Source organism: Erigeron canadensis, chromosome 7, assembly GCF_010389155.1.
Source record: "Erigeron canadensis isolate Cc75 chromosome 7, C_canadensis_v1, whole genome shotgun sequence".
Taxonomy (NCBI): Eukaryota; Viridiplantae; Streptophyta; class Magnoliopsida; order Asterales; family Asteraceae; genus Erigeron; species Erigeron canadensis.
The window spans coordinates 25,261,804-25,550,161 of NC_057767.1; the positions used below are offsets into that span (position 1 = coordinate 25,261,804).

Sequence of the window (288,358 nt, forward strand, 5' to 3'; positions counted from 1 at the left end):
AATTTGAGGATCAGGAATTTCAGAAGTCGGAGACGCCATGGCTGCTAACCCGAAGGTTTACCCCGCCAAAATATGTCCCGGATCATCCGAGTCCCATTTTTATGAACATTTTGTATCATCATCGCCCATAACGTAATACCGGCAACCTAACTATTCAACGATATCATCATCGGCTAAACCTACTTTTTTCGGCTACATATTGCTTTAATGGAACAAAATACAACAACACTACCAAGGAAAAATCCGGCAACACTACCGCTAATTTAACACTACCAAGCTAATCACAAACATGCAATTAACGGCAATGTAAAAAGATAAATACACACACACACACACACACATAAGCAGCGGCAGCTGTTAACCGGAAAACCCAAGAGAGGGCTCGCCGAAAAACCACAGCAACCATAAGCAGCAGCAGTTAACAGGAAAACCCAAGAAAGGGCTCGTCGATAAAGCGAAGCAACAAGTAGCAGCAGCAATTAACCGGATGCCTCATAAAAGAGATTACCAAGAAATCGATTAAATCAGAAACCCCAAAAAAGGGGTCCCTATAAAATCGATTAAAGTAGCCAAATGCCAATAAATGTGTCAATTACACCCTTGCCAAATCCAAACAACAATTTGGGCGTAAAAAAATGAACGTTTATGGCAGGCAACCACCGAAAACCCCAAAAAGGAGTTTCCGATCTCACTAGAAATAAGGGTGCTATACGTTAGGAGCATTGGCAAGTTTTTCCGGCATGGATTCCGGCAATATAAGCCAAGAAAAACATAGAAATAGCCTCAAAATCGAACAACCCCCCAAAAAAATTTTAGGTTTCCGGTGAACTGAAAGTTTTGGCACAAGAAAAAAAAAACGGTCACAAGGCATGTTCCCCACATTCACAAGAATCGACCAAAACTCGCCGTTATATATAGTCGATTAAACTTGCCAAAACTAGCCGATGCATGTGCTATAGGCTTGCCAAAGAACCGATGCTTTTTACCGATGTAACTTGCCGACTACACCCTTGGCCTAAAAGTCTAAGAAACAGACCTATACACCATTTTGGCTTTTTCTTAACAATTTTTCTTATTTATACAAATTAATCTAATTTCTTTTCAATTTACTAGTATTGTTAGAATATTAATTGTCGAAAACAAAACAAACACAAAGTATGAAAGATTGTATGCCTCGAGAAACCATAATCTTTATTTAGAAAAAATCTGTATTTAATATGATTTTTTTTTTAATTTTTAGTTTTAGGTATCATATAAATGATTAATCAACCTAACTCATATGGCTAAAAATTAACCTAAAATCTTTAAAATTTAACATGTGAATTTCACTAATTCTCTTTTCTAATATTACCTTATAATTTTTTCAAATATCATAATCCTACGATTAGATTGATTTGTACACATACCAATTAAGTTGATTTATCATTATCATACAATACATAAATTCTCTTTTTTGCAAGAGATATTTGGCTTGCTTTTGCTTTGCGTAATCGCTTCTTTCTATTGGTCCCTCCCTTATGCTATCTCACGCGCGGACTTGCTTTACAAACATTCTGACTTTTATCCAAATATTGCTTGACAACCCCTAATTCATCATAGTATGTCATCTAGACCCCTTACTCCTCTTTATGGCTCTATGCTCCTCAATGATGCTTTGACTTTGGTTGAGACTTTTAACTTGAATATATATTGATCTCATTTAACTTCTTTAGCTTTTTAGTTTTTTTTTTTTTTTTTTTTTTTTACATGTATGGATCGAATATCACAATTGGATTTTAGACTATGTTGTATTAACTAGATACATATTAAAAAAAACTAGGGGTGTAAGAAATGAACCGGAAAACCGAAAAACCGGTCCGAACCACGTGATCCGAAACCAAAAAAACCGAAACCGGAAAAAACCGAAACCCGAAAAAACCGAAAACATAAAAACCGAAGTGTAACGGTTCGGTTACGGTTTTTAATTTTCATTACTCGCGGTTAACCGAACCAAACCGAATTTTGATATATACCTACATATAATCATATATATGTATATTTACACATATATGTATTACATAAATTCATCATTTACATATCTCTTTAGCTAAATTTTTGTATTTGTTGTCTAAGATATTAACAATATGACTAACTTTTTTTCACAATATATAGTTAATTTTGAATATTATAAGTAATTTTCTTATATATATACTCTTTTTAAGAAAAGTTGTTAACTTTGTTTAAGATATTTATCAAAAACATTAGTAATATCATATAAAAGACATTTTAAGTAGTAAATCATGATAATCTTAGATAGAAACTTGCATTGTATAAATAAAACGTTAGAAAAAAGTAATTCAAAATTAGATAAAATGTATATTTATTTATAAAACAAAATATTAATGTAGTTAAATAACTATTATATATAAAAAAAATTAATTAATGTAATGTAAATTGACTATTGTAATTAAAACTTAAACTTTATATTAGCATAACTTTAATAAATGGTTAACCGAAAATAAAACCGAAATTAACCGACTTTTTCGGATAACCGATTTTCGGATAACCGAACTTAATGGTTCAAAATTTCTAACTAACCGAACCAAACCGAAACCCAAAAAACGGTTCGAAATTTCTAGCTAAACAAACCGAACCGTTTACAGCCCTAAAAAAACCTCTCACTTAACATCTAGCAAAAGGAAAACCCTATTAATACGTCCAAAGTCATAAATTTGATTCTTACTCTATATTTTATCATGTAACGATAATGTGTGAAGCATTTAAGCTATAACATAGAAAAAATAAGTTTAAGTCATAGATAAGTTATACATGAGTAATTCATCTAATAAACATGTTGGGTTTGCATTGACTTTTCAAAACTGTTTACATCTAACCATCTATTTATAGCTACCAAAAGGAAAGTTAAATACTGAATACATTTGCTTTATATATATAAAAAATAGGTATACTATAACAAACTATATGTTCATTCATTTGCTTTTAACACCTAATGTTTTTATTCATAGTATTTACATTGGTCCATGCTTATGTCTTAATATTTGTAGTATAAATTCAATATCTCTAAACGTCCAAATTATAGTTATCAGTATCATTTAGGTTTGGTTTAATGTATTATTTATAGATAATTGACTTATTATAGCCCCATCGACTGATGACCAACATGAATGGTAAAATACGTAAAATTATGAATAAAAGGATATGAGGTGGGATTCAACTCCGAATCTTCGCTTTAATGTTATATGTTTTTGACTACTAAACTATAAACCCTAGATTCTTTCCCGTGCGTTGTACCAATTTATATAAATCTCTAACAAATAATCTAACAAATGCTTACTGCTCAATTATTTGAATAGTTAATTTAAGACAAAGTTTTTATATATGTTTAAGTTATTAGGTCTAAGATTATATCACCGCGATATACGGGTTAATATGTAACTTTAATCTTAACAAAAATGACACAATATAAATTTGTGCAAGTACATATGCTTAATATGTTGGTGTAACTGTCTGATTTAAATCTTATATTTAACCGCTCAAACATACAAAACTAGCATTATATATATATATATATAGTAAAAAGATAAAATGAGAACCAAGTAATTGTCGAGAACTGCGAAAACTATTATTTAATATACTATGTATAGGGGTAATTATGTCACTTAATTAATACAATTTAATTAATTATTAATTATAAATAAAAATCCCCCATGAATAGGTCCTCCATTAATAACAGGCAGTTAGAAAAAAAATTAAAATCCTTAGACCATCTCCACCAACGTGCGTACGTAAACAACACATTAATTTTTTTTTAACATGTCTACCATATCCATTCACACTGAAGTGCTGAACCAAAGGAAAACAAAGCTATAACCTATATATATATATATATATATATAAACGTTATACATTGTGGAACACATATGTTTAGACTAAAACAAAGTTATAATTTTACAATTTGCTCACGAGTTAAATGTAATCACATAATATTATATTATTAAAACACGTGTAAAAGTTTAACAGTTTATAGTCTTTAAAATTATTATATGTGTGTACCAGTTAAAACATGTGTACTAGTTAAAAGTTTTATAGTTAAAATTAATATACACTTGTGAATAAGATCATTTACATGTGTACTAGTTAAAAAATTTATAATTTTTAAAATTATTACACATGTGTACAAGTTAAATCATGTGTACCAATTGAAAGTTTTATAGTTAAAGATATCTATGAACACATGTGAATAAAGTTATCCACATGTATACCACATTATCACCCAAATAATTATGGTTTTCAAAGTATACTTTTATGACAAATGTTCATTAGTTAAATATGATCACATGTTATAATCCTATGTTATGAAAATATATTAAATAATTAATAAAATTAAACTAAATACCTATAATAATAATAATAATAATAATAATAATAAAGAAGAAGAAGAATTTACGTGTTCTTTAAATTTTTTTACAAAATCTGTATTGAATAATTAAAAGTTTGTATTTATTTTTAATTATTATCATTAATATTAATAATACTAAAAGAAAGTTGACTTGCAAACTAAAAAGCTCCATGTTTATCTCAACCGTTTGTACGTATGCCACTTTTTTAATTTTTCTATTATGTCCTTTTCTAATTCTTATTTATTTGTAAACTAATTTGAATTTACAATAATTACAAATATGTCATCATCTATTAATAACCATTGATTAATCTAATCAAATGGTTATAAATAGTTCTCGTAGTTCTCTACAAATATAAAGTTCTCACAATAACCTAACTCTCTCTCTATATATATATATATAATCTCATTAAAGGCAAACCCAATGAACAGTGTCACGTGCCACGTGGCGCTATTTTATTGGTCCACATATACCCCGCGTTTTTTCTCGGATTTTTCCATATCGGATTCCGTTAAGGTTATTTTTCTTTCGGTTTTTCTTGGTTTCTTACATTGTTTTTTGTGCTTTTGTGTTTTTCTTTCTATTTGCCCACCTATTCCCCGCGTTTTTTCAGATTTCGCCATATCGGATCCCGTTAAGGTTATTTTCTTTCGGTTTTTGTTGGTTTATTACATAGTTTTTTTGCTTTTGTGTTTTCTTTCTATTGGTTCATTGTATACCCCACATCACTATTTAGATTTTGCCATTTTGGATCCCGTTTGGGGTTTTTTTTTTTGTGTTCATCATAGTTTTTTGGCTTTTGTGTTATCAATTAATATATTGTAATCTCATTAAAGGCGAACACAATGAACAATGTCACGTGCCACATGGAGCTGTTTAATTGGTCCACCTGTACCCCGCGTTTTTTCCCGTATTTTGCCATATCGGATCCGTTAAGGTTATTTTTCTTTCGGTTTTTCTTGGTTTCTTATATTGTTTTTTTTGCTTTTGTGTTTTCTTTCTATTGGTCCACCTATTTCCCGCGTTTTTTCATATTTTGCCATATCGGATCCCGTTAAGGTTATTTTCTTTCGGTTTTTGTTGGTTTATTACATAGTTTTTTTGCTTTTGTGTTTTCTTTCTATTAGTTCTTCGTATACCCCACATCACTATTTAGATTTTGCCATTTTGGATCCCGTTTGGGGTTTTTTCTTGGTATTCATCATTGTTTTTTGGCTTTTGTGTTCTTAATTAGTATATTGAAAACTTTTACGCAACATTTTATTTTTCCTTTGTTATTTCTATTTTCATTAAGGTTATTTACTTTCGGTTTTACTTGTTTTTTTGATACTTTTTTTTTGCTTTTATGATCTCTTTTATTGGTTCATCATATACCCCGCATCACTATTTAAATTCTGACATTACGGATCCCGTTTGGAGTTTTTTCTTTTGGTTTTTTTTTGGCATGGTTATCAATAGTAACCATACTTATTAAAACTTGACACATGGCATCGGTTATAAAGTGACACATCACACGTTTCTTATAGTTTGGATTTTGCCACATTGCATTCTATTCGGATTTTGTCACGTCTTTTTTTTAAACATTTTTTTAGTTTTGTTTTTCCCTTTCGGATTGATAAGGTTTACTCACATACTTTTTTTTTGTACACGGTTGACCCAAACTTGACCGGTTTACCTGTGATAGTCAGTAATATTGGTCAAGCGTGTACAAAAAAGAAAAGTATGCGGGTAAACCTCATCAATAAAAAAGTATAATGGGCAACCGTGTACAAATGAGAAAATACGTTGGTCTTCCCGTGATTAATCCATTTACCTTATTGTGACACACGCCGTACCACTACTTGCATTTTGCTATATTGCATATGCTTGAATTCTGAATAATATATTGATATTTTTGTCATATCACATCCCGTTCGGGTTTCTATTACGGGTTACGTTTTGGTTTCTTGCATACTTTTAAACAAACATATTAATGACAAAATTATTTCTAATTAAGCGGTCGAAAGTTCACGGCATATATACTAAAATAACGAACCGTTTCAACAAGGCAATTGAGACCCCGCAACGCAGGGTCCAAAGTTCTAGTAACTACTAAAATGAAGACGGTGAAATTGTTCGGAAACTTAAGGTACAAAATCTGACGTCAGCGCGCCTATATCGATTACTTTAATACATTCAACCAATTAAACTCAGCATTTTGATACATTTAACCAATTAAACTCGGGATTGGATTTTGAAGAGTTATTTAGCTCGTTAATCATTTTATCAAGCAAAACTTGTGTGAGATAATATAATATAATTTAATATAATATAATATAATATTATAAAAGAATATATAACTAATGCAAACAATATATACCACAAAAACAATAACTATATCAAATCCTGATATGATTAGACTTAAAAAATATAAACAATTATAGGAACATCAAGAAGAAATTGAATGGCCTGATTGAATTCGTATGATATTTTTGGTATAAAAAAAATAATAATAGCTTTATTTAGTTAACAAATATAAAAAGAAATTTGATATAGTTATTAATTTTAAAACAAATTAAAAGTTAATTATCTACCAATATATATATAACAAGGTGCTAAATTTATTCATAAACAAACAAGAACCCTTGGATGGATTTCATCTTTGAATTAGAACCATTAGATCAAATTTAATTATTTCATCTTTATTAAATGACAATATTAATACTTATACTTTCTATAACTATACAAAAAAATCCCTCTTTATATTTAATTTACACTTTTTGATTTTCCATCACAAATTTACACTTTTTACCCAATAATTTTAATATAAAATATTCAATAGATTAATAGCTAATATATATCCTAATAATAGCATAATACTATCTATCTTAGATCTTATCCAATAGAATAATAGTTAATATCATATGAAAAAAATAAAACATATTTTAATTTGAAATATTTAATATATGTTTCATATAAAATATATAGATCAATTCTTTATTAATAAATATAATAAGCTATATTTTAAACAACAATAAAATAAAATTGAATATTAATAATGTCGTAAAAATCTATATCTACAATATATATATAATGTCGGGTTTAGAAATTATCAACGACAGTGTTGAGAAGGCCGAGTTTAGCTTAGGTGAGTGACAACTTTGGGAACGTCAATATTTAACATTGATCTGCAATTTTTGGAGCATTTGGTGACGGAAAAGTTGCGCTCTATTAAACAACATAAAATAAATTATCGAAATTCTAAATATGCATGACTATTGTGATTACTATTATAAAAGAATTTGAAAAAAATATAACGTTTTTACATACAATTGTATTATCAATGTAGTGTACATTTATCCAAACAAAAAAAAACCCTTTTCCAACCCTTTTTTTCTTTCTATTCTATTAAAAATAGAAACAACTTAAAATTTTTACTCTAACAATAGAGGGGATTATCTCAAAAATAATGTTTCCAACCAAGTGATGTACTTTCAAATAAGAGGCCTATGACAACAAAGTCAATGATTGTATGTATTCTTTATTTATTAATACTTTGTAGGAACAAATTACAAAAATACCCTTAAAAAGTTTACATTGTACCAAAATTGGAGTGGGGACTCCATCCATGGTTATACTTCATAAATTTTGCAAAGTTATTATATAATAAAATCTAAACTCAATACTAATGCGTTGTTTATGATGAATTCTAACTCGGCAATTCAAAGTATTTAGGATATATTATTTTTCTCTATTTCGATTGATAAATATCACAACTTCAATTTTTTTTTTGTAGAAGGGGTAAGGGAGGAGGGGGGGGGGGTCGAACTCGGAAAATGAAATGTAATAGATCTATTGGAAGGCGATTGTCAGGTAAAAAAGTGGGTGGTTTAGGTTTTGGTGGTTTAGATACTCTTAATTTAGCATTAATATGTACAAATGGATATGACATGTGGTTCAAAATCTGAATTATGTTAGGTTTAAAATCATCAATGTGATTCATGGTTCTGAGTTTGCGTTCTCGTGTAAAACAAATAGTAATAATATGTAGGCAGATATATGTTCCTCATTCTCGGAGACATACTCGATTGCTAGCCCCCCCTTAAGATGTTGTTAAAGAACAGTTGGGAGTGAAAATAAGACAATATTCACCAAATTAGAGTGGGGACTCCATCCATGGTTATATTTCATAAATTTTGCAAAGTTATTACAGAATAAAATCTAAACTCAATACTAATGCATTGTCTATGATAGATTCTAACTTGGTAATTCAAAGTATTTAGGATATATTATTTTTCCTCTATTTCGAATGATAAAGATCACAACTTCATTTTTTTTGGTGAAAGGGGTAAGGGAGGAGGAGGGGGGGTCGAACTCGGAAAATGAAATGTAATGGATCTACTAAAAGGCAATTGTCAAGTAAAAAAGTAGGTGGTTTAGGTTTTCGTGGTATGGATACTCTTAATTTAGCATTGATATTGTACAAATGGATATGACATGTGGTTCAAAATCTGAATTATGTTAGGTTTAAAATCATCGATGTGATTCATGGTTCTGAGTTTGTGTTCTCGTGTAAAACAAATAGTAATAATATATGGAACCTCATTCTCTGAGGCACACTCAATTGCTAGCCCCCTTAAGATGTTATTAAATAACAGTTGTGAGTGAAAATAAGACAAGATTCACTAAATTGAAGTGGGGACTCCATCCATGGTTATATTTCATAAATTTTGTAAAGTTATTGTAGAATAAAATATAATCTCAATACTAATGTGTTGTTTATGATGGATTTAAACTCCGGAATTCAAAGTATTTAGGATATATTAATTTTCTCTATTTCGATCGATTAATAAAGATCACAACTTCATTTTTTTTGTTGAAGGGGTAAGGGAGGAGAAGGGGGGGTCGAACTCGGAAAATGAAATGTAATGGATCTACTAGAAGGCAATTGATATGTACAAATGAATATGACATGTGGTTCAAAATCTGAATTACATTAGGTTTAAAATCATCAATGTGATTCGTGGTTCTGAGTCTGTGTTCCTGTGTAAAACAAATGGTAATAATATATAGGCAAATATATGTTCCTCATTTTTTGAGGCACACTCAATTGCTAGCCTCCTTAAGATATTATTAAAGAATAGTTGGGAGAGTGAAAATAAGACAAGATTTTGGAATAATCATTGGCTTGATGATGGTAAGCTCGCAACTCGGTTTAGAAGGTTGTATGTCTTGGCACCATCTAAAGAATGTGTCATGATTGATATTTTTTATGATATGACATGAAAATCTGAATGACAACGAGATATTTGTGATGACATGGATAAATAATAACTTTTAGCATTGAAAAATTTATTTAATCAGTAAGACTTAATGAGCAACACAACAAGTGTTGTGAAATTATCAAGGTAAAAAAAAACAAATGTTAATAAAGTGAAATTGAATATTTTAATTTGTTAACTGTTAATTAAGAAAATAGTATTTTAGATATATATAAGTATAAAAATATATTTACCCGCTTATTACGCGAGACAATAATCTAGTTTCTTAATATAGCAGTATATAATTTAAAGGGAAATGTTAAGTAAAGCATGCAGTACCTATCTTAGGTAAAGCAGGGGGATTATCTAAAATTCAGGGAAGGTTATGTAAAATTCAGGGGGTGCTATGTATGTTTATCAAATTCTAAGGTATAATTTGTAACTTTTTTTAAAGTAACAGTACTTAAGCTTAGGTAAAGTCTGTAGTACGGATCATTTTCTCATAATTTATTTGATATTGTAGCAGAAAAAGAATGTAGCATATTTTAAATGAAAAAATTTATGGAAATGACACATAGTGTTAGTTCCAAAAATGGACTTATGATTTAATTAGCTAAAACATTTGTTTTAAGTGCATTTTATCAACAGAAATTGGTCATTACCAAGTATCAAGTTTACAGTTAGCTAAAGTCGAAGGCAGAAGCTAACAAAAGAGACTTTAAAGATTTCTGAATAAATCTTTAAGTCTAAATGATCACTATAAAATGCATGGAAAGAGTTATCAACAGTTTTTATAGATAGCTACCAATGACAAGAAATCTGTAGTCTTAAAAGAATTAGGAGTTGCAATATTCTTCTAAAAGACCTGCTGATCCATCAGGAAGTGCTGGTGAATAAAAACAAAGATGTCTTGTCTGAAAGATAAGACAAAAAGAACATAAAGGGATGAGTCCAAAGTGGCAGGACATGCACTTGTCAAATTAGAACAAGTGACATACATCAATCCCTAAATGAATCTTTGTCCATAAAAGGAAAGCATCTCATTGTAGGAAGGTGTTCGTCCAATTAACATTCAGAAATATATATCTGTAACTTTGTGTTTTTCAAATATTATTATCTTAAAAACTCTGTCCATCAACAGTTCTTTGTGTTTGATAAAATATGTATCTATCAAACATAATCTGTAATAAGTGACGAGTGATTAAGGATTAGAGTTTTTCTTTCAATCTTTTTTATTCCGCATTAGTCGTTGTAATTCTTTTATTATTCATTAATAAATAATTATTAAAAAATTTACTTTGAGTTCATGATTTAAGTTTACATTGTTATGTGTTTAATCGTTTACTAAATGATTCACACCTACACATGAAATTTTATCCTATGCGACACATTGTGAGAGCTTGTAGAGATAGAGCTTTATATATAAACAGATAAAGAAGAGAAAAAATGTTAAGTTCGAGGTTCAACTTTTAAGCATGGTTATTAAATACGGAGAAAGTTGGGTTAGTCTAAAGCATATAAACATTGCCTCTCATTAAACCGCAACCTATCAAGTATCAACACAAGCACAATATGATTGACAATTGTTATGTACTATTTGTTTTTAAAATAAAAACAGTTCTTCTAGTCTATGTTTATCAAATGAAATCCATTATATATACAATGGATAGAGTAGGCTTAACCATTTTGGTGGTTTTAAGCGAGATTAGTTTGGAGGCCTTTCTTTAAAATTTTTAGCGAGAACTCTCTTTAAGAAATTAAAAGGCTTGTAAACAAATGAGTTATAAAAAGTTTATCTATCTTTTGTAGGTGTAAACATGCTTTAAATACTTATAAAGTTTTCTTCTAGATTTTTGGAAAGTGATAATTTTATAATAAAATTTTAAAGATAAGTTTTTCTAATGAACATAATAGTCTTTCATGTTCACAGAAAGGAGCTGTTATTTTTTCGTTGTCGTAGTTTTAAGTGTTGGTCATTTTGATTCATAGCTAGTTGTAAAACGAAAAAGAGCTCCGTAATATTTTCAACATAATAACAACGAAATTAGAGGTCTTGACTATTTAGGGTCCTAATTCCTAAAGGGATTTGTTTAAGTCTCCTTAATTTTAGAGCCGACTGTGATAATGGATATTATGAAGTTATTTTCAAATAAAGTAGTTGATTGTCTGTTTAAGGTAATAAGACGCTTGAAAAACATTAGAATATGTTCAACTAATTAAGCCGTTTGCCATGATTTCTTATTTGCTCTTAAAATTATCTTGTTGCTGCCTGGAGCATTTCATCCAAACTAATAGCTATGGTCTTACGTTACTTTTTTCTAATTTCATCCAAACAACTTAAAAAATATAACATACAAATTTAACCTTCATTGACAATGAGAGTAGATATATACTATAGACTTGTGGCATCGAGAATCGGCATGCCAAGACACCACTTCCTAAAGACAAATTGGCATAGTGTGGCATGTGGCATTGACATGCCGTTCAAAAAAAAAAAAAAAAAAAATGTGGCATTTAACATCTTAAATCGGTACATGTATGCTGATGGAGAGAACTGGACAAGCATGTAGAAGTTGTACAGTACAAGCCTTGAAGCTTAACCATCCCAAAGCATTAAATAATGCATCTTTTAGCAAGATTTAACTTTTGACATAAGTGGTATGACATATTGTAAATTTTTTTGAAACCCTTTTGACATTTTGCAATTGGTTGTTTAAAATGCACATATTATAGATGAAGAGTTGCTATCATTATTTGACCAAAATAATTTTATAACACTTTCAAGCCTCAACAGTTCAAAGAGACCATGAATACGACATATTTCCTGTTATAGCATATTTACAGTGGATATCCAGTAATAAAAGAACTGTGCACTATATACATAAAAAGGGTTGTATGGTGAAGATTGATAGGATAAGGGATTAATTATGATTGGTAGGATGAAAGTGAAGGGCATGAAAGTGAAAATTTTAATAGGGCAATAATGTTTGGTTTCCCTACCAAAAGTGGTTCGTCCTGTTGTGTCACATCTCCATTAACTAACATGCATGCGTTTTAAATGATGAGGTAAATAATGACCATATTGTTTGTTATAGTAGCTTTTATTTTCTGTTAAAAAACAAGATTTACTCCATCCTCCTATTTTGAAATGAAATTGATGTTTATATCACATATCACATAAATAGATTCTTCTGTATAGTACATAGTAAATCAGATGTAGAGTTATTGATATATTTTTTTTTCAAAATAGTTTGTTTTTAATGTTTTCTAATTAGAAAATGAATATATATGACAAAATCAAGTTATAAAATGACAAAATAAAAAAGTAAACTAAATTATACATGACATGAAGTTGTAATTTTAAGATGACTATTATAAAGATATCTTAACATTATTATCTTTCTTTAAAAATAAGATAAATAAGCTAAAACGTTTTAAGTATAACATCTTGATTAGTAAGAGTATAAATAATTTTTATTTTCTCGCTACCCATTTTTTGATCTTTTTTACTTCTAATACAATTTTATCTTTCATGTTACTGCAATAAATTTTCAATATTTAATTCAAAAACTCATACTTGTGTTTTACTTAAACATTTACGTCTATTTTGGGTTTTATCTTACCATGTTTAATAATGGTAGACCTTTTAACATGAGGAATGATACATATGAATATGATGTCTTTTACCCGCACGATGTGTGGCTATTTAAAATAACCTACGTAAAAAGAATAAAAATGAACATGAACTAATATATAATAATACATTAAAGCATATAAATTTTTTGAAAAATATGATGATGTATAAAGCACATAAAAATTAACAACCCAATTACTTTTCATATTAAAAGTCGAAAAGAATTTGAAGATGAAATCAAAAACCAACTTTAAAAAAAAATATGACAATGATGTGATGTGTCGACACAATTATGTAATCTATATATGAAACTAATGTTGGTTTTTAGGAAACAAAATCAATTTTATTAATTTCATAATTTTATTTTTTACATAGCAATATATATTTAATATTTTTTATTGCATAAATAAATAAATATTGTGGAAAATTATAGAGATGACACATAGGATAAAATCCTATGTGACAAATTTTAAAAATAGTTTTAAATTAAAGAGGGTTTTAAAAAGTTATGATTCCTATTGTTTTAATATTTATATAGATATCTACAACAATTATTAACCATCCACAACATATATGTTTTATACAGATGTATATTTGTTATAAATGACTAATAACTATCGTATACATATTTATCACTTCCCTTTTAAGGTAGATACTTTTTAATAACTATAACCAAAAAAATTCGAAAACAATAATAGTGATACATCAATTAGACTGTATATATTTAAATCAGTAAATAAACAGTATCGAATATTTAAAGAATTATTGTTTGTGGTCATCAAAATGGCTAGGCTAGTGAATCAATATGAACCAAAATGAATACTTCTTATAATCATCATAACAATTTCTATAGGAATTCAACTTGTTTTCAAAAGCTTTCTTTCATAAATGAGAATATGAGATTATAGATCCAAATATTGCATTAAACCATAGTGCCTAAAATCTTATACAAAATATACTCACAATTATATTTTGTGACCACATGTTTCTCTCTTCATTCCATAAATGTTTATCCTTGATGAAGAACCATAAAGATCTTTTTATCAAGACACATACAACACCACCTACATTACATACAACACTATACACCTAGACTATAAACATTAAATTTTATTTTCTTTAAAAACTTCTCTCTCTTTTCTCTATCAAACACACATACACACACACTCACTCACTCTTCTTTTGAATATAATGCTCAAATAACTCCAATGTTCCTCCATCTTTTTCTGAAAAAAACTTGTTAAAGAAAGACCTCAAATTAACACTTTCTTGGTGGGTCTATCTCTATTCTATATATCTAATGGATTTTGGTTGTTTAGATGGACTACTCCTCTGTTCAAACAACAACAATAAGAATAACAATAATACTAATAGTAACACTCTGATTTCTGGTTATTATGATTTGGATCCAAAATCATATGTTGGTTTTAAACATGAAAGGTCTCTTTCTAGTCACAATACTCAAGATTTAAAAGTTGCTAAAACCACTCAAGATTGTTTCTCAAAGACAATGCTACAACAACAACAACAAACACAGAGATCTAACAGTGGTTCAGCAGCTGTTTTTTCTGATTCACAGAACATGCTTAGCTTTTCTTCACCAAACAATACTCAACAACAACAACAACAGTCTTCCACATTCCCTTACTATGCTAGAAACAACAATACTGGTATTGTATTCTTATTTATACTTTTACATACATTTTACATTTAAGCTAAAAAAACTCATTTGTAAACTTTTTCCACATTGAATGTGTTAAAATATTGAAAATTTTGGAGATGGGTTTTCTGAATGCTTATATGGGCTTTTATTTTTAACCAAAATTTTGAAAGCATGAACAACATTTCTTTTTCAAGAAAAAAAAACCATTATTTTTTGCTCTGTTTTTCATTGTTTGTAGTATAATCCTTTTTTTCTTTAATAACTTTTGAGCTGGGTTTTGTGCTCATGTGGGGTTGCATTTTTAACCAAATCTTTGGAAACACTCTAGTACTATATGCTTCCTTTAATTTGACATGTATAAAAGAATCATATTTTGTAAAGAGATAAAATCCCCATTTCAATTATTAGCTTTATTTTTGCATTAAATTAACAGTTTGAGATGAGTTTTTGGAATGGTCATGTGGGGTTTCAAATTTAAATAATATCTTGGTAAATGATAGAGGTATTTAGCATTTTTTATTACATTTACCAAACATTTGTGAAGGAAATAAAAATCACTGCTTTTTCCTCTTTGCTCTGTTTTTCATTGTGCTGAAAGATATATGTATTCTTGATAAGTTGATATATTGTACTCTATGGGCTTTGTAAATGAGGGGTTTCATTTTGGACCATATCTTGATGTATACTAGAACTATTTAGCATTTTACATACATGTAACAAACATTTTTAGTTGAAAAATATCCCTATTTTATTGTTTGCTCTGTTTTTTATTGTGTGAAAATATCTGTTTTCTTAGCTTTTTTGATACGGGTTTTGTGAATTTGATGTGGGTTTGCATTTTTGAACAAATTTTGGTAATACTAAATGTTAAAAATGTGACATTTTTGTTAAATAATTTCAGGTAATGGAATAAGAGGGGTAATAACAGGGGTGAGAGGCCCATTCACACCATCACAATGGATGGAGTTAGAACATCAAGCATTGATCTACAAATATATAACTGTTAATGCACCCATTCCTTCTAATCTCCTTATTCCCATCAGAAAAGCCCTTGAATCTGCCACATTTTCTTCATATCCTAGACATTCTACTTGTAAGTCCTAAGTTGTTTTAAAGTTTTTCCAACTCCAAATAATTAAACAAAACTTATAAAAAGTACTAATATTTTGGTTGGTACATGTTTTCAACAGATGGATGGGGTGGATTTCATTTTGGGTTCTCAAATAACTCTGATCCGGAGCCCGGGAGATGTAGGAGAACAGATGGGAAGAAATGGAGGTGTTCTAGAGACGCTGTTGCGGATCAGAAGTACTGTGAGCGGCATATGAACAGAGGCCGCCATCGTTCAAGAAAGCCTGTGGAATCCGTTAACGGGCCAACTACTACTACTGCTGCTGCCAAAGTGTCTGCCTCGGCCTCGGTGATTTCTAACAACTCCACCGGTATCAGCCACTTGCTTCAGCAAACGCACCACCAACTTGCCAACAAAATGCAGCCTGGTGCTACACCTAATCTTGCAGCATATTCCCAAGATAGCAGGTAACATTTGCAACTATGTTAAAATGGATGTTTGAGATTTCTATTAAAACCTTTTGGTTTGTTAATTGTAATTAGATACAACGGACTTTTCTGGTATTGCTTATAAAACTGCGGATCTGTTTTTTGCGTTTTGATACGAAAGAAAACCAGCATTGAAAGTTTTGGTATTGCTTTTAAAACTAATTATTTGTTTATTGCATTTTCATCCAACTGGAAAAGCTGTTTTGGGGGTTATGGGATAGGGTGATGATCCGTACACCACCAAATTTAGCCGTACACCACCAAACATGTTTTAAGGTCTTGCATGGGTTACAATAATGTGAAGCATGTTTGGTGGTGTATGGTAACACAAATTTGTATGCTTATTGCGTTGTGATTATACAGAAAAGCAGTTTGAGAGTTTCTAGGATTGTTTGTATAACTCGTTATGTGTTTATTTGAATTTCGAAACAAGATAATCAGTTGAAAAACGGCTTATATGTTCATTTGCATCTTTATACATCAAAAACAGATTTTTAGGTGTAGATTTTCTTATTTTACCTGTAAAATACATAAGATTCAATCTATGCCAAATCCAGTTTCGGTGTTTCCTTGAAGATCCTTTCCGATATTTACATTGTTTGTACTTTGAGACTTTCTAATGAAATCTGTGTTTGTGATGCAGAAGTTTCTTAAACAAGGGAAATATGATGCCCGAAAAACTTAAAGATGTAACAAGCAATTCCATGTTACCGCCTTCAACAGTTAACCTTAAACAGAACCCACTTTCAGAATTCGGGCTAGTTTGCTCAGATTCCTTGCTCAACCCGTTAATCAAAACCGAAAATGGAGTTCAAAAATCCCAAAACTCTCTTCATCAATTCATGGACGATTGGCCACATTCTGACAAAACACAGCTCTCGATAGCAATCCCAATAGCTTCTTCTGATTTCATGTCATCAAACTCACCCCAAGTCAGTGAAAGACTCAACTTTTCACCTCTAAAAATGGGACTGGGAGTGGGTAATGCAACCAACTCAAATGTATTCGATGAGAGGTCACAACAAGGGAATTGGATCCCAGTTTCTTGGGAAACCTCAATGGGCGGGCCGTTAGGTGAAGTCTTGAACCACAGTTCAGCCAGCAGCCCATCGGCGCTAAATCTAATGACAGATGGTTATGAAAATAGCCAACAGATGACATTATCTCCAACTGGGGTCTTGCAAAAGACTGCTTTCGGTTGTTTTTCAAATAGCAGTGCAGGAAGCAGCCCAAGAACGGATAACAGTCTTCTTGGGTCGACGCTCATCACTTCCTCGTTACCTTTGTTGTAAACAAATCCTAAATCAAAAAAATACCTATGTTTATGTTAATTTAATTATGTTAAGTATGTGGTGCAAAACTTTTGCCAGAAAAACAAAAATGTTGTGGGTACCAAAAATGAAGAGTATGAATTATGAATGCAATATTTGGTTGGTGGGAAGCATGTTTGTTGTTGGGTGGTTATAAATCTGTGGGGGCTATCTGACTCTGATTTGTGAGACCACTTACTTTCTTATGAAAAAAAAAAAAAAATCTTTTTCAAACCTTCACCCAACTGAAATGGCAACAGAAAAGAATTAAACATGACAACTAGTTTGTTATTGTTCTTTGTTCTTGATAATGATTAGAGGATTATGAATAGTTAAATGGTAATTATCCTCAAAGTGATAGAATATCTTAAAGGGGTAAAAGTGTAAACAACTATTAAGGCACGTTAAAATGGGATAAGGCTAGGATGTTTTATGGGAAGTCTTAGGATACTCTCCAAGAAGGGATATCTGGCAGAAGTTGGTTTTTATTTTGACTTGAAGTATTAGTGTAGTTTGTTGTTTTGAAAATTAAAAAATAAAAATACTAAAAGGTGTAAGCCGAATAATTATTTTGATGTTAAAGTGTTGTAAGCAATAATTAATTTAGGAAAATGTATAGAAAGAAAAGCTTTAGCACGATACCCATACAATGCGGCGATGGTGACAACGACGACATTCTGATGGTGGCGGTGTCAAATGATATAGATTGATCTAGATGTAATTAATGTAAAGGTGGTAGTGGACAAATTTTAGATGATGAAAGTTTAGGGTGTAAAATTTGTTCATTAAGGACAATTAGATAATTTTTTATAACTAATTAAGGAAACTTAATCATTTTCAAACTTTTTTTTAAAAACTTTTCAACATGATATATATATATATATATATACTAGCACGTTACCCGCGCAATGCAGCGGTTTTCGTGGCGGCGACGGTGTGGTAGTAGGGGACGATTGTTGGTGGTAATGGCGGCGTCGAATGATGTTAGATAACTGATGTAAAAGTAATTGATGTAAATAGTTAATGTAGATATTTTAAAAGAAAAATGACTAATAGTGTTATATACTCATTAAGGGTATTTTAGTCATTTTCCTAGATGTAACTTTTAATATGGAGGTTATTTTCTTTATCGTATAATACAGAAGTATAGATAGTTTCCTCAGTATACTAATTTTTTTTTTTTTGAGAGATTCATTTAATTGCATAAGAAGTTTGGTGGTGGCTGTAGGCCTGTAGTTCATTTCTTGATTCCGTAGAGTCATGTGGTAGTTGGGTTGATTCTTTGAAATGGCCTTTGGTGGGCTGGTGGCACTTGTATAGTTGTACTTGTACCATTGTCTTCCTCAAGGTGTTAATATGTTGAAAATTATTTGATATAAAGGACGACTTGGAATGATCTTATATAGGAATGATCTTATATATTCATTAGATCATCACCAACCGTAGATCATCAACTATTTATAGAGAACTCACATCATTAATATTTTTTTAATAAAATGAAATTTCATGTTCATAACTGTCGGCATTAATGAGATTACAATACGAATACATTAAGGATGTTGGCATTGCCCGCGTGGTGGGTGCGGTGTCACTCCGTACGGGAAAAACGCCGACAACACCTTTTTATGCGGTGTGGTACGGATTTGCATGGTGTGACCACGCACTTCTTGAGGCGCGAGGAAGGCTAGGCAGCGGGCCAACGGCTAGTTTTTGGGAGCAATGGTTAGTTTGATTTTTATTTATTTTTTTACTTTTTCTTATAAACACAAAAACACACACATACACTTCACATTTACATACACTTTGACACACATTTTCACATACGCTTTCAAAATTGACAAAATGGATTTAAGGCAAAATAAACGAGCAATGAGATCGACACCGGAAAGAGGCGGACATTTATATCGCCCACGAGTTCAAAAACAACTACAAAGTCATAAACGATACCTCAATACCAACCCGTTGACCGATTACAAACGATGGCTTAATCCCAACCCATTTACTATCCACAAATGATGCCTCGATCTTTACAAATGTATTACCATCGGATCACACATGTACAATATGGGCAGTGCTAATATCGACCCATTTTGGTCGGCACACGATCAAGTGGCAGAGGATGATGATGATGATGAAGAGTACGTGAGACTTGATGCCGTTCCCAATATACAAAATAATTGGGAGCAAGAGGAAGTAGATTGAGAAGTCGAAAAAGGGGCCGAGGCGATTCGTCTCAAAAAAATGGATAGGAAGACATGGGAGCAAGACGAGGAAGAAGCGTTAGCAAAAGTTTGGATAGAAGTGTCCGAAGACGAGGTTGTAAGAGACCGTCAAACGAAGTTGGGATTTTGGAGGCGATATTTGATTATGCAGCAAAACGCATAGTGATGATGATTCCGGCAAGGGTTTTCATTCATGGATGAATGATTGAGGTTTGAGGATTTGTTGGCGATTCCCCGAAGGTAGGAGCGGTGCTCCTTTACGCCAATCTAAGGTTGTTTAATGTAGATGTCGAATCTTGTCCGGCTTGGATTAGGGTTTTGGTTCGATCTGTGATCGTATGTGTATTCGGTTGATTTGTAATCATGCTGATTGAATGAGGGTTACCTTTCCTTATATAGGAGAGGGTAACTTAGGAGGAAAGCTAGGTTTTTAGCATCCTTTAGGGTTTCGGATATCATTGTTGTTTGATCATATAATCGCACTATGGCTCAACCGGAAGCGTGAGTATGGTTGTTGGTGTTTATTGGCGATTCCCTTACGGTCAGAGGGTTGAAGACCGCTTTACGCCTATTGTTTGTTGATCTAAGTTAATTCGTTTGACTTAGGATTTGAGGGTTTGTTTAGGGTTTACTCGGAGGTCGAATAAACTATGAATGAGGGTTATGTGTGTGATGCGTATGATCGTGTCGTATGGCTCTTCCTCTATTTATATAGAGGGTGGATGACTTGGAGAGGAGGGTAAGAGAATTAAGGTAAATCTCTTCCTCCTTTATGAATATCTTGTTTCCTTGTATGTCTCCTCAAAGCTGGGTACTTGCTACCTTCGGTGCTCCGGGATAATCATATTGATCGGAGGTTAAGCTCCGTTACAAGCATATATACTTATTACCTGTAGGAAGGTGGCTTCGTATTCAGTTTCTGCTTCGGGTAAGGAGCTAGGGCTCCATCTGGGTATATCATCAAGCCCCGAGTCTGATGGGAGATGCTATCTGTAGGATGTCGCATTAGACTCAATTACATATCTGCTCCGTAGGTCACCCCTTACGGAGGTTACTTGAACAATGTGCACGTATTGGGCCAAAAATCCTGAGATACGTATTGTGTATGTATTCGCCTGTGGGGATTTTGAGTAGTGGCTTCTGCTGAAATACTCTCATTCCTCACATATATAAATATTATAACAAACAGAAATAAGAAGTATAATGCTTTCTTCCGGCGGCTGTGACTTCAACGATTCATCCATTGTATTCTCGATACAACTGTTTTGTCAAACGAGGTACGTATTTCTAACTTGATTTCATCTTTTTGTGATGCGAATTGGATTAATTCCGTCCTCCTGAAACCCTAATTGATAATATGTAGCTTGATAGATCTGCTGTGCCACATGCTTTGTTAGTGTCTCAATTTATAGATCCTGTGTTTCTCTGCCAGTATTCCATTTGTCCCCATTTACTCCAAAATATGTTGTGGGATTATCTTAATTAGATAACGCCTGCTTTTGCCCATCCCTCTTTCTTGTTGCGATTGGCCTTATTAGGGTTGTCCTTCTGCCTGGAGGTTGTTTATTCCCGTATACTGTATTTTTTGTAGGATCGCTTTTAAGGAAATGATAAACAGACAATCATTTCTTGCTCAGTTGGTTATGAAGGTTGCACCCTCCGCTCCAGTTTCGGGGTTAGGGACCTCCAGTAGTGATCCGCAGGCTGATGATCGGGAGGGTCTTGAGGCCATATGTCAAGCGGGTGAAGCTATTTCTCATGAGGCTGCCTCGGTTGGTCCTCCTGTTGTTGAAGTTTCAGACTGCCCCACTAGTGGGGAGTAAGATGATCAACCCGAGGATGAGCAGGGTACCGTTGCCGGTCGCCTGAGGAGTAGAAAGAAGACTTCCTCAGGGAGGTCCAATGTTTCTTCCTCTATGAAGAAGGCGAAGAAGTCTAGAGATGAATGGGAGAGTACAGGTGAACTTCCGTCTACATAGAAGTTGCTTGCGCTTGATGTTTAAAATTCTTCCTTATCAATTCTTTTTTCTGTTTGTAGGTTTTAATCCTCTGACCCAAGCTCTTGATGGGCTATCTTGCTACCACAACCTTAGCTCTATAACCCCCCTGAGTGGGTTTTGAAGCTAGCAAGTCTGAATTCTTCACAACTTTCCGAGTTATATAATCAGTCATCTTTCTGATCAGCCGTGATTGGTAACGAGTTGGACTCAAGACTTTGTGAGCTGTCGGAGGATACAGGGCCATCAGCTGAACAGGTTGAGAAGTTGAAGGCAGAGAAACTATCTTTGGAGTTTAAGGTTTCTAATTTGGAGGTTAGGTTGAGTAGGTTGATTGCAGAACTTGAAGCTGTTTGTGAGGGAGTTCGTTCGAAGAAGGAGGAAGTTGTATTGCTGAGGGAGGACTTGTCTGCTAAGGATGCAATGCTTGTTAGTGATCACTCTACCCTTGTGGAACTGAGAAGGAAGTATAGGCAGCTTATTACTGAAGTGATTCCGCATGCTTGCAGGGCGTTTCTGAATGGGCCCGAAGTTGGTGCGAAGATTTTGAGCCTTTGTAATGCAAATAGGGTGGATGCCAAGTCAGGATTCATCCGTGTTCTTGCTGCAGAAGGGCGCATATCTCTCCATGGTTCTGAGCTTGTAAGGGATACCACATGTCCTCTTAACAAAGCTATGAGTGATCTTGAGGATATTCACTCTCAATACTTGTTTGCCCTATCCGCAGAACCTGTCGCTTCCCCCTCTCAGTTGATGCAAGTTCCTAATGTGTGAATTGTTTGAACATTATGTCCAAAAATTTGTTTGTTTCTTTATTGGATTCTTTTTCCTTCCTTTTCTCCTTTGTAGATTGTTCCTCCCTAATGATTTTTAGCCTTATGTTTGCGGATTATCTACTGGTATATGCCTTTTTAAGATGCGCTGATCAGGCAATCTACTGGCTTTTACCTTTTCAAGACTTATTTCTTAAGGCCTTATTTGGACTTGCCTTGTTGATCATTTTATCGCGAAGGCTTTGTCCATGAATTTGGGCTGAGCTACTACAATTACATGGAGCTTGTATATTGTCTTATGACAGTCGCCTTTTAACTTAACTGTTTTATGGTAGTCGTCTTATGACGTAATTGCTTTATAAGAGCGTTATCGGGCGTCTCCTAAACTTCTCATAAAGCCTTTCATATACATGTATATTTTGCGCATGGTACTCTGATCGATCTTATTTGAAAGCAATTTTAGAAAAAATACAAGGCAGAAGCCCTTTACATAGTAAAGTCCACACTGCGTTAGCTTTCATTGGCTGCTTTCCGGTGATCCGGAATTTTCCTTAACCTGCTTATGGGGGTTGTAGGAGCATTGCCGGTCTTGGCTCTGCTACCTACCTCGTTGATGGAGGCTTGTTTTTGGGTCTGGGTGTGGTATCCCTTTATTCGCTCGTTCTCCGTTTTGCAGAAAGGTCAACCTAGCCATCTTTTTAGGTTTTTTTTTAGCCCCTCCTTTTTACGAGGTTCTTTATTTAGTCAGTGTCAAGGTTTGCACCTTCATGTTGATGTCCCCGATGGCTACGTGAAGGGGTTAACGGATCCAAGGACGAAATGCAAACCACATGGATGATTTTAGCCAAAAGTTAACGGTGAAGATGAAAAGTGCTTATTCGAAAACCACATGGACGAAAAAGTGTGCCAAAATCAATAAGTACACCTTTTAAAGATAAAATTTTCATTCAAGGTGGGATTCTAACTTCCATTCAGTGGCGGTTCCAAAGAACAATGAGGGTGGTCATGACCCCACCCTCGACTCACTTTTGTTAGTAATTTTTTTTTTTGTTTTTTTTTAATATACTAAAGCCTAAGTTATATAGAGAACAATAACAGAAACAAGAAAAGGAAGACCAGTGGGTTTGAAGAAATGAAATTAATAAAGAAAGATAAAACGTCTTCAGATGTGTGTTCAACGAATTGGTGACGGCGGCTGAACAATCGAGTTGCAGAGTAAGAATTGAAAAAGAAGAGGATGACACACTTTCAATATTTGTCCACTTTAGTCCCTTTTCTATGTTAAAAATTTCAGTTTGATCCTTAAATTTATAAAGTTATCATTTATTAGAATAAAATGCATAACATACTAACTACCGCGTATTAAATATTACTCCGTAATAATTTAAACTTCATAACTTATGAATATTTTAGTTTAAATTTTTGTTCATATACTTCATAGCAGATATTATATTTTCTAGTTTAAATCATAAATATTAAATTGTCAAAATTTTCCGCCCGTATATGAAGCAAAATTTAATTAAGTAATTCATATACGTTCCATAAATTCTTAGGCCCCCTATCTTTTTAATTTCCATTGATACAAGAAGCAAGATATACAACCTTCTTTCTAAGTTCAATATATTCTAGAAGAATTTTATTCGCTGCAGAATTCGATATACAAGTTCTATAGTTATCAACACCAAGAGTAATTATCTTATTATCATTATCAATCTTGAAATGTAAATTATTACTAATGTAAATTATTTTTCATGCATTCCACATACATTATGTAGACAGTAAATCATTAAAGTAACGAATTTGATTGTTTAAATGATTTGTCTTGGTCTTGTTCCAGACCTTTGAATCCAGCATATTTCAGTCCAGTCCTCTACACCAATGGTTTGTTCCAATTCTTGGACTATGACACCCCTAAATTTGTTAAACATACAGCCATGACTATCCATACACCAATAGTCGATCGCACTTTTTTTGTTTTGAACAGAATATTAGATGAAAGAAACACAAAACCCAATTGAGAAAAAGAGTCTTAAAAGAAATTGAAAATATAGAGGTGTGCGTAACCCATATCTAATATTGAAATAAGGGCTTTAAACACCACCAAATTTTAACTCAATTTCAGGAGTGCCAAATCAAAACAGTAATACTATACAACACTGCCTGTTTAATATGTAACAAACTCCTAGTAAAAAAATAGACACAAAAACAATTTTGAAAGTTGCTCATATTCTATGGGTGTAAAGATGTCTGTCATGCTAATAACAGCATTCAGTACGAGGAATTTTTTATAATCACTGCAACCAACAAATTACTAAATAAAAAAACAAACCTCATAACAAAGTTACAAAACCAATATAAAAATAAAATTTTGGAATAAATAAATGGTTATTGATGTGAAGATGCTCATATTCTATGGGTGTAAAAAGAGTCTATCATGCAATAAAACATTCAGAAACATATGTATTTGATTGTTTATAATCACAGCATCAATTTATCAAAAAAGATTATATTATATAAATTGTAATTATATATATAACAAAAGGAATTGAACAAAAATGGGTAGCAAAATCAGTGCTGTTTGCCTGATATATATAAAATGAAACAATATAAAATAAAAAGAAGGAAGAAGAAGGCAAAATTATTGGTTTGGTTTGCTGTGAAACAGAGTTGTTGTATATAAGGGGCAGAGGAGAGATGGGGGAGGCCACTCTATAAAACCCTAATTAGGTTTATATGATATAGGAAAAAATACAGGGGTGTTATATGGATAATGGGCTTAAGAAAAGGGGTGTTTAATTGCAAAGTTTTTCTTTTATTGGATTGGGTTACATGGGCTTTTTTCAATCAACTTGGTCTTCCATACCAACCGGTTATGGGCTACTTCCAAACACTAATGAAAGGTCATGTAATAACTAAAACAATTTGGGTCCTTTAGAAATAGTAAAAGGGAGATGGTTTATAACTTGTAAAAAGCCGAGAGAAGTGATATAACATTATAACACCCCAAATTATTTTATAACAATATCTTTCGTTAAAGAAAAAAGAAACAAATGGAGAACAAATAATATATAGGCTAAAGTTTTGTTTGCATCGAACTATGAATTTAAATGATACAAAATCATAAAGCTATACTATATAAAATGTATAGAAAAGGAGAAGAGGAAGAACAACAACAAAAGGTATCGTTTTCTTGTTACTACCACAGGCTTTGATAACAAAAAAAGTTTAGGTATAACAAACGTTAGGTTTGAATCTACATGGTAGTACTTAAGACTAATCTATATGCGATATTTTTATTTGCCCTCTTGCTAACTTTAAAATAACTCATAGGTGTAATAACAACATCTTTTTTAACATAAAAAATTGATAACCGGATGCCGGTTATCGGTTCTTCGTCTCATAACAACGAAAGGTAAATCTTGTAACATTGTGATAGTAAAAATTGTCTCGCCTAAATCTGAACCATCACAATGGTATTATGTTAATATATGCTCTGCAATTTAATAATCAAAAAATAACAATGTTATGTGTAGTATAATTAACACTACTTAAAATTCTAAAGTTTGATATGTAACTTGTTATAAATAAGTATTTTGTCATGCGTAGTCCCAAAAAGTTAGCTAGTACGTACAAGAAATATGGTTGGCATTTTATTCCAAACTTTATCTTAATTATTCTATCTTCATTTTTTTAATAATCTATTTTGTTAAGTGTATGATGAACCTAAGATGAGGACGGCAATGTTGACGATGGTGGTTTGGAAATAGTATTGTTGATACATCATGCTTATTGCTTAGTCAATTAATTATGTTTTAATTAAGAGCCGAATACATATAAGGGAATGGCTTGATAATAACTAGGCGGTCTATATTTTTGTCTCAACGACTAATTATTATTAATTTATTATACTAATGTATTAGAGACGACATGGAATAACTCTGATAAAAAAGACTTTATCAGATGCATAAACAAGAGCCCACCAATTTATATTATTTTTTCATATTTTTATAATTAATTTTTTTTTCAAACATTTAGTCAGGATACAACATTAGGGAAACTTCCGCGTATAATGGTGAAACCTTACATGTCATTTAGACAATAAGAAATTGACCATGTGTAATTACAAGTATATGAAAGAAAAATCACAAAACTTTTCATTTCTAACCGAGAATATCTCTTAATCAGCTGGGTTAACCATCTTAAATGACTAAATACATTTAAAAGCTACAACATTCATCTTTCAATTCATCCACAATTAAATTTATCAAACATATCCTAAATAATCTTCAATAATCACTACAATACCAAAATTAATATTTTAATAACAACACTATATACCTTAATACATTGAAAATGTTCTTGTGATGGAAGCTTAATTACCATTTGAAATGACTAATTGACTATAACTTAACAATATCTGAAATTTGAAAGTTGATTGATATACGAAAAAAAATATATATATTAAATATGAATTTAACTATGAACTTTTGATGGGTATAATATATGCTTGAACCAAATCGATAATGCATCTGTGTATATTTTTGAAAGTATATATGTTAACATTATACAGTCGTTTTTTTTAAGTATTGTTATTTTCGTACAAAAACATGACTTTACGGTTTTATCTATTAAACGGGTTATCAAATAAGCTCATCAATCATTCGACTTGTTATTAGCGGATTGTACGGATGGGCCGATGACACTTGTTTAAGAAAACGTAGTCATTTATCGATTTAAAACAAGTGTATTACATTTAATTAACACGCACATTAAATATATTGTACAGATTCATAATTTCATTACGTTTGCTCTTCAATTTATAATTACGTATTCATATACTTTACTTCGTTTTCTGCTTTTGTTTTTGCTACACGAATCTTTGTAGCTTTTGTAATTTGCATCTTACATTTGTTTGCCTAATTGTTCTTATCTTTTACTAATCAGGTTAAAAGAATAATTTGTCATGTTCTTAACTACAGTCGTTCTTATTTTCCATCACAAGTATCTTTCGAAACATTAGCCGTCTCTTTTATCCTCTTTCTTTTTTCTTTTCGATAATATAATAATAATAAGTAGTGGAAATTACTTTGTTTAATGTAAAATCGATATGTAATGGATGTTACTTTCTAGCTATAAATTTTGAAAGATATTTAGCCACAAATTAAGTCATGTAAAATTTTTAATAAAGCGTGTTTCAAATAATCAACAACTTATTGTACAAGGGTGATACCACTCCGTGTAAAACTGTAGCTTATATTGTGTTAACCATATTTAGGTTTACAAAGTGAAACCATGAAAAACCCATCAAAAACTTGTCATCCGGAACAGCCCACAAGACTCGATCTCGATCAGATTCTAAATAAAAATCGTTAGTGATCTTTTGTATAGTAAACAAACAAACAAATACAAGATTTATTGTCTTTCATTAAATTCATATCTTAGTACGTATGCGTGTCTATATATACGTATATCATAAAGATCGATCGTATAAATATATAGTCATATTTAAGACAACATTGTATATGTATGCTTGTTTCTGTTATTCTACCTTCATATATAAAAAAGCATGATTTTTTTTTTTTATAAAATCTTACCAAAAAAAAATCACCCATTGAATGTTCATGTGCGTTTGTTTGTTTAGCCAAACTTACATAAGCCAACAGAAATACAAAAGTTAATTTGTCCGTCTAGCGTTCTGTTCGGCTGTTATCTTCCAAGTGATCGATCAAAAAGGTTTTTTCATTTTTATTTTATTATTTTGTTTTTTAAAACCATACAAGACTACAAACAAGCACTTGAACTTTTAGTTTCATGTCTTCCAGTCCTTGAAAAAACCGGCAATGCCCGTGAGTTTAATAGTCGAGTTGATTTCATATGGGGTCCTTTTATATATTTTTAAGAGTGTATCATAAGTTACCTATTTAATTAATTTAGGTGTCGCTTTTTGCAAGTAATAGTGACTTCTAAAGAAAAACAATATATATATATTTTTTCTTTTTGTTTTAGATCAAGTGACAATCTTAGTTATGGGTAGCGATTCAATGGTATCATAAGATCAAGAGTTCAAATCTCATACAGAGGTTTACTTACAAATATTGGATTTTTGTATATGATTTGATGTTGAAATATAATTGGATGATATCACTAATGACCCGATAATATTTTAGTATATGTTAATGATCTAAATTAGTCGTTTGATAAAAATAAAATACGTTACTTTCAAAAACACATCAATTAAATAAGATCATCTAATCTTGCTATTACGCCGATCTTTTATTTCAAGACGAGTTAACTAATTGCATGTGATGCAAAGAAACATGGTATTAGAGAATTATGTTTGTTTGTTTTAGTGTACTTGTTTTAATAGAGTAATTTTATTCTATGAGAAACATGGTATCATATCTATTGATACATTATTGTTGAGTTACAATATACTCAACAATTGAGTAATAATTAATTAAAGATCCATATGAATAGGTATTTAGGAGAATATCTTTAGTGATTTAGAAACTTATAATTGAGCATGTATGATAATTGTACTCGTAATATATAGATGCTAAAGGCCTTTTCCATTTCTTAAATCACTTGTTGGTTGTTATAAGAAACGGAATCATGCATGGCATGTTTTTTATTCTTAATTGAGAAACAACAGTACTAATGGTATTTTATTCGATCCGTTTCTAATGGGACCAAACATAATCAACAGACCGAATAGTGCAAATTGTTTTTAATTTTTTATACAGTAATATAATATTATTAATTATATATCATTTACTTTTTTGTTATTATCTCGTTAAAAAAGATGAACTTTTTCTAAAGAAATTTTAAATGAATGATTGATTAGTCACAGACTCACAGGTGGAGTTTTCTTTTTAAATATCCCAAATTTCTATATAAACTTCATCATAAAGCTCAAATCTAAAAAGAAATTATAAAATCACCTATATAATCAGGTAATCAACCATAAAAGTTATCATAAAACGAAAGATTATAAACTAAACAAACATCAAAGTTCTTGATAAATCTCAATGTCCATAATCTCTCATTTTTATTATATACTTTCATCCTTTGTGGTTAACACTCTTGCTTCTGGAGACAGAGGTCATGGGTTCTATCATCCTCTCTTGCAAAGCCGGAGGTCCTATTCTATCTTTAGATAGAACCTGGAAGCAGCATCTTTACACCGTCGTGGTAGGGGTAAGGTTGTCTACATCTTAACTTCCCCATACACCGTCAAAGTATTGAGACCCAAAATCCATGAAAAACGGCATTGGGTGTTACTTTTTGACCGTGTATTATTTATCTTACTTCACTTACTTGATTTTAAGTATGAAGTCAGCCCTTTTGACTTTCGCTTCGTCTTTATGATTAGTCAAGTAAAGGCGTAAAGCAATCAATAAAAGGAAGATGCCCTGGTTATTAATTTTCACAATGTCATAGTGTGCAATTCGTGTTTTAAGGCCATTTATATACTAGATTTTAAGATAATCCATAAAAAGAAATCAGTTTCTAAAAGGTATAGTCGTATAAAAACCATTGACACATTCGACAGTGAGAGGTCTAACATATATTGTCTTAGCCGGATCTGCGTTAAAGAGCTCCTTGAACCGTAACAAGTAGACAAAAGTTATCATTTTCATCGAGTAATATTGTTCTTCGATCGTTCTTTATAATCAATATTTTCTACTACATGTATAACTACTAGGATTGTTAAAAATCGAAAGCCGCTTAAAGTGGATAATTTTGTACGATTGCACCTACCAAACATATATACCAAGATAACTTTGTATTTTAATAAATTTATGAAAATTCTCCTATTCAAAGTCATCATAGTACCATTTTCCTATGAAAAATCATGGTTACATTAAATTAAGCAAGCATGAAACGTGTATGTATGTTTATCTATAAAAAGAACACAATTGCAATACTTAATGATGTGCCTTTATTTCTTTAAACCATACAAATCCGTGTACCAAGTCAAGCTTGTTTGTTAGTTCCTTTTCTTTGCATACTTTTCTGACGTAAACCATAACTTTCACATCCACAACTTCTCTATTTCTAGAGCAACTTGATCACAAAACAAAACCATATTCTTCATTTTCCTATATATATATATACCACACCTTCAAGAGCCACAAAGTTCTAAATTTGTAACCCATATATCCTAATCCAAATTAATTACCTTTAAAGAAAATGAACAAAATCAATGATAATGATCATTCTTTGCATGGAAACATTCCTTTTTCATGGGAAAATAGGCCCGGGGTCCGAAAAGATAACCAAAGAAAACTAGAAGGAGACTTGTCGAAAGAAAGATGGACGACGGAGGTGGTTCATGAAAACGATAACTTCTTCGTCGTCAAAGAAGGTAAAAGCAGGCTGTCGCTACCACCACCGCCGTGTGAGAATTCAAATAAGGTTATTTCAAATGATATAGGACTTCCTCTTCCACCATGTGTTTTCCAACCTCATTTGAAAAGTAGTTCAAGAAGAAGTAAAGATGATGACCCTTTTCTATTGGCTTATAAAGAGTGTACCAAGAGCACTAATAAAAAAAGTGGTACTAATTTCATGAGAAAGAACTCTTTTCGTGGACGATCTTGTAAGTATTCTTGTAGTGTGAGGGATGATAGTATTGTAAGGGTGTCTCAAATTCCAATGTCAAATTCGGATGGAAAAAGATTCCAAGGGGTTAAGCATCAAGGTTAGAAACTTGTTTGTTTCATAAAGATCAATACAGTTATTATATTAAAGTTAGTTTTTTTTTCTTGCTTATTTTTCTATATATTAAAGTTAGTTGTAATGTATAAACTTGGAGTATTGAGATCCATAACCCATACGGGTTAATTTACTTTTTATACAAACCTTGGGTATTATAAGTTACTTTGTTACATTTGCAAAAAAATTAAAGAAGGCAACTAAGGACCGGAATTAAGCATATATATGACTTTTGTCGATCTTATACAATCCTAAAGATGATTCGATCCAAATCACAGCGTGTATGGATCATGATCGAATACTAAAAGTGACGTATCGTCGAGCCTATTACTTGTATGTACGAATTGATTTTTGTTGAGAAATGAGATGATATTGGGGATTTTACTCCAAACAGAAATAATTTAAGAAATTATTAGGGCAACTTTGAACTAGGCGTGTTTACAATGGTTATCAATTTTGTGGAAGTTTGTTATCACTATTTTCAGTATATCTAACATTTGGTTTAAATAATGAGGAATGGAGAGGTTGTGATTACTGATTAGTAGCTTTTGTACACATCAAATTGATAGCAACCATATACACATATGAAATGGTTGTCTATACACATATTCTACAGTAGTCATGGTCAACTAAATGTACCAACCCCCGCCGGCCGCCGGTAATCATAATCTTACTTTTTATTGGATTCTAGCTAACAATTTGAATAAAACAAGGCATGTAATTTGGTTTCCGTAGCAGTAGCTAAGAGGAATAACTAAGGTCCTTAAATTTAGAGTATTCAAGAGACTACCCATATTTACTATTTAAAAATAAAAATTATTAATCAATCGATTATTAATCTGTATACAATCAAAAGATGTTTCAATCACCTATTAAACCCCACAACTGTTATGTATTTTCCTCCGACAAGCATGGGTTAAATGACGACGGGGTAAATGGTAATGACCAGCAACCAGCGATGAGCTCCGGTTGCCGGCCAACAATGGTTGCTACATCTAATCGTTTCATCATCTTTAAGTTTTTTTCAAAAGTATGGATAATTGTTTGAGTGGGAAGTCATGACCCGCTCGACCCGCATATAACATCGCAGAATGTCCGTGGTGTTTCTTAAACCCGCTTTCTCTTCCTTCCTATTACCCAAACCAACCAACAAAGTGATAAAACTTACCCAATTTTATCCATTTATCTGATTACGGGTCTGGATTGTCAGGTCTAATATTCGTCTATATTATTCAAAGTTATGTAACTATTGTTTATAAATACTGGTATTTCTTTAGCTATCTTATCTATGTTATCCATTTTCTTTTTATATTAATATTACATGATGATAATATGTACCATAAAGAATTCAAAATGCAAATTATACATCTGTTTTAAAGTTTAAACTTTAAACATGCCATGCATATATCGATCCAAATTCTCATTCTCTTAATGAAATAATAATTCACAATAAACAGATAATTTGATGTTGGGACTTGGGATGTGTTATTTGGGCCAATAATAATTCACAATACACTAGAAGCAGGCTGGGTCACAAATACGCAAGGTTTCCATTGGGCTGAAAACTGTATAAACAATTAAATACACACAAAGAACTTGTGGAAAAAAAGAGAGTTTATGAGTTCATAATTAAACGTGGATTCAGCCCATTAATTAAGTGTATTAAAATGATCCATTCAAGTTCAGCCTAATCAAATGCAAAACTATTTAATCAGAACTAGCTTAAGCACACGAAACAACATGGTTGGATCAGTGGTAAACACCCTTGTCTCTGGAGACAGAGGTCATGGGTTCGATCCTCATCCCATGCAAAGGTTGGAAGACCTTTTCTACCATTTAGGTAGAAACTGGAAGCAACCACTCTACTTAGGTAGAGGTAAGGTCTGCCTACATCTTGACCTCCCCCATACACCGTCAAGGTATTGAGGCTCAAAACCCGCGGAAGACGGCACTGAGCAGTTACTTACTTACTTTTTATAGCTTAAGCACACGGGTAATACCCGGGTAGTATTAAGATTACTTATTATAGTTATAGAAATATTTTTTTATTAGTTGTGATATAAATGTTATATATGAAAACTTCACAAAATAGCTAATGGTGTGTAACACACATACATTTATCATATAACATACTTGTTAATCAATCCGGGTTCAACCCGGGCATGTTAAATAAAAATTTTATTTATAAAATATATTAAAAAAATTTAATATAATGCATGTTCTTAAAACATTATAGCTTGATATAAGTCTAATAATTCAACTAACACAATATTTATATATTAAATAAATCAACTAAATAAAAAAAAACATTTTATTTGTAATATTATATAAGAGAGAATTTTATTCTTTAAATAAATGATTAAAATTTTTATTAAACATGTAAAGGGCTATTTTTATTTTATTTGTATATGGCATCATAATTAGATAAAAGGTTTTTTAAAGTGAAATATGGATTCACCACATCAAAAACTTTCTAAGAATACTTATAAAAAACAATCTTGTTTTATTATATATAGAGATGTGTTACAATATAAGGCCTATCACTAAGGGCCCGTCGACCCCTCATCCACCATGAAGCCATAGGTAGCAACTTGTCAAAGCCCCTCTTTATCCCACTATTTCGTTCCATCGAAGAGTATAGACGAGGGAGGAGCATGGACCAACGGCTAGTTTTTTTTTTCTTTTCTTTTTCAAACGGCTAGTAAATTTTTTAAAAAAAAACCTGCACTATAAAAACCAACTTCTATTCAACCATTCTCATCTCATTCACTTCTTTTCACTCATAAAAATTTATGCAAAACAACACACACTCTATACATTTTCACTAAATATGTCAAGTTCCGACGAAGATTCAGTTTCATACATTCGTAAGTATACAATAGCTGCCGAAATGTTAAACACTTTCGTTGCTTTCCTAGAAGATGAAGAAGAAGAAGAAGAAGCAGAAAGCTCGAGAATGGCTAACATACCAAGAATACCAAGAAGAACCATACCCACAAAACATGTGGAAGCCGCCACACGTTTATATAGTCATTACTTTGCCCCGCAACCCGTTTACCCTGCCGATTATTTTAGAAGGCGTTTTCGAATGCCCAAAGAAATGTTTCTTTGTATAGTGCAAGATATACATTCCTTTAACGCCATACAACCATTACCAAAACACTTTGCATTCTTCCACAACGCTCCAACCGACGTTGTGGGTCACCTGGCGTTACATATTTTTCAAAAATGTACTTCCGCTATACGCTAGCTGGCTTATGCTTCTACTGCCTACTAGTTAGATGAATATCTCGAAATGGGTGCCCAAACATCTGCCGATTCGTTGAACTGCTTCTGCAAATATGTTGTTCAGTTATGTCACTCAGAGTTTTTGAGAAAACCGACACAAGAAGATGTTAACCGCGTGACCGCTAAACATGAGGCGGTGCATGGTTTTCCGGGTATGCTTGGAAGCGTGGATTGTATGTATTGGGCTTGGAGAAACTGTTCAACGGCATGGCAAGACCAATACACTCGTGGTGACAAAGGACATCCGACGATTATGCTTGAAGTGGTTGCTTCATATGATTTGTGGATTTGGCATGCTTATTTTGGACCCGCCGGTTCGAACAACTGTATAGTTTGAAAACGAGGAGAGAGAGAAAACCTTTTTGTCTTTTCATTTGACCAATCATGTTCCATCACCATACCCTATATATACAAACTCATACTCATATTCCCACTTTCACGCTTTCTTTCAACTATTCATCTTCTTTCAAATCTCTTAAAATCTCTCAAACTGTTCATCTCTTCTAAATCATATTATCTCCTTCCTTTGATCTTTACATCTTCAAATCTCCACACTAAACTTCATAAATGGCTTCATCATCTGAAACTCCATCTGCTTTCGCCGCCACCGAGCAAACTCCGAAATCCTATCTAAATTCTTCTACTTATTCTCCCTCTTCTAATATTGTTAAATCTTCTAAAATCTCCTTTGCTGCATCAGAGATGGTTGTTAAACCTAATAACCATCTCGGCTCGTCTGACGTACCAAAAGGTACAAAAGGATTTAAGCCTATGCTGGATTTCATCCATGCTTCCCCTGCCAGTTACTGTATAATGGCATATCCGGAGAAGATTTATGTTCATCTTCTTCGAGAGTTCTGGTGGACATGTAGTTATGATGAGTCCACCCAGTCTATCTCTGGCACTGTTCGAGAAGGAACGAAGACCATTACCATCACTCCAGCATCATTACGTCAAACTCTTCGCTTCCCACAAGAGAATAATGTTAATACATTTGTGGAAGCTGCTGGAGATGATGAATGGAAGGCATGGATGCCTTCAATCGGGTATAATCATAACCTGAGGAACCCTCCGGCGATCCCAAGCAATCCCTTGAAACAAAATCTCCCTGGGATCTGGAGAGTCCTATTTACTCATGTGATCCAGTGTATGGGTGGAAACTCTAGATCTTATAATCAGGCGTCTTCAACTTCGATGCCTATTATCCACGCTCTTGCTGAAGGAAGATTTGTGGATTATGCCTTGATGATCTTCAATGATATGAAGCACAAGATCACTCTGAACAACAGATCTCACATAGTGCCTTTTGTGAGAATTTTCTCTCTTGTCTTCAAAGAGGTGCTGGGTGATGAATATGACTTGCCACATGCTGCCACAATTCAAGTAGCAAGGGTCGGCAGCAATATCTATAAGCAACCTGCTGAACATTTGTTCCTCGCCTCACTGTACATATGAAAGAGGTACTCTTCTCTCTAAACTCTTCTTTATACCCTAAAGACAGCAACTGGGAGGTAGCACTTCTTTCTGATGAAGTGGCTGATACGGTCGCTGTGGACGCTGAAATGCCTTCTAAGGCTGGTTCGCTGATAAACCCCCCAGCGACCTCCAAAGCCTCTAAAAAGACCAAAACTAATCCTAAGACAGTGTCCCCAACACAAAATCTACAATCTTCACCCTCCGCTGACGTCCCAAAATGTAAGCGGAGTGTATCAAAGAGCAAACCCAAGGTTAGGACGTCCTCAACGCCCAAGGACATTAGTACCCCAACCATCCCATCAACAGTCTCCCAACAGACTGTTGACGAGTTAAACGGGAACAACAAACAACCACCTCAAACTTCTTTAGGCGAGGTTGGTGAAGATATTGGGTCACCCCAACCCACTAGAGGTCAAAGTCCAAATCCACCCCCAAATACTTCCTCTTCTTCTTATATACCCTCTGAGTCGTTGACAGCAGCCAGATCACAGGTGATGCTAGAGTCAACACCTTCTACGGCTGATGATATCCCAGTGGAACAACACACTGAGGTTGAGGCACCCGGTTCCCTTTCCCCATCACAAATAAATGTCTCGGAAACTGTTTGTGCAGGGACCGAGACTAACATTTTTGCAGATCTTGAGATGGAGGATGACAATGGCAGCGAGTTTGATCCACAAGATTCACATGCTGAAGTTACACTCGCTGCCGCTGAAGAATGTGAAGAAGAAGTTATTGTTGGTGATTTCCTGGATAATGAGTTGGGTTATGTTATCATGGCCTCTTCTCCCAAGCATGATGAAGAGCTCCCTATCTTTTTGGCTGAGATGCCTCCTCTCCCAGCTTCTCTCCAAGGCCTACAGCTAAATTTGATCAAGTAGGTCACTATGGGGATTTCCAAAGTGATGTTTCTAAAGAGGAGTTGACAAGAAGAAAGGACTTGTGCTCAAATCAAAGGATTAGGCCAGGTGCCTATGCTGAAACTGAAGAAGTTGATGATGACATTATTATGGAAGTGCCTCCTCTTCATCATCCAGACTTCTTCAAGATACCATGTGCCAGGTATCCTGTCTCGCTGAAGTCTCTTCAGGTTCCTCTAGCTGATGAGGAACTTCAGACAGCTTTCACTGTTGTCCAAGTACCTGGACTAGATTATGTTGAGACATGCCAACTGCATGAACTTTTGAGGAGAGTGCAAATTTGTCAAAGCCAGGGAAACAAACAAGTCTATTTATATGGGTGGTTGGTTGATCAAGTGGCAAATGTGCACAAGGAAGTACACTTTAAACTCAAGGATGTGGTTGCTGGAAATGATACTATTATTGATGAGCTTGCTGAGCAAAAGGATGTCATCTTTCAAATTACAAAGGCTCAGCATGCTCAAACTCCGTCTCATGAGCGCCTCCTTCATCGAAATCAAAACTTACTTGATGCTAGCATGAAAAGGGTCAGTGTTTCTAACTCTTCCAATTCTGCCTCGCTTGATAACTTAAAAGAACAACTTTCCAAATCATCGATGGCAAATGAAACGCCTGGTCTCTTATCATCGCTTGAACAACTCTCCCAATCCAACATTCTTTTCACCGCTCATCTCAATCAACTCCAACACTCCATAAACTCATTATCTCATAGTCAAAATAACTTTCTCACTACTCTCACAAGTGAAATCTCCTCTCTTAAAACCTCACTTTTCTCCAAGTCTCCCTTCCAGGTCGCTGTTGACAAAAAGGTCCTTGATGAGTCTGTCAGTAGGACCAAGAAACTGGAGGAAGAGGTGGGCAACCTAAAGGGCTTAATGACTGAAATGTTGGGTCTCCTCAAGAAAGAGAAAGTGGAAGTAGCTGGTTCTTATGCTACTTCCAAGGGGGAGAATACTGCTGAGGAAATCCCAACAACCAAAAATGATAAGGTGGAAGATGCTCTCCAAGAACAAAACAATAATGATGATGCTAAGAAGGTTGTAGAACCGGCAACAACTGTTGAGGGGGAGCAAGCTGAAATTGAAAAGAAGGCCGCTGAGGATGTGCCAGCGAGGCCAATAAATGTGTCTTCCTTCAGGCCAACTGATGAGTTCCATGCTGCACTAGTAAAAAGGTTTGCCAGCAAAGACAAGGGCAAAGCAGTTGTGTCTACTCAAAGCAAGCCACTCAAAGTTTCTACATTAGAAAGGGAACAACAAGAAAAACTCATGTCTGGAGCTTTTCCCAAAGCCTCATCTTTCCCACCAACAACTGCCGAACTTACTCCAACAGAGATTGTCATTCAAGAAGAGTTGAAGCAAAAGAAAATTCAAGAAGAGCTCTCTCAAAAGTTCATAAGTGAGCAGATTGTTGGTGAAGAACTTAAGAATGCTGATGAAGAAACAAAAAGACTTGCTCAGCAGTCTGGTGGCTTGGAGGCACTAAGAAAGAAAGAAGAAGAATTCTTTGCTGAGAAGAACAATGCACGACAGACTTATCTTGACTCAAGAGAAAGAAGGCAAAGAAATGAAGAGATCTTGTGGGTCAAGCCTTCTCTTACTCAGCAAGGAATAAATCTTCAAATACAAAGGAAAGGTGTGCCCAGGATGTTTACTCTAAAGAATGTCAAATCAGACACTCTTGGGCCCACTGAATGGATCGAGATCTACAAGCTGATAAAAGACAATAAAACTGTTGTATATGATCCATTACTGAAGATGGCTGGTGACCAGATCAAGTAGACAAGGAGGTTGGAAAAGAAGTACAAGGTTGAAGACTCCTTGCTCAGTGCTGCCAGACATCCATATTCTCCTCCCCCTCAGCAACCTAGAAGTGGTGTCAAGAGGACAACTTCTAGTCAAGTTACTCCCCCCCCCCCCCCCCCCACTATGCTTAGAGCTTTACCAAAATCCGATATTAGGGAGGAATCATCACTCAACCTTTGCTTGCCTTCAAGATTATTGTTTGTGGAAGGATTGTACAGTGAAGATCTGGGAGGTTTCTGCTTTTGTAATGTTCATGGTCATGAACTCTTCTTCAGGACCAGTGAAATTCCCATCGCTCCCTCTGGATTTCTTGTTAAATTAAGAAAGTATTGTTCAAGGACTTCAAACAATCCAAGGTTCATCAAGCTAATTGATCAGGAATTAATGAAGTCCGAAAGGCAAAAGGATAAGGCAGCAAAAATCTGTGTGGAAGTAGATTAATACTTGTAATTTTACTTTGCTGTATTTGTAAATTGTCTGTCATATATAAAATCAGCATTGTACCAAAAATCTCTTGTCAAATATTTGTTAGTGCAAGCCTTTAACTCAGCTAAGTCTCCTCAGCGAATAGGGGGAGATTGTTGAGTTATGGATTCGCTGAGAGACTCAGCAAGTCTCTTCTTCAGCGAGTCCTCCACGAGTAGCTTCTTCAGCGATCTCTCAGTGATCAATACTATCTTCAGTTAAAGGATAAGTTCAATGACTCACCATTATATTTGTAAGTCAAATATGGGCGGGAAGATGAAGATAAGAAGAGTGGTCCTAAAGACACGTGTTGATCAAGAAAATTGAAGACATGTGATCATGTACCAAAACAGTACCTGGGTCTTTCTCTCTCATACCGATTTGGAAACAAACAAGATGAAGACAGAGAACCCTACAGATCTGAGAGATCCACCAATAGATGGTTGACAACCTTGAGGTGTCAACATCTATTGGGTTGTCATGTGATTCCCATCTCTGCCTATATAAGGAATTACTTGACCTAGCCGCAACCCTTGTTGGTGTAGTTCTGCAATTGTCACTTTGTGTGTGTTTCTTATTGTAGAACATTTAAGTTTTTGTGCGTAAAAAACTTAACAAGTATTTCTCAATTTTCTTCTTTGTAAACCAACCATGTATTCACTGTTTAATTAATATACATATAGTTAAACGTGTTTACTTTCTTATCGTGTGTCTTTTGTTTACTCTGTTTTGATTGTTGCAAACTTGGGACTTTCACTTTGAATGAATTGAGGTATAATGTGAGAAGGATGTGGGGAAAATTTGGTTTGGGAGAGATTTTAATGGATAATAATGATATATGTTACTTTAAATTCAAAAGTAGTGAAGGTTTGAATTCTGTTGTGGAGCAAAGTCCCTGGGTGGTGAATGGCAAGCCATTAGTTGTCCAAAAATGGAACTCTGATGTGTGTATTGAGAAAACAGAACCTAATAAGCTTCCTATATGGGTTAAACTTTGTAATGTTCCTCTAGAAGCTTGGAGTTTGAAAGGAATTAGTACCTTGGCTAGTAGGCTTGGAAAACCACTTATGATGGACAATGTGACTGCTTCCATGTGTCATTCTGGTAAGGGAAGAGTTGGTTTTGCTAGAGTATTGATTGAGATTGAGGCAGGTAAAGGAGTGTTGGATCAAATTGAAGATAGTTCATAAGGATGCTAAACATAACATTAAACAGACAAAGTTTGTAACTGTGGAGTATGCTTGGAGGCCTATTGTGTGTAAACATTGTAATGTGTTTGGACATAATGAGGATAATTGTAGGCATGTGTTAAAGAAAAAGGATGTTAAGGAGACTGAAGTTAATGTTGATAAGGAAGTGAAGAGGAGTGTACCAGAGGAGGGAGGTTGGTTTAGGAACAAAAGAGTTGGACAACAGACCAGGAATGTGCAGAAATATTATAAGGAAAAACCTAAGGTTAAGTATAATCCAGTGAATAAGGAAATTAATAAAGATGGTGAATCATCAAAAAGTGTTAGTACTGCTAATAAATATGATGTTTTGGGTACTGAGTATGAAGAAAATAATATTGAGGGTTTGGATTATCTTGGCAAAACAAAGGTGGATTGGTTTGTTAAGATGCATAAAAAACCTTCTGATGAGGAAACTAAAGAGTGGACTACAAGTATGCACAAGTATTTTAAGGCAATATGGGAAGATAAATTGCAGGGTAAGACAAGGAATAATATTGAGGAAGATATTACTGATGTTGGGGATGGTGCTGCTATAGATTTAGTGGCTGATGAGATGAATGGAGGTGATACTCAATTACTTTTTTAATAATGGAGTGCAAATTGAGTGCTCGGAACATTAGACGTATGAATACATCTCTAAAACAAAATGAGGCTATTAAGTTTATAAAGGAGGAGCATCTACAGGTATGTGCTTCCCTTGAAACTTACCTTAAGGTGCATACTGTTAATAAGGTGGGTAATAGAATTTTTAGAAATTGGGATTGGACTTCTAATGTAGAACACAGTTCTACTAGTTGTAGAATTGTATTGGGCTGGGATATTAGTTTGGTTAAGCTAATGGTCTTACATAAAACTAAGCAAGTTGTGTTTTGTGTTATTGAGATTGTGAATAAAAAAAAGAGAGTCTTTTGCAGCATTGTTTATGCTAGTAATAGTGGGCATGAGAGAAGGGAGTTATGGAGAGAGTTGGAAAAACAAAAATTGTTTGTGAACCAACAACCTTGGGTCTTGGTTGGTGATTTTAATGTCATCAAAGATGTGTCTGAGCAGTCTTTTGGAGGTTCTAGTGGAACTCCAAAAATGCAAGAGTTTGCTGACTTAATTAACAGGATAGATGTGGATGCTATTAATAGTAGTGGGTTTAATTACACTTGGACAAAAGCCTTGAAGAATAAACAATGCACTGCCATTAAGAAGTTGGATAGGATTTTGATTAATGATGCCTTCTTAGGCAGATTTAGTATAGCCCATGGGAGGTTCCTACCTTATTCTATCTCTGATCATAGCCCTGCTGTCCTTATTATCAAAGATGGGCTCATTAAAAAGAAAAAATCATTTAGATTCTCTAACTTCATTGCTGATAAGAGTGAGTTCTTGAATTTGGTTAGAAAGGAGTGGGATGATGAGGTTCAGGGGTGTTATATGTACAAATTGGTTAAGAATTTGAAAAAACTGAAGAAACCTTTAAAGAAATTAAGTTGGGAGAAAGGTAATATTTGTAATAGAGTTGAGGCTGCTAAAAAGGAATTAAGAAAATACCAAAAAGCTATAGATGATCAGCCTCATGATGAGCAGATTAGAAGAAAGGCTAGTGAGGCTCTGAATGAATATATGTCTTGTGCTAATGATATGTTAAAGCTCTTGCAGCAAAAAGTAAACATACAGTGGTTAAAAGAAGGTGACAAAAACATTGCTTTTTTTCATAGTATGTTAAGAGCCAAAAGAAATAAGAGTAGAGTAGAGAGTATTAATGATGAGGATGGAAATACTCACGAAGGAGATGAGGTAGCAAAGCAGTTTGTAAAACATTTTGAAAGATTTCTGGGAAAGGTTGACAAGGTGGATAAAGTGGTGGATGTGATCTTTAATAAGATGCTTAGTGAAGAAGATGCTACTGAGATGATTAGACCTGTTACTGATAATGAGATCAAAGAGGTTATTTTTGCTATGGATAGTAATAAAGCACCTGGGCCAGATGGATATACTGCTGCTTTTTTCAAGAAATCTTGGGAGTAAGGACCTAAAGTGTGTTTGGCAGTGAAGGAGTTCTTTAGAAATGACAAATTGCTTGGTGAAATCAATGCAACTATTATTGCCTTAATTCCTAAGGTTAATACTCCTAGTAAAGTTTCTGAATTCAGGCCTATAGCATGCTGTAATGTCATATATAAGTGTATAAGTAAGCTTCTGACTAATAGGATTCAAAAGGGTTAAGTAAGATTGTGAATATTAATCAGAGTGCTTTTGTTCCTGGAAGACATATTCAGGATAATATTTTGATAGCCCAGGAGTTATTAAGGGGTTATAACAGGAAGAATGGGCCAAAAAGGTGTGCTATGAAAATAGACATCCAAAAAGCATATGATACTGTTAGTTGGGAGTTTTTAGAGGATATTTTGAAGAAGTTTGGGTTTCATGATATTATGATTAGCTGGATTATGACATGTGTTAGCTCTACTAAATTTTCTATTTGTTTAAATGGTGAGATTCATGGATATTTCAAGGGAGGTAGAGGGCTTAGACAAGGTGATCCCATCTCACCCTACCTTTTTACCCTGGTTATGGAGGTTTTCAACCTTATCATGTGCAAGAACATAAAGAATTCCAGTGATTTTGGTTATCATTTTGGATGTAAAGATCTTAAACTGTCACATTTATGTTTTGCTGATGACCTACTGGTATTCTGCAAAGAGACTGTTGGATCTCTTAAAGTTATTAAGACTTCTTTGGATGAGTTTGCTAGTGTTTATGGTCTGACTCCCAATCTGGGCAAAAGTATCATTTTCTTTGGAAGTGTGAAGGAGAGGGATAAATATGAATTGCTACAAGTTTTACCCTTTAAGTGTGGAAAACTCCCTGTTAGATATTTGGGGGTTCCTTTGTTGGCCAAGAAGCTGGGGGTTGCTGATTGCAAAGTATTGATTGATAGAGTTAAGTCTAAAGTTGAATGTTAGAAAAATAAAATGCTTTCATATGCTGGGAGAATTCAATTAATTGCATCTGTGTTGTCATCCATGCAATTATATTGGGCTTCTGTGTATATGCTTCCTAATTCTGTCATTAAGAAGATTGAGAAAATTCTTAAAGGTTTTTTGTGGAATGGTGATGGTTCTGCAAAAGGAAAGGCCTTACATTACATTACAATTTAATTTAATTTTATGTTTATTAACATTGCATGAAATAAAATGTGATATATTAAATAAGAATAATTATAATTACTTATTAATCGATTAAGAGTTAAATAATACTGCATACTGTCCAATTGGATATTACTATGGTGGCTCGAATGTTAACGGCTAATTACTAACTACTAACTCGCTGTTCAAAAAAAATTTAATAATAATAAAAAATAATAATAACAATTATATTTTGGATTTTTTATATTATAATATATATATATTCATTATCGATAAATATAGATTTATATATATATATGCTTAAAATACAAGTTATAATTGTTAAAAGTTATTATTTATACTCATATAATATAACTAAACAACATGAACAACTTTTTTAAACAGCCGCACATCGTGCGGGTAAAAAGCCTATTATATTATATATATTATGAGTTTGTGATTATTTGATTATTGCGATATCAAACTATATACTCAAATCCAAACATTATATTCTTGCAACACGTTATGTAGTCGTTGATTATTTGATTATAATATTTCAAAACACATAATCTATTTCTATAACGCAATCACAAACACCCAGGACTAGAGGTATCATATGTAAAGGTCTTATAAATTTATATTTTGTTTTGTATTTCTCTCTTCAACTTTTATATATTTACTTGTAGTTATAGTATTTTATCACTAGTACTTTATAAAAATTATCACTCTCTCCCCTAACACTTTTCAACACTCTCTCATAAAATTGTCCATATGCGAATTGACCATTTTACTTTTAATGAATTAGTTAATTCTCTCTTTTATTCATTAATTTAAATATCTTCACTTATAATACATATAATACCTTTAATAAAAAATTTACAGCATAAACTTATCAACTTTTAAAATAGCTACACTACCCCTTTTACATTAAATATTTTTACAATAATAACTACACCGCCGCCACCCGTCACCCCACCACCACTACCCCTTTTACATTAAATATTATTACAATAATAACTACACCGCCACCACCCGTCACCCCACCACCACTACCAACCACCGCCGCCGACACCATATTGCTGCTACCACCGCCGCCGCCGCATTGTGCGAGTACAATGCTAGTTTTATAAATAAAGTACTGTGAAGAGTTTGCCACGCCTTCTGCGGGCTAACAAACACTTCTTTCCCGTACCGACGTTTGAAGATTTGTGTGGCAAGGCGGTTCGTTTTCTTGCATCTTTGGGTAAGAAGGACAACTAATGATGATGAAGCTATACCCATGGCGGAATAAATTAAGCAGCTGGTGAAATAAATTAAATCGAAGAACAAAATTACGCTTGTTTGACTATGACGGTTTAATTTATATGACTGTGGTCATTTTTCTTTTTCTTTTTTTGAAAAAAGTGATTATACGGTAGTGGAAGTTGATTAGGGCTTTTGGAGACGTGAAACTGAAAATAATATGGAAGCAAATATATAATAATATACGAGTAACAATACTTGCTCTTAACGGTAACTTATTTTCACTTTTTCAAGTTTTTATTTTAATGAAGCTTTTATATAGTTACACAAATTTGATATGCTTTTCCTGTTAAATAAAATGTAAAATATGGTGTGGTGTGGTATTGTTACGGATGTGGTGTGGTAACTAAGTGATATTGTGTGATGCTAACGTGACGTTCCATTACAAATACTCTTGGTCTAACTTGACTTAAACAACCATCCTTGCTAAAAGTTTTGGGGATGTCAATTGAAACTACAAGGATCATTCTTGCATTTACAAGTACTTGTACTAATCATTTTCCTCATATAATATTTAGCTTTTTCACACTGTGATACAGTCTCATAGAAAAAAAAAACAAAGGTCCATATTCAGAGTCACTAGTGATGTATGGTATGAAATCTTTTGAAATTAAGCGGTAATTTGTTTAGGTGGTTTGAAATCTAGTGTTGCCCCTCCAATATTCATTTTGTATATATATTCTTCCAAGTACAACATCATTAACCAACCAACAGGCCAACAGCAATGGATACTAAGCCCCAAAATCTGGCTTCACAGGTAAATTAATTACACCAACTAAACCCTAATTATCTGTATCTGTATCTATAGTTCTATATCTGTATCTATATATTTCTGGATAAGAATCTTTTTAGATACATAAAGTAGTTTAATTTTGACTTTATCATACAATTACAAGTAGAAGTAGATAAAATGTGCCCTAGGGTTTGCCTTATAAGTTACTGTTAAGGTAGATTTTTTAGATTTATGGTGTTGATGATCAGAGCATCAATAAGTTTGGATTTTGACAACCTTGTTTGGAAAACTAGTCTTTGTTTATGAAAGCTTCAGTCTTTCTCCGATACCGAAGTTACCCAAAACAAATAAGTATAAAATGAATGTTCAATTCCCCCGGGCCCTAACTAAGCTTCGCTCTGCTTTTCTTGTTTATCGTTTGTTATGATTTCTTGTGTATTCGAGGGTAAATATTTGATTGATTTGTATAGCAGGCATCAAGTGCTAGTCAAGACGCAGCAGCTGATTGGCAAGAGTTTATAGCTACCGATGGCAGAAGGTGGATCTATCTCTCCCTCGTGTATAAAGTTGTTATATTTAGGATTTACATTTCTAGGTTAACCTATCAAGAGAAGTCCCAACAAGGAAACATGTGTGTGAGAATACTTACATTAGAAATCATCACATTTTAAATTAAGTAACCCTTGGTTTTGCATATCTTTGCAGATATTATTACAACAATAAAACAAAGCAGTCTTCTTGGGAAAAACCCTTCGAGATGATGACACTTCTGGAGGTAAGTATTATTGTTAACACTTAACACCGTCGTAATGGTACCATGTTGTTCAGTAACTCGTTTTACCTGCACAACATATCTTCATTTAATCTGAATTAGATAAACTTGCTTTTTCTTGAAGACTTCAAAATTCTTGTCAACATGAATCGATCAAGTTTTAGTTATATGTGTTTTCCCCTTTTTTTTGTATGTTTCATTTTGTTAAGGCAGGAAACAGTTTATTATCTTATGTTCACTACTGGACCATTGCTTATGTCTTTTTTTCTAGCTAATTATGTTTATAATTTTGAGTAATTGACACTACCTTTCATCTCTGGCTGTTCTATCTTGGTTGCATTACTTTGTAAGTTGTCGATATATAAATTATTTTTATAAGACCGTCTTATGTCCACTGTCCCAAAAGTGATGTAGGGTGCTGCTGCCTGCTTATTATACAAAGTGAATTATAAAGAAAGTTTGATAAAAATTAAATAAAAACCTGAAAGTTTCAGTTGTATGATTGCTGGAATTTGATACATGATCAACAAATATTAAGGTAGTATTCGAGTTTCGTACATAACGATTGAGCTTCAATTTAATTATCAAATATTCAAATTTGGATATTCGCTGAGTCCAGAAAGTCTTTTATTTATGAGGTTAAGAAAAATGTATATGATAATAATTCATGAAAATCTTAATAAACTATAATTGGAATCAAGAACAATGAAGTTTTCTAGATCTCTAATATGGAAAGAGGAATGAACAACTTCCCAATCTCCTAACAGTGGCATAATTATATGGATGATGTAATATGGTTACTTTTTGCCTTTTACCTATGCTTTACTTGTAAAAGATATCTCTTTGTGATTGGTTGATATAATATATATGCTTGCTTCTGTTGAGGATTCAGTGGATCTTACTTGAACATGCTTAAGCATGTCAGTTTATTGAGATATGATGTGGATTTTTGTAGCTCAAAATGGTCATAATGACTTATAGGGTCTGAATCAAAGTCAGATGATTTATAATCTCTTGCAATAAGTTTTTCTACAAATCGAATTGTTTGGTTTTAATAATTGTATTCAGAGGTTTTTTTAACAAAACACTTAAAACTCATCACAGCTTTAGGTCACATTCACTAGCAGTTGGACTTATATGTACATAAATGTTTCAAATCTACTAGATTATTGATATGGACGGGGCATAGTGAGTTGTGATTCATGTTTGTTGTTTTCGGTTTGGCAGAGGGCTGATGCCTCTACTGTTTGGAAAGAGTTCACAACTGCAGAGGGTAAAACGTACGTCTAACCATGCTCTTATACATGTTTAATTTCCGGCCACTGTGTTTCGCGATCTTCATACGTGTTCATACTCATGCAGATACTATTACAACAAGGATACAAAGCAATCTAAATGGAGTATACCCGACGAGTTGAAGGTTTAAATTATAACTTATCACCGTGCTAGTCTTACCAACTACCAGTACAAAAATGGTTTGGCTCTTAACTTTTGTTTCTGTATACGCAGTTGGCTCGTAAGCAGGCTGAAAAAGAAGCTTCTAGAGAGACTCATTCTCCAGCCACTTTAACATCCTCCACATTGGATCAACTTTCGGCCTCTGTTAGCTCTACTAATGACGTTTCAAGCCCTGTAGGGGTTACACCTATAATTCCTGTTGCCAATGAGGTGGCTGAGTCTTCATCTGGATGTGCCGCCAGAGGTCAGAATGATATCTTTTCTTATGTTATTACTTACCTTATCAAAGTTGTGCACTTTTATCTTTAGTAAATTTCTAACTTGATTTTGTAGGTTTGAAGAGAAAGCGTGGGGCCTGCAAGAATCTTAATTTGGAGAAAGCATTGGAAAATAATGATGGTGATCCACTACTTATATCATTTGATATAGATGACCAGAGGACTTATGGGCCAGTTGGGAAAAATGCATCTATGTTTAAAAGTTTGGTCGGGGCTTGGGTGAGGTACGTCCCGTTGTATCATGATTCCTGGGAAAAAGTCCCTGCGGATAAGAAGGACCATCTTTGGCCAACTATAGAGGTTTAGTTAGTTTAATATATATGAATTTGTAATTTGTAAAATATAATATATAATATATTGCTAACTATTACTTATAAATATCAGAGATATTTCGACATGAAACCTTATCTTGATCGCCTGGAAAATGATCCGGTGAGGAAAGGCGTGATAAACGGGGTTCATGCCTATTGTGCCGAAAGATACAGGGGCGCCAAGTATCACTTTAAAAACAAGTGGTTTACAAAAAGAGGGGGTCCGGAAGCTGTACAAGAAATTCGGGCGCAACCCCCACCCCACATGGACATTGAGGAATGGGGTCGGCTTGTGAATTGTTATATGAGCGAGGGGGCTTTGCATAGGTCTGAGGTAAATTCCGGGAACAGGGCACTCCAACAATATATCGGGACACATGGCAGAAAGTCGTTTGCTGAAATTCGCCATGATGTGGTAAGTTGTTTTTATTTGTAAGTCGGGCTATTATTGTATATGTAGATGTGTAGATTTGCTGATGTCATGTGCTTACAGCGCCAACGGACGGGTGAATATCCAACTCTGATCTCAACTTTTGGAGATACGCATATGAGAGATGGGGCCTATGTCGACATGCTGGCTCAACAACAACATGTAACTAATTGATTATACATATATTACTATTAAATTTATATTTACTTATCTTTATATATATCATCAATTATTTTTGTATTGTAACTATACAGGAGCAAATGCAGCAATTATGGGATTCCCAACAAAGTAGTCCAAACCCAATGACAGAAGAAGAGATCATGGAACAAGTCTTGGGAACTCGAGGCGGGCACCATCGTGGACGTGGAAGGATTGTACGGGGTTCATCTTTGGAAACAAGTGCTGGATCACAAGTCAAGGGTGAAACAAGTGCTGGATTACAAGGCAAGGGTGAAACAAGTGATGGATCACAAGGCAAGGGTGTAACAACTGCTGGATCACAAGGCAAGGATGAAACAAGTGATGGATCACAAGGCAAGGGTGTAACAACTGCTGGATCACAAGGCAAGGGTGGACGATGGTTCTCACAGGAAGAGGTTGAGCAAAGGGAGGCACGTTTACGGTCGGAATTGCTCAAGCAAATGGAAGCGCAAATGGAGGCGCGTTTACAAGCTCAAATTAAGGAGCAAATGCAGACCATGTTTGATCAACACATGAGAAGCCAAGGCTTCCATGTCCAACAACCCGTTCCCCAGCCAACTTCGAATCCCCATTAATCACCATTTGATCTTAATGATGAAGACGAAGATGATGAAAAGTAGTGACGTTTCTAGGGAAGATTACCTTAATGTTAAAAATGAAGGTGTGTATCTAGATCTATAAATTATTTACTTGTTTGGTCAAGCACTTATTACTACCTATCTCGTTTAGTAAGAAATGAAAGTATCCCCGTAACAGAACGCATGTTTTACCTGTGGGTACAAAAGTAAGTTTGTGAAGCACACCACTACCACCAAAGATTGTTGCTCATAAACAAAGCATAAAAAAACAAAAAAAAAACTCCTACTCCACTGTAAGAAACATCCAGTTCCGTTTCTGCTTTTAAGATCGACGTCCTTGATCCAATTCTGTTGTGAGAAATCCTTCAAAACAATCTACTCATATTTGTAATTATCATTAAAAGATGAACCTGGTGGATGTCAATTTGGAAAAGGCCACCCCAATCTACCAGTACAATAACAAGCTTTAGATATTCACTACTTTGTTCTGGTCCATTGAGATAATAATTTTCATAATTGTAATCTCTAGATTATCAGCTAATTCCATTCAACATTAACGTCTCCACAGACCATCTCAAAGGAATCTCATTTGCGGGTTGTAGTTTTAAATATGTTTTCATGCTAGGAAACATGATCATGTTGATCCTGTTATTCAAATCCCAAATGGTTGAAAATTGCGATTACAATGCTAAGATCGATGTTTATGATGAGAAAATTAAAAGTTGTGAATAGAGGGTTGTAAATAATAGTACTGTTTCTACTTTGTGCAACAAATAATGTTGTTTCGAGGAATGAAAGAAAGATTCAATCTGCGAATATGATGAAAGTGGAATGCCAAGATAGCTGAGTTTGTAAGAAACGAAGGTGATGTATGACGAATAGGAAAATAGTAAAGAACATCCATGATGGTGGTGGTAGTGAGACGTTCGTGTAGGATGAATCGAGCAGCGATGAACAGTAGAGGCGTTTGACCCGTTTATTACTAGACAACAACATCCTTACAAGTTGAAGAGTTGACTCCTATACCAAAGTGCATAAATAAATAAGTATGGAAATTGCTAAACAAAGTCCTAGGGCTTTATAAAAAAAAAATTGTATGTTTCTAAATCAAAAGCTCACCCTGAATTTTATGGACTTATGGTAAGTGTACAACTATTTTATGCACCTTAACAAAAGCCCTTAAGGCTTCGTTTAACAAAATCCGATAAGTATATATAATATTGACATAATTTGGGTCTGTTTAATTCACGATCAGTGCTAATTAAATAATTCAACAAATTGTCCCTTATTAAATAGTGTACTAACCAAATAATCACAATCAGTGCTAAACAAATTAATTTAAATTATTTAACAGTATATCTATTTCTATATCTATAATGCTGCTATATCACAATCCAAGCTAAAAAACCGTTGTTCATATCCCTTCTAAAAGTTTATGAACTGGCCAGGTTAAGTGGGTCAAAAGAATTCCAATATTGGGCTTAGTACACAATGACGTGGATTCAAGTTTTACTCCCCCAATTGGTGTGCTGCTCTTGCCATTTTCAAAGGACCTTATTATTTGCACTCCTCTTTAGATGCTAGACCACAAAATACTGGACCACAAAATAAATTTGATTGTTTAATATTCCAATGTAACAAACATACACACACACACACACACACACACACCACTCTATCACTCACACCTAATCTATACATTCATCACCCATGGATCTATCTTTATTTCTTTATGTCATCTTATCTAGTCATAACATCATCAACACCACCCATCCAAAACCACCACCACCATCGACAACCAGTTCAAAGAAAACCTGCCGGAGCCGCCACCGGAGCTACCAAAAACCACCGGCGGTCATACCTGGCACCGTTTCTTCATCTGGGTTGGCTTATCTTCCCCTTAGTGTCATGCCCATATCATCAAGATCCGAACTTGATGCGGATTTTTCCGAACACATATCATCCGATGAACTCCTAGATCTAGTGGAATGTTTTTCCGAACACATATCATCCGATGAACTCCTAGATCTAGTCATATGTTTCCCTTTACAACAAATTGGCCATTTTGCTATTTGTGTTTGGAACTTCTTTTTATTGATTGAGACCTTTTTTTTGTTATATTAGAAAATCCGTATACTAATAATACTGTACCACAGACATCAAAAATTTAATTCCATGACCACTCTATATATTGGGTGTTAGGGGTGCAGATAAGATAAAACTTTTCAAAATATGATAAGGTGGATGGGTATGAATTGTGTCTCACGACTGTTACGGCCCAGTGTACCACTCTAGGAAGTATGACGTGGCCGAAGAATGGTCAAATCCACATGGATGCGAGACATGGACTTTGCAAGTATCACAATTACTCGCTCAACGACGCCATGTTGGAAGTCGGACAAAATTTTATCGCGTTTTTTTACGACATGGTCAGTGGAACCGGAATCCACAATCCAACCATTGTCACTACCATTACTTTGCTTACCAGCCATATTAGCCTTACGCAAGTTATTTCCTTCTGTCTTCTCCTCATTCGCACTAAAGTGCTTCATAAGAACTTCATATTGCGCATCTGTGAGTCCGGCTAAGGCTGGTTCCTTCTCCACATGTGCTGCCTTGACATTCGGTTTGTAATTCTTTTTCTTTCCTGGCCACCATTCAGGATATCCAATTATCTCAAAGCAATCTTCACGCTTATGGCCTTCCTTCTTACATTCGCTACATTGCTCAGTCTTTTCTTCCATGTTTCGCCTAGAATCTCTGAAACTTCCTTTATAATTGCGCTGAAAAATCGATGGCTTTTCACGCCACCCTTGTGTCTTGAATGCAGCTGGCTCCACACTTGCTCGTTTGTTTGATGTAATCAGCATTTGTTGTTCTTCTTCGGAGGCAAGACGATATGCCTCTCCAAGAGTGGGTGTCGTTTTCATTGAAAGAACATGAGTTCTTATGGTCGAAAAATCAGCATCTAATCCCATCAGAAACTCGTACAATTGCTCCTTTTCCTTGAAATCATTCAACCTCTTTCCAATATCGCATGAACAATTCCCACATGTGCATTGTGGGATTGGCAAGAATGAACGAATCTCGTCCCATATACTGCAAAGCTTGGTATAGTATGATGAAACAGAGACCCCATCCTGATGTGTACAAGAGAGCAATTGCTTCAATTCATAGGCACGAGGTGCGCTTTCTTTACCGAATCGTTCTTTTAAATCCTTCCAAATCTCAGAAGATATATTTGCGTATCGAACAGTCGACCTGATATCCTTGTCCATCGCCGTCGTGAACCATCCAATGATCATAGCATCGCAACGCATCCATTGCATATATTGATCAAAAGTATTTTCTGGTTTCGAGATCGTCCCATTAACGAACCCCATTTTATTTTTCGCAAACAAGAAATTGGCCATCTCTTTGGCCCAATCGTTGTAGTTTCCATCAGTCAAAACGTCGTTTACATGAAGTTGTTTCGGTAGATCGGATGGATGTATGTAACAGGGGGAATTGGCGTCAATGGTATTGCTATTACCACTGCCGCTGGCGGTCGCTTTTTCTGGTGTTTTTCTCCGATCATGTTGTTTCGTTAATAGAGGTTCTGAATACCCGCTCTGATACCATGAAAATTGAGAATAGGTTTTAGTCTGAATGTTTTCTTATTGATTGATTCATCAAATCGATCGATTTTATAATATAGCCACACGTAAACTTGTGGCCAAAGTTTAGGAGCCAAAACAGGAAACATAATAAGGTAAAACAGGAAACACAATATTCATATACTTCTAATTCCTTTATAAACCATATATAAACATAAAAAGTATAAAATTATAGATATTTTTTTTTTATAAAAGAAACAACCTAATTTTTTTTTGTTTTGTTTTTTAAACCGACTCCCCCTTGATTAAATTTCACCTATGACGGGTATGTCCTCAATTAAAAAAACCCAACGTTGAAGTAAATAATACAAAATTTGATCCCAAATTTACTTGTAGTATTGTATCTCTAATAAATAAACAAGAAACATTCCAACTATCTCCATCGCAGCACCTATTAACCAAGCAGGGCAACTGCTAATTGTATTGAATTGTATTGTATTGATACACTATCTCGAATTAGGGTTTTTATTATTCTTATATCGATATCTATATTCACATATTCATATTATATCTGCGGGTTCAACAGCAATGGAAAATAACCCCCAAAATCTGGCTTCGCAGGTAAATCAATTACACAACTTATTCTGTATCTATAATTCTATATCTGTATCTATATACTCTGTATATACATATTCTGCATTCTTTTTTAGGGTTTTATATACATCTTCATATAGTCGAACTAGATAACCGTGCCCTAGGGTTTGCCTTATAAGTATTGTTAAGGTAGATTTTTTTTTTTTTATTTGATGTTAAGGTATGAGTTACACTGGCTTCGGTGTGTCGTAATTTAATACGTTAATGGAAGTTTTGGTGCTTCGAGCATCGCTAGGTTTGAATTCTGACCACCTTGTTTGCCCAAATCAGACTTTGTTCGTGAAAGCTTTAGACTAGGTTAATTAGTTGGCAAAAGGTCCGATACCACAATTACTTATTTTAGGAACCCCAAATATTGCAGAAACTTTTTAAATCAAGTTTAATGATTATTCTTTACATGGTGATTGTTTTTTGATTGTTTTTGAGGTATTTAGGTCCAAGTTTTGGATTTTACAATTATGTAGAGAAATGGATTATCATCCATTATACAATTTTTGGAGACATGAATTCTATGATCACATGTGCACGAATATTTCTATGAGCACATGTATGCATGTGGATCATATATATGCAAGTATTATAAATTATTTTTTTCATGAGATTGGTGATAATCAAATGTATATAGATAGTTATATGAACATTTGTAACCAATTATATAGTCATATGAACATGTGTAAGCAATCATATTGTAAATAATTTTAATTTAAAGAAGGTTTTTTCAATTTTTGAGGTTCCTAATATAACCTTTTCCTATATATATTTAGAGGAAGGGTTATTTAAGAACCTTTAAAAAAAGAAGAACTCGAGAACCATCCTGGACCACACATTCTCCTCCCCCCTTTCTATTTCTTTAATAAAAAATGGAAATTCATTCGTATCATTCAAAATGTTCTCACAAACCGTAAATCGTTAGATGAAAAAAAAGTATGGGTATTCTTAAAATTTCGTTCTCTTTCATTAGAGATGCAATTCGATATACTTTTGAACTTTTTAAATTTCATTTTTTTCCCCTTGTACTTGTGTACTTACACATGTGTAGGGTCTTAGTTTTCGCATGTAAATTAGTAAATGACCATCTATACACAATAATGAAGGTTAAGGGCGGAGCCTGTCAATCCATGGTGGAGCCACGGTGGCTAAGGGTGGAGCCTGTTAGGTCAATTACCCATCACCAATCACCCCCTATGACCTATCACACTATGACGTATCACCCTCAATGACCTATCACCACCACCAGCTACCCTTTATGAATTTCCCGGAGGGCGAAGCCCGTTCCGAATCATAATTTTTGTTTAACCTACACTTCCGTAGGTTATGTGTAAGTACCAAAAAGAAAATGAAAATTAAAAAGCCGTTAATAGTATATCGAGTTGCATCTCTATTTAAAGAGGACGAAATTTTACAAAAAGAGAATGGGGAAGAGAATGTGTGGTACAAAATGGTTCTCGCGTTCTTTTTTTTGTAAGTTCTCAAGATAACTCACCCCTATATATATTATATATATATACGAAATTGCTTAGATCTTCAATGCATCAGAAAATTTCTTGCTGTGATGTTCTTAATGTTGCCATCTTCTCTTATGAATTTGCTGGTCATTTATGTTTTTAAAATTACAATTTGCCATGATTAAGATAGTGATCCGTAGTACACCATTGTTTAGCCATACACTACCAAACACGTTTCACGCGGTTGTAGAGTAAAACATCTTAAAGCATGTTTGGTGGTGTACAACTACAAAATGATAAGTATTGAGTTCTTTTTGATGAGTGGAATGTATAGCCGTTATGCGTAAAGATGTGAGGGATACAATTATGCGAGTTGGGGATTTGTTTTTATGTTTATGAGTGTATGTAATGTAATGCTGAATGCCTGAATATGAGTTGTATCTTCAAATGCTTTGAGTTTTGTATGTTGACTGTTTATGTAGTATAACAACTGTTGTACTTTTAGGCTCTGCGGCCACCAACAATTGGATCTGTTGGCTCTCAAAGTTTTGGAACAAACTATTCCATGCAAGTATGTATCTTTGTTCTCTATTTAGTGATCCTGTTTTTTTTTGAAATAATATACCATTGGATTTTGAGTTTTAAAAACGATTTAGCAGTTTCGGCCCGCAGTTCCAGCACAACCAGGTCATTCATATATGCAGTCAGCTTCAGGTGCTCAGCAATATCGACCGATGGGTCAACCTCAGATGCCACAGTTTTCTCAATCGATGCAACAAAGGCCAGGTCAGCCAAGCCACCTTTCTTCATCGTCACAACCGCCCATGTCTTACATGCAGCCACCACAGTTCCAGAATTCTGCCAATACAAACAGTCATGTGCCTAGCTTGGGTGGCCCTTCATATACCGTAAGGCTTGCTTCGCTCTTTATGGTCATACATATTTAGTTATATCACCCTTCAGGATGTATATAATTAAATTTTTGTCTCACTTCAATGCGCCGTCTTTTGCGCAACCAATAAATGTGTCTTCTCATTTTCATGGTGTTTCACAGATGCACCCACCTGTTGTCTCGACTGGAGGACAGCCTTGGATGTCTTCTGGAAATCAAGGTCCAGTGAATGTTACACCGGTGACTCAAATTGGACAGCAGCCTTCAACTATCACTCCTCATGTATGTCTTTATTATTCATTGTCTCTTATGATTTCTTGATTATTCAATGCTAAACATTTTATTGGTTTCTATAGCAGATATCAAGTGCTAGTCAAGACGCAGCAGCTGATTGGCAAGAGTTTACAGCTGCTGATGGCAGAAGGTAAATCTCTCTTGTATAAATTTGTTATATTTAGGATCTCAGTTTCCAGCTTAACCAACGGGCCTTTGGCCTAGGTTAACCAATCAAGAGAAGTGCCAACGAAGTATATCACGTCTTAGTTAAAGCAAACCATTTTTTTTCGTATCTTTGCAGATATTATTATAACAAGAAAACCAAGCAGTCTTCTTGGGAAAAACCGTTGGAGTTGATGACACCTCTGGAGGTAAGTAATATTTTTATCACCGGCAGTAATGCTATCATGTTCTTTTATTACTCATTTTACCTGCAAAGCATATCCTCATTTTATCTGGAATTAGACAAACTTGCTCTTTCTTGAAGACTTTAAACTTCTTGTCATACATGAAATGTTTAAGTTTTAGTTATATGAGCTTTTTCCTTTTTCGGATGTTTAATTGATACGTAGATTTCATGGAAATTAGAAGCAAATTTTGAAGGTGATTTTATTTTCTTGAGGCAGTTATTTTATGTTTTGATGACATCTGAACTATTGCTTATATATATATTTTTTTCTAGCTAATTCTGCTCTTGTATTTGACACTACATTGCATCTCTGGTTGCATTACTTTCTAAGTTGTCGATTTTATCAGCTCGTCTTATGTCCACTGGCCTTGTAGGCTATCATGATGTAGGTGCTGTTGGCTGCTTATACAAAGTGAATTACTATCGTCAGTAGACATACTCCCTCTATCTTTTAGTGGTTCACTAGTCTTAATACCCGTAAGATGTACGGTAGCTATATAGATTGTATTATAAAAAAATTCAAATATGCCTCATACATGATTCGTGAGTATGAAATAAATTGTGGTTAAAGTAAACCGATGATCGAAGCTAAATTATAATAAACAGTAATAATAATTATAAAATATGTTAGTTAGAGTTTTGGATTTACCTTGCACTTTAGAATCACATCAAAATCGGTACTTGTAAGCAGACGACAAATAGCCTTGTGATTTCAGATCATAATCTCAAAATTTTGAAGTCTTAATGTTGATAACTTATTATAACGAGAGCAAGTACCCGCGCGTTGCGGCGGTGAGATAGTGGTGGTGATACCTAGGTCATAGAATGTGATAGGTTATAGGAGTTGATAGGTCATAGAGTATGATAGTCAAATGCCTTAGCCGTACGGGCTCCGCCCTAGGATTTAAAAATTTGTCGAAAGTATATCGAATGACATCTCTAATGAAAGAGCATGAAATTTTAAGAACACCCATACAATTTTTATAATTTATTGATGTACGGTTTTTGAGATAAAAGATTTTGAATGAATTGGAGGAATAAATGATTTATGGAGGAGAGAGAAAAAAGATGATTGGTTGAGATTTGAGGAGAGAGAAAGGGTATTATAGTTATTTTAGGTAAATATATAATAGATAGGAGGGGCATTTTGGGGAAGTACTTAAAATCAATATTGAAAATTTCAAGTTCAATGTTGAAAATCTAGGAGAAATCTGCTTTATAATATAGTATAGATAAGTAATAAGAGTTGAAGAATTGAGAAAGAAAAAGAGAATTTATTAATGAGAAACAATCAATCAAATAAGGTTATAATGTCTTTTGTACTAATAAGACAACAGTTAGAGTTTAATTCTAAGTCTAAATGTCTAATAAGGAAATTGAATTTATATACAATTAAAAAAGCTAGCTTATTAAAATAAATATATTAAAAAGACACGTTTCGATCAAGGATTATGCCATGTGTCATTTCAAGAACATCTTAATCCTGTTTTAGTTCATTGGTAGATGGTTTTAGGTGCCGTATAAGCTCATAAAGAAAGTCTTAGGAAAATAAGAAAAATATGAAAGCGTCATCCGCATGCTTGATAGAATTTGATACATCATTAACGAATATTAAGGTAGAGGTTTGTGCATCAAGATTAAGCTTTAGTTGAATTATCAAATTTAGATGTTTGCCGAGTCCAGAAAGCCATTCATTTTTGAGGTTAAGAAAAATGATAAAATAAAGATAATTCATGAATATCTTAATAAACTATAAATGGAAATCAAGAAATAAAGAGGACCTGGTGCCTTCCCAACCTCCCAAGTCCCAACAATGACATACTTTTATGGATGATAGAATATGATTACATATTGTCTTTTACCTATTGTTTATTTGTTTACTTGTAAATTGTAATACATATCTCTCTGTGATTGGCTGATTTAATTTTATACTTGCTTTTATCGAGGATTCAGTGGATCTTACTTGAACATGCTTAAGCATGTCGGTTTATTTATGTGAATATTGACAGTGATTTGATTATGCGCGTTATCCATTTATGATGTATTATCTCATGTCACATTTAATAGTTTGTTCCAAACTGCTGTTAAAAAAAACAGTTTGTTCCAAACAACTCAACCAAGAAATACATAACATTAGGTTTGAAGTGAATTACATTTTGATCACATCTATAGTTCTATACAATTTTTAAGCTTTTGTAACTATTATTGTGTGCCTAGTTAGCGTTTTTTAGTTTATTTATTTATTACTGTGCTTTCATGTTAAGGTCTGTGTGCGTAATCATCCTGAAGTTGTGGCTCATGTTCTGCTTGTCTACATCATTCTTTCTGTTATCCACTCCGGCTAATGAAATCCACTGCTATTGGGAAATGCACTTTTTATTGTTAATTAATAATGTATCAAGCACAGACTTTTTTGGCCTATATTTTAGTTTTGCAGTCGTGGTGGTCACTACATTCAACCTAATGCTCTGGCTATCATATATTGATTAGTATCCAGTGTAGTAAAGAAAATTAGCAATACCTTCCCCCCAAAGCCCCGTACTAGGTCTCTCACAGTTACATGTAAAGAGATCTTGCTTTAAATGATATTGCTGTCATAGACGATTATTTTAGATTCAAAAAGACTTTTTTGTGGTTTTAATATGCTCCACAGGATACATATAATGTGGATTTTTGCGGTTCATAATAATTATAGTGACTTGTAGAATCTGAATCTGAATCTAAATCAGATAATTTGTTTATCAAACTTCGTGGTAGACTGGTAACTATAGTCTCTAAGTAAGATTTTTTAAAATCTGATTGTTTTGGTGTTAATAAATAGTAAGTTGTATCCAAGACATTTTTTTCTACAAATCGCCTAAAACTCATCACAGCTTTATGCCACATTCATTAACAGTTGTTTCCAAAACAGAATATTACAGTTGGACTAATGTGAAGTACGTAAATGTTGCAATTCTACTTGATGATTGAAGTTACCGAGCATAGTGAATTGTGAATTTGTGATTAATGTTTGCCTTTTTTTTGGTGTGACAGAGGGCTGATGCTTCTACCGTTTGGAAAGAGTTCACAACTGCAGAGGGTAAAAAGTACGTCTAACTATTCTCTTATCTGTGTATAATTTCCAACCGCCATTTTTCTTGGTCTCTATATACATGTTCATACTTATGCAGATACTATTACAACAAGGACACGAAGCAATCTAAATGGACAATACCTGACGAGTTGAAGGTTTAAATCATATATTATCACCTTACTGGTCTTACTATCTACCAGGACCAAATTTGGGTTGTCTTTTAACTTTTGTTTTTGTATGCCCAGTTGGCTCGTGAGCAGGCTGAAAAAGAAGCTTCTAGAGGGACTCAATCTCCAGCCACTTTAATAGCCTCCTCATTGGATCAACTTCCAGCTTCTGTTAGCTCTGCAAATGATGTTTCTTCAAGCCCTGTAGCAGTGACACCTATTATTCCCGTTGCGAATGTGGTGGCTGAGTCATCATCTTTAATTCATGTAGCAGTTACACCAGTTGTTTCTGCCAACATGCATTCTTCTCCAATGTAAACTTTGATTCCTGATATACTTAAAGGATTCTGTGGCATTTTTTTATATAAATTGTAATATTTCAGGGACAAATCGGACAATTCATCTTTACATGGTGCTCCAAAAACTTTAGACGGTGTCTCAGTGCAGGACACGGAGGTATGCCTAGTCAAATTTTAGCTTTGTCGTACTGAAGTTGAGGTGGGAAGATTGTTGGGTAACATGTCTGAATAGGTTTGGGTTGAAATGGGTCATTTTTTTTGAGCAACGGTTGACATGAGCCGAGTCAGATTGGCTTCAACTGTCAAAACCTGTGTCCATTGTCACAAAATATTATGAGTAAATTAGTCTATGAACACAAAATGAGGGAATATAATTGTATTAATCATTCTAATAAATAATTTACCTATAGAGTTTGGACGACTTTCTGCCCACTTGAACCATTTGAGTTGAGATAAAATTTAAATCTGTTACCGAGTAAATGAATCGAAACGGCCAACCCCATGCTGAACTGTATGTCTATTCTTATTTTAAGAAAATGATATACAAACAAGTCAATTTGGCGATGTGTCTAACAGGAAGCAAAGAAAGGGATGGCAGTTGCTGGAAAGGTGAACACAACGCCATCAGAGGAGAAAGTTGCTGATGATGAACCCTTTATATATCCGACTAAGCAGGTAAAGTGCTAATATTTTTTGTAATTTTGTTCACGTAACAGTTCTAAACCTTGAATTTTACCAATCCTTCTTTTTTAGGAGGCAAAAATGGCTTTTAAGTCATTATTGGAGGAATCAAATGTTAAGGCTGATTGGAACTGGGAGCAGGTATACCTGTTAAAAAAGCTTTACTTTTTTTTGTTATTTTAAATATTGTAAAGTAAGCTATGAGTACTTATTATGCATGATGGATATGGCATATCAGGCTATGCGAGTGATAATAAATGATAAAAGATATGGTGCACTAAAAGCTCTTGGTGAACGGAAACAGGCCTTTAATGAGGTAAACCTTTTGCTTAACCGGTGCATGAATGTATACACTAGTTTTGTGTGATCTTTTCTTATGATCTTTTCTTGTGTATTGTTATCTTAGTACTTGATGCAAAGAAAGAAATTGGAGACTGAGGAGAGACGTTTAAGGCAGAGAAAAGCAAAAGAGGAATTCACAAAGATGTTGGAAGTATGTTCTCTTATCTAGTATGTTATAATATACCAATGAATTAGTAAACATTTTGTGTTAAACCCTTTCATTTTAAATATGATTTAAGAAAAGTAAACATGTTCACATATAATACAGCAGATGAGGATATAAAAACATTGAAGATTTAGGGCAGATATATGGTCTTTTATTATATTCTTTTTCCGCCTTTAAATTGCTTCCTCATCTCTCACTCTCAGTCTATTTATTAATGATTATCTTTATGAAGTCGTAGTTAGTCAAATGTCAAAGGTTAGCAAGTTAATATTGAAGGGTATTAGATTTAATTTCACTTGTGGTCATGGTGCTAAGACAATCTTGACTGAATATGAATAGCTTTTATTGAAGTCTCAAAATTTTTATATAGTCGATCTCTGATAATCCATTCAAGAAGTCTATACTTTTACGCACACAGATGTATGTATCTTGAGCTAACTTGTAATGCCTGAAAAGTGAAAATTGCTTATAATAATTATGTGTTTATTGTTCTAAATTGCTCTCAGGAGTCCAAGGAATTGACATCATCCATGAGATGGAGGTGAGTCCATAAAGACAATGTTTGATCTTGATATACAAGTTCATGCTTTTGATTCATACATGTTACAATTATTATTGGTATGTTTATAATCCAGCAAAGCAATGGCAATATTTGAAGATGATGAGCGGTATAAGGCTGTAGATCGAGCTGGTGACCGAGAAGATCTTTTTCAAAACTACATGGTTGATCTCCAAAAGAAAGTAAGTTTTTCTGGATATTGCATTTTGGAGCTTAATTTCTTCTACCCATCAGAGAGTTTGAAGCTTTTAAAATGCGATGTGATACTTTCTATCTCGCATGTGAAACCTAATAAACTCATGATTCTGTGTTCAGGAGAGAGCAAGAGCTCAAGAAGAGCAACGACAGTACAGATTAGAATACAGGCAATTTTTGGAAACTTGTGGCTTCATTAAGGTGTGTCAATAGTGTGTTTTCTTTTTGTTGTATTTTTAAGTTATTAACATAATTTCTTCTCTCCAGGTGGATACTCAGTGGCGGAAAGTCCAAGATCGGTTGGAAGATGATGAAAGATGTACACGCCTTGAAAAAATCGATCGTTTGGAGATTTTTCAGGAGTACATTCGTGATCTGGAGAAGGAGGAAGATGAACAGAGGAAACTCAAGAAGGTGCTTTTAAGTATTGTCCTTATTATTGCAGGTAATGATACTATGTCCACTATTATTAAATTCATTTTTTTATTTGTTGCAGGAGCATATAAAAAGGGCAGAGCGTAAAAATCGTGATATGTTCCGCAAGTTGATGGATGAACACGTTATTTCTGGAATGCTTAATGCTAAAACCCAATGGTGTGACTATTGTCAGGAGGTACTATAATTACATGATTTTATCAATTTATATATCTATTCTTAAGTATAAGATGGTTTAAATACCGTCTTCTAATTTTACAGGTGAAAGCATCGGTAGCTTATGAGGCTGTTGCTTCAAATACCTCTGGGTCAACTCCAAGAGATTTGTTTGAGGATCTAGTTGAGGAGTTGGATAAAAAGGTATTCATTTTGAATCTCTACCAAAGCCTAAGAGTCTTAATATGAACTTGTTAGATGTCTGATTGTAAAAGCCTTCCAGATGTTATGACTAAGTGTGCTAAGATATTTGTTTATAGCGATACTTATTCATTTACAGTAATCTAAATGTGCTGTTTTGGTTTCATTGACAGTACCATGAAGATAAAACTCGTGTGAAAGATGCAATAAAATTAAAGAAGGTAGGATTGGTTATAATGTTTTTGTCTTCGCCTTTGTTAGTATGATGCTCATAGTTGATGAACATTACTTTTGTTTGTAGGTCCCCGTTTTGCCAACATGGACACTTGAAGATTTCAAGGCTGTCGTGGAGGAGGACATCATCTCATCTTTATCAGATATAAATATTCAAGTATACTTAATGTCTTTACTAAATAAAGTGTTTTGCTGCAGAAATATGTTTAGGCGGTTCCTAAGTGTGCTGGAGTTTTACTTTTTTGCAGCTTGTGTTTGAAGATCTAGTTGAGAGGGCCAAGGAGAAAGAGGAGAAGGAAGTTAAAAAGCGTCAGCGACTTGCCAAAGATTTCACTGACTTATTGTATGACAACAAGGTATGCACAATGAATGGTATACATGCGTGCATCTCCAAGAGTACTATCTAACTTATCTTGGTGCTTGAACTCAGGAAATTAATGCATCTTCAACCTGGGAGGAGTGCAAGCAACTCTTTGAAGAAAGCTCCGAATACAGGTATTATTTTATGAATAAGATTTAAGAAGTGGATGGGTCCGGTATCGGGTCAAAATGGATTCAAATCAAAAAGAGTTCTTTCAAATTGTCATGAGGTTTCTTTACAAGTGATTAGTGTGTCGAAGAAGATTATAAAAGTTGTATTACTTATATAGTAATCCAACTTTTAGAATAAAATGATAAATAAGTTGTGTTACAAACACACTTCAGACGACTTCTGCTCGTTTGGTTTTTATGATAAATCGTCAAAATTACCGCCATAGTAGTTGATGACTGATTAGGCTTCACATGCATGATATTTGAGGCAACTGTTCTTAACTTCTTCTTTTTCCCCTTAGAGCTATCGGTGATGAGAGCCTTGCTCGTGAGACTTTTGAGGAATATATTGCTCGTTTGGTGGAAAAGGCAAAGGAGAAAGAACGAAAACGGGAGGAGGAAAAGGTGACAAACCTACTTTGTTTTTTCTATTTTAATGTTGAGTGTTTTACTGTTTTTACTCTTGTATATTTTGAGTGTCATTGGTCATCATTGTTTTCCTGTTTCGGTACCTTACAGGCTAGAAAGGAGGAAAAAGAGAAGAGGAAGGAGAAAGAACGAAGGGAGAAAGAGAAAGATAGAGAAGAGCGTGACAGGAGTAAAGATAAAGAGCGTTTGAAGAAAGATGATTCAGATAGTGAGAATCTGGATGTTGCTGTGGAGCACAAGGAGGATAAAAGAAGAGACAGAAAACACCGGAAACGCCATCAAGATGATGCGAGTTCTGACAAGGATGAAAAGGATGACTCTAAGAAGACTCGTCGACATGGCAGTGACCGGAAAAAATCAAGAAAGGTATATTAAGCTCTAAAAGTTTTCTGAACCCCCCCCACCCCCCCCCCCCCCCCCCCCCCCCCCCCCCCAAATTACAAGATAGGTAACACCAAGTGAGCAATAGAAAGTGTTGAATGACCTGTTTTTTCTGAGCCTACTAAAACAAGAAGCATCATCCTATTTCTCAACCCAATACATGAGACGTCGTAACGGGTGTGCTATAAAATGGAAGTGAGATTACTTTTAAACCAATTTAACAATTTGAATCCTTCTCCCTTGCGCTAATTTTATTTGTCCTATTTGAGATGATACACAACCCAAATCGGCCTATTCAAGTAAATTAGTCAACTATATAATTTGTTTATATATATAACCTAAATAATTTGTTTATTCTGTTGCATTGCAATTGACAGCATGCATATTCACCTGAATCTGATATTGAAAGCAAGCATAAAAAACACAAGAAAGAGTCTCGTAGTAAAAATGGTAGTCATGAGGAGCTTGAAGACGGTGAGGTTGGAGAGGATGGAGAAATCCAGTAGAAACTACAAGGATTTCATTTTATAGACACTTGTAATCTGATGAAATTCTTGACCTGTAGTGATTTTTGTAGTTAATAGGAGTATTGTACTTGACCAAGGCATAGAGGGTATTATAAGCATAGCCACTGCAGCCTGTTTACAATTTTATTAATTTTTCAATGTGATTTTCAAGAAATTTTGATGCATTCAATTGGCATTGTGTTAAGCTAATGCAACACTACATTTTTTTGTTTTCTTGGCTCTAAACCTACTACGAAACCTGCTGTCATCATCTATGCGCCTTTAACGGGGTCAACATGGATGAACGTGAACAAAGTATGTTCAGCTTTTTATCTTCATATATATCACCTATGGAATTAGTTCGGTGTCATTTTCATTATATCAAATTACCAGTCTTCAGATCCGTGTGCATACAGGTGTAAGTATGGTCATGATTTGTGATTGTTTGAATAACTACTTAGTATTGAAATTTTTAAATGTACAAAGCTGTACTCGATATTATATTTGAATCTTTAGGCTTGTGACACATGAAATTTTTATATTTTATATGTTTAAAATTTAGTTTTGAGTTGAATATGTTAGTTTCATGCAATATGTAAACTTGTACTCCCTTCGTCTCAATCTAAATGTTTTATTTTGACTTTTGAATTATTTCTTTTGTTATGACCGTATTTTTTTTTGTTTGTGTGTAAAATATATAAATAGATTAAGCTTTAGATGCATTTTTCATTGATATAACTTTTATTAAGTAACATGTTATACAAAGAAAAAACCTACGATCAAAATTAGAGAAAAAATACTTAATAAATCAAATTTGAACATTTAATTTGGCACATGATGACGTACCCTCTCCGGCATGTCTTACGGAAGTGTTTAGGCTCCGGATTATCGAATGATCCGGAACCAACTACACTACGAGACAATGACGTCTACGCTCGTACGTTGCAGACTCGTACCAGAGTACCTGAGCTAAAAAGACAAAGTTTGTTACACAACACGACGCACCGAACAACGGCTCCCTACCAAACAGGCGTCAGGTACCAAGGACAGCCTCTTTGCTTGATGCCTATAAATAGCAGGCCTTTGGCTTTGTAAAAGGCCAAGAGAAATGCCACAAAATAACAGATCACATATTCATTATACTTGGTAGCGTGAGAGTTGTCCATACTTTCATACCAACTGGGAACCGCTAGCAAGTCTCGTAAAATCTTAATACGTTCTAAGCAAGATTAAACCCTTCGAATTTAAGATATAGTAACACATCTTTCGACCCTGTGTAGATTTATGCTTAAACAAGTGGCGCCATCCGCACTCTACTAACTGATCTTGTGACGAACAATGACGGAGGAGAACCCGCGGTCCCCTCCGGGATTTTCGAGAAATAATGAAAGACAGTCAGAAGCAATAGAACCACTAATAAGAGAATGTTTACGACGCATAAACATGCGCAGTGTTCAGACTCGACTAGATTACGATGATTGGAGCGAAGATGTGGATGAAGACATTGAAGCAGAAACACCGCCGCAACCCCACACAGCGCAAGAGCCAACCAACAGAGTACGATTTAGTGATGCAGTGACTGGAGGGGCACCTCCGGCCAGCAACACGGCTTCAACACAAGCACAGGCTGCTAACTTGCCACCCCTAGCTACACAACAAGTCAGCCAGCAAGGACAGACATACAATCCGGCATATAACGGCTACAGTTATCCGTACATGCCGCAAACCACTCCCATCCCACCAATGGGATATGGCACACAATACTTTCCAAACGGTTACCCACATCACCAATACTTCATACCACAGAATAATCCATATTTCACCCCCCAACCAAGCTACACACGAGTACCACCAATGCAAACTCGGGGCCAACAGACAAATCAACAAGTAAATGGCGGTGGTTTACCTCCGGAGGCAGACATGATTGTCCAAACGGAGCCTGGCCCCTTCGTACAATGGATTGAAGACTATCCATTCCCGGAGGGAGGACTCCCGAAAGGAATGAAGATGTACGACGGAAAGGACGATCCGGACAACCACTTGAAACATTTCAATGGCATGATCCGGATGCAAAAGTGGAAAGTCCCTGTAGCATGCCACATGTTTGCTTTGACGCTGAAGGATACGGCAAGGGCATGGCTAGCCAGCAAAGAAAATATAAAAAGATACACCTGGAGGCTCATAATATCAAAAGAAAAGAGAATGAAATTGTACGACAGTACATTGCTAGATATACAGACGAAACATCTTTGATAAGGGGCTTAAGTGAGAATCAAAGGGTCTCAGGTTTCATACATGGTCTGAGATACAAAGCATTAGTAGAAATCCTGTCCATGGACTTGCCGGAAACATACACGACAGCCACAGATAAAGCGCACATTTTCTTGACGGCTCAAGAGACAAGTGGAAACGTAAGGTATGCCGGAGGGGAGGACGGAAGAGATAGACATTGGGGTAAAGACAGGAAAAACCCCAGACAAGATAGGGGTCGCAATTCACCCTATCCGGAAATAAGGCACCAGGAAAACAGAATAGTAACACAAGAGGCATGGAAGTCAGTCGCAATAAGTTTCCCCCCAATTGAGGAAGAAGAAGCATCCGAGGCACCCATTGTGATAAGTGCAGTCATAGGAAGTCACCCGGTGAAAAGGATTTATCTGGACACTGGGAGTGGCTGCGAAATCATGTACGACCATTGTTTTCAGAAGCTGAAACCGTCTCTAAAACAACTAAAGAAAGATTGTCCCAGCCCTTTGACAGGATTCTCCGGAGAAAGGTCATGGTCTACCGGAGAAATAACACTTCCGTGCACATTTGGGGAAGGCCAAAAGACAAGGACGGAAGTATTGAACTTCGTCATAGTAAAGGCCGCATCACCATACAATGTCATTTTGGGAAGGACAGCAATGCGTCGACTTGGTATCATAGCATCACCAATACATGCCATGGAAAAACTCCCAACACCCTACGGGGTCATTTGTATAAAGTCCGAAGTCATCATGGCGAGCCAGATCAGCGTAGCTGAAAACAGGAAAACGAAGGTAGAAAGCGAAACCAGCAAACAAGTAAGCACTGTAGAAGAAACAGAAGAAAAAATTTTCAATAACAACGAACACCCAAACCAGCACATCATGGTCGGAAAAAACTTACCGGAAGAAGTAAAAGAAAAGTTGAAAGACTTGTTGAAACGAAACAAGGACATCTTCGCATGGACCCCGGCAGACATGACCGGAGTCCCTCGACAGCTGAACATCGATGGTGACAGATTCGATACCCAACACAGGCTAAATACTATGCCTCACATCGAACCAATAAAGCAAAAGAAACGAAGCCTAGCCCCTGAGAGGAGCAAAGCAGCAACGGAACAGGTGGCTGACCTAGTGAAGGCCGGGATACTAAGGGAGGTGAAGTACCAAAGTTGGATAGCAAACCCCGTCATGGTTAGAAAGCAGGATGGCGGATGGAGAATGTGCGTAGATTTTACGGACATCAACAAAGCGTGTCCTAAAGAGAAGAAAGTCGAAGTAACTGGTTTCTGGATAAATATATAAAGGATTTTAAGATGAAATTTATTACTCGTATAAGGTAAGCCATGCATTTCAAATTTCAAATAGTACCCTTTACTAACAGAAAGGTAAGTGAACATATATTTTTGTCTTTTTATGACCCTATTACATTAGAATATATATATCTATCTATATTTCTATATCTATATCTATAATTCTATGCTACTATATAAAAATTATAACCCCATGTTGAAAGTTTATAAAAATGGGATATGCGAATTGACCAAAATACCCTTAATTAATTAAATCACCATCAACTCTTAATATTAAATTACATCATTAGTCTATTATATTATAAAATTCATCTATCTATACTTCTATACTTCTATATCTATACTACTATATAAAAATTATAACCCCCATTTGAAAGTTTACAAAAATGGTACATGCATATTGACCAAAATATCCTTAATGAATTACATCACCATCAACTCTTAATATTAAATTACATCATTAGTCCATTATATTATAAAATTTCTTTACTAACTCATTTAAATCAAATACCTTAACTACACCAATAGATGTCGCCACCACCGTCATCGTCGGCTCGCCACCGCGTTGCGCGGGTACCATGCTCGTACTGCTATATAAAAATTATAACCCCTATGTTAAAATTTACATAAATAGGACATCCGAATTGACCAAAATACCCTTAATTAATTAAATTACCATCAACTATTAATATTAAAATACACCATTAGTCCATTATATTATAAAATATCTTTACTAACCTCTTTAAATCAAATATTTTTACCTACACCAATAGGTGTCGCCACCACCATTATCGCCGACTCGCCGCCGCATTGTGCGGGTATCATGCTCGTCAGTTATAGCAAATATTGAATAAAAGTTACATTGGAATAGTTGTTCAAGTGCCCATTTTTCTATTTTAGGTGTCATAGGTTCGACTCCCTAGTCAAGCTTTAAAATGTAGTGAAATATTCGTCAACCATGTTCTATTCTTTGGATTGAACATGATGGGGTGGATAGTTGTCAGACACTTACGAGTCACGAGTCGAGTCGGTTTAGACCGAAAACGAGCGACTCGTTGTGTGACTCTTTTTTCTCCTGACTCTTACGAATCACGGTGTGAATTTGAAATGAGTCACTACGAGTCGCAAACTTATGATTGTTGTAGTTTGATAATATGGTTATATATTATATATCATATTTATGGTTACATTATTTTGTATGTTATATGTGTATTTTTTATTCTTTTAGTATGAATTTGGAGATAAACTGTAATTATATGACTTAAAAATATCGAATATGTGATATTTTGATAAAGTATTAAAATAATCAACTTATATTATGTTTATCAATATGTCACATATATATAATTATACAATATTGTGTAGTATATATAAATGTCCAGACTCTTACGAGTCGAGTCACATTTCGAGCCACGAGTTAAAAATCAAGTTTTCGAGTCGAGTCAAAAGTTATGAGTCGACAAGAATGACGTGGTGATTGTACCATTTCCCATAAAATGGAAAACAACCGACCACGTTATTTTTACCATTATGTTTTACAAAATTATAAATATGAAAGTAAACACATTTATGATGTTTTGTTTGTGGTATTGTAGTTAAAAAATAAAACTCTCAAAAACGATAATTATGGCTCCGCAAAGTGGGGGCTTGTACCTCCTAGTTAAAATACTAAAGAAAAACTGAAGGAATAGTATAATCTTGAAGTGGGTAGTCGGGTTTAAAGATGGAATTAACGGGTAGCGTTTGGTGGGGGATTAGCTTAATCATTAAGATTTAATCCGATTCAATCAGGGTTCTTATTCATTATTTTTTAATTAGCTCATCAAGTGGCTTAATGGCCAGGTCATTAATATATGACAATTTTGTCATGAGTATTTTCTTTTGTGTCTTTTCAATTAATAATTGAACTAAGTTAATGATAGATCGACAACCTTTCTAAGGTATATATATATATATATTGTGTATATGTAAAAACAGTCTTCAAATAAATGTACCGAACAGAGTGCGTTCTACCCACCTAGACGACAAGCCAGTGTGGAGATGCGTTTACAGTGTGTTCGTCCACTCTTCCAAAGGCAACTAGACCAAAGGAAGATTGATGAACGAGTCGAGATCCTTAAGAAGTCGGATAATCTTTAGAAGTCCTTAGTTGTTCGGATATTTTATTTAAAGAAAGACCATATTTTATATATGTTGTTTAATACAGATTTGGACAATGTACGTACATGTGGTCATGATCAATTTTTTTCTTTTAAAAGGTAACTTTTATTCATTCAACAAACACAAAACACACCCGTAGTGTGTTGGTAACCATAATTACAAAGCCTTATTACCTACATAATATTAAACGTATTCCAATCTTCTAACCTAACTGTACATTTCTTCATTCTATTCCTTAACCAAAAGTAACTAGTAGCCTTGATCTCTTGAAACACTTTTTCGACCCTTATTATCTCGTCATTGAACCTTCTACGGTTTTTTGCTCGCTATAAGCACCAACACGTCACATAGAGAATTCCTTAAAAGATCTTCTTATGTTTTTTCCGCAGACCCAAGTGCTCCTCCAAACCAAAAATGTCTTTGATGGAGATAAAGAAGAGGGGTCTCACTTTGCACCACATGTTTATCCTGTACCAGATGGAGGTAGCTAGATCACATGAGCATAAGATATGTTCAAGAGTTTCTTCCACAGCTTCGCAGAGTAAGCATCCCACACTGCCAAAATCTACCTTCCTATTCTTGAGTGCCACCATAGTTGGGAGTCTATCCATTGAAACTCGCCACATGAATATGTTGCAATCTCTCGTCGTCCATTTCGGCCATTCAAATATAAACCGATCACTAAAATCAATCTCACTTCTTAAACATTCTTTAACACTTTGAACCGAAAAGATCATATTCTTTCCTCCCCTCCATATCCATCTATGAGAGGCATCTTTCAGTTCGAAACCATCCAACAAGTCTGTAAGATTTTGTTTTTCTACCAATTCCTCCACAGAAGCCGGTTCCTTAGACCATTGAAACTTTACACGAGGACTGCCACTTTCCACACAGCATCGGTCTTTGACCCAACATTTTTTGTCCCTCTCGAGTTTGAAAAGTAACAGAAACATTGCTTTCAATGTTACATTGCATGCCCACACATCAATCCAAAACTTGATCGTCGCCCCGTGCTCGACTTCACCTTTGAAACATTGGTTCAGACCCACCCCATGCACTTTGACTCTACTAATTTCATTGACAATTGATTTCCAAGTTCCTGTAACAGCCCAGTTTATAGGCAATATATGGTTCCCAACATCTCTTGGTGTTATGTATTGCATCAATTACTTTCCTCCACAGAGCCTTGTCTTCATTACGATATCTCCATAGTCATTTAGAGAGCATCGCCGTATTAGAATCTCTTAACTTACACAAACCGAGACCACCCAACTTGACAGGAGAGGCCATTCTATCCCAAGCCACCCAGTGGATTTTCTTTGTCTCCCCCGACCCACCCCAAATGAATCTTTTAATAATGCTTTCTAAGTCATTTATCACTTTCCCAGGGACTTTAAACAGAGAAAAGTAATAAATAGGGAGACTTTCCAAAACCGATTTCACTAAGACAAGTCTACCAGCTAAAGAAAGCACATTCGACTTCCAAGTAGCTAACCTTGCTTCGAAAATATCAAATAAAAAACTCCAGCTCCCAATTTTATTCATATTGCCACCTATCCTTAGGCCCAAATGGTCAACAGGGAATGACCCATCTTTACAATTGATACTACATGCCACCCTTTCTTCCACCCCCATCCCAAAATCCATGACTTATTATAGTTGATTTTTAAGCCCGAACACAAGTAAAAACCTCTTAAAATACGTGTTACTTTCTTTATAAAGTATGAAGAAAACAATATGATGGATTTCGACGGTTGATGATCGTTAATGCACATGAAATGTGAACAAATTAGTTATGATATCGAACACTTGCAATCTCATGATGATCGTCCTTCTAATGTGCATCTTTCAAAATTTCTTGAAGAGCAAATTACCTCGACTACTCTTGTAGTTATCTTTTCAAGATCTCACCCAAGGCCAGATGCAACACAGGAGGTGTTACCAAATCTTCTTAGCGGGCGTTATCCAAACCAGACTATCGACATACTGAACAATACGGGTTGTGTCATCAAGACAACAACCCTCAAAGTATTTAAACTTGGTTGTATCCGGATCATACAAGACTAAAGGATCGGAAGCACCACTCAGAGGGTTTATATGACCAATTAGGAATTCATTATTGAATCCCATAGGGCTTGTATTACGAGTAAAACATGAGTGTTTCATCCAAGAAGATTGGTCATCATTCATCACCCACGTATCAAATTTAACACCAAAAAGATGATCTCTATATGAAGTTACACAAAGGTTTCTGTTGAAGAAGCCCAACATCATTTGAGCAAATCTAGATTTGCCTATAGAATCCAGAAGAGATATCTCATAGAATGCCTCATCACCCAAATCAAATGCAAGTATGTCACGGTCACCATGATCGTTACAGCACAACCAATAAACTTGTCCATCATGACCACCGGCTATGGCGTGGTTATCACACTCAAACGGCCGAATAACCTTACAAGGAAAGGTATCAGATGATATGTATTCCCATGTACCTCTCCTCATACTGTACACACCTCAACTTCCATCATTTTGTGCTCTCGGGTACATACTAAAAGCTTAACAACTTTGTAATCATCGGATTTGGGGTCAAAACCAAACTTGAATATAAACTTATTATTATTAGGATCATCCTCAGAAGTAAATTCTGGGAGACGCATTACAGCTGATAAAGAAGGGTTCCAAAGGTAAATATCTATACATTGATAATAACTAGGTCCACATATAAAACATACTAAGCCGTGAACAGAACCAATAACCCTCCATTCGGACATACGACACGGGAAATTAGGGGCAACTTAATCACTTTCCTATTATTCTCAATTTTTAAGTTCATTCCATTTTCGACCTCATGTGCTTTGTATACAAAAGTGAAAACCAATGGAAAGCGTACCACCTCAATCGCTTCGTAATAATCGTCGAGTTGGGTAGACTAAAACTTATAATAGTGTGACTTAAATCAATATGTTAAATTACTCATTCGAACTTCAATGTTATAAAAATTAAATATACAATTGATCAAAATAATATATAAAAATACATTAGTTTATATAATTTAAAGTTTGAATAGTATATTCTAAATTGAATTACAAGTGGGATTTTTGTTTTGTTTTTTTATTTTCTACTTTTACTCATAAATTATAAGTATGTCTGGAAATCATGAGTCTCAAAAATCCCCTATTAATTCACACTCATAAATGTGAGAATTTGTTTATTTGTCCATTGTTAGTTAAACAACTCTTATTAAATTTAAATTAAATGTTATTTTTATGTATACTCATCTCACTAAATCATACATGACTTTTTTGTTGTCAATCATTTTAGCATAATCCTTAGAAAATATTTGTTAGGTTGGTAAAATTGTCTATGTAACTAAAGTAAAGCCAAATTATTTATCATTTCTTTCTATATAACTTATGTGACATTCATTTTCTTTTGCAAGTAAGATTTTTACTATGTAGCATTTTATTGTTAAAACAAAATTTTTAAGTAGCTATATGTGTAATATAAAATTCGAAAATATTTACTAATCATGTTTCTATAATATTTTCTAATAAATTTATTACATTATAGTTTTTAATGGTCTATAAGTATTAAAAATACCATATATTATCTATTAATTATAATATCTTCATTTTATATTATTCTTCCCATCCCAATTTAAATGTCCAAATTTGACTATAAATTGTGACGGGGGAGTAAAATATTACCGTCCAACGAACAAATTTAAAATTATAGTTTCTAAACAATGGTTTCTCGATTCTTACGTACGAAAGGAGCGAATGAATCTCCCTCCCCATTATAATATTTTAGTGACACAATATTAATTTCTTATTTTTGTATATTTAATTATTAGTTTTGTAAAACTTGAATAAGAATCCAACGTATTTGTTTTCCTTTTAGATTCTAAAATTATTTTTATTTTTAACCTAAAAATAACGTAGATATATATATATATATATATATATATATATATATATAGATTTCTTAATATACTTATTATACATTAATATATTTAATTACATAAGGTTATATTCTGTTTAAATAATAAAATAGAAGGATTAATGTCGTGTAAAATTAAAAGTAAATCTGGTAATGATACAATTATTTTGATCTAAGGGTTGTAATTTAAAATTTGGACTCATCTAACGGTTTTTTTTTCTCCATAAAAGAATTTAGGACCTTGTATTGATAGATATTTATATTATATCTAAATTATCTCTTTTAATTGTAAGTTAAATATTAAGTAGTTTGTTACAAAAGACGTTTATATTCTATTTGAATTACTTTTATATTTGTAAATTTTACTCTTTTTCCTTTATAGTTTATTTGTCGGCAAATATTTTGTACGTGCTAGTAGCTTACCACTAGCTACTCGATCGCGTACTATACATATAATGCCCATATGATATCACGTACTAATGTACTACTTCATTGTTGAAATAAATTAGTTCACATCCACTCATTCGGGCGACATTATTGAAGGCCTTATAGACAAATTGGCAATATATATATAATAGGAGCATCTATTGTAATCTTTCTTTAGGATTGGATCCTATGTTAATTAATGTAATATAGAGGGAAAAGCATGAAGTAAAATAAGCAAACCATATGATAACCCACAAGACAACATCATACACAAGCATGCAAAAAGTTGCTGACTTTAATTTGTTTGAATAAAGTAAAGAATCACCTCTTCATGCCCGTTTATTTTTTCTGTCCTACCAAGTACCAATCATCTCTTTTTTTACCCAATTATCTACATGTAATTAAGTAAAAGATGCGATATTGTTTGATAAGTAGAAACTTTATATGAGCAAATCCATCTACTTGTTCTTGTCTCGTTTAAGTCATTTTGATGATAACAAACGGGTATTGTATTGACATCATATGACTCATACGGGTCAGACGATGTGTATCCAATTGTAGTATCAAGACTAGAGTTCTCCTCATGACCTATTTATAATGCTATATGCAGTCTTAAGGCTATACTTAACGTACATGCATAAATTTTTTTTGATAAAAGCTCAATTTTTAAATTACGAAGTATATTGTAAATATATAACTATTTAATTTAGTTTAACAAGTTTTGATTGAGATACACATGATTTAATGAGGCATCTCCAATTCTGTTTTCGAACTTCTATTCAAACAGTGATCAAGCGACATCGATCCAAGATGTTTACCTAGCTACAAGGGTTTGATTTTTAACGTAAGACACGTTAAAAGAACATCATAATGCTTAACCACTAGGCAATATTTATGGTGGTTATAATGTTATATACATTATGCTAAGATATACATTAAAATATAGATCATTATCTATACTATCTTATAAAATAAAAAGTCTATAAATTTTTAATATTTAATTTAAATTTTCAATATTGATTTTAAGTACTTCTTTAAAATATCTCTCTCGTATATTCTATATTTACTTAAAATAACGATAATACCATTTCTCTCTCCTCAAATCTCAACCAATCATTTTTTCTCTCCCCATAAATCATTTTATTCCTTTAACTCTTTCAAAATCTTTTATCTCAAAAACCGTACATCGATAAATTATAAGAATTATATGGATGTTCTTAAAATTTCATGCTCTTTCATTAGAGATGTCATTCGATATACTTTCGATGAATTTTTAAATCCGAGGGTGGAGCCCGTACGACTAAGACATTTGGCAATGACACTCTATGACATATTACCTCCTATGACCTATCACACTCTATGACCTATCACCCTCATCATCTCACCGCCGCAATACGCAGGTACTTACTCTCATATAAAAGAGATACAAAAGGAAGGAAATCACATATGCTAATACAATATGAAGGTCAAAATATCCAAATTTTTAACGTTTATGAAAAATTCATAAATTGAAACCACAAAACACTAGCTAGGAGATCGATTCATTCGTAAATAACGGCAATATTTGTAATTCATAATAATAAGAGTGGGCCAGTGGCAAGCTTGAGAAATTTAGTAAAAATGAAAATATGTAGAAAAATAATAAGGCCGTTGCTATATTTTTCTCGAACGACGAAAATTTTATTAATGAAGATCTACTAGCAAGATACTAGAGATCAAATCAAAGAAGTCAAGATATACAACAATACATAAGAAATAGCCAAAAACTAACAGACATGACTGAAACATGATTCAGAACTTTAACTGCGAGGATTGCAAGATCGGGGTGTTACGAAAAAAACTCTTGCCAATTACGGTAAACCAAGACAAGAGAAAAAAACCCCATCAACAGAGGCCGAGCCACCGGTTTTTACTCCGAGATGTTTTTATTGCAATCCCATGCAAGTCCTGAGTTGACGGAATGCAACACTTAATGAAAGCTAGAAGACCGCAAAGAAAATAAATGGTACCACTTAACAAACAAGTTGTCGACCTTGGAAAACATTACCCAATAGGATTTACAGTCCATTTAGACCAATCCATTACCATGTTTTTTCCTCTTCTACGAAACCAAAGGAACGAGATCGACATCAGATAATCGAAGATATCAGCACTATCTTCGCAAATGTTGTTATGAACACTTAACCAAAGGCCGTTGCTATATTAATACATATTATTGAGTAAAAGAAATAAATAATATTTTTTTATTATTATATATATATATATATATATATCACATAATAATTGTAAGCATTTTATGAACATGTAAAACACAGCTCACATTGGTTGTAGCCTTTTGTGCCCATTTGTTCATTGGTATTTCCAAAAAGATAGAAAGAACTAAAAACAAGGAACATCATATAATTCCATATGATTTGAACTTAATTACCAACAAGAAAAAAAAAACACATGAATTTATAGCTTATTTGTAATATAACCATTAATTAATTCATTAATCTTCAACAAAAAGCACTTCAATTCATTCCTTAATCTTTCCTTTGCTTCTTTTCCTCCATCTTCTACTACCACTAGCAGCCACCACATCGCCGCCATCATGTTGCGAATTGCCATCGTTGGAAATGAGTGGCAAGTCATTAGACTCATCTTCATGATCATCTACGGTTCCAATACGAATACAAGAACATCTTTGGAGAGACGCGAAAAATGCATTAGCAACTCCATTCACGAGCCACATAGCCACCCCATCTAGCTTTGCGCAACCGTTATTGTTAGATGGTGGTCGCACCCTTGGCTCGATATGGCTTGGTCTTGTGTTGAAGAAGGTGGTGCAATTGGAGGATGTTGTACTAGTAGCTGCCATATAATTTTATTTTTTGTAAACACACAAAGACAGAGAGTTGTAGATCAAAGAGTGAGAGGGTATATAAAGAAATAAGTTGTTTAATTGGTGCATTTTATTATAATAAAACAATAGTAACTTACTTTAGATAGTGCAAATGATGATTATTTTGAGGCTTTTGGTCATTATAAAGAAGTTAAATATGGAAATAATGGTGATGAAGGTAAATACTTACTAACTAGTATTTAATCGTATGCCATGTGATGCTAGATAGTGGACGTACAATATTATCATTAAAAGGTTTCATGTACAACAAGACTAGTTTAGTAACACTAGCAAAGCATCATAGATGATAAATTAAGAATGAATTTCATATTTATCCTCTAAATATCAAATATACCTATTTCACATTAAAAAATATCAAATTTATCCAATATTAATATATATTAAAATATCAAATATCCTCAAACCATTAATTTAATAACATTTATACATAAAAAAAATCAATGATAATTATTTTTTAATCATATAATGACTACAATACCCTACTTGAAACAACGATAATGCATCTGCAACATTCTTTTACATATATCAAAGAACTTTAAAATGTGTAACTATTGAAATGTCAAATACGAGTATTTAACAAAAAGACTTCTCGATAAGTTGCTCCATGTGATTAAAAAAACACTTCTTGTTCTTGTTAGCCTGATCATGAAATCTATGTTGGAATAAACATGGTTTGATTCAAGGAAAAATACTCACCAGATGATCCTGTGGAACCTATAAAGGCATTAAACATGTTTGCCATTGATTTCGGGTTCCCAAGACAAGGTGATTGAGTTAGGATGAGATGGGTAATTCGGCTGTGATGTTATGCACGAATTTGAGAGGAGTAAACACACGAATTTGTGTGGGATTATGTGTGTGTGATTAACCTTAACTTAGGGTTAATTACCTTCTATTTATAATGAGAGTAATTACACTTACCACCCTTTAGTAATTACACATTCAACCCCTGTGGTGTTTAATGTGTATACCATTAGTCCTCTTATTTACAATCACCTAATGGGAAACCCTATTCTACGTCTTTAAGAGTAAATACGCTCATCATATATTTACCTAGACATAGGGATTTCATTATCGTCAATTATCATATCAGGAATGATACATGATCAGTGACGGTCACACTAACGTGGTTCCAACATTCTCCCACTTGACCGAGCGATCATTTATCTATGAGTATTTAAATAAGTTCCGGAACAATACTCATTTTGTTTTAAACCGAAATCATAACCAATAAGTACAGTCGTAGAGAAGAACATCAACTCAGGACCCCCACTAGTCAAACTATGACTCAAATTTAAAACTAATAAGAAATGATCAATTGACTAAGACAAATTTTGTCACAATAATGTCAATACACCAATATGAGTACTCAAAGTGTAATTAATAGACAAACAAAATCTGAATAAGGGGGAAAATTTTTAAACGATAATATTAATGACCAAATAAGTACAATATGCTATTAAATTAAACTAAGTCTTTAGTAAACCCCATCTTCAACACGTGTCCTACGAAGATATTAGGAGGAAGACCTTTGGTCATCGAATCCGCTAGCATGTCATTTGTACTTATGTACTCAATACAAAGAACATTTTCCTCGACCCATTCGCGTACAAACAGATACTTTGTATCGAGATACAGCCCAGCGCCAGTTGAACTGTTATTGTTCGAGAAAGTTACGGCAGCTGAGTTATCACAGTAAAGCTTCAATGGTCTAGAAATGGAGTTGACGACTTTGAGTCCACTGACCAGATTCCTAATTAACATCCCATGGCAAGTAGCATTATAAACGGCAATGTATTCAGCCATCATGGTAGACGATGCAGTCAGTTTCTGCTTATGACTCCGCCAAGAGATAGGTCCGCCAACTAACATGAAAATATACCCAGAAGTAGATTTCTTATCTTCCTTGCTTTTGGCAAAATCGGAATCGGAATAGCCTACTACTTCTAGATTGTCACTTCTTTTATACGTTAGTTTGTAGTCTTTGGTCCCTTGCAGATATCGTAGAACTTTCTTAGCCGCTTTCCAGTGTGCTAATCCAGGATTAGATAAGTAACGCCCTAGCATACCGGCAATATAAGCAATATCTGGACGAGTACAGACCTGAACATACATAATGCTCCCAACTACTGATGAGTAAGGTATCATCCTCATTTGCTCCTTTTCAATCTCAGTGCTCTGACTTTGGAAAGTACCGAATACATCTCCTTTAACTACTGGAGCTACAGTGGCTGCGCAATGTTGCATGTTATAGCATTCTAAAATCCGCTCAATATAGGCCCTTTGAGAAAGACCTAAAATACCATTATGCCTATCCCGATGTATTTCGATACCTATAACATAAGAGGCATCACTGAGATCTTTCATGTCGAATTTCTACGAAAGCATCCGCTTCGACTCATGCAGCATATCCAAGTTATTACTTGCTAGTAGAATATCGTCTACATACAAAACAAGGATTATAAAGTTACTCCCACTGATCTTGAGATAGGTGCATTCATCCACTTGATTCTTTATGAAGTCTTGTTCTTTAATAACTTCATCAAACTTAAGGTACCACTGTCTCGATGCTTGCTTCAACCCATATATGGATTTCTTTAACTTGCAGACCATGTGCTCTTTACCTTTTGGAATGAATCCTATAGGTTGCCACATGTATATGTCTTCTTTCAAGTCTCCATTTAAGAAAGCTGTTTTAACATCCATCTGATGTAACTCAAGATCAAAGTGAGCTACTAGTGCCATAACGATCCTTAAAGAGTCTTTACGAGACACGGGAGAAAAAGTCTCTTGATAATCGACTCCAGCCTTCTGAGTATAGCCTTTTGCAACCAATCTGGCCTTATAGCGTTCGACGTTTCCTTTCGGGTCTAATTTGGTTTTGAAGACCCATTTGCAACCAACAGTTTTGGATCCTTCAGGAAGTTCAACCAATTCCCAAACGTCATTATGCTGCATGGAATTAAGCTCTTCAATCATGGCTTCATTCCACTGAGTGGCCTGATCACTATTAATGGCTTCTTTATAGGAGGTAGGATCAATAAGCTTTCCAACATCCTCAACTTCAGTAAGATAAGTAATGAAGTCATCAAAATTAGTGGCCCTACGTGACCTCGATGATCTCCTGAGTTGATTTTCGGGATTTTTGTAAGATCCTTCAGCATTAGTGGTCTCATGATTAACATTAGGAGGAGTTTGATCAGTGACATTCGGAGCAGCGTTCTGTACAAGAGGAGTTATCGGAGGAGTAATAATAACTGACGAAACGTTTCCCCCCGCTTCTTGTACTTCTTGCAAATCGAAGTTATGATTTGTCGTGCTCCCACTTATCTCTGAGTTCTCTAGGAACGTGGTATGATGTGTATCACTGATGCGAGTAGTGTGGGAAGGACAGTAAAACCGATAACCTTTTGAGTTATCCGGATAACCGACAAAGAAACATGTAACAGTCTTAGGATCAAGTTTCTTTAAGTTAGGGTTATAGAATTTAGCTTCGGCAGGACAGCCCCATACTTTCATATATCTAAGACTCGGTTTCTTCCCTGTCCAAATCTCATGAGGAGTTTTAGGGACAGATTTAGAAGGAACTCTATTGAGTATATGAACGGCTGTTTTTAAAGCCTCAGTCCAAAGGAAAGTAGGTAAGTTAGTGTTAGCAAGCATACTTCTCACCATGTCCATTAGGGTTCTATTTCTTCTTTCAACAACACCATTTTGTTGAGGAGAACCAGGCATGGTGTATTGGTTAATTATGCCATGATCCTTACAAAAGTCATGGAAAGGACCAGCGGCTTGACCAACGTCAGTATGTCTACCATAATACTCACCTCCTCTATCTGATCTTACAACTTTTATTTTACGTTCAAGTTGGTTTTCAACCAAAGTTTTAAAATCAATAAAAGTTTGCAAGGATTCAGACTTTTCCTTAATCAAATAAAGGTGCATATAACGTGAATAATCATCAATAAATGTAATAAATGAAGTATGTCCTGTAATGAAAGTGGGATAGGGGCCACTTATATCAGTATGAATTATTTCCAACAAGTTGGAACTTCTGGTGGCTCTTTTTTTATTCCCTTTAGCCATTTTGCCTTTGAGGCATTGAATACATGTTTCAAAATCACTGAAGTCAAGAGATGGTAAGATTCCATCCTTTACGAGTCGTGTCATGCGATCTCGTGAGATGTGACCAAGACGTTTATGCCACAACATGGAGGAATTCTCTTGTTGCTTAAGTGATTTTTGTCCTTGCTTTAGTTATATCATCAACATTAAAAGATAACAAAGATTGTGAGAAATTATGATCTAGTTCTAATTTATACAGCAATCCATCCAAGAAACCACGACCAAGCAATTCATTATTAAGAGTAATAGTAATCTTGCTGAAACCATGAATTATTACAAAACCTTCAATGTCTAGTCTAGAAATAGATACGAGGTTCCGAGTAATTCTCGGTACATATAAGGTATCTACTAGTCTATTACATTTTCCAGTGCTCATATGTAAAATATAAGTTCCCATGGCTTCGACATCTAAAAGATCACCACTTCCAACTCTAAATTTTCTTTGGCCCTTTGGTAGCTTCTGGATTGTATGGAATCCCTGCATTGAGTTAGTCACATGAACCATAGAACCAGAGTCACCCCACCATGTATTAATAGGAACATCAGTAGTAAAAGAATCAAATATTACATAAAGTACGTTACCTTTCTTAGCTAGCCATTCCTTGAACTTAGGGCAATCTTTCTGAACATGCCCTTGAGTACGACAGAACTTACATTTGATGTTCAAGACATTAGAGCTAGAGGCAACTGCACCAAGACTGATCTTTGAAGCTTTCTTTCCAGTCTTGTTACTGTTGTTACGCTTCCTCTTCTTAGAATTAGCAGTGGTACTAAGGTGAACAGCTTCAGGTTTCTCGAGCTTAAGGTGATCCTCTTCTTGTTGACACATTGCAATCAGTTCACTCATCTTCCATTTATCTTTCTAAGCATTATAGTTAATTTTGAAGGCATCAAATTGAGCAGGCAATGATGTCATTATGAAATGCACAAGAAAATTATCAGAGACTTTCATTTCGAGAGTCTTAAGCTTGTTTGCCATGTCACTCATTTTCATTATGTGTTACCGCTACTTCCATCATATTTCAGAGTAAACATCTTTAGCATTAAGCTGCTTGCATGCGCTTTAGACGATCCCTTGAAGTAATCCTCAACAGATTTGAGGTAATCTTTGACTTTGTCAGACTCAGGGATAGCTCCTCGAAGACCAAGGGGAATAGAGTTCTTGACCGTCATAAGTGATAACTGATTCGCCTTGTCCCACTTCTCAAATGTTGCTTTCTGTTCTGCAGTAGAGTTCGCAGTAATAGCAGCGGGTTCATCATTACGAATGACATAGTCAAGGTCAAGGTACCCTAGAGTAAGATCTAATTGATCTTTCCAAGCAGTGTAGTTTGCACCGGTAAGTGGCTGAATGCCAAGAGTAGGTGCTACAGTGGAAATAAGGAGGATGTAGATTTAGGATACAAGTAATAGAAGATTAATAAAGTAATGCCTAAAACTAAGGGAAATTAGATTATAGTGACATAATTAGCTATCTAAAGCAGACTAAGCAATATCTATAAAACTAATGGAATTAAACTTCTAATGTTCCTTATAATAACATAATTAGATATCCAAGGCTTATTAAGTAATGTCTCTAAAAGTAATGGAACTAACGTAATGCCTAAATACGTAAGAGGCTAAAGTAATGTTCCTAAAAGTAATGAGACTAAGACCATTATACTAATGAAGCCAGTGATAGGTAACCCATTGTAAACACCAAAACAATAAGTTGACATAAGGCTCTACTTAGATTTACATCACCTTTGGGCAGAAGTAACTAATATCTAAGTACACATGAGCATTAGGGTCATGCGACACAATGCTTATCTTTTGACTTTTGGGCACAAAAATAAGAATCGTGTATCTTATGCATGAAAAATATTCCTTTTAGCACACAAAGTGTATTAAATCACTTTTGGGCATAATCAATATACTTAGTGTTCATTATCCAAAAGGAAAAGAACGCACCATGAGAATCATATTTGACCTTTGGGCACAAATGATGAAACCATGTACATTAGTGCGAAGCCCCCACACATTACGGGGGTCCGGGGGTAGTGCCCCTGGGAGCGGGGTCCAAGGGGCAGAGCCCCTAGCTGAAATTTTTACCCTTAAAGTGTTATGGTAAAAATGTCTCATAAAAAATAATTTTTGAAAATAAGAGACAAATTTAGCCACAAAATTATAAGGTAAAATTAGTAAGCACGAGTTCATTCATCAGCTAAAATCATCTTTAGTTTAATACGAACTTAAGTTATAACTCGTGAATAAGTAAGCACGAAGTAGACCATAAGTTCGTGATGATGTAAGCACGAAGGTAACATAAGACAACACGATGTTGGTGTGATGATGTCAGCATGAAGAAGTCATAAGTCTACACGAAGTTTGTGATGACGTCAGCGTGAAGACAATCTGGTTCGTGTAATGACGTCAGCACGAAGTAGTAATGAGTTCGTGTGAAGATAGTTAAGTTCGTGCGAAGATAGCTGACTTCGTGCGAAGACATGAGCGCGAAGGTGGTGCAGAAACTGTGATGACGTCAGCACGAAGTAGTTTTGAGTTCGTGATGACGTCAGCACGAGTTTCTTCATTCTGCAGCTTCTAAGTTCACGTAAAACCCTCGAAACGAACCAAAAACATAACAGGACTTCGTAACGCGGCTCTGATACCACATGTTGGAATAAACATGGTTTGATTCAAGGAAAAAATACTCACCAGATGATCCTGTGGAACCTGTAAAGGCATTAAACATGTTTGCCATTGATTTCGGGTTCCCAAAACAAGGTGATTGAGTTAGGATGAGATGGGTAATTCGGCTGTGATGTTATGCACGAATTTGAGAGGAGTAAACACACGAATTTGTGTGGGATTATGTGTGTGTGATTAACCTTAACTTAAGGTTAATTACCCTCTATTTATAATGAGAGTAATTACACTTACCACCCTTTAGTAATTACACATTCAACCCCTGTGGTGTTTAGTGTATATACCATTAGTCCTCTTATTTACAATCACCTAATGGGAAACCATATTCTACGTCTCTAAGAGTAAATACGCTCATCATATATTTACCTAGACGTAGGAATTTCATTATCGTCAATTATCATATCAGGAATGATACATGATCAGTGACGGTCACACTAACGTGGTTCCAACAATCTACACTACAAACAATATTGTATTTGTTCACACTTTTAGTCTTTTAGATGAGTGTGAACAAATTAAAAATTTTGTCACACTTTTTAGTGTGTAGAAATATATTGAATTAAAAGTGTGTAGAAATAAAAGTTCACCCTTTTTAGTGTGAACTTTCATAATTATTTTGTCACATTCTATTTGTTTACGGTAACTAAAAAAGTTACCGTGAACAAATGAGGTGTGACAAAATAACTATGAAAGTTCACACTAACAAGTGTGAACTTTTATTTATACACATTTTTTAGTGTGGAGAAATTTCCATACACTTTTAATTCAATATATTTATACACACTAAAAAGCGTGACAAAATTTTTTAATTTGTTCACATTCACCTAAAAGTGTGAACAAATGTAATATTGTTTGTAGTGCTACACGGATGTATCCAAACTTTTATAAACTAAATATGCATTATAAAATACTAAATTAACTATCTTGTACGTTCTTAGCAGATTATGTTTTTGACAAAACACAGTAGGTCACTGACTACGTAATGGGTAAATTCAAACCTTATGAATCATCTAAAGTCTAAACATTGAGAAAAATAAACCAAAAAAATAAATAATAATTAACAAAACAATAATGGAGAGCGTTATCATAACAATTTTGATTCATGAAAGCATGTTATGAGAATGAAAATAAGCAGAATTTTAACAATTTTAAAAGGATATTATTGCCATTCTATGATTAAAAATCAATTATTATTGATTTTTTTTATGTATAAATATTATTAAATTAGTGATTTGGGTATATTTGATATTTTAATATTAATGTTGGGTAAATTTGATATTTTTAATGTGAGATGGGTAGATTTGATATTTACATGGTTTAATGAGGGTAAATATGAAATTTACTCATAAATTAAAGTAAGACATGATATTTAACATTTCTATCTATAAATCTATATTATCTTTTACTATAAAGCCTACATGCATGTAAAATTACTATTAGGCAAGTTTTTACCATTAAAAACTTTTGAAGTACAAAAAGAATACAAAATTAAATACATCACTATGATAATATCAATTGAATGCATTATTTTTTTCAAAAACTTGTTCGAAACAGTTTTTTAAGATCGGGTTGAGTTATTCTTGAGATACTGGTCTCTTTGTAGTCAGTTTTTTTTATGAATCCATTTTGGTGTGACCTAGTCGGGTTTCTAGATGGATTTGGATGACCCGGACCGGTTGTCTCAACGTTTGTATTACTTTTTTAAAATTAGAAAAACTAACAACCCATTTTTTGAAAGGCGTTTTAAGAAATGTATTAAACTACAAAGAGTTTGTGAAAATTATATTCATTGATCTCAACTATTAAGTGAATACAAACAAAGTATTTATAAACCTAGGTTAACACAAATTATCAACTAATTACAGAAATAGTCCTCTAACTATATACATATCTCTCCCCCCCCCCAAGTTGGAGTATGGTAATGTGACATCTCCAACTTGGACAAACATGTAAACAAATGCAGAAATAGATGCGACAATGAATCTCTCTATGTTTTATGCCTTGTGATACGTGAAACTGATAACGGGAGAGTGAGCAACAAAGTATACAAGATACGATCACTAAAAAAGGTTATGAAAATAATGGAAATAATGCCGTATAGAAATTAGGGTTTAGTTGCGGTTAGAAAAAAAACGAAAAACTGAATGAGATCTACTAATAGTTAGAGAAAAAAAAAACGCAGCCGTCAATTTGCTATGGGAATTAATATGAAATGTAAGATAATGGTAGTCCCGAAATTGGAATCTATGAACAAATACAAACGATCAACAAAAAAAAAAAGAAAAAGTAAATGGAAGAATAAAAAAAGATACTGATGATGAATACAAAGAATCAAACGAAAATATAGTCTAAAATCATAACCTTGGCAGTCTATAATATTAGACTGGGGGCTTGACGATGTACCCCTTCGAGTCACTATACGACGGTTATTACGAAGCACTCTCACGAAGGGCATAATCACGGAGATACTAAACAAAGGACGGACGACAAAAGGATTAACATAAATCCTTTCCCAAGATAAACACAACTCTTGCCTAGAAAACTAGATCGGATAAACATGGCAATAAGAGTTTGATTCAAAGAAAGAATAGGAAGACCCTAACCTTCCCTCCTCCCCCCCCCCCCCCCCGGGCATAATCACGGAGATACTAAACAAAGGACGGACGACAAAAGGATTAACATAAATCCTTTCCCAAGATAAACACAACTCTTGCCTAGAAAATTAGATCGGATAAACATGGCAATAAGAGTTTGATTCAAAGAAGAAAGAATAGGGAGACCCTAACCTTCCCTTCCCCTCCCCCCCCCCCCCCCCCCCAAGGGAACCTCCTCCTTATAGGAGGACTTCTTCAAACACCGAACACCGAATAAATCCTAAATCGTACGATCATCGATCGAACCAAAACCTAAAGTCGAATACAATTTGACCACCACCTCAATACATCTTCGTTCGCGTAAAGGAACACCGTTCCTACCTTTGGGGAATCGCCAACAAAGCTTAAAAACCCTTTAGGGCTTTTCCTAAACACCTTCGATCCAAAAAGCCTCTCGACACGGTTTGGTGCACAATCAATATATATACAACCCATCACCCATCCTCTACCTTTGTGAAAGAAACTTTGAGAAGAAAAAACATACACAGTAGAGCAAGAAGAAAAAGAAACCAAAGAAAAAGAAATGGCGCAATCTCGGTATCTACTTAATTACTTTATTATAATCACTTTTTTCTTATTTAGTGTATATATATAAATCTATAGCTTAACCTTAATTTGTCATAATCTTTTTTTTTTCTAGTGATATTGAAGAACACATCAGGGTTGGAGACTACAACCTTGACACCAAATTCGATGTCGAACACTTTCAATTCACAGAAAAGTCTATTTACCAAATAAAAGTGTGGTGATGTAAAAGCTCTCACATTTGTGCCATGCAAATGGTATACTTTAGTAGTTCCCCAACTAACAGCAACCAAAAACAAATTACTCATACATATATCCACGGAGAGATAGATCCAAAATGTAGCCGGAAGGAAGTAAGTTTTTACAACAATGTCTATCCCAACAATAATGTCGTACGTAAAGTGCTTTTTGGGGGCTGATCCAAAGACTACCAAGGCGCGCGGGTAACTATTGTTTTGGACCGGGATCCTTTGGCGGATTTTTTGGATACAAAACAAAAAGAGATAAGAGTAGGATCGTGTCGCTGGGAGCGTATAAGTCCACAAACGAGCAAATACCTATTGAATGGCCGGGTCAGAAAAAGAAGAAAAATAGGATTATTGTATCCGTGAACTTAATTTTAACTGTTTTTAACTAGTATATGGAATTTGACTCTAGCTAGCTAGGTATCTATTTCTAGCTGAAATATGACTCTAGTTATTATCTAGTTTAATTGTTTACCAAGTTAATTACAATTCAGTGTTTAGTTGGTTGGATTACCGTTGCTTAAACCTATGAAAATGTGTCTGATTTCTTGAATAGGAAGTGGGTATTGAGTTGCATTTTGAAATAGTGTGTAACCATTTTATGTGATATTACTGAACTCTTGAGAAAAATATTGCGAAACTGCTTGTATCTTAATTCAATTAAAATGGCTTAAGTTTTCATACGACAGCTCTGAAATTTCTTAATTGGCTTAATTTTTGCTGTAGTAATCAAATGAAATGTTTTAAAATTTGGTACGAGTAGTATATTAAATGGAAATGTACCCATTTTATATTTCTTGAAGCACTTTATGACTTCTCTATGTTTTAGACTTCAATGTTTTAGATCCAGCCATGTCCATATGAGCTCCTAGCTTGTATACAATTAAATGACTCGCGTCTTGACTTATCAATTGCACAGCCAACGCTACATCATAATTGGTCAAACCCATAAAACAAGTAGCTAGCTAGGGTACAAAAATACTAATCGAATGTCGATTTTAGATCTATAGTGTATTAGTTTTTTAGTTGATTGTTATTTTTTTTTTTTTGGTTGCCAATTCATTCATGTGTATCGATCGATACTATGCAATGGTGTATAAAGTCGATTGTTCTTCAATCTATCCTTTTTGCTTGATCATGAAACCCTCAATCCAAGCCTTTTTGGTAAATTTTATGTTTGACCCCATAAGAACGAGATTTTGTGAACATGGAAAAAGGACGAAGGTAGTGTCTTATCAAGGTAATGCTATTTGTTTTGGTGAATATGCTTGTCTGGCACTTGAACCTGCCGTGATCACATCTAGATGAATAGAAGCAGATCGACCGGCGCGCTATGCCTTTGAAGCTTAAGCTCTATCTGTGAAATTAAAAGGTGACCCCGGATATTGTATTACAATCCATATAAAGGTACTCTTAAGTTGGTTAGCAACTAGCAAATGAAGTAATGAACATTAATTTGGTCTTGATTGATAATCTGTTTATGATCAAAAGGGAACATCCGTTTAAAACGTACAGTTGTGGATGCATTATTTGTACAGTTTTTGTTGTGGATTATCTTCCTTGCCCTTTAGGCCCACTTGCCACTTCATCAGGGCTGTGTTTCAAAGTGTTTTTCGGGTCAAGATTCATGGGTCGGGTCGTAATAATCTAGAGTCACACTTCATAATAACAAAAAGACAACAACCACCGACAATCTTTACGTTTCAAATATGATAGTAAATATAAAAGTAATTGATTTTAAAGGTGACAGCGTAATTATTTTAAATGTTGAGAGATTTTTATATTGTAAATTATTTCATTAAATAGGTATATTAGATGGAGATTTTTAAATTAGTGAATAAAAAAGAAGGGTATTTTTGGTTTTTCAAATACCGAAAGTTTAAGGAAAAAAAAAGATGGTTTGTTTTATTAGATAGTATAGCTAGATAACAACACAAAACTCATGATGTTAGAACTTGATGAGATATATATATATATATATATCTTAATAAAATCTCAAACAACTCCATTACAAATATATAAGACGTCCTTAACGCATTTTTGATACTTAGAATCAGCCAACCCAAAAAAAATATTGTCATAAACATTCATACTCATTTGATCTATCGAAATAAACAGCCACAAAAGTGCTCACAAGTAGGGGAGGCCTGGAGGGGGGCAAACCCAACCTTCGGTCAGGGCACATATTTATCAAAGGCACAAAATTATTAAAAATTTTCTACATATATTACATATGTATAATTATAATGTGTTATATATATAAATATATTTAATTTTAATAATTAGTTAATGACTGAATTATAAATACTGTAATATTTTTATTGTCATCAAGTCTCATTTATAAAAAAATTTGCATATATATATGAATTCTTAGCTAAGAGCTAGGGGGTATTTTTCTTCAACTTAACATGGGTACTCGAATTTTCTAGGTAGTATGTTGATCAAATCACCAATGACCACTTTCGTCTTCTCTTTACTTAAAATACCAACCCATTAATCCAAATATGTCCCTATATAGAACCCGACTCACAATTCCCACTTGAATACAACCCCAAAACTAAATTTCGCGCAAATCTGTCAACAACAACATAAACAATCCCGGTGGCAGATTATGACATTAGTTTCTCTATAACATCATTATTCAATCTTAATGTCTACCATCACAACGCGGGCATTTGTTTTGTATATATAATAATAAAAATAAAGTAATAATGATAGTTTTACTATAAATTGAAAAACTCAAACATAACAAAAATTCAAGAAAAAACATTAAATAAATAAAAAAAGTTTATAGCATAATACCAATAAAAACCCCATCTATTATACAATCATAAAAGGGAAAAATCAATATACTTCTAGCAGTAGGGAAGAAATATGTTTTTCCCTCACAAATTCCTCCTATAAAAATCACATGTATAAATACAAAATCTATCTCCACAAAATCATGAAATTATGATACTTTTAGCAGCATGCTTGTTAACCCATCATAAAAAGAGGATTAAAAAAGTGAAATGTATAGGTGAAAATAAATTAACCACCACGTTACCACAATTTAATTTGGGCAAAACTTTTATTGCAGCCAAAACAAAAAAACTCACTCACTCTGCTGATGGCCATGGAAGTTAAAGAACAACAAGAAGAAGGTAGAATAAGCTTATTACCGGATGGTTTGATTATCAATGAAATCCTATCTCGTTTAGAATCCACAAAAGAAGCCATCAAAACAGGTACCCTCTCCAAACGTTGGCAACATCTTTGGCCTTGTGTTCCTTGTCTTGTTTTTTCTACTGATGATTATTTTAAAAAATCAGTAAAAACATTCTCTCCTTCAGATATAATTTCTTACTTTAAACCGTTATCCGATTTCTATATCTCTGTTGATAAAACCTTAACTCAATGTCAATTAAAGAAGCTCACTAAATTCACCCTACATACCAATTACCTTTTCGTTTTTGAGAATCAAATCAATACATGGATTCGTTTCGCGACTACTCGTAAAGTCGAACAACTTCACTTGGAATTTACATGTTTAAACAAAAAAGATCAGTTTGTATTGAAAGAGGACTCGTTTTACATCAACTCCCATTTCACACATTTTTATTTAAAAGATTGCGTAATTAATCCTAACGGGCCAATTTGTTGGAACAACCTTAGTCATTTAACTATTTCACATGTGAAATTAGACCATGATTTGATTGCAAATATACTATATGGGAGTCGTGTATTGGACACTTTGAGGTTGGAATGTTGTTATGGTTTTACGTTGCTCGATATTGGTTCCAAGAGTGTTAAGAAGTTGGTGTTCGATGGATATGATGAAGTTAAATCGTTTGACCGTGTTATTGAAATCAACGCTCCTTATATTATATCACTAAGCATCGTTGGTTGTTTGTCTTTATCAAAGATTTTGCTGCGAAATGTGTCTTCTTTAGTCAAAGCTGAGTTAGATTTTACCAAGTTCGGGCATGAAAGGAAGACACGTAAAGACGAGAATGAAGAAATGCTTAAAAGGTTTATACTAAGCCTTCACCATGTCAAAGAGCTAATATTGGGAAGTGATTGTTATAAGGTAAATCCTTGTTTTCTTTCTGCATTATTATGTGTATTTGTGAAGATTATTGATCGGTAGTTATTATAGCGCTTAAGTTGTATATATCATGTATACTTGATTAAAGTTTAATAATATGTTTCAACTTTGAAGGAATATTAGAATAAGATAATTAACGACTTGAAGCAACAGATGGTTTATGCTTATCTCAGTAGAATCTTTACAAAAACTCAAAACATGATTTTAGTTAATCCAGTAGAGAAAATCAAAAGCAGAATAACTTATTGCAATCCCCAATGATTGTAATAAAGATAATAAGGATAAGCAGGCAAGTGATTCAAACTTGAATAATGTAAACTAAAACTAGACCTGCTATGTTATTTTGGTAATGGATGGAATCAGGGGATAATGTTTGTTTTTTTTATGCTGACAAACCAAGCATTGCTGCACAAATACCCTGATTTCCTGTCTCATTTTAGGCCAATAAAATTGAGTTGACAAGCGTTTAAAAGTCTTTAAACTCCTCCATGTCCTCCCGATGGAGAATAGTGTAATTCCTGGAGCAAATTAAATTTAAGATTGGGTATATCACTATATCAGGAATATCCATTCTCCCCTTACAAAATAATGATTCCAGTTCTGAACTGCCGATCATAAGCCGTTTAAAACCGATTAGATGGAGAAAACCCTTTATTGAAATAGGCCATGGGGTGATCCTCTTGAGACAAAATAGCTCCAACTCCAGCTGATAATGCGTCACACTCAACAACAAATGTTTTCGAAAAATCTGGTAACCTGAGAACAGGGCCAGAAAGTAGTGCCCTTTACATAGTAGTGAATGCAAGCAATGCCTCATCAAGCCAATCAAACCCGTCTTTCTTAGCAAGTGTTGTTAGGGCCTAGGGAACGTGCAATCAGCCCATAATTTGACGCAAAATGGCGGTAGTAACTGTGAGAACTAGAAATCCCCTAAGTTCTTTGACATTAATAGGAATAGGCCATGATTGTACAGCAAAAACTTCTCGTCTTCGACCTGTACAGTAGAAACTGTATTTAGTTTTTCCAGCCACTTCCCAATACCAAATCTGCACCACCGACTGCAAAGAGTTACAAGTCCTGAACAATTTGGAGTGTGAGGTCCTTGCAAATGTTGTACACCCGATATTATTCTCTGGCAACCATGAAGTAAACGAAGGCGGGCTAATGACCGGCAATGGCGTAGCAACCGGCGACTGGGCTCTGGTTATGCTGCCTTGCCGGCCAATGATGGTGTTACATCTAATCGCTTCACCATGTTAATTTCTTCCATAAGGGGTGAGGTTATGAAATATATGCATAACCGTTTGGGCAGTAAGCCTCGACCCGCTCGACCCGCAAATAACACATCGGAATTAATCAATAATATCCCCATTCCCTATTTGAACACCAAAAGGTACACCTGCTTGGGTGTTAAGTTTCAATGCGTACGCCAATACATCTGAGATGAAATTATGTGTGGATCCCCAATCAACTATAATTAATACCTTGGTAGGTTGAAGCGTACCTTGAACTTTCATGGTTCTGGGGCTGAGGTTTACCAAAAAATAGCATGTAAACTGATCTCGGCAACATCGCAACATCTCCCTCTCTCTGACCGGCTTCATTGAGTGGCTTCTCATCGAAGTCTTCGTCTACTTTCAACACCTTGAGAGTGCCTGTTTTACACTGATGACCCGGTCTGTATTTGTGCCCACACCGGTAGCACTCACCGCTGAGCAGGACTGTATTTCTGCATCAGAAATTTGTAGGGGTGAATTGAATTTGGTGGATGGGGCTGGTGTATAAATTGAAGATTTAGGTTCGGGTTGCATTGACTTTGAAGGTGCTGTCCAGGTTGGCCCTCTCCTGGAACGCATTGCGGAAGACCCCTAGGAGACGATGTTCAGGCCAATTAGAAACTCGGGAAGAACGTTTAGCGTAGTCTTGTCAGTACTCTTGTACCGTTCCTGTTAGTTTTATGCTACGCAAATGTTAATCTGGGTTTTGGAACTCAGTAGGCCCCATGATTTTCTGCAGGGCACAAACTAGTTCATCCCAATACGCAATAGGTTGTATACTGTATATTTTTGTGGAGACCCTTTTTGTTGCTTTCATGTAATTTTATTCTTGTTATTATTACGAGATTTTAAACAAATGTATATAGTTCTAGATTTAATATATATAGATATATTATATAATGTTCTTGTAGCTGTGTTCCAACCAACTGTTGTATATGTTGAACCCCCCCCCCCCCCCCAAAATTAATACTTGTCCGGCTTATAGAGTATGAATGCCTGTTTCTTCTTTTGTTCTTTGCTGTCTTTTTGTTTTAAGATTTTTAACTATAATCAATGTTAAAATTGTTGCATTATTAGAAATAAAAAGAAGTTTGTGTCAACCTGATTCGTTTTGAAAAAAGACATGGTTCAACCAGCACTCATTCTAGCATGTTACCTGACCCGTCCATCTTGCCATTTCTTTTTTAATTCATATAGCATCATGCAGTTCTTATTTCCGTTCTTTAATATTCTAATTGATATTTTTCATTGACAGGCTTACTCTGGTTTGGAAGTTAAAGGTTTCATTTTTCCACCCGTCGAACATGAAATTATTCATCCTCTTTACGGTAGTGATTCGACGGAGCTAAGTGATTGCTCTGATAATGACTCATCTGTTGGTGACTCATCCCGGTCGATTTACAGTCCAGTGCCCCTACGTCGGGACAGGTGCAAGCAACTCAGCTGGTTTGTAAAATACTGCTGTTTGGTGTTTGCTATACTCCTGATATCCTATGGGTTGTACGATATTCTGATATCCTATGGTTTGTAAAACACCGCTGTTGGTGTTTGCTATACTCCTAATTATCTGTAATTATTTAGGTTATCGTATGATTATATTGTATATTATATATACATATAAGGAAGTTGTGGTTTAAGGGTAGATAAGAAAACTGCTTTACTTTGAAAACAAACTTCAAAGTTCTAGACTCTATTAGGTTGTCCATCAAATAATATACTTTTGGCATGAGCGTATATACTTTTCTGTTGTATCAGTGTGTTGTACCACATATTTGCTTCCCTATCCCTCTCTGAGCAACATGTATAGAAAAGAGATGTCTTCAGAAATTAATACTCGTGAGATGTGAAAGTTTAGAAGAGATTCATGAATTACTTCGAAATCCTGCAAGTCTTGTTTATGTAGAGCCGTAAAGGTATGCTCTCGTAGGCTTACAAGGTTTATTTAGACATCAACTTTCAGGTCTTATCAAGTCTACAGAATCTTAAATTACGTGGTTTAGAGCGTTTTGAGAAGTTTTCAAAAGATCTATTCGATGAAAATCTAGACGGGCTTGGTTTAAGAAAGTTGTATCTGACATGTTGTAACTTGAAAGATGGAGAAACACCACTAAGATTGGTGTGTTATCCAACTTACGAGGGCTTATTCTAGATGGGATTTCAAACGAATAGATTTCAGCTTCTCGCGACTTGCTCGTCTGAAACTACTCGATCTAAATCTTGTTGAATTGCCTGTGCTCCCATCAAGTTTGGCTAATCTTGGAGAGGATCACTATTGTGTGTCACTTAAAGTCGTCAATGCGGATGCTTATAGAAGATGTAAAGGTTATCTGGTCTATCATTTTTATTGGGAGGGATTACTACGATCCATGCTTCAGGTATATATTTATATTTGTGGTTCTTAATCTATAAGTTGTTTTGAAGTTCTCAAGCCTATGTATATAGTTATACTTTTACTAATAATTATATATACATAAGGCATAATTATTTATGTTCATCTTATTAGGGAAATGTAGTTAAAAGTGGGTGTATATTTCTTTGACTACCAGAGTTAAAGATATGGAGGTGGTTTGAACCTTGTGTGGTTAGGCCTGTGCTTATAGCACACAACTTCTTGGAACTTCTTCAGTGCCACATCAGCATCACATAATCTAGGACTCTCTTCAGGACACTCAATGTCTATAAGGACAACTTCTTCAAAACTTCTTCGCCACATCATCAATTCTTTTATCATTTATTTAATTAACAAAACACCATTCAAATATAATAAAAAAAACACATTTTATTAATAACACACAAATTACATTACTTAAAAATAAAAGAAAACACAAAATATAAAAAACATAGTACTTGATTAAAATAAAATAAAACGAAATACATAATCATTAAAATTACTATTCATCTTCATCATCTTTGATTGACATTTTCCCTAAGCCATGGTAAGAGATTTCGTTTGCCCATCACTTGTCGTGTTGTGGACATTTGACTTCCCAAGTAGTTTTGTCTTCCCTGCAGTTGTCGTGATACGATTCGACCCAGGTGCACTGGTCACCCAACGTGTGACCAGCGTCAAAAACGTCATCGACCACCCTCTTTATCTTCTTGATCTCATCCTGCAGAAACATAGAATATGTCTCTTCGTGCTTCGAGACCTTGCGACCTGGTGCTTGTATTGCCTCAAGCTCATGCTCGCATTGTCGCCTTTTCCTCCGTAGGTAACCCATTTGGTTAGAGAGTTCAGTTTGAAGGAGGGTATCCTCTTTGACATCAGCCATGATTCGTGTTTTTATCTCTTCTTCGGTCAGACGAGGTCGATGAACATTCTTGTTTGATAATGAGGACGCCATTTGGTTAGAAAGAGTGAGTGAGTTTGTACAATAATGAAAATGGGTCTGAGGATGTAACTGAATTGTGCTATGGGTTGGTATTTATAGCCTGGCAATCCAACTAGCCGTTTAGGGACTGAAAGTGTAATTGTTTTTGAATTTTTGGCCGTTTGAGGGACTAAAACTGTAAATATTTTGAATTTGAACATTGGAGGGACTAATTGTGTAAATATTTTAAATTTTAAATGTTGGAGGAGCGTCTTTTTGTTCAGCTATAAATATTGGCTCCTTATCAGATATTTCTTATCAACTCTCAAACTCTTATACATCTTAAATGGCTTCCTCATCAAATATCTGTCGATCATGTAACCATAAACCACCAATGAGTGTCAATCAAGTGAATGACAGTATCATGGCTGATATCCTCGACCACAAAATGTTCAAAGGGGATCTTGTTGAAATTGGTCTAAAACTGGTAGCCAAAAAGAAATGGTGTCAAGAACAAATCCGTTATATACAAACTGGGCATTGTACTGAGCTTGAGTGTCAATACTTCACTTATTTGCACGGGAAGTGCGACAAAATTCAACTTGCTATTGAACAACTTGCTAATGCGGTTTACACCTTCAACGAGTTCCTCCCAAATGCCAGAGCAGTCTATGAGATGAAGAAATAAGTTCGTTTTTTAATAATGTGTTATATGAATTATTATGTTGTATGTTTCTCTTTAATAAGTTTGTAGTGTTTTTAAATTATGAATAAAAGTCTGTTTTTATTAAAATACAAAGTACACATTACAATACATAAAACACACTTAAATCAAAATACATAAAACAGACTTAATTATTAGAATACATAAACCAGACTTAATGAAAACGAAAGTGGGAAACCGTGATAAGCTCCCTGAAACAATGCTCGTATCTGAAGCCCTTTTCCATAATTCTCGCGGTACTCCCGTTGCGCCGTTGCATAGAGCAACTCATCAGAATGAATTTGGGCATTCAACCTCCTATAAATTGCCTGAAACTGGTTACATTCATTGCGAATTTTTTGGAAGTGACCTAGTAGTTGAGATACGCTTCGTGGATCAGCATTGGTGCGTGCGTTGAAGCTTTCATGTATATTGGTCCAAGCACTTCTATCGGTTGCTGGGTTAACCCTTTCAGATTCTTCTATCCAACACCTGACTAACAAAAGATCTTCGGATTCAATCCATACTTGTTTTGCCATTTTGAAATTGAATGGTTTGAAATTGAGTTGAAAGAAATTGTTTAGTGATTTCAATTGGTTATGTTAATTAAGAAAATTGTTAGTGTTTATATTGGAAAAAAAAAAAGAAAAAAAAAATTCAAAACTTTCAAACGGTTTGGACCCACCACCGGCGTCTTCCGTCTTCTTCACCAAGAACAACCCTCAAGACGCAGACATCCAGAAGATCGATGCCACTAGTTCGTATGCGTCTTCCTCTCGTGGGACGCTCGAAGGAAGGTGCTATAAGCACCGGCCTTAGAGGGAAGATATGTAGAATTGGTACAAACACTTTTCTGGGTGTCAAGATGGACTACTTTAGTTATCACTTAATTAATGTGAATTCAACTGTTTTGCTTTGAAGAGGCACTTAATTCAACAAGTGAAATGAGCATGAGGAGTGACTGGCCCGAATATGGGTTTTGCTTGTCAACTCTTTGAGCTACCAAAAATGAGTGTATAGTGTGCTTGTGATTTCGGATCTTGCTCTTAGAATGTTTAAAATATGCCCCACATCATCTCGTGCCTGTATTGTTGACCCATCCTGATTCAAAATCCGTTGATTCCTAAAGAGCGTTTGTAATAATCAATTACTATTCATTGTTACTGAAAGACTACTTAAAACAGGCGCATAACCACGAGTGTATGACCAAACTTGCTCTGCTATTGAGAATGAAAATTGAAATTCACATGTCCATTTGAGGTCCTATATGATACAAAGCATGCTCTGCATTGCAAATTAAATTTAGAATTTGTTAAACTTCTGTAGACATACTATTCTTTTTAATGTTAAAATGTAGAGAAGAAGATGTGTGCCCAAAGTAAGAAGAATAGAAGTTGCTTAAAAGGCTAGGGTAAACATTTTGGGCAACATTCTCTCATACATATCTTGTTTCTATATTGTTTTTACGTCTATAATTAGAGTTTTTCTTTACCTATTATTTTTAAGAAACTTATTTTGATATCACTGCTTTATATATCATTATCTATCTATATATATACTAAAAACAAACTTGATTTTTATTTTTACCCCTCTTCAAGCATAATGTACGACAAGAAAATCATTTAATTTCAAGTATAACAAGTTAACAACAAAACAATCATGATGTAAGAACTTGATGAGATGTTTTAATAAAAGTCTCGACAGCTCCATTAGAGACATAAACCAAAACGTCCTTAATGCGTTTTTGATACTTAGAATCAGCCAACCCGGATAAAATATTGTCATAAACGTTCATACTCGTCGGTCTATCAAGATAAACAGCCACAACAGTGCTCACAATTGTCTTGATCAAATCACCAATGACCACTTTAGTCTTCTCTGTACTCAAAACACCAACCCATTCATCCAAATATGTTGCTAATTTAGAACCCGACTCACATTTCCCACTCGAATAAAACCCCAACACTAAATTACGCGCAAAACTACCAACAACAACAGAAACAAATCCAGTGCCAGATTGAGACATCAGTTTCTCTATAACATTATCTTTTAATCTTGATGTCTCTGCCACTTCCTTATTATCTTTCTCTATTTCAAAACTACCCTTAACAACTCCCAATGTTGCACCCTCAAAAACCCGACTCAATGAGCTAGAAAACTCATTTGAGACCGCAATTTTCGTTAACTGCTTCATACTATTAGGAATCTGGTCTTGATCAGATGTTAGAAATGTCTTCAAGTCCCTAGAAACTACACTTAAAATGTCTGTGGAATCAGATATCATTTCTGTAATCACAATAAGACTTCCTAACAACTTAGCAAATCTTTTCCTCTTTCTGGAGACACAGGGCAAGTTATAAACTTTATACATACCATAACTTGATAGCCCACAAAGAGCTAATAACATCACCCATTTTCTATTTCTTGGAGTAATTTGGTAGCTTTTTGTTAACATTGTCATTTCAAGAAAACAAATAAAGCTAATTAACTCTCAAAGCAAAGACTTACCAAAAAGTAAATGATTCGGGGATGGCAAGGGTTCAATCCTCATTAACCTTATTCGATGGGGGCCTGTTGGGTTGTTTGTCCTTGGACACCTGCTTAATGTTAGATGTAATGGACCCGGTTAAGAAAATCGACTATCCTGTCAGGGCGTGATCTATTCGACAGTTGCCTTCAAAAAAAACAGAACTTTAAATGAACTATCTAAAGGGTTGTGAACTTGAGTGGAATTTATGAAGTAAATGCATATATATATATACACGTGAAAAGTTTATAGTATGAAAGTTTACATGAAATGAGTAGAGGTTCTGAAGTTACAAAGACAACTCTAGGCTTAGGCAGTAGAAAAAGATTGGATGTTTGAAGTCTTTTGCAATGAAATTTCTTGAATTTTTATAAAGATTGGAGTAGGAATGTTTTTGGGTTTTATATTTGTTGACACTTGACAAAGTTACAATCTTAGCTCATATACTATTGTTTTTGCATCGTTAAAAAAATTCTTTTCTAACTAAAAGTTTTTAACTTATATGTACCAGGTGACATGTTACTATGTTATATTAAATAGACCTTAACTAATCTCTTTTTGTCCACATACATAAAAGAGTTCTCAAAAAACTTAAAACTCAATTGAAAATTTGAAATGCCCTTATTTTATTCTATCTTAGAAAGTATGCAAATTTCTTGTAATTTACCTTGTAACTACATTAATTAGACTACTTTTGTATATTATATTGATCAAATGATCAGTCAAAAGGGTGGTTAAGGTGTGAGGCCGACAGTAGACAACTAGCCCATTTAAGCAAATTGTTGGTGTATATATCGAAGATTGGAGATTAGCGGAAAGAACCCGACTCAATAAACCGAAAATACAATTTTATTTTTTTTTTATATTCCACTGCGCCGCAGTGGGAGGAAACCAAAAATTATCCGAGGATTCCCACTGCACCGCAGTGGGAGGCCTGACCTGCAACCCTAATTTCATTTTAACACTTGATCCAACTTGCAACCCTCAAATTTCAAAACGAACTTCACAAAACATTTTTCAAAGACTTCCAACAAGGTAAACGTATTTCAAGCACAATTACCACTTTACTTGTTTCACAAATCCAAGATCAACCCTAACGGGTCATTTACCCGTTTTGGCAACAATTTCGCCCAAAAACGACATTACCATTATTCAAAGACTTTACAACTTGGACATTTACAGAATATTACTGAAACATGACCTCAAACCAAAATGTACCATGAGCCATGAGGTGTGGGACATCTAAGCTTCTATACCAAAATATCGTCATTCGTTCGAGAATGACCTAATTACCTTCAAGTTCTTCAAGAGATATCTACAACTTCAAGCTTATCAACACACACTTAGTTCCTTCTTCCAGAACTACCTATAAAAGTGTAAACAACTAAATTATAAGCAAAGGCTTAGTGAATATACTTGCATACATTTACGAATACGAAGGAGGGCATAGTACAAGGACTTTCACATGTAACCTATGGCATCGTCATGTCACATTTACATATTCACCTTGCACACAAACAATACATATATGGATCCATATATGGATCCATATAAGCTAAACAAATCATATCTATCGGGATTCTTAGGCCCCGGAGGTTCTTAGGCCTTATATCATATCAACTATCGGGATTCATAGGCCCCGGAGGTTCTTAGGCCTCATAATCACAATGCCCCACATGGGCTTATGCCACATCAATTACCACACATGGATTTACAAACTTCAACAAGAAATGGTCAAAACCACCATGGATAAAAGGCTTCAACATGATGTGGTCAATTGATTCAACATGATGTGGTCAATTGATTCAACATAAACATAAAGGTATGCAAATATACTCACCTCCTCCGCAAAAGGACAATAAGGCTAACAACAAATAAGCACAAACAAACTTCAACCTATAATCATATCATAAAAATACATAAGCTTACATTTACATTTGACTAGCTCAACCTATTCATAAAAGAGTTGACATACATAAAAGAGTTCTCAAAAAACTTAAAACTCAATTGAAAATTTGAAATGACCTTATTTTATTCTTTATCTTAGAAAGTACGCAAATTTCTTCTAATTTACCTTGTAACTACATTAATTAGACTACTTTTGTATATTATATTGATCAAATGATCAGTCAAAAGGGTGGTTAAGGTGTGAGGCCGACAGTAGACAACTAGCCCATTTAAGCAAATTGTTAGGTGTATATATCGAAGATTGGAGATGGGCGTAGTAAAAATACTTCCCATATTGTTCTTCAAATTTATCAAAATATGATACCGGTCCTGGTTCTATATTAATCGATATTAGTATTTTTTTTTTCCGTACTTAGTCCCATTTGTAACGAATGTCAAATGGGACCCAAACACTCTCTAGCAAACAGGTATTTTAAATCTATTTAAACCTGAACATTTTCCAACACTCATATATATATATGGAGGAAAGATAAAATAAGTCTACCTAAAAAAAGTCCATGTAACTTACACATGTGCAAGTTAACACCGACCACCACCATAATCATCTCCAACCACCACCATAATTTTTCGACCACCGCGTCGCCGGAAAATCATGTGTAAGTTGTGTAACTTACACATGTGTAAGTAACTTACACATGATTTTCCGGTGGGCCCGTCGCCGGAAAGTCTTAGTGTTTTTACAAAAAAGTCTTGTATGTCGTAGTAGATGATGATGGTGGTGTGTAAGTTACGAAAATCAATAGACTTTTTTTAGGTAGACTCATTTTATCTTACCCCTATATATATATACTAGGTATTTTACCCCGCGCGATGCGCGGCTAGTTAAAAAGATTATGTTATACATTAGTAAATAGCTATTTTATAGGTTTATTATGTAAAAATTGATTATGTTATAGTTTATGGTTAATTCATGTATCACTCTGGTCACTTTTGTTTTTTCGGACATGTCGATTACACAGTCACTTAACCTACTATAGTGATTACACATCCCTTCTAAGAACATTTAACCTAAGATTTTTGATATCATCAACAACACCATTTGTGTAGCCATAAATCGCGTAAAAATGTACACATCCCTTACAGATTAACACTACAACAAATCAAACGTAAATCGATAATGTAGCATGTTATCTATTCATTAAACGTAATAATATGTACAAAGTAAAAAACCAAACATGACAAAAATTTAGTCATATAAAATACACATAAATTAAGTCATATGAAATACACATAAATACAATACGAATAAGTAAAAAAAAAAACCCAATAAGATAAATAAGAGAAATCATTATAGTTTTTGTTTTTTATTATATAATAGACTTTGTTTTGTGATTAGAATAACAACCAACTTTAGTTAAAGTTTCGGAAAAAAGAAAAAAAAAAAGAAACAACAAAATTGATTGGTCATATATAATCTAATAATATATTCAAATAATTTCTAAAATTTGATATAGTCTTTAAAGTTGTATATATTTTAATAAATAATATTATTTTTGTTAAATATGTGTGCCAATTTAGTAGATGCATAGACGCTATTTTATTTTTTTAATATGAGTTTTGATATTATTTTTTTATCTTGTGTATATAATTATGATTAATATATTATATTATATTTAATAAAATAAAATAGATTATTTTGAGAATAAATAAAGGTTATAAAATAAATTTATTATAAAAAATGTATGGAGATGCCACGTAGGATAAAATCCTATGTGACAATATTTAAAATTAGCTTTAGATTGAAATAAGACTTTAGAAGGCTAGGATTCTTATTGTTTTAATATATATATATATATATATATAATATAATATAATATAATCGATTTATATTTTTAAAAATGGTAACCAATACCGAAATGGAAAAACAAGTGAGCAGAATGTAATATCATTAAATTGTTTTTCATCTTTGATATAATTAAGACCAACAAAGCTTTAAACGGTAGACATCAAACTTCAAAATTCTAAAGCATTTTTACCATCCAAAGTAAAAACTAGCCCACACATAAATTTTACGTAACTTGGAATTGTAGTAGCAAGATTATCCATTCAAATGTGTTAGGCCACTGGCCGGCCACATGATTTGAATTTTTATTTAAAGCAGCAAAAGATTGGAGATTTTTTTTAAATCCTTCTACCAAACTTAGAAAACTTCCATTTTTTAGGTATCATTTCCCCTCAACCAAGCATACGTACACTTAGTAATTAGTATATATTATCTCAAAAGTCAAAACGAAGTTCATGTAGCTCGGTAGACAGTAGGATTGAATTCTTGTTTTCGAAATATAATATCATGATTGTAAGAGAAATTCCTACTGAAATCTTTACCTTGTTTGACAGAATCGGTCTTGAGGATTCGGATGCTCAGGGCTAAATGCTCAAAAATTTGTCCATTTTAAAAACTTTAAATAACCCGACACCATTTTTTATAAGGGATTTGGAACTAGCCTAGCTAGGTGTCTCATCTCCACATTAGTTTTGTTAAGTAAATAAAAAATTACAAGTTTACAATCGATGGTGGTAAACTTTATACTGAAACTACAACATATAAGTCATCTAAAATCATATTTACGTGGATTTTTTTGATGAAAAACATCAATTCATTGTCATAATCCAAACATTTAAAATATAGGCTATAGTAAGTTACATGTATAAGCAAAAATGTAAAACGAAATAAAAAATTATAGATAAATTTCATTTAAGAATAAGCCAAAAAAGTCAAAAAGAAAAAATAAATAAAAGAAGTGTCATGCTTTCTTTTTTTCACTAATTTATTTGATGAACTTTGAGAAAAAATAATAATGCAAACAATTTACATAAAGTATTGAAGTTTCTGGCTTGGAAAAGGTGACAAACAAAAGATTTTACAACTAATGCATATATATTAGAAAAAAAAACGGAGAAACAGCAAAGTAAGTACAATATTATTCTATACAACTTTGTCAATCCCAATTTTCTATAATTTGGTCAAATACATAATGGTTTACAGATTAATATGTTTAATATGGGCCAAAAATATAGAAACCTATTGTATAGCCTATTGCCCCTAATAAGTTTGTTGCTCTGGGCTTGAACCCACTTAGCCCATTAGCAGAAGTGGCTGTAGTAGAGGTGTACAAAAAAAACCGGTTAACCGAATTGATTCGAAAATTAACCTATAACCGTAACTGGTTACTAACCGATACAGTAAAAACCGATTATAGGTTAGGAAAAACCGACGGTTAGTAATCGATTTGCACTTTCAAAACCAATAACCGATTCCTAATCGGTTAACCGGTAATCGATTTTAATTTTTAAATTTAACCAGTTAATCGATTAATTATATATATATTGTGATTGTTTCCTATTTTATACTTACCAGTGGTGATTATATACCCAATTTAGCACCGATCGATTCACAAAATCACAATTGCCAAATAAAAACCCAATTTAGCACCGATTTATTCACAAAATCACAATTGCCAAATAAAAACCCAAATAATTAGAGGTGCAAATACCAGTTAACCGGTTTCGGTTATTTTTTTTAGTAATCGATTCCGGTTATTTTTTTAAAAAAAAAAAAACCGATTACGGTTAACCGGTACCGGTTAATAACCGGTTTGGGTTTTAAAAAACTATAACCGGTATAATCGGTTTCGGTTAATAATAACCGGTTAACCTAATAGGTTATTTTTTTAACCGCCCACTATCAATAATATATAAGCCAAAAGGGGTTTTCTTTTTCAACATAAAACAAGTTGTTCCGTCCGGATCTACCCACAAACACTACTGATAACACCACTTCTCTTCATCATAATCTACCCCTCGAAACCGCCACATATATCGATGTATATATACACACACAGGCACACAACCACACAGCCACACAGTACGTAATATTTTTGATGATCTTGAAGAGGTGATTCATGGAGGATCTTGAAGAGGTGATCAGTTGGTTCTTTCTCCTGTCTCCGATGTTTTTTTCTTTCTTTCCAGATGTATGTGACTTCATTTTTCTTTTTATGTCTCGATGTATATATAATATATATATATATATATATATATATCACCCAGTAAGTGGTGAGTACTGAGTGGTAAGTATAAAATAGAAAACAATCCCAATTATATATAATTAATCGATTAACCGGTTAAAACTAAAAATAAAAACCGATTATCGGTTAACCGATTAGGAATCGGTTTTTGGTTTTGAAAGTGAAAATAGATTACTAACCGGCGGTTTTTCCTAACCTATAATCGGTTTGTACTGTATCGGTTACTAACCGGTTACGATTATAGGTTAACTTTCGAATCGGTTCGGTTAACTGGTTTTTTGTGCACCTCTACAAATAATCAATGGAATGTAAGTTTTGAACTAATATATACATTCAATCATATTACACACATCATCATTTATCTACACATCACACACACACATACCTGTAAACCCATCGTCGGGAAATCACCATCACCGGAAACTCGTCGTCGTTGCCTATCTTTTTCTTGATTTCACCGGAAAATCACCATCTATATCAAGTAACCGATGACGATGGGTTTCTGCTTTCTTTCTTTTCTTTTTCCGGTTAGATGACGATGATGATGAATATGGGTAATCAAGTAGCCGATTTCATGGGTTAGATGACGATGAGCACGTAGTTATTCTGCTTTCTTTCTTTTCCTTTCTCATTCTGCTTTTTCTTTCCTTTTTTTTCTTTTAGACTTGTGGTTGTGGTTGCGTTTGGTGAAATATTTATATTTGGTCTCAGTCGGTTAAAAAAAAAACAAATAAGTTAACCGGTATCGGTTAACCAGTTATTATTAACCGGAACCTATTACACCGGTTAAGGTTTTTCCAAACACAAACCGGTTATTAACCGGTACCGGTTAACCGTAATCGGTGTTTTTTTTTTAAAAAATAACCGGTTTCGGTTACTAAAAAAAATAACTAACATCGGTTAACTGGTATTTGCACCTCTAGGCTGCAGAACCGGCACTGCTTGTTGATCCCAAAAATCACTTACACATAAGTATGTTGGTATGTGATCACGTTATAATAAACACATATCCGGTAATTATTTAAGCCTACAGGGTTACACAAAATGACACGTAGACTTTATGAAATTAATTAATGTATTAAAGTAATATATTAACTAATATGATCATGAAATAGTTAATTAAAATAAATTAAATAGTTAAAAGTGTTTAATTAATTAATGGAGAGGATTAAAGTGTAAATTAGAAAATGTGGAAGTTTCCTAATTACAATAAAAGGAGGGGTGGGCCGAAAATTGTAGGTGGGTTTCTTAATCCTCTACAAACTTGGCCACTGAGTAATTAAACAGTAAATATTAATTCTTATAAATAAGGGTTAAGGTTTAAGGGTTTTCTAAAACAATTAAAATTGTTAAAAGCTAAAAACAATTCCTCTCTTCTCCATCTTTAGTTCGACCGGTATTCGGTTTTTGAGTCATTCAAAAACTCATATGGAGCTCAGTATAATTAATGTTAGCATTAATTATGGTTGGGTTTGTTTTTCACGACAACATTTAGTTTTCGTTTCATAAGGTTTTCGAATTTAGGGAGATACACAACGGGTTTTTGAGTTCGTGATAGGCACTAGCATATATCATAGGGGTGTCAAGTGTGTGATCGTAGAGGGGTTTTACTTTAAACTCTAACTAATAATAATTATATTATTAATAATATTATTGGAAGCTTTGCGCAAAGGTACACGTTTCGATTCTCTCTTTATTAATTAATATATTTCTATTCCGCTAAGTAATCGTGATTTGTTATGTGTTTATCTTCATGTATTCTAACAAAGTGAGTTAACCAATTTACCATTTATGTATTCACTTATCTTTATTTGTAAAATCATTCCTTTTATCACTCTGTCTTTCATTCATGTTCGAAGGCTATAACGTCATTTTGCTTCATTCGTATAGATCTTCTATATAAGATCTATTTATCTCATTTTAATGTTAATGAATTTCGATATCACATCACTCTCCATTTTGGAATCAATAAGAATGTAACATATTAGAAATCCGTAAATGTAGTTAAGAACCGTCAACAAACTCAAAGAGAAGACTGAAGATTATTTGTCAATGAATTTTTTCATAGGTAGCATGCTAATAAGTGTGACCACATTCATTAACAAGAGCTAGAATCGTGCCCGTGTGATGTGTGACAATAGATTATCCTCTGATCGGTGTAGATAGTTGGTTGATGAGATGACTGCGATCGGCTCGTTGAATCGGGCTTTGTGTGTTAATTAGGATGTTGAAACGAATGAGAACTTATTGATAAATTAATTTATATTAACTTGTTTGGGCAAAATAAATAACTTGTGTGTTAATTAGGTTTTACTCATGGTCTTTTCGAAAGATATGTGAATTTTGGGCGTCAGTCTTCTCTTACTTAGATCCTAGACGGTAGAGACCATCTAGCTATTCATTAAGAAATGCCTGAAATGCTCGTAAAAGGACAAGACTCGATAAACCGAAAATACAAAAAAAAAAAATTTTTTACACACCACTGCACCTCAGTGGAAAGCCTTGGCAAAGAAAGGAACAAAGCCCCACTGTGCCGCAGTGGGCTTGACACCCTCCCACTGCGCCGTAGTGGGAAGAACACAAATTCTGGACGAGGAAAACCACTGCACCGCAGTGGGCATCATATCAGCAACCCTAAAAACATTTTTGACACTAAATCGAACTTGTGACCTTCAAATTTCAAAACGAACTTCACAAACTCATTTCAGAGATTACCAACAACATTATAAACACGTTAGAGACATATTCACAACTTAGCCTAGTTTCAAAACCCATGAACACCATAAATGGGTCGTTTACCCATTTGACGCTATTTTCGTCCAAATACAACTTCACAATTTGTTGAAACTTACACCTTCCCATTTACACATTTTAACAAAAACAAGACCATCAAAACGAAATGTATCAAGAGCTAAAAGGAGAGCGACTTCTAAGCCTCTAAAAGCCAAAGCTAGTCATTCATCCATGAATGACCTAATACCTTAAAATCTTGCAAAATACAACTTCAAGCTCTAACAAATCTTTCAGATCAACCACACTAGTTCCTACTTTCGAAACTACCTATAAAAGAGTAAACAACTAAAATATAAGCAAAGGTTTAGTGAATATACTTACATACATTTACGAATATGAAGGAGGGCAAAGTACAAGGACTTTCACATGTAACCTATGATCGTCATGTCACATTTACATATTCACCTTGCACACTAACATCACATATATGGATCCATATAAGCTAAACAACATAATCATGATCATCTATCGAGGTTCTTAGGCCACCGGAGGTTCTTAGGCCTCAATAGATCAACTATCGGGGTTCTTAGGCCCCAGAGGTTCTTAGGCCTCAACAAATACTATGCCCCACATGGGCTAACACCGCATCAATTACCACACATGGACAAATAAACTTCAACATGGTGGTCGACACCACCATGGACAAAAGGCTTCAACATGTGTGGTCAATTGATCCAACATATACATAAAGGTATGCAAATACACTCAACTCCTCTGCAAAAAGGGACAACAACGCTAAAACGAAAAGCACAAGCAAGCTTCAACCTATAATCATATTATAAAAGTGCATAAGCTTACATTCACAACTTGACTAACTCAACCTAGTCATAGTCAATCACTAGCCTTTCTAAACCCAAAACTCAACCCATTTGTCATTGAGTTACTTTCATCAATAACAACAACATTAATCATACCATTTTCATCCACATTTCAATAAGTAGCAACATTCATCTTTTCTTACAAACTCAATTTATCACATTAACTCATCTATTTCAAAATCAAACACATTATATAACTCAATGACAACTAGGTTAACTAAGGAATTGGGAATATTAACCATAATTCATTTCCTAGTAAAACGCCCAAATTGGTTCACTCCATGAACCCTAATTTCACAAGAAGGATAGAACTAAAGTAGGGGAAATCAATACCTCAAGATTCAATGAGCTAATTCAAGACTTAAATTGAAAATCCTCCTTTCCCCCTCTTCTTTGAAATTTTTGGTCACCACCACTCAAAACCCACAAACCTTAGCTTTTCAATTTCTTGAATGAAGATTATATGATGGTGATGGTTAGTATAATGATTTCCCTTTTTGAATTAGAGAGAAATAAGCTTTTGATTTTGAAAGAAAGGGATGGAATTGCATGAGGAAATGAAGAAGAGTTTAGTGGAATTATGAGTAAGGAAAATGTATGTGGCAGACACTCTCTATGGGTGCCACGACCCACTTCCAAATTTGTGGGTATTTTACCCGCTGTCCGTTAAAATTCCAACTAAATTAACCCCATATCCAAAAATAAAATACTAGGAAATTAATTTAATGTCAAAACTATGAAAAAGGGTTAATTTCTTTTACCTTAAAATCTTTGGGGTGTTACAGCTTGCTTTATTGGTTTGTTGACTTCAACTGATACCGGCTGATAGCCCAATCTCTTAGTCTCGGATCCTTAGGGATGACAGGTCTTAGGGGGATGAGCATCCTCTAAAGTTATATTGGTAGAGTTGGTGATTCTCATCCCACCATCATACGGTGAGGTTTTCCTGATAACCACTGAATGTTTGAAAAAAAGTTGTATCAATTATCTATACGAAAGTATTAAATTGCCCTTAATAAAACGCACTATGGAGAAATTTTCATAAATTACCAAATTTGCTCTTAATGAATTAATTTACTCCCTAAACACTAATTTTAATAATTAACACTTTGAGCCTTATCTATTTAAATTATTTCACTATTATCTTTACATCAACCTACGCCACTTGACACCGCCGCCACCACCAATAATGCCGTCACCGACACCACTAGAGTGTCATCCCCGTCATCACCGCCGTAATGCACAGGTACCATGCTCGTAAATTTTAAGATCAATGGTTAGATATAGTATAGTTAGATAGATGGTTGTTTCATGGATGTTATAGCTAGTGAGTTTCCGTTTACATCATCGTAGTTATTGTGTTTGCGTTTGTTGTAGCTATAAATAAAATACATTTTATATACAATATTAAGATATAAACATGTTTATTTTGAAAGATTATATGTTGAAGTTATATAACATGACAATACCAAAATCACACTGAAACTTTTCTATATAAAATATAGTATTAAAAATTAAAATTTAACTGATATGAAATTGGAAAACAATAAGTACGTTGGACGAGGAGGTCATGTACCACATACCGCAAAGTGGGAAAATGCTCCCAAAAACTACAAATCATTTTAACAAGGTCAGAATAAAAATCAGTTTAGCACTTTAGCGTATCAACATTTCTTTTTTAAATTGGGCACATGCAGCCCAAACATAATTATGTGCATCTAACATTCAATCCGCTCCAACATGAGCATTTGACATCAAATCCGGCCCAACAGAACAGCCCAATAGCAGAGGCTTAACATATAAAACCAAAGTTAAAATAAACAAAGGCTTAACAGTCAACATTTAAAACCAAAGTTAGAAAGAAGAAAAAAGGAAGGAGGGCCAATGGGCTTCAAACTGACAACCTCACGAATCATGACTAATGATGTATCACACTTTTTACGTTAAAAAAGGATGGTAATAGTAAAGTAATACTAGACTTCTGCCCGCACAATGCGGTGGGGCGGTAGTGGGAGAGGCAGTGGGGACGTTGATGGATGTGGCGATGCTTGTGAATATAAAAGTAATTGATATTAAAGACTTAAAGGTAGTATTATATTTATTTTAAGTGTTTGGGTATCTATATTGTAAATTATTTTATTAAGGGTATTATAGATATATTAGATAGAAATGTTTAAATTAGTAAAAAAGGAAGAAGGATATTTTTAGTTTTTCAAAGGTAGAAAATTTAAGGGGGAAAAAATGTGGTTTGTTTTATTAAATGGTATTGTTGAGTGCTGTATCTTTGTCCATATTTTATCTACTTTTAAATTTATAAGCTTACACAAGATGCGATTAGAAGCAAAAAATCTAATGTAATTGATCATTTAGTCTCTAAAATCCTGAAGAACCATATGAGTAAAATAATGATTTTATTTAAACCAAAGCGACTGCTGCATCCCAAATTGGAAAAATATAGCTCCCAGGAGTCACACATACGTACGGCTGCTAGTTTAACCATCAAATATACATAGTCAAACTAAAACTACTCTTTTTTAACTTACCCTTCTACATTTATTTGGTCCATATCTATAATCTGTCTCTATATCTTATAAACACTCATAAAAATTTCATGTTTTATTTAGGGATAATCTAATATATAATTTTGGGTAACTAGTTGATCTAATATATAACTTTGGGTAACTTATCCGACTTAAATACTATTTTGATTCATAACTTAAAGTAATAAAAGTTATTAGGAGTGTTAGTTAAGAATATTGATATGTTATTAAAGGTAGTAAAGAATTTGATATTTGATCTACATGACATGACATAACATAGCTTTTTAAAACTGCCAACTCAAATTGATAAACTATGAGCAGTGTGGCGCCCGCCCCCCTTATTAGACAAAACGTGTGTCATCCACATTATCAATTGATTCCCAACAACCAAAAAATCGGAAATCCGTACACATAATTTAAAAAGCAAATCTTATTCTCATCAAAATGGCATGTATTCTTTAGATCAATAATGTTGTGTTACCTTTAAACTATCAGATTAATATAATTTTGTTGATCTTTTAGCTTATAATCAAAGGTGTAACATATTAGAACTTGTTGGTCAGCAGTGATTGAACTGTGTTGACGATTTATTATTTCCTATGTGCTTCTTTTTCAACACCAAATATAAAGAATCTCCACTAAGTTCAAAGGCGGTGTTATCACACACTTAAGTTGAGTAAAATCCTTCACACATGTTAATTTTTTAATCCATAAATATATAAAGAATAAATAATGAGCCCTCATGTTTTTTATGGATTAAAAAATTAATATATGAGAGGAATTTCACCCAACTTAGGTGTCTAATAGCACCACCTTCACTTCCCCATATATATATATATATATATATTCCATGAATCTCAAAAATACATATATGAGTTACCACAACACAATATTGTCTGCTTTGCCCACAGGCTCACGCCTTTGTTTCTGGTTGCTCGGGCAAACTTCCCTAAAAGGTCACCCCTTTGACATTGCTGCCTCCCGAGCACGCTTAACTGTGGAGTTCTGATGGGATCCGGTGCATTAGTGCTGGTGTGATCGCAACCTCCTTTGTGTTTTCCTTATGAACTCTTTCAGAGTCTGCCTTAGAATCATAGTCCGGGTCTTCTTCCGGCTCACTCTCAGAGTCGACTGTAGGATGCTGGTGTATGATTGCTCTAGGGTCGTAGTTAGGGTCTTCTGACGAATCACTTTCTGAGTCGTCTATTAAACTTTGATATATAATTGTCTTAGGGTAGTAGTTAAGATCTTCTGACGGCTCACTCTCATAGTAAACTCTAGGATTTTGAAACGGTTCTTGAGCGGGGGTTTCCATGTTGGGTGCGATCTCTATTTCATGTGATCGGTGGTTGGAATTGAATTTCTTTATGCAACTCTTACAGGCTGTTTGCTTTATACGTGCCATGACTAAGTAAAAACTAGCTACGTTAATGTAAGAGTCAAAACTTTGCACTAATCTAAAAACATAAAGTTTCATCATAATTAGCAATTTAACGCAAATATAAGTCTCACATAACCAATGTTATCTAATGAAAGTACTCACACATATAAGATGTACAAATAGTTCTTATTACTTACGCTATATGAGGGTACTTAGGTTATAGTCTAGGCCAAACCACCTAATTTTCTATAACCAAGGCTCAAGAACCGTTTCAGAATCCTAGAGTTTACTCTGAGAGTGAGCCATCAGAAGACCTTAACTACTACCCTAAGATAATTATATATCAAAATTTTACAAATGACTCAGAAAGTGATCCATCAGAAGACCCTAACTACGACCCTAGAGCAATCATACATCAGCATCCTACAGTCGACTCTGAGAGTGAGCCGGAAGAAGACCCAGACTATGATTCTAAGGGAGATCCTGAAAGAGTTCATAAGGAAAACGCAAAGGAGGTTGTGATCATACCAGCACTAATGCACCGGATCCATCAGAACTCCATAGTTAAGCGTGCTCGGGAGGCAGCAATGTCAAATGGGTGACCCTTCTGTGAAGTTTGCCCGAACAATCATAAACAAAGTCGTGATCCTGCGAGCAAAGCGGATAATATTGTGTTGTGGTATTCGAGTTCTAGTATCAAAAATAATAATAATAATAATAATAATAATAATAAAATGCTTACATGACAATTTATGTGAACTAATTATATAACGACACATTATCGTTAGAAGTTTTGATTAGAAAGCAAGTGTTACACTATTACATGTTGATATATATAGTTGAACAAAACTTAAAAATATGTTACTCGTATATGCTATTAGGCTTTGGTATTTTATTTTTTTATATTTTTTTGGTTTTATTACTTACATTAAAACAAAAAAATATATATAAATCTGATTTATAGGTAGCTTAAACCGGACATAAATATGTTACTCATTGTTACCAGGGAACATCCGAACATGATGTACCAAAATTTAGCTTTCTATATTACGTGAAGGTGACTAGTCATAATCTTCCAACCTCATGTCTTTTAAAAGTAGTAGTAGTTAATTTTTAAGCTTGTGTTAAATATTCAACCTATAACTTAATTAATTTATCATTTTAGAAAGCGAATTATGTTCCGTGTATAACAATCATATATTATACGTAATTTATACATGGGTGGGTTCTTTTGATAATTCCATTTCGTTTGAGAACGAGTTTTATGGATAAAATGATTTGTTAATAAATGTAAAAATACACAAATATATTTAGTTACATGTCTATATACATAGTAAATATACATGCATTAACGTTTTTATTAGAGTAGTAATATGTACAACACAAACTTTTATTTTTACATAACTAAATATGCTTTTAGAGGTTGTATAATATAATATTTTAGAAGTTGTATAATATAATATTATGAAACATTTTTGATGGTGTACAATAGTATGTGAAAGATTCATATGGAAAAATTATCGCATGCATATTTTATATACATTTCACATATGTTTAATTCATTTTACATTTAAAAACCAATATTATGTTTTTGGTTTAATAGGAAAAAAAAAATAAATAATGAAACTTCCAACAATTTAATTATGAGTTAACCCTTAAATTTAGCAAAACCCAATATATTAAGAGAAAAGTGAATATGAGGCTGTTATGCACCTAACTTGGGTGGAAAAATCTCTCACATACTAATATTTTAATATTTTGAATAAATGTTTGGCCTCTATGATTTTTATGGTTTAAAAAAAAGTATATGGGAGATTTTTCACCCAACCTAAATGTCTAACGACCTCATATTCCTTTGCCCATGTATTAAAATAAACATTTTCTTCGTGTCTGGAAACCAGTCAAACCAAAACCACAGGTAAGACTTTTAATCAAACTCGCCACCTATAAACTCTATCCAAATCCACATACACATTCACACACAATTTCATCAAAAACACCCATATATATCTATAATCTATAGTCTTCTATACCCAATTACCATAAAAGCTTCCAAACTATTTCTATCACCACCAAGAAAAAAAAAAACATGAAACACAACCAAAAGAATTTGATGATCAAAATTATCACAACACCATATAGAGCAATATGCAAAGCCAAAGATTTCTACATTCGTAGCATAACCGAATGCACTACCCCGTCCATCTCCCGTGGACCGGTTAGGACATTCGGTAACCCGATATCAAGAAGCTCAAGCACGAGCTCATTCGGGTCAAGTGCTGCCTCAGAAGATCTCCGCGAGCTCATTAGAGCAAATTCTACGGCTCGTATGGGAGATCTTAATATTAATAGGGCTGATTTAGAAATGTATATAAAACAACATATAATTATGAAGCAGTCTGCTGCTTCATCCGCGATCCCAATAGGATCACGGAAAGTGCCTAGAAGTGTTAGTGTTGGAATGGGAAGAATTGATGAAGAAATGCCGGTTTCAAGTTTTCCTGAAATTGAGGAGTTGAGTAGTACTAGGAAGGCTAAAAGTGATTTGATGTTTCCTAGGAGCAAATCTCATGCTGTCACAAGTAGTTCCAAGATTAATAGATATTCATAGTTTTGATTTGTTTTTTTGTTAATTTGTTTTATATCTTTAATCATTTATGTATAACATTCTCTTTTCTCTTTTTTGTTTTGTTTTGTTTTGTGTAACATGTAAGTTACTCACTAGTTTCTGATTACACAATCAGTTTGCGAGAAACTTGCATCGGAAAATTAAATTTTCAATAGAGATATCAAAACTTAAACTACAAACAAGCCTAAAATCACTAACACACTGCATTGCCTCAACTAAATTATGGTTGTGTTGTCGCTAGAAAAAAAATTATTTGTAACATGTTTGTTTTGTTGACCATTGTGTAATAAAGTAGTTTAAACAAAGATGAAAAATGATAATGACAACGCTAAGGTCTATGTATAAAAGACTAACAAATATTGAAAAATATAAAACAACATTTTGTTACCTTTTAAGTTGTAGTCGTTATATATAATACAGTTTACAACAATGAAATGAATTATGTTACCTTTCATTGCTCTCTTGTTATTGCAATTTAGAAAATTAATTAATGATGTATTTTTTTTGTCTCTATTATATATACACGAATACATACGCTATGAACATTTGAACTAATGATGTACGTAACGCCAAAAATCAACTATATATATAAACACTAGTTAATTATTATAAGAAATGCCAACCAAGTTGATCAATGAATAATTTTATACTCTATGAATAAAATTTAACTTTAAAAAAAAAAATTATTATAAGAAATGCCAACCAAGTTGATCAATGAATGTTGATCATTAATGGTGATCTATGCTAGTGCAAGGAAATAGGTGTTTCAATTATATTATAACAGCAAATATAGATGGCAGTGCTGCCAAAAGTCTAAAATTGTGGTTGACAATTTGGATTTTGGCCACCAAATATAGGTAGAGTCAAATGGCAACTATTCTATTCTACTCTTTGCTAATATTTCTCTCGTCAATGTAAGTATGCCCATTTCGTTTCTTTTAGTTTCATTCAAACCAATTCTGAACTATTCTCTAAAATTGACAACATATTCTATAAAAGCTCGTTTAAAATAATGTTATCCATGAATATTAGTGACAATTGAGAATGTTCGTGGTTGTAATACCTTGAGGAAAAAATAACCAAAGAAATTAATAGACCAATATAAGAATGTCAAAACATGTGTTTTTGTTTCCAAATGGTGTAATAGGCCATGTTTTCATATGATCAGCAAACTTTTTATTACCACTTCCCTATTTAAATTTACCAACAAACACAATTGTTAAGGTTTAAATTTTGGTCTTTTTTCAAAGAGGACAAAGCCTGCTTTTTTCACAATCTACTACAAAATTATCGTTAAGTGCACTTTGTTAAATATATATTTTGTTATCATTTTAGAATCTTGTTTTAAAAGTTCAATTATTCTTAAACCAAGTAGATTGCTTTTTTTTTCTTTGTTGAACTGTTAATTTTGTCATGTTTGGGCCAACGGATTCCAAATTAGCATTTTGACAGGTTTATATACCCGGGCGGCTGGGCCCAAACACAGCCCATATTATAATTTTTTAAAAAGTGACTTGTTTAGCAATCTACAAAACTATAATCGACATTTTCGATATTTTAAATCCACACAGGAAATAATACTAGCAATTGTAATTTATAAACAAGTATACAACATTTTAAAGACACTATCTTTACTTTTAAAGATAAAAGTACAACAAATTCATAGTTTTTGAAAATTTAATTTTCAGGCAACACATACAAATGCACTTTTTTTCCAATGATCTTGAAAAGTTTATACACCATATTAATAGCTAGGCTGTAACTTAAGTACTCAACAAATGTAAAAATTTGTACTAAACAAAAAAAATCAATTCAAAAAGAATATGTAAACCTGCAAAATCAAAGACTAACAAATGAAGTAAACCCATTTTAGCAAGTTCAGTCAACCCAATGTCATCATTGACAACAGGAAAAATATTACTATTAAAAGAAAGAAGACCAAGGACACATTACACAACATGCTTTTGACTCAGGATAATAAGAGACCAAAATTGAACTGCTCTATCTAACCTCTTCTAGTACCACCTTTGTCGGGACGTTATGGTTTATGACCCGTATATATGTCTGTGAACAGGCTGGGCATCAAATGTCTTAACCACTTGCAACCATGGTTTGTCTATGACCAATACAGAACCTTTTGAGAGGTGGCCAATGTATAAAACAGGTTCTCTAAACGCACAAAGTTCAAAATTCCTACCACCCTTTTTACTATCATACTCATGCCCTATCAACTTGCGTTTTAATTTCCCATTTAATGGACTGTATACCTTCTCATGATCTTCATCTTGACCAATCGGCATTCCAAAGTCAATGAAGCACATTGCCCTACAAGGTACATATATCACAAAAGAAATGCATCAGGATGCTGGCGAGGAACAAATCAGCTAACTTCAGAGTTAAGGACATCATCACCGTAAAATACAGCACCAAAATCCCCTTCCATCTCATTAAAAGGCTGACTACATATCAATATATATAAAAGAATCTCCACCAAGGGGTGTTTGAGTGAGGTTATGATGAAACATATTGCTGGTGCATATTGGCTTGTGTAAATTCCCAATAAGCTCATGCTTTTGGACTTTATGTTCATTGGCTTATTTTTCAGAAATAGCTGTGAGCCTTTACATATGCTGTCAATTACTTTGAAAGTAAGCTGTGACAGCTGCATTTTTTTAAATGTGCTTTTTGTCTAGTGGCCAAATATTTTAGAAGAAAGTAGAAATCAGATAATCAGTTGTTCGAGTGTCTAAGAATACACAAATAACAAAAGCCGCTACATTAAAGACTCCAATGTAAGTCACAGAAATTCAGTTAAAAAAGATCATGATTAGGCTTATTTTTACACTTCAATAATCTTTTTCATTACAGCTAGTGGTTATACTTATTCAGGCCCTAGATAAGCATCGGTTGGGGAACTAGAGATTTGGCTGTCCAGAATCCAAATCAGAAACTCGGGTAGTAATAGAGATGGAAATATCATACACAGATGATAACTTATAAAATTAGACTAGAAACTTTAAACCTAACCATGATACTGATAAGTAATAAGTGCAGCTACAAGTTACTATAATTACTTAATTAGTCTCATGACCGGTATGTAAACACACCCCAAAAGAACATAGCAAACCAACCCAAATCAATATAATAGGTAATTCGTAATTTCAGCTTGGAAGCTTGTAAACATAAAAATTTTGAAATTACCGGGAACTGTAAATGATGACAGAAGAGGAGCTTGTAGATGGCGGAAATGTGAGTCCAATAACCTCTCCAGGAAAGTCCTGATATCTTCGTGGCAAGATAAATGTGTTGTGTCTAGACCATTCTCCTAATTTCTTAGCATCCACATCAAATACATACACTTGATTTGAAGATGTAGAGATTATTAGCACATTGCTATTTCGAGGACTAAACCCCCCAGCAGTAACCGAGGCACCATCCAATCGTGATATAAACCAGTGTTGCCTGTGCACAAATGGAAAACTTTCTATTTAAAACCTCAAAAAGATATATCTTTCATGTAATGAAGATAAAGTTAATCTCAAAATTGAAAGTAAACAGACAACAAGTAGATCTAATCAGGACCTAATTAAATGTCAACATAAAAAACTTTTATAGTGAGCTACTTGTTGCCACTTGTCAATTAGGAGGGGCGGGTTGGACAAACGGGTCAAAACCTCAGGAGTCAAGGACATAAATTTCGGTGTTTCGGTCACGGACTGGTATATGAAATATCGTTTTTTCCGGTGGTATTTCGGTAATTCTAATATTATATATATACACACACATAAATAAGAGTAAAAGATAAAACCTAGAAGTGCTGAAACAGCACTGAAATTTCGGAAATTTCGGTGGTATTTCGGTCAAAACCACCGAAAATTTCGGAATCGATATCTAAACTGAAATTCAATACCGAAATTATGTCCCACCACCGAAAACCGAAATTTCACCGAAATTGATAACATAGGTCAAAACAGATTTTGATCTATGTACAACTTACTACTACCAGGTAAAATGAGCGGAGTTGGCTTTACCCAAAACAGTTTCGCCTAAATCTGCCAAACTTAGTTTCTAATACAAGTACATATGTTAAATAATTTCCAAAAACAAATTAAAAAGATACGAGAATCCTCTGTGAGACTTTCTAAGAGTTTGACAGATTGACACACAAATCAATCACTTTCTTAGTACAAGAACCAAAGTTGCCACCTCTATAGTTCCTTTTAAGATCTTTCACAGCTAGACAGAACTATAAAAATGTAAGTCCAGCCAACTAGGACGCCCAGAATAGTAAGCAGAAAAACAAAACGAGATGAGAATATTGTCAAGTTCCCTACCTTTGTGTCTCTAGATTGAATATATACACATCTCCAAAGCAGTTGACAGCAGCTAGCCACTGTCCATCAAGACTAGTAAACATCTTTGTTATCGGCGGCTGAGTAGGTGGCAATTCTTCATCAGTTTCCTTCCGACAGGGAGTGAACCTATGTGTTAATTCCAGGCTTCCAACATCCACAACCTAAAACAATAGACATAATGTTACCTATTGCCACGCATGCATACATGCCCATGTGTAGAGAAGGTATGATTGCTTACATATATCATTCTGTCGTGTCCAGAAATCATTAACCGAGATGAATCGGAACTAAAGATCATGGAATGGGCAAATGGTATGGATGTAGGAAGTTTTCTTTTAGTTATGGACCACACACTTTTCCCGACCACATTCTTTTTCAACTCAAATAAGCAAGGCCTCACATGATCCGAGTAGGCAAAAAACCTCCCAGAAGATGAAAAGGAGCTGCAAATGATCTTCCGTGAACCCTTGCTTTTAACTCGAGCAACCATATCTGTAGTTGAAACACTGCCACCTGGGCCGGAAACATCTTTTTTCACATTGACCGTAAAAATATCTAACCAGTGTGAAGCCTGGACCAGAAGCAGATAAGCGAACTTATTAGCTGTACTGCACACCAATTGAACAGGTGGTCTTTGTGGTGCAGGACAAATATCATGAGGAGCAAATTTGGTAAACTCATTGGCTGAATACGCAAAAAGCTTAGTGTCATCACCAGCTGATATAAGCATAGGGATACCCGTATGAGCCCACTTATTGTAACTGAAATCAATTGACTTATCCGTTCCACGAGCTCTTTTTACTTTTTCGTCAGGCAGTAAATCTGTTAGGAAAATGTAAAGCCATAAGATGACTAATATAGAAACGGTACAAGTACATACTATTAGGTCATATAATACCTTCACGACTTATGGGTACAGCAACAACCAAGGCTCTAACATCATGTGTATGGGCTCTCACATAACCAACATATACCCATTTTTTAACTGCTTTCAAACATGATCTATCATCCGCAGAGCCTGTGGCATTCCCAGAAAGCTTATACAATATAATCTGAAAGGAGATAATAGTAACTTAGAATATAGCAAACAATCTACTCATAATCACGGAAGGCTAATAACTAGCAGTAAATTCACATTTAAGCAGACATAATAATACTAGCTAGTACCTGGCCATCTGACCCAGCAGAAAATACCCTGGTATGGCTTGGACTAGCCGCCAGAGCATTGACGTCTCCCTTGTGGCAAGAATGTGCTTGCAAGAGAGTTCCATGCAAACTGTCCCAAAATTGGACACTGCCACTACTATCTGCACTCACAAGAGTCCCGCACCTGACAGAACAAATATCTTATACATTCATTATTCATTTAATAATTAAACCCTATAAGCTCATAGGGGTGGCACACTAAGGGGGAAAAGCACTACTCACCTCAGTGCAAGTAAAGACCATACACAAAGATCAGAGCCACCGCCTAAGCCTCCAAGACCAACAGTAATTCGATAAACTTCATGAGACGATTTAGCATCCCAGCATCTTATAAACCTGTATTTTTGTATAACCAAAGAAATTTAGTGTCTATTTAACACAATAGCAAAGATAAGAAAGCAGAAATGCATATGGTACAAAAATGATTAAAGTACACACCCGTCACTACTTCCAGAATATATCATCTTTGAATCTGGACTCCAAGTAACACTTAATACACGACCTGACAAAAAAATTATTGAAAGTTCCAGTAAATAATAAAAACTAATCAAATTCAAATGTAGGTGATCGGAACAGAAGAGATTATCTCACCACTGACCCTTGGCAGCGATTTATGGTAATTAAACTGATCTGAGTCTGAGATATTGTATAATCGAACACAACCATCATCACAAGCAATTGCTATACATGAACTATCAGTGATCGACCCTTCATATAACTCATGTGCACCACCTTCAATCTCGCTATCACTAGTGATATCACTATCGCTATCAGTAGCATGTCCATTCTCTATAGAAGCCAAAGCATGTTTTGTATTAACCTGCTGCTTACTCAAAGAATTAGTGGCCATTTGCCAGATTGATACACCGATAGGATCCACCACAACCTACAAATAGAAGAAACTAAGCAAATAAGACTTCATAAAATCATCAAAATGCGTGATAGCAAACTAATATATGGGATTGAGGTGGATTTGTATCCGGATAAATCTTGATACAAACAATAACCCACGGCAGTATCAAAAAATCTCAAATTTTATTATATGGCCACTTCAGGACCTCTCTTTACACCTAGTAGGGAGGTCGTATGTACACAACAAAATTTAGTTATAATCAAAAGAAGCAAGCAATAAACTGCACAAATTATAGCTGGGTAAAGCATGAAACATAAGGCAAAATTTGGCGTGCGCATATCTCTTCCCATGTAATTAAGTAACAGCCACACACACAAAACTTCCTTCCTTTCCAGGCATCAGTGTTTTGTTAAAAATTTCTTAAGTATTTCATTATTCCTATAACTATATCAAAAATTCTACAATAACCAGCACAAATGATTCTTTCTTCGTGTTTATATTAGCAGCAACAAATGCTTATCTAGTCTCACACCATAATTCTATAAATGTCTATTACTAATCGAGTTGTTTGATACACGTTAGACAACAACTTCAAATTCACAAGTAACCGTATAAAGACAAACCTTTTGAGTCAAATTAAACAAGTCCCACTCTGAAATTGATCCATCAATACTTGATGAAAACAGCCTCCCAGCAGGTAACCCACCGACACCCGAACCACACCATACCAACGACGAAACTCTCAAATTTGGGTCACCCTGTATTGTCTACACAATAAAACTAAATTTCTTCAAAACCCCACCAAAAAAAATACAAACTTGATACAATACCAGTAATAAGAAAACTGTTTGTGTGTATATATATATAAGTATGTGTGTGTATGTATAAAGATATAGTGTAGTCTACATAATAAAAACTAAATAAATTCAAAACCCCATCAAGAAAAACACAAACTTGATAAAATATCAGTATATATATATATATTATATATGTATAAATAAACATTAAAAGTATGTATTTGTGTATGTATATATGTAGATATAGTATCATCTAGACAATAAGACTGACTAAATTCAAAACCCCATCAAGAAAAATACAAACTTGATACAATATCTGTAACAAGTTTGTATATATGTATATATATATATATTGTATACCAGTTGACAGTGCCAGCCAACAGCACCAGGGGAGACGAGCCAAATTTCGAGAGAGCCGTCTTCCCTGGCGGCGGCGACTTGAGAGTCGTCGAGGCTAGTGGCTAAAGCGACAATCGGGGATGGGTTCCATTGGAGTGAGGTGCTGCTACATTTGTAGAACTTCAGCATCTCCGCCGTCTTTGCCTTGAACCCTAATAATATTTATTATGTATAGAGAAAGAAAAAGTGTATCTATAGGTTGAGGCAAAAGGGTTACTACTTCGGAAGATTGAATAGTGTACAAAGGGCACACATCATTCTTTCGTGACTTTATTTTTATTTTATACACGTAAGGATGTGTCCTTCAAATTTTGATAGTGGCTTTTATAAACCCTCCACTATCAAATTCTATTAGTTAAGAAAATATGTGGCTTTAATAGATTGTATACCATACATTGAAACTTGTAAAGTGTTGAGATTTAAAGCATAAATCGTAAATAAATTAAGCGATTCTCGCAAAGTAAATTGTGTCTTTTATTTTGTTATTTGAATTTTATTTTTACATTTTTCCTTTTACTTGTCTTTTTTTTATGAACTTTTTGATGATGGTTGTGGTTATACTATTTTATTTGATTAGTATTTCTGCTACAATTTAAATATATATATATAAATATATATATATACACATAAATAGAATTTAAATAGATATATAATTATACCTTTATAAAACTTTTCCAGTGCCTCCCGTGAAGTCCTCTCCGACATTTCCAAATACTCGTCGAAAAAGTCACCGGTCTGCCCGGTTGCTAGCTGTCGAGTGGCGGAGGTACACTTTTGTATGGGGTTGAAACCTAACTTTCCCGCAGCATCATGTCTTTGAAAATATGAATATTCCGCCTCCAAATCACCACTTATCTTCAAAAACAAACGCTTCGACATACGAAAACGTTGCCTAAATTGTCTTGGATTATATGTCGGATACTCAGAAAAATATTGACGCATCAATCTATCATTTGTCTCCACCCGCTGTCGAACAAGTGTTGTTCGACTCATACTGGCTAACAAGAGAAGCCGATGATGCGGAAGACATAGATGATGAATTAGAGAGAAATGGAGTGAAAATTGTTTTTGGTTTGTGAAAAATGAAATGGTTTTAGTTGTATAAATATAAGTAAAGTGAAGATTATAAAAAAAAATTCAAAAACAAGTCAATTTTGGGGAAATGAAATTTTAAGGGCGATGAATATATGTCGCGAGGGTTTTTTTTGGTCGAAAGTCGCCCCTCGGAGCGGTGTACAGGCGGTGACGGGCCGAAGGGCGCCCCACTCCTCATGGTCTGATTATGCCTTTTAACAAAAATTTAGCCTTCCTTTTTAAACCCACAAACTTGTGCATCTCAATGACATCTTTGAAAGAAAAGATAATAAAGGCTCTCACTTTGCACCATTTACTAATGTAATTCCACACTTTTATTGAAATCTCACGAGACCCAAACATACGATCAACAAATTCAGGTTCAAGATTGCATAACCCGCATTGCACGTCCCCAAAGTGACACCCTCGTTCTTGTAAGGCCAAAAGGGTGGGTACCCGATCCATCGCCGCTCGCTACATAAAAATGTTGCATTTTTTCCGCACCCAATTGGACCATTTGAGCACTGAAAGTCCCGGTAACGTGTAGATCGTTAACGAGATTGTATGGTTATGATGAGAGTGCGGAATCCTCTCAAGATAATTTTGATTATATTTGTTTAATCAATATTATCGAAAACACAAATTTAACGAATACAATAAAGCCTTCAAACAATTGCAAAGATTGCACTTTGTCTCTAAGCAATATCAAACGCGCACACACACACGACTGTTTTCTCTCTCGCCAAAAGTCTCGTATGCTAGTTTAGGGTTTTGTTTATATAGGACTTGATTAACCTCAATGGATGTGTGGGCTTGTTGAAGTTAATTATCAAATCCATTGGACTTCTTAACTAACTTCAATATGATATGTACATACGTACTAGATTAACATCAAAAGATTAACATCAAACACATTAACATCAAAGCATTAACATCAAACACATTAACATCAATGTTTAAAACACAATTAAATCAATTCACTAGTGTTCACCATAATAAAGTCCAACAATTATATATAAACGAAATAACAAAATGACTAATCAAATCTACATTGCTGTTGTCATATCAAGTTGCACTTACAAGCACAATTCCCCATACTATAATCTGTGTCTCCCGTAAGAAATTCTTTAACCTCCTTAACAGAGAATTCCCCATTCTTGCTTCTCATCCACTTCCACTTGTCATTGTTTGTCGATAATTTAACATTAGCAAGCATTAACTTTAGTTGCACTCATTAACCTAATTTGACATCCCCATCAAAATCTCTAGACCATTTCCATTAATCTTCAAAGCAATTATTCATATAGTTGTATCGCTCACTTACCTTGCACTTTTTCACTCACTTAGAGCATTAGTAATCGTTCACACCACCACACCTAATCTCCACATCAGCATCACACCATACCACCTAACACACCATATTTTTATATTAAAATATAACACATTTAACTTATTAATAAAAACATAACAAGTTTAAAAATCTAAAAATAAAAATTTTATTAAAATAACAATTGACATTACAATATTTTTAAAAAAATAAAATGAACTACTGAAATATGTATACTTTAGTTGTAAACTTGATCAAATTTAATTGCCACTGAATAATTTCATTCAGTTTCAATTAAAAAAAAATTCAACTTAAGTTGTCCAACAACATAATATTAATTTGTTTGGCTTTTCTTTTATCTCATCCAAATTCATTTATAAGTTTAAATTAAAACTCTTCTTTTTCAACTAAAGTTACATTCACTTTTAATTCTACATACATATCTTTTAGTATTCACAACCACGTGTACTTTAAAGTAGTTGTGTTAGAATTCAACAACATTAAAAATAACAAGAAATATAGAACAACACCACCACCACACTTATTCTCCAAGGTTGACCAAATGACACCGAAACAACCCCAACATTGTAATGGTACCACCCTACAACACGGGCATCATACCCTTTCACGTTCCCACACCATCTCCATTACAAAGGCTCTTAAGTTCAAAGCAAGTAAAAACTCATATCTCAATGACAACTCAACTTTATGGTAGGTGAAATGTAATTAATGTCTAGTTATTATATTTATTTCATTGGACGCAGAAAGTTTGAATCCAAGTTCTATAATTTAAGTTTTTGTTGTTGTTGGGCTTTTTGACACATCGTTGTCGCTCATTAAATGTTATCAACTACCACCACACTATCTCTACTTAATTAGTGCCATTAAATACCACAATACTAGAAAACACACATCACCTCATTATACCACCACAACCTTTTTGTAAGAACTTTTTATCTTTCTCTGCTGTGAGTTTTGTATGTATGATTTATCATATGATTTTGTACGTGTTTTTTATTTTTGATTATGTGATATTGGTTATTTTTAAGGTTCTCCTGTTGCCGTCATCATCTCCCATCTATATTTAATCACACTAGATAGATCTCTTCAAAATCTATAGCTATAAGAAAAACTTTTGGGTTATTAATGAACACATCCCTTCTAAGAATTTTCTCTCATTACCTTTCTGTCAACCTACCACCTATGACCACCTTTTTCAATCCATCATCTCACGTGACATCACCACTCGACTACCAGACTAAGCCGCCATCCTTCACCTTCATCACCATACTACCGGCAGTTACCCACATGTCAACCAAACCCACTCTTGATCTTCTTAATCCCCGTACTCACCACTGCCCGAGCTCAGTATTTCACCGAGGGCATAATATTTTCAAATCTATAGCAGTCATATAATCAATGATTGTTCGTACTAGATCCGCGACCATTAGATCTGCAATTGTTCATATCATCAAATTTTCTAAGATACGTTTTATTTCCCTACTCTATACTCTATTTTAAACACACACACACACTAGTATCTTTTACCTGCATGACGAGGGTATTATGATTTTTTATTTCTTTAATAAAGATGAGACCTTGCAAATAGTTGTCAAATAAGGGACTTTGAGGAAGCTTTCCGAGTTACATTGTGATGATACAAGCTCATATGAACCACTACCGCTTGTTCTTAATAAACTTCAAAAGCCCAAGAAAATAAATGGACTTGTTCAATTTTTAGATATATTTATATTTGGTTAAAAAGAGTCATCATAAATCTTTGAAAAAATAATATTCTAAGGTCTTTTCACACTCAAAAACTACTTCCTCTCTATCATATCCTCAATTTCTTCTCATCCACATTGCCACATCATTCTCTTTTCACATTTATTTTAACACAATTTAGATAAAACTAATATTTTAATAAAATTAAAAACATTAAAGTAATAAAATTTCAAACATACAAAGTTAAAAATAATAAGGGTTAAATTGGACAATTTTCAAAACTAACAAAATAATTTTATAAATACATTCATACTTGAGGGGCTAAATTAAAATTTTTAAATAAAATTGCTCTTCTCTTATTCCCTACCCATTCACCTAAAAAAATAAAATACACACATATATATGAAATCCGTGTATAATATATGAGGTTAGGTACTATGTGTCTGTCAGACATCTAGTTTAAATGTAAAACTCTTACATTTTGATTTTTTTAATTCATAAAAAATATGGGGTCAATCATATATATATATATAGATATATATAGATATATATATGTATATATATAGGGAAAAGGGAATATAAGGCTATCCGGCACCTAAGCTTAAGTATGGAACCTCTTAAATACTAATATTTTATTATTTCTTCTTTAATGAATAAATGCATGGGCCCCCATGATTTTTATGGATTAAAAAAACAATATCTGAGTGTTCCACACCTAAGCTTAGATACCCGACAGCCTTATATTTCCATCCCCTATATATATATATATATATAGTAGAGAGAAAAAAAATGGAGTATGTGACTGTTAGACACCCAAGCTTAGGTGTAGAACCCCTCACATACTATTTTTTTTAATATATCTATAAATGTTTGGCCCCCCATGCTTTTTATGGATAAAAAAAAGATATGAGTGATTCTACACCCAAATTTGGGTGTCTAACAGCTACATAAACCCTAATCTCATATATATATATATATATTAAAAAGTTACTATGTGATAGATTTTACACCAAAACTTAGGTGTGTAGAAACTGCATAATCACTTTTCCATAATATATACCTGTATATGATACATAGTAGATTTTTTTTACCTGATGCGTGACTAGCTAAAATAAATAAATAATAATATTTATTTAACATTTGGAAATTAGGTATGTCAAAATCTTTTTCTAATAAAATATGATATGTCACGTAGGATAAAATCCTATGTGTCAATATTTTAAGGTAGTTTAAAATTAAGGAAGATTTAAAAATGTTAGAATTTCTACTTTTTTTAAAATATATATATATATATATATATAATGAAAAAGTTACAAGAAACAGAAAGAAACTTTTGCACTCTCAAACACATCCCCTTCTCGTCCTTCCCCTTCGGATTTTGACGACTTCCGATGATAAATAGGCATGACGGACCGGTGTTGTCATCGGTCATCCTCGATGAGCTCCATGACGATCCATCGATGAGCCGATAGGGAATGGCCGACTAAATCTACCTCCGAAAATTAACATTTTTGTAGCTTTATTGTCTATTGTATCGTATAAAAGAGATATACAAAACATATAAATTAATACCTGATTTATGGGGAAAAAATAATAGAAAAACCTATAAAAAAATACCTATACACAAGTTCCCTATTAAAAGTAATTTATTTTGTTTTCGACTATTTAAGGGACCCTATTTTCAAAAATTTCCTAATAAAGAGTATCTCGTTAGTTTTGGCAGACGACGCTCATTGAGTGTCACGATATCGATGCCACGTCATCAGATTTGATGACGTGGCAGTTGACTTTGACTAACTTATATTCGTGCAGTTTAATCGAACGAACTTTGGAGGGGTAATTTTAGGGTTCTTGGTTTTGTGGGGAAATAGAAAAGAAGGAAGAATAAGGCGGGGAGAAAGAAAAAGAAAAAGAATTATGTTTTTGATCTATAAAAACCGATATATATATATATATATATATATATAGGGTAAAGTTATTTTAAGAACCATTTTTTTTGCGAGAACCTTTGAGAACTTTTCAAATCAAGCCCAACTGATGATTGTTCTTTACATGAAAATTGTTTTCTGATTGTTTTCTGAATAACTTATGTGTAATTTTGAAGTTTATAATTGTGTGGAGCATGGATTATCATCCGTTATACAATTATGTGGAGATTTGGATTCTTGATCACATGTGCACGAATATTGCTATGGTCACATGTTTGCAAGTCAATCACATGTAATCATAGCAATATTCGTGCACATGTGATCAATAATCCAAATCTCCACATAATTGTATAACGGATGATAATCCATGCCTCCACACAATTATAAACTTCAAAATTACACATAAGTTATTCAGAAAAAAATCAAAAAATAATTTTCAAGTAAAGAATAATCATCGGTTGGGCTTGATATGAAAAGTTCTCAAAAGTTCTCACAAAAATAAGGGTTCTTAAAACAACTTTTCACTATATATATATATAAGTTATTCAAAGTCAACTGTCACATCAGCAATTTTATGACGTGACATCGGTGATGTGGCACTTAACGGGCGTCGTTTGTCAAAAACTAACGAGATATCCTTTATTAGGAAATTTTTGAAAATAGGGTCCTTTAAATAGATGAAAACAAAATAGGTTACCTTTAATAAGAAATTTGTGTAACCAGGTTGTTTTTTTATGGAATTTTCCCAAAAAACAATATAAAACTCAAATTAGAAGGAGATACGTAAACCCATTTGATTTTTCCTATTGGTATAAAAATTGTTCGTTAAATAGTTGGACTTCATAAAAAAATCCTCAATTTATAAATTTTCATTTTTTGTTTAACATCACAAACGAGGTTTATTTTTGTTTGGACATTTTGACATCATCGGCTACGAGAGTTACGACATCATGGTCTTTTTTGTATCTCTTTAGGACTGGCATCACCGGGATGGATCCCGGTCCATTTTAAATAATTAACAACCATTTTTTATTGACGAATTCCTTTTTCATGACTTATCCATGCTTGTAGATGGAAATTGAACGAATATGAAGATTAGCCAATAATCACAAAGGATCTTACCAATCTTTAACAAACAATTTTGAGAACCAGTCGGCCCGATTAGGTGCCTTCTTATTATGAATATTATTATTAAGAGTATTACAACTAAAGATCAAGATGATCAAAGAATATTATGATTGATTGATTGATTAAGATAAATCAATCATGTATACAGAATACAGAATATGTATATATAATGTATATATATCGAGAGAGAGAATAATGAATCATAGCAGCAGAATTAATATTCTTATATTTATGGATCATGTTCTCTTTCTTTATACAGTCTAGCACTTTTCATCTTTAGCATAATCAGTCCTTTAAGTCTTGAGTCTTCTATTTCACACCTTGAAGTCTTGAATAACTATACTTTAGTCTTCTCAGAAATGTAAGTGACAACTTTAGTCTAAAAGATATAACAAAAACAACACAATAGATTAAGTTAGACATAGAAATTTATATAATCCTAAGTTTATATTACTTATTTTAACACCCTCCCTTAATGTAAACTTAGGGGGGGGGGAAATTATCCTTGGAAAAGATTAATAAGATTAAGCTTATTAAGTAAATACTCATGTTTAGCAACACAAAGACTTTTTGTGAAAATGTCAGCAGCCTGCTCATCTGTATCAATTTTTATCAAGTTTAAAAGTCCAGAACACACTTTTTCTCTAACAATGTGAATGTCTATCTCAATGTGCTTTGTTCTTTCATGTAGAACAGGATTGGTAGCAATAAGCACAGCAGATTTATTATCACAGAATACATTCACAGGAAGCAAATCTTTAACTTTTAAGTCATCAAGAATACTCAAAATCCATACAATTTCACAGGTTACAGTGGCCATGGCCCTATACTCAGCCTCTGAGGAAGACCTAGACACTGTATTTTGCTTTTTACTTTTCCATGATATTAAAGAATCTCCAAGAAATATACAGAAACCTGTAACTGACCTCCTAGATGTAACACATTTTCCCCAGTCTGAGTCTACATAAGCATTGAGACAAAAAGACTGACCTTTCACAATATGGATACCTTTACCTGGTGCCTTCTTGAGATATCTCAGAACTCTCATGGGTAACTTCAAATGAGAAGCTTTGGGACTATGCATATATTGACTTAAACAGTGAACAACATAACTAATATCAGGTCTAGTTAAAGTTAAGTATATAAGTTTTCCAATAAGCTTTTGATATAATGTGACATTTTCAAGAAAATGATCAACATCATCTTTTCTATCAAAAATAACCAAATTCATGTCCATAGGAGTATTCATAGGTTTAGCACCTAAAAGACCATATTCAAATAGAAGATCCATACAATATTTTCTTTGTGTTAAACAAACACCTTTAGAAGTTTCAATCACTTCTATTCCTAAAAAATACTTCAACTTTCCTAAATCCTTAATTAAGAATTTTGAACTCAAAAATTGTTTCACTTTTTCTACTTCAGTTTGATCATTTCCAGTAACCACAATGTCATCCACATATACAAGTAATGCAATAAACAACTTTGAATCATTTTTAATGAACAAGGAATAGTCAGACTTACTTTGTATAAACCCATATTCAATCAAAGAACTAGTAAGCTTATGATTCCATTGCCTTGGAGCTTGTTTAAGCCCATAAAGAGACTTTACAAGTCTGCAGACCTTAGAATCATCTTTAGAGAAGTATCCAGGAGGTAAAGTCATATATACTTCTTCTTTTAACTCACCATACAAAAAAGCATTGTTTATATCAAGTTGAAACATAGACCAATTATTGTTTATTGCAATACTAATTAAACACCTTACAGTAACCATTTTAACAACAGGAGAAAAAGTTTCTTCATAATCAATGCCTTCCTTTGGATTATACCCTTTTGCTACTAACCTAGCTTTAAACCTTTCAATCTCACCAGTTGATTTATATTTAATTTTATATACCCATTTACAACCAATAGGTTCCCTGCCAGGAGGTAAATCAGTCACAACCCAAGTCTCATTCCTATATAAGGCTTCCATTTCTAAGTTCATAGCCTCAATCCATCTTGGATCTTTAGAAGCTTCTTTATAAGAAGAAGGTTCTCTTTGTTTGTTAATATTAGAAAGAAAACTATAAATTTCAGGTTTAAGATTTGAATAATTTACCACTCTGTCTATTCCATATTTTATTTTACCATCTAAAACATAATCATTAAGATTCCTTGGTAAATTAGATTGTCTTTTAGATCTCCTTGGTTGAAAAATGTTGTCCACTGGAATAGTCTCATTAGGTATCCCAAGATTACCTATAGAGTTTCCCTCAGAATTAATTTCACTTTCCCCACTATTTAACATCTCATTGATGTTATCATTAGGTGTTGTTGTGCCTCTCATATTATTAGCAATATCAAATGTATTACCATTATCTATGTTGGCTCTGCCATCACCCTCTAATATATTTTGATTGATATCATCATTGGGACCAGTGGAACCAACAACTTTATCAACCCTGTCAAAGAAAAAATTAAGACCATCATTATCATCCAAAAAATTTTCAGTTTTAAAAGGATAAACATGTTCATAAAACTTTACATCCCTAGAATATAACACACTTTTATCATCAAGACTATAAAGTTTATATCCTTTTTTTGAAGAAAAATAACCAATTAGAACACATTTTTCAGCCCTTTTTGAAAACTTGTCATCATTATTAAGTATAGTTGCATAACATAAACAACCAAAGTTTCTTAAATGAACTAAAGTTGGTTCAAAACCAAATACAATCTCATAAGGAGATTTACCTTTTAAAATTGAAGAAGGTGTTCTGTTTATTAAGTAAGTAGCAGTTAAAACAGTTTCAGGCCACATGTATAAAGGTAACCCTCCCTGAAACAAAAGAGCCCTAGCAACATTCAAGAGATGTCTATGCTTTCTTTCTGCAACACCATTCTGTTGTGGTGTATATGCACAGGTAGTTTGATGTATTATACCAAGAGACTTACACAAATCTGACATTTTTAAGTTTACAAATTTTGTTCCATTATCAGACCTAAAGACTTTTATAGTCTTTCCAAATTGAGTTTTAATCATGTTTACAAAAAATTGTATATTATCAAAAACCTCTGTCTTGTTTTTTAACATGAAAACCCACACAGCTCTTGAAAAGTCATCTACCACAGTTAGAAAATACTTAAACCCTTCTTTGCTAGTTTTCCTATAAGGGCCCCAAACATCAAGATGTATCAAATCTCCAATATTAAAAGTCTTATGATCACTTAAAGGAAAAGGTTCCCTAGTTTGTTTAGCTTTATGACAAGTATCGCAAGTATCAATCATATAGTTATCAAGTTTCAGTTTATCTTTTAAAACTTTTAAAACACCATTTGCAGGATGTCCTAGTCTAGAATGCCAAAGATCAAAAGACACATTGTAACACATTCCAAAGAAATTACTACAGTTACTGACAATAGTACACTTACATCAAGCAAGTATAATCCTCCATGTACTCTACCAGTCCCCAAGTTTTTCATTGTTCTCAAGTCCTGAATATAGCACATATTTTCAGTAAATCCTACAAACAGCTTACTATCTTTATTTGCCTTATGCACAGAAAATAAGTTCACAGAGTAATCAGGAATATACAAGACATCAAACAAAGTGATTTTATCTGTCAATCTTATATCACCTATTTTTCTTATTAATGCAGAAGTACCATTTGGATGATTAACTCTTAACTTAAGAGAGGTGACATCAATTGAGTTAATAAGTCTAGAATCACAACAACACATATGCTGGTTTGCACCTGAATCATTAATCCAATCCTTTTTACTAGGTGTATAGTTAATTTGAACATTTGAATTAAAATAGGTAGAAGACATAAAAGCACCTGCCATATGTGCCTGCACACCTGCCTTTGATTCTTGACTATCAATAAAACTCATTAGTCTAGCAATTTGTTCATTAGTGAAAGGTAAACCAGAAGAAGAAGTATTATTTCCAGTATTAGCATTACAAGTATTATTATCAGAAACCACATGTGTCTTCTCAGTCCAATTTCCAGTTTTATCATTATAGACATTGTTGTTTGAGAAACCTTTACTTTGATTTTGAAAGACATTTTTCTTTTTATAATAATCAGGATAACCAACAATTTTAAAGCACTTATCAATAGTATGTCCTTTTAAACCACAAGCAGGATTAGCACATACCAAGTTATCATTTCTTACAAATTTTTTCTTTGGATCATTATACTTAGAAACAAAAGCAGAATGCACATGTTTAGTATGATTCATAGAACTAGAATTTATGTGTGATTCTTCTCTAGACAATAAAGCATAAGCAGATTTAACATCAGGTAATGGATCTCTAGTAAGAATAGTACTCCTAATAGACATATATGTTTCATCAAGACCCATTAGAAACTGCATCGACCTTATTAAATCATGATGTGTTTTAAATTCTTTAGCACCTTTACAAGTACACACTGGTAACTTAACCATAGCATCAAATTGTTTCCAAAATGTATTTAACTTGTGATAATATTCTGACAAAGAAGAACCATTTTGACTTAATGTATTAATCTTATGATGTAAATTGAACATAACAGAACCATCTACCTTGTCATAAGTTTCTTTTAAATCTTCCCAAACTTCACTAGCAATTTTAGAAAAAATCTCTCCCATATACAATTCTTGACTAATAGATCCTAAAATCCAAGAAAGAACCACAGAGTTGCATCTATCCCATTGTTTAGCAGGAACAGGATCATCATTATTTTTCTCACATGAACCATCTATGAAACCTACTTTATTTTTAGTTTCTAAGCAAGCATCATAGCACATGACCATACATTATAATTTTCAGTTCCAGTTAACTTGAAAGACATAATAGAAGCACCACTAGTATCAGTAGAATGAAGATATAAAGGATCACCAAAATCAAGAGAACTAATAGCAGTAGGCTTAGAACCACTGCCAAGAGGAGGTTCAGGAGCCATAAGAAGCAAATAATATCAATTTTAATCAAGCAAATAATCACAGAAACAAATTGTAGACAACTTAACCAGATATATCCACAAATAATCTCAGCACACATAAGAACAGAGAATTCAATTAACACAAATAAGAACAGAAATAAACTATATATATATATATATATATTAGAAAATAATTTTTATCTCTCGATAATGTCAGTGACAGGATTCCAAGTCTCTCAAAAACAAACTGGTCAAGTATTAACACAATCGATTTTGTGAGATTAAAATAATAAAAATAAAAAAATAAAAAAAATTGAAGATAAAGAAAAGAAATTAACAATACAGTGCTCTCGGTTGAAGGTAGAGGAACCCTAATTTCCTTCTTAATTCACTTAGTTAAGAAGGACAATCGGGATCTGAAAAATATGCAGCGGAATTAACAAGATCGGAAATCAGAAAACCCTAAAATTAGGGTTTCTTTAATTTGGGTTTCGAAATCGAAATACGCCCAAAAATCTGAAAATACTGAATCAATAACCACCAATCAAAGGAACCTGGCTCTGATACCATGAACGAATATGAAGATTAGCCGATAATTACAAAGGATCTTACCAATCTTTAACAAACAATTTTGAGAACCAGTCGGCCCGATTAGGTGTCTTCTTATTATGAATATTATTATTAAGAGTATTACAACTAAAGATCAAGATGATCAAAGAATATTATGATTGATTGATTGATTAAGATAAATCAATCATGTATACAGAATACAGAATATGTATATATATCGAGAGAGAATAATGAATCATAGCAGCAGAATTAATATTCTTATATTTATGGATCATGTTCTCTTTCTTTATACAACCTAGCACTTTTCATTTTTAGCATAATCAGTCCTTCAAGTCTTGAGTCTTCTATTTCACACCTTGAAGTCTTGAATAACTATACTTTAGTCTTCTCAGGAATGTAAGTGACAACTTTAGTCTAAAAGATATAACAAAAACAACACAATAGATTAAGTTAGATATAGAAATTTATATAATCCTAAGTTTATATTACTTATTTTAACAGACCTGATGGGAATCCATGTGAATTCCCGTCCATGAGTGCAAATGCAAGGAGATTGGAATAAATTCTTAATTTATAGAGGAACACCCTACAATATCTGACATACTCTTTCTGGTCACCAACATACATCCTTATTGAGAGCAAAACGAGTTGTTGTGGATCTTTCGGAAAACTATTTCTTTCTCCATGATTAAGATGAAGGCACAACATCAACAAAACTTACAAACTCTAACAACCTCGAATATGTGCGATTTTATTGATATAAACTTTCTTTCCATCGACATTAATTAAACGACAAATTAATGACCATACGCCAGCCCTTATGAGGGAACAACAATATTAAGATGCACGTACCGTACGTGTACATCCAAATTCAAACATAGGTTATCTAAAAGTTGATACATTGCTTAGGTGTTCCAAAAAAGATCTGCGTTTATGAATTACGCGCGCACTTCTTGTTAACGAGTCTTTTTGGTGACAATACTCGTTATTAATATCAAGCAAATATGCAATTAATAATGTATGATCGTCTTAATTACCGAGAAAATATCGATGTTTGGATTATTTGAAACCAACCATTTAATATGCATCGACAAGGGTATTATACATTTATATATGCATATTTGTTTGATATTATTTCAGTATTATTAATTACCAAAAAGGACTTTTATAGTTGACAGAAAGTTTATATTGATGAAATCACATGTATTACGCATGAAAGCCAGGTTTGGAATTTGAAAGTTGTAGTAGTGCTCCCTTTATTTTAATTGGAAAAAGAATTTTTCAAAAAATCCATAACAGCTTGTATTAATTACTTTCAATAGAGACGTGTTTTGGTGACTGGGAAGGGTATGTCGGATGTTATTTCTAGGGTGTTTGCACATACATCAATAATCTATTCTAAGCTGCCTATAGTTGCACGAATGGACGAGAATCCGCATGAAATCCACATCATGTCAATTTATAAACATGTATCAGTGCGAAAGTCATTCCGTCATGAAAGAGTGGTGGTTAAAGATTTGAAGTGGATTGGAATCCATTCCGAAGATGTTATTCGTAAAGAATTGCAAAAAGACAATGAGATGGTAAATTTCATTGCCGACAATATCAAGCTTGAAAGACAGATTAAATGGATGTTAACAGAAAAACAGGTAAAATTTCACAAAAGATGATTTTGTGAAGTTGGACTATTTAACGAACACATCTTCCATGGAAATTGGTACTATGGTGGTTAGAGTTTATGTACTGTGCTAAGGTATTGTTAGGCCGTACGTTTGCCACCCTTTCCTACTCTTAGGTAGCCATACCCAGCGGACCCAGCTGACAAGTATATCGTCTTATCATGTTCTTGACAGACATGTATAAACACTTTACTCTTTTACGGCTTTTACATCTTCTTGGCTGGAGGTCGTTATGAAAGCAGTCTCTCTACCTTTGGGTAGAGATAAGACTGTCTACAGTTCACCTCCCCATACCCCGCTCAGAGATTGGGTACAGTTGTTGTTGTTGTTGTTGTTGTATTATCTTCCATGGAAATTGGTAGAAAACAAAGGGGTAAATGTAGCACTTTTCTAATTTCAGTTATATCATTTATTTTTATGTGATTCACTGATTCCGAAAACGATTTAATTTTTATATTTTATAAATTTCTTCAATACAAGGCAATGAAGCCACAAAAATGTAACCTACCGCTCTAGTTAGAATTAAGTCTTGGAATGTAAAAGACAATTTACCTAACCTCAATTAACCAATCATAACTCTTAATTTCTCTAAATTAACTAAATTAGCTCATGTCATAATATAATTTACAATTTTTTGCTTTTCATCATCAATTTACACTTTTAGTCCATTTTCTTAAAATAACAATTTTATTGAAATAAAATACATAAAATATAAAGCTCATGTTTATACCAAATATCCAACTATATAAATACATAATATATATATATATATATATACACAGAGGAAAGTTATTTGTAGTACATGTACTTTTTATAGTACATGTGTAACTTAACTTACACACTTCTTCTTTCTTCTTTCTTCTATCTCCGACCATCACCACCACTACCATGATTATCTCCGACCACCACCATGATCCTCTGGCAACGGCGACCATCTCCGGCGAGACTTACATATGTGTAACTAACTTACACATGTGTAAGTACAACTTTTTTTTAGCATTTTAGCGTTTAAAATTTCTAGGTTTTTTCCTTCGCGAGACAACCACCACCAGCCACCATCATCTCCGACCATCCAGTGACGGCGCCAGCATCGGTAGTAAGGGCGGAGCCCGTACCGTAGCACACCGCCACCATCTCTTGGATTGCCGTCCATCAAATACATACGATTCCCATATGCATCCCTTGACGGTTAAGTTTAGAACGGATAAGGGCCTCTGGCCCGTACCGTAAACACCCGAAAATGAACCTGATTCTCGCCGGAGATGGTCGCCGTCGCCGGAGTATCATGGTGGTGGTCGGAGTTGGAAGGAAGAAGAAGTGTGTAAGTTAAGTTACACATTTACACATGTTACACATGTACTATAAAAAGTACATGTACTACAAATAACCCACCCCTATATATATATATATATATATCTTTTTAATAAATAAAAAACCAACTTTGTTTACCGTTAGTATTGATCTAACTATAATTATAATTTATTTAAGTTATTTATAATTAAAACTTATCAAATTATCAATGACTATATATATATATATAGAATATTGATAATGTCATAATTATAATAAAAAAAATTCTAACTTACAATAAAAGTTCTATTTTACAATTTACGGTTATACAATTTAGGAATATCTACCCAATTGGTCAATGTATATCTTAAACATGCTTACGGGGTATCAATCTTCAATCTTATATAATAAAAACAAATTTAAGTAATCCTAGATGATTTATAACTACCAATTGAAGTTAGAGTAGGATAAAATTTAATGTTAAAACCGTATAGAACTTTATTCGATCAAATTACTTTATGCTTTCTCTTACTCTTTCGAAAGTGTTATGTGCCTTGTAGCTTTTCATAGGGATGTAAGAATCCTGCTCTTTAGTTACTCTTCACGAATTGCAAGTTTACTTATTTGACAACAACGATACATTCCAATCTGGTCCTTGCTGTTAGAACTTAAAAAATAATGTCATTAAAATCCACGTTGGTTTTCTCACGGTATAGATTCATGAAAAACATACACCCAAAAAAAGAAACAGACATTTACACATAACAGATGTCATGGAAGCAAACTTAGGCAACGAATCGTCATTATATGAAGTCCCAATCACTTACCAATTAAGCAACAAACGACATTTCAAGTATGATCATCTCAATTTAGCTTCGTTCGTTAATATACAATTAAATAATCAGTACCACATGTTTGCAATATAGAATGCAGTAGACGTGGCCATCCATCTAAGGACCTTATAGCACAACATCAGAAAAAAGGCCAACATAATGATGTCGTCACAACCGAAAAACATAATCTCAATTCTTTGCAAAGAAACACAGGTCAGCTTCTACTTAATTGTATACTTGACTTGCATGAAAAACACTAGGCCTTAAAAATCCGTAAAAGTCAATACCAGGATACGAAATGTTGGACAAATCAGAGCTCCATGATGTAAACCCGTGTATTTGACACGGGTCTAAAATCTAGTTTGTTTATGATATTATTGTTATCATTAAAATCTACATTATATCAAATTAAAACACATCTTATAATAATAAAAAAAAATTTCGTTAATAATAACAACATATTAAATAAAAACACAAAAACACTTTGAATAAAAACATTTCTCTTTGAATAAATATTAAAACACAAAATAAGTAAATAAAAGACATAGACACAAACCATTTAGTTTTAGATCAAGTGGTCATATAGGATGGAGTTATGGGGAGAGGATGTTAGTTTGGAGATGAGGAATCAAATCTCAGTTCCTTATGGTTTCGGGAATTTTCCTTTTTATACACGTACGGGTCGTGTTATCGCATCCTTGATCACCAGACCGGGTTCGAACCACTAACCAGCTATTCTTGTTTTCTTTTTTGTTTTTGGTCATGCTAGAAAATAAAAACAAAAACATACACACTTTGTATGTAAACTAGTTATGCGATAGGTGTATATTAACATTTTAGAAACTACTCGTAGTATCCTTATTTTATAAGGAAACAATAATATAGAGGCAAAGATGGAAACTAGTATCTCCATATATTAATCAAAGCTATCAATAGTTCAATCCATAGTCATCTTCTCGCAAGGGTTAATCAAGGGTTTCTAGTCGTTCAATCCATATATCGATCTTTTTTTTGGAAAAAAATCAATTCGCAAAAAAGGGTTGCTATTCGATGGGAGGATCATCTACTGTAGTCGGCACAAAGAAAATAGATCAGAGGGATCCAGATGCAGCAACAAACAGAGGTGATTCAGACGATAACGACATGTGTAAATTTCACGTAATGTTTCCTGGGGCAACGCCCGGGGATAAAAAAACTATTTCACAACAAATGTGATTCAGAAATGCATGAATTTTCTCCCTCTAACTATAAATATCGACTATAGCCGACAATATCGACCCAAATCCCAAATATTGGGAGATTTTGGGTCTTTTTCTGATTTTGTGAATCGCACTGGATCCTTTGTAGTTGTTACCCGGGTTAATTTGGGCTGAATACAAATAGCTTTATGTCTCGAACGGGTCATAATGGGCAATGGAGCCATGGAGTTGGGCGGCCTTAATTATTGTTTCTTTCTAACCGGAAAAAATAAAACTGAGGTAAAACAATGCAAATTGATTAACTCATACTAGTTATCCATAATAAGCGAAATGTTTTTCATATTCAAGTAGTAAACGAGTCTTGTAACTCGAATGAACGTGGTCCAACCAAAGATGGGTACGGACCAGGTTTTCTTTATTCAAATAGTTAGCTGAACCTAATGAAAAATCTACTTTTTACGTTAGGGTGTTTGGTACAATGGAATGGAAATGATGGAAATGAAATAAGAAACACTTCTCATGTTTGGTTGTAATGGATAATGGGAAAGAGAATCGAGAATAGGGAATGAAAATTTTTAATTTTTTTTTTGTTTTAGTGATGTTATATGTATTAAATTTGATTATTATTTAAAATTTAGTATTTTTTATATATTAATTTTCTGCTTGTACCAAACGACGGAATGGATTCTCTTTTTAAATACTCATTCTCTTTCCCACTATATTCATTCTCTATTAGAGTGCATTCTTGAGTTTTATTTTGAAGAGATAAGAAAAGAAAAGGTAAGAAATTTTTAGTTTTTGTATTATTGAGTTTTTGTTTTAAAAGAAAGGGAAGGGAAAGAAAGGAAAAAATAGGATGATTTGATCCTAAAACTTTCTTGCCACTTTTGGTAAGATTTGGAAGAAAAAGTGGTCAAATTATTATTATACCCCTCAAACTTATATAAAGGTTTTAACTACTACAAGGTTATAAATGTAAAATTGTATTTTTTTATCCTTTCTTTTCCTTCCCTTTTAACTCAAGAATACATTTAACTATCAACTTTCTTTTCTTTTCTTTCAACTCGAGAATGCCTTTTTTTATGTAAATTTCTATCCTTTCTTCCTCTATCCAATCTTCTCCTTTCTTTTCTTTTAATAAAAACTTAAGAATACAGTGTTACATTTCCATTCTTTTTGATTCACTCTTACCAAACACTCTAAGGATAATCAGACCGACTCACCTTAGGATGTGTACTAGGTACAAGTACATAAACATGTTTTAAATTTGCTTCTTCCACCCTCAAAAGTCAAAGCCAATACCATTAAACAATCCTTCATTAGTTAAAAAAACAAAAAAACAAAAAAAACCCCTCCATTAATGAACTCATCAACAACAACAAAGCTAGAAAACCTATGGGAAGAAGTTGGTGAACTGTCATTAGGAACCACCCCACCAATTCCTCCGTCATTACCTCTCTCAAAACAAAGCCTTCATCCACCGCCGCCACCACCCTCAACTGCAAATCCGGCGCCATGGCAGCTCGCAAAAGAGGCCCTTCTTCTTCTTCTCCTCCTGCTACTACTAGTTCAAAAAGCACTGAATCTGATCCAAAATCAGCTGAATCATCATCTAAAATCAGAGCATCAAAAATAATATTGTTTTCTTTGATTATATTTGTTCCGTATCTATACTTGATATTTTATCATTATGAAATCCAAGGGGAGTTTAAGAGATCGATTGTAATTAACGCTGGATTAAGTTTTGGAGGATTTATAGTAACCCTAATTATGATTCCAGTAGCTTCTAGATATGTTATTAGAAGGAATCTTTATGGTTTTGATATTAACAAGAAAGGCACTCCCCAAGGTCTCATTAAAGTGTAAGTCCCCCTCTATTTATCTATATCTATACTTCTATATAAAAATTATAACTCATATGTTGAAAGTTTACATAAATGGGACATGCGGATTGACCAAAATACCCTTAATGAATTAAATCACCGTTAACTGTTAATATTAAATTACACAATTATATTATAAAATATCTCTACTAACCCCTTTAAATAAAATACCAATAGATGCCGCCATCACCGTCATTGCCGACTCGCCGCCGCATTGCGCGGGTACCATGCTCGTATATATTTATGGTTTTGGACTTTTTTTAGTTGGCAAATTATCTTTCCCATATATATATATATAAAAAAATTCTTACTTATTAAAATTTGTTTGTATATGTGGTATTGTGGTTATATCTATAGAGTGAGATTGTTTTTGAATACTTTATTGATTAGAGAATTAAGTGACAGTAATTTTAAAAGGTAAAGGTTATATATTTTCGGAACAATGTGAGTGATGTAATGTGTAGAATCCCCCATCTACATAGGGAAAAGAAAGATTGTAATTTGGAAATGTCTACGTATCATCTAGAGTTTTATGCTCAGGGACACGCTAGATGTGATAAGAAACCCTAAGGTGGTTTAGTGTTGGATGGATAGGGTTGTCGAAGAAAAGACTTTTGGAAGATGAAAGGCCATCAATTTAATGCTTATTGTGGTTTCATTTTTCCAAGTGTATGTATGGTTATCCTACGGGTACATTCTTCGTACATGATGAATCGTACGGTTTATAAGACTCACAAAATATAAGCCTACCCACCCACCCCATCAACGCTAACTAGTTTTTTCTTGTAGTTTTGAACACAAATGTAGATACATTTAGGGGTGGAGAGTTGTTTACCCATTTTAAAGTTTGTTACCCTCTAATGGGAGAACTAGATTACGCAATTAGAATTTTGACATTAGTAAATTAGCCCTATATGCAATTTTTCCCTTCACATATCCAAATCCTAGTTTCTAATTGTTACCAATCACATTCTTGCCACATAATTTGTTGGCGACAACAGACAAGGAAATCCTAAAGTGTGCACTATCCATCTTGTGAGGATTTAAGATAAATTACACTGGCGAAGAATCCAGATTGAATACCAGATCAAACTACGACAACATCAGCTGAGAGTAACTAAATTTCTGATTCATGCCTGTATTTTAAAAACTCCCTATCATTATACTGTTTGCCCAGTTTCATCCGTTATATGGTCCCATCGTTGTATGACCTATGTATAACAATAACTATAAGGCTGATTAGACCTAAATATAAGTATGAGCTAGTGACCATACATCTGGTTTTGCTAATCTAGACATTACTATCTTCATTGCAGGCCCGAGTCACTTGGTATTGTTGTTGGGATTGTTTTCTTGGTTGTGGCGATACTATTTCAGTATTTCAATTTTACATCAGATTCAATGGTATGTTGTGGCACCATCTTTTTTGTTTGTATCTTCATCTAATTTTGTTAATGGTAAATATGTTCTTATATAATCCATATATGCTTGCAGTGGCTTGTCGAGTATAATGCAGCTTTAGCATCTGTCTGCTTTATGATTTTGCTTGGGTTTGTGGATGATGTCCTGGATATTCCTTGGCGAGTGTGAGTTTTCTACTTCTTAAAATTCACTTAGTTGTGTGCTACGAGATATATAGTAGCTTAAATTTTAATTGTGAAGGCAGGAAACTAGTATTGCCATCAATTGCTGCTCTCCCTCTTTTGATGGCCTATGCTGGCCATACAACGATTATGATACCAAAGCCCCTTGTTGAGTATGTTGGAACGGAAATTTTGGATCTAGGTAATCATGAAATAGTTGCTTGATTATGATATCTGTCTCGAGCTGTGAGTTGCTTGATTACTTCATTTCCTACCTGGTTTATACTACACAGGATGGATCTATAAGCTATATATGGGGCTCATGGCAGTCTTTTGCACAAACTCGATCAACATTCATGCTGGCATAAACGGTCTTGAAGTTGGACAGACTGTTGTTATAGCATTTGCAGTAAGCTTTATATTAAAAAAGAACAACTAAATTTAGATCCATTTCACATGTCAATATGAAAAGCTGAAAATATATAATTAATCTGACTTATAATAGTAACTTGCAGATTTTAATTCACAATATCATGCAAATTGGAGTGTCTCCCAATCCTGAAACTAAACAGGCCCATGCATTTTCCATATACCTTGTCCAACCATTGCTTGCAACTTCATTGGCATTGCTTTCTTACAACTGGTACTGATATTGTTGATATTGCTGGGTCTTTAGTGTGAGTTTGGTTTTCTGTAAGGGTGCTATTTATAACCCTGCTGTGTTTTTTTCTTCTCAAATGGGCCAAGTTAAAAAAAGTTAGCCAAAAGACACACAGGTTAAATGGGTCAAACTAGTTGAAGCTGAAAGCCTTTTTTTAATCTATACTCTTCTAAATCGTTTTTTATTTCGAACACTTATCAGAGACGGTATTGTTTTTAATCACAACATCTTAATTATCTATTGGAAAAAAAACTCTACAAAAAGGGCAAAAAAATGCTACCAGTCAGCATGGCCGGCGTTTATTCAGCCCATCCAAGAGACCTATTTCAAGCTGAACCTGGTTTTACTGTAGCCCAAGTAGCCTACAACCCAATCTGCTCGTCTTCCCACTGCTATTTTCTGCATCAAAGGGTCTAAATGTCACACTTGGTATTGTAGGTACCCGTCTTCTGTTTTTGTTGGTGACACCTATACATACTTTGCTGGAATGACGATGGCAGTTGTTGGCATATTAGGCCACTATAGGTGCGTGTACATACTTATCTTTACTTAATACACGTAAGAGTGTATATTAATATACATTGGTATGTTTTTGGAAATAAAAATGGCAAAGGATGCCTATTCAGGCTGAAAGTCGAGCCTTTGGCTCTATTGTATGCCTCCTAACTGGTATTCTTGTGGCCGTTTCCTAGATTTCTTCTCTACCATTCCAATATCACCTGGTAAGGTTTGAACTTGGGTCTCTACTGAGACCTTCAGGATGCGTTACTGCTAGGCGCCAGGCCACCTTGGAGATGATTATGTTTTTGGAAATAAGTACCCATATATTCTAGATATCATGATGAATGCTTTTCTTTCATTATTAAGTAATATGTTTTTTGTTTGTTTTTTCCTGACAGTGAGACACTCTTAATATTCTTCCTTCCTCAGATTATAAACTTCCTATTGTCACTTCCTCAGGTCTGATCTTCTTATTTACTCTTCCCATCTTCATATAGTTGAGTTAATGTTATATTAAAAAACTAAGAATATCCCATGTCTACAGCTTGCAGGTATTATCCCCTGTCCACGCCATCGGCTGCCAAGGTAAGAGTAATGTGTTTTTTCTTTCTAAGAGTGGCTAATTTGACTTGTTTATGGGTCGATTCGGATTATAATTTCTCCCTAATGGGTTAAATGGTTAAACTGAAATACATCAGTGAAAATGGAAACATATTAAACAAGGGGCGTTCGGACCACTGTGGAGGTGCTTACACTTTACTGTTTTGTCCTGTTTACTACCAGGTTCGACCCTCAGACAGGACTGCTAACCGGGACAAAGGATGGGACACTTGTGAATGTTTCCTTGAGAATATTTGGCCGGATGTCTGAAAAGTCTCTATGCATTGTACTGTTGGTTCTCCAGGTCAACCCTTTTTCCTTCTGTATATTTATTCCTTAGCTAAGACATCCTGGTATAAAATTCTTGAATCTCACTCCCATCAAAAGATGAAGTCAATTTTTTTAAAAAAAGTTTCATCCTAATACTTATTGCAAGGGACCCATCTTACTAGAGGTGAAAATATGATCCTTGCCTGTGTATGAGCCGATTATGTATTTATGGGTCATGTTTTATCTCTGACTGGCGAATGAAATTTTGTAGCTAAAACGAAACTCGTGAAACCAGTTGAAAATCGCACAAAGTGCATCTTTATGGCTTTAGAGCCAAAACCTTTACTCAATTTATAGAAAAGATATTTAACATAAGATGACTTTTGTAATTATGGTGACATATCAATTGGTTTTTATAGAACACTACTTTGAAAAAAGCATTTAAGGGCTTTGAGCCGAACCGACCGGTTCCATATATTACAAAAGATTGGGGCTTTGACCCAAACCCATTTGACCTATTATGCCTCCTCTCCCACCTCTTAATTGATCAACATGTTCCATTTTGGTAGACTTCTATTTAAAGTTTCGAGTGTCTCAGCCTAGATGAAACTACAAAGCTACTTTTCAATTTCAAATTCAGTACCAATTGCAAAGATTGGTTGTATATCTATATCCTCTTACTCAGCAACTTGCTTGTGGCAGGCCCTTGGTTGCTGCTTCTGTTTCTTCCTGAGGTGGATTCTCACTGGATGGTACAAATGAGGCATAGTAACTTAGAACATGACCTTTTGATCAAAATAGTGTTAAGTGAAAACAGAGGTGTTGTATCATTTTACCAGAGTAGGGAACTTAACAGCAATCAAAGGCCAGAATCGTTGATTTTTGCAGCTACTTTATACTAACAGCAGTCAAAGGCCAGAACTTAATGGATTGGGTGTTTGCTCAATTAGTGGAGAACCCCGCATGTACTTTGATCAACTTTGTTTGCTATATAGTGTTTTTTTCCCTTCTTCTATATAGCGTCAATCAAGGCGAACAAAATTTGCAACTTCCTATGTGTTTACGTTTGATGACTTTTCAATTTTTTTACTTTCATCACTAAATTCAAAGTGCTTGATCCCCGATCTTTCAATTTTTTTCCCTTCTTCTACTTTTGATGACTTTTCAATTTTTTTACTTTCATCACTAAATTTTTAATCTTGGTATTTTTTGCTTATGTTCTCACCTTCAGCGTCCTATCCTTGTCTCTGTTGTTAAAAGGCATTCTGATTCTTTGTAAGAGTTACCGTTTTCTGGTTTTAGCCCATGTTAGTGCGTTTGGGGTGAAAGACCTTCGGCGTGATTAAGTAACCGTTCTTTTTTTAGATCTCGCTTCTTGACTGTCATAGTCTTCCTGTTTCCCTACTTGTTTGACCCGTTTCTTGTTTGATTGGGTCAAGGGGTGTTATTGTCTTTAACCTCCTATTTCATTTGAGAGCCTTTTTGGGTTAACTTTTTAACATCAAGTGTCTGTTGCTAACATTGGGGTGGGGGTTGAGAAGTATGTTTATTTTTCTCAATCTTAGTTTTGGGTTTATTGATAGTAAGTCATTCGCTGAAGGGTTGAAGTGTATGCTCCCTAAAGATGAGAGACCATATTTAATGTTGGATATAACACCCGTTAGCAGCTCTCTCTCCTTATTACCGTTAGAAGCAAGGACCTGATATATAATTTCCCCTGATGTTCATACGAATTGAAGCTGGTGAAAAGACAACACTTCCAAGCTCTAAGCTCCGCTCCTTCGACTGATTGTTCACATCGGATCTCAGGTCTTCCGATGAGAGTCTGCATACCATATCCTCTCATCATATTCATATATATATATATATATTTGTATTAGCAGATTGTTCTTATCACTAGTATTGTATTAAACCTTTTCTTTCATTATTAATGTATCATTGTTGGTGTTGTATCTCAGTTATCGGCTTATTGCATAGCATATTGTTATGAGTTTGTGATTTATTTTATAGTACCAATTACGACTTCCACTGGTTAACTTTCTCCTTTTCTTCATTAGAGCATTTATACTGACAAATCAACTTCTTGTGTTTGCTCTGATATTATGTGCTTAGTTTTGACAAAAAAAATAAATTTGAGAAACCATGAAAATTCGACTTCCAACTGTAAAAAATTCGACTTCCAACTCATTACGGTTGATTAGTTATGATCGTTTTAGTGAATTGGTGTCAAACAAAAAATTTCACAAAACTTAATCACATTGTCACACAATTAGTTATTCAATTATCTAGCATAATTAACCCTAATGATTAAGATTTCATATTAATATATCTAAGTAATAATCATGAATAATTTGCATGAAAAATTCATGATTTTTTTTTTTTAACAATTAAATAATTAAAGGTATACAATATATACACACAATTTATCACATAAACATGTAATTAATCAAAACTTGGATTAGGAACCCTAAAAACAATATTTTTTTTTTCTGGAATTTTCGAACCATATATAGTTAAATAATATAAATATTATTTGTTTCTTATTTAAATAATGTAATTAAATTACAAAATCAATTTAAATATATATATATATATATATATATTCGAAAATTATAAAAATCAAGAAATTAAACCCCCCTTCAAGTTTTGATTTAATTGGTAATCAAGAAATATACATAGTAGGCTCGTGATACCACTGTTGGATTATATAACAAATTATCAAATTAAATTACAAAGCACGCAGCGGAGAATAAATCTATGTAGTTAATTAATTAACCAATAGAGAAAGCATGTACCTTTAATTTGAAGGAGATAAAGTAAGAAACTTTATGAAAGGTTTAAAGTAAAACCTCTCTACGATTACTAGAATGTATGTGTGCTAGCACTTAATCACGAACCGAACAACCTTTGTTACTACCCCTTAAAGTCAAACCAACCAAAACCCGAAACCCTTTGTTTTGGAGATTTTAGCCGAAGCCAAGGAGAGGGGAAAAAGAGAAGTGAACTATAAAAAACCTTAAGATTTAATTGTATATAAAACCTTAGGTTTAGCTTTGTATTTATAGCCAAATGTTAACTTGAAAAACAAGTTTAGGGTTTTCTAAAAACCCCTCATTGTGGTCGTCCAACCTTATAGGGTTTTCTAGAATCTTCCTTTAATTCCAAAATACAAAGATAGCCCTACTCCATTAGTTATGTACCGTCAACTTTTAACATCAACTAACGGTCGTTAGTACATTTCAAGATCTAATTAATTAATAAATTACACTAATTATATTAATTAATTATAATTACATTTGTGTCGAGACGTGTGAGCCCGTAGGCTTAAATCATTTCTGGACATACGTTCATTTTACGTGATCATATACTAACAATACCAACATGCACATTGTAAGTTATGTTGATGATATCAACTAATACTCGATACTTCTATAAGAAACTTCCCTAACATGAACTCAAAATCGCTAATTAATGCATTGAAACTCCAAATAGGTAGGCGTGTCAGTTTCGGAAACTCTATAGGAACGGAAACTCGTATGAAACGCGTACGAAACGTTTCATTGAAGTTTCCATATATTCTGAAACGTTTCTGTGAAGCTTCCATACCATATCTTATTAATATTAGGGTTTCAATGAGCTTTTTTATTCCAAAAACGACTACTATCTTGCGATTATGCATACCCCAAACACAAACCAACTACATTATTCAATTGAGATTACCATCAGGCTTTAGCTATTCCAAAATTGAGTAGTAAAATTTAATTTGTGATCACCAGTCACCATCAAACATATGTTATAAAATTATACAAATATAATTATACATAATCTCTCAAGTCTTTATATAAAATCAATTTTTTATATTTTTTTATTGTCGTATCTTTGCCGTACTCGTATCCTAAATCTTTTAGTTTCACCGTTCCTCGTTCCCGTATCGTTCCCGTGCCTTTTTTCCGTATCCGTTTCGGTTCTACATAGATTGTAAGTATACAAATTCCTCCTTTACTCTTCAAATCTAAAGCAAAATGATGAACTCAACAGTTAACCGCAATAGAAAGTTGCCCAAAACACACAACGATAATCACCTATAAAAAAAACAATAATGATGTATATTTCTTGACCCTATCGGAAACATTACATTTAATGCTAACAATTTTGACACTGAACCTGTTAACACGACACAACACAACCTGCTCTTAACAGGTTTCGTGTTTGACCTTAACAAATTTCGTGTCTTAACAGGTCCGAGCATGTTAAGACCTGTTAATCTTCGTGTCTTAACAGATCTGGACCTATTAGGACCTGTTAAGATTACATATATATATAAAATACTAAGAATTGATATTATGATTTGATATATGAACTTTATAAGGTAAATGTCGAAGTACTTTTGTAATGTAAGGATTATTATTGTCATATAATAATTAAGATTTGTAAGAATTTTTGTATCGTGAATTTTTTTTATAATATTAGTCAAGAATTCTATAAAATATATGTTAACATAATTCTTAACAGGTCTTAACATGTGCACCTGTTAATTTTCGTGTCGTGTTCATGTGTGAAAAAAATGACACAATTAGTTAACAAGTTGTGTTCGTATTTCACCTTAACAGGTTCGTATCTTAACAAGTTTGGTATGACCTGTTAATCTGTTATGCCAACCCTAATTACATTGGTATTGTACCTATAAATGTTACCTTAGGAACTTAAATGTCATTTAGCATAAAATAACGTGTTCGACATGGAAGATGGAAGGGAGACAAACTTATGTTACACCTGAAATATTTTATTTTTTTTATTCTTAAATAAATTCAAATTCATCTATTAATAAACTAAAATAGGATTATTATCACTAGTATAGTCTATAATTTAAGTTTAACGGTTCTGAAGGGTATAATATCACCTTAGAAAGGAACTCGTAGTTTAATCTGTCAACCCCAATTTGTTCACAATGCCAAGCTCACCATCTTCTGTATGCAAGTACCGCATGACCACAAAAGATATGGACCTAAGTGTAAGTTCAAACTATACATGGATATAATAACTGTATTACCATCCAAATAGAACTTTTTCAATCACTAACCTCTTTTTTTTTTTTTTTTTAAAATAAAAAAAATCAAACTCACACAGAAAATGATTGCATATTAATCATAAGATAATTCATAAATTACAGTCAAAATCCAGCTACAGTTTAGACAAATTATCTATAAGCAAAAAAATATATATATAGAAATTTATTTTATTTTTTTAATTATTATTTTATTTGTGAATTGTTAATGAAACCATTTTTCTAACTCTTCGTAATCTAATGTCTCTCTCAAATTAAATGAACGAAACTAAAGTTAAAAAAAACGGCAAAGAAGTTAATGGCTCATTTAGCTATAAACGAGCTAACTCCACATATACAACAAAGTTCTGTTATATCTATGCATACGAATTTGATAAAATTAACAACTAACTATAAAATCTTCACTAGCTCTTTTTTTAATTTTATATAAAATCTTCACTAGCTCTTTTTTTAATTTTATTTCTCTTTACAAAGATAGCACATACTTTTTTTTTTTGAACGGCATTATAATTTTATTAGAAAAAACAAAGTAAAAAACTAGCAAAAAGCTAGCGAGTACACGATACATGCAATTTTTCGATAAGATAGCACAAATTTTTAAGGATTGAGATTTTTTAAAATTGAAATCTTAAATTAATGGTCAGAATTTAAAATTGAATTTTGACGTTTTAACGTTTATTTTAATCCAATGTCATAATTCGTCCAACTATTAAGAGTTAATTTTAACCTCCTTTCCGTCTATTCCTTTTTCAAATATACGAGAGCAAGTACTGCGCGTTGCGACGGTGAGATGGTGGGGTGGTAGGTCATAGAGTGTGATATGTCATAGGAGGTGATAGGTCATAGAGTGTGGTAGCCAAATGCCTTAGCCGTACGGGCTCCACCCTTAAATTTAAAAATTCGTTGAAAGTATATCGAATGACATCTCTAATGAAACAACATGAAATTTTAAGAACACCCATATAATTTTTATGATTTATCGATGTACGGTTTTGAGATATAGATTTTGAATGAATTGGAGGAATAAATGATTTATGGAGGAAAGAAAAAAAAATGATTGCTTGATATTTGAGAAGAGAGAAAGAGTATTATAGTTATTTTAGATAAATATAGAATAGATGAGAGGAACATTTTGAGAAGTACTTAAAATTAATATTGAAAATCTAGAAACTTTTTGCTTTATTTATAATATAATATAACATAGTTATAGATATAGATATATTTCATACAAGTATTTAATTTTAGGCCCAACCCAAAGATAAAATGAGTTTTCTAAAAAGAAGCCCAGTAAAATAAACGAGTTTGTTTAAGTCTCTCACACACTCATCAAACCAGTGTGTTGTTTCTTTACTACACCGAAGTAGAAGAAGAAAATAGGGTTGTTCAACTTAAAAAGACAGACGCCCTGAAAAAAAAAAAAAAAAATGTTGGAGGTTAACAGATGTAGCAGCAGCTCACTCCATTGGAATCCATCTCCAATCATCTCTTTAGCCACCAGTCTTGACCATTCTCAAGTCGCCGCCGCCAGACAAGACGGCTCTCTCGAGATTTGGCTCGTTTCCCCTGGCTCCGTTGGCTGGCACTGCCAACTGGTATACAAATACAATCCATATCTATATATATACTTAAAATAGAAATGTTTTCCCGTTTGATTGTAATTATTAGTATTTTGATTTAATTAGAAAGTGATAATAATAATAATATCATAGTTGTGATAATTGCAGACTATACATACATACAAATATATATATATATATATATACATATGTGTATATCAGTATATGATTTTGATCTAATTAGAAAGTGATAATAAATATATAAATATAAGAGTTTTGTTAACTGCAGACTATACAAGGAGATCCTAATTTGAGGGTTTCGGCGTTAGTATGGTGCTGCTCGGGTTCGAGTTCGAGTGGGAGGTTGTTTTCATCAAGTATTGATGGATCGATTTTGGAATGGGATTTGTTTAACTTGACACAAAAGGTTTGTATTTCTTTTTCAACAAGTTTTGTGATATCTTATCGTGTTGCCGAGTTTATTTTGCAGTTGGATGTATACATTAGTATGGAAAAAAATGACTTCAATTGAACTTATCTGCAGTCAGTAGGGGGATTTGTATCGTAGTAACATTTGTTTGATGCAAACGTGTGTTTGAACTGCTAGTTTAATATCTTTGCACGTTCATCGTTTCGTTTGTCTGTCAATCTTCTGGTATGCTCAAGTTTTTGTCTCCCTTGAATACCGATAACAAAATGCTGCAAATACTAGTCGTATCTTCCTACATATTATGCTCTTAGGTACTCATGTAAATAATTGCCGATGAAAAGATTGGCGAAAGCAGTGTTTGCTTATGAATTTGTACGAGTTAAGAAGAGAGAACTTTTACTTGGTGTATATTTTATATACTCAAGCTCTCAAACTCAACTGGATATCATCCACCCGAATGTTCATACTTTTATGTGGTTTCCAATGTTTCATATCTGTGTGCAAATGGCAATGTAGATCATTTGGGTCCATTTACATCTCCTCTTAACCTCCTGCCGATAAAAATGAATTATTCAACTATTCAAGTATGAAGTTCTTTAACCTTAAACTCAAACTAGATCGCATACTTCATTACTTCCCAAATCAATATAAACCTACATTGTGGGGTTTTGTTGGTTTTGCTTCTGCTTCATGGTTCTAATATGGTTCGTCTTTTTTCTCCATAAAAAATGTGCTAATAATTTGTTTTTCAAACATTGGTGTATTCAAGGGCATTAGCTGTACTTAAACCATACATTACTTTCAATTCATAGTGTTTTAAGTGAGTTTTGTAAGCAGGTTTAAAGACATTTTGCATGAATCAAAGTTTAGTGATAATTATATTCCAAGTTCAGCTTAGACAACTATATTTAACTGAATGTCACTAGTCAACTAGGTCTGAACTTGTTTTTAAGAGTGATCCACATTTAGTGCTTCGTAATCTTGATACGTCCGCCAAGTTTTATTAACATGTTATCCAGTATATTCAATACGGCCTTTTTCATTCTCTCAATCTCAAACACGAGATATAGAATTTCTGGACATGTGAGTCTCTTTTTCTAATGGATACCCTGCACTCAGGAGGAAGGCTGATAGGTTTTTATAATTCCACTGAACTTCTTTTAATGAGTGTTTCACTGTTGGATTGAATGCTGAATGTTGTATTTTACAACGTTTTGAATCAATTTACTCCTAAATCCTAACATCTCTTCTATATATTTTAGGAAAACACTCCTTAGGGAACTAACTGTTTAGCAGTCTAACAAAAGTGAAAAAAATGCTGAAATGCTATCAGAGAGATGGCCAAATACAATTTGCTGGAAATGTTTGATAGCGTAATGAGAAACTTTTGTGATAGGCTAAGCTCTAGTTTGCGTTAAATGTTAAACTAGCTGAATTCCTAGAATGTTACCGGCTCTGCCACTAGTTAACTTGATCTGAAACATGTTTCACGCTTCTTTATCAAGAATCTGAAATAAAGTTTGTCAAAGGTATAGTTTCACCTAAGTTGTTAGGGTTTTGCTAATCATAAACGTTATGGCTATTGTGAAGGTCATCAAGCATGGAATATTAACAATTAATAAACACTTGGTTACCATATTTATAAGCAATTTTGGTATCATAATATGGAAATATTAATATTGAAATGCCACTGTTTAATTAATTCCAGCTTTTATAAGTATCAATTATTAATCATAGCCTTAAGGGCTATAGTTAGCAAAACCCGTTGCAAAATTATTTAATTATTCCTCCATCTCTTTAAAAAAAGTTTCTAATGCAATGAACGTGAACAAATGAATTAATTAAAAATAAAATTATGACCCGTAGTCATGAAAACTCAACCCTTCTGTCTTTCTTGTTGTTAAGCTACCCTTTAGAAAGCTTTTACTTGGGAAGTGCCATCACTTATTCTCCTGAAGGCTAAGTTCCCTTTTACTTCATCTGCAGGTTGTGGTAGATCCAATAGGTGTCTCCATCTGGCAGATGGCTGCTTATCAAAAACCAGATTTGGCTTCACTAGAGAATGCACATGCCACTGATAAACCTCTCGGTAATGGTGATATCACCAGTGACAGTGAGGTTGAATCTGACTCACTTGAGTTGTACGAGGAGCCACTCATTGAAAGTTCTAGTATAGCCATCGCTTGTGATGATGGCTGCGTTAGAATATATAACCTCTCAGATGATGAATTCACTTACCATAAGTCGTTGCCAAGGGTTGGTGGTGAGATAGACTTCTCTTATTCAGATAACTTCTTTATGTAATTCAATACTTATATATTTTATATCAATTATACTTTTTCATCATCTTGTTTTACAGGGCGTGCATTAAGTGTTACTTGGAGTCCAGATACAAAGCTCATATATTCAGGGAGTAGTGATGGGTATGCACCTTTTCCAACTATTATGATCTGGCTAGCAGCTTTGTTGATATCTTTGTAGTACAACAATACCCAATCCCTACATAATCGGGGTATGGGGGAGGTGAGATGTAGACAGTCATACCTCTATCCATGGGTACAAAGACTGTTTCCATAAGGACCTCCGGCCAGTTGATATCTTTGTAGTCAAGTTTTTAAACCATAATTGGCGTGAGAAATGAAATGCTGAACTTTTCTGGGGTTTTATGACAATTTCAGGTTCATAAGATGCTGGGATGTCAAGTCGTCTCATGAAGTTTACAGAATCACTGTTGGTCTTGGAGGTTTAGGTGGTGGCCCCGACCTTTGCGTTTGGTCTTTACTTGCACTTAGGTAACTGTGGAATTTTGTGTGTGTAAAGCCATATTAATTACCTGTGGTTTAGTTTTATAAATACAATGTTCTATGTGTGAATTTATTTCAGGTGTGGAACCCTTGTGAGTGCAGATAGTAGTGGCAGTGTTCAGTTTTGGGACAGTTTACATGGAACTCTCTTGCAAGCACATTCTTGCCATAAGGGTGACGTCAATGCTTTAGCAGCTAATCCAAACCATACCAAGGTGTTTTCTGCAGGATCGGATGGTCAGGTATCATATGTTTTAAAGTTTTGCGAATATTTTCTTTTTGATATCCCATCGTCATAATTTTAATTATTGCTCAGGTTATATTATATAAGCTATCTGGGAACGCCGTTGATGACAGTTCTTCTTCCAAACCAATAAAAAAGTGGGTGTACATTGGTTATGTGAGAGCCCATACGCATGATGTGAGAGCCTTGACTGTTGCCGTGCCCATCAATCATGAAGGTGTTTATTATGTTTGGATTTATATATACACCAGTATACTGTCACCTTTCTATTGTTATCCTTATGTGTATTAAGCTTATCATTTTCCAACAGACATAACACCTGAAGATAAAGCGAAAAGAGCCCGTGGTAGGAAAAAGCTACCTGACTATAGTTACAGTAAATGGGCACATATGGGCATTCCGATGCTTATATCAGCTGGAGATGACACGAAGCTTTTTGCATATTCTGCTAATGAATTTACTAAGTTCGCTCCACACGATATATGCCCTGCACCACAAAGACCGCCCATCCAATTGGTATGCAGAGCCGCTGACAAGTTGATTCGTCTTCTTTTGGTTCAGGCTCCACACTGGTTAGATCTTTTTACTGTTAACGTGAACAAAGATGGTGGTGCTGCAACTACTGATATGGTCGCTCGGGTTAAGAGCAAGGGTTTGAGGAAGATTATTTGCAGCTCCATTTCACCTTCTGGAAGGTTCTTTTCCTATTCCGATCATGTGAAACCGTGCCTTTTTGAGTTAAAAAAGAATGAAACTGGGAAGAGTGTGTGGTCCATAAGTAAAAGAAAACTTCCTTCATCTTTACCTTTTGCCCATTCCATGATTTTTACTTCTGATTCTTCTCGATTAATGATTTCGGGACATGACAGAATGATATATGTAAGCACTCATTCTCTCTCTATAACATATTACATATATATGTAACTATAGCTAGATTCGCGTAGGAATCTCGAAGGCTTGAGCATTATGAGAACCATTCAGAATGCAATAACTAGACACATGCAATGCACACATAACAGTGACCACATATACAAAATTGGCGCCATGATTTTCAGTCTGTTTTAGGGATATGTGTGCATTTTAAGTGTTTGTGTATTTCTGACTGCTTCTCATATATCCCCAACATGTGTATATGCATGAGTATAACATAATGTGTATACCTACCATCGTAGGTTGTCGATGTTGGGAGTATGGAGTTAACACAGAGGTTCACACCATGCCGTAAGGACTTTGATGAAGAGTTACCGCCTACTCAGCCGCCAATAACAAAAATGTTTACTAGCTCAGATGGACAGTGGCTAGCTGCTGTGAACTGCTTTGGAGATGTTTATATTTTTGATCTAGAGACACAAAGGCAGCACTGGTTTATATCAAGATTAGATGGTGCATCTGTTACAGCTGGCGGGTTCAGTCCCCGCAATAGCAATGTGCTAATACTATCCACTTCATCAAATCAGATGTATGCATTTGACGTGGAAGCAAGGAAATTAGGAGATTGGTCAATGCGCAACACATTTATATTGCCAAAGAGATATCAAGACTTTCCTGGAGAGGTGACCGGGCTTACATTTGCACCTTCTGCAGCTTCCTCAGTTGTCATCATCTACAGTGCGAGGTAAGTTGGTATTTTGGAAGCTGTTTTGATAATTTTAGTAAGTATCATAGAGAGTGTTTGCTACTTATTGTGTTCATACCATTGTCTCAGGGCAATGTGCTTGATCGACTTTGGGATGCCAATCGATGAAGATGAAGATCATGAAAATCCAACCAGTCATGATTCAAAGTCAAAGAAATTAAAACGTAAGTTGATAGAAAGTAAAACTGCTAGTAGGAAGAATTTTGAATTCTGTGCGTTTAGGGAACCTGTTATGTTTGTTGGCCATCTTTCAAAAGGTTCTGTATTGGTCATAGAAAAACCATGGATGCAAGTTGTTAAGGGTTTTGATGCACAGCCTGTTCACAGACATATATATGGAACATAGACCTGTACTAGAAGAGATTAGGGTAGAGCACTGCATTTTTGGCCGTTCTTTCTCATCTGTATTGCGTGTAATGCATCCTTGTTTTTGTTTCGTTCAATAGTAAATTTACTTTCTCCCCTGTAGCATATGCATTGGTTTGCATTGACTGTTCAATTTTTGTGATCATTGTTCATGAACCAGTTAGAGTTGAGAGTTGACAGGTAAGGTGTTTTGTTCATAATATGTAGAGGTCATTTGCATACTTCATATTTAGGAATCATTCTAAAAACAAAAACATTGTATAAATAATACAACATACATCTAGAAAACCTTCAGAGATGGGAAAGTATGCGTGTGATGTAATCGATTGAAAGAAATTTATAATTTGGCGGTTTGCTGGTTGTTTATCTCCATACAAGGTGACCTACCTTTCCTTAAGGGTGTTCTAATTTTGCTAGGCGCGAACAGTTTGGCGGTTTGCTGGTTGTTTATCCCCATACTAGGTGACCTACTTTTCCTTGAGGGTGTTTTAATTTTCCTAGGCGCGAACAGGTGAGTGGTTACTAGTTAGTCTGGATGTCTTACGCCAAGACGGCTTATGTATCTTTTGTTCCCATCTAAAACCAACCAAATAGACAAATATCTATTGGTATAGACGCATCAGTCCCACTTTTTCAAATCAGTATGGTAGAGTGCTAAGAACATGAAATTTTTAAGGCCTCCCATCCCCCATCATTAATCCGAGTCGTCCTTGAATATTAACAATAAAATAAAGTGTTGCTTCAAACCCCAAAATATGCAACTCTTAAGTCTTGGATTTAACAGGAAAATGCATAAGAAACACGATGTTATATAACCTTCATGCCTGACTTGTGTCGATCTTTAACTTCATTGAAACTTTCAATCACCCCTCATTAGCAAAAAAGCTAAAAATTACCAGAAACCACACACACGACCTTTTCAAAACCTATACTCCACGATTTCACCTTTTTGATACCCATCCCCCGGCGTAATGAGGACCACACCAAAGGAATCATTGGTCACAGGACGTCCAAAGGTGGAAAGGATCATACATGTGTCATACATTAATAGTACAAAAAAAAAATGCAGAAAATATGCATGTAGATCCGTTAACTGAAATGGCACACTGCAAAAACAAAACAAAACAAAAAAACAGAATAATGGTTTTTTTCCCATTTGGTAGTTAAATTCAAAATTTCCTTGCAATTTCAATTTCTTTAATTGGAGAACACATGCATCATACAACTCAAAAATGTCCCAGCTGTAGGGTGTAAGTTTAGTGAAGTAAACATCTGGATTTTGCATTAACAAAATTTGAAAAGAAACTCAGCTACTATCCCTTTTGCTTCAGCTGTCCGCCTTGTCCTCTCTTGCAATAGGAACTTTCCTGCATCCAAATCAAAAGAATAATCTTCCTAGTCGTTCTAGTTTCTATCATTAACTAGTTAGCATAAAAGCCAAGAAAAGAAACCCTCTATTGTGAATTGCTTATTGGAAGAACCTGAAATTGAATACAATCTTCCGACATATATTCAACACTAACTCATTTCACATATTTACCTGAGTTTAAACACTCTTTAGCACATATATTTCTAAATGCAGTAGTCTGCCGAAAGCATCATGTTAAAAGTCCCTTACTCTAGCTTATCACTTAAATGTTTAAAATTATTTGAACTATGGTCTCCTTCTCTAATGGGCGGTTACATATTACAACCTGAGATAAGTGACATTTGATCATTTCCACATTTAACACTAGTGCACCCAGATAAGTGCTGTTTGATGGTTTCATTATAAGGCATATTAGTGTTACTAAGTTCCTCTGTTTTCATAGCTTTTACTTTGTCTTTATGCACACAATTACATTAACCAAGCAAACCAATTAACAACACACATAGCAATGGTTCGAAACAATTTACCTAAGATGATGATAAGGTGGGTTTGATGGATTCCCCTTTCTTAACCCAAACATCCCCTTTCCTGGTCGAAACTAGTGGCTTCGAATACGATAATCTTTGTATCCCCTGACCGCGAAACCTTCCGGAACCCATTCTCCAGTTACTCCCCCCATTTCCAGTAGCGTTTCTATTTCTATGATAATAATTACTAGTATTAACAGCATCCCTCTCTTTGGCAGCAGTCTCACTCATATCCTGATCCTGATCAAACGATGCCGCTTTTAATGATTGTTTGCCCTGTCCCTGTCCCTGCCCCTGATGATCCAACTTTGTAGAAGCGTGTCTCGAGTTCTCTTTCACAACATCACCATTACCAACATTACTATCCACACTATTATTAGAGTCATATTGACCAAACGGCGCCGTTTTGGGTTTATATTCCCACACAGATTTCTTATTCAAATCCGGGCGTCCTCTTGTTTCCATGGGAATCTCCACCACCACAACTTCTTCCAATTCCTGTCCCATTTTAGATTCTCTCACCGCCTTGTTATCCAATTTTCGAAATCCACCCAATTCTGGCGACTCTTGTCCCTTTCCCACCTCCAATTCTGGTTTAGCTTCAGATTCAACCGCATTATCGCCAATAGCATGCTTATTCTGATCAAACGACGGCGTTTTGTCTTTAAACTCCCTCACTCCCTTCTTATCCAAATTTCTACGTCCCTTTGATTCCCTCAGTTGTCCCTTCTTCTCCAATTCCGGATTATCATCCCCAACACCAGGCTTATTCTGATCAAACGACGCCGTTTTGTCTTTAAACTCCTTCACTCTCTTCTTATTCCAATCCCTCGGTTTCTGTTTTCTCTCCAGCTCCACCACTTGCTCCGATTCCCCAACCGCCTTTTCATTCGGTTCTCGACCTCCACCCGATTCCCCTGACTCCCCACCAGTTACACTTTGATCAGGTAAAATAACCCTTGCCAGGTTTTTCTTCTTATTTTTTCTTTTTTTCTTTTTTAATACTAGTTGGTTATCAGTCACATCATTAGCATAATCACTGTCTAAATTAGTATTATTATTATTCATAGTATCAGTGTGTTTAGGTTCGACTTCGGGTGCCCGGTGGGGACCACGACTTTTTCCAAAAATAGTTTCTTTTAGGGTTCCAGATGCAATTCGATTCTTCTGAGGGTTTTGCTTAGAAATGAAGGGTGAAACGACGTCGCTCTGGGCTTTCTTATTAAAACCACCACCAGAAGAAGAAGAAGAAATGGATGAGAATGGGGTTTTGTTTTTGCTATAGTATGATGATGGTGATTTTGAAAAACGAGCAGAAACGGTGTCGTTTTGGGGGTTTCTTTTGGAAGATTCAACAACATCATCATTATCACGGTGGTCTGATTCCGTGGACAATGATGACGACCGTCTGTTTTTGGTATTGGATGATGATGATGGTGATTTTGTTACAGGTGGTGGTGGTGGTGGTGAACGCGCATAAACGGCGTCGTTTTGGGGTTTTTGAGAAACAGCAGTAGAAGAAGAAGAAGAAGACGAGTCAACAACATCACCATTATCACGGTGGTTTGATTCAGGAATCACGGTGGTGGGTAATGAACAAGGAGATTGGTGTTGTTGGAGCCAGCGTTGTCGGAGTTGATGGATGGTGACATAGTTGGAAGGGAATGAAGGTGGTTTTCCTTTGTTTTCTACCTCCATTCTTCTTTCCCCCACTCACTCTCTCTCAAATGTGCTAGGGAGGACCCCATTCTTTTATAATCTACTAATAACGGGTTTTTTAATTGATTATTTCTAATAGGTATTTTTATTTTAAGGAAGTTATCTAGCGTGGATCTAATTCTTACTATCGAATCGTGACACGAAGTTTTAAACGAAATTCACAAAAAATCCAAGTTTTATAACATGATTTTAATTTTAATTCTAAGAAAGTGATTCGTGAAAATAAGCTTTCCTTATTCATCTTTAATTTTTAATTCGAAGGTTAAAACTTTTTTAGCACAACTACGCATATTAAAGAACTTGTTGATCTCCACGGCCCCTTGATATGGGTTGAGATTCTTTAAGTTATAGATAAATTGAATGATAAAGTTAAATGATTTCAACGATTGATTAAAATCAACAGTTAAGATTCAAAAATATAAATTAGACTTTGATCATTGATTAATTTTAATCTAATGGTCAATGATCTTCCAATTTTACCAAACCCCACCCTTTTATATTGTGTTTTTAAATGATAATGGTGATCTTGATTATTTGTTTCATACTTCTTTAAAATATATATTTTTAATACTACAGATTAAAATAAAAACCAAACAGTTATACCACTATAAATAGTTTATTACAAATTAAAAAAAGGTTGAAAATTAAAACCTCTTAGGTATCTTAGTATCTATTTCCATATGTAACCGAATTGAACCATGCCAAAATCGATGAATGTTGAAAGCATAAAAGTTTAAGTCCTGATATTGTAGTGAATCCACTAAATCTACCAGTTTCCGTAACAACGTTTTAGTACCAACATTTCCGAATTTTACATGCTACTCGTAAATATCGATAAAGCAAATTTTTTATATTACATTTTGAACAAAGCAGTTGCGTATGGAGTTGCCTATGTACACTAGTTACATTTATATGTTATTGTATTCTTCTAGCATTGCAAGAAACCTTCAAGTGTACGCATATAACAATTTGTGTAAGTTGTTATACTATGTGCTGTAAAAAAAAAAGCTATTATAGTTTGTTTGTTAAATAAACTTGCGAGCAACATAGTTGTGTATGGACTTTATATGACCTTATAAGTCAAAGTTTTCCCTCATGTGGGGTAATAAGATAACTAGTAAAATACTCGGTCGTTGTCCGGGTAAGTACTTTTATAACATATCGAACTTATCTCATAATCCATCAACAAAAATATTGAAAAGAGAAAATAACATGAGTACCCAATTTTTAGAAAAAATATACCAATTTAACTAACTTTTTTTTAATTTTCACAAAATACCCAACAAAATCGCAATAAAAAGTAAAAATCGCAACAAGATTTTGAAAATTGCTATGAGATTTTAAAAATCGCAATGAAATTTTGAAAATCTCATAGAGATTTTGTAAAATCGCATTGAGATTTTGACTTGTTTCTGATTTTGACTTTTTATTAAGATTTTGAATTTTGAATAGTGTATTTTCAATCTAAAAAAAAGTCAAAATCTCAAAAAAAAAAGTCACAAAACGTAACGCGGAAGTCAAAATTTCAAAAAAAGTCAAAATAAAAGAAAAATCAAAATCTCATAAAGATTTTGAAAAACTCTATGCGATTTTCAAAATCTCTATAAGATTTTAAAAATCTCATTGCGATTTTGCAAAATCTCTATGCGATTTTCAAAATCTTTATGCGATTTTATAAAATCTCTATGAGATTTTGCCAAATCTCATAACGATTTTCTAAATCTCATAGCGATTTTCAAAATTTCATTGCGATTTTCATTTGTTATTGCGATTTTGTTGGATATTTTGTAAAAATATGAAAAAAGTTGGTTAAATTGATATACATTTATAAAAATTTGGATACTCATGTTATTTTCTCTATTGAAAATGATTAAACAAAAGTATTAAGCTTTTGGTAGTAGTTAGAAAATTTATGTACTAAGCTTTTATATGTTGATGTCAAGTTCTATTTGTCTTGTCATTATCTTCATATTATAAAATTAATTAGAATAAAAGTTTGAGTTGCAATCACCATGAAGTAATTTTTATTAATATAATGAAGAAAGTCAACTAAAACTACTTAAAATTAATTTTCAACATAAGAAAATCTTTATATTTAAACTTAATGTTTGCTCGAAGGCAACATTTGATAAAAAAAAAAAATTGGGTGAATAACCCTACTTGTTAGAATCTTGAATACCAGTTTTATGTAGTTAATGTTATCCGCCCTAGTTTGCCAGACCGTTGATCATAATTGTGGCCTAAAAATGACATTAAAAATAGTTAAAACCAAACAACTATAACCAGATTTTATGTTACCACTTTTTGTTAGCCCGGTAACACACTAAATTTTAATTTTTTTTAATTCACATCATGATATTAAAGAGCTCCCAATATCCGTGCGTTACTCGGGTAACGATTATTAAAGTAAAATAATTTACAATGATAGACTCGTAAGAGGAACTATAATTAATGTTTTAAAAAAAAGAACTATAATTATTTGACATTAAATTACAAACAGTAGATTAGAATAGTGTGGGAAGTTGACACATACATTTGTGTTTTCTAGTCTAGAGGACATATTAGACTAACATACACCTAAACTATCATAAATTTTCGTAATCTTAATCAAATGGTTGTCTTCTCTTTAAAGATAGGTAGCAGCTTGAGTTACAACTCTTCATCTCACAACATTTTCTAGATTTCTTCTTCAATTCCATATCTGTTGATTTGAGAGATGATCATTTTGTTAGTTTGGATTCTGATTTCTTTACAGAAAAGAATCTGAAATACATCTTGTTATTTGAAAAAAAGCCCGTCACTATGGTTACTTATGAACGGGCCAATTCGAATATTATTTTTGTCAAACTGTTGAATGAAAAGGTTAGTCTAAAGGATGGGTCTAACATGTAGAAAGTTGATAATGTGCATTTTCAGTTCGTAAAATTCCTTAAACCATAATCAAGTTTGCCTATCATTAACAATTAAATTAAATCAATACATATTTCGTAATCATATGTGTCACCCTAACTTTTTATAGCAATTGGTAACTTCAAACAAAAAGTGTATCCAATCCAGTTTTATGCAACCTCTACAAAGATGACCAATTTTGAACCGAATCCATTTTTAACTATTGTCCTTACTTGTCTTTGTGATTGTCAGCAACCTCCAGTATACATTCTAATACTATGATTCCATGAAACCACCATTTTATCATGTGAATTGAAATATATAAAAAAAAAAATTCAATAATGTATGCATGAACAATAACACAATCATATGATAGATGAGTACTCAAAGCTTGAAAATTTGAGAAGAAACACTATTATCTTTTACCAAAGATTACAAGATAATAGATAATGGCTGCCATTTATATAGAAACTCCCAAGGAATTTATGCAAGAGATAAAAACCAAATAAAATTAAAAACTGGAACAAAGACAAATTAAGTGGCTATCAATCATGTAATCGGAAATACTAATGAAGATCACCTGTAGAGCAAACTTGATGGTACATCCTCAATGTTGAGCATACCGTTGGCAACATCCTCAATATAGGGTTATATAGTTGTTAGGCTTTGACTTTTTACCCATGTTTTTATTAATATAGGGCTATAGGCTGAACTAACATTACAGTATATTCAACTGAAGTATAGGGATATATGTTATTTTACCCATGTACTTATTATCCGCTAAACTAACCTTCCTGTTTTTAAGGCTGAAATATAGAGTCATATTTGTAAGGCTCAGGTTTAACCCATGTGTTTATTATCTGCCTAACTGACTTTCCGATTTTAACTCAAGAGTTTATATGGTTAAGATCAAATATAAATCTGATCCAATGGACTAAAGTTATTAAAACATCCACTCATCGGTGGCAATAATTATATATAATAAGATCGTTGGTAAACTAATAAACTCTATTTCAAAGATCTAATCATATATCGTAAGATACAGTGACAACATATAAAAAAAATCCACCATATTTTTCCGTTTAAAAGTTCGGTTTCTTATGTACTGAAAACTCCAAATTTACAATGACAAATCCGATACCGAATACCATCGAACTGGCTCGACAATGGGGAATCCGAATTTTAATTCCCATTAGCATTCATCTCTAGTTCGTAAAACATAAATAATCAAACAAAGTGTTTAGCTAAAAAGATAATTATTTGCAGAAAGTTCAGTTTTAAAACTTAATGACAAACACGCGTCAGAAATAGAATTGAAAACCAACATCCCATATTTTTCAACAAAATCCAAAACATCCATAATATCATAATATAGAAAGAACGAATACTCTAATGGTTTTTTTTATAAAGAATATAGAAAGAACGAAGTATTTTATTTTCAGTCTAACATTTAGATGACATGAACCATCGGGAAATCCCCACAAAATCTATGGTGTAGCCAAAATAAATTGATAACATGAGAAGAGGGTGGTGTTCAAACTCACAAATATTATGCGCAGAACATGTGAACATGTCATTATGTATCAAATAAAGGAGTTTGAAAATATACTTTGGTTACATTAAACCATACTGTATTTGTATTTCAAGATTAAATTACATGAAAAGTAGATTATGAAGTATAAAATTAGATAATACTTATCTATTTATTTAGAAATCTATAATAACGATATACGGGTATGGGTTGGTGAATGACAAGAGTGAAAATGATCTCAACCATTAAATTAAAATCAAGGGTCAACCATTGATTTTATTACAATGGTCAATAACCCTTAACTTTACCCTTTAATATATCATAAGTTCCTAACTCTAACTTAAAGGAATTTCCACCTAAGTAGAAATTTCATGTGTTATCATGTCATGTCATGTCCTGTCCTGTCCTGGGAAGACGTTTAAGAAGAAATAGTGAATTGTAGTGAGGGACTAAGGATGATGGCAATGAGCATCTTCATGCCTGGCCATACATAGCAATCCACCAATAACACACCTCCACATCATTTCATGTCTAAGTCATGTCTACTCATACCTAACTCATAACAACCATGTCTTCCCATGCCTAAACAATATAATCTTTTATTTTTTAATTCATAATATATTTAATTTAAACTACTACTCCCTTCGTCCCATTTTAATTGTCCTATTTTGACTTGTCAAGTCTTTTTCTTCCGCCTTTGACCGAAATATTTTTTTTTCTGTTATATATTAGTTGATGAAAGTTATATCAATGAAAAGTACATTGTAAACTCAATCAATTCATATATGTTATATCAAGTGTTATATAACACAAACATAATGATTTACGGTCAAAGTTGAAAGACAAAAACTTAAAAAGTCAAACTGAGACAAATAATATGGGATGGAGGGAGTAAATAATAAAACATAATTCATTCATTTAAAAATATATATAAACCGGGTAAAAAAACATACATAAAAACCAGATACAACTACATAACATGGCTTTGCTGGAGAAAAAATGTAAATGAATGTGTTGTAGTGATTTTGTTGTTTGAGTGAAAAATGTAAATGAGAGTGTATTATTTTTGAAAGGAGAAGTGTTTAAAGGAAAATGTGTTTAAACCAGATGCAACTACATAACATGGCTTTGTCGGAGAAAAAATGTAAATAAATATATCGTAGTGATTTTGTTGTTTGAGTGAAAAATGTAAAGGAGAGTGTATTATTTTTGAAAGGAGAAGTATTTAAAGGAAAGAGTATTTAAAACAGATGCAGCTACATAACATGGTTTTGCTGGAGAACTTTTTTTTTTCTTGGGTCCATGATGAAGGCCGATTGATGGAATATGCCAATGAAATATACCCGTTACTTCTTCCAACGGTAACTTTTCTCACACTCCAACACTCATGCTTGAGCGGCAATACATGCCGAATTGCTCCATGCCTAGCCCATGCCTAAACCTTAGCGACGGTGTTTGCCGCTAGGTATGGCCATGCCTAGTCCCATGCCTAGACCATTTTCATCCTCCTAAGCGTATGAAAGATTATGGACTCATGAATCTATCTCAAGAAGTCCGTTTTCTATATCACGATCATGGTACCCGTGCAATGCGGCGGCGACAGTGGGGAAGACGGTTTAGTGGTGTCGGTGATGGTACTATTGGTGGTGGTGTTAAGTGGTGTAGCTTGATGTAATTGCGATAGTGAAAATTTTTAGAAGATACGAGCTTAAATTGTTAAATTATTAAAATAAAAATTTAGAGTGTAAGTTAATTTATTAAGGATAAAATATAAAAGTCAGGGGCAATTTTAGTAATTCAAATATAGAATTACCTATAATAAAAATGGTCTTTTTTACTTTATAAAGGAATAGAGATAGAGAAGAGATAACTAATTTCATAATTGAGTTTCTAGTAAATATCATTACAAGACACATTTAATATGATATTGATAGATCTTGTTATATTTATTTAATTTTTTTCTGTTATGTTTTTTGTTTAATTTTTTTTCATTATTTTTGGAGAACTTTGATCTTACACGTAGCCAATATAAAACTTGATTCGTCAAAAATATAGAACACGAAATTTCTGTACTTTCTAGTTTCTACCAATCTTTTTAATTGTTTTTTATTACCATGAATGAAGCGTTTTTTTTTAAAGTGTGTATCATTTGCTTGTAACAAAGTATCTAGCTTACGTTGTATTAACCGAGTTTGCGCTAGAGAGCCCTCTTACCCTCAATACCTAGTAAGAGGAGAAACTCCAAACTAAACCGCCCGAATACATGACATTTAATTGAAATAAAACTCATCCCCCTCGGCAAAACTTAAACTTGCTTTAGTGGAAGACTTTGTTGTGAGTTATCGCTTAATTATCTATAATCTATAATAAAAGAAGGGAAATGACCTATTTCTATATTAGGTAATTCTACCTTTGAATTACCATAATTACCCTTGACTTTTTATTTTTGTTCTTAATGAATTATAATTTATACTATAAACATTTAATTTAATATTAACATTTTAAGCTCTTACTTCTAAAAAATTTCACTATCACAATTATCTCAACCTACACCACACCGCCACCACTAGACCGTCTTCCCCACCACCACTGTCGCATTGCTCGGGTACCATACTTGTTACTTAAGAATACGTTTCCTATAATGATGCATCTTTTTTAACATGTTAATGTACTTTTTTTTTTCAAACAATCAAATTATACGATTTTCTTGCATTTTTAGAGTTAATACTTAACATACTTAAATTCTAGCATAAAAATCGTAATGTTAATACATTGACTTACTACTCAACTAAACTAATTTTATATACATTATTATATGCATCAAATTTGTAACTTACTACTACAACAAATATGCAATCATTATGCACCGCATTTGAAACTATAACTGATCTTGTTTGATTTAATCTATGTACATGTTCAGTATTTTGCTATACATCGAATTCAATGTTACAAACTTACAAATTACAATGCAACAAACTAAGTTAATTATTTACTATCGATTTTGCATTTAACTGTATGTATATCAAAGACAACTATTAATCTTTCATCATATGGTAACTCAAGTTGCACTATGTTTATGTATCCCAATACATGTATATATTTTGTAAACAATTAACATAATGACAACTTAATACAAGATTTAAGATTAGTGTATTACAAATGTAGATATGCAGCATAGTTTTAAAAGATATATGCAGCATGAGGCCGGTGCCAACGCCTTCTTGAGTTGCTCGGCGTGCCACCTTTGTGCTCATCTTGGGTTGGGAGCGTGCTCATCTTGGCCTCTTCCTAAACCGAACTCTTCCCCCCACCGTCGAGTGAGGAAGAGTGATTGTGGGGTTAGTTTTTGACTTTTAGTTTTTTTTTAACGGCTATTAAAAAAAGTTTTAAAAAGAAAAGAAAAGGAAGAGATGAGGAAGAGGTAGAGTTGGTAGTGAGTAAAGAAGAGATGATTTAGAAGAGAGAAAAGTTGTGGCAGCGAGGAAGAGCCATAAAAAACTACAGGGTTGACAGAGGCCTGATATGGATATTGATGGCAAAAATAAATCAAACTTTTTTTTTTCTATGTCAAAAATATAAGTAAGAGTACTAAAGTTAAAGACCTTAAAATGTTTAACAATTTGATGCATGTTTATAAACCTTTTTTGACCTCTGATTGAATATGCTCATAACATCCAATGTCCATAAAACCAATGCCGGTTCTTAGATTTTAGATTCTCAGGGCTCGATAGTAAATTTTGCCCCATAGAGGTTTTTAGAACGAAACAACTAATTATCACCCTGATTTTAATCAATTATATAAAAAAAGTTACAAATTTATAATTTGTGAAAATAAATTTTGAATTAAAATTACAATGTACGAATCACCTATAATATTGTTTACATGCATTTTTCATGTAAAAACTTTAGTCGGATTTTAAAATTAATTTTGACTCAAGCTTAAAGATGTCAAGAAGTAATTTATAGCATGAAATAGATGATGATATAAAGTTAAAAAGAACAATATTTTGAAAAAATACCACCAGATATGTGCATCTCTTAACTTTGATATATAGTTCGCAGTCCGTATTGACCCTTTTTTTGGTATTTTGACCACCCACTTTTTGCAGCGAAGGTCGCTGCAAAAAGTCCCGCCACGTCAGATTTCCACTACCACCACCTTTAATTATTTAACCGCCTTTAATGTAGTTATTGCAGCGCGGGTCGATGCAAAAACCGTAGTGGGACCCATTTTCGAAATAAAAGTTATTCATCCATTCATTCCATCATTTTCATCATAAAAATCAAAAAAATATTCTCCCCCTAAACTATATAAAAGTTAATTAAGAAGAAAGTGAATATAAAAGGAAGTATAAGAAAAAATATATATAAAAATTACGTAGAATTACGTACAATTAGTGTAACAAAAATATAAAATTTAGTAAAAAAAAATACAAAACTTTAAAATAAACTACTTAAAACGTATAAAAAATTAGTGTAAGAAAAATATAGATAAAAGTAAATATAAAAATTAAGTTAAAAAGTATTAAATATGACGTCTAAAAAATTTAGTAAAAAAGTTAATATAAAAATGTAGATATAAGTAAACTATATTACACTAATGACTTAACAGTCAATAGTGTAAATTTGTTTTATTTACTTTTTGCAGCGACCTTTTTTGTAGCGACCCTCGCTGCAAAAAGTGAATAAAACAAATTTAAACTAATGTCTGTCAAGTCAACAGTGTACGGATAATGGTGGCAACTTTTTGCAGCGACCCTCGCTGCAAAAAGTGTGATCGAGTTACTAAAATATTGGTCGGGTCAGCAGACGCCTTTTTCAGTAGGGCCTGGTCTTTCAGTGGAGTCAGCTTAACCTTGGCTGTGTTCTGCACTTCTGCCTCCATCCAGGTCTTATTTAATAGAGTGTCAGGAAGTGTGGGGCAAAGGTAAATAAAGGTAGGTGCATTCAAAGACAAATGTTCTTTCTGGACTAGCAATAATTGCATGAAAGAAGTTGTACAGAAGCAAACATTATTCGTTGGCTTAAAGCTTGAATATACAATGGTCAAGGCAGGATTTTCACCAAAATAGGATATGCTTGTAACCTGGTAGATATAAAGCAAGGCAGGTTTCATTATAGAATGACTTTATGACATGTAAACATGAGTAGATATATTGTTGTGTAATGTATCATCTTGTTGTAAGTAATCATTCTTGAAAGTATTAATAGATTAGCTATTAAAAAAAATTTGGATATATTGATGGAAAATATATAATTTTTTAAAAAATTTATTTTAAAAATTCTCTTAAAATAATAAGGTTTATAACACGTGCTTTTGACTTTTTGGTCTTCTATTAATTTTTTTCATCTTTAGCTTTTGTTATTTTCACATGTTTGTTAGAAGAATTTTTAAGTTAATTAATTAAGACGATTCATTATTTCATGTTTGATAGGAAATCGTTTTCACCCATAGTTACCACTTTTTTTTTATCCTTTTTTGAGCGCTCACCACTTAGAAGGATTGACTCATTACTCCCTCATTCCTTATTACTTGAGAGTGTCAACCAAAAAGAAAGAGAAAAAAAATACAATAATAAGTTGAGAGGATGGTGACCAAGAACAAGATCGTAAACCCAATTCATTCCCCACCTATATGGTACAAGTCGGGTGGGGTAGTGTTCCCCACGATACCGAACTGGTACCCACTTGATCACCGGGGTGAGTAATTTTAAGAACTCGTAAAAAAAAAAATTTAACGCTGGAACAATTTCTGACCATACATTTAGTCATATTTTCACTCTTTTCAATAAAATATGTAAATTCATCTATCATTCAAAATATTTTATCTCACAAACCGTAAATCATTGGATGAAAAAAAAAAGTATGGGTACTCTTAAAATTTCGTCCTTTTTCATTAGAGATGCAATTCGATATACTTTTATCGACTTTCTAATTTTCGTTTTTCTTTTGGTACTTACACATAACCTACACATGTGTAAGTTGAACGAAAATTGTGATTCGGAACGGGCTTCGCCCTTAAGGAAATTCATAAAGGATAGCTGGTGGGGGTGATAAGTCATTGAGGGTGATAGGTCATAGTGTGATAGATCATAGAGGGTGATAGGTCATATGGGGTGATCGATGATGGGTGATATACTTAACGGGCTCCGCCCTTAGCCGCTATGGACTGACGGGCTCCGCCCTTAGCCACTATGGCTCCGCCATGGATTGATAGACTCCGCCTTTAACCTTCATTGTTGTGTGCAGATGGTCATTTACTAATTTACATGTGAAAACAAAGATCCTACACAAGTGTAGATACACAAGTGTAGATACACAAGTACAATGGAAAAAAACGAAAATTAAAAAGTTATCAAAACTACATCGAATTGCATCTCTAATGAAAGAGGACGAAAATTTAATACTACCCATATTTTTTTCCATCTAACAAGTTACGATTTGTGAGATAAAACATTTTAAATGATATAGATGAGTTATAATTTATTATTGAAGAGAGAGAAACGTAACAAAGAATAAATGGTCCAGAATTATTTTCGTGTTCTTTTTTATTTGTAAGTTCTTAAATAACTCTTCTTCTGTACATGTAAACATATCATATTATTCTCAGGTAAACCAATGGCTATTAGGACTATATTGGAGACATAAATATTTATTGTATTTATGGATTAATAATCGTTCTTTTAATACCATAGTGTGGGGAGAAGGAGATTGGTATAGTTTCAATCGTTGACTGTTTTGATTTGCGTTTGTATTGTTAGTTGTAGCCTTGTAGGTTATATTGTGTTAGTTTTTTTGCTAGGTAAGAAAAAAATGTATATCTAAGACGATACCTTCATAAGTCAAAATACTAGTCCTTTTAATTTAGAGAGATCAGAAGATCATGATGATTTTCCCTTTGCTTTTTCTTCCAAGTTGGTATATATTAAGATTAGAGCACTCGTAATAAGGTTCATTCATTGCCAACTCCATTATATGATGTGAAGATTGTATAAACTTATTTCTACTAATTTATAAATAGGGTTAAGTGCATAAAAATATAATAAACTTTGCCCAAAAAGTTATTGTGTGCATAAACTTACATAACTTATATTGTATGCACGAACTTTGTAATAATGTTTAAGTTATATGTAAGTAAATATGATTGGCCAATAAAAAATTTGCACATGGCAGCTCATTTGAGGTGCCACGTACACCATGTTACTGACTTGGACATTTTTATAAAGTTCGTGCATACAGTAGAAGTTATGTAAGTTCATACACACAATAACTTTTTTAGCAAAGTTTATTACATTTTCATCCACTTAACCTTTATAAAAATTTTTATACTCTTTCTCCTAACATTTTTAACACTCTCTCTCATAGAAAATGATCATTTTACTCTTTAATGAATTAATTAACTATCTCTTTTACAAGTATTCATTAATTTAAACATTATCAAATTAAATAGCTATAATACCTCCATTATATAATTTACATAATAGACTCATCAACTCCTAAAATAAATACATTAAATACATTACGCCTTACATTAATTATTTTTACAATAATAACCACACCGCCACTACCCGTTACGCCACCACTACTACTAACCACCGCCGTTATCACTATCGCCGCATTGCGCGTGTAAATGTAGTAATTAAAAGTAAATGTAGCAATTAAATTTATAAAAGGTTTATAAAAATCTGATATGAGAGTGTTTTGGACTTGATAAAATTTGTATTTATATTTATAGTAATTTTATTATGTGAGTAATGAGCATTTATATCATGTAGTCATGTACTATATGTATGTGCAACTGTACAAGGCTATAAGTCAGAGAAAAATATAATCGGAAAGGTCTAAGAAAAGTAGAAAACAGATTAGGTAGAAATAAATATGGATTTAGCATGATAAAGGTAAAGTTTGATCCTGTTAAGTTATCATTTAAGAGGTGTATAAACAATGAGTGTGGTGCTCTATATGAAAAATTATTCAATGACCAATTTTGCATAAAAACTTGTAAATTACTCTGCATTCCACAGTATATCAAATTTTCCTTGATTTAATATTTACCAAGTTATAGCATATATCCTATTTTGGTATCCTTTTCTTGCTTGCTTGGCTTCTATCCACTTTTATTAATTGTTGTATTAAATTTACATTTTCAATTATGCATAATTTGTATATTTATTAAATATTCATAGTTTCATACCCCATTCGATGGCATTTGAATAATTGAATGTATCTTGATTCTTAATTACTAAAATATTTTGTAGGTTAAAAATGTAGAATGAAATTGATTTGGAGAAGAAATGTGAGTCAACGGTGAAATTTTTATAAGTTATTCGACTGCCGAAATGGTTTATGCAGTGACGGTGCCAGGATTTTGAGTCTGGGGTTGCCAACATGGGCGGATCCAGGAATTTAAGAGGGTGGGGGCGAAATAATTTTTCTTAACAACAAATGAACTATCGCACTTGCCAAACATCTCGCGGCAAAATAGTCGTCCCACACTGCCCCAAATCTACACCAAAAACAACCTCGTAATAACATCAAAATAGTCCTCGACCACACCAAAAATGAAATTTTTAGTAAGCAAAACATCATCTTAACACTCAAATTAGGTTTCTCAAATTTAATTAACTCTCGCTAAAAGTAATGCAGCCACAAGAATTGCTTTTGTTAAACTCGTCATATATGGAGCTAGCTAAAAATATAAGCATACTGTTCTTAAAAGTTTGCTTATTATCATACTCATAAATTAATATCTTAAATCATAAAATTATGACCTGATAGTAAGTAAAAACAAAAGATTTAGAATCATTGTACACAAAAATAAGATGTTAGGGTTTTCAATTATAAATGATAATAAGTAGCAGCTTCCCAAAAAGAATTTAACATCAACTAAATACTCGTAATAAACAAAGATTAGGGATCTGAATTGAAATACCTATTGACGTATTCAATATCAGGTAGAATAATCAAAGATTTAATAGAGTTTGTATTGTCGTTGAATTATAAGTAAATCACAACCTTTTGTAATCCATATATAATTTATTTCTCAAAGTCTGGGTTCATTGTTTTACTTGGACAGTTGGACTGAGTTCATTTCAGTTATTGGGCTAGGGTCATATCAAATAATGTATCAATATGATTAAGGTTGGGCTGAATGGGCTGGGTTCTATAGCCCCCCTCTCTAGACGGATGGATCCGCCCCTGGTTGTCAAACAGTTTTCATAATACTAACAAGCTTAATTAATGGCATGAGATTTTAAGCACATAATTTGTGGGGTTACCAATTACCTTTAAACTCAATAAATACATTGAAATAATAATAGAAATCTCAACTTTTTTAGATATTGTGGAGTTGTCATGGCCACCTGTAGCCACCACATGGCTCCGCCACTAGGTTCAAGGGATGGAGGCATGAGAAGTAAATCTTCAAGAAGTGACCATAAGAGAATCAAATGATGATAAATGATGAATCGAGTTAACAAACTAAGCTCAAATAAAGAAGTTAATTTACATGACATATATAAGTTGTTGTATTATTTTGACCATAACTTCTTAAATAAACTTCCAAAGATTTTGTTCATAATTTTACAAGAAGTCTTGTTTCTTTTATATGAATACCTTTCAGATCATCTATATAAAATAACTAAAATATACTAGTTTCTCATTACAAATTCAGACACCAAAATCGTGTCCAACAAACACTCCCTCCAAAACTACATAATTATTTTCTATCTATAAAGGTAAGGGTATAGTGCCAAAACTTTGACAAACTTTAAGCCAATTAGAAATAGCCATGTGTCCAAGCTAAAACTTGAAAAAAAACCTAGCCAAATCTTGCCAAACTATATGCTATAGTGTCAATTGTCGCCAATTTTTGCTAATTGGATAAATTTATAAAACAAACTCTAAACTTTAATTAAACTTAAAAAACACAATACAACTAAATAAACATTTATTTAAAACATAAAACATACAAATACTTAAAAATAGAAAACAAGATTACTAAACATTGATACCTAGATCTCCCACGTGCTTTGTAATATTACGACGTAACATAGTGCGTCTCTTCGTTACGTAAGTGATAGAGAAAATTAGGGTCAGTAACCCGAAGATCGTTAGGAGGATCCATGATGTACACCGGTGATATCGTGTTGCCGTCTTCCTTGAGGATCATGTTATGTAAAATAACACACGCATACATTATGTTAACGATCTTTTCTTTGTTCTTCATCTGTGTCGGTCGTTCGATGATAGCCCATTTGTATATCAAAATCCTGAATGCTCGCTCAACGTCTTTTCTCGCAGACTCTTGGAGTTTCTTCATTACTTTCTCCTTACGAGCGAATGGGTATGCATACGCCTTCAGAAAACAAGACCAATGTGGGTAAATACCATCCCCTGGATAGAATCCTCTGTTGTAACGGTGACTATTTACTGTAAATGGGTACTCAGGAAACTTCTCATTCACTTCGGGAATAAACAATGGCGATTGCTTCAAATCATTGATGTCATTGTTTGACTCTGCAACACCGAAATACGCATGCCAAAACCATAAATCATAGGAAGCAACAGCCTCAAGTATGATAGTCGGGTGTTCATGATCACACCGGTGGTATTGCCCACGCAAACTATGTAGGCAATTTCTCCAAGTCCAGTGGGTACAGTAAATGCTACCGATCATGCCAGGAAAATGATGTCTAGCTTCATGCGCCTCATATAAACGCGCAACATCGTGGCTAGTAAGAGAACGCAAATACTCTTCACCATAAAGCTGCTTTATGGCGATGCAAAAGTTGTCTAGACACTCACGTGTAGTTCTAGTAGCGAACGACAACCCCTCATCATAGTTGTCGGCGAGGTTGCCGTACGCTAGTTACCGTAGCGCGCACGTGCACTTTTGAATTGCCGAGAACCCCCGTCGCATTCGCAGAAGACCGAAACCATGGAAATGATGCAGTGATATCTTCAACGATTTTCAAAATCAACCGCTTCGACATATGATATCTCGTACGGAAGACCTCGTCGTCAAACATCGGCTCATCTACAAAGTACAAGAATATCAATCTCTCATGAGCCGAGTGCCGATCTCTCCAAATAAATCATCGTGTGTATGCAACAGAATAAGATGCAGTGTCTTCTTCTAAGGTTGCAAGAGAAATAGAAGCCAAAAACTCGAAGCCGCCCGAAGACGACGAGAAATCGGAACTTCCGAATTCAGGGATCATATATACTGGCATTTCGTCGTTAGACATTTTGCCTTATGAAATTTGATAGTATGTGATAGTATGTTTGGTGTTTGATTGTATGTGAGTATGGTTTTTTGATACATATGTGATAATATGTGTATGTATATATAGAAGTTGGAAAGGGGGGGGGGGGGTCACAGCCGCTCCCAACGTTTGAATTTCACAAAAAAAAACAAAAAAAGGGTCACTACATACGCTCCCAACGTTCAGTAGCATCAGCCAAAATTAGCCGATGTAGCTTGCCAAAACAAGCCGATGCATGTGCTATAGGGTTGCCAATCAACCGATTTAGCCGCTGTTTTTTGCCGATTACACCCTTGCCCTTAATAAACAACATACTAAACTACTGCAATGTACAATAACTGAAAATTGGGGATTAATTTATGAATGAAGCCCAACTAGATACAATATAGATAGTATACAACTGAAACCCGTATCCTCTTTTTTAATCATAGATATTCAGAGGCGGAGTTAGTAGGGGGCTAGAAGGTGCCCAACCGCCCCCTACAACTAACACGACTTTTATTTAAGTTTGTAATCTAAAAATTAGATCAATTATTTTTTCTAATCTGTGTCTCAATCAAACAATCGACCTCCGCCACTAACCACAGTACCACACGATATATCATATATGATCACCAAAATGTAAATAGTATTTAAGAAGCATTGTAGTCATATCTTTATAGATGCCCAACACTCCCAAACATAATAAATAACCAGGTAAACAATGGAACCGACTAGGGTGCCAAAGTACTTACCGTACAACAATATGATTTTACGATGAAATATTTATCAAATGATAATAGCATCTGATACCATAGCAAATGCTTTTGGACCAAAAGCAAGTTTATAAACCGATTATGTTACATGTAGCCAAAAGAATTACAACATTTGTCCATAATTTATGCCACAAATTCAATGATACGATAAGTCGATAATCATAAGAATACGATAATCATTTTTTCTTAATTTAAAAAGTCTTTCTATTTATACCCTTGAAGGCTCCAGCCTAAGTGCATCCTAAGTGCATGATCTTGCTTTTTATTTTGGCCCAAACCAAATTTATATCCATAGAATGATAGAATCGGCCCAAATGTTGTCGCGGTCCATAACCAATGACTTGTGTAGTTGTGTTTGAACTTTGAACTTCTGAAGGTCCTCCCCCATTAAAGTTTGTGATGTTAATATGATTTTTTAAAGGCAGAACGGCATAAATGGCTAATAGCCTAATACCTCCAATTTTGATGTGTCCACTTTGAGTTCGAATCTTGGCAATGCTCTAAAGGGTTTGCTCTTCTATGTGTAGATGCATATAGCATTGCTAAGGCTCCCTCAACACATTTGCATGTGGCAAGATTTGAACCCACGACCCTCTAAGAATAAACCACAAAGTGAAAAATTCCCTAATCACTAAGGTATCACCCTAATGACTTGTGATGTTGATATGTTATCCACTTGTCCTAGCTAGTTTTGTCATTTGTTTCAACTTTCAATAGAATAACATGCCAATAATGTAGTGACCGACGCTAAATCTTAAGAGGTATTCACCAAATTAACGTCTTTTAAATTATGATTTTGTTTTGTTGATACGAAAATCTTAATAACATTGGTTAAAATGATACATAGTATATCTATAAAGTTTGTGTTATTGAAGTTATTTTTTTTATATATAAATCTTTAGAGAATCTCTATTCAACCACTACTTAATAAAAAATCATGTTTACATGGTCACAAATAACTGGCACTTAATAATAATGGTACGTTGCCTTTTCGACGTTATATACCAACATAACATGTAACAATATTTACACAATTAATCCTTTTATTATAATAGCCTAAAAATGTGAAAAAATTAGAGATAAGATTAAGAAAGAGAATTAGTGATATTCGCATTTAAAACTATTAAGAGAATTTTTAGACTAATTTATTGTGAGGATAAATCATTTTCTTTACACAAATAATTATTGATGAAAAGAAAAAAAAATGTATAAAGATATACAAACAAAACAACAATTAAACGAAAACATAAATAACTTTTTTAAAATTTAAAAAGCATAACTCTTATTGCGAACTTATCAACTAAATTCCAAACACATAATACAGGTACACGGATTGAGATCCTTTAAAGTTAAAAACTAACTTTATTAGTAAAAGTTGATATCTTGACTTTACATATAAAGTTGAACACAAATGATTTTCATCCCACGTACACAACCTTCCACGAAGATCTACAGCTCGCTGTAAAAAATACCAAAAATTTACCGTACCAAATAAATTACCGTCGTTACTTCTGTATCTATAATCTATCTCCCCTCAAACTTGAAACAAAGTTAACAAACACAATCCATCCATCCATCCATCCAATTTCTTCACGAAACTTCATCGTAAAATCCCCAAAATCACAAACACACACAAACGTAAAAATGTCAAATCAAATCGCCGCCGGCGAAACAATCATCCCGGAGCTCCAGTTTTCCGATTTCCCGGAAGACGTGCAGCTATCAATCTTATCATTTTTAACCCCATCTGAAATCTCATCATTTTCATGCACATCAAAGCGGTTTTTATCTCTTTGCAGAACAGATTCAAAATTATGGTTTTCAATGTGTGAAAGAAGATGGGGATCCAAGACCCAGATCAAGAAATGGGGCTCGGGTAAAATTACTTACAAATTTCTTTACAAAACATTATTAGAATATGAAAATTTAATTGGGTTTTGGAGATTAAGTAAAAAAACAGAAACCCATGATGAAAATGTGAAAAAGACACCAACTTTGGTGGTTTTTGAATGGGGGTGTTGTTATATTGTAGGTTTTCGTGTTTCGCCTTCGAGTAATGGGGGTTATGGGGTTGTAAAGTCTCCTTTTTTATTGATGGGTATTTCACCAAAAGGTGAAATTGTTAATTTTCTTGAACCTAATGTTGGTTTCCGAGATGATTTGTTAAAGTCGGTTGTTGAAAAAGGGTTGGTTTGTGGGAACGGTGATAACGAATTGTTGTCGGTTGATGTGAATCGAATTGGGGAGTTTCATATTGTGATTGAGGAAAAAGTTGGTTTTGGGTTTTGTGGGAATGGAGAGAGTGTTGTTGGGTTTGAGAGTGGTTCGTCGCCTCCTGATCAGGAGACGTCAGAGATTTATCAGTATTTTGCGAATAGGACTAGTCCGGTGGGGAGGCAGAGGAGGAGGGAGAAAGAGAGGCAGTGGAGTAGGAAATGGAATGCCGAGCATTTCATTAAGATTGTGAATTATTTTCCGACGGATTTAAGGCCTTTGCAGGGTCTTTGGAAGGTATATTTAACCATCATCAATGTTATTATCTGATCATCTGCGTTTTCAGGTCGTTGGTACTTAATTTCTAGTTTTTGTAGATAGTTTTCCATTTCTCAATATTCGTGTAAGTATATTCAAACAATACCTCATGTAGCCGCTATTGTTGCATTCATAATCTTGTTCTGGTTGTTTTGTATCACATAATCGATTGCAAAATGCAATGCCAAGTAGTGTATTCATTTTGAATATTAAGATGGCCAATCAAATTTTTCAGGGAATTTGTGAAGATGAGAATTTGGACTTTTATCTTGTGGTATATGATGACATTGGTGGTATAGCGTGTAGAAAAATTGGGGACTCTTGCAAACCGTTTTCCAGCTACACACCTGTGTTTTGGACCTCAAACACTACGTTTTTTGAATCTCCGTTTTCTTCCGAAGAAGAAGATATATATGATACTCGTGAGCATCTTTTGCCACCTGGACATCTACATTGCTCTGAGATGGAAGCTGTGTCACGCATTCTTTACATCAATTCGAGCTATGATCTAGTGATACCTGGATTGGCAGGGCCAACTGCTGTAAATCCACATCAGGTGGAAGGAAGGATTTGGCAGTATGGTGACGGAACATTTGGATTTGGATTTCTTCGTGACAACCATATTATAGATTTAAAGCATATTGCAGTGGATGGATGTCTGTTAGATGCAATGAAGCCTTTGTAACATTCGATCATTCTTCCGTAGGAGTAGTGATTAATGGGTCTGACTTAGATCTGTATTAGATTGTTTGTAAAAATAAGTTGATTCCTTGACTGTATGTACAATTTCAGAATTCATGCAAACATTGTTTGTTTCGTTCATATTCATTGTATGGTTTGACATAAAAGAAGTGATATCTTAATGTGTTATCTAAGCTTGTGTATGATTGGATGCTGATCTGGATCTTGTATAATATGGTTAAAATGGCTATTCATTTACATCTAGATCTTCTGTATTTACTTCTGTAAATAAGCCTGTTGTAAATTTCCTGGTGTTGAAGCTACAATTTCATGCTGCTTGTAAACTACTATACTTTTCTAACCACAACGTCCTGATACCTCTTAGCCGAACTGCTTTTATTAGATTGAGATTTCTGCATCAACTTCTGGTTATCGCTTACTGGTTTACTGTGAGCATTGTAGGAGGAAGAATTCTGCTTTATGGTGAAGGACTCGAGTATGTATCTAGCACTTTTTGTTACAGCTTGGTCTTTCTTGACATCCAGAACACCTTCACAAATAGCTCAATTGCAGCTCCAAAATTTACGGTTAAGAAGCATTTGACAGAAGCATTATGCATCTCTTCTGTTTCCTATTATCTGATGGAATAATCGACTGGTAAGATTTTTCGGGAGGGGTATTGTTCTATTTTCATTTATTTCTGGTGCGACAATCAGTTCCAGTGAAGGTAAGTGGTTTGTTGTGTGTTTACTCTGCAGGTGGGTGTTAAAGTTGCATTTTTGCTGTTCTCTAGCTGAGGTAAGAGTGACTGGACATGATCCACTTGTCTGAAAATCTAATTGCCACAGTACCATTTTCCAAGGTAGACGTTGACAGCGAGTTACAGTGGGGGCATTGAAGGATTTCAAGCAAGTTTCACCAGGCCAATATCTTGATGGTCATTTTTAGGTTCCTAAGTGCGAGTGAGGTGTTGGATGAGTTTTCAAATGGTTCAGTTACAGATCTTTTAGTTTCTGATCTCAAAGCTCATGTTCAAATTTCTAGTGTTTCAGATTCACAAGGGTGCAAAGGTTGTTCCAGTATCTTGAAGTTCATATTTTATTATCAAGGGTTAAGATTTGCAATGTGCTATCACTGTTGAGCCCGGGATCATGTTGAAGGGCCAAAGGCGTCAATGAAGCAAGTTCAAGTTATTGCCTTGCACAAAACAACGAGCTGTTGGATTGGTTACTTAAAGAGCTGGTAATTTTATATTTGCTATCCATATATGATATATGTAACTTGACTGGATCTTTGAATGACTAGATCCACAGTCAATATAATTTTCATTTTGCAGAAAAAAACAGTTAAAAGTAAGCCACAACTACAGGTACAAGAATCAGACAAAAGCCAAGGAAAGGAAGCCAAGTATCAAAACGAACGTGCATTTAAACTGATAATAAGCGAAAAGATCTTTTAAGTTCCAATAGTTCATCCACAATGTTGCGACAAAAAGAACAATAAGATGTAGATAGTCGATTAGAATTTAGAAAAACAGACTTCCATCTCTTTATCAAGCATAAATTTTTTTCCGACTCCAAAAGACAGACTGTAACAGGTTACATGACAATCCGCAGAGGTTATGATCAAGGTGCCACTTGTCCAGCCCTAGCGGCACGATCACCCTCAAGCTGGCTCAAGTTACCCTTCTCTTTGATGAGTTGGGTGTGGTGGTGTCTGCAGTAAAGATGACCTTCATGTGCAACGTAGTTTGATGGGCTAATCGTACAGCCTCCATGACTACATTTGAAGCAGCTTCTATGGTATGCAGTTCCATTTACTGAAACCTATATTAAAATTTTATATAAGCCTGTGCTGTTCAAATCTAGATGCAGATTTAGCAAATAAAATGATTGTATTATACTTGTAAGTAACATCAGTTTTGTAGTTTTACCTTTTCGGTTGGATATACCGTTTTTGCACAGCCCAAACATTTATCTTTTGTCCCCACGAACATACTCGACACTTTATTAGCCAAAGGCTTCTGTTAAATGATTTAAGTTAAGTTAGTATATATCATTTAATTCCATATAACATAAGATCAGATCCAAATTCAATTTATAGGTCCACTGTATTCAAGTTATACATACCTCACCATCAATGCTTTTCTGTGGCTTCACAATCTTGGGTGTGCCTGAAAGATGACATTAGTATTTAGCTAGTAGTCATATCGATAGCTATCGAAATTAACCAACAAAACCAATCATTGGTTACCTTCGAAACTTTTGTCTAAGCTACCAGTCTGCTTAAAAAGTTGATCAAAGTGTGGCCTGCAATACAAAACTCCTTCAAAGGAGTTGTAGTTACTAAGCTGCAAAAGTACCAAAATTTGAAAATGACCCAGTTAGTAACTTCATTTTGTCATTAGATCCAACCCATTAAGACCAGATCCACAAAAATATTTTTTAAAATATATATCAACTAAAACATCAAGAACTCCGCAGTTAAGCATGCTTAGACGACCATAGGTAATACTAGAATGGATGACGCTCTGAGAAGTTCTTGTGTTTCAACCCTCAAAAAATTAATTGAGAGGAAAGAAAAGTACCTTGAGGGTGCCTTTGCAATGGTGGCATCTAAAGCAAGCTTTGTGGAAAATTCTGTTATCAGCAGTGAGTTTGTCAACTAGGTAGACAGTTTTGTCACATGCCATGCATTTTTGGGTAGTTCCTGCAAAGGCCATGGTTGGATATTATGTTTTTTGTCTCAGAAACAATGTGTGCAACAAATAATAGGAGGTGTGAAATATGGAGATAATGTTGAAAAAAAAGACCAAAGTATGTAACAACACATGATAAGGGGATCCATGGCAATTATTTTGTCTGGATTACCAAATAAGCAAACCAACCTGTCACCTATGTCACCACTCATTTCTTTTATGAATTCCAACTAAGCAACTACCTGTCATACTCATGGGGATGCATTACTATTTAATTGTATTTAAGATTTTTTCCAAGTTTGAATTTGAAAATTTGAATGGAGAATCTAATAATTTTGTAGAGTAAATGTCATTTGATTATAAGCTTATAAGAGATGATTATTTTGTAATTAAGAAAGATTCTAATGGAAAAGAGCCAAGCTACTCGCGACCTAATGTGTTGCAAAATGAGAATGACTCGTTGAAAGAAAAGATTCATGGGAGAAGTCATTTACTTTCCAAGCACACAAACAACAATTGTTCATGTAATATTTATGATCAAGAAACCTTAAGACTTAATACATACTCCATTTGTTTTGAAATAATAGTTCATCTTTAATTTGATTCAAAAATGTTGTCATTGTCACAAATGTATAGATTACTTTGATTAAGCTTCACATTTTAACATATACTTTGATTAAGCTTCACATTTTAACATAGGTCTAAATTAGTAGTTAGAAGCATAAGTAAAATTGTTATTTAAGTGAAGTATAAGTAGCAACAACTATACTTTCTTATAATTATGTTATATAAATCTTATACTTATTTTGGCACCAAATAAGTATAAACTCACATAAAAATGAAGGGAAGTAAACACTAGACTTGACAGACCCAAAATATCGGAAGTGGGTGACAAAATTGAGTAGATGAAAAGTCATGCATGTTACTATTTCGATCTAACAAAATTTATCCAAGGTTTGGTGGTTGTGCTATTATAATTAAACCTTGTCATTAGTTCACTACATTTTTATATCTGTAGAATGAATGTTATGTAAATACAATTCTTACCCTCTTATAATTATATAGTTGCATTGCATCATTGAATACTTGAATAACACTATTAGCAAAGACAGCATGAACAAAGGTAAATATTTGGGGTTGCCATTTTTTTTTGGTAAGTTAAGCAAATGAATCAATATGTTCTTATTTGTTGTGTACGAATTTTCTATTAATAAAAAATTGGAGTGGAATGGAAATGGAAATGGAGAAGAAAAAATGTTTGTATTCGCCCATAAATGTCAATAATGGAAGAAGACTATTTTTAACTCTCATATCCAAATCGATGTCTGCAAATTCATAAATTCAATTTCATTATTATTTTTCTAAAGATAAATCTTATTCATAAATTTCAACTTAACATCTCGCCTCACAACACATACACACAACGCTAATATTTATTAACAATCATTCCAACGAATAGTGTCCTTTTCCCTTCTTTATGTAAAAAAAACACCACTTGTTTGATACTACACAATTTCATTGATACAAACCCTCCCAAATGCAGTATCGCGCCACAAAAATAATGCCATGTAAACTAATAGTGTAATTTGTAGTATAAATTCCAGCTCAAGGTGAAAGAGTAAAATGCACCAAGATTAACTTTTATAACTGATCGTTCGCTCTTCAATCTCGATCTTTTTTTCTAATGTATTATGTTCAAAATTTTATATTGCTAATAAGGCTCTGTAATATTGGTGAGTAGGTGACATAATCAAAAATGAAAAGTAAATATGAATAGAAAGACAATGTCTCTAGCCGTTTTAACTTTGTATTTATTAAAATATTCAATATCTATGTTATATTATAAAAAAAAAAGTCTCTGTCTAAATTTATGTTTCAACATTTACTTCTCTAAAATGTCCCCTATATATTATATATTTACCTAAAATAACTATATTACCTTTTTCCTCTCCTCAAATCTCAACCAATCATTTTTTTTCTTTCCTCCAAAAATCATTTATTCCCCCAATTTATTCAAAATCTTTTATCTCAAAAACCGTACATCGATAAATCATAAAAATTATATGGGCGTTATTAAAATTTCATGCTCTTTCATTAGAGATGTCATTCGATATACTTTCGATGAAGTTTTAAAATCTAATGGCGGAGCCCGTATGGCTAAGGCATTTGGCTATCACACTCTATGACCTATCACCTTCCTATCACTCACCATCTCACCGCCGCAACGCGCGGTACTTACTCTCGTAGTGTTAAAAAACAAATCCTAATTTAAAAACTTACAAAACTAAAAGCTACTCTAAAAGAAAATTGTTGATAAACAATCTCCAATAGGTCAGTTTTTAATTCCTTATATGTTATGTCGACATGATACCAAACATTAGTATATATTTGTATAAACCTAATTAAAGTTGAAACTTTGTCCCACTAAAATGAATATTGACAACGAAAAAAATTGTCAAATTCAAGATCTTTGTAAATTAATATTTATTTTGGTAAAAGTAAATGACAACTAACGTTGCCGACACGCACTTGATGATGATGATAATGATGATGCAACTATTACAATATCGACAGTCTAGCCGCAGATTTTAATTTTTCTAGCAAGCATCGCTTGCAGTCACATATAAACCTATAATTAACAGACAGTGTTTAAACGACCATTTGTACGTAAAGTATAGACCTAAACATCAACACATACCTCAATAAAAGCATATGTGTAACATATATGAGGTGTTTATTTAGATAGTGATTTCCCTTTTTTATTATCCTTTAGTGGTTTATCATTACATGTAGGTAATTTTTTTTTTTTTGTACATAAAAAAAAAAAAAAGTTGAGTTTAACTATCCACGGTTGCGAAGGTAACTCATATTAACTTGTACCGGTAATTTAGTACTCTAGGCAAGGATGATCATATAACAAAAAAAAAAAGGTAATTCTCTCCATCCATGATAGCCGGGACGAACAAGGACTCTCCATCCATCATAGTGTGTCCGGGCGTCAAGCTAAGTTTCGTCCACATTAACTTTAGTGACCAGTCTTAAGACAAAATTTGTGGAGAACTCATACAAAAGTCTAGCGAGATTCGATTTTAAAACCATATCACAAAGGGAGGGTAATCTGCAACTTTATATTAGTGCTTATACATAATTTCGATTGGGTTACGAAACATATTTTTCTTAGAGAGCAAATGAAAGATATAAATATGCATTGGTTGAGGTCCAAAAAATACTAATTCTGTTTATTGCTAATAATGATGAGATAATGGGATTTGGGAATGTGGGATGTTGTCAATGAATTCGGGTGCGTTTAGTTCAAGAAAACTCTCTTGTTTTCCATTTTCATTTTCCAAGAAAACATGAAAAACATGAAACGCGTTCAAATTGTAATTTTTTAGAAAAGTTTTCCTAGAAAATGAAAATTCCCTTTTCTAACTTTTGCACTAAAATTAGAAAACTGTTTTTTGTTTTCACTTTTCTATTTTCTAAACCTAAAATTAGAAAACAAGTGAATTTGAACATGTCTTCTAGTTTTCTAAAATGAAAAAATGAAAATTCCATCTTTTATTTTGAACGCGTTTTCAAAATTTTCAAGGGTTTTTTAGAAATGAAAAACCTTTTCATTTTCTAGAAAACTAGAAATGGAAAACTTAAAAACATTTTCTACAGCTAAACGCGTCCTTGGAGATTCTTTTATTTTTTTAAAATTATGAAAGTGTTTTTTTTTTTAAACAAAAATCCTCAGCCAAGTACCTGTTTCTTTGTTCTTGTTTTGTGTAGATTTGATTTCTGTCATTGTAGTGAACTTGGTATTTCAATTTCTTGCATGTTTAATTTTGTAGTTTCTTTCCATGTAAATTGTTTCATTGTACTTCGGGTTGAATTTGAATAAAATGTGTATTTTAGGAAGGGTATTCCTATTACTACAATCAAGTTTAGGAACCTAGGTAATAGTATTGCTATCAAAGAGGGGACTTAAGAGAATGAACATAACAGGGAGTCTACTGGACACGATTTAACTAGTGGACACTCTTGGAAGCTGGAGTAAGAAGTCCCAAATAATACATTTTCTAATGCCGAGCTTTTTTAATAGTGATTACTAACTACTTATTTACCCACAAGGAATTAGCTTACGGGTAAGACAAACACTTTGTGACCTTAAAGTCTCAGGTTCGATCCTCGTTGGGACAAAAAAAATAATTCTATTAAGGTATCCGTTACCAATGAAGCCTAGACTCATATGTGAAGTTTAAATACGTGGGTTCGATCCTTCGGGGTGCCCAAATCATGTGGGGATTAAAATGGAGGTATTTTACTGGCATCATATTACTCATACGGGGTGGGTCGACGGCCCGACGGGTATTAAATTGTGGTATCGGAGTTAGGGTTCCCCTGTTACCCTTTACTAACTACTTATTTTGATAATAAAAAATAATAATAAATAAATAAATTTTAATTGCTACAAGTCTACAACCTTGCCTAATCTAACTACTGTCAAAAATTCAACCATTCTGAGTAACCTGAAGAACGAAATCAACTTTCTTTATCTGTTTATCTTTTAATAGTAATGTCATTGTCTCATTGAGCTTCAAGATGTACATCTATTGAAAAGGTCTGTTCCCGGCAAGTTCTAAAACATATAACCAACAATCTCCAGAACCACTAAAAAGCCGGTCCATACCACATATGAAACATCATTGACAAACTTGAAATAAATAAATAAAAACAATCAATTGCATCAGAAGTCTATAAACTTTTACACTTTGAATAAAGAATTTTAATTTTCCGCAACTAAACTAGTTAATGTACTTGTACAAACAACACCCAAAACAAAAAGATCGCTATCGGTTATATAGAAAGGGGAAGACAAGTAGCAAAAAACCTATAAGAGAAGAGAACATAACTGAATACGTGGAGATTATCCGATCACAATATATATGAACAGGCGGCCATGACCATGCACTACTAACTGGACTTTGAAGGCACAAGATTAAAGTAAGCTAGCTAGAGCAAATCCAGTAGAGGAGGCTGCTCGGATGATGGTTTTGGGGTAGAACGGGATTGGCGACTTTGCCCTTGAGTTCTACTTCCTCTCCCTCTGCCAACCGCATTCTGGGGAGGTGGCGCTAATCTTAGTGCCTGTGTGGTCTTGTTTGAAGCAAATATCGAACCAATATCTGTGGCCTTGGGACCAGTTGATACACTCTGATTGTTTCTCATAGACCCAATAGAGTTCTGGGATGTAACTCCACCATTAAGAGTACTATTGCTACTACTAATACTGGGATATTCAAAACTGTTGGCCCAGCTGGTATTGTTATTTGCTGGATTTTGTGTTGTGTTTACAGACGGGGTTAATGTACCATTGGTAGAAGCTCTGGATGCAGCCAAAGGCCAGTTTGCAAATGGATCTAAATCATCAAAGCTTGCATTTGAAGAGCCTCCTTTCATATTATCACCTACTTGTTGGGAAGATGAGGGAGGAGGCCATTCAAAATCAGCTGCCGGGCATGATGTTGGTGTTGGATTCATGGATGGATTAGACATTGCCGAGAACTGCAGATCCTTTAAATTATTCTGAACAGCTGATGGGAAATGCATATTGTTTGAATTATCTTGGACAATTGATGGTGTATTTGTTGATGATTTAGGTTCTGTGGAGGATCCTTTTGTCGTGATCCAATCTTCATCCCATGTGGAAGTACTTTTTAAGGAGGATGAAACGCTTGGAACATTTTTCTTTAAGGGTGGTGCTATATTGCCATCGGGTGTGGGAAAGGATTTTACTTCACCTCCTATATCATTCATGGTTACTCCCTTTTTCTCTTCTACTTTCCTGCAATTTAACAAAAACAATAGGACTTCTATTATTTATACATGTGTGTTTCATATCGCATTGCATATTGCAAGAACAGAGAATTAAAGAAATGGATACCTAAGAACGCTCTTCACAAACGACATGTACTTCGCGAATTGTTGAACATTCAATTGCTGTGCAAGGAGAAGAGGGACAACTAATGGAAGAACATGCTCGACTACAAAATCCACTCCATGCTAAGAACAAAAACAATGGAAATGTGAGCTGTCTCCAAGAGAACGCAGCTGTGAGCTGTCAACTCTTGCTGTATATTATTGGGTTAATGGGTCAAACAGATCAAATACAGAAATTAGCTTAATTTGAAATGGATCAAATAGGTTCAACAGGTCGACTGTCACTAACTTGTATATAGATATTTACCATGACCTGCAGTGTTTAACTTGATATATGACATTACTTAGTAAGGTGGTTTTCATTATCAAATTCAATACATTAATTCTTTAGAAATCTTCTACAACATGGACAAAATAAATATTGGCAGTAAAGCCAGAGCCAACCCAACCATTTTTAAGTTTTAACCCACACATATCCATTCTGATTGTTATCACACCCGCACCAATCTGTCATCTCTAAGAATTGTGACTAGCATGAGTCAAAAAAATTAGCATAAATGGAGCACCTGTTTCAAGATAGAATTGGCTACCCCAAGAGTGCACATAAGAGTTGGAGCAGACCGGTCAACGGCAGTGCAACGCTGAATCGTTTGCAGGATCTCCAAGACAGATGGCTTATCAAGAACCGAAATCATATCACCTAGACATAACAAAGCATTCACTCTCACCTGCCACAGTTTGCAATATTGGAACTACTTAATCTTCTTGCATCTTTTATCTTTATACTTGTAATTTTAACATGCACTTTCATAGTAAATCAAGATCATATAGCTTTACACATATATGAAGTTAAGAAAGACGACATACCGCAGCAACTGTCGTCTTGAGTGCCAAGCCATGTACACGAGGCAAAATCGCATGTCTCACTAGCTAGATTATGGTCAAAATGCCAGATGTTAGCATGAGCTTATCAAACGTATTCAGATAAAAGTAATGCAAAACATGATACTATTATTTATAAAAACCTATCCAGCTATGACTTTTAAGAAAATACTTTGAAGGCATCAAGTTAGATAATGATATCAAATGGATGTAAAAGCTCATATGATAACCCTAAACTACATATAGATGTTGCTTTTCGGTTAAAAATAACTACATGAAGATATATGAATGACACTGATTAATCACCAATGAAAACAACCGATCATGGCAAATTTACCTGGGAATCAAGTTTTGTAGTAAGGGATACAGTTTTTTTCAGCACTTCCTCTTGCATCCGAGCATCGGTATCATCATAGGCTCGCACAAGCATGGGCAACACATGAGAAACCAAATGCTCTTGACTAGCCTGCCATTATACACACGAGTAGATGCAGTCAGCGTACTAAAACCAGAAATTTTATTATTCAAATGATCTACATATTTTCACATCAGTATAAGTATCCGATCGTGCTACCCTTGTTCCATATTTTTTCAAGTGAAGGATCAAGTTTATGTAATATGCAATGAAATGCATCGCAACTGAAATAAATCTGTTATATATTATTATAGATGTTCACATTCCCAAAAGACAAACTTCTTTAGGAAACCCTAGATGGGCACCCACGCGATGCGGCAGAGGCAGAATAAAACGTGTGAAGTGCGATTACGACGTTAATTTCAAACCTAACACTTGTGTGAGAAAATAATAACATGGTACTTGACTATTTGTACAATGTAAATTCATAGATAGCAGAGTATTTGTGATATAAAAGAGCAAAAGTGCCTAAGGAAGAGTGGTGTGCATGCGCAAATCTTCTAAGAAAAATGTCTTTTTACATTTTTTTTTAGCTCATATAGAGAATAAAGAAGAAAAAAGAGCAACAACTCCCTATTGGAACAGTTGGTTATGGTGCTCCCTTTTAAGCAGGTCTTGGGTTTGATTCCCCTTGCCTACAAAATATTTTAAGCCTTTAATTGAGATTGAATTGTTTTAAAAACAATGATTGAGGACTATTTTAGATATTACGATTACTTGTGCTTAATAATGGGAAGGGATAATATGCTTTATAAGGGATTAAGAATATTGAGATGAAATTTCACTATAAAACTATAAGAAGTGATTTTTGTACAACATTAAAAAACCAGTTTCACAAATGGGACAATTGTAACAGGGCTTGAACTTATTGGGATGAAATTTCCCATATATGCCAAGTTTAATTTCTTTATTTATATATCCAGAAACAGATATTGTGCCCACCTCATATATTTTTACCTATTTAGGTGAAGGTGTGTTGTGTTACATTAACCTGAAAATCCAGGTTCAGACAGAACCTCCAAATTTATTCAGGTATTCAGATCACATTCAGGTTAGAGTTCTTTTTCTTCCCAAACTGGAACCCATATTAGAACCTTTTTGAAAGTTTAACATTTCCGAATAACCAAAAAAAGAGTATATTATATCTAACTAGCCTATTATTGACACAATGTGCAGCATGAATAACTTTGGATAGTTTCCTGAGATTTCTTTATTGAAGCTTAGAAATAGAGTTCAAAATTTCTAAGCGATGGACTTTTGAACAAAACATATTTTAATTAAAAATTTGCTTTCATTAATTTGATTTGGAAGGGTATAATTTTTGTTTCCCCAAAATGCATAGTAAAATCAAAACACAAGGGGTTTTCAACTTTTGATAAATATATTTGGGCATATTGCATGATAAAGCACACATATCGTGGTATAAAGTGTGAATGTTTGATAATAAATCACATAATTATCTCTTGTAATGCATAGTAAAGCGTGAAAATTTGGCCAGATCTTGCAACAAAATGGTAAACGTGTTATTCACTTCAAGATTAGTTCAGTAATTGATCTATAGATCAATGACAATGTTTTACCTTGTTGACAATTAGCTCTGCATGCTTCACAAGCAGCAGTAGCGTCTCACCTGCAGCAGTGCTTAAAACAGGAACAAGAGCAGGCAATGTTGATGTCTCAAAATCAATTTTATCCTGCAATACATGAAGAAATCTTAGGCAACATGATCAGTACGAAAACATATCACACCTAATGAAAAGAGTTCTTGCTTCTATTTAGAAAAAGAATGAGCAAAATCAATTATGAGCGTAACACAGGCTGCATCATCTAGAAACATACCAACCCAGAATTATATTTTAAAGCTATTATATATATACATATATAATATAATATAACTACTACTCCGTATTATTAATCAAGATACTGTTTGAACACAAGGATATCAATAGAAATATATATATATATATATATATATAGTTATATAGTTATATGTTAGTTAAGATGTGCCTAAGAGTGCAATTAGAAGTCAAACCACGTAGACATAATTAGAGGAAAGGTTGAATGTAGCTAAACGTGATGCTGAGTTTTCCTAAATATATTGTTTTCCACATAAATGGTAATACAAACAAGAAGAAAAACATCTTTCATGACCAGGTATACAGTACCTGTGAGTCGGCTATCTTTAAAACCATTGGCAGGATCATTGGCTGCAGAACCATATTCCGAAGCTCTGCACACAGAGGCGGAAGAACCTACACAAACAACAAGTAGTTCATTCATCACTTCAGTTATCTTAACAAAAAAAAAAGATTGAAACACAGGCTAAATCATTATATTTAGCAATTAACAAAAAAGCCAGATTCGAGCTATTACTCATAACAATCATTATGAATAAAATCCACATTTATCTTATGAAATAAAATCAGCAGATAAAGAGTAACATGACATGCAATTGTTTCTTGCTATAACCAGCCTAAAGTGATATATAATACTCCAAAGCCCATAATTAAATCGAAAACACAACCTTGTAGCGCAACACACGAGCATCAAAATCTTTCCACATGTCCAACAGAGCTTTTAAAAACTCTGACTTCTGCATGTTATCTCTTTCCTGAAATCAAGAAAAAAAAATTTGGCATATTAAAAAATATAAGAAAAAAAGAAGCAACTTAGTAAAAAGCTTATCTTCAACGCACGTACAAGCATATGGTCCAGGAAGCGAAGTGCTCGCAACCTAGTGTCATCACGGAAAAAGGGAGAACCTGAAAAGTGAGAAAAGTATAGACAACTTTGAGAATTCGAACGATATGAAGCCAAAATACTGCCATTTCAAAGTTCTTTTAAAGTTCTTGTATTTACCACCAACAGAACTACAAACACAAGGGGGAATAAGCAAATGATACAAACACAAATATTCTGTAGTATATCGCCAAAAACACAAGTTACACTTATCATTTGTTTGGTACATACAGATGATATGTTGATAGATATAAAAGATCGTTTAGACAGTTGCCCTCCATTTCCTTGGTTTGTATTATGCATTTTGGTTTCGCTTAATCCAAGGACTCTTTTCCGGATAAAAGATAATTTACAAATCACCCTAGAACATTATGTATAATGTGAAGCTAACAATGACATTTGTTTGGTACATACAGATGATATGTTGATAGATATAAAAGATCGTTTAGACAGTTGCCCTCCATTTCCTTGGTTTGTATTATGCATTTTGGTTTCGCTTAATCCAAGGACTCTTTTCCGGATAAAAGATAATTTACAAATCACCCTAGAACATTATGTATAATGTGAAGCTAACAATGACATTTGTTTGGTACATACAGATGATATGTTGATAGATATAAAAGATCGTTTAGACAGTTGCCCTCCATTTCCTTGGTTTGTATTATGCATTTTGGTTTCGCTTAATCCAAGGACTCTTTTCCGGATAAAAGATAATTTACAAATCACCCTAGAACATTATGTATAATGTGAAGCTAACAATGACAAAGAAGACGGTGGTGGTCCGGGGTGGTGGTACGTTGGTCTTAGGTAGTGCTCTGGCTTGTAAAGGGAGAAAAAAAAAGTGTAATTAGAGAGATGGATTGTAGGGATTGTGAAAGAGCGGAATGGTCAAAAAGGGGGAGTTCTTAATATCTGGTGAAAAATGGAGGGTGGAGACTGAAGTGGTCAACATTTTGAAAAATGGTGGGGTCTTTCAATACATGCATACATTACAAATATATTATGAATTTATGATTTTACATGATGTTAAAAATTACACAGGTCTTTACCTGTAAAATCCAAAGCCGTTGGTCTTAAAGCCTCATTTGGTGAAAGCATTCTTTTTAAGTCCGCAACTAGTTCATGGGGAATTGATGAAAAAGCATCGCTGGATAAATATGTCAAATTATTCATGTACTGCATAGAAGGTCACAAATACACTATTAAATATAATTAGATAAACTGTACTACGTAAGGCCAAAATCAATTTTCTCTTTTTTGGGTTGGTGTGAGGGGTTAATACCATTTTCACGTTATTGCGGCAGTCAAACAAAGGCTTTTTAGCAATCAAATGAAAAGCGAGACATGCAAAGCTAAAGATATCAGAAGAACATCCGACTGAAGAAGCCTTGGCCCGAACCAACTCTGGAGCGGTGTAGTTCAAAGATGGTTGAAGAGGGAGTAGCGAATCTTCAACATCATATTCCTGATAAGAGAGATTTGAGACATAGTTATATACAATAATATAATATAATGTTTGCAATTCTGATTGTAGAGTTTGGCAGATAATGGCTATACATAATTACACATAATAATCAATAACATATTATTTTAGAACTGCTTATGAAAGCATGCATTATGTAGCCAATATAAAGAGTATTATGTAGAATTTGCAACCTTGGTTCTTAATATTTTTGGTTGTCATTTAGGCATATCATATTAATCTTCATAAACTCACCGAATAATGGAAGGGCTGCACAGTAGATGAATCTGTAGATGACTGGTCTGCTGATACTGCAAAACTGAATCCACCAAGCTTCCAAGCTCCACTTGAGTTGATAAGAACGGCCTGAAATAATGCAATGAAAAAAGCATGGTCAAATGATATGCCGGGCTAACTGGATTAGGAGTCTTACGATGACAGATTTATGCTCAACTGAACAATACAGCCGTTGCATATAGATGATTGATGAGAATTAGTTGTCATCAACATATAATAATAATAACATTAGAGAGAAATTTGATAACTTTTATCTAATAAATATATGTAGAGACCACCACTAAGCACAGCTCGTCAATTTAAGATAAGCACACAGCTTTATGTATCTACAAAAATTTGATTTGGCAATATATATATATATATATAGGAAAAGCTTAATGTGAGAACCATTTGAATTGAAGGAACCATGAAAACCTTTAAATTATAACTTGATGTTCATATATGAATGTTATTTGTGAACAGATTCGTGCAGATATGAACATATCAAGTTATATATACTCTTACCTATGTTCATACGCGAATAGTTCTCACATGATATTATATATATATATATATCAGCATCTTGTTTATTGGACATACAACGCACTAAACTGTTACATAACATCATAGCAAAGATGACAAATTGACATCCTGATCCAAAAAAACCTTACCCAAAGAAATTTTTCATGCAAAACAAAGTTGACAATAACCAAAAGGCCATGCCCTAACGAAAAATAGAGACCCACATTTAGAATAAAGTTATTCTATACAGCCATCCATGCTGTAACTATTTATGCTATATATAATATATATGCTACTTCTAGGAAAACAATAGAGTAAGGAAGTAAAATATTGAAAACTTCAAGACAGAGTCACAGAGGGTTAAGAACATAAAGCATTGAAAAAAGAAATATACAACTTGCTAAAATAATCATTTGGTATTAAATGATATTTGAAGCTTAACTTTCTTTTTTCATCATTGGCTAGTTTATCTCAGTATTTTCATTTTTGAAGGCATTAAGGAGAGTTTAACAACCCCTAGGAATACGAAGTTTGTGCCTTGTGGGTTATCATTATGAAGGAAAAGCAACATCTTTATATTCATGTCAATATGTCATACTATTTGTATTCTTTTCCTAGTGGAACAATATTGCGCCTGATGAACACTCTTAGTTGTTAGTTGATGCTCCGAATAAACCATGAAATTTTGCTTTATTTATGCAATATGCAAATCTTCATTTGACGTGAAACATGGCCTAAAAACTCACTCCTGTTCATTACTTCATTTTAACCACTTACAAAACTATTAACTAAAGATAGGGGCCCGCTTCTAACTAAAATGTAGAACCCAATCTTTTTTCCATCTCACAACATGATTCAACATGACCTCCCACTGTCCCACATTCGTTTACATATGAGACTTCATTTGCAGAATTGCAGCATGTTAAGAACAATATAGCCCCAGTTTGTATCAAAGGGTTCTGAAAAATTGACAGAGAAGGATTTATAATTAACTGTGCAATTTCCTGCGATATTTTATATGAAGACCATGCTGACAGAAGCACATAGCATTGTGAGGGACAGTGGTTAGTGCTATGGGTCAGTGATTTCTCTGAGTCTTGATTCTTTTTCAGTTCTTATGTGGGTTAAGAGTGATTTATCTCCTAGAAACCAAGACCCTTAGTACTTTGTAATATACATTAACCAAAAACTAGAGTTGGAATTGTTATGTATTATATTCATAGCCCGTTCAAGCATCGTGAACATTCCCATAATCCCTAAGCAAAGCTATCACCTGAATTTCAATTTTCTAAAGTCTTACTCATTCAAGAAGCATGCATTCATTCTTAAGTGGTTCTCATCAATCAGAGTAGGGCTTTGATTCTTCATCTTAACTATTAAACAAAAAACCATGACTTGCCATTTTTGGATAATGAGACTTATGCATCTCTATCTTTCCTATCAAGTGGGAGCTACAATACACCAAGTTGTTGACATGTAACAGAGGAACTCTGAGTCACCCAATGCTATCTTTGTTAACTTAAGTATTGATATTAATGCACTCAATCAGTAAAGATAGGATCTCCCAGTTACCCAACCTTGGTTGGAATCCTTTTGTTTCGACTTTCAAGTGTCTCTTATCGATTTGGTTAAGTAATTTGATGCTATGCTACTAAACTGGGTAACTGGGCAAGGCCAAAATACATCCTGAGAAATTCTAATAGAAAAATACAGGCATCATGTTTTATTATCTGATATTCTTTTACCAGCCTTAATTCTGCAGCCATATTTGCGGTTTGAAAACTAAATTGCAGGTTGTTATCACTTATCATGAAGAAACATTGTGTATTAGAATTTGCACAAGTAGGGGCAGAAGCTTATTTCTAAGCACATACATGTCATTCAACATGTAAAAGGAGAAACATGAGAAGCATTAACACAAAGTCCCCCTGTCAAAACTATGAAAGTTAAACTGTTCTATTAAACTTTATTAACTGTAAGATTATATTGAAAAAGTGTGGCCCCATTGAGGTGTTATGACACAAAATAAAGAAAAAAATGATATGTATCAATTGATAAAACGGAAAATAAGCGAGAAAACAGAGGATAACACAGAGAAAGCCAGCCAAACTCGGTTGTTAGATTTATTGATAATCTGGATTAATGCCCCAGTAGCCCAGTTGTCTGGATTAATGCCCCAGCGGCCCTAAGTTCCTAAGAACAATTGATAATAATCTCCACACCTAACCCTAATGGCTGGCAGCCTTATTTGTAGACAGACTTGACCTAATCTTGGAGAACAAGTAGTTACCAAGAATAAGAAACAATTATTAAAAAACACACTTAACACCCTTATACTTTTATTTCATATCATCCTCAAGGTGTGGCTTCAAAAATTGCTTCAGGTGATTCCCGGATCCCATATGATGACTTGAAATTCCAAAGCTAGTTGACCATATGGTTGTAGCACATACTCAATCTTGGATTTGTCTTACAACCATTCCTTAAGTTCATAACAGGTAGAGTTCTTAGAAGACTGCTCGATAAAATCAATAAATTGACACTTCAACTTCATGTTAGGTTCAGTGGCAGGTTGATTAGGTAAAACTTTCAGCAGCACCCAGGTAGCCTTATTGTTTTCAATGAAGTGATGACCTAATTCTTCTGACACCACCATGGTAGCCGTAGGTTTGATAGGATTATCATTCAGATCCTCATCCACCACCGCTGGTTTAACACGCGATTCATGGCTCTGATGTGTAACTCCAAGAAGACACCCTGATCTTCATTGTTGATGGATCGATCAGGTTCATCATTATATAATAATGCATCTGAAATTTCTTCGTGGTTGTCGACTTCATCATCCTCAACTTCTACAATCGTTGCTTGAATCTTTCCATTCATAAAGAACTCATTATCTTTCATCAATTCCCCAAGAGTAATATTGATATCAAACTCCAAATCTTGGTTATAAAAAGAAGAATTAGAATCGAATGGAGAGAAAGAATTTTGCAAGCCATTGGAATCAATTTTTAAAGCCAATGAAATCGCATCTTTCACCTTAATGCAGCTATATTGATGCCACTCATCAGATATTTCCTTGATTTCAGGTTTTAACCCATTGATGAATAGGTATATGCCGTAGAATTCAGAAATTTCTTCCAAATTTCTAACCTGATCAAATAATATTTGAAACGAATTGCAGTAATCAATAACAGTACACCTTCCTGTTTGAATGCCATTAACTGCTCCATCGCACTTCTTTGTCGATTTCAAAGATGTTGTTGTCTAACCCACAGTCAAGAGGATTGAGGGCTCTGATACCAATTGATATGTATCAATTGATGAAACAGAAAATAAGCGAGAAAACACAGAGGATAACACAGAGAAAGCCAGCCAAACTCGGTTGTTAGATTTATTGATAATCTGGATTAATGCCCCAGTAGCCCAGTTGTCTGGATTAATGCCTCAGCGGCCCTAAGTTCCTAAGAACAATTGATAATAATCTCCACACCTAACCCTAATGGCTGGCAGCCTTATTTGTAGACAGACTTGACCTAATCTTGGAGAACAAGTAGTTACCAAGAATAAGAAACAATTATTAAAAAACACACTTAACACCCTTATACTTTTATTTCATATCATTCCAGCAGATTCATATCAAAAAAAATCTGTTAGAGTGATTCTTTGCACAGTATATGTATGTTACTAACGAGCAAAGATGTCATTAAAGATAGCATGTTCATACCTCAGGGGATATGCCACGATGAATGAGACGGGCATTATTGTGGAGAAAATCCAAAGATTCTGCTACCTGAAGTAATCCATGTTTTACTTCCAACAAACCCATTTCCTACAAATGAAACAGCAAACTTATCAGAAATATAATCTTATGACAGCCAGCAATGTGCAGTAAATATAACCAATCATCTTTATTACAAAACATAATTTAGTACTTCAACAAGGTTGAACAGTTAAAGACACCATTTTATATCATTATCAGAATGCAGAAAGGCCGTTTACCCTATAACATGTATCTATCATCAAATAGTCAAACCTATATAAACTAAAGCCATGATTGGCATTCTGTGTCCATACAGCATTAGACATACAAAATTGTTGCACTGCATGCACGCAGGGTGAAATTTATTAACCACCTTTAAAACTACATAATGAATAATTAGATCTACATAATTGAGAGCTATCTTCTATGTTGGTGAATCACATTACACTGGATTTTAAGTTCAGTACCCTTACATAGTTACATTCCAACTACCCATCATGTCACTGACACATTAAATAATGGTCATGATCAGATGTTCTTAGAGTTAATGCCTTAGGTATAACTTTACCTCATTCTGATAGACACGCCTAAGGAAAGTAGCCTCAATGCTAAACAAACACATAACATGGGCTATACTTCATTTTGGCACAAATAAACATAGAGAAGCAGTGATGGTACTTGTCAATGTAACAAAACTTTTTAGGTTCCAATAACTTGTCAACGTAATAACCACATTATTTTTTAGGAAGTATTAATACACAAATAGACACAGATCCCACACATTTTCACATGTTATCCACCATGGACTATAACCCACGGCCTGATTGGTTGGCAGGTCATCATACATACCACAACATTGAATTAGAATGGCTGCCATATGTCAATAGCCATTAAGGTCTAACCCTTGCAAGTCCCAGGAGTTAAAAACATTAAAAAAAAAAAATTAAAAGTGCATTCACTGCTAGGCTACATGCTAACTAATTCAAATTTGAAAAAGCTGAATTCTAACCAAGAAATAATAGATGCTTTAAGAAATAAGTTATTTCCCACATTTTGCCTATTGTAAGACCTCATATTTACACCAAAATCCAGATAGATCAAAGTTAGCAATTCAATAGATAAACAGTGATACCAGGACATCCTCATAGACTACCATCATGTATTGTACAATGGGGCTAAGTTTTTATAAACATATTCAACTTGAAACGTTTTGCTACAATATCTATCTGACTTCCAAACTTCCTTTTGCATGCACCATACTTTCCAATTTATTACCATGTGATAGATCTGAGCTCTAATAACCATTAGACCAGTGGCATGGCAGCATGGCACCGATGGTTGCCACATCAGCAAAACATACCAATTACCCTAATGAAAGAATCACCACGATTCACACATAATCAGTGAACCAAGCATGTTAAACACATAACAATGTCTAAGACTAACATACACAATACTGCAAAACATGACAAATTGACAAGTTTGATTCATTTAAAAACACGTAATCCTGAATAAAATCATGCAAATAATAAAGTAATCTTCATCTACTAGTGCATAACACCACAACCTTAACCCAAGTACAAATTCTCAATCTCCCTAGTTACATTATCATAAAGTTCCTAAAACGACATTTCTATCCGGGGTTCACGATCAATAAAATGCATCCAACTTTACACAATACTCTTATTTGTATACATTTTCCTACGTTTAACTAACGCGACATCAATCTAACTTTACACTTACATTTACAAGTATAATAACTAGTCACATACATACAAATATACAATTAACCGTAATTATAACATCGATATAACAAACATAACTATATATATATATATAGGGGAAAGATAATTTGAGACCAACTAAAAAAAGTCCAAAAAAGGACCATTGATTTTCGTAACTTACACACCACCATCATCATCTACTACGATATACAAGACTTTTTGTAAAAACAATAAGACTTTCCAACGATGGGCCCATAGAAAAATCATGTGTAAGTTAACTTACACATGATTTTCTGGTGGGCCGTAGATGATGATGGTGTACAAAAATCAATGGTCCTAGTTGGTCCTAAATGGTCCTAAAATAAAAGGTTGTCTCAAAATATCTCACCCGTACCCTACTATATATATATATACACATATATACATACATACCATCCCTTGAAGTTCTTTAGGAACTTTGACCACATTATCCAAAATCCCAACGGCATTCGCGACAGACGCGAACAACGGCTCCGTAACCATCGCCATGGCATTCTTATTCTCATCTAACCCTTGGATCACGTGCACCACACCTGGATGTCTCAACCTAACTAACCTAGCTGCATCAGCTCTCACAATCTCATAAAATAAATCCTCACTCGCTTTCGATAACCCCGATTTCGCTCGGTTTTCGCTTATCGATTTCTTATCAATCACCCACACACACACAGTTGGATACTGATGTGATATCCCTGTTGATCCGCCACGCGCTTTTCCGGTGTATAACTTCCACGCGAGTCCGGGTCCGGCTGACCCGATCTGATCCAGAAGCTCGTAGTCTTGTAATGGTTTTGGCCCGGTTACATCTTGGACCGTTTTTTCGATTGTTTTTGCGAATGCTTGTGTCAAGGATTTTATATTTAAAGACATTTTTTATTTATTTTTTTTGATTAATTTTGGATCTGAATTTTTGGTAGAGGAGAAATCACAGAGAGAAAATTTAGAGAAGAAGAAAGGAGTTTTGTCAAATTCATGTCTGATTATCTTTTTTCACATATGTAACTATATATATCGTATACAACTATCCTATCTTGACACTTCTAGCCCCTCTAATATCATTTATTACATTTCTAGATACACTATATCTTGATATGTAACAATACTCTACTCCTCCCTTGTAGCATTTTTGTCCTCAAAAATGGCATTCTTTCTGATTAATGTCTTTGGTTCTTTAAGTTGCAAATAAGCTGCTTTGGAAAGCCTTTTCCACCACATCATTTCCTTTTCTGCATCCACCCTTGCAGCTTCATTGTTGCCACTATCATCCGAGCTATTGACATTCAAAGCTTTAGCACATCTTTCATGTATGTATTCCATGTCAAGGTTGGGCTGTCCAACCCCATTTGCGTCACCAGAAACAGCAATATAACCACTTTTAGAAATGGGTAAGAGAACTAGTTTTGCAAATGAGGATTCCTTCCCGGTATAGTCTAAGCTGATCATGGTAGAGCCTGGTATGGACTAAGCGGACTGTAACTATACACACAACGCCATTTTTACATTTCCAAACTTTCTGTCCATGTCGATTGACAATACGCAAGTTGACTTCCTAGATCCATTCCCCATTACTCTTCCCATAACACGATTTTCACCCCCAAAAATGGATGCTTTCTTCTTGAGACGGTCATATTTGTTAAGAGATGAGATGTATAACTAGGATTCCGTAGTTTCAGCTGCCATTTGAGTGTTGCTTTTTGGATCACTATTGCCAGTTATAGAAGCTCTTGAAGCTACAAATGTGTCACTCTGAAACTAAATTCCTTTGCAAACTGGTCTGAAAGCATCTTTTACAACATGTATTAGCCATTTATTCTCAAGGTTTTGATTTCCCGCTCTTCCATATCTTATGGAATCACAATAACTAGAAGCATGAGTCTCTAATCCATCAATAGACTCACACATTCCCACTACTTCTCTAATACAACCTAAGAAACATTGTTTGCTTTATATGACTATGGAGTGTGTCCTTGTTAGCCTTCCTAGTTTTCTCGAGAACATCCTTCCTCATCTTATCACCTTGACCTTGACCAGTAACCCCTTCTAGAAACCTACTTCTACTGCTAACCTTTTCCCTCAAAACAACACCCTTAACAGGTCTATTCATCACAACAAAACTTCACACTACATGCATCTTCTTACTGACCCTCACAAAACACCTCCAACCTAGTTTCCATCTATACCTCCAACCTGGTTTCCATCCTAATGAATCCTTAGAAGCCTGATCAAACTCTATATTACTAAATACAAACATCCTTTTCACTCTGTCACTTTTACTCAGCAATCCAAAACTTGTAACAGAAATAACGACATCAAGCCTAACTTCCTCTATGCTCTTGACAATTTTTGATTTATTGACAATTCCCTCATTGACAATTTCCAGAGTTATTACTACACCATCCAAACAAGGAAGCCATCCCGGTTTCCAACCAAAATTGTGCATAACCATTCCCATACCTAATACTCCTTTCTTCAAAAATATTTGTCCCCAAAAATCATTTACACAACACAAAACATCACCAAAAGAATGAAAATTCATTACCTCACCGTGACTAACTTTGACTAATCCTCCTTTTTCAGCCGTAAAATGCCTAAAAATAACATCACTACTAACATCCATTTCAACAAGCACATCATGATTCATCATACAAGTAATACCAGTTTTATACTCATTAATCGCTAGCATCACACTGTTTTGCGCAGGAATTTCACTGAAAATAGCCTCAAAAATATTTATATCACTAAATTGAGTCTTAATGTCAACCAAAACTCGGTCAAGCATTTCATTAAACACCTTGTGAGCACTACTCATAATTTCAGAATTCACTTCAAAATCATTAGCATCAGCCCCATGCTCACTTTTTTCTAAATCTTTATCATCAAATACTTCATCTATAATTGTTTCTTGAATCATCCCATACCTAAAAAACTTATTGTCCTTCGTCAACTCATCAAGAGTAATTGTAGGGTCAAACTCCAAATCTTTTATGTAAAATGAAGATGTAGGATCAATGGTGAAAAAGAATCTTGTAAATCATTAGAATCTATTTTCAAAGCAAGAGAAATCACATCTTCAACCCTATTGCAACTATATTGATGCCAATTCTCAAATACATCCCCAATTTTTGGTTCTAAACCCAAAATAAAGAGATATATACCATAGAACTCACAAAATCCCTTAGAAATTTGAACTTCTTTGAACCACTTCCGAAATGTGTTACAGTAATCAGAAATAGTACCCGTTTGTCTCATCGAAGTTATCTTTGTCATCATTCTTGAATCTATCATTGTTCTTGAACTCTTTTTTTTTTATGGATAGGTCACCGGAGGTATGATCGGAATTGATAGAACTCACGGAAAAGAAACAAATCAAAATCCAGTCGTTATTGATTTTAAGAAAAAGAGAATCAATAAACTGCCTAAAACTGATCTGAACCCTAATCGGAGGCGGAATCGAAAGCACGCCGGAGAATCGGTGGCTCTGATACCAGTTGTTAGAGGAGAAATCATAGAGAGAATATGTATTTGATTAGTAGTCAATCACAATATTAGTGTTTTGACTTTATATGTATTGATTTGGACCAAAAAGTTTTAACAAAATTTTCCTTTTTTATTTTTTTATTTAACGCATCTAATTTGGTTTGTATTTTATTATATTTTTATTTAATTATTTATCTTAACAAATTTATATTAGTCAATCAAATAATATTTAAATCGGAGTATGATTAAACATAAGAAACATAAGATATGATCTTTATAGACAATTATGAGCCAATAACATCAAATGAGGTATCTATAGACATCTGAGTTAAATGCGTCCAATATTTATTACGTGCAATAATCTTGTGATATTTGCATAAAGACTTATGTAATAGTGAACTTTTTACTATTGGTCTTTTATAAGTTACAGCAAACTTTTTTATTGCTAATCAATGTCTTTTAATTACTTTTAATATTCACTAAGGATAATGATAAATCAACCTAATTGGTGTGCCTAAAGTTGTGCCTAATTGTAGGATGATGACATGTGAAAAAATCAGGGGGCAATATTAGGAAACAGAAGTAGTGCATTCCACATGTCAACTTCCTAAGGTTTTAGGCATATCTTTAGGCACACTAATTAGGTTGATTAATCATTTTCCTTTCACTAAATATTAACCGTAGTTTGCAAAAAATAAACAAATATTAAGTTAGATCAAGTGGCTTGTGTATAATACTAAAAGTTAAAGGTCATGAGTTATGACCTTGTATTTGCCTTTTTTTATTTGCTATTTAAAATTGATAAAAAAAAATGACCACTTAGACAAATGATGACGTGTCAAATGAAGTGCCACATAAGCTGTAACACCCCATCCCAAATATGGAATAGGAGATTACACCAAATGCTAAAAGAATAATAAAATACTAAAAGGTCTCCAACTATGAAAAACAAAAATACATTCTAGAGTGCAACCGAAAGTTTTCATCCTCAAACGTGGATTCCTTACATAAAAAAAAATAAAAATTTGAAGATGCTAATAAGGAAATGAAAGCATAAAGTCTAATAATCTTCAAGGTCTTGGGTCACTCTCACTCGTCCGATATCATCCATGATTACCTGCCGCATGGAAAAAGATAAATACGGCTGAGTCAATTGCTCAGTGCGCGAATGTTGATAACAATAAACCATAATAATGATATAATGAAATAAGAAAGATGATAAATCGAATCATTTTAATTCCAAAAGTCTCCATCAAGTACCACCCTTACCACCAGAATAAAAAATGTTTTAAGGCTGAAGCAAAGAAAAGGTTTAGGATGTTTTATACCGAATATATCTACATATCAAATATCAAAGAGCAGACTCCCGGTGCCCAAATATCACAAATCAAAGTTAATACACCAGATGTGCACCTCTGCGTGTATCCAACCCGGAAGGTATGTATGGCACTACATCACACATCCGTACAATAATCATATCATATCATAGCCTAGGATGAATCCATACGCCTCCACAAATAATCATAAAGCTCTCCCACGAGCATAATCACATATCACATATCATATAACAAAGGGTGGAGACGACATGGACTAATCACACCGCCACGGATAGTGTCATGCCATTGGTCGCCACAATGATATGCATGTGGTACCTCTACAGGTAGTTAACTCGGTAATAATAACTCCAGTCTACAACTAAAGGGTTTCACAAGTTCACGAAAATCCAACCTTACTCCATAAGTATTCTCAAAGTCCACATGACCAAATTTCTCAAGTACATTTCAAGAAGATCTTTCTCAAATCAAGGTATCGCAACTTATCAAATTCAAAAATAACATTTTAGCACAAGTAAAAGAGGATCAAATAATGAAGTCACGAAGTATTTGAAGAATAGCAAAGATATATCCAAAATCATTTAAGAGTAACGCTGAAAGAAGAAGTACAGACATCCGTACCTTAACATGTGATTAAAACTAGCAATGCTCAAACTCCACGACGGTCATCAACAAGATCTACATCGAATAAAATAACTAAACTTAACATCTCGCTCTAAGTGTCTTACATATTATTTCCCCAATATCTCATTTGACGTTACTTAGTATTTTAAAATTCAGTTGTTTCTTTTAGTGAAAGAGCCAAGTTTGTTTCTTTTAGTGAAAGAGCCAAGTTGGGACTGTCATTGTATAATTATAAAAGCCATTTACACCACGACCTTCAAACACCTAGCAAGGATTCATACTAAAAGTGTACAAAAAGTTAGTAAGTTACTTATGCATATATGTATGGCCCAGATTTATAATAGAAACCAATTCTATTTATTGTTAAACCAGTTAGTTTAAGAATTTAAGTTCACAATTCAGAAACTATATAAATATACGTAAGCATGATAATAAATTAAATAAGAGAATAGTTTAGTCTAGTTCAATACCGATCATCATTGGGGGTAGGACGAAGTGCACGACCGGTCGATGTCCAATTTTTTAAAGGGCCCTACTTTTTATTTTTTTAATGTATATATTTAAAAAAATATATGTTGTTAACCAAAGCCGTTACAAATTTTAACAATTATTCAAAAATTAAACAATAGTACTTAAAAAAAAAGTTCAAGTAACAATTTTATATAACATTTATCATCGTTTTTATATCTTAGTTTATATAATTATAATTGTTGCATCTATGTTCTGTGCCTTTTTTTTTCTTCTCGGCCGAGATTCATAAATTCTCAGAGACGGCACTGCTGATTATTGACTTTATAAAACTTGTTAGTTGACTCATACATAGTTAGGCAGTTTAAAAGTCCCGAGCCATAAAAGTATGTTTCAAACTTCATACACAATATTAATCGTAATTGTATGTAAGCTGCTGTACAAAAAAAAACAATACTCAAGGCTGATAACAGTTTCCATGTAATCGTCTTTCTTTACCCAAGTTGTACCCGTACCCATTTCTATGAACCAATTTTAACAGTCCCTGACTTGGCTCCAAATGGCTCAACGATATTATATAATATAGTAAACCTGACATTATTAAACATCTTATTATTAGTTTAACCTCCTCTTAACGCTAGCCAACTATTTATCACAAGACTTGAATGACCCCGGCTAACTGGTCAAATGATACATAAAGTTTGATCCTTATCCTTTTTTTTTTACAAATCATGCTATTTGAAAAGATGTTGGACTCTTGGGTTATCAAATGATACATAAAGTTTGATCCTTATCTTTTTTTTTATTAGACTTAATCAATTATAAATAAAATTAACATTGGAGTTGATGAAGAAAAAGTTCAGTCAAAATACACATTGGGCCGGCCTAAAATCTTACATCTACACTTCGATGTCAGATTTTGCCCATTTTCTTTTATTTTCAGTATTATTCGGTTTTGAGACCGAAAAACCGGTACCGGTACCGTATCGGTACAATCGGTACGGTATTCGGTTCTCACTTTGGAATGTTTTCGGTTTCGGTACTAGTCGGTTTTGGTACGGTTCCGTACCGATAACCGTCCCTACTTGTCTAGTTGTCTATACATTATTCTTATTGGATGATAGATTCAGGTATTTTCGATCATATGACAGTGAATATTTAAAGATATTTTGACCAAACTTGCTTCACTTAAACACCCCTCAGTTAGACTTGCAAATGGTACTAATGTATACACCTGTTGCAGGCACGCGTTCGGTTACTTTCAGCCCTAACCTTAACCTGTGGGGTGTGCTTCACTTGCCAACATTTTTTGAGAGCTTGCTATCTATTAGTAAAATCACTCGTGTTCGGCTACATTCTTTCCTGGCCATTGTGTTTTAAATGAGCTTGGCACTTCACTAATTATTGGTATGGCCCGAGCATCGTGGTCTATATCAATTAGATGTTTGAATCTGTTACTACATACCAAATACAAGCAACCCTTGATTCATTTAATTGAAAAAACATACTTTTAGAGTGACATGTTGAAAGAGGTAATAATACATATATATACACACCCACGAGGAATCCCTGCAAAAGCATATTCAACCAGCCAAGGTTTCTAGGGTCTCACCGTCAAGCAGCGTTGCAGGGTCGCTAGCTTGAAAGGAAAAATTACTCTACGAGACTAAGGGGTTCTAGATATTTACCTTTTTTTTTTACTTATACATATATCTAACTAAAAATACTCATACAGATTGTTTTTTCTTTTGGTTTTGATGAGATAAATGGTATGCATTTATTTGATGGTCTTTATCAAATGGTCACATCATTAGCAGAGGAAATAGTTAAAGGTAAATCATGTAATCATAATTAACCTAGCTAGGTCTATCGAACCTATTATTCAAAACACAGATCTGTGTGGGGTGATAGTTGGTTTTATGGATAAGTTCTCTGCTTTCTAAGTACGTACGATGATACATATTCGCGATGAGGTAGAGACGGATGTCTGGATGAGGTTGAAAACTTAATTATAGGAGATCACTTACGTAGGTTGAATCGGATACTTATCGTTATATATGGTGTAACATTTTTCATAGCGTTGAGACATATTAATACGAACAGTATTAAGACTTGGTATCATCAAGAATAATTTTGATGTTACTCAAGTATGTTGGGGATACGCAATCTCTATTTTCATTGCAATAATTTCATTTTGTACAAATATCTTGAAAGATCGATCTCCATTTGCACAAGCTAGCGTTGCATATATGGCTTTCAGGTAGGGATTCTGTTTATCTTTTTCAAGATTTATATGAACAATATATAATTAGAAAGAGCAGACAATACATGGAGATGTGGTTCGAGTCGTTATCTGCTTTGTTGCTCGATGACTTAAAAAAGATTAACATCGCAGATCAGTTTTATGACAAAGTTGAAGAGCTTTTATATCGTCATAAGACCTTTACTGATGTGACTGTATAGTAAGTTTTGATTGAATTCTACGTTTATAAAGATAATAGTTTTTAAACACTCTCGTAAATCTATTTGCTTGATTAATTCATGATTACGTATAGTATAGGAGAAGACCCAGGGTATTGAAGGCAGTATGCCTCATACCACAGATGAAGTGATGCAGTTTCACACGCAATCAAATGACTCTCGAACCATTAAGTTTTATAAATCAACCACCAAAAGCATAAGTCTGAAACAATAAAGACTTATCCTATAAGTTAGGAAACAAACTAAAAGATAGAAACTAAATAAAAATCACAATATACAAATATTTGAAATCAAGAACGAGATAAACTAAAATATCTAGAAATAAGCTATTAAAAAAACACGTCAACATTATCGCATACCCGATCCGAATCCTAACGCTGATGCTCCCGTATCAGGAACAACGCCGCCAACCCCGTGTATGGGGTGCAATATAGGATGTGGGAAATTTGATGCTGCACGGTGGTGTTTTATTTTCTCAAAAAGAGTTTTGGCATATTACTGAATGAGTGAATGTCACTAAACGGAAATCTCTAGTCTTGAGAGAAACACAATATACTGAAATCCTCAGTGTACATTTTAGACACGGCCCATTAAACAAACATCTATGAATACATAAAAGCCGACTACATTTTAAATATGTATAGAATTTTGCAATCCGCCCCCCACCCCCCAAAAAAAAAAAATTTTATAAAGGGAATTGTGACCGATTTGGGTTGTCTCTAGGTCCAAAAGAAATTTGTAACAAATATTTTACATTTAGAGTCATTGTTCAACTCAATTAGTATGAACAAAAATCAACATGAATAGCACAGGAGTAGGAAACATACAATGGAGGCCCCAGCTTCTATGAGACAAACAGCATAGAACTTTTAAGACATACATCCTTATAAGCCACAGTCGACTTGTTAAATTTACTTGCAGTTATATCTCACCCAATAATTAACAAAATAATGTAACATAGAAGCACATGCAAGTAAGGGTGAAATGAACATCTAGTATTAACGGCTCATTTATGTCTAGATTCCTATTAATATACAAAACAACAAATAAGTTTACTGACGAGGCACAGGCGGTGGTGAAGGCTGATGGTTTTGCCCATAAAAGCCAATACCTGGCGGCCTGTAGTACCCACCATTTGAAGGTTGTTGTGGATGAGCCTGTTGCTGCTGCTGCTGCTGCTGCTGCTGCTGCTGAGGAGGTTGATTGGTGGGCCTCATCATTCCCATTGCCATATGTTGTGGCATAGGTGGTGGTGGAGGTAGGCTGCTAGCAACGTATGGATATGGCATCCCGCCCATCATTAAACCAGAAGATTGAGCAAATTGATTTGCAGGAGAGCTAGTACCACCGATGGATTGTGGGGGAGGTGGAAATGATGTTTGAATACTAGTAAAATAACCTGAACTAACATCTGAATTGGTTAAATCTGGTATTGATGTGGGTGTTTCTAATTTGGGTCTTTTTTCAGGAGGAAATGCGGATGAACTGGAAGTGAATCCAGATGAATTAAATCCGTTACCAACGGAAGCAGCTTCCTCTGCGACTAAAGACGAGAGAACCGATGAAAGCATTTGTGCAGAGGATGTTGAAGCAGCAAGTTTTGCAGCCATAGCAGCTGCAGCTGCCTTCTTGTTTTCTTCTTCAGTAGCATGAGTAGTAGTTCCAGTAGGAACTGACTGAGCTGTTCCAGTAGGAACTGACTGAGCTGATGCAGGGTTATCAACACTTGCTGCTTCACTTGGAAGAGATGGTGATACCACTTTCTTCCTCAAATTTACAGCATGATCAATTTGATGCCGAGCAACCTACAGAATAATCAGTAACTTTAGGGTTACACTTAAAAACGAAAATGCTGTATCTGATCCTAAGCCATCATTCAATCATACCAAGCTGCAGCTGAACGCAGCATCGTAAAAACATGTTCACTACTAGCTAAAAACCCTTACAACCTCGTTTTAATTGAGACTCTATCCCCAATCCAGATGCGATACCTAATCCACCTCAATTATAGTTTAGTTTCTTTTAGAAAATACTGTTCCATCTTCTTTATAATCTAGTTAGAAATATTCAGTACCTATAATGTGGAAATAATATAGCAAAAACAAACTATACATACTGTCACACATAATAAACTATTATACGAGGAATGTCTCACTAGAGGCTGCCTATGACTGATGTGCTCGAAATAGGTTCAAACCTGCCAACAATATTAGGTGAACGTATAGTTTCAGAAGCTTAGAACGAACTAAAATAGTTTACAGTATATGTTCATTAAACATACAATCTGTCAAGATATAGCACCAAGTCTATTGTAAAATTAAAACAAAAAGATAATACAAAGTGGCGAACTAACTGTTTCTTGGCAATTATTCGATAAACATGTTTTTAGCAGCACAATAAGGGACCTAAAGATGTATACGTTCTAAAACTTTGGCATTTCCTTACATTCTATTCTAGCATATGAGAGAGAGAGAAAGAGGATACCTTCAACTGACTTTGAATAACATCCAGTTTCGATTCCTGAAATCAAATTATGATAAATATAATAACTTATAGCGTATAAAATTAAATCTCTACGCAATTGTTATCTTCAGTTTCAACCCCAAAATAAGTCTAACTTGAAATTGACATTGTTTTAGCTCTAATGGTAATGATATGATGTGTTTAATTAAACAAATCATATTTTATCTATAAATAACAGGTCTACTATAGTTGAGTTTAGGTCGTAAATGTTAACGTACTTTTCAATTTGTACACGGATGCACATTGTACTTTTTTTGGGTACAATGATGGTCATTAAACTTGCCAATTGTGTATAAAATGGTCATTATGTGACTGGATGACGTGATCAACAGGCAACAGAATAACCACTTCACAAAAATTTTAATGCTGAATGACCATCTTTGTATATTAAAAAAGTGTAGTGACCATATTTGTACATAAAAAACGAACAATTTCCGGGAAAATAGAAAACTACAGGCTGATCGGTCATCCGGTCACATAATGAACACCTTTATACAAAACTTGAAAGTTTAATCACCATAAATAATTACAATGTGCATCTGCATACATATGGAAAAGCACATTTGCATTCTACAGCCTAGACCCTTGACAATTCTAGTTAGCAAAAGTCATTCAAAACAGGAGGTTAAATCAAAACTCTGTTTTTGGGGCAGAGGGAGTAATATCAAATCATACTTGATCCTGGAGTGCTTCTTTAAGCTGTGAAACCAATGAGGTTCTAGTCCTTTCAGCAGTTTCAAGTTGATTGACACAATCTTGAAGTACATTTTCTTGCTCCTGTAGTTCATCTAGTAACGAAGATCCTGGTAAAACTCCTGAACAACGCAAAACATAAGCTTTAAGAATATATTTAAGTACATTATATTTAGATCGATTAAAAAACTAAATATAGAAACATCCGCATTACATAAAGCAGTGTATGTCTATAACTTTTAAAATAGTAGATGCTGCAGAGATAGAATGATTGAAATGGAAAGATGTATGTCATATGTGAGTAACCAAAAAGAACATATCAACCAGGAACCAAGAAATTACTGATATGTTGGCTAAGGGACAAAAATGGTATTTCAGCTGAAATATGTCAGATTATGAAATCAGAGACGAAAAATTACTCAACCCATATGCAAAAGAGGTATACACACATAAAAACTTGATCATATATCCACAATAACTTACACAGCGATATAACATAAAAAACTCGAGCTTGCAGTGACAGATATATATACAGTAGAAGATAAAGAAAAAAATTCAAAAAACTTGACTGATGTGTCTCTCAAGCATCCTATACAATATTCTTGAATTAAGTTGCAACTAACATAAGATTGTTCACTATAGAAGTTAATCTTTAAATATTTGTGGCAAATATTTTCAAGAAAACTTGGACAATATGAAACATTTTTGTCAAAAAATCACAAACTGAAAGAGCTTCTTTAATAACATTATTTTCGTTTGCATCGAAATGTAATAATGCAGTGAATTACCATCAAGCACGTATCCTGGAAAACCAGACACACCTCCTAGATAAAGATACCATAGAGGTCATGATTCTGAATCTCCAAACGCCGCAAATTCAAGAAGTTCGGCGGCATCATACTGATTATATGAGACTAGTGTCTTTAGAGTTTAGATAAGCATGTCAATTATGTACTCAGACCTTTATAGATTCGAAAAGAGCTAAGAACAATCAACTATTATATAAAAAGCTTCATTACATCTGGGGCAGGGAGAAAATAAAAACATAAAATTAGATAGCTGAACACATAACGAAACGTGGGGAAAATGTATCAGCCCGCTACATCTGCGGCGCTTCATGCTATATAAACCTAGAGTGCACTTGATGCAGTACTACTCATACTATATAAAGTTTTTAGTTTGTTAAGTTAATACTTTAATTTTCTTAAGTTAGATAACAGAACCCATCATCATTGATTTAAAACATAAGTGCTGCTTTGAATAACTTCCACCAGGAAAATATGTAATTAGATACAACCTTTACCTTGACTTGCAATATCTCTCTCCAAATCTCCAAATCGCCGAAGTGCACCTTCACAGTTGTTTAAAGCTGTATCTTCACTAGCATTTTCATCATGTAACGAATGGAATGCAGTTATTATCTTTTCTGGGATACATCCAACAGCCAATTTCTGAATGCCAAGAAGTTACCAATATTGATGTCAAAAGAAGCCAAAGAGATGTCAATATACAATTAAAAAAATACTAAGCGAATATAGACACTCACGAGTCTCAGCGAGCTGGCATCCCTCTTAGCTATCTTGATAGGGTTAGAAGTCTTTCCATTAGTAGGCAACTGAGGGAGCGGACTTTTACCAAGCACTTCGTCTTTCAAGTTCTGACCCCAGGATCCAAATACCCTCCTCTTGTGCCATATGTCAACCTTTCAAAGTAATGAAACCAACAAATATTCAAACTGTATGACAGATGCCAAAAATTGCTCCAAAAGGATAGGGCAGCAATATCATAATATTGTTAAAATGTGGTGACAACATATGAAGAATATAGCATGCCAAACACAGGTTTATAAAGCCATGAGGACATATGAAGCAAAAGGGTCTGTAGAGTCGAAGCATGAGGCAACAGGCAAAGGTGCACACATCACAAAGAAACATTTCTTTGTTGCAAATATACTACTAAAATGTACAAAACACTTTTTACTACATTTAACTAAAATACACCTGCCACACCACTAGTCTTATACCCTGACATTCTATATTACTAGGATGCACAGATAATACAAAACCAACAACATAACCAGCCTATTAAAACATAACTATACATCAGAGCTCAAAAGAAAGTACAGGATGAAACAGGGCTCTCAAGTGTCTCCAAGGCTAAACAAAAAGTCATCACCATTGTTACCATACCCACACAAAAATCACTCTTGCTGCAGTTTCTAGGTTTTAGTACACATGCAGCATATGGGATCCAAAATGTATGGAGTTTCAATTTCAATTTAATAATTAAAAGCCCAATTTTTTCACTAAAATCGCATGCATCATATGAACACAAAAAAAAAAACATACAGGCTTTTAGTAACAAACCAATAATAGAGGCACTTATACGCACCAACACCTCGACCAAAGGCACTAAAGAAGCATCTCCTCTTGTAATGGAAACGCCTTAAGTATAAGAAGCATTCCAGGGATAGGCCTCACCTCTTATCTCAGTTCAGGCACATCTTTTGAAATATGGGCCAAAAGGGTGATGAATAAAGAATCTTTAAACTAATATTAAAACCGAGTATTGGCTATGTCAAGAGGGGCAACTTGAGTCAAATCTGACACCAATCAAAATCTCAGTCAAGATATCAGCAACATGTAAATCATCTACCAAAAAGAAGGCCAACATAATGTGAAAATACTGTTGACATTTACTCTTCGCACTAACTATTGATACATCTTGCACATGAAACACCCAATTCCTTGGAATGTGCATGGCCTGGATACTTAGGTGAGGTATCTCAATCATATCATATGAGAATTGTCTACTGGAACTTAAGTCGACTCAAATGTTGTACAATAGTTTATGCTCCATAGGGAAGTTTACAACCAGAATAGTCCCTTTGAAAGCTAACGCCTACAAGAAATCATAGCACCTTTTCCCCAAGAGTCCTAGTTATATTTTCCAAAAAACCCTCTAGATGAAACAATTCCATAATGCAATCCAACATACCCATCATCAATATTTCAAGACAATGAAATGTGATATTGAATAGTCGATACCCATATCAAGAAAGGTACATGAGCAAATAGTAAATTAAAGAAAAGGCTGGTTTGATAAGCTTTTGAGAAGTCGCCAGTTCTCCTATGACTTGGTTATGAGAGACAGATCACTCTAAGGATGTCATACAGAATACTTCACTTTATTAGTCAACCAAATTCAAAAAGGTGAGTAGGAGTAAATTAGCTTGCCGTTCAAAAGAAAAGATCCCTATTCATATAACTTCCAACTAAGAATCCTATTCTATTACAAAGACCATTAAGACCTGTTTAATGACATACTACTGATACTAGTATGACTCATCTGGAAAAAAAATACAAAGTAATCTACTAAATATTATCAAAGGCCTAACAGCGTATAACTGTTGGGAATAAGCTAAACCCTTGGTGCCTAGAATAGTAGAATAGCCCACGAAAACACTCCAAATGGCAGTCCAACCAATTTCAATGAGCCCCCTTATGAAATCATGGATGTTATAGTAAATGACATGAAAATCATGAAGTGAAGACGCAAAAAACTAAAAAAAACATATAGAATATAATTGTTAGTTACATGTGTGAATGATTAGCACAAGTTACGTAATTGATAGCAGCGCTATAAAGGTTAGCAGACTTCATGCGAAATAGCGGCCTTGCTATTATCGGCGCTATTTACCGATGTCGGTGCTATAGCGGTGCAAATACAGATCACATAGCGGTGCTATAGCGTTTTTCTATCTACTCCTCTCCGTTCCATTTTTAATGTCCTAGTTTGACTTTGTGAGTCTTTTTGTCTCAATTTTGCCAATAAATATTTTTGTTTGCAGCTTTGCATTATGAACACTTAATATAAAATATATAAATGAATTGAGTTTTAAATGTATTTTACATTGATATAACTTTCATCAAGTATAATATAACACAAACTAAATATTTACAGTCAAGACTAAAAGAAAAAGACTCAAACAGTCAAACTAAGACATGTATAATGGGACATTATATCAACACTTTTAAGCCTGACTCTTTATATTTTTATTAAGTATTAAGTATCAATTATCATATATAGATATATTGCAAAATATTAATAGGAAAGAGTGAGTATAAGGTTATCCCATACCTAAGCTTAGGCATGGGGCCCATCACATACTAATTTATAATAATTTTTATATTATAGATGAATGATTTGGGCCCCATGTTGTTAATGGATTATAATATTAAGATGTGAGGGGCTCAATACCTAAGCTTAGGTATGAGACAACCTTATATTTAATCACCCCCCCCCCCTTCCTTTTCCCAACAATATTAAAATTACCGCTATCATCGCTATAAGTAATATTTCAAATTTCGGTCCTTGACCAACATGTGAATTCCGAATAACTACATAGAGCACACATACTAGACCAGTTCAATATATAGAAAACATAAACAAGACTCATTTGGTAATACTTGCGTTGCGTGTTTTATGTTTTTATATTTGTTGTAAAGAAATCAAAATTGTAAATTTCTATTTGACAATAAAAAAATTGCTATGGCAATCTAAAGTCTTTTGGAAACTAAATTAAAATCAAGAGTAATCTTTTCTGTTCATAGGTTTTAAACCTGATTAATTGATTATAGTAGAATAACCCAAAGGTGTTCTTCCTGCATAACAACCAACCTAAAGTACTGAAAAACAAGTAACACGACTTGTGTAGAGTCATTTACTATCTTAACATGAATACACGTAAATGATATTGTGTACGATCAAAAGCAGCTGAGCTATGGTAAAAATACAATAACCTATCTCAGTGGGAACAATCCGCCACTCTAAGAAGAAGAGATGTGAATCATATTGAGTTCCTCCCCACCCTTTTTGACAGTGTTGGTAGAAGCATTAATGCATACATTGACAAGTCGATCATGCAAACTACCTCTCTTATAAAAAAAAAAGAACATCTTTGATAATCCTTACTTTCATAAAATGACATCCACTCATTTAAGAAAGTCAAAGGCCCACTTTAACACGAGAGGGAGAGGTTTTCTTATCATCTCCTATGACTTTCCAAAGAAAGACTAAAGGGTCTTCACAAATCTCATGTCAAGATCATACTGGCGAGCCCTAAATCAAACATTCAACAATTAAAAAGAAAAAACACACGAAGTATCCTCGATCGCAAGGCAATCCACACACAACTGTTTGGGTCAAAACTAAATGAGATATAGACTAGGTCAGAGGTAGTCACCGATTTCAGGACATCATCTTTTGTGGTCAACTGCGCCTTGGAAGGGCAAACATCAAGCAAATTAAAAAAAAAAAAAAAGATTTGAACCGGGTTTCTTGTACTCAAAATGAAAAAAGATCTCTTTTGATTTATAACATATCCCCCACAGCCTTAACCATGCCAGTCAACATATCTTGTAAAACATGAGTTGCACATCTGGGTCAAGATTACTAAAGCCAGCAGGCAGTAATAGGAGTCAAGACATGTACAAAGAAGAACTAAGATATAAAAAAGAAAGAAACTGCTCATTGCCACCCCCACAGGTTTTGAGCCCCAATACCTTGACGGTGTATGGAGGAGGTTAAGTTGTAGGCAGACCTTACCTCTATCTAAGTAGAGAGGCTGCTTCCATTTTTTACCTGGTTAAGTTGTAGGCAGGCCTTACCTCTATCTAAATAGAGAGGTTGCTTCCATTTTTTACCTAGTAAAAAAGGCCCTCTAACCTTTGCATGGGATGAGGATCGAACCCATGACTTCTGTCTCCAGAGGCCAGGGTGTTTACCACTGATCCAAACCATTAAGATATCAAAAGGATTGTTGACAGTCAGAAGAAAGTGTTCGAGAACTCTTGTAACTATGTGATGCATAAATAAACCCAATAGTAAAAAAGTATACATGTATTATCTTATTAATAAGATAAAAATGCAAAAAGCTAATATACCTTGGCATACTTAGATCTTAACTTTACAAATAATGAATTGGATATACAGTATATTATGCTTCGTCCAAACGATTAAAGCTACTAGCAAAAAAGACAATTAAGGTAGACTAGTAAAAGAAATTACCAGTCTTGATGCTGCTGTCTTTCCATTTTCACCACCATGTTCATTAACATGCTTGAGGGCTGATGGCACGACCTTCCAAAATTCATTCACAAACTCACTGCTTCCCTTCCGCCTGCTATTTTGCAAAATGTCGTTGGCCAAATACAAAAAAGAAACTTGCTGATCCCGCTGAGCAGTTTTGAATGACTTATGCCATATTTCAACAATCTGTTTGGCTTTCTTTTTATGTGAAATGCATGAACGGGATAAAGCTAACTTAGCATTAAGAAAAACTTGCAGAAAAGGCATTACACTATTACAACGCAAGAGAGAGAGAGAGAGAGAGATAGTTTCCTAACCCGCATTGCACCAGATAACAACTGTTAGAAGATGCCAACATTGACTAACTACGTCTGCTAATATCATCAATGCAGCCATTTTTTCTTTCGAATATATGTGACTCATTTGAAAACATCAGACACACCTTCAGATCTTGTGAAACTGTCAATTTATTTTTGATTAATACAATTCATAGGGTATATCCTTTTACCCAAAAATATTTGCCTTATAGATAAATGTTGCTTAACCCACTTCATTGACGAGTAACAAACTCAAAGTGGTGCACATATAGTCTATCCTTCCTCATTTAAAATCATCAGTGTTATGTTATGGGAGGTAAAAGCATTAATAACTACAGTTCCAGAACTTATCAATATACAGAAAGCGCCTATGGACAGATCCTACTGCTAAATAGACCTCGTCTACTCACCACTTCAATTAAAAACACAACAGTTCATCTTTCAAATTTGTAGGCTCTATAGTGACAAACATATATATATATAATATAACATATAAACATAATGATGCAGATATACATTAGAATGACGTTATTACACTGTGTTTTGCATTTCTGTAGAGGCAAGATTCTAGGAAAAAGCATATAAAAAAGGTCCATAACCTATATGAAGGAAGAGTCGATGTTAAAGAATGTAACCCAATTTCAAGATGAAAAAGCTCAAGTCTACAAACTTGGGAAAGCAAGCCAGATCACCAGGTATAGATATTAAACATGTATCTGAAATAAAAATCACTTCTCCCTACTCTTTATAGGCGGAAGCTCTAGACAAAAAATACTCATCTAACAGCTTGGATATCGAAACTTTAATTTATATAGAATACTACTAGTGAGGGTGTAATAAACTAAGTGCTGACTGGCTACATAACTAGCTCTCAATTGTTACTATTTAAGTTACAAAAAGCATTTTTCCTGCAAAAATAACTAAATAAGGATACACTCTATACTTTGTTGAGAACTGTTAAGTTTAGAAAGCTTGTCTGCCAACATTTGTCCATCAAAAACATCATCACTCATCCTGCTAGCTGTGTAACTAGATTTGAGAATCCCTGCAAAGCATCAATATAAAGAGTAATTAGTGTTATATCAAAATTTAAGTATTTGAATACAAGGAGAACAAACAGATTACAATCATCAGTGGACCAATCAAATAAATACTAAATATAATAAACATAAACGTCCGGAAACATTGCAAAAAATTCAGTCATATTCATCCTTCAACTTATTCCCTTCCAACCAAGCATAACCCAGATATATGTGTGTTTGTATTGATTACATTCCCCCCTTTTTCACTATGTACCATGACAATAAGGCAGATGTTTCATACTAATATTGAGCTCACAGTACCACGTATAACCCATGAGTATCCCTAATGAAGCCCACCATGAGTTACAATCCCTCAAACAATCACATAACGATTAGTGATTAAGGCCGTTACAATGACAACAAAAACTTCATAACAAGTAGACTAGAAAGTAAGCCTTCTATCCACATGAAATTTCATAAAACAGAATAAAAACTTAAGTAACAAAAAGCTTGCCAAAATCCCTTAATTTTAAAGTCATTGGTAATAAGCTGAATTCTCCATATGGTCAAGGACTTTCTATAGGATAATCCATTCTTACAACTACCTTGTTCCATCAAATCCCCTTAATTTTTTAGCTCACACGCACAGGGGGGCTAAATTTACACTATACAAAAATGGATCACTAACTCTTATTCTGCTATGAAAATATAACAATTTTGCATGCTCTTAAAACATCATTCAGATTCCATTTCCAAATACAAACAGGAAAAAAATATGTGCAAATAATTCATCTCAAAACCCTTTCATACATCCTCCACTCATCCTCCTAGCTACAACATCCACATAATCCTACACATTCCCACTTAATGCCATATCTTACAATATCGACTTACAACTCAAGTACAAATTTTCACAACATACTACAAGAAAACACCCCACTTTTAGAAACTATCTCAGTAGAATCATATCATTCTCGTATTAGATAAGATTTATTCATAAATTCCTAAGCAGACATATACATCTATATTTACAGTTTTACACATATATCTATACTACCTTATAATTCATTTTGGGGTTGTCTTAAATTTTTAAATTTTAAGTATTTCCTAGTTTACCTTATCATTTAATAATATATTAATTTATCTATACTATCTTATAGCTATAACAACAAACACATTTTTTAAATACTCGTATGTTGGACAATCTAGAACCGGTTGGCAAAACCGGCGGTCAGCCACCATCACCTTTTAACGAATGTACCGAATGAAGTTTACGAATTTTATATGCACCTACCATTTAAATTTTTTAAAAAAATCATCCACTGTGCATCGCGCGGCTACACCTCTAGTATCTACATAAAGCAGCTATCTTTAAGGATTCCACTCAACTATATCGCAATGATCTTAAAATCAACAAGACAAGATGTGACATTTATTTATCTTTGTAGCCTAACACCCCCAAACCTTAACATACAAATCCACACAAAAAAACACACCATACTAAAAGGCCACCTCAAACTACTTTTACCTTAAACTGCAAATTCTAGATATACTATAGTGAATAAATATATTACTAAGATATAAACCCTCAAATATATATATATATAATAAAAACTATAACAATAAATATAAAACAAGTAGCAGCTATGAGCTAAGGAAGAAGTATATACTTTAATCACAAGCAGATAATAAATATATATATATATAGATATAGATATATGTGTGTGTACGTACTATGGCTGGAGGTGAAAAAGAGAAGACACGAACAGAAGAAGAACAAGAAGAAGCAGCTGAGAGAGATACAAGAGAGTTTAGGGCTTCAAACACGACCCACGGGAAAAATTAATTTTAACTTTTAATCAATATAAAAATAAAACAACAAAATTTATTTTTTATTTATAACCTGATTTAATTTCAAAATGTTTAATTACTGATAAAATGATTTTATGAAATCAGATCGGAAGGTTTGATTATATTGCATCCTAGTTTAAAACCTACTAGCTTATCAACCCGAGTGTTACTCGGGCATTATTATGATATTTTTTTTTATTAATTTTAAAGCATATAATTGTTATTAACATTAATTAATATAAAAATGATAAACTTGATGTAAAAACTCGTAAAGTTACAACTTATTTTATAAATAATAAAATATAAGAGTCTAGTGAACCATTTATGAAAATAAGTTTGAGACAATAGCTTGGATTTGAAATAGGGTTATTTACTAAAATGGTACCTGGACTATCCACCATATTACTGATTTCATACCTATAACTTTAAAATTACTCTCATCATACCCCATCTTATCAATTCTCCACACGGACGATACCTGACCTGACGGGCGTCAGTTTGGCCGTTAAGTTGGGGTATGACTACGGTAAATTTTAAAGTTTTAGGTATGAAACCAGTAATATAGTGGATAGTCCAGGTGTCATTTATGTAATTAACCATTATTATTACTATTATTATTATTATTATTATTATTACTATAATTTCTTGTAAATCCTATTAATTTCTAATGGAAGTAATGTTATTATTATTATTATTATTATTATTATTATTATTATTATTATTATTGTTATTGTTATTATTATTATTATTATTATTATTATTATTATTATTATTATTATTATTATTATTATTATTATTATTATGGTTGTTGTTGTTGTTGTTGTTGTTGTTGTTATAATTACACAAAGTATTATTTAGGAATAAATAATTTTAAAAAGTACATTGATATTTTTTATAAATATTTACTTTTATTTTATAAAAGAATACTTTATTTTTATAAAAAATATTATAAATATTTAGTTTTTTTATTAAAAACTATTAATCAATCAAATTATAGATCCATGATGATTTTATTTATTTCATATTTATTTATTTTTTATTTTAAAAAAATAAGTAAATTGGAAGCAGTACATTAATTTCATGTAAAGCGTCGATAAATGAACGTGAAGTCTTGAATGGATACCACCACATGGAGTTGATTAAATCTGTTTTGAGCTGATTCAAACCTTACATAGTAGTTGTACAGGTACTAATGCAATACAAGAAATTATGATATTCTTTCCGGTTCACCCATTTACAAAAGAAGATTGAAAAATATTTTTTATAAAAATAAAAATTTTGTACTAAAAATGATCTTTTATAAAAGAAAATATTATTTTATTAAAAAATAAATTTTATAAATAATAGTTTTTGAAATATTAATAGTTTTTAATAAAAAATTAAATATTTACAATAATTTTTTATAAAAATAAAGTATTCTTTTATAAAATAAATATAAATATTTACAAAAAAAAATATCAATGTACTTTGTGTAATTAAAAAAACAACAACAACAACAACCATAATAATAATAATAATAATAATAATAATAATAATAATAATAATAATAATAATAATAATAATTACATAAATGATATCTGGACTATCCACCATATTACTTGTTTCATACCTAAAACTTTAAAATTTACGGTAGTCATACCCCAACTTAACGGCCAAACTGACGTCAGTCAAGTCAGGTATCATCCGAGTGAAAAATTGATAAGTTGGGGTATGATGAGAGTAATTTTAAAGTTATAGGTATGAAACCAGTAATATGGTGGATAGTCCAGGTACCATTTCAGTAAATAACCCTTTGAAATATACAATAGAGACATTAAGATAAAAATTTAAAAATTTGCAAAGATAACAAATTTAAAAACTTGCTTGCTAATTTTAAACAACTTGTAATTACCCATTAGAAATGATAATATTTATCTAAAAAATAAAAATTGATAATGTAAATATGACATCACAAAATAGTTTTTGTTAGGTCCAGTTTAAGCTAAACTGGAGCTCTCCAGCGACATCTGGAGAGCATGAAGAATTGTCCGAAATATTAGAAGTCCAGTTGCATTGTACAGGTTTAGCAACTGATGACTTCCTCCAGTTGAGATCAGAAGACTAGAATCTGAAGACCTTCCAGTTGAAGTCAAAGACAACAAATGGAAGATAGAAATTGGCAATGGCAGCGAAGCCCAGTTGACAATCTACCAGATCAATCATCTAGAGAATCCTCCAGTGTAAATGCTCTTACAAAGCTTTACACTGATTACGAGGAGGACCTTTTACTCTACATCCTTTTAACCGGGCAATGATATTGTCTTTGGATAAAGGTGCAAAGATATAGAGTGGTTGAATAAAGTAACCTTTTGTCTTACTTTATTTAACACACACAAAGGATTATTTAAACAATACTTTTGTGTGCTGTCAACCATATCTGTACGTCGAAGTTGAGATCCCCATGCTCAATCTTCGACTATAAATAGAGGTCCTTGCACAAGCATTTTCAACAACTTTGCAAATATATATATTCTGCAATATTGGTGAACTTGTGCAATATTCTCTCAATCGCAAAAAGGAACATTTCACAACTCTAAGTGTTTTGATTGTTTAGGAGAATTTCCAAGTTTAGATCAATTGTAATTCATGGGTTGTTATGATATTTACATTCATGTATTATCTTGGTTCCGCAACAACCTTGTATTTTATTTAAACAATCAATAAATAAAATACACTTGAAAATTACATATTGTCTCACCAGTTTACATACTTGTTATTGCATTGTATTAATTTACATATTCAGTCACCTAAATACATTATCTCCAGTTAACCTGGTACTCGATCAATCTAAACTGGTCATATCCAGATTAATTGATCGTGTTGCAAAGTTCACTCACCATCGACATAGAGGTGTCTTCAGCACCATCTAGTAATAGTTGGGACTTATAGTTTTTTTGTAAGATTGATTTTAAAAATTGATTGCGATAATCTATATAATTTTTTCTTATATAAACCAACTGGGTTGGATCAGTGGTTGGAGCTCATGCCTCTGAAAACAGAGGTCATGGGTTCGATCCTCATGCCCAGCAAGGCTGGAGGTCCTTTTCTACCTATGGTAGAACCTGGAAGCAGCCTCTTTACCTTTGGTAGGGGTAAGGATGTCTACATATCAACCTCCTCCATACACCGTCGAAGACGGTATTGGGACCCAAAACCCGTGAAAAACGGCATTGGGAGTTACTTACTTATTTAGATGATATGATTGAAGTATTTTTCTTATTTAGCAAAAAGATAAAGATTAGAATCGTTAAACTTAAAATAGAGTTTTTTTTTAACCATCATGGTATGACATTATTTATGAAAATTTAAAACACTTTTTTTAAATAGTTAGAAAATATTAAACATTAAAAGAAAATAAATAAGTGATGTCATAATATTATTCTTGTATGGAAAGTATGCATTATAGAAAGCCTTGGTGGTGCCACATATGTAAAAAATTTTAAATGATTACCTCATAACAATTTTATTTTATTTTTTATTTATATATAAGATTATTATTATTATTATTATTATTATTATTATTATTATTATTATTATTATTATTACGAGAGATAATGTCCGCGTATTGCGGCAATGAGATGGTGGGGTGATAGGTCAAGTTATAGAGTATGATAGTCAAATGCTTTAGCCGTACGGGCTCCGCCATTGGATTTAAAAATTCGTCGAAAGTAAATCGAATGACATCTCTAATGAAAGAGCACGGAATTTTAAGAACACCCATACAATTTTTATAATTTATCGATATATGGTTTTTGAAATAAAATTTTTTTAATTAATTAGAAAAATAAATTGATTTATGGATGAGAGAGAAAAGATAAGTGGTTTAGATTTGAGGAGAGAAAGAAAAATGAGTGGTTTAAATTATAGGTACAGTCGAACCTCTATAAATGGACTCCAATCAATAAAACAATAAGATAATAACTTTTTGAAATCTCAATATATTTTGTATTAGTCCCAACGAAACTATAAATTAATAATTATTAGGATCTTTCAACTTTTAAGATTGCTTAGTAAAAAGCCACTAAATATTTTGTTGAACTTCAAATCTATATTGAGTTTATATTTAAATCTTCTCATTCTACTCAAGAGTTGTGACATTGTTTTTGTATATTGCTACAAAAAGTTGTGAAGAGTTGTTGTCGTTTACAATGTTTCTTTTTAAAGCTATTGGATCATTCTCAACTTCGTCATTAACCAGATTTTGAATGATTTTGCCATAGTTTCTTTAATGCTTTGAATCTCATAACCTTCATTATTTACACCAAGATAAATAAGCAAGTGATTCATATCCATTTTGTGTTGATAATGAATAGTCGTAATCAAATTCTCAAGCTCACGAATGTCTTCTCCACAACTTACATCGTAAAACTTCTTTAAATTAATAAAATATTAATTTATCGATATAATAATATCTCGTTAAATTGATAAATTATCCTGATCCCGACATTATTAATTTATAGAGGTTATATTGTATATTAGGTAGAGATGTTTAAATTAGTGAATAAAAAATAGGGGTATTTTAGGTAGTTCAATTCATCATTTCATAAAAAAAAGGGTAAAATGCTTTATAATATAGTATTAGATTATTATTGTTATTATTATTATTAGAGTTAATTACTGAAATGGTACCTCAGGTTTGCGCCATATTACTGGTTTCATACCTTTCCTTTCAAAATTACGCTGATCACACCCAACGTATGCAAATCTCCACTCGGACCATACTGGAGGCTAACGCCGTCAGTTGGTCGTTATTACCTCCCCCACGTGACTTGCACGTGAGAGGTAAATATGTAATATCGCGTTTACTAATTACTGAAATGGCCTAACGTTTGCATGATATTGCTGGTTTCATACCTATATGTTTCTTAATTACTTAAATGGTACATAATGTTTAGTTATTAATTTTTATATTTTTTTTAATTTGTTTTATTTTTCTTTTATAAAAATTCTCCAAAACTTGTTATAACTTAATGAAAATAGTCAAAATGCACCTATAATCCACTAAAAAATAATACCAAATAGTTATTTCATAACAAAATATAAGTTTTAAAGTTCACGAATAACCAAAAATATTAATAAAGTATCATAAAAATAATTTTTTAAAAAAAATAAATTTTTCTTTTTTAAAATTTTCGGAAATACCGCAACGGTAATACCAGAAATATCCAGGAATACCAGAAATATCAGTCGATATTTTCGGATATTTAAAATATTGCTTTAAGCTTCGTGTCGCAGTAAATACTGACTTGTATTTCTGGTATTACCATTATGGTATTTCCGGAATTTTTTCAAAAAAAAAAATTTCCTCGCAAAATTTTTTAAAATTGTTTTATGATACTTTATTGCTATTTTTGGTTATTCGTGAACTTTAAAACTTATATTTTGTTATGAAATAGCTATTTGGTATTATTTTTGAGTGGATTATAAGTGTATTCCGACTATTTTCATTAAATTGTAACAAGTTTTGGAGAATTTTTATAAAAGAAAAATAAAACAAATTAAAAAAAATAAATAAAAAATAAATAATTTAATAACTAAACATTAGGTACCATTTAAGTAATTAAGAAACATATAGGTATGAAACCAGCAATATCGTGCAAACGTTAGGTACCATTTCAGTAATTAGGAAACGCGATATTACATATTTACCCCTCACGTGCAAGTCACGTGGGGGAGGTTTTAACGGCCAGCTGACGGCGTTAGCCTCCAGTATGGTCCGAGTGGAGATTTGCATACGTTGGGTATGATCAGCGTAATTTCGAAATAAAAGGTATGAAACCAGTAATATGACGCAAACGTGAGGTACCATTTTAGTAATTAACTCTTATTATTATTATTATTATTATTATTATTATTATTATTATTATTATTATAATATTATTATTATTATTATTATTATTATTATTATTATTACTATTATTATTTTTTTATTTTTTTATTATACAATCATCACTTTAGTTATAAACTAGATTTTAGACTCGTGTCCAACACTGGACACGAGACTTATGACATTATTAGTAATGTAATTCATAAAAACTTATAAATTCAAAGTTGAAGATATAAGTATATACTAAGTGTTCAATTCAAATGTCAAGAATGTTAAGTTAATATAAAGAAAACTAATGTAATAAAATAACATTGGAAGCACATACCCTCCTTGATCATTTGAAAGACTTTTTTATAGACGAAATTTGTTATAGTGTTTTTTTGTCTTCTCATTTTTGTCACTTATTAACACCTTAAAGCTAGCCCCTTCTCGACTTAACTCGAGATACTGCAATGTACAATTGTTTATGTGTGAAAACCGGGCTTTATAGATAGAAAAATAATTTTAGTAACATTGTAAAAATAATTATTTTAGTAATTTTTTTATTAATCAAATAAAATTATGTAAAAACTAAATGATAACATCATCGAGAGTCAATATGATGTAATCGAACAATATGGTTAGTTAATAAGTCATTATTTCAATTGTCTTTTATTCGTGGTATAAATTAAAATTAATACTAAAATAGTACAATTACTATTAAAATCTTAATATATTTATAATAAATTTAATTTATTTTTAAATAATTACATATATATATATATGATAGAACATATTATTGGATATATATTAGTGATTATTATTTTTTGGATAAATACTAGTTATTATTATTCTATCAATTACTCGTATATATTAGCTATTATTATTTGTTTATTATATTAAATTATTGGGTAAAAAGTGTAAATTTGTGATGGAAAACAAAAAAGTGTAAATTAAAGTCAAAATTGAAAATAAAAGTCAACATTAAAAAATCGAGAACTGTGATTGGTCGATAAGTTATTATAGCAACTATGCTTTAGGATTTACAAGAAATTAGTAAGAACTCGAGATACTATTTCGGCTGCCCCTTCTGTAGTTATAGTATAACTAATCCTATTAAATATATGAGCAGCAACACGTGCTCCAATATCATGTGCAGCAGAGAACTTCTTTATTCGGTTGAGTAGGGTCACTGCATCTTTCTTAAGTTCTCCAAAAGAAGAGAATGAAAAAGGGATACTACCATATCCAATATCTGCACACTTAGCCTTATATTTATCCTGTTTACGTTGTGCTGACTCAACCACTACATGCCCAGGCACAAAACTTGTCATACCAGTCTGCGTCAAAGGCGATGACTCTATCAAATCAATACATATATCAAGTCATCCATCCCATGAGTAAAACAATATATCAGCTGAGCATAAGAGGTTTTCTTTATCTCCAAAAAGCCCAATATCAACTTCTTTACGAGCTAAAACCCCATACATCAAGGCGAATTTAGGGCTGCCGATGGGTTTGGGTTTGGGTTGGCGGGTTAGTGGGTTGGAAAACTCCGACCCTAACCCAACCCACTAAAAGTTTCAGGTCAGAAATTTCAACCCTGACCCACAACCCGCTAACCCACCAACCCATGACCCAACCCATGTGACATGATAAGCAAATATATATAAATCTAAAATGGAATAAGTCAACCAATATAAAGCTTTATCATTGATGATGTAAGCTGAAAACGAATGATATAAAAAAGAAAAAAAGGCGAAGGTATTGTTAGTACTTGGCACAAAGTTAAGATAATTACCATCTCATATTACATCACTTATCATCTCACATAATTTTGAATCCTCTTCCCATTTCAGTTTTAAAGTTACTTTAGGTTAGAAATATAGAAATGAGAATGGGACGTTTGGATTAGTGTAATATAGAGTATCAACTATTATATATAATTGAATTATTTTAAAGCTATCGGTTTGGCGGGTCGACCTGACAACCCAACTCGGACCCAAGCCAAAAAAAATCAGGTTGGCTGGTTGGTGGGTCGAAAATACTCAACCCTAACCTGATGTTTTTCGGGTTTGGCGAAATTGACAGCCCTAAGGAGGTGTTTGGTACGATGGAATCATAAAGAATGGAAATGTAATAGAGAATGGAAATAATGGGAAAGAGAATGAGTATATGAAAAGAGAATATATTCGGTTGTTTGGTAGTAACAGAGAATAAACATAAGAGAAATATAAAAAAAATAAACAAATTTAATTAAAAAAAATATCAAAAAAATATACCTAACTTAATAATTTTATACTTTAAGAAATATATATAAATAAGACATACTTCATGAACAAAAAAAAAAAGAAAAAAGATACAAACCATTTCCATTCTCACCATTCTCTCCAATTTATAGAGAATGGAGAGAATGGAAACTATTCTCACTTCTTTCTTTCCCTTTCCATTCTCTAGTGCAACCAAACTAGAGAAATCATTCTCATTCCCTTTTTCTCCTTTCCATTCCACTCTACCAAACACCCCCTAAAGGCGATGACCGTGTCAAATCAATATTATTATTATTATTATATTATCAAATCAGATTAAACGCAGACCTCACCGAAAATGTAAATAAAAAATATATTAACAATTAAATTATTATTCATAATTTCTGATATTATCAAAACTATCATATTACAATTGATGTAAATAATAAAATTATGATTTTTATGAATATATGATATATGTTAAATATGTTAAAGCCTGATTAATTAAACGTAATATTAAATTATAACAAATTTATATGTAAGAGTGATAAAAATAATAGTACTAATAATAACAATAAAAACTAAAATAGAAATATTTAACTATTAAATAATAGTAATAATTATAGTAATAATAATAACAATAATAATAATACATAAGGAAAGCAAAAATAGAAGAAAAAAAAAAGTAACAATTAAGCAAAATATGACATGGTATCTACATTATCTAACCATTTATTTATTGTTAACTTATTAGTGATTGGGATTTATATTAGATGAGTTGCCCTCGAGAGAAACTAGTAATGATTATCAAGAATGCAGATTAATAAAATATTTAATGGGAAAAATACAAGAATTTGACACATATGTAAAATAACTATTTGTTAAGATTAATAGATAATTATGTAAACCATAATATATTATCTCTTTGTTATATAGATATAATAAATAGAGGTGTAAAAGTTTATATGCTTCACAAAAATTATGACTTTCATTTATATACAAATGAATGACCACTTCATCAAGTGTCTTTCCAATATTAATTTAAAATAATAATAATAATAATAATTTTTTATTATAGCTAGAGGAGTAGATACCCATGGGTTCCTACTAATTTTTTAAAAATTTTATTAAATTTTAATGAAAGTAATGTTTATAATAAATAATAATAATAATAATAGTTCATCCTATAATGACTTTTGTATCCTAAATTTTTTGAGCAAGTACCCAAAAATATATTTTTGTACATGTATGATATACAGGTATAACCTAATATCTTATAAATTTTTTGATAACTCAGATATACAATACGATATTAATATTTGGTAAATTAATCAACAGACAAAAATATTCATTAATAGAGTAATATCTTATATTCATTTATCACAATATTTTATTATACTAAAGTATAGTTGCTCGAATAGCTAATTAACCAATCTCATCTCTCGATTTCATCAAACTTTTAATTTTGACTTTTATTGACTTTTTATTATATAAATAAAAATATACCCATAAATAAATGTCTACCACATAATAATTATCTAATCTAATGATAAATACAAGGTTATAAAAATTAAAAAAGCCTTAAGACAAATACGTATCTTAATCTTAATATATAATATAAGACAGTTGAACTAATAACTTATTAACCAATCACATCGCTCGATCTCATTAAATTGATTCTCGCTTATGTCATCATTTAGATTAATTACAAATTAAAAATCATAATAATGATTATCCAAATATATTATTATATTAGTATTTATATTAATTTATATAAAAAGTCTCATTAATTTATACTTTTTTGTTTTCCATCAATAATTTACACTTTTTAGCCCTGAAAACTTAATTTATATTTATTTTTAGCCATCAACTTGAAAGAATTTTTTAAAATTTACAATCATTTAATTAATTAAAAAAAATCAGCATATGAAGTATTGTCTTCAAAAAATTATTTCAAAACCTAATGACTTATAAAAGATATTAGATTACATTTTTATAAATTATAAATATTGATATTTAGCTTAATATTTAATACAAACACAATTTGAATTCTAGATACATATCCCAAACATAATAACAGATGACGATATACGACATCATTATCCTAAACACAATAAGAATCACAGAACATGGGACGATCACAGAACAAAACAGGATTTACAACAGAGGGTTACTTGAATACTTAATCCAAATCAACATGAACTCCTTTCAGTATTCATAATATCTCTCAATAAAAAAGGGATAATTTCCTCATTCTTTATATATTAGTTTTGCGTATTAATGTTTAAAGTTACAGTTATCACTCAAATCATGAGTCCTAATTGTTATCAAAGAATATAAAAACAATCTTACTTGTTATCTAATTATCATTGGACATGTGATTGAAAATAAACCTATGTGTGTTATGGGCCCGCATCATGATCAAATACATATACTTAAATGTCAAGTGCAAGCTCGCAAGTATGTTTGTATTTTAATTCTTAATTATCTTTCATGATAATATCACATTATGAGTACAAGTGTACAACTGGTTTCAAAATATTCTATAATATTATAACATGTGCAATGTGGAATGACTACGACAAACAATTCCATCAATATGTCTCGGCTAATAATGATAGTGACGAACCTATGATTATTGTACTACAACTTGCAAAATATGACACGTAGAACTGTGTATCTTCAAAATTATAAGATTTTATGACTTAAATGTATGAAGATCTAATATTGATAATATCGTAAACCCCGTGTTCAGTGTTGGACACAGGTCTAAAATCTAGTCTTTACACTATAAATATAATAGTTAATAAGTGTCGACCACATAATATTTGTCAAATCTAATGATAAATATGAGGTTATAAAAATTAAAAAAACCATAAGATAAATAAGGTTTTTTTACATATAAATATAATAGTTCAACACCATAAGAACTCTATCCTTATCTCAAACACAATACAAATCACAAAACACAAATCGATGTATAACATGTCTACCGTAAACACTAGGAATCACGTGGGACAATCAGTGTATTAAACCGGTAAAAATTTGCTTCCATTCTTTATATGACTTGCAGGCTAATAATGGTCACTGGTCATTAAAAATTTCATCAATAATATATTTGCAAGGTTAGCTTTGGTCTTTGATGTCCTTTTATGAACAAAAAGAGTGGTCACAATAAATGACTAAATGGTATTCATGGGCATTGGGATTACATATTTGTAAGTGACAGTCAAATTTTGTCACAAGATAGGTTAATGGGAGTTGGATGGGTGGAGGGTTAGCCGCTGGTACACCATGTATACATACCCGGACAATAACTAGAGAGCATATCGAATTCGGATTATACCTTGGACCACTTGTTTTAGTTGTGCAGTTGTATGTTGTATTGAACATAAGTATGTGGCTTGATGAGGAACAATTATTGTTAACTTGGTATGATGGCATGATACATAACGATTCCTCTAGAACATTAGTACTTTTGCCTTAGTGTAAAGATATGATTTATGTGTGACATGTCGGTATGAGAGTGTTGACTATTGGTGTGACTAACATGTAAGAACTTTGAAACTAACCTTCGGGCCATAAACTTTTAGATCATTACTATGGTGGATACAATTAACCGTATCGGTGGGTGTTGCCAAGCAATTATGATGACAATTGGCATGTTGTGCAAAACAACGAAACCAGAGGAAAGGGGTTAAGTGAACTTTTGAGGCGGGTACTACTAAAGTTCGCAACGATCCTAATGTGGTATCGCGTACATTTACTCTTAACAATAATTACGCCACGGTGTTATTTGATTCCTGATGCTGGGCATAGCTTCATTCATTCGATAGATATTCATCCTCGTGCCTTAAAACTTGTGCTTCATATTGAAATGGTCAATGGTGCTCCAACTAGACTTAGTCAAGTACTTCGTGATTGTATCTTGACTTTAAACGACTTTGATTTATTCATTGATTCTGTGTCATTCGATATGGGAAGTTTTGGCGTCATTACGGGTTTAGATTGGATGTTGACGATTAAAGAGGTTACTGATGGTGATGAAAGAGTGGTCAAGATACCATTGTCTAATAGTAAGGTCTTAAGAGTTCAAGGTGAAACATCGGATCCTTCTAGTTCAAAAGTATTTAGTTCTACCGCTACAATAGTTGAGTTGAAGACCATTCATATTGTTCATGACCTTCCCGATGTGCTTATGGACGATTTATCTGGTTTACCATGTCTTGATAACTTGAACTTGTATCAAACTAACTCCTAACATCGCATCGGTAGCCAAAGCTCCTAATAAACTCGCCTTAACGGAGATGCAAGAGTTTGAACCTCAACTTGAAGAGCTTATAGAAAAAGAGTTCATCCATTCTAGCCAATCGCCAGGGGGAGCTCCTATTCCTTTGTGATAAAGAAGGATGGATAATTTATGATATGTATCAATTTCCGGGCATTGAACAAGCCCACAATGAAGAACCAGTATCCATTTTCGATAAATAAGAACTCATTTGATCAACTAGAAGGTGTTAAGCCCTCCTCCAAGATTTACCTTCATTCAGGTTAGAGCCAACTGCGCGTCCATAAAGATGACATCTCAAAGACGACGTTTCTTGCAAGGCATGTGCATTTAGAATACACCGTTGTGCCATTTGGGTTGACTAATGCAACGACGGTGTTCATGGGCTTGGTGAAGCGGGTGTGACGGCCCAACTTGGACAAGTTTGTCATTGCCCTTAGTAATGATATACTTGTTTAATCGAGGATGAAGGAATATCTTGCCGAACATTTACGTAAAGTGCTAGAAATGCTTAGAAAAGAGAATTTGTAGGCGAAGTTCTCTAAATGCGAGCTGGCTAGAAGAAGCTCATTTCCTCGGTCATGTGGTGAGCAAAGATGGAATTAATGTTGATCTAATTGAACGCTTAGCTTAATGCGCAATCGAGAGCTCATAAACAGGGGAACGATGAGCCAATTAAGTGCCATAGTGTGAGCCACACGTGAGATGCGGGAAGCTCGAGTCCTTATAGTGTGCGATTCTCAAAACTTCTCGAAATTTAAATGGATTGCTATATCGTTGTCTGTCACACGAATGGGGTACCGTCAGGATTGGATGTCGTGGACATGAACCCTTCCATTGTCAAAGGGAAGACCAGAAATGAGAGCAAACGGTTAGCTTCAGTGAATGAGCCGCCAAACTATGGGTGCAACACGTCACGAGTGCGCTGACTATATGTCAAATCGTCATAATAAGTGTTACATGTCTACAACTAATAGAACCTAATATTAATCCGAGTAGGAAAGACTTAACCGCGATATGATTGGTTGAACAAAATGAATACTTGGAGATGACATAAAAATCGTTTGAGAAAATGGGCAAGAATTTCAATGAACTTCATTAAGAAGTTACCGAAGACAAGCAAGGTTCATGATACTATTCGGGTGATTATGGATCGGTTGAAGAAGTCGGCTCATTTCTTAGCCATTCGCGAGACTGATAAATTTGACACCATGGCGCATTTGTACATTGAAGAAGTGGTGTCTAAGTAAGGAGTACGGGTCCTATTGTTGTTGAAGGAAATATCCGGTATAACTCAAATTTTTGGAAAGCCTTTCGACAAGCAATGGGTACTCAATTTGACATGAGTACAACGTTTCCTTCTCAAACGGATGGACAAACCGAGAGAATCACTCAAATACTTGAAGACATGTTGAGGGCTTGTACTATTGACATTGGTGGAACTTGGGAGATGAGCACCTACCATTAGTTGAGTTCTCGTATAATAATAGTTATCATGCGAGTGTTCAAATGACACCATTTAGGGCACCTTATGGTAGAAAGTGTCGCTTTTCACTCGCTTGGAAGGAGAGTGGTAAAAGCCAACTTATTGGGCCGGAAATAGTAGTTGATACAACAAAAGTGATTTCTCAAATCAAGGAAAGATTACAATCGTCCCGTGAGAGACAAAAGAAACACGCCGATGTGAGGCGAAGGCCATTGGAGTTCAATGTTGGTGATCATGTGCTTTTGAAAGTCCCCTCGTGGAAGGGTGTTGTCCGTTTTGTAAAGAGAGGCAAGCTTGGACCAAGATACATTGGACCTTTTGAGATCATTGAACAAGTGGGCAAAGTGGCTTACCGATTGAAGCTACCTCAAGAACATAGCGGTGTGCATGATGTGTTCCATATTTGTAACCTAGGGAAGTGCCTGGCGGATTCTACATTACATGTGCCTATGAATGAGATTCAAGTGGACAAGAAGCTCAATTTTGTTGCAAAGCCGGTAGAGATATTAGAGCGTGAGGGCAAGAAAGTGAAGAACAAACGTTATACGATAGTCAAAATTACACATTTGTTTAGTGATGAGGGTTCTATCAAATTTCGGGACGAAATTCCCTTAACGGGGGAATGATGTAACAATTGTGACTTTGACCGTTTGACCACATGTACATGTTGAAGAATTGTTGAGTCGGCCAATATAGTTCAAGTGCAATTTGGAGTTCATTTAAGTGCAATGTGTTCATATAAATCATTTTATCATTTAATTTGGGACTTATGTGCTAGTCGAGGTCATTAGTTGTGCTAATCGATTATTACATCTTGATGACATTTTTGGAGATCAATTGTGAACACGTGCTTATTTGGTCATACAATGATAGTCGGTGTTTAAATGACTTAGAAATGTGGAACGGATCATCCATGGCCCATGAGCCATGTAACTTGAACCAACTCATCCCCACTCTATTCTTCCCATTCTCCCCTCCCTTCATTTCCAACCTTTTCTTTCTTTCTTCTTGCAAAACACACACACACACACAAATGTCTCTCACACTCTCTCTCTAAATTCTCTTCATTAATTAATGTATTTCAAGCTAGATTAGTGCAAGAAACATCACCCTCATCATCATATCTTCATCATATCAACAGTTTGGGTGTCAAAGTGCAAGATTTCAAACCATTTCAGGTCAAATTTGAGTTTGAGCTCAAGGGGAAGATTTTGGTAAGCTAAACTCATCCCAAAATCATAATTTATGTTTATTAACTTGTTTCTAGTTGATTTCAAGCAAATTTGGGTCACAAATTGGGTCAAAAGGCATTTAGGGTTTTCCTAGGGTTTTAAATGGGTCAAAACAATTTCTAACCTAGATTTGATGTTGTGGGACAAGATTATGATATGGGTTATGTTCAATGATGTTAAAATATGGGGATATCATTTTTTATATATTAGTTTTTCCTATTAATGTTTAAAGCTACAATTGTCACTCAAATCAAGAGTCCTAATATTTATCAAAAAATATGAAAAACAATCCTAATTGTTAATTAATTATCATAAGACAGGTGGTTGAAAATAAACTTATTCATCTTATGGGTCTACTTCATGATCAAATACATATATTTAAATGTCAAGTACAAGATTACAAGTATGTTTATAAAATAATTCTAAATTAGCTTTCGTAATAATACCATGATTATAACTTGTTTCAAAAAATTCTAATATTCTATAATTGAGATTTTTTTATAGCATGTGCCTTGTAGAATGACTACGACGAACAATTCCATCAATATGTCTCAGTTAATAATGACAGTGACGACGAGCCTATGCTTATTATACTGCAATATGCAAAATATACAAAAAAAATCCAGTCCGGATACCCATGATCCGGCTCTTGCTGTTCTAAAATAAATACAAAATATACACTTGAAACCGTATATCTTCAAACTTATAAGCTTTTATGACTTAAATATATGAAAATCTAATATTAATAATATCGTAAACCCCGTGTCCAGTGTTGGACATGAGTCTAAATCTAGTAGTAAACTATTTAGAAGTTGTCATGTTCTTAATTATTTTAAAATTATAATAATTTTATCCGTGCATCGGGTAAAGAGATCCTTGTAATACATATATAAATATATTGGATTTCAGAGAAGGGATCAAGTGAGAACCATATATATGGTGAGAACCGTGAGAACCATTGGAAAATCATCTCTAAGGGTTTTGCCCTTAGTATTAAGGGCTACGCCCGTACCGTAACAACCGTCACCATCTCTTAGATCGCTGCCCATCAAATTCATACCATTTCCATATGCGTCCGGTAACAACCCCTTTAGAACGGATGTAAGGCAACGTCCGTACCGTATCCATACGTTTTCTTAACGCGTAACCTATATGATTTTTTACAAATTTTTTTTTTTTTTTGGAATGGGTTTTTGTTAAAAGAAAATCAAAAAAAAGTTGAAAAAAATGAAAAACAAAAATTAAAAAAATAAAAAACCACAAAAAAAGAAAGAATGAGGGAAACTAGTGGTTCTCACGGTTTTCTCCATATATGTGGTTCTCACGTTAACTCTATCCTTGGAATTCATATATATATATATATATATATAGGGATAAGTATCCTGGAATATAACAAACTTTGGACGAATATCTATAGTAGGAATTAACTAAAGTTTTGTGTATTGTATGTAAACAACTTTAAAAAATGTTTATTGTATGTAAGAAAACATACGTGGCAACCATATAGAGGTGCCACTTGTCTAATTTTAATTTGTTGAATACATTTTCTTACATACAATAAACATTATTTTCGAGTTGTTTACATACAAAACACACAACATTAATTATTTCCTACTTTAGACATTCATTCAAAGTTTGTTACAAGATACTTATCCCATATATATATTACATATAAACTTTGATATAGATATAATACATGATACATACATCTATCCGATTTCAATTCAAACTCTTGGTTTCAGTTTTCCGATTCATCAAGTTTTAGTGACAGTACTTTTCGGCGACTTATTGAATTTCCAGGCGAACATCACTGGAGTATATAGCTAAGATATATGTTAATGAATTCCGGGGGCACAGAGTCCTTTACAGATTGTTTATGTTAATATATGTTCTGGTTATTCAACCTTAACTTGGAAAATTACTTGTTGCTTATTGCAGTGTACTTTGTATTTGTTTTTTTTTTTGGTTAAGAATGCTGGTTTATAAGTCATCATTTGTGAAACTGTAAAAACGATCGAAGGAGGTAGAAAATGACTTGTTTTTTTGTTAATATTTGCGAGTGTTAATATGCATTTATGTACAATATGGGTTATTCGATAGCTTTAATGTCCACATCATTCATGAAAAACATATAAAGAACTCCATGCCTGGCTTTTGGATGTAGAAAAATCACATTAGAGACAAGCAAATTTGAATGTAAAATATTTTCCTATACCGACTTTATATATATATATATATATTTTTTATATTAGTTTTAAATAAGTAAATGTAAAGTTGTATATATGGTTTTATAGATAAATCAACAAACTCCTTAGAGCTACTAGTCTTGAAGCTTTGTTTTGTATTTTCTTTGGTATCGTCTGGTAATGTATCTTTTTGTTCTCTGGACCAAACCCGTCTTTGTACTTTTTGTGTATGTTTTTTTTTTCTTTTGGTTCGGTTTGACCCCGGGACAAGGTTGGGATTATATCAAAAACACCACAAAGTGAAAACCGGTGGCTTGGCCTTCATTGGTTGGGAGTTTTTCTCATGTCTTGGGTTATCGTAATCGGCACGAGTTTTTTTCACTCCTTTTATACTCCTTGCAGTTATTGTTTCGGGATGAGTCTAGATTAGTTGTATTGGTCTTTTTCTAGATTTACACTGTAACTGTACTTTTAGCAGCTAACCTTGCTAGTTGTTGCTTTCATTATAATAAAATTCTACCGTTGGAAAATAAATAATAAAACATAAAAAAATAATAAAAAAATGAACCAACCCGGTTTTCAACCCAGTTCGTTTGACTAGTTTCCAAAAGTGACCCGTTTTGACCTGTTACCAATCTACCCGTTTTGCCACCAACACAAATTGTGATTACAAGCTACTTCTTTTGTAGATCCACCCGTAAGGCCATCCTATTGTAATCATCCACCCACAATGACAAATTTTGGGATTCTTTTATGCTTTTCATAATACATTTCATTATGTGAATTGTATACCCTTTTCAATCAATTATACATCATACATATCATTCTCTGCATTAATCATTGCAATACTTTTTGACACTATTAGCAAATCGTAAGAAGACAAAGAATATGGAGGGAGTATGACATTAATGTCATTCTTATTTTTCTTGAGTAAGCTTTTAACCGGCGAAACCTGTATGAAATGGTCAAGGAAAGTTGCCAATTACCAACATATTGTTAGTAAAAAACGACGCAAGGGTAAAGAAACAAGTACTACTATCATACGTTATACAAAATAAATAGACAGATGAATATAATACCTTGGTAGGAGTTTGGAAGGAATTCTCATCCATAACATTAGTGGAAGAAAGTACAGTTTTAGATGACTTAGAATAATCTATTAGGTGAGAATCCGACCCTTCGAAAGTTATCTTCAAATTCACTTTGTTACTTCCGTAGTTTACTACCTGAAAACAACATAGTTAAAACTCGAATTCTTAATATTTACAACATCAGGAGGTTGTATGCATTTGAACAGACTTTGAGAGACCTTCAACCCAACAAGCCTATCTGACCCATTTCATTCTAAGCAGATTAAATTGCGCTTATATTGCAACTTTCGGGTTATGGAAAAAGGGTTTTATCTTTAAAGAATTGGGTAATGGAGGTTTCATCTTACCTTTACTCTCAAATAGTTATTCTTATCTACCGGGTTCTGGAACCAGATAGCTGATGCCATAAGTGAATTTGATGAATTAGTTTGGAGGGTTGAATCAAGAAGAGTTGCACCATTTGACATCGAGAAAAATTGTTGCATCCAATAGCTTGGTGTCCCATAAGTCCGATAAGAATCAAAGACTATGGCGTCTGGCCTAAACCTGCAAGCGAGAATAACTTTCAACCATTAAAAATTCTGACTAATCGAAACAGTCAATATATATGCTTAAAGTTTAAATTCTTGGAGAAAAAACCTTACCCCTTGTTTGAGGGAGTATTGGCATTCAGAAACAAAGGTGCATTGCTTGCCATATCCACAACATCACTGCAAGAATGAAATACAACGTTCATAAAAAAGAACTAAACATCATTCTTAGTAAGTCAAAACACAGTCACATGTATAAAACAGACCTCACCAATGGACAAGTAAAAAAGAAACTAACTCTAGAATTTCCAAAAATCCTTGACAAAATAAATGGAACCCAGATTTAAATGTTTTTCAAACATTTAATATTATGTAAATTGAGTAGTAAATTCTGTTTTACAGCATAATAAAAATACATTTGGTAAGACTATTTTTTCACTTGGAGCTTATAAAACAACTCACGGTACTTTAGAAGTGAAACAGACCTGTTTTTCTCTATGCCGATAAGAAATCCAGCTTCTGCTAATGCTGCTAAAAGATTTCCTGAATGAGCATCGCCTTGCGTCACAGCATATTCACTTACAAAAGCCTGAAATTATCAAGTGTCGGAAATCACAACCATATACACTTGTTTTTATATTATCTGGAGCATAAACTTTACAAACCTTTGGACCAACACGTGGTGTATGATCAAATGTCTGAGCCATAGAATACATTGTGTTTGCGCCAACATAAACCTAACACGAAAAAGGGAACCAATGAAACATAGGCATCTTTAGCAATTCCACCTCTTTGTATATTCACAATCTGTATCAAGTGGAAAAATGATGTTAAAACAAAGAAGCTTACATGATAATCATACAGCTCTGCTGGATGATCCAATCTTGTATTTGATCCATCACAGTTAGTGATCAAATTAATGTCTGGATAAGCTTCTTTTATAGCAGTATAGAACTGAAGATAGTTTGCTGCACAAGATGAGAAATAAAAGCATGATTTAACACTTTAACTCGCCTTTTTAATGAGTATATCGCTTATATTTTTCATTGGACCAGTATATTCATAAGTACGCATAACAAAAAGGTGTAGTGACATGCATACCACGGTAATTGCTCCTCCCACAATCTTGGTTTCCAATAGCAACATGTTTCAAGTTAAATGGTTCCGTGTGCCCCATATCAGCTCGAACAGACCCCCATGTAGAATTGGGATCACCTCTAGCAAATTCAATACCATCAAGAGCATCCTGAAATCAAAAACATAAATCTCGAATTGAAGTTATAGTCTTACGCATTATAAGGACCATGCTAGACGGAGATGGCTCGGGTAATGGGTCAAAAAGTGTCCAGGTTTGTATGTTGAGTATCAGGTAAGGTTGATCCATATACATTTTGTCCAAACTTCTTTGAGTTTCTTTATAATAAATAAGAAGTGCATACAGTAAATTACAAAGAAAAAAAAAATACTATATTAGTATTAATCTGATATTAAAAAATATTCATAATGCATGAGGTTTTAGCATTAACAAAAGATACACTATTGGGCAAACTTTGACTCATCTGCCCGTTGTTTGACCGAATCTAACCTGTTGTGAACTCTACAAATACTTAAGACCTTATTAGTTCTAGCCAACTTGAACCTGTTTGGATATGGCGGTTCACCCAAACAAGCCCAAATGGCCAATACAAAGCCAAACTAACCCAATTATGTCCTTTTAGAAAAGAATCTTCCCTTCTATTATGAAGAACAATAACATGGCTCACATGAACAGACCACAATAATAGTAAAGAAAATCGTGTAAAATGAGAAGTTTAGATTCCAGTAGTATCACCACCAACACCCATCAGCTAGTAATCCAGAAAAAGGACAATTACATACCTGCACCAAAAGTTTGATGTTGGACGGATTGATCGCCTCTTGTTGGCTGAACCCTTTAGATCATAAAAAATATGATTAAAAACGGTCATTTAAGATCGGAATTATAAAGCAAATGTTTCCAATAGAAGGTCATAGTACCACTGTTGAATACCCATATTGGTGATGCACCTAAGTCTTCTGCCAGCTGTAGAAACCAAAGTTTTTCAAACTAAATATTAAGAACCATTACAAGATAGAGCAAGTTTGTCTAATGAACAGAGATCATGTCACCTGAAGAAATTCAAAGTACCCAAGTCCATCATCAGTCCAATATGACCACATATCATTAACATGTCCTGGTCTCTCTTCCCAAGGTCCAACAGTATCCTTCCACCAATACGCATTTATTAGTGCTTTTCCTTCAGCAAAACTGCCACCTGATGCAGAATATTTCATAAAACAGATGATCATTAGGAACTTTGAACCATTTACTCATGAATGTGTTGATTAGGGATGTTTCATCACTAACAGGTTGAATGGGCCAATTTTGAAAGACAAAAATGAGTTAGCAGGTCAAACAGGTTGGAAGTTGCTCAAGCCACAAAATGTACTTTGATGAATACAAATAAATCATTTAATGCAATAATTTCGATAAGTAATGTGACTGTACATATTAACAAAGTAAGTGTTAAGAAATAGCTCAAAAAGTGCTTTGAGTCAACCCAACTAGACAATTTCCAGAAATCATACTTACCTGGAAACCTGATAAATCCTGGCTTCATATCCGCAACCATCTTAAAAAGATCATTTCGGTAACCATGACCCTGATTTGACAAAGTAATTAATTAAATGTCAAAATATTCAGATTAGGAGAAGCATATAAGAGCTGCTGTATAACAAAGAATCATTAAGATAATTACCTATTCATATTATTAGTCAACAATTTATCTAATTCTGATTCTTTGAGTGACTATAACCACCTCGAAAGCATGCATTCTAATACTTCATATGTCTTAAATTTCTTTACATGTCTACTACGATAAATATTTATGTCTAATTTGTAAGGTGATCTTAAAACTAAAGCTAAAAATGAACACGGAAGAAATACTTGAAGCATATAACCATAAAATCGGGGCATAAGTGGCATGTATATATCATTTGAATTGATCTAACTAGCAGGTGTTATCTGTGTGACTATAGACAAGAATATACCTTGTATGTATCCATGGGCATCAGAGAAACTTGATCAAACCATATGACTCCTTTTCTGTTTGTTTTGAACTGTAATCTTGAATTATGGTTCGTTGCATTTGCTTCCAACAAAATTTCCATCTTTTTCCAGTTTGAAACATCAGTATCTCTTGAAGAACCATAAGAAAATCTTTAGTAGTCCTTCTGCATAACTACTATAGGTAAATCCACTATAATTCAATAAATACTCACATAATATTTGTAGCAGCAAGTGTTTGCACTCCCTTAGAGTCAGTCAATGAAACTGCGACATTTATTGAATCTGATGAACGAATATACAAAACTAACTTGTAAGTTTTCCCGCGTTGAATATTCTGCAGAAAAGTACGTAAACAAAAACTACACATGAGAATAGCCAACTTTTGGAAGGTATTAGACAAGTATTACATGCATGAAAAATATTAGTTACATGGTAGTTCTAAATTACATTTGCTTAAGACAAGTCTAATTTAGAAAACACAACAATTCAACAAGCAAAAATCTGAACTGTTTTCGATAGAATCTAACCCAAATTGACCCGCTTTGACACCTTTGTGTATAGAACTGAAGTACCTCTTTCAAAAGGTTAGATGTGATTATAGGTGGTAAATTGTCAATATTACTTCATTCTCTTGTGAAAGAACTGATTTGGTTCTGTTAAATCTCCAATGGGTCAAATAAAAGGAGCGGCTAAAAGTAACATTTCGAACAGATTGGAAGTCACCAGAAGTTTGTTTTTCTAAATAATTAGATAAGAGGTTATTCGGGTCAACCCAACCTGACCATTTCAACATGTGGAAAAGCTTAACCGTATTGACCCATTTACCAGACCTACCATTTTTGAAATCTATATTCTTACCATTCCCCAGTATCCAGGATTATATACACCAACACCTCCAACTGGACAAGCATTAACCCCATCGGTGTCACAAAGCACTTCCATCCGAAGTGCCACAGGATTCCTCTTGAAGCATGAAGAAAGGTCTGTTACTACTCTCACCAATGAAAAATCTCCAATTATTGACCACGGCTCAATAAGAGAAGGAGAATGTTGTCCACCATATTCAAAACCTGATTTTCAAAGTTTCATGGAACACATAAAGGAAAGCTATAAGTTTATAGAATATGCCACTAGCTTTCCCATGAGGAATGTATTGATTTTTCACATTGCCCATGACAGTTTGTAAGAATCTTGTGGACCCGAATCAATACTCTTAGCAAGATAATAGTAGAAAATAGCTAACTCTAACATAACAAGAATTCCTAAAAATAATGAAATTTTGCAGTTCTCTCAAGATGACAATAGCGAAATGTAGAAGATTTATATGAAGTACCTCTGTTGCTTACTAACTCTGCCCACAACCCGCCTGCACCAGCATTGTTGATCTCCTAAAAAAGAAAAAAAAAAGCACTTGTAAATTTTCGATAAGAAACCAAGGTCACAAATTTAAGAACCTTGTTGCAGCTAAGAAATGAATTTCTACTGTTTCTAACTACAGTAATGAGACACAATGCATACCTCAAAGGAAACACCAAACAGATTTTCCGGCATCTTCCTAGTGGATTCTTGAGAAGCATTTACAAGAAGAGTTGCTTGTGTATCCGACAAAGTTGATGTACATTGAATGAAAGAGCAACACCCGATAAGAAGCCCAAGTATGAGAGCTTGAATGACATTACTTGAACCCATTACTTGTTTAAGCGACGCTTGAATATGTTCCTGTTACAACAGAATGGAACATTTGGAACCAAAAGATAATAACCAGCTTAGTTGCATTCTATGTTTATCCTATCAAAAGCACAATTATAGATAGTTAGCCTATTTTATTTTTGTGGCATAAATATGAAAAATCTGATAAAGAAGCCAGTATGTATCTAACCATAAAAGAGCAAATAATAATAGAAATAAACCGAGGTTTAGTCATTAGAGTTGAGGTAGCAACATGGCAGAGTAGCGGGTTAGAATGGGTTCAGGTTAAAAAAGATCATTTTTTGAGTACGGGCCCGGTCATTTATCCATTTTTAAAAAAATTATCAAAACATAACCTGACCAGCCCCATGTTACCTAAATGAATGTGATTGAACAGTTTGAGATAAAACACAACGTAACTCGACCATAGATATAGATAGTATTTAATTTAAGTTTGAGATAAAATAGATATGAATGAATACTTTCCTATACTTTGGTTGTTGTTTATTACTCGTCTAAGCTAGCTTCACCTTATACGGGTTAATTATGCATGTTATGCTAATCTAATATTCTAAACATTACACTCTTCTTTTATGCCATCAAACATTTTTTACTTACCAGACGAAATTTTTTACTTGTTTTTAAAAAAATTATGGAAAAAAAAAATAAAAAAAATCCATAACACACTTTTGCAAAGACAATGAATCTTCCTTCTTTTTCTTAAGGAAAAAGGTTACGTAAAAAATTTACCTTTTTGCCCAATAGCAAACAAACATTTTATCCCAATATGGTTATTTGAGTCATGGTAAAATAATTTGCATTAAAGCACGAGTCAATTTTTTCTTTAAAGGACAAATTTCATTAAGTCAATCCAACAAATGAACCTGCTAGAAAGACAAAGCCCACACTTATTGAATTACTAGACCAAGTGCTCATTGTTACTTTCTTACGAGAACTCAAAACTTTCAGAAAAATATACACATTGATCGTCAAAAATAAAGTCAACCCAGAAAGAACTATTACAAACTTCATAATTGAAGTATAATAAGCAATCAGATGCGTCATTATACATATAATGATCTCAAATAAAAGGCACACAATAAAAATATTATATGATCAAACATGGTTATAAACTAGAGCATAACTTGGAAACCAAAGACATGATGATATAAAAAGAAAATATAGCACACTTACTTCAATAGTTCAATACATATACAGTCGATAGATAGATACAGAGTTAGAGAGAGAGACTTGAAAGGTTTTGTTTAAATGGAAGAAAATATATAGATATATCACTGGTGATCTGTATCAAGGTGGGAAAATAAGGAACGGTAATTTTGGTACGAAAAACTTTGGATTATAATGGTGAATGAAACATAAATATAAGTTTTAAGATTGTCAAATTAATTGATGCTACTTATTGATCGATTTGTCTTTGCTTTCACGTAAGCAAAACTTATCTGTTTAGTTTTTGGTAGACTTGGAAGCATTAATTCATAAATTAGTTATTAGGCCCCACCAACCCAGCCCATAATATCTATATCTTTATTCTACACAAAACAAATGGATGGATAAGTTATTCCAAATCCATAAATATTCTATTCTATATATACAAAACAAATGGATGGATAAGTTATTCCAAATCTGTATCTATATAATTTCCACATCTTATAGTTTGTGTATTTGTATCATAAGTTGTTAATATGTACTCAATAACCACAACCTTAATTACTTTACATTTACGTTCTGAAACAATCGAATATCCTTCATTAAATCACGTACATTTGAGTCACGACTTGTATCAGACCACGTACATTTGGGCCAAGACTTTGGTCTTTCCTATACAAGGATTCATTGGCCCATTGTACTTGCAGTGGACATGATCAATAGTTCATGACAACTTTAATTCTTGCTACAATATAAACTGTTTAACTATGTGAAGAAAATGGGCAAACATAAGATTTCCTCGTAAAATTCATATAGATATAATCTAATAATTAAAAAGTTTAAATTCTGAGAATATATAACCACCATTACCAAAGTAACACAAGAATGGACATTGGACAACCAATTGACAGGGTACCACATCTCCCATATCTAATAACTTCTTCACATAAGGATATTACAAATGTTCTAATTTTCCAAAACTGGACTAGAAACTGCAGAGCACATTGAAGAAATGTGGGTCTATGAGGATCAAAATTTGTCATACTTTCACGATTGTTTTTGCCATCTTCTGAGGATCAAAATTTGTCATACTTTCACGATTGTTTTTGCCATCTTCTACATCTTGATGCAAATCAAGAATCTTCTACTAATGTTCGTAAAAACGAACACTGAACAGCATATGAAGTTTGACAGAGGGCAAGGCAGTGAGCATATACTAGAGCAAAAGCTCTGCAAAAAGTCATGAGGGGGTAAACATATCATTCCTCTCTACATTAAAATTATAATTAGAGGTGAGAAAAATAGCAGCTGGGTACGATTGGGTAACAGGTTGAAACGGGGTCATTTCTTTAGTACATACCACAAACACTCGACAGTTATTTTTCTTTACTTGTAAATGTATAACAAATTCCTTGCTTATGATTATAAAAGCTATTCTTACAATATGCATTAAAGACACTTTAAGTGACTTTCAAAACTTTTGACATGTTCGCCATTTAGCCAAAAAAAATAATTCATTTAACCCGTTAAAGATAAAATTAACCCAAAACGAGCCATTGCCTAAATCATAAGTCCACAAAACCACCTCTATTAATACTATTGCTGTGAACCAGACAGTATAGAACACAACAAATTAACTGAGCTAAGCAAGTACTTGTGAACGAATCACGAGGGGGTATATGGTACACATTCCACTGCTCCAACACTGCATATATATACAGCAATGATTAAACATCAAACACCAATTTCTTTATGGTAATAATACAGTAACAAGTTTGGTAAAGTGTTTATATATATGCAGAACAAGAATTGTTGAACAAAACCTTTAAATCCATTTTAAACACTACTCGTATCATCTTTTTGAAGGCAACTCGCATCACACGAAATGTACTTTTGGTCATTTAACCTAACATATTATTACACAATTGAAACTTCTGTAACGGTGAACATCTGGTTACCTGAGGATTAGAATTTCAAACAGCAGAATCACATCCAAACACTATTTCCTACAGCCTATTCTACTAGTTTATCTATTTCGATATTTCAAAATTACATAATACTTTCATAATGCACATCGAACATCTCTAATATGGTCACAAGGACAATGTTATTACTAATAATCTTGACCCTCCAGTTTCGCCACACAAGCATCTCAGATATGAAAACATGGGTACTAACAACAGATAAAAATGGCCCCTGTTTGTACTTATTACGGAATGAAAACATGGGTACTTAATATGGTTAGAAGGACAAAGTACTTATTAAAACTTATCTTATTACTTGAATTAGAAACCTGAACGAACTTCTAATTATTCACTTCTACTTGCAACACCTGTGTCTTTGCAACACATCCACCAAAACGTTACATAAAAGTGTCTTTTGCGTAGAATAATCGAATGAACAAATTAGTCTGGTTCGGGTTTAAACCCAGCAGCCTAAGGTGTATTTCTAATTTCGTTAGCAGTTACGACAACCCAAATGTGAGTTTCAAGCAATCAGGTTTTGAGGTTGGGAATCATCAGTCGTCACATCATAACATCGAGGATTTTAGCCTCAAATAGCACTAAGAAAAGTAAAACACTATAAGTCTATAATGAGATGTGTAGTTGTGTACTCACTTTGCCTCAAAATGGATCCTGAACCTCGATCGCCAATAACTCCCGGATGTTTAAGTCTGCTAACTGATCTGTTTATCTGCAACACGAGGCATTTTTATTACACACACAATCCTAGAAACACACACACACATAGAATGAAGAGTCTTGAAAAGCAGTTGCGGTTCTGAATTAAGGAACCCAAATCTTGATAAATATAACCTAAATTTTCTGTAAAAGTGAGAGCTGACCTTTAAAAATTATTCGTCACTCGTAAAATCATGTAGTTTCAAATTCGGGTAAATAGTAAAATTCAGATGCATAATGACTGCTAGTTAAGAATCTGCATTAACAAAGACAACTACAACTACCCAAAAAATATATAGCCAAAAAAATTCAGTTCCACATCTCTCTTCAGAAAGAGGCTGATGGCATTTGGACTTCACGTTAACTAAAAAGCCATGTTAAAAGGGTAATCGTACCCTTAAAAAATCCTAAATACTACCGGCAATGTCTAGTTGTGCTCGAGTGCTCCTACCACTTCGGCATACTTCAACTTTAAAGTCCATTGTGGGTTTATATCAAATAAACTGTCTAACCCAACATACAAAACACACTAATGAAAAAATAACGTTTCATTTTAAAAGTGTTGTAATAATAGGGAAACCAACTCTAAACTTTTTGATGATTAATAAATTAGAAATTTCTTTTATCAAATAAAATCGAAGGTGCCTTCTTGTTTGAGTTTTTTGTTATATATATATATATATATATATATATTTATATACATAAATAAGAGTAAAAGATAAAAGCTGGAAGTGCTGAAACAGAATTCACTGAAATTTAGGAAATTTCGGTGGTATTTCGGTCAAATTTCGGTCAAACCACCGAAAATTTCGGTAACGATATCAAAACCGAAATTCAATACCGAAATTATATCCCACTACCGAAAACCGGTATACCACCGAAATACCACCGAAATTTCACCGAAATTGATAACATAGGTGCTTTCATTTTGTGTTGCAAGAGTTTTGTTAATGTTAAACAAAAATCCAACAATTGATGCAAGTTACATTCTTACAGTTAGACAAAAACCCAATTTTTGATGATCATCTTCAACCAACACGTAAGGCATCATAAGAAAAAAAAAAGGCCCCTATAATTATAAAAGAAAAAAGCACACCTTCTTCCAATCGAAATATCGCAAATTTTCAATCATCACAGTGGTTGAGAATATCCATAAAAGGCGCAAAATCATCAAAAATCCCCAAAATAGCGAAACCCTAATTTTGGCAACATCCACGGATTCTAACGGTTTAGGAGGAGCCACCAGACACCGTTCAAAGTAGAAGGAAAGAAGAGTGAAACACTAAAGAAAGAATACTTCATCAACAGGGGGTAAGATATTCATGGATGGAAACAGGGGAAGATAAGGAAGAAGAAAATACTGAGTGAGGTCGGTGGTTGTGAAGTAAAAAAAAAACACATACACGGTTGGAAAATAAAAAGAGATGAAAGAATAAACACGTGTAGGACAGTCAATGGAGGAGTGCTACAGTACTTTCCCTCACACCACCGACCAACAGGCTTTGTTGTTATATAATGAGTCACCAAAAAATATGACAAAAAAATGTTAAGGGGTCAGCTCAATCTAACAGTACTTTCCCTCACACCACCGACCAACAGGCTTTGTTGTTATATAATGAGTCACCAAAAAATATGACAAAAAAATGTTAAGGGGTCAGCTCAATCTAACACACTTTATCTAACATTTTAACCCACCTGACCAGCCTATTTTGTCAAATGCAATGTGAATTCACTAGAAAAAGGTAAAGCTTGCGTATTGAAATAATGAAAAAGCACATGTCATCCAGTGAGCTTTGGTCCAACTGGGCTAACAAGATCTTTTGAACCACTTCTAATAATCTGAATTTTTAATTTACTATTTCACGATAGCAAAACAACTTATTATACATGTCGAAAAGACTTTCAGATTTTGACAAACCTTCAACTATTGCTCCAGCTTAATTTGAGGGCTTTGACCAACACCATATTCCATAACTTTCTTTGGGATATCGTTTGGGACGATGATTCCACCATTGTAACCATCAGTTAGTAATTTGGCAATTTTTGACCTCCACTCTGAGCTGTCACTCTCAAACTCATTCTTCCTGTCATGAACGACTCTATCACAGTAGTTCAGCATTGTTCCTAGACCACTGTCTGGTATCCAACCATATTCCATTAACACCCGAGCTTCACCTTCGGTCAGATCATCCCCAACCTACATGCATAAGATAAGTTATTTTAGTTTAGGTATAGAAAAAATGAAAGTTCCTATTTATTAAATAATGATTTGGCAAGTAGTTAAAGTTATCGTTTTATTCAATTGCAGCCGACAATCAGAGCCTTTTTACCAGTTTCTGATAATAATACACCAAAAAAACCAAGTAATGAATACCTTGAAAACGTATCGCATACGTCACATAATTTTTCAGCTGGAAGAACATGTTAGTCGGGTCTACTGGTTCAAAGTGGCCAAAAGTCTAAATGTAATGGAGACAACCTCCAAGGCAAATGTATTAAAAAATTTAGACTAGTATTTATCACATGGTTTTTAACCATAACCAGTGTTGTCAAAGGCGAGCGCCTCTTGCGCCTAGGCACAAAAGGCAGGCGAGGTCCAGCGTCTGAAACCCTAGGCCCAAGTCGACCATGAAAAAGGCGGTCAACGACGGTCAATTGTGGTGGTCAACGACAGTCAAATTGGTTAAATGGGTCAAATCATTCAAGATCCGGCCAAATCGTGGCTACCTCTAATGTTTTCCGGCCAAAATGAGTGACCATAGTTGTTCAAGAAGATAAAAGAAGAAAGAGAGAATATAAAATGGGAAGAAGAAGACACAAAGAAGTGCCCATAGTCTAAAAATTTAAAGTTTTTGGTTGAAAAGTTTATATTTTTTTAATGATATTTGGTTTTATAAATGACATTTGATTTTTTTACTACTAGTTTTCACTATATATAAATATTTTATATTTAATTACTAAGTGCGCTTTTTTTGCGCCTCTCGCCTTCGCCATATTTGAGGTCTTTGCGCTTTGAGGTCGCCTTCGCTTTTGACAACTATGACCATAACTGATGCATATTAGGGATAGATACGTGTTTGTAAGTCAACCCCACCCATCCCGACCAGTTTTGACTGTACAAATACAACCTGCTCAACTTGAGCTCATTTTGATCTGTTACCCAGCCCATCCAACCTTCCCATCAGTGCTCTATAGTAAACTATAGTACCGTCAGTGCTCTATTTTCAATCAGAGTAATTCTGCTACAGCTAGTAAGCTTCATAGTGGTGACCAATCGATTGATCTGCCAGTGTACAGGTAAGGCATCAACCAATTCAAAAAAGTATGTTGCAAATCCATATTCAGGACGCTCCAGCACTATTCTGTATCAAAAAATAATTGGCTACACTCCGTTAAAATGGAAAGCAAGTAGGGTATCTTTAGATAATGAACAAAGTTGATGGTAAACCTGTTATGTTTTTCAAATACAAATATGAAGGACTGGAGGTCCCGGCACCAACCCCATTCAACTGGCGACTTTCTAATACGTAAGTATCGTGCCTACAAGAGATGTAAGATGCATGTGAAATAGCACACAGCCACACATTATACCTAGGGATGTAATGAACATAGCATTTGCAAACAATTTGTGAAGTCATTCGGTGGGAAGTGCATTTAGGTTCATTTATAAATAAACGGAAAAACACTAACAGAATTTCCCGTTGATTTAGTTAATCAAACAAACACGGACACATAATGATTGCTTTTGTTTATTTCACATTTATATTTAAAACACACGTTTATTTATCTTTTTCCTTAGACATGTTTAATATTAATACAGAGATCTTTGGCTTGTTAATAATATTGGACTTGTATAACGTATAATATTATATAAATAAATGTATGAACATATGTATGTTTATGCGTGTTTACATTATTTTATTCCTTTATCTTTGTTTGTATCCGTTTGCGTTCATCATTTAAACGAATAAACATAAACGGAAACAGACAAACTTGTCTTCTAATTGAACGAACAAAAACACAAATATTTGTTCGTTTATCTGTTGGTGTTTGCTCATTTGTGCGTCAAAAGTTAAATGAACGGATATGACCAACTCCCGTTCATATTCGTTCAGTTGATTTAGAACCATAATTGTACCTAAATTATTACAAATGTAGAAAGCATAAACCAAAATTATACCTGCTCTACAAGTGAAATAAGGCAAGCCAAGCAGTAACTAGCTTTTTCTCCTCTCACACCCCTTACTGGAGCAAGCTTAAAAAATGATTGGTGTTGAGAGAAAATCTGATTTTTCATACAAAGAAACAAATGTATCAAGCTAACATGAAAAAATTTACTCCTATAACTGTCAAGAGAACGCATCAGTTTGTATATATTTAAAAAGCTTCGATCATAATATTAACAGGGGTAATCCTTTTACCTAAAAAAAGCTTCAAACATAATATTAACAGGGGTAATCCTTTTACCTAAAAAAAAAGCTTCAATCATCGATGAAGTTAGAACGTCATTTATTTTTCTTTTCGCTTTAATTTTAACTTTTTAACATTTTTGTTCAGTAGGAGTATATCTATCTATGGAAGGTCCAGATATTTGCCAACCTAAAATGTGCCACATACACTATGTAGGTGGCACATGAAAATCTGAATGTCAGAATATGTGGCACATGCATAAAAGTTGATGGCACACCTGGGCAAGTTTATTTTTAAAATATAAACAAAAAAATTCTTATTTTACTTAAATTGAGCTGAGTCGTTTCAATTGACCTTGGTTATCACATCTTCCAGTTCTGAAAAGCTCTCTGCAACCAGTGATTCGTCCAATGCTTCCTCGCCTTCTCCTTCTCCATAGAGTTTAATTTCATCAAGTAAAACCCCTTTCTCAACTAACACCTGCCACACGTCTAAAGAATGATCACAAGAACATATGAAGATTGCAAAACAAGCCATTAAGTTCAAGTCGCACCTGTAGGAGTCCAGGTGCATCTTCCTCCAATGCTGTTTCAATTGAGTCCCTGAAATTTGAGAATTAAAATTCAAAATCAGTAAGCAACAATCAGTTAAAATAACTTGCTTCAAATGATTTTACCTATGTAATGATTCAACACTTACGTGACAGTTCTTCTCCTTTTGCGTGGCATTTTCCTCAGGAAGGGCTTAGAAGACTTAAAATGAGTAGGCTTATGGTCATTGCCAGCACGCACAAATGTCGTTGAGTTGTCAACATTATTAGAGAAAGTAGCCTTGGAATATGTTCTCGATGCCAACAATCTCAACCTATCTCCAAGCATCATGTGATCTATAATATCTTCAAAAACTTTAGTATTGTTTACATGTTCACTTTTTACGGATATTTGGTTTCCTATCCAGGGGCAATCTAGAGCTTTTCTGTTTGAAATTTCTACCCCATCTAATGGCTCAACCTTAACATTTGGAACAGGTTGAGAGGCTAAAGTACGATCAGTCTCACAGTAACTTGACAGCAAACACTGTTTATTAATAATACTTCTACCAGAACATGACTCGGCTCCATGAACATTCTTGTCGTTATTTGAAAATGTTAATGTATCTTCTTGATGTCGATAAATCCATGTAGGAGCATCAGTAGTAATGTCATTTAGCAGATGAGACTCCAAAGTATCACAAGAGGCATAAACATTTCCATCACATTTTTCAATAGTGTCATTTCCTCCCGTTACAGATCTTATTCCACAAATGTCCCATCCACCACTTCCTATTCCAGCACTTGGCAAACTCAAGTCAGCCGATTTTGTAGAAGGGTTTACCGTGGTATACTGTAACAATAAATATAGGCAAGCTCTATCATGTAAGATAAGCATGTGTAACTTTATCCAATAAACTTTGAAAGAAGGAACTACATAAGCCTAGAAGAAATCAATGGTATGTTTTTCAATTGTGTCATTTTACTTTATAAATTTTGAAGCGTTGCATTTTTAGAATTTATAGGAAACCAATCGACACAACCTAGAAAGGAACAGGCTTATTAGACGTCAAAAACATAAGCACGACTTCGTATCAATCCAAAACCAGGTACTGTGGCTTCTGATTTAAATGTGAGGCTGACATTCTACTATCTCATGCAATTGTTTTGGATAGTAGGATAACACGTGTAAGCATATTTGTATATATTGATTAATGATTATAGTGTAGTTTTCAGGTACATTTTTAAATTTTTTACTCTTTTTTTCTTGGTGTATCGGCCTGTCATTGTCTATCAATGGCTTAAGTTTTGAACGACATGACGGTAGCCGTTTCATGGTCAAACTTGCTTAAGATTCATCGGCCAATGCAACTATACCTCTTAGAAATGACATGCTATGGTTTACCAGTCACAATCATTTATAATATGTATTTGACACATGCTAAATAGCACAACCAGGCTCATCAATCAAAGTCGGGATGGTTGGCAACCCACTTCCGCCAAAGCAGTTGCCCAAACCAATTTTGGAGCCATAATTCAAAATAGCTATTATAAATAACATCACAACATTTCTAAGGTGAGGGTCTTAGATACAACTGCAGGATCCAGATTACAAAACTTGGTATGTAAGACAATGCTGGATATAGATATTTTATTGAGACAATAAACAACAGAGCATGATAAGTTAATAAGAGAGGCCATAAAACTGGATTCGGTCTAATGCTTGTGTAGGTTTTATATCTCAAATCAGACAGATAATAGTGACTAGCCGACTGTTATGTAAACTTATAGATTCAAAGGAACACTGAAGCTACAACACAAATGACCTCAAGCAAACATATTGATTTCTAGTAATTAGATAGCACCTTCTCCATACAGAATAAAAGAATATAAAAGATATGATGAGAAACCATATAAAAAGTATTTGCTAATACAACAGAAATATATTTAAGGTTTGAATTACAGTACAAATGTACAATAGATAAGGTGCAGGAAAAGAAAAATTACCTCCATTACTGGTTTGCTAGATCCCACCAATTTCCTGCATATCAAGACGGAAAAATTAAAAGACAATTAAATAGGAGGCAAATCAACAACATCAGCAATGAAGAGAAGTATGTAATCTGATCCTTGCACTAGCAGTACCAGCAGGCACTGTAACAAACACTACTGAACAAACAAGAACAAATATAAAGAAAAAGAAACAAAATTTGTGACTATAGAGGCAAGACCTAGATAGCAGCATTCTCTGTCGTTCTTTCAGCACAACATGATCAAAATCCTCAAAGAAATCATCGGACATTTCATTATCATCAGTACTAGAAGGGCATTGGCAGTTCAGCAACTGAACTACAGATTCATCTTCAGCAGTAGTACACTCCTTCTCTAATTTGTGTGATAGCATTCTGGCATGCAAGGGGGGCGTCCTAACAGTATGAGTGGTGCCTGTCATATCAACAATTAAATGGAGTCATTGCTAAACTTAATAAGCAATACATACACACTTAAAAGTCCATATTGCGAAACTCAAAAGGAAATGCATAGTGGTCACCGCATGTATCTTAAAGTGTATGATCGAAGCATCTGGAACCAGCCTATAAGTTCTTTTTTTTTTTTGTATGTTCTCTTTTGTAGAGTTAAAGGGTGAGACCAGACTAATTAGCTAAATGAAAGTATGAAACGTATAAAACACTCGAGAGTTGAGAGCATCACTGCATCAGCATCAAGAATATTACCATGCTGACTCTGTTTGCATGAGGCACTGTTAGACCTTCCCTCACTGTCATCTTGATCATATTGAAAACCCTGCACATGAAAGAACCTGTTACCTGGTCATTAATCATCTTGGAAAAAGGTATATAACAAAAATCAGGTTGATTCTCAATAACATATCATATATTATAATAATCGCATCGGTCTACACATACTACTTTTCAGAACAGTGTAACTCACGAGTCAACATAAATACTGAAAACAAAGCAACCACACAAGGCCACAACTTCTTGAAATCCTCAATTTTATAGGTTTGCACTACGACTATGCCTCCAACCAAAAAAGAGCACCACTATTGACTAGGGTGGTAGGGCCTCAACCTACTCTTATTAATGTCCATCAAAGAAGACTAGCTAAAAATCAATTAACCCTGTCATCATTTAAGGCTTCACAGAAAAAATTGGTGTATTTGACAACATTTATACTTTTTGTATTTAATCAATGGGAAAATCTGTTATTATGAAAAATGTGGCTAACCATTTTGTAGAAATGATAGTAAACTCAAAACTACATACACGGAAACATGTAAAGCAACAGAACTTCAATCATTGTTACATTTTTGTGTATCATACGCATTATTAATAGCATTTTAAATCAGACACAAACTCACTACCAATTGTAAATCAAGGGACAAGTGCATGGGAATGTATTAACAAGATGCTGATTAAAAGGGCATTCAAGGTTTGCTTCGGTTACACTTTTGGCCTATGTCTAACCAATTGACCATTAAAGTTGATATTTTAATACTGTTGCCGATGAGATCTTATCTCTACTACATTATAAAGCATTTGTTCCCTCCAAAAATTTTCAACTTTTCAACAATATACACCTACTAATGCATAATGTACAATACATCTATATACATCTCAACCACTCATTTTTCTCTCTCCTCAAATCTCAACCACTCATTTTTCTCTCTCTTCCATAAATCATTTTATTCCTCTAATTTTTCAAAATCTTTTATCTCAAAAATCATGCATCAATAAATCATAAAAATTATATGGGTATTCTCAAAATTTCATGCTCTTTCATTAGAGATGTTATTCGATATACTTTTGACGAATTTTAAATCCGAGGGCTAAGACATTTGGCTATCACACTTTATGACATATCACCTCCTATGACCTATCACCTCCACCATCTTACCGCCGCAACGCGCGGGTATTTTCTCTCGTTATGTTAAAATAATATAATATTTTACGGCTTCTTAATTAATTTGTCTTGACATTTCTCATTAGCCACATCAACAAAATACAAGCATGTTATGATATGGTAAACATTAAACTGTGATATCTAGGGTCATATATACACAACAACTTACGGAATAGACACAAAAAGTTCGATGACCAGGTAAGGAGAAAACAAAATGTACAATAATATTTCTAGACAACTAACCTTATATATTATACGGAAAAAATTGTATTAAACTTACGCGGGAATTGCGAAAACCGTCTTCCTTGTTAACAGCAACATTTGGATATCTAGTATGGAAACAAAAGAAAATATATATATAAGTAACAAATCGAATTTTAAAAAAAAAAATAAAAAAAAAAGAAATGAAATCACTTACATGATGTTTTGGGATATGAGTTGTTTTTGTTGTTTAGCATGTAACATCTTCAAACGTTGTTTAAGTGGAAGGCATTCGAGGTCTCGTGACTCGGATTTCGGAAGTTTGGTAGACGAAGTCATTGTTGTATAAGTAATACTACTATTGAAAGAAGAAATAAATTAGTTGATCAAATTCATAAATCGAGAGTTAGGGTTTAGAAATTAAAGTACAGAAAATTAAATAATCTTTGTACAACGTTTTAAAATTAATTAATACTGTATATATGATGGTTCTCGTTGCAAAAAAAAAATGATATTACTAAAAGAAATAATGTAGTGGAAAAGGGGAGTACCTTCTTTCAAGCACACTAATGTTAACAAATTGGGTTTGATCAATCTCATAAAACAAATATGCAGGCCCGCCGCCGGATATAGCAGATGGAGGGAGGGTGAGTGGTCGCCGGATTTTTGAAATAGGAGGAACGGGGATCGATTGTTGTTGGGATTGTGTGTGCGTGTGTTTGGTTGAGTGTCTGTTTTTTGTATTTGTGGGTTACATGTGTTTATCAGGAAGTTCTTACAAAGCATATTGGTTTTTCTTTTTTTTTTTTATATATATAAAAAGGTGTAATAGGTTTTATAAAAGAAGTTTTAAAGCTTGAAGTTAAATAAAGCTTTTCCTCAATTAGCCTTGTATCCGCGTAATGTGGCGGAACATAAGAATAAAACATTGGTTAAGTAACGGTACCGTGTTATTACATGAATGTATGATTCAACTAAGTGTTTCTTAGTCCGGTCAGAAAGTGCAAATCGCCCGTTGTTGTTTTAGAGTGAGCGTAATTATGTTGATGGATTACTAAATTCAGTAACGCATGTGTGTTTATGTGAATAACTTCAGGGAAGTAAATAGACACATGTAAGGGTTTGATGGTAGTATAGATTAAAAGGGTAAAGTAGAGATTTTAAATGTAGAGTGTTAAATTTTAAGAGGTAATTTGTTTATATTGGTAGTATAGATAGTTATTTTTCCTCGAATGGTAAAAAGAATTTTAAAACTTAAAGTTAAGTAAAATATATTCATTAGTACAAAAGTAGTTTTCTTACAAAACCTTAACCTTAAATAAAGCTTAAGGTTTAATTTCAATAGCTTTTTTTTACTCCAATGATAAAAATAATAATAATAATAATAATAATAATAATAATAATAATAATAATAATAATAATAATAAGTTTAAAGCTTAAATTTAAATAAAATATATTCATTTAGTAAAAAATTAGTAGAAATTAAGTTTTTCATCAAAAATTATATTTTAATTAACTTCAAGCTTTCAAAAGTTTTTTTCCATTTTAGTACAAGACCTACACCTTTTTACAAGAAAAGCTATTGCAATTAAACCATTGGGGATGCTCTTAGATAGTTAGATGATAGGGTTCGGAAATTATTGTAAGGGTATTTTGGGTAAAAAGGAGTGTAGGTTGAGAGAGATGTTGAATTAATAAGGATGATTTAGGTTTAATACAGGTAGAGAATTAAAATTGAAGGGCGATTTTTTAATTTATTATGGAGTAAAGATAAAGATATTAAATTATTAACCTTAAAAAGCTCGGTATTTACTCCTAGTATAATAATTTTGGGGGCCTTAATAGTTAGTGGGCCTTAGGCTTGTGCCTAACCCACTACTATTATTAGGCCGGCTATTTAGAAGGTTTACCTTTGAAAAAATAACTAAATGTTGAAATGTGAATAAGAGGAAGGAAGAGGGAGCTTTGTTTGTTGTGTTGGATTAAGGATGAGCACGGGTTTTGACCCAGTTTGACCGGTTCGGGCTCGGTTAACCCGGTTTGAACCGAAACTTTCTTTTTTCTTTTCAAATTGAATGAGAGAGATGAAAGAATATAAATGGCATTCTACTTCTTAAGTTTTTGTCTTCTTTAAACTTCATCATCATCTTTTGTCTTCACCATTATTCACCATCATTCATGATTAATAAAACGCTTGTTAATGACTGTTAAAAAAAATTATCATTATATATACTCCTTTATTAATTTTTCACACCCCTTATTTTTAGAAATAGGTACATACAGAATTATTAAATTATCTTTAATAAACACCAACTATGGAAATAGTTTTATAAAACACCAAATTGCGCTTAATGAATTAATTTACACTCTAAACTTTATTTTAATAATTAACACTTTAAGACTTTATTTTATAAAAATTTCAACTATCACAATTATATCAACTTACAGCACATGACACCATCACCACCACCAATAGTATCATTACGGACACCACTAGACCGCCTTCCCCACCACTGCCGCCGCATTGCGCGGGTACCGTGCTCGTAGTTATGTAAGAAAAAAAATAGAGTATCTAATGTTACTAGCTGTTTCTCTTTTTCTTCTATGTGTTTGAACAACTATGTGTGTATATATGTGTGTTTGTGTGTGTGGAGATATTGTTTGATCTTAGTAAAAAACTGAAAAAGATATTGTAGAGATGTGTGTGATAAAGTCTAATATAGAGTTAGGTAACTCAGTGTCCATTATTTTGCCATTGGGCTTTATCTCTTGTTTCTATAATTATTTTATTTAAACAAAAATGTAATTTAGTAACATAGAATACTTCCAAGTTTGAGACCTACACTAGTATATTCTATATATTTTACCATTTGATCATTTGTTGTAATCGATGGATATAGAAAAAGGCATTTTATTACATGAATTATTTTGAAGTTCATATTCATTATATTTATTTTATTTATAATAATAATAATAATAATAATAATAATAATAATAATAATAATAATAATAATTTAATATTAAAAGAAACTTAAATACCCAAAAATCACGTTAAAATATATGAAAATACCAATTTTTTTCAAATTTTCATAAAATACTCATAAAATCGCAAATCAAATTTGCGATTCAGACTCAAAATCGCAAGTCTGATTTGTGATTTCCGATTTTATAAAAACTAAAAAAAATTGGATATTTTTATATATTTAAAGTGATTTTTTGGAATTGAAGTTATTTTCTCATTCGTAGTTTAGTTACTAGGCCACACAAACACCAGCCCATAATATATATATATATATATATTCTGTACAAAACAAATGGATGGATAAGTTATTCCAAATCTATATCTATATAACTATCCACATCTTTTGTTTGTGTATTTGTATCATAAGCTGTTAATGTGTACACAACTACCACCTTAATTACTTTACATGTTCTGAAACAATCGAATATTCCCATTAGATCACGTACATTTGAGTCATGACTTGTATCTAACCTCGTACATTTGAGCCAAGACTTGGTCTTTCTTATACAAGGATTCATTGACCCATTTTACTTGCAGTGGGCATGATCAATGGTTCATGACAACATTTTTATTCTTGCCTTTACCTGGAACCCTTGAGTAATTTATTTTTTTTAAATAAAAAAAGCTGTTTAATTATGTGAAGAAAATGGGCAAAAATAAGATTTCTTCGTACACATTCATATAGATAAAATAAAAACTAATAATTGGAAAATTTAAAACACAGATAGATTCGTCGAAAATACTACTATCACCAAAGTAACACAAGAATAGGCAACCGATTGACAGGGTACCGCATTGCACATGTTTGAAATGGTCCTAATAATAATACAGTATCTAATAACTTCTCCACAGAAGGATATTACAACGTACAATGTTATATTTTTCCAAGAATAGACTAGAAACTGCCGAGCACATTGAAGAAATGTGGCTCTATCAGGATCAAAATTTGTCATACTTTCACGATTGTTTTTACCATCTTCTACATCTTGATGCAAATCAAGAATCTTCTACTAATGTTCGTCAAGACGAACACTGAACAGCATATGAAGTTTGACAGAGGGTAAGGCAGTGAGCATATACTAGAGCAAAAGCTCTGCAACAGACAGTAAGGGTAAACATATCATTCCTCTCTATGTTAAAATTATGATTAGAGGTAAAAAAAATAACAGCTGGGTACGGTTTGGTAACAGGTTGAAACGGGTCATTACTTTAGTACAGATCAAAACAGATGAGGCCAGGTTCAGTCAATCTGCAAACACTTGACCGTTCTTTTTCTTTACTTGTTAATGTATAACAAATCCTTGCTTATGATTTATAAAAACTATTCATACTATATGCATTAAACACACTTTGAGTGACTTTCAAAACGTTTGGCACGTTTGCCATTAAGCCAAAAGAAAAAGAACTCATTTGACCCGTTAAAGATAAAAATAACCCAAAACGAACCATTGCCTAAATCATAAGTTGACAAAACCGCCCCTATTAATACTTTTGCTCTGAACCAGAAAGTATATAAAACAACAAATTACCTGAGCTAAGCAAGTACTTGTGAACGAATCACGAGGGGGTATGTGCTACAAATTCCACTGCTCCAACACTGCATATATGTAACGATTAAACATCAAACACCAATTCCTTTATGATAATACTACTGTCACAAGTCTGGTAACTTGTATTGATATAACTTTAAATCCATTTTAAAAACTACTCATATCATCCTTTTGAAGGCAAATTGCATCACAAGAAATGTACTTTTGGTCAATTAACCTAAAATTTTATTACACAATCGATACTTCTATAACAGTAAACATCTGGTTACCTGAGTAATAGAACTTCAAACAGCTTAATTACATCCAAACACTTATTCTACATCCTAATTTACTAGTTTATGTATCTACTAGTTTAATTATTTATTTCGATATTTCATAATCACATAATACTTTCATTATGCAAATAGGACATCTCTAATATGGTCAGAAGGACAATGTTATTACTAACAATCTTGACCCTCCAATTGTGCCACACAAGCATCTCGGATATGAATACAAGGGTACTTACAACAGATAACAGTGGCCCCTGTTTGTACTTGTTATGGAATGAAAATGTTAGAGGCTTTGGGTCATCTCCAGGCCCTCTGATGAAACCACTGAATCATAAAATTCACAATTAGCTGAAACTGTAGAAGGGTTTCTTTTGCTGAACTTAAAAACATATCAAAGCAATAAAACCTCATAAAAAACAAGTCAGATGATGAAGAACTGACATTAAAGATGGTGTGATGAGAGTAGCCCTTTTAACGTCATAAATGGCGATTAGACCCTTGCACAGTTCATTGCCATCTTTAAATGACACAGCCAGACGCTCTCCTGAAGCATCCCATGCTATCTTCTCAATACCTCCACTGTAATATCAATGACAAGAAACTCTATTCACTTAGAATGCATATTATAAAATATAAATATAAGGAGCCATTACTTATTTGCCTGCATAAATGGATACTAATAAGCGGAAATCCATATCATCCCTCACACTATGGGGTAGAGCTGTTGAACATATGCTATAAACGGTAACATATTACTCATTGATATAAAGGAATACATATATATATATATAGTTAATCTTCTTATTAATGACAAAAGAATGTGTGGTTTACAGTAAGAACTTTGAAAAGAGATGAGTTGCATATCATTTAATCAAGAGAAGTAAAACAGACCAGAGCTATAAGAAGCAACAAGGTAGCAACACTCAAACTAACAACTGGAAAAACTATGAACTACAGGTTTTTGATAAGGATACAAGAGAAGCAAATCAACTTCATGGCATGATACATATAGGTTTGTATAATTAAGAAACAAAATATAACGCACATATATAAACCAAAAGGCAACTTGTATGTCCTCTACCTGTTGGTTAAAGACTTCAGCTCCGGCAACTCAACGGGTAGCAGGTGTGCATCTGAAGAAAATTGTCATAAAAAATGGATCATGGAATCTAGACTATAAAGATGGCAATGTAGATACAGAAACCTTGAAGGAGTCGATTCTGAACAAGCATGAGAAAAGTTACTCTCAGATAACAAAAGCAAGCAAGAAGATAAGTCAATGATACTTGGTTATGCATCTGGGAATATTTCATGGAACTATTGGTGATATATAGGGTTATTCGCAAGACAAGCATACTACCCTGATAGTTTATACCTGATTTAAATATTAGATACATAAGTGGCTTCAAAGAGCCTTTTAGCCAAGTTCAACACAATTTAGGGATTTTCTTCTGCATATTATTGAAATTTCAGTGCTGATGTTGTAGATCTCGCATAATAGATACAAGGGTAGAATTTAGGGTATGTTCTTGAGTTTTTTTTTAAGGGAAAGGAAAGGGTTATGAGGGATTTTAAAAAACTGTGTTCTTGAGTTTTATTTAAAAGAAGAAGAGAAAATAAAGGAAAAGATATGGAAGGAGAATTCAATAGATTTTATTAAGGATATTTTCTTCCCAAATTTGGGATGATTTGAAAAGAAAGAAAAACTACTCCTTCTCTTCCATTTATTTCTCTTCTCTTCTTCCCTCTTCCGTTATAAAAAAACTCAAGAACACAGGCTTAAGATATCAGAAGCTGTTGATCTATTGACTTCCTTTAAAGAACTTCCCGAGCTGCTCACACTTTCACAATGTTCATGAAGCACGGGAATACAGGATGTGTCTAAAACATTTTAAAAACCTGATCATCGAGCAGTTTGTAACTTCTGGGACTGCTATAACTCTGAAAGATTAATAGACTAACTTTAACTTAAGATATTATGGGAAGTTTAATATGTTTTTACTCCATTTGTTATGCTTCCTTCTGCAATTTGGTTACTATGTGGTGTTTAAACAGAGCCTTTTGACCATTCAGTCAGGAACTGAATTATTACAATCTGACCATTATATCCTTACACTTGAAAAATCTTCTTAAGTATCCAAATAAGCAACAAAAGCTCTGATTGTTGGAGCTAGAGCAAACTAAACACAACACAAGAAAATAATATATGCCTAATATAACTAAGGGCAATATACATAATACAAACCCCAACTCAAACAACAGTAAACCTAGATCTAACATGACTTCTAGCATCAGTATATTAAAAGGTCTAGGCATTTCACAGATCACATCACAAGTTTGGACAACCATATGTACAAATGCCTTAATCAGTGAATCAAAGAGAATCTTAACGCATACCAAGTGATGGAGGCTTTGCAGCAAAGTGTATAGCACCTAGTGTTAGCGAGTCAGAGAAAGCAATAAGAATCATACGCCCATCAGGATCCCAAGATGCACCCTGCATTTAAGACATCGTAAGACATGTTTAACTACAATATGTAGAGCATGCTAGTCATGTGTAGAACATGGTACAGGTAGGCGGTAGCAACTACAATACATTATCCTAGAAACAATAAATTAGCAGATACGAGATATAATTACTAACCGTGACAGAGCCACTTGTTGAAGACCACGGTTCTGATGTCCATGTGTTTGTCTCCCACAGATAGAATGTTCCGTCGCTGCATTAAGATAAATACGTTAGTGTCAAGCTTATATATGTCTCAAACATATCAACTGAATAAATCTGACTGATGATGGCAAATAACATTACAGCTTTGCAGCAAAAAAATAATCACCACTTGGAGACCACTTAAGCAGTGATATGCCCCCTAATCCTCGACGGATAGGTGTTCCCACTCCTGTTGAAATAGCCGCAATATATAGTGTAGATGTCAATTCAATATGTAAAAAAGGATCACTTTGTGAAAGAAAAAAAAAAGTTTTTAAGACACGCAAAAGGACAAAGACTCAAGAGTACATCCAATCAAGAAAAGAAACAGGTTAAATTTAAATCCTTATTATGTGTGATAAGAGAAATACACATTTAAATTGCATTCAACAGATAAACAAGTGCATAACCATTAAAGTTGGGGTCAAGTGAAAAGGCAAACATGGATAAGAACATGTACCTTGAGCAACATCCCATACTGTAAACGATGAGCTCTTATATGAGGCAGAAGCTAAATATGTGAAAATAGGTCAAGGAAAGTAGTTCAAAACCATATTACAATGCTAATGTAAAATTCAGATTCTCTAAACTATCTTGATGGATAAATGGAACAAGAAACACTGAATAAGAGAATCGGCATGGAAGGGCTAATTGTAACCAAAAAGTATCTTAAATTTAGCTTATAACCTACTAAAAAAAGCTAGTTAGGATATCTTCCATCTGGACTCCATGAAAGGGCACTTATTTGCTCATCATCGTGGCTTCGAAGAAAATCCACCAGAGTCCATCTAACTCCAGAACCTCTAGAGAGGCTGTTAGAATTAAGCCCAGGCCTCACACAAGCAGTATTGCCAGGATACGAAGCAGTCCAAATACATATTCCACCCCTGTTCATACCATTAAAAATACTAATTAGCTTGCAAATTAACTATAAGTGCCAAGGGTATCTCATCAGTAGCCATAAGAATAGGAAAGACAACAAAAAACTTAGTGCAAGATACGAGTCTCCAATTTACTTACTTGCAGGCTACTGAAAGTGTTTTCCCAGCATTTGGCCTCCATTCCAGAAGTTTAATTTCCCTTTGTAGATCATTCATAAGAATGCAGGGATCCTTCCCCTCTCCTGATAAGCAGAGCATAGAAGAAAAAGTAAACGAATATGTAACATACATATCGCAAAATACAATCAGCAAAGCATATAGGAAAACAACCTATTTGCGTGCTCATTTCAATTAGTTGCTCACCGGAACTTCTATAATTACGAATGGCTATTTGATTATCTGCCATAACAAATGCCAGAATATCCTTTTTTGGGTTCCAGCTAAGACGTCTGAGATCAACATGAGGCAATAGCTTCACCTACAAGATTACATCATCGAAACTAAATCAAGTCTCCTATAAAACTTCTTCAGATGCTCATGAATAAAATCGAAAGCACTATAATCTATATAAATCAAACTTAATAGACTTTAATCCCTTGCAGTAAGCCAACCATGAACTTATGCGACTCACCAACAATGTTAGTAGCCCTTTTGAGGTGATAAAAAATTTCTGAATTTCATTTATGTGATCCTAGTTGTTAATTCATTTATTTGGTTCATTCAGCTAGATTCAATCTTGAATTTTAAGTCTACATGTAGTCATGTACAATAACAGAAAATTGCTCAACAAAACCCAGAAGTTAAACTTGTGGCAACTATACGTATCACAACTAAAAAGTAAGCTAGTAGTACAAGAAAATGGTCGGCTCCAGTCTACTCACAAAGCAGTGGTCACCATGGGATTAGTCGGCTCACAAAGCGGGTCGGATACCTAGTTTAACTAAAAAAATGCTAGTGGATAGTTACCATAGAGCTATAATCAATGAAGGTGAGATGAACGACTTTGTTAGCAATCAAGTTGGTTAGAACAATGACTTTAGATCATTTATACCACCAAATAAAAGGGTAATGGGGAGTGAAATCTAGCCCCGGTACCACAATCGGATACCCATTGACTCATCCTGTATGAGCCTTATATGCTGGTTCAATACCTCCATCCTAATCCCCACATGATATGGGCACCCCGAAGGATCGAACCATTGTCTTTATAACTTCACATGTGGGCCTAGGCTTCATTAATATATGAGTACCTTAAAGGAATGGTCAAGGTGGGGATCAAACTTGGGACCTTAAGGTCACCAAGTGCTCGTCTTACCACTAGGCCAACTCCTTGTTATACCATCAAGACATATACCCAAAGATAAAACATATGAATGATTAAAAAAATAGCAATAACCTATAAGCTGTTACAAACAAACTTTTTTGGTGACTTAAGTTGTGCGTAATACTGTTTTATCTTCACTTCAACTACATAATACTAACTATTTTCTCACAATCATCTTCTTCTATAACTAACAAACAGCTACATTTTCAATTTAATGACTTCCAAAACCAAGACGACAAAAAAAAAACAACAAAAGACCATAATACAAACACGTTCATAAACAAACTAAAAATAACAACATACTTACATCATTAAAACCAACTAGACTTTTCATCGGGCCAAACGAAACTGCTTTAAGTAACTTCGACAAACCGCTTACAGGCACTTCTACATCTCCATCTGACGCCACCAGATGCTCAACCGAATACGAAATCGGACTAAACACTTTTCCCTAAAGTTGACAAAAATATAATACATCATTCTCACAATGTTCAGCTAATAATCATTCTATAGATATACATACACATGCATATAGATACATATACTATATGTAAAATAATAAAATTACAAAAAAAAAAAAAAATCAATATCACAATTTCAACACATATACACACACTGATATATATACATATATTTATATTATTATATATAACTTACGAGTATTTTTCCGTATGATTCCTTTGCGTGATCATCGGATAATTCTTCAGCAGTAACTGATTATTAAATAGATACAAAAAAAAAAAGAAATTAAATTAAAATGTGTTGAATTTTATTATATTATATATGTAGATACAGAAGTGATGTATATATAATATTGTATGTATGAATATATAGAAGTATAATAATGGAAGATACTTAGGTCTCTGTTGATTTCGCAAAGAGTTACAGCGCCTGGCTGTGGAAAAGATGGCATATTCTTCTTTTTTATCTTCTTCTTCTTCTTGTCAAGTTTTTATTTATTTTATTAATTAATATATTTATATTTAAATTTATTTGAGAGAGTGAAGATGAAGAAGAAAGTGTTCATATTCAGTCAGTCTAGGGCTGGTCTTACTGTAAAACCCCCAGCAAGTTTCCCCCCTTTTGCTTCTACTGAATTTTATTTGCTTTCTCGGTATGTTCCATTTTTCGTACCTCAACTATAAGTCAATTTCTATGCTTAGTCATAATTTTGTTATTCTTGAGCTTCTTTCATGTTGTTTCGTTTTTTTTATTCTCTCTTTTGGCTCGATAAACTTGTTAATCGTAACTTAACCAAGCCTATTGATTGTCTTTACTAATTTACTAATTTGTTAAGTTTAACTAAACATACTTTTGATTGTGCTAAAATGCTATTAAGCGTGATCTGGAATAGGATTTTAGTCAGCTAAATAGTTAATATTATTAGATGTCAAACACTTACAAGTTTAGTCAAAATTTAGTATATAGATATGGTAAATGATAGAAAGACCTAAATTTTAACCTAACCACTAATTTATTAACATCTGTCATGTTTTTTAATTAGCCATTTAATAATTTATTTTATTCCTATTATACCCTTGGATTATTAATCGGTGAATATTTTAATCTCTCATCCATCCATCTTTAATTATCATATATCAGACCTTCCACTTTAAACTTATCATCATATATTTGTTCTTTAATCGACTGTTTCTATTTATGCTAAAAATTTACTTTATTGGTGGGTTTGGAAGGATTATGAATTAATGGATGATATTTATGGATCAATTTCCAGTGTTCTTTTTCCTTTCATTATTTCTAACATTCAGGGACATATGATCAAATTCTAATATTTGGAATTTATTGCAGATTTGAAGGTAAAATTCACATGTGACTTGCAAAGGGATTTTTGAAGTCTTGATTCCGGTGAGTGTCGTTGATAGAAAATGGTGGAGACACGAAGGAGATAGTGGTGTTTATTGGTATTAATTTGCTATATGTAATTTATTGGATAGTTCACCCATGGTGGTGAGGTGGTGGATGGCAGACTGGTAAAGAAGGGTGACGTCTAATCAATGGGGACGAGATTAAGTGAAAAATTAGAGTTACGAAAGGTTTATCAAAGAGAAAAAAAAGTTTATTTATATTAATTTGCTATGTAATTTATGAAGGGCTTTATTGGAAAAAATCTATTCAATAATTTTGATTTTGAATGACAGCGAACATACTACGGTTAGGTGTATTTGTAGGTCTATATGTTACGTCTCCGTATCAAAACTCTATAGATATATGTTCATTTGAAAATCATTTTTAAGTTGAAAACCAAGGAATAGATATGCTACTTGTAAAATATATTAATTAATTTAGACATGTAGGATAAATGTTAATTCGATTTAGACTAGAGTTAAATATGTAAAGTCGGATTTTACTTGGAGTGCAAGTCAAGTAAACGACTAATATAGAATGTCTAGTTTAAGGTAATAAGTCGAGTTGTAACTAGACTATGAAACCTCCTAGGATATCCCCTCCTCTATATAAATAGAGGAGGGGGAAGCCTATCATTGCACCATCAAACCGAATGAATAGACTTGGCTAATAAAACAAGGGTATTCGGAAATTCTTTATATCTCTATATCTTCGATTTACTTTCTTGTGGGTCGGTCGAATTAAAAGTTGTAACAACCGCCTTACGAATATTCTAATTAAGTTCTTAGATCATACTTTCGCCATCTGAACGGTTAGACAGTCCAATCTACTTAAGTTCTTGACGTACTTTAGACTCAAAATATGTGCTTATTTGAAGGTCAATTAGATCTTAAATCTTGTCTATATGACGAATTATGAATTAATTCGATAAAATATGAAGGTTCGATTCATAAATGTTCGTGTCCATAATTGTTCTAATGCAAAATGTTCACAAATAGTCCCTTGAAAAATACCTAGTGCATCCAATTGGAAAAGGTATAAATAGAAAATCATAGAGTGAGAAACCCTCACTATTCATTCATCACCTCCATTTCTCACTCTCTCACTAGAAACACATAGTTCAGACACCTTCCACCTCCATTTTCACACACTAAAATTAACCCTTTTTATTTTGGGTTGATTTTGAGAAATCGTTTGTACTTCCGGGTTCCTTGTGGCGATCAAAACACGTTTCCAACAACAAATCACAGGTAATAACAACATCTTTTGATAATTTGATCAAAACAAAAGTGTACCTTTTTGTGTTCTTGTTCTTGATGATTTGGTCCAATTTTGTTAAGAAATCATGTGTATAAGCAATGGGTTTGTGTCTAAATGTGTTTAACATCATTTTGGTGAACAAATTTGGGTCATAACGTGATTAAATTGCAAAACCCATTTTTCAAATATGAACATAACTTGTTCTTGAAAACACCAAGTGTTCATGTGTTAGTCCGATTTTGAAATCTGAAAATGTGATAAGAGAGTTTTGTTATCATGATAATATGTACTAATAAAATGTTCTAACACGTTCCAAAATCGACTTAGACCTTTATATAGACTTGATTTCTTGGTTGTTTGGACTCGTATTCATGTTCTTGAGCTGCTACTGCTGCAACACGTTGTTGTGTTGCTATAGTGTGGTTCGGTCTTGGTTCACAGTCTGGGTAACCGATCATATGATCGGTTTCGCTCAATCTAATGATGAATTGAATCAGTCGAATTGGTGTTAGTGTTTGGAACTCTGAAACGATCTCTTTCTGCTTATTGATGGAACGATCTCTTTCTGCTTCATAACGAAACGATCTCTTATGACGAATGTAAAGGGACGATCTCTTTTAGCGAGCAATGTAAAACGATCTAAATGGAGAAGCAGTAAAACGATCTAAATGGGGAAGCAGCAAAACGACCTAAACTGATCAACACCTTGAAACGATCTAAAGCTCAGAACCTTAGAACGACCTTGAGCGACCATGAATGTGAAACGATCTAAATAATGAACCAGAGGGACGATCTAAATGATGTGACACTAGAATGATTAGTTTGAATAATTAACTCTTGGACGATTTGTTTTGGTCACACATTAACCAGGGACGATCTTGAGCCTATATGTATAACTTGAACGATTGGAATCTAATACTCTAAAACGATTTAAACAGGAGAGGATAGAACGATCTAATTGACTAGAACTCTGAAACGATTTGTTTGACTAGACCTCTGAAACGATTTGTTTGGCTAGAACCTTGAGACGACCTATTTTGACTAAAACTCTGGGACGATCTGCTTTGCCAAATAAGACGATCTGGTTGCAATAAAACTTAAGACGAATTGTGCATTAAAGCATTAGGACGATCCTTAGAGTCACCTAGGACGATCTTGAAGGGAACCTAAAACGATCTTGACATCTAAAAACCCTAGACGATCTTGTGTTCATCATTTACCAACTTATACTTGTTCTTTAACGCACCACACGTAATCCTTAATCATCTAATCAGTTCGTAACAACATCACTACTTGATTAAACACATTAAAGGCTGTTCATTAACATCTAGGCTAGATCATGGTTCGATCTAAGACGAAGTACAAAGCGCAAACCCTAATTAAGTACAAATAAAACATGTTCTATCTTGATTATCAAAGTATGAGTTCTATGATCAATTAAATTGAGTTCTAAAGACTAAAGGTTCATCATTAAAGACATGTTCAACACATTAATACGATAAGTACTTATGTATGAGTTCAAAGACGATCAGTTCGAGTCCAGTTCATGTACTTAAAGTTCATTTGAAACTCTTTTGAGTCAAAACGTTTTAAGTTCTTCAAGGACCAAATCATCAGATCATCAAGAACATTTCTGTGATTAATTAATCACCAAATCTAATATACGTACCTATTATGTGATCTACAATATGTACTTAGGCTTCTATCAAGGTGTGTTTGGATTTGATAGATAGAACCTATCTATCTCTGTGCTTGTTCTCTTTGCTCAAATAACTGTGCGTGTAACCAGATCACTGTGAGTTCACTTATCCCCTTTTCCGTACGTTTTGTTCAAAGTTCTTTATCGGGGACTGAAAAGCATGAAAACTATTTTGTACTTATATATATATATATATGTAAATATATATATATGCTCTTGAACTGTTCTACGTACTATTCTATGATCGTATGAAACACTTACAAAATGATTCTGAATTATCTTCTAAAGTGTATTTAGATCTTGAATGGGCTAGATCTTGAATACATGAATACTGTTATACTTATTTTCTGATGTGTATTTAGGTCTTGAATGGGCAGGACCTGAATATACTTATATTGATATACTGTTCTCTATTATGTACTTATCGTCCTATGTATGAGTTCTATCTTTACTGCTATCAATTCATATCCCACAGTTCAGGGAATGAACCGTAGGTAATTATGGACAGCGCTGTTAGGGTAGGCCCACCCTCATTCTCTACAGTTCAGGAGGATGCATATTATCTGTGCTTGTTCTGATCTAGATCATATATATAGCTTACTTGATTTTGTGAGCTTACTGGTTCGTTGTTGTTCATCTTTGGCCAACCGGGTTAGCAGTAATTATATACATACATATTAAGTGCATATTTGTTCTTAAAACTGTTCCTACTATTACAAAGTACTTCCAATAAACGTACTGATCTTATGACTTGTTCTTATTATACATATTATTATTATGTATAACTAATAAGCACTTTATGTGAATCTCACCAACTACTTTCGTAGTTGACCCCTTTGAACTTACATGTTTTTCAGGCTAGGCTAGTAGATCCTTTAGCATAGGAGTCTTCATCCTTTGAGCTCATTCCTTTGGCGATTGTTCGTGCGTACAAGATCCGTAGCTGTGAAGACTTCCTTTTGCTCAATTCAGTTCAAGACTTGTTTCTGTAAAGACAATTAATCTGTCCTTCTTGATTTTGACTATTCTGGGTAGATCCCATGTTCTGTAATAACTTATGAACTTCTTCTCTTTTAATGTTATTGGCTGTGGTTGAACTTGTACTGTGCGTGCTTGTGCTTATCTGTGCATTCCGTGTATTCCGCTTTAGCGGGGTGTTACAAAAGTAATAACCACAAGGTGGTGTCGACGGTTAAACTAAGGCTTGTTTCGGATATTCAAGCTTAACAAGAGTCGACGGTTAAACTAAAGTTTTGTTGGGAGGTCTAAAATTCCAACAAGTGGTATCAGAGCCAAGGTTCGTAAGCTTGGGAAAAACACCGAGTTATGGCGTTCGGGAGCACGAAGTTTGAGATAGAGAAGTTTGATGGGAAGAACGACTTTGGGCTTTGGAGGGTAAAGATGCGCGCATTGCTTGTGCAGCAAGGTATCGTGGAGGCCCTAGAAGGTGAAGCAAAGTTGCCGACGGGTTTGTCGGATAAGGAGAAGTCAAGTATGCTTGAAAAAGCTCATAGCGCTATTATTCTTTGTCTGGGTGATCGGGTTCTTAGAGAGGTCGCAAAAGAGACAACGGCAGCGGGTATGTGGGCGAAGTTGGAGAGCTTGTATATGACGAAGTCCTTGGCAAACCGGTTATATCTAAAGAAGAGTTTGTACACTTTCTATATGAGCTCGGGTAAAAAGCTGAGTGATCATATAGACGACTTCAACAAATTAATTTTAGACTTGGAGAATATCGAGATCAAGATTGATGAAGAGGATCAGGCTCTTATTCTACTCACATCATTACCTCAATCCTATGACCACTTTGTTGACACGTTGTTATATTGACGTCAGGAGTTATCTATGGAGGATGTTCTTGCAGCTTTGAATTCAAGAGATCTAAAAAGGAGAACCGACTTCAAGGAGGATAGTGGGGATGGATTGGTTGCTCAGGGCAAGGTGGAGCATCGAGATAGGTATCAATCTGGAAGCAGCTCGAGGTCAAAAGCAAGGGAAAAGTTTGTGTTGAAGTGTTTCATCTGTCACTCGGAGGGTCACTTGAAAAGAGATTGTCCATAGAAGAAGACGAAGTCAGATGGTGCTCGGAAAAAGACTTATCTAGATCAAGATTTTGATGAAGATGAGGGAGCAGAGGTCTTGATGGCTGTGAGCGGTGACACGAAATCTGAATGGGTTATGGATTCAGGAGGTTCGTATCACATGACACCAAGGAAGGATTTTTTATTTGACTTTGAGGAGTCTTCTGGAACAGTTGGGTTGGGTGATTATAGACCATGCACAGTTATGGGGATGGGACGAGTGGTGCTGCAGATGGGCGACAGTACAAGTTGTATTCTTGATCAAGTTAGGTTTGTTCCTAATTTGAAAAGAAATATAATTTCTTTAGGCACTCTAGATAGGAGTGGACATACTGTGAAGATGCTAGATGGCAGGTTACAGGTGATCAAGGGTTCGCAGGTTGTGCTAACTGGAACTCTGGAGAAAAATAATGTGTATACATTGGATGGTAAGGCACTAGCGTTTGGTGTACATGTTAATGATACAAGAGTTCAGGGTGTACGTGGTAACAAACGTGTTCAGCTTGAGGTAGAGCTACCTAAGGTTGGTCATGAGTTGAAGAATGATCAAGGTGGTAGGGTCGAGCAAAAAGCATCTCAAAGTCGTCAAGATCAACTTGCTTTGAACAGACGAGGGAAGCAAGTGGTAACGTTTACACGGTCGAGGAAAACAAGTATTGATGTAGCGGCTTGTAACGTGGAGAATGCAGAAGCGGTGAGCAAGGAAATGACTTTTGGGAATAAACACGGAGATACAAAGACTACATGGGGCTTGATTGGAAGTGGATGGAAAGACAAGGGACAAGACTTGGAGAGGGCCATCTATGGGATACAATCAAGGGAAGCTGGACGTGTAGACGGGATGGACAAGACTGGAAGGTTTATTCCAGGATCCAAGGGCTCGCGTTGGTCGAAGATGTGAGGGATTGGAGTCGGCTGAAGCTACATGGAAATTAGCTAATAAGGTGGAGATTGTAAAATATATTAGTTAATTTAGACATGTAGGATAAATGTTAATTCGATTTAGACTAGAGTTAAATATGTAAAGTCGGATTTTACTTGGAGTGCAAGTCAAGTAAACGACTAATATGGAATGTCTAGTTTAAGGTAATAAGTCGAGTTGTAATTAGACTAGGAAACCTCCTAGGATATCCTTTCCTCTATATAAATAGAGGAGGGGGAAGCCGATCATTGCACCATCAAACGAATTATAAGCTTGGTTAATAAACAAGGGATAATTCGGAACTCTTCTCATCTTGTATTCGTTTTCTTTGTTTCTTGTGGATTTCTATCTGGTCGAATAAGAAACAGTCAACAAAAGCAAACACTAAACAAAGGGTATCTTTGGGTGATTGGTCGGTCGAATTAATTAGAAAGCAGAAGGAGTTATCTATTATTGAGGTTTGTTATTGGTTAAGCATTTAGTCAACAATAACAACTAGTAGGAGGTGTTGATCATTACATAGGCTGCTACCTTCGAATTTAGTACGTTGTATGTTATGTACATTAATTACAAGGAACTATTTAAGCAGCTCTAAGCCATTAAGGTGGCGTCTTTAGTTTTAACTTAGTTGTATTAGACTTGGTTAAGGTATTTAAGCTTAACAAGAGTCGACAGTTAAACTAAGGTTTTGTTGGGAGGTCTAAAATTCCAACACTACTATTTAGGTAACGACTTCTTTTATAGAAACACCCCATCATTGAATGATGAACTTTGCCTTTTTTTGCCTCCGACCAACTAGGAGAGAACATAAGGTCAAGCCAAGCCTTTACCCGCCCGGAATTCATATCTCCTTCGTAAAGAGAGAAAGTTCGTGAACTGGACTGTGACTATTCTATTATATTAAGGATAAGTCCATTTCATCATGCTCGATCCATGTCCCACCGCAGTACCCAGAGAACCAGGCTAAATCATTTCAACCGGTGGCTTAGATTAATGTGTTATAACTTTCTCCCGCTGAAATCCTCTCTCCATCACCCTTGTTACTAATCACCTCACCTACATCCACTTTATGAATATCCTTAAGGGTTAATGTTGTAAAGAATCACATTGTGATATTGATTCTCTGGAGTAGATTAGACAGCTTGGGGAAGTGATGGTGGCGGGGAAGAATGTTTGTGATGGTGGTAAAGAAAAACGAGGGTGGTGATTGTGCCATTGTGATAATCTTCATTATTGATTTTGGTTGATCAAAAGGTTGAGATTTATTCTTAATTTTCAACATATTTCATGTTTTCAATAGGTCACAATCCTTAGTATATAACATATTGACCTTGTTTAACTGTATACATTAACATCAACATAACTATAACAATAAAAAAAAAACAAAGATTTCGTGACGAATAACTTATGAAACATTTACATTTCTTATTTTGGCGATATTATAGACCAACTTATCGTAGTACGATTTACTATGTTATTAGGCGGGTTTCTAAGGGGATGTCATTTCCCCTTCATCATCTACGAGCATGGTACCTGCGCAATGCAACGACGGTGATGGGAAAAACGGTCTAGTGGTGTCGGTGATGGTACTATTGGTGGTGGCGGCGGCGGTGGTTGATGTAATTGTGATAGTGGAAAATTTATAAGATAATGACTTAAAGTGTTAATTATTAAAATAAGGGTTTAGAGTGTAAATTATAATTTATTAAGGGCAAAACATAAAAAGTCAAGGGTAATTCTGGTAATTCAAAGGTAGAATTACCTAAAATAAAAAGAGGTTATTTTCTTTTATAAGGGAGTAAAGATGACGAGGAAGACATGGTAGGAAGCATCTCATCATTTTACTCATCTTATCTTAAGTCGACATGTTTTAGACTATCCACATTGGTTTAGGTTATTTTTCTTATGAATATCCTAATCAAGACATTTGCTTTCCGCATATCCTTCTCATAAATATTTTTTATTCACAACAATAACATATTCATCCTTCCTACAAATATCCAATCAATATACATACAATTATTATATATACATACATACACAAACATACTCTCTCTTCATCCTTCACAATCATTCCCTACAAACACTCATGGATGAACACCATCCATGTCATCACCCACAATAACACTCCTTACAAACATCTTCCACCTCATCATGGATTTCCCACAAACATCCCCATTGTGAATGGTCTTAGAAAGCATTGGACGAGCAAAAGTGGGCCTGGAAGCAATTTATGTGTGTATGATTTTATTTATTTTTTATGTGGGGATGAGGCGGGAGTGTATGTATGCGGTTTAATTGGGGATAAGGTGAAGATGAGGGTATGATCCTAGGGGGATGAAGATCCTCTAAAGTTAAAGATAACTTTATATGTAAAGTTGATGTAATCTTGACCCTTGGATTAAAATTAAGGGTTAATATTTAAAAATGATTTTTGAATCATAACCCTTGATTATAATCCAATGGTCAAAATCTTCAACTTTAATTATCAAATTCATTTCAACTTTAGAGGATCCCAATTCATGATAGGGAGGGGGTAGTTTTTAGATGTGTCTTAAAGAGATAAAGCTGTAGCCGATGTGTTGTCCAGATGAGATGATAACGGCGAGAGACCTTAGATTCTTAAATGACAGTCAACAAGATCATCCTTAGGGATCAATTGGTGAAGATACTAATATTTGAAATATTAATAATATGAATTAATAATATGAATATACGTTCAAAGGTATATTAGAAGACAGGGGCCATTGTTGTCCTATACGTTTAATAATGGATCAAAATTGGTTAATTTTGTGGGAAAAAATCATACATGTCGTGTATATATAGGCTGAATTTATAAAAGTGGCCAAGGTCCCATACAAACGTTGATGAGATGGTGACGAATATTGGCATGTTTGACGGTTTGTTATGAAGGTTTTCGTTAAAATTTATAATGGGTGTTAGTAACAATCTATACGAATGTATACATAATCTCAATATATGAATGTATATCAGAACACTATATTTCACATTTGATTTATGTTTTGTTGTAAACATTATCTCTAAAAGCATGATCTATGGTTGTCGGATTGCATATGTCATATTAACATTAAATCAATTTTCTTTCATTTAATCAGTTTTACTTGTGTTATTATCGGAAGACGTCAAACACCCTTGTGTGTATGTGTGAGAAAGAGAGAGGAAAGGAAAAACGTGGGGGATGTCGATTTCGGCATAAGAAGCCCTTAATCCAAAGTCGATGCCCATCTACCCTATACATGTTATTATTTAATTATGGGGGGAGATAAAACCACACGAGTTTTTATTCATGAATAATAATTATTGCATCATATATTATATTGTAAAGAAAGGAAGAAAGAAACTGTCCAGTGTGACCTTCTACGAGTTTTAAGCCCAAATACCTCGTCGGTGTATGAGGAAGATTAATAGACAGACCTTACTTCTACCTAATTAGAGAGACTGCTTCCATTTTCTACCTTAATGGTAGAAAAAACCCTCCAATCTTTGCATGGTTAGAGGATCGAATCCATGACCTCTGTCTCCAGAGGCCAAGGTGTTTACCACTTATCCAAACTATGTTGCTCATATAGTTATATTTGTATAACTATATAATACAGTAATTGTTTTCATGGATAAAAATTCATGTGATTATGTGAATAGCTATTGCAAGATGAAACACCAATTTTTAGTCATTTTACACGAATTTGGTGTAACACCAAATGTTAGTTCGACTAAAGCCTTTTTATTTTAAGTTTTAGAATTATTTTTCACCTCAAGCATAGTTAGATTAGTTTTTATAGATTAAAGGGATAAGTATCCTGGAATGTAACAAACTTTTGACGAATGTCTATAGTGGAAATAACTAAAGTTTTGTGTATTGTATGTAAACAACTTTAAAAAATGTTTATTGTATGTAAGAAAACATACGTGACAACCATATAGAGGTGCCACTTGTCTGATTTTAATTGGTTGAATACATTTTTTTACATACAATAAACATTATTTTCGAGTTGTTTACATACAATACATACAACTTTAGTTATATCCTACTATAGACATTCGTTCAAAGTTTGTTATATTACAAGATACTTATCCCTATATTAAAATGTTAAAAACAAAATGTTAAAGATGTATTCGTAATAAATATTCCAAAATAAGTAATATTTGTTGTGAACATTAGAGGGATAAGGAAATTTGATACAGTATATACCGGTGTGTACAAGTATTACTCCATTTAAAAGATGCCATAACCAGAGTTAGACATATCATGTAAAGCCTCAGACCGCCACTCATAACTCATAAGCCGGGATACAAAAATCCCATAAAATTCTATCTTCTCAAAATATTCCATATTTTGATCGGTTAAAAGTGAGAATAGTCCCTTGTTTTAAAATTAGAAAAAAAGGTAAACTACATATACTTACTGTAATACATAAAGATGTTTGCACGCCAATCCAAACCGAACCGGTCCATTTCAACGCCACTTAGTTAGACCTGCCCATCTTGCCAAACTCTACATGTGACATGTAAGGTCACAACTTAGTATACAACAACCAGATCATAATAGGCCAAAGAGCTTAGATAAATGCCCTTGGAAGACAAAGATACCGATGTCTGGAACATAAAATAGCATCTGATCACTAACAGTAATGCCAATAAATACTCAAAGCCTAGCATTATTAATGTTCCGTGATACAATATGCGAAAAAGGCCATTAGTAGAAGTCCTGCCAGCCCATTTAAACATATAATTGACTTCGCATTCAACAAGAAAACTCCACACCAAACTGCTAGGCTTCGAGCTGGAGGACAAATGCCAAATTAGCCAGGAGGCCAGTTCATTTGTCGGCCGCCAAGGAGGTGGACGTGGATGTGGTAAACAGATTGGCCTGACAAAAACATGGCAAATTTAAAAAATGCACCCATGATTTAATATATAATGCACACATATACATATATCTAGAAAACTATACGTACATCCCTTTGGTCCATCATTGATAACAACTCTGTACCCATCTTCAAGACCTTCTTGTTTAGCCACAACCTTTGCAGTATAGAGAAGATGACCAAGAATTTCACAGTGCTTCTCCTCGGCCTACATGATCACACAAAGTATACATTTTATTTATAAAGAACTGAAATGGTTCTTTATGTGAAAGAAGAATCAGGTATTGACCAAAAAAGGAACGACAAAAAATAGTAATCTTCACCCTATCTTACTCTATCTAAACCAAGAACATGACATTTGGACCCTATAAGTATATGACTGTGAAAATACGTCGTATTACCTTAGAAAGACCAGTCAAACCGTCTCGAACTTTGGGAATAAGCAAAATGTGTGTTGGTGCTTGAGGAGCAATGTCCCGGAATGCAAGAACCTGCAAAGAAGAGGACACATTAAGGGCGGGGTGTGAAAGCCAGTAAAACAAACATGCCAAAATACACCTTTTAAAATCAGTTATAGAAACTAGGGCATCAAGAACTTCATGAATTACAACATACATTAAATGGAAAATCTCAACCGTTAATAAACAATAATACCTTATCATCCTCGTAAACCACATTTGCTGGGATCTCTTTGTTAATAATCTTGTCAAAACTGTCAAATAAACATGCTTGTAAGGATTTCATGTAGTAAAAATTTCAAACAATTAAAAAGATTAAGATGCTTAACCTAGATAAAAAGTAAAAGAAGGCCAAAGTAACTAGGTATATGCAACGAGGTGATGCTAAGGTATAAAGCGAGAAGGCTAGAAACATAAAGCCACATACTAGAAACTCAAATTAGTCTGTACTTGCTTCCCCAAATCATAAAGATGTGTAACCAACAACGCACAATTCTATTCATAGGGGGTGTTTGGGATGATAAAAAGCTTATTTCAAGTGTTTATCAGCTTACTACAACAAAACAATGAAAAAGAAAGCTATTTTACAGGTATCGACAGAAAGCCATAAGTTCTTTGCAAGACCTACAGAATCAAACTGTGTGGATATCAGCCCAGTATTATAGCAATTAAACCCTTACCAAACGGCCAAAACATATAATACAACATTCTAGGTGGTTGTTTACATAAACACAGATTATTTCTAATTAACCAACTTGTATGAAAAAGTATCGTCATATCAAAGATTAAGACCTTATTAGTGGATGAATCATGTTAATATCAAAATGCTTATAACACCATGATCATGAAAGATACACGAACACAAAAGCATAAGTCAACTTCAAATATATAACGATATACACATATCCGACCATGAAACATGCTCCTCCTCATCCAATATAGAACAAATTACAACTACAAATACGCCTCGACACATATCTAATTCAACCAAGGTCATTCGAAACATTGTACTTGACAACAGCAAAAAATCCCTAAAAAGGCACAAACTTTCACACACTTGTCCACCCGAAACACTTTTTCTGATTTCGGGTCATCTTGAATACATCTAAAACTTATACCCTTTATGTTATTTTACTAATTAATACTTATAATCACAGTCCATTTTATATTTGTGAATATGGGTATTTTAAAACAATAAAGATTGATATAGTTTACATAAATCAACATTACTACTGTAAAATATAGTACATCATACAATCAAACACACTACCTTATATTAAAACATATATAAAATGATATAACAGATAGTAAAGAAAATACATAGATAAATATATTAACTATTAATAATGTTAAGAAAAAAGAAGGATGAGATGTGGGTACATAGTGGGAGAATCGGAGGGGACGGCGGCTAGAGCAGCGTCTTTCTCGGACGCCATGGATGATGATATGTGAGAGTTGAGAACCTGCAGCCGATTGCTACTACTATGGCTCATTTGTTTTACATTATTTTTTCTTTTTCTTTTTTTAGTTTTCTTTTTTATTAATTTTCTTTTTATTATTGCTAACCTGAAAAATATATTATAAAAAAAATCTAATATTGACTTTCAATCTAAGCCGTCCGATTTTATTTACTTTTAATCTTTTTTTTTTTTTTGAAAATTATATGTCATTCACAACAATATTACTCCGCAATTACGGAGCAGTCCAATAATACAAAAAGTGAGGATTAGTTTACATTAAAGCCGGACCAATCCTCCCAAGAAATAGACCCTTTTTTTAATCTACCTTTATTCCACAAGAATCCTATCGTTTTGATGTCTACAAACACCTTCTCACTACAAAAACTAATCTTTTCGAAGACCTTTTCGTTTCTTGCTTTCCAAAGGCACCAACTTGTAACAAAAATAATACTCTTGAAGATCTGTCTTTTCTTTTTTCCCATGTCAACCTTCTTGTACATTTCGATTGCCTCACGAACAGAAGAGAAAGAAATTGAGCCCAACTTACACCATGTCGCGACCCGATTCCATACAGCCAACGAATAAGTGCAAGAGCAAATCAAATGATCAATGGTTTCATCATAGGCCTCACAAAGTCCACAAAAGGTCGTTCCAAAATTACAACTACGTGCATGAAGTGCCTTATACGTGGGAACACGATCCATAGCGGCCCTCCAAACAAATATGTTACATTTTTTTGTGACCCCTTTAGCCCATTTGAAAACATACCTGCCGCCGTAGTCATTGTCGTTGTGAAGAAACTCTTTGACTCTTCTGACTGAGAAACCTTTTTGTTGATCCCCCATCCATGTCCAGCTATCTTCTTCATCATTAATTCTTAGGTTGTCCACCAGAGAACGGAAAGCAATCCATTCCTCAATAAACTCAGCAGAAACCAAAGTTGAATACCATCTTATATCTCCCACGAACCGCTTTGTCTCCTGGCAAAACCGATCTCGAACCAAGCATTTCTTATCGTTCTCGAAACTAAAAATCAATGGAAACAAATTCTTCAAGCATAAGTCAGCAGCCCATGGGTCGAGCCAGAAACGAATCTGATCCCCTTTTCCGCATTTACCTTTGAACATACCATTTAGTTCGTTGCATCCTACCTTAACTCTGTCAATTGTTCTAATGATGGATTTCCATACGCTTGTAAAAGAGTTATTTACAGGGACCGATTTCCACCCTCTACCTTTCCCATGAATTGAGTCTATCACCCTTCTCCAAAGTGCCTTTCCTTCATGTTTGTATCTCCACAGCCACTTAGAAAGTAACGCGATATTCGAATCTTTCAATTTACATAATCCCAAACCTCCGTCTTTAACTGGTGAGGCGACACGATCCCAAGATACCCAATGAATCTTCTTAACATCTTGCGAGCCACCCCATAAAAATCTTCTAATAATCGCTTCAAGCCCATCCAATACCGTTTTCGGAACCACATACAAAGAAAAATAGTAAGTTGGTAAGTTTTCAAGCACCGCCTTAATGAGCGTGACTCGTCCCCCAATCGATAGAGTCTTAGCCTTCCAGCTAGCAAGTCGATATTCGAAGATATCAAACATAAAGTCCCAACTGGAAACACGATTCATATTTCCACCAATTCGTAGACCAAGATATTTAAATGGTAGAGTCCCTTCCTTACATTTGAAAAATTCTGCAGTCATTTTAACTTCATTGTTGTCTACTCCGATCCCAAAGAGATTGGATTTTCCTAGATTGATTTTTAGTCCATAACATAAATAAAAAACTCCAAGAATTCTCGTGACCTTATAGATGTTTCCCATCGATCATTCCCCCACAAAAGAGCAATCATCGGCGTATAATAAGTGAGATATAATTGGTCCCTCATTAGGAAGCCTCAAACCCGAGAGTGAGCCAGAGGAAGTCGTGTTGTTAACCAAACACGAAAAACCTTCCATAACGAGTAAAAATAAGAAGGGAGAAATAGGATCACCTTGTCGCATTCCTTTACCGCATTTGAATTCAAACGTTGGAGCTCCATTAATAAGCATAGCCGCTCTAGCCGATGACAAAATCCCACATATCCACGAACACCATTTAGACGAAAAGCCCATTTGATGCATAATCGCCATTAGAAACTTCCAATTAACATTGTCATATGCCTTATTGAAATCAACTTTAAGGAGGAAAACTTGTTATTTTCTTTTGTTGATCCAAGAAACCAATTCGTTTAAAATCAAAGGTCCATCCAAAATCATACGGTCACTAAGGAAAGTAGTTTGAGAGTTGGAAACCAACGAACCCATCACCTTCTTCAATCGCACACTAAGTACTTTAGAAATCACCTTACTAATAACTCCAACCAACGTAATAGGGCGGTAGTCATTAAGGTCACAAGGGTCGACGGTCTTAGGGATAAGCGTTATATAAGCCGAGTTACAACCAAAACTAAAAGACCCGTTTTGATGGAAGGCATTGAAAATGGACATGAAGTCATCAGCCAGTTTGTCCCAAAATCTCTTGAAAAATTTAAACGAAAATCCGTCCGGTCCAGGTGCTTTATCATCACCGCATAAGAAAACAGCCTCTTTAATTTCGTCAACTGAGAAACTAGCAACCAATAATTCTGCTTCATCTTCATTAAGTTTGGAACCCATCTGAAAATCGGGTACGGGCCTAGAGGCCCAGTCTTCTTTAAACTTATTTTTAAAAAACCGAAGAACTTCCTTTTTAATCAGGGAAGGTTTGGATACCCAATCTTTGTCAATAATAAGACCAAGGATACCATTACTCTTTGTTCTGTTATTGACCAAACCATGAAATTTTTTTGTATTTTCATCCCCTTCAACAGCCCATCTACATCTTGATTTCTGTTTGATGTCCATTGTTCGTAATCTATCCAATTCTGTGATCTTTTTCTTACATTCAATCATAGTCCAGTTTTTTTCTTCGGGTAATTCCTCATCTTCCATTCTTTTTTCAATTTCCATTAATTCTTTTCTACAAAGTTCAGATTCCTCTCCTTCAGCTTTCACAATATCACTTCTCCATTCTTTTATTTTGTCACGAACCCATTTACTTTTAATCAACAACTA

General features: G+C 33.8%; 21 protein-coding genes, 1 long non-coding RNA gene and 2 other non-coding genes across 27 annotated transcripts; 9 read left to right on the top strand and 15 right to left on the bottom strand.

Annotated features, from left to right (window-relative positions):
* Window positions 1–14,559: 14,559 nt before the first annotated feature.
* On the top strand, window positions 14,560–17,941 carry LOC122607949 (growth-regulating factor 6-like). The gene is made up of 4 exons (XM_043781033.1): window positions 14,560–14,944; window positions 15,839–16,030; window positions 16,128–16,476; window positions 17,141–17,941. The coding sequence occupies exons 1-4, from the start codon at window positions 14,575–14,577 to the stop codon at window positions 17,787–17,789; spliced, it is 1,560 nt and encodes a 519-aa protein (XP_043636968.1). The 5' UTR covers window positions 14,560–14,574; the 3' UTR covers window positions 17,790–17,941.
* Window positions 17,942–25,015: 7,074 nt separating this feature from the next.
* Window positions 25,016–25,103, bottom strand: LOC122609602. Its single transcript, XR_006325352.1, has one exon. It is a non-coding gene; the product is annotated as a small nucleolar RNA snoR8a (small nucleolar RNA).
* Window positions 25,104–25,196: 93 nt separating this feature from the next.
* On the bottom strand, window positions 25,197–25,290 carry LOC122609603. Its single transcript, XR_006325353.1, has one exon. It is a non-coding gene; the product is annotated as a small nucleolar RNA snoR8a (small nucleolar RNA).
* A 9,057-nt stretch (window positions 25,291–34,347) lies between these two features.
* Window positions 34,348–35,142, top strand: LOC122609161. The gene is made up of 2 exons (XM_043782219.1): window positions 34,348–34,713; window positions 34,795–35,142. The coding sequence occupies exons 1-2, from the start codon at window positions 34,348–34,350 to the stop codon at window positions 35,140–35,142; spliced, it is 714 nt and encodes a 237-aa protein (XP_043638154.1).
* A 10,506-nt stretch (window positions 35,143–45,648) lies between these two features.
* Window positions 45,649–50,057, top strand: LOC122607418. Of its 2 annotated transcripts, none has more exons than XM_043780386.1 (10): window positions 45,649–45,878; window positions 46,325–46,392; window positions 46,560–46,629; window positions 47,854–47,906; window positions 47,989–48,046; window positions 48,136–48,328; window positions 48,418–48,662; window positions 48,747–49,088; window positions 49,167–49,265; window positions 49,358–50,057. In XM_043780386.1, the coding sequence occupies exons 1-10, from the start codon at window positions 45,846–45,848 to the stop codon at window positions 49,877–49,879; spliced, it is 1,683 nt and encodes a 560-aa protein (XP_043636321.1). In that variant the 5' UTR covers window positions 45,649–45,845; the 3' UTR covers window positions 49,880–50,057. The 2 variants fall into 2 exon arrangements, with proteins under 2 accessions (XP_043636321.1, XP_043636322.1); XM_043780387.1 differs by having other exon boundaries at window positions 46,328–46,392.
* Window positions 50,058–53,886: 3,829 nt separating this feature from the next.
* Window positions 53,887–65,699, top strand: LOC122607306 (pre-mRNA-processing protein 40A). 3 transcript variants are annotated; one of them, XM_043780253.1, is made up of 27 exons: window positions 53,887–54,099; window positions 56,083–56,148; window positions 56,234–56,485; window positions 56,632–56,751; window positions 56,826–56,893; window positions 57,047–57,116; window positions 60,188–60,240; window positions 60,325–60,382; window positions 60,473–60,708; window positions 60,778–60,850; window positions 61,270–61,368; window positions 61,447–61,515; window positions 61,613–61,690; window positions 61,781–61,867; window positions 62,389–62,423; window positions 62,518–62,623; window positions 62,757–62,837; window positions 62,904–63,050; window positions 63,133–63,249; window positions 63,333–63,431; window positions 63,602–63,649; window positions 63,730–63,819; window positions 63,911–64,018; window positions 64,093–64,157; window positions 64,496–64,598; window positions 64,713–64,988; window positions 65,381–65,699. In XM_043780253.1, the coding sequence occupies exons 1-27, from the start codon at window positions 54,067–54,069 to the stop codon at window positions 65,507–65,509; spliced, it is 2,766 nt and encodes a 921-aa protein (XP_043636188.1). In that variant the 5' UTR covers window positions 53,887–54,066; the 3' UTR covers window positions 65,510–65,699. The 3 variants fall into 3 exon arrangements, with proteins under 3 accessions (XP_043636188.1, XP_043636189.1, XP_043636190.1); XM_043780254.1 differs by having other exon boundaries at window positions 56,829–56,893; XM_043780255.1 differs by having other exon boundaries at window positions 56,237–56,485.
* A 7,467-nt stretch (window positions 65,700–73,166) lies between these two features.
* Window positions 73,167–73,885, bottom strand: LOC122609162 (F-box/kelch-repeat protein At3g06240-like). The gene is made up of 2 exons (XM_043782221.1): window positions 73,742–73,885; window positions 73,167–73,679 (listed from the first exon to the last, which is right to left on the bottom strand). Exons 1-2 carry the CDS (start codon window positions 73,883–73,885, stop codon window positions 73,167–73,169), a joined length of 657 nt encoding a protein of 218 aa, XP_043638156.1.
* A 17,943-nt stretch (window positions 73,886–91,828) lies between these two features.
* On the top strand, window positions 91,829–95,717 carry LOC122608478 (putative F-box/LRR-repeat protein At3g18150). The gene is made up of 2 exons (XM_043781584.1): window positions 91,829–92,804; window positions 95,355–95,717. Exons 1-2 carry the CDS (start codon window positions 91,845–91,847, stop codon window positions 95,628–95,630), a joined length of 1,236 nt encoding a protein of 411 aa, XP_043637519.1. The 5' UTR covers window positions 91,829–91,844; the 3' UTR covers window positions 95,631–95,717.
* Window positions 95,718–98,218: 2,501 nt separating this feature from the next.
* LOC122608549 lies at window positions 98,219–100,993 on the bottom strand. Its single transcript, XR_006325246.1, has 3 exons — window positions 100,906–100,993; window positions 100,622–100,787; window positions 98,219–98,609 (listed from the first exon to the last, which is right to left on the bottom strand). It is a non-coding gene; the product is annotated as an uncharacterized LOC122608549 (long non-coding RNA).
* LOC122608548 (protein PHLOEM PROTEIN 2-LIKE A10-like) lies at window positions 99,705–100,574 on the bottom strand. The gene has a single exon (XM_043781648.1). It carries the CDS (start codon window positions 100,572–100,574, stop codon window positions 99,771–99,773), a length of 804 nt encoding a protein of 267 aa, XP_043637583.1. The 3' UTR covers window positions 99,705–99,770.
* A 15,170-nt stretch (window positions 100,994–116,163) lies between the features above and the next one.
* On the top strand, window positions 116,164–116,850 carry LOC122608519. Its single transcript, XM_043781624.1, has one exon. It carries the CDS (start codon window positions 116,258–116,260, stop codon window positions 116,777–116,779), a length of 522 nt encoding a protein of 173 aa, XP_043637559.1. The 5' UTR covers window positions 116,164–116,257; the 3' UTR covers window positions 116,780–116,850.
* A 1,791-nt stretch (window positions 116,851–118,641) lies between these two features.
* LOC122607285 (WD repeat-containing protein PCN-like) lies at window positions 118,642–124,636 on the bottom strand. Its single transcript, XM_043780225.1, has 11 exons — window positions 124,369–124,636; window positions 123,835–123,978; window positions 122,950–123,244; window positions 122,797–122,860; window positions 122,581–122,694; window positions 122,320–122,482; window positions 122,051–122,204; window positions 121,391–121,974; window positions 121,132–121,313; window positions 119,999–120,259; window positions 118,642–119,122 (listed from the first exon to the last, which is right to left on the bottom strand). The coding sequence occupies exons 1-11, from the start codon at window positions 124,534–124,536 to the stop codon at window positions 118,843–118,845; spliced, it is 2,409 nt and encodes an 802-aa protein (XP_043636160.1). The 5' UTR covers window positions 124,537–124,636; the 3' UTR covers window positions 118,642–118,842.
* Window positions 124,637–143,380: 18,744 nt separating this feature from the next.
* On the top strand, window positions 143,381–149,528 carry LOC122606931 (UDP-N-acetylglucosamine--dolichyl-phosphate N-acetylglucosaminephosphotransferase-like). The gene is made up of 11 exons (XM_043779826.1): window positions 143,381–143,935; window positions 145,273–145,360; window positions 145,451–145,542; window positions 145,623–145,741; window positions 145,833–145,948; window positions 146,055–146,182; window positions 146,639–146,725; window positions 147,100–147,160; window positions 147,246–147,286; window positions 147,485–147,605; window positions 148,274–149,528. The coding sequence occupies exons 1-11, from the start codon at window positions 143,589–143,591 to the stop codon at window positions 148,331–148,333; spliced, it is 1,260 nt and encodes a 419-aa protein (XP_043635761.1). The 5' UTR covers window positions 143,381–143,588; the 3' UTR covers window positions 148,334–149,528.
* A 4,448-nt stretch (window positions 149,529–153,976) lies between these two features.
* On the top strand, window positions 153,977–159,777 carry LOC122607688 (WD repeat-containing protein PCN-like). Its single transcript, XM_043780710.1, has 10 exons — window positions 153,977–154,228; window positions 154,482–154,619; window positions 156,609–156,885; window positions 156,982–157,045; window positions 157,301–157,414; window positions 157,506–157,668; window positions 157,743–157,887; window positions 157,981–158,549; window positions 158,843–159,285; window positions 159,376–159,777. The coding sequence occupies exons 1-10, from the start codon at window positions 154,061–154,063 to the stop codon at window positions 159,650–159,652; spliced, it is 2,358 nt and encodes a 785-aa protein (XP_043636645.1). The 5' UTR covers window positions 153,977–154,060; the 3' UTR covers window positions 159,653–159,777.
* Window positions 159,778–160,794: 1,017 nt separating this feature from the next.
* On the bottom strand, window positions 160,795–163,280 carry LOC122607281. Its single transcript, XM_043780218.1, has 2 exons — window positions 161,569–163,280; window positions 160,795–161,039 (listed from the first exon to the last, which is right to left on the bottom strand). Exon 1 carries the CDS (start codon window positions 163,264–163,266, stop codon window positions 161,569–161,571), a length of 1,698 nt encoding a protein of 565 aa, XP_043636153.1. The 5' UTR covers window positions 163,267–163,280; the 3' UTR covers window positions 160,795–161,039.
* Window positions 163,281–177,746: 14,466 nt separating this feature from the next.
* LOC122609164 lies at window positions 177,747–179,287 on the bottom strand. Its single transcript, XM_043782222.1, has 3 exons — window positions 179,146–179,287; window positions 178,582–178,745; window positions 177,747–178,475 (listed from the first exon to the last, which is right to left on the bottom strand). The coding sequence occupies exons 1-3, from the start codon at window positions 179,285–179,287 to the stop codon at window positions 177,747–177,749; spliced, it is 1,035 nt and encodes a 344-aa protein (XP_043638157.1).
* A 1,987-nt stretch (window positions 179,288–181,274) lies between these two features.
* Window positions 181,275–183,136, top strand: LOC122607272 (F-box protein At3g12350). The gene is made up of 2 exons (XM_043780208.1): window positions 181,275–182,240; window positions 182,497–183,136. Exons 1-2 carry the CDS (start codon window positions 181,374–181,376, stop codon window positions 182,944–182,946), a joined length of 1,317 nt encoding a protein of 438 aa, XP_043636143.1. The 5' UTR covers window positions 181,275–181,373; the 3' UTR covers window positions 182,947–183,136.
* A 1,214-nt stretch (window positions 183,137–184,350) lies between these two features.
* Window positions 184,351–185,747, bottom strand: LOC122606891 (LIM domain-containing protein WLIM1). Its single transcript, XM_043779776.1, has 5 exons — window positions 185,530–185,747; window positions 185,196–185,292; window positions 185,072–185,115; window positions 184,876–184,965; window positions 184,351–184,768 (listed from the first exon to the last, which is right to left on the bottom strand). The coding sequence occupies exons 1-5, from the start codon at window positions 185,662–185,664 to the stop codon at window positions 184,568–184,570; spliced, it is 567 nt and encodes a 188-aa protein (XP_043635711.1). The 5' UTR covers window positions 185,665–185,747; the 3' UTR covers window positions 184,351–184,567.
* A 4,623-nt stretch (window positions 185,748–190,370) lies between these two features.
* LOC122607323 (SCY1-like protein 2) lies at window positions 190,371–204,354 on the bottom strand. The gene is made up of 14 exons (XM_043780274.1): window positions 203,784–204,354; window positions 201,592–201,696; window positions 197,322–197,432; window positions 196,887–197,069; window positions 196,654–196,780; window positions 195,566–195,627; window positions 195,390–195,476; window positions 195,031–195,117; window positions 194,446–194,559; window positions 192,788–192,916; window positions 192,436–192,498; window positions 192,135–192,296; window positions 191,573–191,691; window positions 190,371–191,473 (listed from the first exon to the last, which is right to left on the bottom strand). The coding sequence occupies exons 1-14, from the start codon at window positions 204,258–204,260 to the stop codon at window positions 190,642–190,644; spliced, it is 2,658 nt and encodes an 885-aa protein (XP_043636209.1). The 5' UTR covers window positions 204,261–204,354; the 3' UTR covers window positions 190,371–190,641.
* An 8,239-nt stretch (window positions 204,355–212,593) lies between these two features.
* LOC122606885 (regulation of nuclear pre-mRNA domain-containing protein 1B-like) lies at window positions 212,594–224,231 on the bottom strand. The gene is made up of 8 exons (XM_043779771.1): window positions 224,154–224,231; window positions 222,332–222,442; window positions 221,060–221,310; window positions 216,537–216,692; window positions 216,294–216,441; window positions 214,973–215,112; window positions 214,259–214,294; window positions 212,594–213,579 (listed from the first exon to the last, which is right to left on the bottom strand). Exons 2-8 carry the CDS (start codon window positions 222,408–222,410, stop codon window positions 212,827–212,829), a joined length of 1,563 nt encoding a protein of 520 aa, XP_043635706.1. The 5' UTR covers window positions 222,411–222,442; window positions 224,154–224,231; the 3' UTR covers window positions 212,594–212,826.
* Window positions 224,232–242,305: 18,074 nt separating this feature from the next.
* Window positions 242,306–249,274, bottom strand: LOC122607158 (alpha-L-arabinofuranosidase 1-like). Its single transcript, XM_043780083.1, has 18 exons — window positions 249,149–249,274; window positions 247,784–247,984; window positions 247,599–247,653; window positions 247,124–247,335; window positions 246,478–246,599; window positions 246,247–246,394; window positions 245,789–245,858; window positions 245,326–245,471; window positions 245,194–245,239; window positions 245,056–245,108; window positions 244,279–244,423; window positions 244,027–244,145; window positions 243,843–243,914; window positions 243,663–243,766; window positions 243,292–243,357; window positions 242,995–243,193; window positions 242,636–242,782; window positions 242,306–242,508 (listed from the first exon to the last, which is right to left on the bottom strand). The coding sequence occupies exons 2-18, from the start codon at window positions 247,952–247,954 to the stop codon at window positions 242,362–242,364; spliced, it is 2,022 nt and encodes a 673-aa protein (XP_043636018.1). The 5' UTR covers window positions 247,955–247,984; window positions 249,149–249,274; the 3' UTR covers window positions 242,306–242,361.
* Window positions 249,275–249,915: 641 nt separating this feature from the next.
* LOC122608177 lies at window positions 249,916–261,611 on the bottom strand. Its single transcript, XM_043781266.1, has 15 exons — window positions 261,418–261,611; window positions 261,084–261,221; window positions 260,946–260,994; window positions 259,477–259,546; window positions 258,973–259,186; window positions 258,749–258,782; window positions 256,912–257,594; window positions 256,766–256,814; window positions 256,567–256,692; window positions 255,983–256,087; window positions 255,251–255,342; window positions 255,011–255,164; window positions 253,721–253,999; window positions 251,740–251,815; window positions 249,916–250,826 (listed from the first exon to the last, which is right to left on the bottom strand). The coding sequence occupies exons 2-13, from the start codon at window positions 261,203–261,205 to the stop codon at window positions 253,727–253,729; spliced, it is 1,971 nt and encodes a 656-aa protein (XP_043637201.1). The 5' UTR covers window positions 261,206–261,221; window positions 261,418–261,611; the 3' UTR covers window positions 249,916–250,826; window positions 251,740–251,815; window positions 253,721–253,726.
* Window positions 261,612–264,570: 2,959 nt separating this feature from the next.
* On the bottom strand, window positions 264,571–271,682 carry LOC122607303 (aladin). Its single transcript, XM_043780249.1, has 15 exons — window positions 271,481–271,682; window positions 271,283–271,338; window positions 270,933–271,076; window positions 269,665–269,779; window positions 269,441–269,543; window positions 269,134–269,307; window positions 268,881–268,939; window positions 268,523–268,610; window positions 268,355–268,430; window positions 268,108–268,207; window positions 266,792–266,843; window positions 266,152–266,289; window positions 265,947–266,034; window positions 265,418–265,485; window positions 264,571–264,981 (listed from the first exon to the last, which is right to left on the bottom strand). Exons 1-14 carry the CDS (start codon window positions 271,536–271,538, stop codon window positions 265,423–265,425), a joined length of 1,314 nt encoding a protein of 437 aa, XP_043636184.1. The 5' UTR covers window positions 271,539–271,682; the 3' UTR covers window positions 264,571–264,981; window positions 265,418–265,422.
* Window positions 271,683–282,787: 11,105 nt separating this feature from the next.
* Window positions 282,788–285,312, bottom strand: LOC122607399 (14 kDa zinc-binding protein). The gene is made up of 5 exons (XM_043780364.1): window positions 285,178–285,312; window positions 283,994–284,051; window positions 283,741–283,830; window positions 283,430–283,547; window positions 282,788–283,341 (listed from the first exon to the last, which is right to left on the bottom strand). Exons 1-5 carry the CDS (start codon window positions 285,288–285,290, stop codon window positions 283,274–283,276), a joined length of 447 nt encoding a protein of 148 aa, XP_043636299.1. The 5' UTR covers window positions 285,291–285,312; the 3' UTR covers window positions 282,788–283,273.
* Window positions 285,313–288,358: the final 3,046 nt, after the last annotated feature.

Excerpts from the sequence above, each read along its gene's own strand:
- LOC122609161 (XM_043782219.1), top strand. The coding sequence starts at position 34,348 with ATGTCAAGTTCCGACGAAGATTCAGTTTCATACATTCGTAAGTATACA. Across the intron at positions 34,714-34,794 it reads ACAACGCTCCAACCGACGTT|TTAGATGAATATCTCGAAAT; the intron begins GTGGGTCACCTG and ends ACTGCCTACTAG.
- LOC122607306 (XM_043780253.1), top strand. The coding sequence starts at position 54,067 with ATGGAAAATAACCCCCAAAATCTGGCTTCGCAG. Across the intron at positions 60,851-61,269 it reads TCTCAGTGCAGGACACGGAG|GAAGCAAAGAAAGGGATGGC; the intron begins GTATGCCTAGTC and ends TGTGTCTAACAG. Across the intron at positions 61,516-61,612 it reads CTGATTGGAACTGGGAGCAG|GCTATGCGAGTGATAATAAA; the intron begins GTATACCTGTTA and ends ATGGCATATCAG.
- LOC122607688 (XM_043780710.1), top strand. The coding sequence starts at position 154,061 with ATGTTGGAGGTTAACAGATGTAGCAGCAGCTCACTCCATTGGAATCCA. Across the intron at positions 156,886-156,981 it reads GTCGTTGCCAAGGGTTGGTG|GGCGTGCATTAAGTGTTACT; the intron begins GTGAGATAGACT and ends CTTGTTTTACAG. Across the intron at positions 158,550-158,842 it reads GACATGACAGAATGATATAT|GTTGTCGATGTTGGGAGTAT; the intron begins GTAAGCACTCAT and ends CTACCATCGTAG.
- LOC122607399 (XM_043780364.1), bottom strand. The coding sequence starts at position 285,290 with ATGAGCCATAGTAGTAGCAATCGGCTGCAGGTTCTCAACTCTCACATA. Across the intron at positions 283,548-283,740 it reads GTTTGACTGGTCTTTCTAAG|GCCGAGGAGAAGCACTGTGA; the intron begins GTAATACGACGT and ends GTGATCATGTAG. Across the intron at positions 283,342-283,429 it reads CAATGATGGACCAAAGGGAT|GCCAATCTGTTTACCACATC; the intron begins GTACGTATAGTT and ends TGTTTTTGTCAG.
- LOC122606891 (XM_043779776.1), bottom strand. The coding sequence starts at position 185,664 with ATGGCCTTTGCAGGAACTACCCAAAAATGCATGGCATGTGACAAAACT. Across the intron at positions 184,966-185,071 it reads AGAAAAGCATTGATGGTGAG|AAGCCTTTGGCTAATAAAGT; the intron begins GTATGTATAACT and ends ATCATTTAACAG. Across the intron at positions 184,769-184,875 it reads CGGTATATCCAACCGAAAAG|GTTTCAGTAAATGGAACTGC; the intron begins GTAAAACTACAA and ends ATTTTAATATAG.
- LOC122607285 (XM_043780225.1), bottom strand. The coding sequence starts at position 124,536 with ATGCTGAAGTTCTACAAATGTAGCAGCACCTCACTCCAATGGAACCCA. Across the intron at positions 121,975-122,050 it reads TGTACCCATAAGTCGTGAAG|ATTTACTGCCTGACGAAAAA; the intron begins GTATTATATGAC and ends TTTTCCTAACAG. Across the intron at positions 120,260-121,131 it reads TTCAATCTAGAGACACAAAG|GCAACACTGGTTTATATCAC; the intron begins GTAGGGAACTTG and ends ATTTGTGCACAG.
- LOC122609162 (XM_043782221.1), bottom strand. The coding sequence starts at position 73,885 with ATGCGTCTCCCAGAATTTACTTCTGAGGATGATCCTAATAATAATAAG. Across the intron at positions 73,680-73,741 it reads ACAAAATGATGGAAGTTGAG|GTTATTCGGCCGTTTGAGTG; the intron begins GTGTGTACAGTA and ends TTTCCTTGTAAG.
- LOC122606931 (XM_043779826.1), top strand. The coding sequence starts at position 143,589 with ATGGCAGCTCGCAAAAGAGGCCCTTCTTCTTCTTCTCCTCCTGCTACT. Across the intron at positions 145,361-145,450 it reads ATTTTACATCAGATTCAATG|TGGCTTGTCGAGTATAATGC; the intron begins GTATGTTGTGGC and ends ATATGCTTGCAG. Across the intron at positions 147,287-147,484 it reads CCACGCCATCGGCTGCCAAG|GTTCGACCCTCAGACAGGAC; the intron begins GTAAGAGTAATG and ends GTTTACTACCAG.
- LOC122606885 (XM_043779771.1), bottom strand. The coding sequence starts at position 222,410 with ATGAGTGATGATGTTTTTGATGGACAAATGTTGGCAGACAAGCTTTCT. Across the intron at positions 216,693-221,059 it reads AGACAGCAGCATCAAGACTG|GTTGACATATGGCACAAGAG; the intron begins GTAATTTCTTTT and ends TTACTTTGAAAG. Across the intron at positions 216,442-216,536 it reads ATGCCAGCTCGCTGAGACTC|AAATTGGCTGTTGGATGTAT; the intron begins GTGAGTGTCTAT and ends CTTGGCATTCAG.
- LOC122607158 (XM_043780083.1), bottom strand. The coding sequence starts at position 247,954 with ATGGGTTCAAGTAATGTCATTCAAGCTCTCATACTTGGGCTTCTTATC. Across the intron at positions 245,109-245,193 it reads AATATGGGTATTCAACAGTG|GGTTCAGCCAACAAGAGGCG; the intron begins GTACTATGACCT and ends TATGATCTAAAG. Across the intron at positions 243,194-243,291 it reads AATACTCCCTCAAACAAGGG|GTTTAGGCCAGACGCCATAG; the intron begins GTAAGGTTTTTT and ends TCTCGCTTGCAG.
- LOC122608478 (XM_043781584.1), top strand. The coding sequence starts at position 91,845 with ATGGCCATGGAAGTTAAAGAACAACAAGAAGAAGGTAGAATAAGCTTA. Across the intron at positions 92,805-95,354 it reads TGGGAAGTGATTGTTATAAG|GCTTACTCTGGTTTGGAAGT; the intron begins GTAAATCCTTGT and ends TTTCATTGACAG.
- LOC122607281 (XM_043780218.1), bottom strand. The coding sequence starts at position 163,266 with ATGGAGGTAGAAAACAAAGGAAAACCACCTTCATTCCCTTCCAACTAT.
- LOC122607949 (XM_043781033.1), top strand. The coding sequence starts at position 14,575 with ATGGATTTTGGTTGTTTAGATGGACTACTCCTCTGTTCAAACAACAAC. Across the intron at positions 14,945-15,838 it reads TGCTAGAAACAACAATACTG|GTAATGGAATAAGAGGGGTA; the intron begins GTATTGTATTCT and ends AAATAATTTCAG. Across the intron at positions 16,031-16,127 it reads ATATCCTAGACATTCTACTT|ATGGATGGGGTGGATTTCAT; the intron begins GTAAGTCCTAAG and ends TGTTTTCAACAG.
- LOC122607303 (XM_043780249.1), bottom strand. The coding sequence starts at position 271,538 with ATGCCATCTTTTCCACAGCCAGGCGCTGTAACTCTTTGCGAAATCAAC. Across the intron at positions 271,077-271,282 it reads AATCATACGGAAAAATACTC|GGAAAAGTGTTTAGTCCGAT; the intron begins GTAAGTTATATA and ends TGTCAACTTTAG. Across the intron at positions 265,486-265,946 it reads AGGGGCCACTGTTATCTGTT|TGTTGGAGCAGTGGAATTTG; the intron begins GTAAGTACCCTT and ends ACATATATGCAG.
- LOC122607418 (XM_043780386.1), top strand. The coding sequence starts at position 45,846 with ATGGATACTAAGCCCCAAAATCTGGCTTCACAG. Across the intron at positions 45,879-46,324 it reads CCCAAAATCTGGCTTCACAG|CAGGCATCAAGTGCTAGTCA; the intron begins GTAAATTAATTA and ends TGATTTGTATAG. Across the intron at positions 48,047-48,135 it reads GTATACCCGACGAGTTGAAG|TTGGCTCGTAAGCAGGCTGA; the intron begins GTTTAAATTATA and ends CTGTATACGCAG.
- LOC122608548 (XM_043781648.1), bottom strand. The coding sequence starts at position 100,574 with ATGACAATGTTAACAAAAAGCTACCAAATTACTCCAAGAAATAGAAAA.
- LOC122607323 (XM_043780274.1), bottom strand. The coding sequence starts at position 204,260 with ATGTCTTTAAATATAAAATCCTTGACACAAGCATTCGCAAAAACAATC. Across the intron at positions 194,560-195,030 it reads TAAAGATAGCCGACTCACAG|GATAAAATTGATTTTGAGAC; the intron begins GTACTGTATACC and ends CATGTATTGCAG. Across the intron at positions 192,917-194,445 it reads CAGAGCTAATTGTCAACAAG|GCTAGTCAAGAGCATTTGGT; the intron begins GTAAAACATTGT and ends GTATAATGGCAG.
- LOC122608519 (XM_043781624.1), top strand. The coding sequence starts at position 116,258 with ATGAAACACAACCAAAAGAATTTGATGATCAAAATTATCACAACACCA.
- LOC122609164 (XM_043782222.1), bottom strand. The coding sequence starts at position 179,287 with ATGTTGTTTATTAAGGGCAAGGGTGTAATCGGCAAAAAACAGCGGCTA. Across the intron at positions 178,746-179,145 it reads TGCTACTGAACGTTGGGAGC|ATGAGCCGATGTTTGACGAC; the intron begins GTATGTAGTGAC and ends TGTACTTTGTAG. Across the intron at positions 178,476-178,581 it reads AAGTGCACGTGCGCGCTACG|CTTTATGGTGAAGAGTATTT; the intron begins GTAACTAGCGTA and ends GCCATAAAGCAG.
- LOC122607272 (XM_043780208.1), top strand. The coding sequence starts at position 181,374 with ATGTCAAATCAAATCGCCGCCGGCGAAACAATCATCCCGGAGCTCCAG. Across the intron at positions 182,241-182,496 it reads CTTTGCAGGGTCTTTGGAAG|GGAATTTGTGAAGATGAGAA; the intron begins GTATATTTAACC and ends CAAATTTTTCAG.
- LOC122608177 (XM_043781266.1), bottom strand. The coding sequence starts at position 261,205 with ATGACTTCGTCTACCAAACTTCCGAAATCCGAGTCACGAGACCTCGAA. Across the intron at positions 256,693-256,765 it reads ATGCACCTGGACTCCTACAG|GTGTTAGTTGAGAAAGGGGT; the intron begins GTGCGACTTGAA and ends GACGTGTGGCAG. Across the intron at positions 255,165-255,250 it reads GTATTTGAAAAACATAACAG|AATAGTGCTGGAGCGTCCTG; the intron begins GTTTACCATCAA and ends TTTTTGATACAG.